The 252,168-nt window shown below is 41.8% G+C and overlaps 5 protein-coding genes across 14 annotated transcripts; 3 read left to right on the plus strand and 2 right to left on the minus strand.

The window, feature by feature from the left end:
* Nucleotides 1–35,320: 35,320 nt before the first annotated feature.
* LOC135176120 (beta-microseminoprotein-like) lies at nt 35,321–39,098 on the minus strand. The gene is made up of 4 exons (XM_064144790.1): nt 39,009–39,098; nt 37,643–37,739; nt 36,440–36,545; nt 35,321–35,705 (listed from the first exon to the last, which is right to left on the minus strand). Exons 1-4 carry the CDS (start codon nt 39,009–39,011, stop codon nt 35,576–35,578), a joined length of 336 nt encoding a protein of 111 aa, XP_064000860.1. The 5' UTR covers nt 39,012–39,098; the 3' UTR covers nt 35,321–35,575.
* A 10,738-nt stretch (nt 39,099–49,836) lies between these two features.
* On the minus strand, nt 49,837–55,131 carry LOC135176498 (beta-microseminoprotein-like). Of its 3 annotated transcripts, none has more exons than XM_064145635.1 (4): nt 55,088–55,131; nt 52,213–52,312; nt 51,080–51,182; nt 49,837–50,208 (listed from the first exon to the last, which is right to left on the minus strand). In XM_064145635.1, exons 1-4 carry the CDS (start codon nt 55,088–55,090, stop codon nt 50,079–50,081), a joined length of 336 nt encoding a protein of 111 aa, XP_064001705.1. In that variant the 5' UTR covers nt 55,091–55,131; the 3' UTR covers nt 49,837–50,078. The 3 variants fall into 3 exon arrangements, with proteins under 3 accessions (XP_064001705.1, XP_064001703.1, XP_064001704.1); XM_064145633.1 differs by having other exon boundaries at nt 52,213–52,309; nt 55,088–55,112; XM_064145634.1 differs by lacking the exon at nt 55,088–55,131 and having other exon boundaries at nt 52,213–52,336.
* A 14,271-nt stretch (nt 55,132–69,402) lies between these two features.
* On the plus strand, nt 69,403–102,882 carry LOC135176122 (WASH complex subunit 2A-like). The gene is given in 37 exon segments (XM_064144796.1): nt 69,403–69,496; nt 69,565–69,678; nt 70,128–70,292; nt 71,837–71,902; nt 72,571–72,744; nt 73,303–73,396; nt 73,794–73,852; nt 74,564–74,611; nt 75,823–75,927; nt 77,420–77,507; nt 78,732–78,800; nt 79,177–79,289; nt 80,195–80,267; nt 81,010–81,066; nt 83,061–83,225; nt 83,807–83,940; nt 84,939–85,034; nt 85,536–85,640; nt 86,912–87,028; nt 88,500–88,663; nt 89,118–89,228; nt 90,052–90,235; nt 91,040–91,228; nt 92,393–92,521; nt 93,239–93,334; nt 94,361–94,480; nt 96,082–96,144; nt 96,748–96,960; nt 97,595–97,598; nt 98,820–98,900; nt 98,903–99,044; nt 99,077–99,131; nt 99,133–99,257; nt 99,259–99,322; nt 99,324–99,416; nt 99,944–100,109; nt 102,674–102,882. Coding segments are annotated over 37 exon segments (3,999 nt in total). The 5' UTR covers nt 69,403–69,451; the 3' UTR covers nt 102,787–102,882.
* A 2,704-nt stretch (nt 102,883–105,586) lies between these two features.
* ZFAND4 (zinc finger AN1-type containing 4) lies at nt 105,587–125,802 on the plus strand. Of its 4 annotated transcripts, none has more exons than XM_064144793.1 (10): nt 105,587–105,783; nt 106,723–107,025; nt 113,251–113,326; nt 113,422–113,489; nt 114,028–114,214; nt 118,188–118,335; nt 118,711–119,892; nt 120,481–120,535; nt 122,892–123,009; nt 124,910–125,802. In XM_064144793.1, exons 2-10 carry the CDS (start codon nt 106,842–106,844, stop codon nt 125,043–125,045), a joined length of 2,154 nt encoding a protein of 717 aa, XP_064000863.1. In that variant the 5' UTR covers nt 105,587–105,783; nt 106,723–106,841; the 3' UTR covers nt 125,046–125,802. The 4 variants fall into 4 exon arrangements, with proteins under 4 accessions (XP_064000863.1, XP_064000862.1, XP_064000865.1 ...); XM_064144792.1 differs by lacking the exon at nt 105,587–105,783 and adding an exon at nt 105,802–105,968; XM_064144795.1 differs by lacking the exon at nt 105,587–105,783 and adding an exon at nt 105,802–105,968 and having other exon boundaries at nt 122,895–123,009.
* Nucleotides 125,803–138,199: 12,397 nt separating this feature from the next.
* MARCHF8 (membrane associated ring-CH-type finger 8) lies at nt 138,200–234,684 on the plus strand. 5 transcript variants are annotated; one of them, XM_064144798.1, is made up of 9 exons: nt 138,225–138,288; nt 141,680–141,766; nt 162,349–162,527; nt 211,742–211,792; nt 222,553–222,632; nt 222,930–223,775; nt 225,712–225,892; nt 229,558–229,705; nt 233,312–234,684. In XM_064144798.1, exons 3-9 carry the CDS (start codon nt 162,432–162,434, stop codon nt 233,614–233,616), a joined length of 1,707 nt encoding a protein of 568 aa, XP_064000868.1. In that variant the 5' UTR covers nt 138,225–138,288; nt 141,680–141,766; nt 162,349–162,431; the 3' UTR covers nt 233,617–234,684. The 5 variants fall into 5 exon arrangements, with proteins under 5 accessions (XP_064000867.1, XP_064000871.1, XP_064000868.1 ...); XM_064144797.1 differs by lacking the exon at nt 141,680–141,766 and having other exon boundaries at nt 138,200–138,288; XM_064144799.1 differs by lacking the exons at nt 138,225–138,288; nt 141,680–141,766 and adding an exon at nt 138,465–138,559.
* The last annotated feature ends 17,484 nt before the right edge of the window (nt 234,685–252,168 follow it).

A 252,168-nucleotide genomic window follows, 5' to 3' on the forward strand; every position in this document is an offset into this window, starting at 1 on the left:
TAAATAACAAATTGTCACCATCTTATCACATAAGAGGTTTGAGAGAGGGAGATAAGATTGACTTTTCTGGTGTCTCAATGAAACCTGTGGTACACTATGCAGTACTTAAAACTGCCTGACAACCTGATGTCTTGGGAAAAGTCAGAGCCTAGGTCACCTGTGTCCATAGTTCTTTGTATCTCTCACTTTGGCAGTCATAATGTAAGAAGCCCTTCTAGAACAACAGAAAAATAAATGTTGTGGTGACCTTATACTTATGTATTCTATTATGCTATTCTTGTGTGGGAGACTTAATCTCTGCCAAATGTTGTGCTGTCTCAAGGTGTTTGATTGCCACTTAATTAGGTCTGAATTAAGTCAGACATAAGCAATAGGTTTAGGAAGGGCAGGTCCTGTCTCACCAACTTGATCTCCTTTTATGATCAGGTTACCCACCTGGTGAATGTGGGGAAGGCTGTGGATGTAGTCTACCTGGACTTCAGCAAAGCCTTTGGCACAGTCTGCCACAAGAAGCTCCTAGCCAAGCTGGCAGCTCATGGCTTGGACAGATTCACTCTGTGCTGGGTCAGGAATTGGCTGGATGGCAGAGCCCAGAGAGTAGCGGTGAATGGTGCCACATCCAGTTGGCAGCCAATCACTAGTGGTGTTCCCCAAGGATCAGTGCTGGGCCCAGTCCTGTTCAGCATCTTTATTGATGATCTGGACGAGGGGATTGAGTCCAGCATCAGTAAGTTTGCAGATGACACCAAGCTAGGAGCAGGTGTTGATCTGTTGGAAGGTAGGAGAGCCCTGCAGAGGGACCTAGACAGGCTGGATAAGTGGGCAAAGGCCAATGGGATGAGATTTAACAAGGCCAAGTGCAGGATTCTGCACTTTGGCCACAACAACCCCAAGCAGCACTACAGGCTGGGGACAGAGTGTCTGGAAAGCAGCCAGGAGGAAAGGGACCTGGGGGTACTGATAGATAGTAGGCTGAAGATGAGCCAGCAGTGTGCCCAGGTGGCCAAGAGAGCCAATGGCATCCTGGCCTGCATCAGGAATGGTGTGGTCAGCAGGAGCAGGGAGGTCATTCTGCCTCTGTACTCTGCACTGGTCAGGCCACACCTCGAGTACTGCGTTCAATTCTGGGCCCCCCAGTTTAGGAAGGACACTGAGATGCTTGAGCGTGTCCAGAGAAGGGCGACGAGGCTGGTGAGAGGCCTTGAGCACAGCCCTATGAGGAGAGGCTGAGGGAGCTGGGATTGTTTAGCCTGGAGAAGAGGAGGCTCAGGGGTGACCTCATTGCTGTCTACAACTACCTGAGGGGTGGTTGTGGCCAGGAGGAGGTTGCTCTCTTCTCTCAGGTGGCCAGCACCAGAACGAGAGGACACAGCCTCAGGCTGCGCCTGGGGAAATTTCGGCTCGAGGTGAGGAGAAAGTTCTTCACTGAGAGAGTCATTGGATACTGGAATGGGCTGCCTGGGGGGGTGGTGGAGTCGTCGTCCCTGGGGCAGTTCAAGGCAAGGTTGGATGTGGCACTTGGTGCCATGGTCTAGCCTTGGGCACTGTGGTAAAGGGTTGGACTTGATGATCTGTGAGGTCTCTTCCAACCTTGGTGATACTGTGATACTGTGATACAACTACCTGAAGGGAGGTTGTAGCCAGGTGGGGGTTGGTTTCTTCTCCCAGACAACCAGCAATAGAACAAGGGGACACAGTCTCAAGTTGTGCCAGAGAAAGTATAGACTGGATGTTAGGAGGAAGTTCTTCCCAGAGAGAGTGATTTGCCATTGGAATGGGCTGCCCAGGGAGGTGGTGGAGTCACTGTCCCTGGAGGTGTTCTAGAGGGGACTGGATGAGGCACTTAGTGCCATGGTCTAGTTGACTGGGTAGGGCTGGGTGCTAGGTTGGACTGGATGATCTTGGAGGTCTCTTCCAAAGTGGTTGATTCTATGATTGATTCAATGGGTACAAAGTCTCTTTGGACATTTCATTAAATGTTAGTTAATATAGTGAATCACCAATGCATTGGGAATGAGAGAGGTAGTCCCCTCACTGTATTGAAGATCTGTTGATTACTCAGTAAAGCAAAACATCTGTGGGCTAAAACCCCAGCTCTTGCCTACAGGAAGTGAAGCAACACTTATTCGGCTTGTAGGAGTAAGAAGCATGCATCCTAAATCAATTTGCTGAGGGAGTGGGGAAAGAAGTTGGATTGTTTTTTGTTTGCTTCTTAATTTGTTTGTTTTGTTTTGTTTTAAACAAAGAACAATCCTCTTCAGAACCCTCAATGAATTTCAGGAAAGTGGTGAGTAATAAATGCTAACATGCTCATAAAGCAAGGGGTTTATGTAGTATGAGATAGTTTCTTAATGTGAATGTCACAAGTCTGCAACACATTAATATAATATAGAAGGAAAAAGAGGAGCTTTCAGATTTAACCTTAGTGTAAGTTCAATTTCTCACATCTTATGTAGGGATTCATCACTCAACTTTGTTGGAAGCAACGAAGAGCAGGATTTGAAGGGTTTATCTAGCTGAACAACACAGCCTTCTACACTAACAAATGTCACTTGGGTTGTCTCAAAAGCAAACAAACAAACCCAACTATCACCAGTCAGCTTGAAAGTCTTGTCCCATGGGGCTACTCTGTATTGCTCAGAAAAAAATTCCACAGAGGAAAGGGAATTCTGCCAAGATGGGAGACTGCTAGGCAGTAAGTGGCCCAAAGCAGTTAATGCATGGCTGCCCTTTGGAGAGATTTCTGGACTTGAAGATACTCCATAAAAACCTCTACAAAAAACCTTTTCCTTTTCCTGAAGACAGGGTAAAACAAAGGACTAGCACTGATGCTGTGTTCCATGTGCTCACTGGGAAAGGGTGGGTCATCCTTGTAAAGCAAATCATGATCATAACCCCTCCATAAGCAAAAAGCAGTCACCATACTTGTGATGTACAGTGTGGATCAATTTCCACATCAGGCATTAAGTGAAACAGAAAAAATGTTTGCAGTGTTTGGCTTCATTTTCTGGTACTTGGAAGGAATTGCTTATCTAGTAGCTCAACCCATGTTTTCTGCTTTCAGTCCGTAAGACTCCGAGAGAAGTGATTCCTAAAGGCAGGTAATAAAATGATTTCATATCTAAAGAATTGCTGTAATTATTTGGAGTAATGCAGCTATTGTCTGCATTTTATAAAATAGAAGCAAAGGTTTACCAGAAGTCTGAAATCTATGTGATAGATGATAATAATTGAGGTGGGGGGGGCTAACACTTATATCCCCATTTTGCTGGCAGAGACATGATCTCAGTAAAATAGATTTGCTCTGTTTAGCCTTACATCACAGAGAAAGGCTAAACAATAATGTGGTTGTCTTTACAGGTTGTCAGGAAGGCAACACTTGATGAGGAAACCTGTCACTGAATACACACAGGTGTCCCACAGAAATGTCAAATCCAGAAGTGATTTGGTACAATGAAATTTAATGATGGACTCTTTAACTCCATGTGGCAGAAAATATTGAGAGCAATAATGTTAGGTCACTACAAAAGCTATATAAGTTAAAAAATTTCTAATACTTTTGTAATTACATAGCAGAAATTGTATGTATAAATACCACAAAATCACAGAATTGACCAGGTTGGAAAAGACCTTTGAGATCAAGTCCAACCTGTTACCCAACACCTTATCCAATCCACTAAACCAAGGCATCAAGTGCCACATCCAGTCTCTTTTTAAACACCTGCAGTGACAGTGACTCTACAACCTCCCTGAGCAGCCCAATCCAATGGCCAATTGCTCTTTCTGCAAAGAATTTCTTCCTAACATGTAGCCTAAACCTCCCCTGGCACAGCTTGAGACTGTGTCCCCTCATTCTGTCACTGGTTGTCTGGGAGAAAAGACCAAGCACTGCGTGGCTACAACCTCCTTTCAGGTAGTTGTAGGAAGCAGTAAGGTCTCCCCTGAGCCTCCTTCATGCTACAAGTCATAGGAGATGCTATCAATATCCAGGAAAATTAATATTTTTCCTCCTCTCACATCTGCATGTTTTCAGAAGGAAAACTCACATTAGAAGTTCATAGAATGGTTTAGGTTGGAAGAGACTTCAAAGATCATCCAGTTCCAACTCCCCTGCCATAGGCAGGGACACCTCCCACTAGAACAGGTCGCTCAAGGCCCCATCCAACCTGGCCTTGAATGTCACCAGGGAAGGGGCTTCCACAGCCTCCTTTGGCAACCTGTTCCAGTGTCTCACCAGCCTCCCTGTAAAGAACCCTTTCCTAACATCTGGTTTAAATCTCCCCTCTGCCAGTTTAAACCCATTACCCCTCCTCCTGTCATTACAAGACTTTGTAAATGGTCCCTCCCCAGCCTTCCTGTAGACCCCTTTCAGATACTGGAAGGCCACTACAAGGTCTCCTTGAAATCTTCTTTGAGTTAACCTTGTCTGATTCTGCAGAAATCAGAGAAGTTTTAGAAAAAGACATCTTCCAACTCTTTATTTTCTGGTTAAACACAGAACAACCTTACCACAAAACATGAAGCCAACTTGCAAAGGTAAATATGTCACTAGCAGGTCAGAAGTTTTACAGTGGTAGTTAGCTACTGAATCTCTAAGAGTAAAGGCTAATGTGATTTGTCCTGCACCCAAGAGAAGAAAAAAATACAGTTTTACAAAGGTTGTCCTTAACAAAAGAGGTGAGGAATCCTTAAATGATTGTAATGGGCACCTTAGCAGACTGCCAGTTAGAATATCTTCTTGAGAATGATGTGACGTGCACTGCCAGAAACTGTATGGGTTGGGTAGTGATCAAGAAGTTTCAGAGACTAGAAAATAAAAAGTGTTTTCTAGTGACTAGTGGTAACCAGGAAGGCTTTCTGCCACAGCACATAGTGGCAGGCAGCTCTCCTGAACCCCCAAGTTCCCCCAAGAAGCTGCCATCTCCCTTGTGCACCCCGCAAGGTTTCAAAGCTCTCCTCGGTGGATAAAAGGGTTGGGATTTTCATAACAAATCATAATGGATCTATTTCTTAGACTGCCATCTGCTTTGTTGGAAAGTGTTGGTTCAGTGTACCATACACTGACCATCTTAAGAAACTGAAATATGTCCCTCAAATGCTTTTTCTGAATCAGGTGGAGGAGTGAGAGCCCAAATTATTTGGCTCCATTGGCTTCATTACCAAGCTTGGTATTGCCATCTCCTCTACAGTGGTACCAAGTCTGGTTTGCTAAAAAATTCTCAGGAATGGATTATGATTGTTTTATTTCCAATTAAATATTACATTAATACCACGATATTTTTTTTTTTAGTGCATGTGAAAATGCCTGCTTTTCCTCCCCCCAAAAAAAAATAATCCAGTCTTTCAAAACTATACTTTTGATGTTTTGGTTCAGGCACTGCCTGAGAAACGCAATTGATTGTTTGCACAGCCTTAGTCAAAGATGAATGGTAAACAGCAAAGGCCTCCCTTGGTTTTATAACCCTTTTTGCTAAATTTTTATCATTAATAACTACATTAATGGTTATTATGGTGGCATTAAAATATAGGTCCCTCTGTGCTTGGTGCTGTATGGGTCTAGGGGAGCAGACAAGTCTCTTGATGGAGACAGACAAGAGCTCTAAAAAGCATGCAAAGAGAACAAAGTATTTATTGCTGTTTTCTTTGCCTTGTGATTAGATTCGAACGTGCTCATTATAGTGGACTTTGGATCAAGTTCCTGCTCTTGTTTCTGTATTGTTCTTAAACTGTAAATAAATCTGCAGCATTTTCATGGAACTGTAGGATGGTGCAGGAATTATTTGCTTTCAGGGGTTGAACATGCAGAAAGCCTTTCAATCCATGACTTCTCTTGAATTTAGATTTTATGTCCCTGTTAATATCAATGCTAACTGAATTATTTTCGTTATTTACTGTTTACCCTGATAGTTAAGTGAATGAAGAGTCATAACTGTTTGCAGTCCATCTACTTATGTTCTTCTAAAGCTTCTTTAGATTACAGTGATGTAGCAGCTACTTAGTAACTCTCTCTTAAAAGTTTATGATACTAACTCTTGCCTTGGATCTTAGGTTAAGTTTCCAAGTGAATATTTAACATTTTCTGATCAGAAATCAGTCATTACTCAAAGCAGAAAAGAAGTTAACAATGGTGACATCATCTGTCATTCACTGAAGTGAAAGTGAAATGGATTTTTACAATCATAAGTGATAACTCCAGTAAAGAAATCTGAGGTCTTATCAGTCTGAAATTGATTAATTCAGAAAATTCTTACCTGTTACTGATTAAGAAAATCTCTGGTGTTACACATTTCTGTCTTGGAAGAAAGAAGGAATGTTGTAGCAGCAAAGCAAGGTCTTCTGTGTCCTAGAAATCCAGAAGAGAAGCTCTCCTCACTGTTTCTGTAGGTAATTTGGGTGGCATCTCTCTCCTTCTATCTCCCCTCCTCCTGCCTTCCCTCCCTTCAGCTTAGCCAATGAATTTTGCTTTATGATTATGATCTGACTTTGAAGTTCTGGCTCCCTCTGCTGTCACACAGATACAAAAATTCTACAGATATTTGTGAGGAAGAGCAATTTCAGCAAAGACTTGTAAACTTATCTGAGGCTGGCATGCACCCATGGTGCAAGGAATTGAGTATTCAAGTGGAAGGCAAAAGGATAAAATAAAAGGACAGAGCCTAATCCTGTTCTTCTTACCAAGGCAAGATTTCTGTGGGACTCAAAAAGAATTTTTGCCTCATCCATATCAAAATGTTGCCAGTATCAGGTTGGGGTTTTTTTGTTGTTGTTGTTTTTATGCTCCATCACAAGCTGATATTGAATATTTGTTTTGGAAGGATGCATGCTGCAAGTCTTTAGATTGTGAAAGGGGAAGAGGTACACTATTACTTGGGCAGAGAACTCAGAAATGTAAGATCACCAAGGAAGCTGGAAATAGAGGAAAAAGAAGGATCTGCAGAAGTGTCAGTTTGATTTGTCCCAGGTCTCTCTCAGGGAAAAAAAAAAAAGAACAAATAAAGACAGAAGGCACAGTTGCAAATTGTTCTCTTCCACTGGAGAAATATAGAATCATAGAATCAGTCAGGGTTGGAAGGGAGAACAAGGATCATGTAGTTCCAACCCCTCTGCCATGGGCAGGGACATCCTACCCTAGATCAGGCTGGCCAGAGCCCCATCCAGCCTGGCCTTAAACACCTCCAGGGATGAGGCCTCAACCACCTCCCTGGGCAACCCATTCCAGGCTCTCACCACTCTCATGCTGAACAACTTCCTCCTCACATCCAGCCCGAACCTACCCATCTCCAGCTTTGCTCCATTCCCCCTAGTCCTGTCACTCCCTGAGAGCCTGAAAAGTCCCTCCCCAGCTTTTTTGTAGTCTCCCTTCAGACACTGGAAGGCCACAAGAAGGTCACCTCGGAGCCTCCTCTTCTCCAGACTGAGCAGCCCCAAGTCTTTCAGTCTGTCCTCGCAGCAGAGCTGCTCCAGCCCTCTGATCATCCTCATGGCCCTTCTCTGGACACGCTCCAGCATGTCCACATCCCTCTTGTAACAGGGGCTCCAGAACTGGATGCAGCACTTCAGGTGAGGTCTCACCAGAGCAGAGTAGGGGGGGAGAATCACCTCCCTCCATCTGCTGGCCACACTTCTCTTGATGCAGTCCAGGAGCTGGTTGACCCTCTGGGCTGCAAGTGCACACTGCTGGCTCATGTTGAGCCTCTCGTCCACCAGCACCCCCAAGTCACTCTCCTCAGGGCTGCTCTCCAGCCAGTCACTGTCCAGCCTGGATTTGTGCTTGGGATTGCCCTGACCCCCAGGTGCAGGACCCTGCACTTGGTCTTGTTGAACCTCATGAGGTTGGCTTGTGCCCACCTCTCCAGCCTGTCCAGATCCCTCTGGATGGCATCCCTTCCCTCCAGCATGTCTGCTGCACCACACAGCTTGGTGTCATCAGCAAACTTGCTGAGGATGCACTCAATGCCTCTGTCCATATCACCAACAAAGAAAGATGTTGAACAAGACTGGTCCCAGGACTGATTCCTGAGGGACTGTGCTTGTCACTGGTCTCCACTTGGACATGGAGCCATTGACAGACACTCTCTGGGTGTTGTCATCAAGCCAGCTCTTTATCTATCTTGTGGTCCACCCATCAAACCCGTGTGTCACCAGCTTGGAGACCAGGATGTGGTGTGGGACAGTGTCAAAGGCCTTGCTCAGGTCCAGGTAAATGACATCAGTTGCTTGCCCCTCATCTATGAATGTTGTGACCTGTTCATAGAAGGCCACCATGTTTGTCAGGCAGGATTTGCCCTTGATGAAGCCATGCTGATTGTGCCAAATCACCTCATCACTATTCTTCTGTCTCAGTAGTGCCTCCAGGAGGATCTGCTCCATGATCTTACTGGGCACAGAGGTGAGGCTGACTGGCCTGGAGTTCCCTGGCTCCTCTTTTTGAAAATGGGAGTTGTTTCCTTTTTTCCAGTCAGTGGGGACTGCACCAGACTGCCATGACTTTTGGAATAGAATAGAGAGGGGTTTAGCAACCTCATCTGCCAGATCCCTCAGCACCCATGGGTGTATCCCATTGGGTCCCATGGACTTGATATATACAGACATATTTCCAAGGGTTGTATCACAATAAACTAGTTTGCCTTAGCTTAAAATCTACTTTAAGTAATGACCAACTACTTAACTAGTCCAGTGGATAATGTTATTCTAGGGCCTTTTTAAAGGTGTGAATAGTAGTAAATGTGTTTTCATTTTCAGGTATGCTGTAAGTCAACAGAAATCAAATGTTTCAATATCAAAAGAAATGCAGGCTCTTATTAACTAACCTAACTGTGAAAACAGTTTTTACTGTGTACTATATTCTTGAGCTTTTTTTCTGCTCTCAGCTTTTACAGATGGTAATCTGCTTCAGAAGCTTAACTGGCTTTTTCTGTCATTAGAGGAAAATCAAAGGAAAAGCAAAATGTGGAAGATCTTTCTAGGATATTTTGGCATTTCTCATGTCTTATGATGTTGAGAAGCATAAAACTGGAATCCGTATAATGAGTGGTGTGAGCTGAAGACTTGTCCTTAGTAATGTGATGGATTCTTTTTTTCAGGGCATGCTTGAGCTGTTTCTTATTTTTAATTATTTTTCTTAATTTTCCCAGCCTTCTTTTCAAGAGCTCTCTTTGCTGTCTAATTTGAACCAGCATCCCCTTTAACTAGCGTTTCCCTTTAACCAGGCAACTCAGAGGGAGATGACCTTCCTGATCTGGTTAGGGAAGAGGACATGAAGTCTGTGCTCTAGCTGAGAAGGCATCAGCCTGCACAGATTTTGAGCCTCTTTCAGCTCCTTAGGAAGTAGAAGCTTCCTATCTTAGTGGAGCCAGAAAAGCTGAAATGGTTTATGTAGCTGTCCTGGTCACTTCCATTTGTTCCTTACTTTCTTTATCATATTTGTTCTGCTGTTTAAAGCATTAAAGAAAGGAGTTGAAAACCACTAAAAAAGAGTCCTTGTACTGAGGTTGCTAAACCACTGTGCATCATATTTGAAAGGTCATGGCAGACTGGTGAAGTTCCTGCTAACTGGAAAAGGGCAAACATAATACCTGTTCTTTACAGTGAGAGTGGTGATAAACTGAAACAGGTTGCCCAGGGAGGTTGTGGATGCTTCCTCCCTGAAGGCATTCAAAGCTAGGTTGGATGAGGCCTTGAGTGACCTGTTCTAGTGGAATGTGTCCCTGCCTATGGCAGGGGGGTTGGAACTGGATGATCTTTGAGGTCCTTTCTAACTTAAACCATTCTATGAACTATTCTTCTCATCCATCTCAGCTGCCAGCATACCTTAACCATCTTTACCTCTACACCTTCCAAACATTTGAAACTATGCTACATCATTTTTGTTCTCTCAATTCAGGCATTTGGGCAGAGCCTGCAAACTAGGAAATTAGCACCTGCTAACTTCTTAAAAGTCAACAGAGATCAGCTGCAGCACTGTTCCTGGAAGACTGCTCAGGGCCCTGCCACCCAGGGATCAGGAAATGACCCAACCACTGGTATTCTACTATGGCATCTGGGACTTTCTCTTTTCCTTCTTTTTAAGGCTAAACTACTGTAGTAAGATTCTGGCAACTTTACAAGGAGAGTCCTGTTAACACACTTTTTTTTTTTTTCCATATTGTGTCCACACCTTGAGTACTGTGTCCAGTTCTGGGCTCCTCAATTCAAGAGAGATGTTGAGGTGCTAGAACGTGTCCAGAGAAGGGCAACAAAGCTGGTGAGGGGCCTGGAACATAAACCCTATGAGGAGAGGCTGAGGGAGCCGGGGTTGTTTAGCCTGGAGAAGAGGAGGCTCAGGGGTGACCTCATTGCTGCCTACAACTACCTGAAGGGAGGTTGTAGCCAGGTGGGGGTTGGTCTCTTCTCCCAGACGACCAGCAATAGAACAAGGGGACACAGTCTCAAGCTGTGCTGGAGGAAGTACAGGCTGGATGTTAGGAGGAAGTTCTTCACAGAGAGAGTGATTGGCATTGGAATGGGCTGCCCAGAGAGGTGATGGAGGCACTCTCCCTGGAGGTGTTCAAGAAAAGCCTAGATGAGGCACTTAGTGCCATGGTCTGTTTGACTGGCTAGGGCTGGGTGCTAGGTTGGACTGGATGATCTTGGAGGTCTCCTCCAACCTGGTTGATTCTACAATTCAAACTTCAGGGTGAAAATGTTCACTATTAGCAAGGTAATGTAGGAGCAGTATTTGAGTCATTCCAATCCTGGATTAGTTTGTGTGTCTGGCACTTCCATGCACAGAGCAGCCACTGACTGTAAGCTGAGATGTGGTGGAGTTGGAGCTGACATGCAGTAGCTGTTGGGACTATAGCATAGAAGGGACAATACTGCAGCTGCCTTGGCATGAGAATACCAGCATCAAGACAAAGAAATATGCACATGTGCACATTCAGGTGAGTCTTGTAGGCTTGCTTCGGCATCTCGCCGAAAGAGATGCTGGTACCCAAGCTGGCTAGTTCAGTAGTCCTCAGTGTATAGTAAAATTAAATGTGGCCATATTCAAGTCATATGGAAATACTGCAATCCCAGTGAGAGGTTTATATTAAAAATGCTGGGGCTAGCAAGAGTAGGGAGGTGATTGTCCCCTTGTACTCAGCTTTGGTGAGGTCACACCTTGAATATTGTGTTCAGTTTTGGGCACCACAATATAAGAGATATGTGGAGGTGCCGGAGCAGATCCAGAGGAGAGCAACAAAGCTGGTGAAGGGCCTGGAAAATAAGTCTTATGGGGAGCATCTGAGGGATCTGGGGATGGTTAGTTTGAGTAAGAGAAGGCTGAAGGGAGACCTCATTGCTGTCTACAACTACCTGAAGGGAAGTTGTGGAGAGGCTACTGCTGGTCTCTTCTCACGGGTAATTGGAGACAGAACAAAAGGGAATGGCCTCAAGCTGAGGCTGCGTAGGTTTTGACTGGACATTATGAAAAAGTTTTTCATGGAGAGAGTGGTCAGGCACTGGAATGAGCTGCCCAGGGAGGTGGTTGAGTCACCCACCCTGGATGTGTTTCAGGGTCATCTGGATGTGGCACTTAGGGATATGGTTTAAGGTGAATCTTGTAGGGTAGGGTTATAGGTTGGACTTGGTGATCCTGAGGGTCCTTTCCAACCTGGATATGTCTGTGAACTGGAAAACTAAAATTTATTTAATCTTACTATTATTTTCATTACATACAAATATACACAAACCCAACATCAAATCAAACCAAACCACCCAAAGACCTGTGGCAGAAATCCCAAACTGGACTCAGCAGCAGACTCAAATTCAGGAGCAGCATTCTGAAATTCAGGAACTCATGTCATGGCAGTGGGATTGTAGTTGTACTCTGGATGCTTTGAGGGTATCTTGTGTCAGATCTTCAGTCACATCAGCCTTCAGTGACTGAGCCCTGATGCTCTGTTTTTTTATTTTCCTCTGAGTATGCAATGACAGAGGCCACCTCTCCTACAGTATGTTTAGCAAATCTAATTGCAACCCAGCATCCGGAGTCCTGCTTTAGCTGGCACTGTTAAACAGTAAGCTAGCAGTGCCCACAAAGAGTAGTACTAGGTACCCAATGACAAAAGCATATGGAGAAGATGTGCCATAGAACTGTATATAGTTCACATGTATGCTAAGCTTACCAGGTCTACGTGGCATCCTTACAGGGAATTTGCACAAGCTTAATTTGGCTTTATTTTGTCAGAATCTCTACCTCCCTCTGAGGTAGAATTGTTATTTTTATCATTTTCACCCTTCTCCAGTTTGCTCATAACCCTCCTTCCATGCAGGGAGCTATGAAACTGATGTATCTTCCAGGGAATTTTCTAAAGTGCTTAATTGATGTTCAAGCCTTCAGAAAAGTAGTGCTGTTACTCAAGGGCCCCTAGGCAGGCCACTATAAAAGCAGCTAGGATTTTGGAGGATGACAGCATGATCCCTTAGATCTATTTCCCCATGTATATAACTGAGTGAAATCCTCTGATCTACCCACAGCAAGCTGAAAAGTGAGGGCTCCTCCAGTGTCTCCTGTTCCCAGGTTGGAAAGATCACAGCCAGCTCCAGTGTTGTCCACTCCTTTACTACCAAGAAAGCACAGGAAGATACTGTCAAAAGGAGCTGCTATTAGCCAGTTCTAAGTAATCCTGGAGGCCAAAGATTTGAGAAGTCATAACTATTTCTTGCTCTAGCTGCTTTCTGAAATGACTTCAATGACTTTCTAGTAGTACCTGGAGCCATGGGTGGGTTTTGTTCTAACTTTTAAGCTGTTTTCTTTAGTATGTGCAGCTTTTTTGTCAGCACCACACTTGAAAATAGGCCACATGATTGATGTTTTCCATTACAGATATTAAAAAAGAAGGTGGTGTTTCCATTGGTTGATATATTTCATTATAATGTAATTCAGCAAGGTAGGGAAAAGGCAGATGAGACAAACACTTACAATGCCAGTATTGAATAAACCGAACACACTCTAATGATTTATTTGGGCCTTTTAAACTGCACAGTGCTCTTGTTATAATTGCTCTTAATATCATCTAAATATGTTTTATAGGATATGTCTCCTGCAAAGGACTTTGGCAGACTTTGCACCAGGAACACTGTAGTGCCTGAAGTCTGGTAGCTAAATATGTTTTATAGTCTAGATTTTCTGTACAAACAGCCTTCATGAGGTTGTTTTGCAGTGGACTTCAATCCAAACAAGATTATTGCAGGAAATTCTACCCCAGCTTGGAAGGCTACAGAGCTATTTATATGGCATTTCTTTGCAGCAGGTTACTCTCAGGCATGTGCTTGACTTTTTTGTAATATACCACTCATCTCCAGGAGAATATTTTCCCTTGTGCATCTACACTAATGGATTGAGCTACACAAGGCACCAATGTAGGCAAAGGCTCCCAAAGGGCTGTTTTCTGCTTTGTTTCATCCCATTCTTCTGGTGTACATGTCCCTGGGGGAATGCCAGTGAGCATAATGAATCTGTTTGTCTGGCAACAATTTATATAGTACCTGTTACTCTAAAAGCTAAATGACTTCCATATCAATAATTAGATTTATAAACATTTACTGACACCATGAATTCTTCTGTTTTCCATAAGACCAAGCAGTGACTTCTTAGAAGGAAAATCAGTGATGTGATGTATGTGAAAATTTATTTAACTCTAGATTCTCACAGGAAAAAAAAGTCACAAAGCTGTGTGGTAAAGCTTAGTTCCAAATGTGTATGTTACAAGACAAACCACTTGGTATCAGAAATGAGATGTGGTGAAATTAAAGGTGTGACAGGCAAACCCATTCCTTCTGAAACCACATGGCTCTGTTGCTTTCTTGTAAAGGAAAAAAGAAGAGCATCTTCAACTTCTGGGGTAGGTGCACAAGAGAGGAAATACACCTAACCAACTCCGTTGTAGACTTTGCAGCTTACTTCAGGATTAGTCTTCTTCACTACTCGAATGGAACAGCTTTTCTTGTGAAAGAGACCAACACAGTTTACCTTGTCATAGTTCTTGGGGATTAAAACCCTGTCATTGAGAAAGGCAAAGAGAAAATCAGAAGGCAGGACAGAGACTGAAAAGAATACTTACTGAGCCACAGCCACCCTGGAGCAAGCCACATCATTGATCAATTTGATTCATGGATTCCATTGATACAAGTGCTATGAATCAGTCATCAGCAAGTTTGTAGATGACACCGAGCTGGGGGCAGATGTGACTGAGCTGGAGGGCAGAAGGGCTCTGCAGCGGGACCTTGACCGCCTGGACAGATGGGCAGAGTCCAAGGGGATGGCATTCAGGAGCTCCAAGTGCAGGGTGCTGCACTTTGGCCACAACAACCCCATGCAGAGATACAGGCTGGGGTCGGAGTGGCTGGAGAGCAGCCAGACAGAGAGGGATCTGGGGGTGCTGATAGATACCTGCCTGAACATGAGCCAGCAGTGTGCCCAGGTGGCCAAGAGAGCCAGTGGCATCCTGGCCTGCATCAGGAATGGTGTGGTCAGCAGGAGCAGGGAGGTCATTCTGCCCCTAAACTCTGCACTGGTTAGACCACACCTTGAGTACTGTGTTCAGTTCTGGGCCCCCCAGTTTAGGAGGGACATTGAGATGCTTGAGCATGTCCAGAGAAGGGCGATGAGGCTGGTGAGAGGCCTTGAGCAGAAGCCCTACGAGGAGAGGCTGAGGGAGCTGGGATTGTTTAGCCTGGAGAAGAGGAGGCTCAGGGGTGACCTTATTGCTGTCTACAACTACCTGAAGGGTGGTTGTGGCCAGGAGGAGGTTGCTCTCTTCTCTCAGGTGGCCAGCACCAGAATGAGAGGACACAGCCTCAAGCTATGCCAGGGGAAATTTAGGCTCGATGTGAGGAGAAAGTTCTTCACTGAGAGAGTCATTGGACACTGGAATGGGCTGCCCGGGGAGGTAGTGGAGTCGCCGTCCCTGGAGCTGTTCAAGGCAAGGTTGGACGTGGCACTTGGTGCCATGGTCTAGCCTTGAGCTCTGTGGTAAAGGGTTGGACTTGATGATCTGTGAGGTCTCTTCCAACCTTGGTGATACTGTGATACTGTGAATTAGCATGGGAATACAGAGCCCCAGTCATGCCTGTTAACAAGTGATTTCACAATATTGGTTCTCATTTAAATGGAGTTCTCACTAGTCATTATGTTAGAGATTGAAACAGTAGAACAGGTTGCCCAGGGAGGTGACTGGGTCCCCATCCCTGGAGATATTCAAGGTGAGGCTTGACAGGGCTCTGGACAATGTGATCTACTTGAGGATGGCTCTGCTTACTGCAGAGGGGGTTGGACTAGATGACCTTTGGAGGTCTCTTCCAACCCAGACCATTCTATGATAAATGACTATGCAGAGACAAAACAGGGATGAGTTCTGTTTTCCCCATTCAAACTTGGTTAGTAGCAACAAACTACTTAAAGTTTCTTAATCACCCCAACATGATTATCTCTTAACAGAGCCTTTTCACAGAACAGGCAGGCTCCCTCTCTGCTATGGCTGAGGATAGCCAGGCATGTGTCCCAACAAGTGTTCATTGGGTTGTATCCTTCCACAGAGATCCTTTATGATACTCTTTCTGCCTTGTCTCAAGAAGAATTTTCCCAGCTTTCTAAGGAGGTAGCTAGTTGACACCACCATATCCAGGAAGACATAGCTCTGCTTTATGTGTCATGTGCCACCCACGAGGCAGAAATGCATAAGAAGATTTAGAAAGCAAATTATCAGAGCAGGGCTTTGTGTCATGTTTTGATAAGCAGGAAGAGTGGGCTCTTGGCAGCATAGGAAGGATGTGGAGCAGCTCTGGCCTGATTAGATCCTTGCAGACAGGCCACTGGTCTGGTACAGAGCTGCAGAAGTAAGTATGGTTTAGGGATCTGGAGAGAAGCTGTTGAATAGAAGGATGAAAGCAGAAAATCAAGGGAAGCATACACCCAGTTAGAATCAAAAGGACTAGGTGATGAGGAAGAGTTGTGTGCTGGAAATATCCTAACTGTATGTGATTTTGTTTCTTCCTAAAGTAGTCTATGTGATTGCCAGAATATCCTGCGTGGTCACAGTTAGAGCTAAGTGGGAAACAAGAAGAGGAATTTTGCCCCTTTGAGTACAAAATTCCACAGCACATTTTTTAATGTCTGAACACTTCAACTGAAATGTTCCTGAATAAACAAACCCCAATTTGGGTCAACTTACAAGCTGCAGCAAATCATTGCAGTCGTCTTACACTTGCATTGGTAACAATCTTCATTTTTCCATACTGCACCAAAAACATAGAGATTTCTGTCTGAAAGGCAACCTGCATGAACACAGCAGAAAAGAATAATCAGTAGATCAGTATGAACACACATCAATAGGCGCAGACCATTGTCTTGTGTTTGTGGACGAGCAATCAAAGGACTGATTTCCACTGAGTCACACCAAATGAGAAGCACACCAAGTGCCAGAAAAGGTACTGTCTTCACTCCTCAAGTGTGCACGGGTGTATAATGTGACATGATACAGTATTAGTAACTACATATCAGAGAAGTACTATTCTGCTATTGCAAGGGACCTGAGAAATACCTTATCTTATGCTTATGGTAGGATCTTTCTGCCCTTTCTCATATGCAACATACAAGTATAGACTTTAATTTCTTCCTTTTCTCCAATTCTTGTTAGACTTCAACTTGTTCTGCTAGATTGGATTTAAATGCAAGCTGTGTTGTCTTTGTTTTTATTTTAGTGTTAGGTAAGCCACTTCGGTTAGTCAATGCTCCTTAAAATATGTAATTCTTTCTGCATGGGCAAGGATTTCAGTTATATGTCAGCCTAGACGGTAACAATTGAACAGGATAGAGTGTCTCTCTCTGTCCAGAAATGCCTCCAGCTGATTCGTGAGTATGCAGCTGTTTAGATCATTCCTCAGCAAAGAATGTATTGCATTATCTCAATATGTCTAAGGGGGAAAAAAAAGGCTTTAAATATTTAAATTACTGTGTAATCTATTTGCCATTCTTACCATATTTGCTGGCTGGTCTAAAGTAACAACGAGCATCACACAATGACCTTGAGAGGAGAAGGATCAAGCAACAGAGCAGGAAGAATTTCTAGAAAAGAAACAACTTTTCTTTTAAATGAGGTGTGTTTTTTTTCAGAGGCCTAGCAGAATAACTTGCATAGAATTAAGGCTGAGTCCCGCTGTTCCAAATAAACTGAGATTAAAAAACACTTTGAGTGTACATACACGCACGCACCTCCCTCCATGATCTGTTAACTTACCATGTTTGCCCCAGCCGCTCAAATATCGTAACTGGAGCAGTACGTGTTTATATACAGTGAGGAAACAATGGTTAGTGGAAAGGGAGGCGATGTAAATGTGAGCGCCTGAGGTGCCAATGGACATTCTAACCTGTTCCAATCATCAATCAGAAGGTGGCATCTCAGTTTTGCAAATCCTTGTTTTGTGCACTGGAGTACCTTGGAATCTTGATTTCCATTGTGCTGGTGTAAATCTGAAGAAACTCCAACAGATAGACTAGTTACTCCACACCAGCCTTGGTATTGGTGGGAGAGTCTGACCCCCAGAAAGCTATGCCTCCAGAACTGGCAGGCCATCAAGAAACAGTAAGGAAAGGGCACATGCTACACAAGGTTGAAGGGCACTATTGTTCGGCTTGACCTGCTAGTAGGATATTGCCCCTGAGTATGGAACAGGCCATTCATATAGTGCAGTGGTGTGGAGAGTCTACTGTTCTCAGACTGACTTATTGTATTTTCAATTATTTTCTATGACACATTATTTTGTCCATATTTAGCAACCTGCAGGGACTGGCTGTAGCTTTCTGTATCTCAATTGCTGAAGCAAAGCCAGGCCTGGAGAATAGAGACTATTTCCACAACCAAACAGCACCTTTGTGGCAGCAGAAGTGAGATGAGCTGTGTGTTGTCTCAGTCCAGAAATAAATGTAACAGTAGGGATGTTTGTCACTCATGGCTGCCATCCTGACAGGAACAAAGGGAGGCAAAGAGAGGAAAAAGTTCCAGTTCTTAGAGAATTGCCTAAATTGGAAAAGACCTTTGAGATAAATCAAATCATTAACCTAACACTGACAAGTCTGAGACTAAACTCCAAGCAGCGCTACAGGTTAGGGACTGAATGGCTGGAAAGCAGCCAGGAGGAAAGGGACCTGGGGGTACTGATAGATAGTAAGCTGAAGATGAGGCAGCAATGTGCCCAGGTGGCCAAGAGAGCCAATGGCATCCTGGCCTGCATCAGGAACAGTGTGGCCAGTAGGACAAGGGAGGTTATTCTTCCCCTGTACTCAGCACTAGTCAGGCCACACCTTGAGTACTGTGTCCAGTTCTGGGCCCCTCAATTCAGGAGAGATGTTGAGGTGCTGGAAGGTGTCCAGAGAAGGGCGACAAAGCTGGTGAGGGGCCTGGAACACAAACCCTATGAGGAGAGGCTGAGGGAGCTGGGGTTGTTTAGCCTGGAGAAGAGGAGGCTCAGGGGTGACTTCATTGCTGCCTACAACTACCTGAAGGGAGGTTGTAGCCAGGTGGGGGTTGGTCTCTTCTCCCAGACAACCAGCAGTAGAACAAGGGGACACAGTCTCAAGTTGTGCCAGGTAAAGTATAGGCTGGATGTTAGGAGGAAGTTCTTCCCAGAGAGAGTGATTTGCCATTGGAATGGGCTGCCCAGGGAGGTGGTGGAGGTACCGTCCCTGGAGGTATTCAAGAAAAGCCTGAATGAGGCACTTAGTGCCATGGTCTAGTTGACTGGATAGGGCTGGGTGGGGTGCTAGGTTGGACTGGATGATCTTGGAGGTCTCTTCCAACCTGGTTGATTCTATGATTCTAAACCATATCCCCAAGCACTGCCCTGAGTGGTGTTGTTTCAATGCCTGATAAACCCATCCAGCTGCCTCTAACACAACTGGAATCAGATAGTGTTGTTTCTGCAACACTAAAATTAAGACATTTCTTTGAATACACGTCTTACCATAGATGTCCAGGTCGTTGGGCCATTAGACTGTTGAAATACAAAGTATTTAGGACTGCATCTCGCAACCTGCCAGGAAATTTAGCATAGATTCCTGTGGATGCATCAGGGTCTGTAGGTATTCAATGCTTGGTTGAATTGGAGCACAGACATAAGTTTTAAAAGTTACCAGATAATTCCCAGCATAATATGGTTCATTAATTTCATTAACTTGGCTCTTTGAGAACACCTGGGTCTCATTAGACACCTTGATTGGTGTGCCTGAGTTTGTCAGCTTCTTCTGATTGACAAATATCCAGATGAAACAAAACTGCACTGAAAGTAGTTTGGGGATAAAAGGGGTGGAGGCAGAATAAGTGTGGCTTCTTAGGAGACAGGCAGTGATGGAGAAGGTGGCTGCAGGCTTTTTGTTGTTGCCTTTTGTCATAGTTGTTTGGGTTTTGGGGGTTTTGTCTGTCTTTTTGCTGTGGTCTTTTTGTGGTGCAAGATATGATTTATGTAAGCTTTGTCTATTTATTGTGTTCACCAAGAGGCTTTAGAGCTTCTGTTGTACTACGCTTTTATCCTTGCAGTGGAGCTGTCAGCTTTAGTGTTAACCTTGCAGTTCTGGTAGATTATGCTGTGTGTCTACAGCTACCTGAAGGGAAGCTGTAGCCAGGTGGGGGTTGGTCTCTTCTCCCAGGCAACCAGCAACAGAATGAGGGGACACAGTCTGAAGTTGTGTTGGGGGAGGTATAGGCTGGATGTTAGGAGGAAGTTCTTGACAGAGAGAATGGGCTGCCAGGGAGGTGGTGGAGTCACCATCCCTGGAGGTGTTCAAAAAAAGACTGGATGAGGCACCTAGTGCTATGGTCTAGTTGATTGGATAAGGCTGGGTGATAGATTGGACTGGATGATCTTGGAAGTCTCTTCCTACCTGGGTGATTCTATGATCCTGCTGCAGAAAACAGCTGAAATACCTAACAAATTGCCTTAATAAAAAAGTCCTCCTCTAATAATCTTTAAATGAATAAATTTCTAGTTAAAGCTAATGTGTTGCTCAAAATCAGTCTGTTGGCAATTATAGGCAGTAAGGAGCAAACACATTACAGTTCTTCCACTACTAAGACTTTAAATACATTATGTGAATTTTGCTTTATCTATATTTAAACCATTTGATTAAGGACTAGAGTAACTAAGAGTTGGACCTACTTCTACACTGTTCACGATGTAACTTGACATAAATCTTGTGCTGCTTCTTGGGAAGAGGTAGGTGTCATAGTGTATGATACATCTAATTAGAGTATGGTTGCCAGGAAATACAAGAAACTTCTGACCTACTTTAGTTCTTCCTTGGGGATAAATAACTATTTTTTTTAAATAATTCTGCTGTTTCTTAGGTAGACAAAGGTATAAAATGTGCATTAAAAGGAGGAAATGGAAGCGTAGAGTGACCAAGGCTGTTCTGCCAGAGATACTTGGTAGATTTATCTTCTTAACCTGAAATGTACATTAAAGCATGCTGTGTGCTTTTCCTTAAAGGCATCTTAAAACACCTTGGATTCTAGACTTTAATATCCAGAGAGTTGTCTGTTGCATTTATAGCAGAGTAGAGGCTGAACCTGTGTCTGTCCATGTTCCTGCTGACCCGCTTGGAACCTTTCTCTTAACACAAATAAGACTTTCCATGTCAAGTGTAAATAAAGTTACCTTTTAAGGCTGCAGTGTTAAGCAAGTAGACCTGGGGGTACTGTTAAGAGAGCTATGTTTCCCTAGCCTAGATTGCCTAGCAAATGGCTGCTGCACGTGGGAAGGTATCTCTGAGACACAGACACTACAGCACCTTGATGCTTTCCCCCCATACCTGATACCTTAGAGTATGTTGTACTGGAAGGACTTGCATCCCAGCTCTAGGCATACTACATTAAGTTAAATTTCTTTCCCTGGCTGTGGGGGTATAGAAGCAGTTAATGCATAAGTATCCTAAACCTGAGGTTTGTGAAGCATTCACATGAACATCCAGCACTGCCTTTCCATGTTTATCTAGCTCCTACGCCTGTCAGGGAAGTTGCCAAACTAAACTGGTCAAATTATGTAGCAGCTTGGCGAAAATAGTGAGTCTGTGCCAAGCTAAGGAGGCCATTCTGCCCCGGGAGGCTTTTGCAATCAGAAGAATTCAGACTTTTCTGAGGAGAGGCCTGGAGTTGAAGCGAACGGTTTGGGCTGTGATCACCAAAGCTATGGCTAGGATATAAATTTCATCATTTGATTGAAACTTGCTTGCAGCAGCCTTTATTGTCTTTAGACATGAGCTGTTGTAAGTTTATTGTTTCATCTTGCATTTCCTGATTCAAGACTGTGGTGGAGGGGCAGCAGCCCCAAAACTGAGGCTTCTCTATGCCTCTACATGCCTGGACGTGTTTTTCTGCCAGGGACCTATGGCAGTAAACAGGTTGTGTAACACACACACCCCCAGTCCGTGTACCCCGGGGGTCCACCCAGGTAATCCCCTATTGGGAGGGTCCAGGCAAACTGCTACTGCCTATTAAGGTAACGTTTGGCTTACTTCCAACCTGATTGGTCACTTTAGATGGCCAAATGAGCCACGAATCTTGGCTCAGAGTCTATAAAGAGGGGTGCAAAGGAGTACCACGTGTTCAGAAGGTCCAGAGCGTTCAGACCGTTCAGAGGTTCAGACTCAGCTCTCTGATCCACATAGCAGCACAGACCTGCTTGCATGGCCTAGACACAGGATCAGGCCCTTACTTACACTCTTGCAAACATTACTGAGGCTCAGACCTCTTGCATTGATCTCAAGGCGCAGTTAAGCTGTCTGCAAGCCCTTTGAGAAGCAGAGCGCCTGCACACCTGCACTTCATACATATATGGGGAGCCGAGAGACCCTGCCTCAGCCTAGAGCAGCCATACATACTGGCTTGCTACCTTGCATTTATCTATGGAGCTCAAGTCTCCCTGCAGTCTGGCAGACCCTGCTTGCCAGCTGTCTTGTAAGCCTGGAAAATTCTAGGCCCAGCAGATCCTCTCAGACTGTCTGCTGACCTACAAACACATTCTGCTAGCTGTGAGTCTGACTGTGTTAGAAGCTACACGGACAAATCCTTCTCCTGCACCTGGAAATACTGCCAGCTGATCATCCCTGGACACGGCATCCAGAAGAAGCAGCAGCACCAAGGCAGAGACCACTTCACTCCAGGAGAGAAGGTCAGAGAATCCAGTTTAACCCAGAGACTGGGAACACCTTATCATTTCCTGCAAGCCGGAACAGACTCCAGCTTCACCAAGACCCGAATACTGGGCACACACTGTGACACAATCCCGGGAGGGTGATTAATGATTAATACTTAAGAGCAACACATTTAAGCAAGCTTTAATTACTTTGTAATATAAGTTACCTCTGTCTTAAGAGCACACACAGTTTCAGCCCTTGCTGGGCAAACAGTATAGTTGTTAAGAGGCATTAAGCCTAAGGGAACCTTTCTCTCTGTCTATAGTTGTTGATAATTTGATATTTCCATTTAATAATCAATCCCTGTAAGTATATCCCAAGCTGTTTTCATAAACTTGCACATATGAACCTGATTTCATAGTGGTTGGGGGTGGTACAAATTTGTAAATATTAATTTTAATAAATAATTTTATAAAAAATTAATACCACCTCAAATTGATTTCTCACCTCCCCCTAACAGGGGAGGAATAGAGAAATCCCCTCCACGACAAAGACTACAGCAATGTACTGCTTAATTGCTGAATGCTATGATAGGCTTCAGAATTTTATTAAAGAACATGAATAAATCTGACTTGACTTTAAAAGGGTTCATATCAAACTGTTTCAAAGAAGGGAAACCTGTGCTCCTTCGGTCTCTGACAACTGATTGCCTACATTTTTTAGCTAACTCATGGGAGCAAGCCACTAGATAAGACCCTACCCAGTGTGCGTGCAACTTTTCAGAAATCAAATGGCTTCATCAAAACTGATATCTTCCCCAAAAACACCATCTGTGTGACCTGGCCCTCATCAATGAGAATATAGTTTGTTGCTTATCAGAAGTGTGGCAGTATCAGTGTGGCTACCACTTGGGATAGGTGGTACTGTCTTTCCTCTGCAGGAAGGATTCAAGACTGATTTTGTGATGCTTTCAGGTTATGCAAAGGTATCCTGCCCAAGTCTTCTCCCTAAAAAGTTTTAAAAAGACATTTGTCCACTAATTCTCCCTTTCTTTCCTGATTAGTTCTCAGTTCACACTTATACTGATCTGGGGCAGATGACAGTTGAGTACTTTTTATGTGGGGGAGTTTTGTTTATTTCAAACTTCAACTATTTCAAGTTGTTCAGCCAATGTGTGTGCTGCCCTTTCTCCAGCCTGGCCATGTCTCTTAACACTCTCCCTTTGAAACAAAAATTGACTTTGCTAACTGCTGCTCATGCAGAAAGCCTGTGTTGACTTGTCTGTTTGTCTTTCTTTAAACTGTCCAGCAAAATGACATAAACACAAAGGCAGTCGAACACCTCCACTACCTTCATAGGAAGTAAGCCCTTCTTTTCCCTTCCTTCAGCACTAGGATTACCAAGGGGGTAGTTTTGGTCTCAGTCCATAAACCTCTTTAGATCCAAAGGTCCCATTTGCCTTCAACAGGAATTAGCACTCACATAAATCCTGAGTCTGAGTCCAGAACCAGTCTTGGTTTGTTGTCCGTGCTTCACTGATGGTATCTCTCTTCCTCATTTCTTCTCTTCTTCTGGAAAACAATCTATAAAGCACAGGGAACCTCAGCTAGAACAAGCTATATGTGCATGTCTGAGCTGGCATGACATGAAGAGACAATTAATAATCATACTTAGAGGACAGTGTCCTTGGGTCACTGGATGAAATGGGCTATGCCAGGTTGAAATAGCAGTGTCTGTCTTCCTGTTAGACAGGAAAAAAATAGTGGGAAAGCAGAGTTGTTGTATGTGTTACTATCTTTAGTATAATGTACTTTGAATGACCATACAAGGGATTAACTCTAGCCTAGGTTTGTCCTAGAAAGCTTGCATGTGCCAGTGATACCAAAGTGCAGATGGCAGAGAAAAACAAGGTTAAACACTGTTTATCTTTTTTTCCTCCCAGTCTCTGTGACATGGTGAGTGACAGTTCTGCCTTCTTTCAGTACTGCAGGCCTGTAGGTAGCTGACCACTGCCACTGTTTGCCTTAGTGCAGAGGAATGCCTTGCTCCACTTCTGAGGGAGTTCCAACTGGGATGCAGGAGGAGCAGGGACTGCTTATGAACCTCTGAACCTTCTAGCTCTCATCTCCCTACAAAAGGCAAATGAAAATTACTGAAGTTATTCTTCTGGGGGGCTGGGAGCAGAGTTTGGCATCTGTGGATACAGATGGAGCTAGCCCCCTGCTGTCTCTGAACACTTGTGGATGTCTGTGGTGCCAACAGCTCTGGGAAGATATCTTCAATCAAGCATATCTTGGGCATTTCAAAGCTGAAGTGAGCCTTTAGCCTCTTGGGGGTAAACTACTTGACATGTGACAAGGGACTACACTGATATTACCATAAAATGACTGAGCTTTGAAGGCCTCCCCTTTTAAGCTGATGCTGCCAGCCCTGTTTTGCCATCCTGCTCTGCTTCACTGTGAATCTCTTCTATCCTAGCTAAAGTCTGAAGGTGAATGTTTACTCGTACGATGAGTCTCCATTATTAGCACGGGCGTTAGGCAATGAGCTATGGGACAACTTTCTGGAACTGTTGTAGAAGGCTAAAATGTCTTAATGCTGTCCATTGATTTGACAATTCTCAACAGTTCTGTGGTTATCTGTTGGAAAACACATTCGGTGGAGCGCTATGGGAAGATGACTCTTTGTTCATCAATATGGTTAGATGGTCAAATCCACTTTATTTCCATGATACAGTGACTTATATGCATTCTAGCAATAGGCGGGCTCCACCAAGATTGGTTACAGTCAGAGGGTCCAGAGTTATTTGTAAGGCATCAATAGGTCAGCATACCATAACAATCTGAGGGTCAGCCTCTGGGGCTGGCTAAACTCTGCCCACCTGCAGCTGCTTTCCACCTCCTGCAGCTGCATGTGGGGGGAAGCCACCCTGTGCCCGCTATCTAAACTCCCAAGATGGATTCAAGGACATTCCCAGCACAGGTTGCTCATTGTTTATCAATTCTTGTGTGCTCTGCTAACAAGAATTTCTCCAACAGTTATCAACTTTCCTGTCTTTTCTAACCATGTGGAGAATCCATTGAAGCTCTTGTCTTTTGCCTGACTAGAAACCAACAAAGAGCAACCTTTTGTGTGCTGCAGTCTGCTGTCCTGAGTGCAGTCAGGACGACATGCCTGGCTGCTCCTGGGATCTCAGGTAATTCTTTCAAGCCAGTCTATGTCCAAGCAAAAAAAAAAAAAAAAAAAAAAATTTAAATGACTCAGTCCCATCCATGTTAGCTCCGTGCATATAGACTTAACATACAGACATTTCTAAAGTATCATTTACATTCTCAAACCTCAGGAGAGCCAACAGAAATTAAGCTCAAGTCTGACAGCTGAACCAGGGTCTGAGGTTTTGTGTTCTGTGTAGCTCTGACTGGCCCATCCATTCCTTCCTGCACAGGAGCCCTGTGACAGAACCAGGATGCCATCTAGTGACCACTGAATTTACAGGAGAGAGAAGAGAGCCAATGGAAGAGAGAACCTCAGCAACAGGGAAGTGCAGGACCGTCATATCTGTTGGTGAATAAGCTGCTGAAACTATAGCCCAGCTACATTAGTACAATCTGCTCAGTCAGTCTTCTGATACTTCCCACGAGGCTGGCTGAAAGCCTTTCTTTTTTACCCTGAAGTTCTTGGCTGCTAGTTGAGCGCCCTGAAAAGAACACCAGCAAGCCACTCAACATTTCCAATGCAATTTTGGTCATTCTAACTTTTGGAGCTTGTCTTACTGAAGAGAGAGCAAAGGCTTCCCCCTGTTTAAAAGAGATACTTGGAAATTCTTCAGAGAGAGAGTGATTTGCCATTGGAATGGACTGCCCAGGGAGGTGTTGGAGTCACCATCCCTGGAGGTGTTCAAGAGGAGACTGAATGAAGCATTTAGTGCCATGGTCTAGTTGACTGGATAGGGCTGGGTGATAGGTTGGACTGGATGATCTTGGAGGTCTCTTCCAACCTGGTTGATTCTATGAAGTGAAATAAGATATTAATGAGAAACCCTGAATGCTCAAAAGTAATTGTATCCTAAAGATATAGGCCTGAGTCCAGTCCTGTAGCCAAACCAAAGGCTCAAGCTTTGTGTTATGCTTACAAATGTCTCTGCCAGGATTCATAATTAAGTTACAGAGTTGAGCTCTTATCCATCCTGCTTGTGTAATTTTCTGTTAGCATAAGAGGATAATGGTTTGAATGAATATCAAAGAATTATAGAATAATTTCTGTTGGAGAAGACCTTGGAGATCATTGATTTCTGCCATTGTCCAATTCTAGCGAGTCTGGTGCTAAATTGTGCCTCTTAGCACCACATCTATGCATCTTTTCAGCTCCTTCAAGAGATGATAATTCAACCCCCTCCCTAGGAAGCTATATGGCTAACCCATGGGCCTTATGCAGCCAAATATTATAAACAAGAACAAACAACTGAGCTTGGAAAAAAATAAACTTTTATGAAATAAATCTGTAACTTCAGAAGTCTAAAGAATTTTCAGTAATGGTCTCCTTGACCATTGTCTTGGGTGTGCAAAACAACATCCATTTGTCCAGAAGCAGGGCAAGAGCAGAAGAGTACTCCAATAAAATAACCTCTTTCAGACCCTGGAAAACTTCCTTCATATGTGAAACATGAAGGGCACAGGGGACATGTGAACTAAGGGACAGCACTTCTAGAAGACATCAAGCAAGTCCTAAACTAGGAACTGAAAAGGGGAGATAAACTGCCTCAGAGAATTCTTGTACTCTAACAAGATTGTAAAATGGCTCAGGATAGTGCATTAGGGATTCTACACAGCCCCAGGCTCTTGGTTCAACTCAGTCCAGCTACCCTGTCCTCCATTCAGCAAACTGGAGTGACTTTAGTATTATACAGATTAGGGAATTAATTTGTCTCAGTCTCTGAGACATTATAGTTAGCTGTTAAACAAAACCACTTGTTTCCATCTCTATAGACTTGCCTCATCTTTGGCAGGCCAAAGTAGCAGTGGGAGTAGCTTCAGGAATCACAGTGAAGAAAATAGTGGTGAGATATACTGAGAGATTTTGAAGGTGGTTATTATCTCATGATGGCAAAGGAAAGCAGTATCTCATGATTTATCAGTGCTCCTTACAGGAGATATCCTTGAAGTATTAATTATATCAAAAAACTAAAGCCATAGAGTGTGAAATTGTGGGTCAGTGGTTGAGACTTACAGGCTGGAAGGAATTAAATGTGAAAATGGAATTTGGAGAGGTAGGGAGGAGTGTGGCAGTAACGTGATCTTGCTGAGTGTTTTAGATTGGTTGTATGACTTGTAGTTTCCAACCTGGTTGATTCTACGATTCTTGAGTTTCGTATAAATCCATGTTATAAAAACAATTAGTTTGCCCCCAGAGAAACCATTCTTTACTCCAGGGAGACATGCACACAGCAACAAAAAGCAGAATGTGAACTGCAAATCTCTAGTTGCTTTTTTACGCATAACGTAAACAAGGTATGAAAACTCCTTGTTCATGATTAAGTTGGAGTTTAGACTGGAGAGAAAATGCTAGTGGAAACAAAACACGAAGAGGTATAAACCCATTAAGTTTTAGGTAATAATCACTGCTTAATAGGAAATTTTCCACCGAATTTGTATGTGCTCTGATCTTTGGTTTAAAAATACCTGTGTGCTAGTTTGAAGCTAGCTAGAATGTTTTGGTGAGAAGACATAGAGTACAGGCTGTGAAAGGGAAACAGAATGATGTCTAATTCACTCATAGGCTTGCTGAGAGGTATAAGAACAAGAATCCAAACATAGATAAGATACTTCTTCTCCTGGGGGATCTGGCTGAGCTGCGTTTCTCTCTAGCCTCTCGGCCATTTCTCTGATTAATCCACTTTGCTTCCTAACCCTCTGGCTGAACCTCCATGCTTCCTTGGGCCTGGGGTAAGGTTGAGAGGGCTGGGAGAAGGTGGAAGGGCAGGTGGGAGCCCCTCCTGGGGACTCAGGTTTCTGGGAGGGGTATATTGTATATAACTGTATATAACTGTATATACTGTAAATATCTGCTTGTATATTGTGCTAAGCTGTAAATATCAGCTTCATTCAATTTCCAGAGCTGGCTGAGTCCAGTCTGGGTGATTTCCAAAGTGTGAGTGGGGCAGGTAACACCCAAACCATCACAACCTCGTAGTTTTCAGTAGGCCAAACACTAGATTTTGGTTTTCTGGTAAGAACACAGTTCCAGTACTGTTGCGGAGGGCAGTAATAATTCGTGGCCGAGTCGAAAATTTATCAAAAATAGATATTTTTTATTTTACAAAACCCGCCCCCACAACTATATATATACAAAGATTAATTTCGTTTGATAAACAGGTTGAGTTGCATGAGAATTCTACAAGGATACCATTAATAATCTGACTATATATATTTGGAAGTCAGTTTTTGGAAAAGGACTCAGCTATTAATTAATAGCGGTTTCTTACTAAATTAAGCTAAGCCAAATAACTCACTCAGGCTGGCTCGTGCGGTCTGTCTTCCTCCTCCAGCGGCTGCAGGAGTCGTTAAGGGTCGATAAGGGTCGTTAGGCAGACAAAGGTGTGCCTAACACCAAAGCAAGTCCTTAGTCTCTCTGCAGTCCAGGCACAAGGGAGTGAACGAACTCAGGCAGAGACATACGTCCAACACGGGCAAAATCCAAAGCGGGAACCCCAAAGGCGGGAAGCCCCCCAATATTTATAACCTTGGCTAGACAAAGGGCAGAGTTACCACACTTTAGGCGCGAAAGCGCACGGCCAATCCCAGCCTGGCTCCAGCGCGGGAACTCACGGGGCAGTCGCCCCCTTCACGGGGCAGTCCCCGCCCCCTTCACGGCTGCAGGGCAGGCGAGGGGGGGGGGAAACCAGGCGGCTTTTCCCCTTTCCCCCCGAAGTCCGGGCAGGAGAGGAATTTAGGGGTACAGGACTCCAGGACAAGTACCCAGAAGATCTGCCTTGAAAAGCATTACTGGGAGTAGAAGGCTGTGTGTCTGAAACTGCTCCTTGTTCTAGAAGGAGACTTGTATGAAACCAGAAGGACAGGGGAACCTAGTGGAGAAGAGAGAACACAGCTGCTTCTGCTTTGCTTGGGCTGTGCTCTCTCCAAAGGTTCTGCTGTCTCTTGAACTTTTACTGTGCTGGGATAATTGAGGAAACTCTTCTGTGTTTAACACCACCAGTTCCACATAGTGGAATCACTGTCTAAAGCTTTGAGGGTAGAGGGATGTATTTATTGTATAGAGCTGGAATGGTGTGCGTTGAAAGAGTGAAATGCAAGACAAAACATCACTTAGAAAAAGTGGCAAGACCAAAGCAGAGCTCTGTATGCTCTGCCTCTGACCTTTTGATTTTGAGGGTTTTGTCATCCTCCCACAGCTAGACTCCTTGCTACACAAGTCAGTCAAATCCCTGCTGAGCTTCCAGTGTTTCAAAACTAGGTGCAATAGGTAATATAATTTATTTCCATGTTGAAACTTGGAGCAGACAAAAAACCAGACTCCCTCCTGGAAGCTTTTTGGCGTTAGACATGAAACAAATCTTACCTACTTCTGCACAGTAGACAGAGAAGACCCACATATAATAACAACTTGGGAGATGGTAGAGAAAGCTGATTAACTGGATTTAATATATGGTTAAATAGAATCATAGAATCAACCAGGTTGGAAGAGACCTCCAAGATCATCCAGTCCAACCTAGCACCCAGCCCTATCCAGTCAACTAGACCATGGCACTAAGTGCCTCATCCAGGCTTTTCTTGAAGACCTCCTGTGATGGTTTGGGCTCTTACCCGTCCCCCCCACACTTTGTGGGTACCCAGCTAACTCAGACGGACCCTGGGAATATAGATGAAGCAATTTATTTACAGCTAGCAGAATTTACAAGCAGCTATTTACAATATATACAGTTATATACAATTATATACAGAAATATACAAAGGATAAACAATACAAAAGCACAACTCCCCTCCCAGAAACCTGAGTCCCCAGGAGGGGCTCTCAAACCACCCCAACACCTCCCCTGTCCCCTCTCAACCTTACCCCAGTTCTCAGGAAGAAGAGAGGTGCGGCCAAGAGGTTAGGGAGCAAGGTTAGTAGGAGTAAGGTTAATGAGATGTGACCAGGTCTGAAGGCAAAGGCAGAAGGAAAAGACAAAATGGAGAAAGTTTACTTCTTCTTCCCAGAGTTCTCAGCGTAACTGTGAGAGAAGGAGACGCAATTGTTTTTCATTCCACTGTCTGTTATCTAGTTCTTTTACCAAAACATTCTAGCTTGCTTCTAACTAGCACACCTCCAGGGACGGTGCCTCCACCACCTCCCTGGGCAGCCCATTCCAATGGGAAATCACTCTCTCTGTGAAGAACTTCCTCCTAATCACGTAGTAGTGCTGTTTCAGGGTGGCCTTTCTGGAATTCTGGTGCATATGTGTATTCATCCTTAAAAAGTAAATCAAATCTTGGGTCAAGGCTTACTTAAAACTTGGTATTCTCTAAGCACATGCCTTACAACTGAACCTGGAAGTCTCCTGTAGACAAAGACATCCACATATTGGTTTGAATTTGAAGGGACCTTTAAAGATCATCCAGTTTTGCTCCTCCTGCCATGGACAGGTCTATCTTCCATGCTCAAGGTCCCATCAAACCTGATGCATCCACTTATAGTTTCAAATCTTTATCTCTTGTCCTTTCACCACAGGCCCTGGTAGAAAGTCTTCATCCAAGTTGCTCTGCTTCCTGTGTCACATCCTTTGGTGGAAACTGAAAACAGGAATACTACAGTGCCCATACACCACGGTGCAGTAGTTTCTCAGAAAGTACTTGCAAGCCCTCTTGCCTCAACCCTGATGTGTTGCAGTCTGTCCTATGCATGGTGTCCTTAGAAGATGCCTTGGAGTAGATTTTGTCTTATCATAGGCTTGTAAACAGAAGTAAACAGGCTCATGGCCCCGCTTCTAACAGCGACAATGTCTTCCACACATCACTGCAAGTGGATGTCGCAGAGGGCCTGTAGGCCCCAAACCAGGCTTGTTTATGCCTTGCCTGGACATGTTTTTCTGCCTAAACCAGAGGTAAACACATAATGAGCACAAAGGCCTGGTGCCATAAAGTTTGGTCTGCCCAGGACTCCTGTTTGTAAACAGGTTGCGTAAGCCCCCACATGCCCAGCTGGCGCCTGCCTAGCGCTAGGCCCATGTGATTCCCATATTTGGAAAGTTTAGGCCTGTGGCTTTTGCCTATTGGGTAAGATTTGGCTAAATGCCAACCTGATTGGTCATTCTAGTGGCCAAGGGGCCGTTAATCTTGGCCTACATTCAATAAATGGGGGTACACAGTAAACAACGTGCTCGGACTCTCCCAATCGCTCAGACTCCCTGCATTGCTTGCCTGCCTGCACACTCACTTGCAGAGCTCACTTAAGCCTGCCTGTATATATGTGGAGCCCATATTCTCCCAGCCAGCTGTGCACACTTGCACGCCCCTGTGGTGCATTATCAGAACCAGATCCTGTATTGCCTGCCTTTACCTATGGAGTGCAGACTCCCAGGCAGCCGTGCACCCTATTGCATGCCCACTGCCTTATCGTTGCCTGGTAAGCGCCACTGCTGCCGAGTTACGAGGAAGCAGACTCTGAATTGTCTGCACATGATCGGCCTGTCCAGCCAGCGTTACACTGTGCTGAGAGCACGGCATCCTGCCTCTGCACCTGAGATCCTGCCTAAGAATCCCTGGACAAAGCATCCAGAAGAAGCCATCAGCATTAGGTCAGAGACTATTTCCCTCAAGCCAGGAGGATTCCAGCCTCAAAGTCCATGGGCAAAGACTCCCTGAAGCTTGGACACTAGTAATAGGCTGTGATGTAGCCCCAGAGGGCGACTGATAATTAATAAGAATTGTAAGTGAATGCTTTAATGCCTCTGTGATATCTGTTGCCTCTGCTACAGAGCAGAAACAGTTTCCAGCCCACTTTGCTGGATGAATAGTATATAGACCCCAAGCAGCATTAAGCCGCAGGGAAGAAAACTCTCTCTGTTTATAGTTTGAATGTTTGCTAGTTATTAATAACTTATAGTGTGGTATCAATCCTAGAATGTTTCCATGACCATGTAGAATCTTTTAATATTAATATACTGTGGTTTTAATTAATACTGTGGCATTAATATGATGTGGTTGGGGGTGGTGAGAGTTCAGAATATTGAGTTTGATAAATATATATTTTTATAGAATGTTATCTCGCACCAATTAATTTCTCCCCTCCACCAAAATCGGCGTAGGCAGCAGAATACCCCTCTGTGACAGTGGATAGATTGTTTTGTGAATTGCAAGTCTTGAGCTTCCTAAGAAGATGAGAGTTAGAAGCAGAAACAAAAGGCACGCTGGTATTTCTGCTCGCAGTCATGTTGTCAGTTTTCCCAAGAAACACATGAGCCTTGTGGTAGGTGAACTGGGGTTGTATGTGCAAGTATGTAGGTGCAGTTTCAAAACGGCTCCAAGGCAGCTTCAACATTTTTGGCAGGTACTGATAATCCAGAACAAGAAGTTAGACCAGAATCTGGAAAGCAAAATTTTAATGCTAGACTAAGAAAGGCAGTAGCTAGAGGCGAGTAGGAAACTATCAAGCTGCGCACACACTGGACTAAACCAATTAGGGAGCTGGAGTCTGAGTTAAAGGTAGCTTATTACTGAAAAAATGGGCCTAGCAAGAGGACATACTCTTCTGTGAGGATGAGGCTTAGGTCACATCTGGTGCCAGGGCAACTGTAACAGAGGGGGAAATCTCTCCTTTATGCTCTGTAAAAAAAGGATGAAGACCTAGCTGAAGCTAGGAAAATATCTCTCCACACTCCATCCCTCTATGGTACATCAAGTTGTCCTCACAAATGTCATCACCCCATGGCAGGCAAATGTTTCCCTCCTCTTTGCTGAGTATTGGGACAGCCTGTGAATCTGAATGTTCTACTTGCTGTAAACAAGATTCACATCTGAGAACACGAATCCTGTCTGCACGTGGATGGCACCTGTGAGATAAAAGATAGACTGACGACCTGGTTTCTAAGCTTCTCATGGTGATTCTTCTTCTTATGGTGATTATGCCTGGAGAGAGTCCATCTGAAATAACTCAGGAGTTGTAATGTTCCCAGCCTTTGGACAGTTTTCAGACAGTGCATGGTGCAATCTCTCATCTGCTTCTACCCTGTCTGAGGATTCTCAAGATTGCAGACTTTAGCTCACAGCAAGAAGCTCAGGAGTAAATAGATTTCAGTGCATTGCATTTTATTTTGTGATCTGAAGCAGGATAGACAAAAATGGAGAAAAAAATCAGAAGACTTTAATGATGCAGAAAAGGAATTAACTGAGATACAGGTTGGATAGAGTCTAGGAAAGCATATAGGAGAAATATCATCATGTAACAGACTGCTCTTGGAAATAGCATTCAGAAATATTCTTAAGTTGTTCTTCACATCTTTCCCATATTTGTTTTTGTTTTTGTTTTTTTGTTGTTCTCAGTTGGTTGGTTTGTTTGTTTGGGGGGGTGGTGTTTGTTTGGGGGGTGTTTTTGGGTTTGTTTTGGTGTGATTATTTTTCTCTAATGTCAATTCTCCAGGTTTCCATCCTCAAAGAAAAATATCAAATGAATAACTGATGCTTCATCTGATTTTAAGATACAGCTGTACACAGATACCAGATGTGGTGGAGGGGCAGCAGCCCCAAAACTGAGGCTTCTCTATGCCTCTACATGCCTGGACATGTTTTTCTGCCAGGGACCTATGGCAGTAAACAGGTTGTGTAACACACACACACCCAGTCCGTGTACCCCGGGGGTCCGCCCAGGTAATCCCCTATTGAGAGAGTCCAGGCAAACTGCTACTGCCTATTAAGGTAAGGTTTGGCTTACTGCCAGCCTGATTGGTTACTTTAGATGTCCAAATGAGCCACGAATCTCGGCTCAGAGTCTATAAAGAGGGGTGCATAGCAGCACCACGTGGTCAGAGGTTCAGACTGTTCAGAAGTTCAGAGCGTTCAGAGCATTCAGACTTAGAGGCTCAAGCTCAGCTTCGACAGCAGCACCCTGCTGCCCTGACCTGCTTGCATGGCCTAGACACAGGATCAGGCCTTACTCACTTGCAAGCATTACTGAGGCTCAGACCTCTTGCATTGATCTCAAGGCGCAGTTAAGCTGTCTGTGAACCCTTTGAGAAGCAGAGCGCCTGCACGCCTGCACTTCATACATATATGGGGAGCTGAGAGCCCCTGCCTCAGCCTAGAGCAGCCGTACATACTGGCTTGCCACCTTGCATTTATCTATGGAGCATAAGTCTCCCTGAAGCTCAGCATAGACCCTGCTTGCCAGCTGTTCTGTAAGTCTGGAAAGATCCAGGCCCAGCAGACCTTCAGCCTGCAAACCTACAAACACAGCCTGCTAGCTGTGAGACTGACTGTGTTAGAAGCTGCACGGACAGATCCTTCTCCTGCACCTGGAAATCCTGCCAGCTGATCATCCCTGGACACAGCATCCAGAAGAAGCAGCAGCACCAAGGCAGAGACCACTTCACTCCAGGAGAGAAGGTTAGAGAAAATCCTATTTACCCCAGAGACTGGGAGCACCTTACCAATTCCCCTGCAAGCCAGAACAGACTCCAGCCTTCACCAAGACCCGAATACTGGGCACACACTGTGACAATCCCAGGAGGGTGATTAATGATTAATACTTAAGAGCAACACATTTGAGCAAGCTTTAATTACTTTGTAATATAAGTTACCTCTGTCTTAAGAGCACACACAGTTTCAGCCCTTACTGGGCAAACAGTATAGTTGTTAAGAGGCATTAAGCCTAAGGGAATCTTTCTCTCTGTCTATAGTTGTTGATAATTTGATATTTCCATTTAATAATCAATCCCTGTAAGTATATCCCAAGCTGTTTTCATAAACTTGCACATATGAACCTGATTTTATAGTGGTTGGGGGTGGTACAAATTTGTAAATATTAATTTTAATAAATAATTTTATAAAAAATTAATACCGCCTCAAATTGATTTCTCACCTCCCCCTAACAGGGGAGGAATAGAGAAATCCCCTCCACGACACTGGAATATTGAGTGAAATGTAGCTAGAGAATAATTAAAATTAGCAGCTACTGAGAATGTTTAAAATTGTTACCTTTAATTTATTTTCTCAGGGCAAGAATAAGTCTGATCTCTCTTCATGGGGAAGCAGAAGGCAAAGAAACCAAGGAAGTGTTTTGTGAGCAGATAGCCAGTTTTATTGTGTGCTAGATTTTATGAGCAGACTTCACTCAACAGGTGTGTGTTTTTCAGTGGTTTCGAATTTATGATAGAACCCTTCAAACAAAAACAAATCAATCAAACAAAATATCCCCCAAATCCACAAGTCTTCTGTATTAGCCCACCCACTGATTGACTGGACACTCTTTTGACTGATCATTTTTCTCCACTACTTTGTAAGAGCAGGTCTTTTTGTTGAAAATTCTTACACACTTCTCTTCATCATAGCCAACTGGTGTTCCGTAGCTATCATTGGGGGGAACAAAAAACAGACAAGAGGTGATGAGACCAAGAAGTAAATAGCTTCCATTTAAGATGTTACCTACACATTCAGTATGAAATACCAAGGCGGTGTTCAGGAGCAGAAAAGAGATCTCACACATAGTTCCCACCTCAAATGTTACTTGACCTGCTTCTTAAGCAGGATGAGAAGAGAGTTGCACTTTACTGATCTCTTACACCAAATGAATGTCTGTTGTGTTTATTTGCTACTCTAATATCATGGCCTTTTCAGCTGCAGTGTGGGACAAGAATTGCATGACCAGTTGGTTGTTTTTATAAGAAAATTACAGGCAGGCCAGTGTACCTTGAGCTGCCAGGGCCAATGTATCTTGAGGTGCCCCTCAGAGGAAAGGGAGTCTATAGGTGCCTTTGGGAAGATCTGAATTAGGAGCACTAGAAATTTGAATAACTACATGTTCTGTCTTGAGTCATTATCTTGCCTGAAATTTTAGCCTCACAAAGAACAAAATCTGTTTTTTTTTCCAAATGAAGAATGATTTGTTAAACATGAGCTATATTTGTCAGATGAACATCTTGCGTGCTCAGTGGTGGTAGTGTTGGGTTAACGCATAACTTTGTGATACAAAGTGAGAAGAAGGCCAACGGTTATTAACTGGGGACCTCTGTGTGAAGGGAATTGGTTTGTGGTGTATTGTGGCAGTGGGGCAAAGCCTCTCCTGCTGCTGCTCTGAACTCACCTAGCGCAGCACTGAATTCCGTCTCTGGAACAGTAGCAATCAAAGCAGTCATCTGTCCTCCACTGGGATCCAAATTGATGCAGCTCTTTTTTCGAGTCAAGGCAGCCTAAAAGTATAATGTGCTAGCAACGTTCAGTGTCAGAACTATTACACTAACAGTGCTGCTACTTCTACCAAATAGGTGAGATCTGTGTTGGCTCTTTACATTAAGATTCCTATCCAGCAAGCATGGAGGTTCCCCAACAGAGCGCATCTGCTACTATTCTAGTCCATAGAGAAGGGCACCCTGGATCACTCTCTACTGTGGTTCTCAGCGACACTGGGTTTCCTGGAGTAGCTCATGCTTAACTGCAAGAATTGAAGCACCCTGCAGAGATATCTAGGCACAGACTCCATTAGAATTAAGAAAAAGATCTGACTTTCCCTTTTATTAGCACCAGCTAGTGTTGGCTCCTCATTTAGAGCAAGAGTAAATCTGCCCAGAGAACTTTTCCCAGTCCATAGCTGCAGGAAGAAAGCACATGCTGGATAAAAAGTTACTGTCCAACAAGTCAAACAATAGACTTCCTAAATAAGTGATCTGGAAAGCAGAGTTTTGAAGACTGGGCAAAACAAAGCAGAGGATTTGGGGTTTCAATTTCTTTGGCAGTGTTATTTTATTTTTCCAGTAGTAGCACTGCCTTTCCCAAAAAAGCTCTATTTCAGGACACTCCATTTATTTTGCATACTGGCACACATCAGATCTTCTTGTGTCCAAATAATTTCATGTCTGTATTTTGAGCATTTATTTTCCTGCAGTTCCACTCATCTGTAGACTGCCAGACCAGTTGTGTTCTGGAAGAACAGTCTCAAACTCAACGGGAACAGATGTTCTGTTCTTAAGAACTTACCCTGGGATAGGGAAATAATTAATGAATAAGTGGATCAGTGTGCTGAACACTTAAAATCTGTTTCCTGCTTTATACTGACTACACACATACAGAGAGGCCCTTCTCCTGCCCTCTGTACTTCTAGATAAGCTGCCAGAGTAAAACTCTGAATTCTTACTTCATGCAGATAGATAAAATAAGTCTATGCTACTTTCCTGAGCAAAATTAGTTTGTCATTTGGCCTGTATGATGCTCTTCAGACAAACTCTTCTTTTCTTTTATAACTTTATCAATTCCCTGCTCCCCCCTGCCCCATTTCTTAGTGGTTTCTCACCATCAGATATCCCTGGCTTGGGTAGTTCAAAGAAGCAAGAAGCATTGGACAGTGGCACACTGACAGCGAGAACAAGAAGACAGGCCAAGATGGTCCTCTGGGGAAAAAAAAAAGAAACAACCCAGAATTCACATGAATACTCAACTAACCATTAAGATGTAATACTTCTATTTTAAACAGGAAAATACATTGTGGTTTCAAATCAAAATCTAATTGTCTCTTGCAGCTTAGGCACTTGAACACAGAGTCAGGAATACGGAGTAATTTAGAAGAAACAGAGGATCATATGGGAGGGGAGAAAAAAGGAATCTGTCTTTCCAAGTTGTTAAAATCAGGCATTGTCTGACCCAGGACTAGTAGACACAGACACTGTGAAAGGAGTGTCTTATATTTCTTTCCCTTCCTTATTCATTTTTCTTGTCCTTATTTTCTCTGCAGACTTGGACAGTGACTATCTGTGCAACTAACCTCATACTAGTTGTAAAAACTTCTTCACTAGAATCTGAAGGCCCCACTGGATGGTTTCACCTTAAAAATGCAGGGTTAGGAGCAAGCCAAAGTACTTCAGCTGAAGTTGAACATTCAAGGATTGAGGAGGAGGTTGAACAAATGACTTGCAGATGCCTGTCCCAACCTAGATAATCCTATGTCCTGCAACCTTTGTCAGCAGCTTTTTATGAAAGTTCAGCTTAAATTTCTCAGCAAGTATCTTATCCTTCCACTGGGGATATGAAGGAAGTTCAAGGACTCCAGGATGGAATTAGCTGTGGTGAATTTAATATCTTGATAAGAGAGGAAAGGTAAACCAGGCACAATTAATGACATATATACACAGAGCCATAGCCATATTGGTATATATGTGTTTGTTTTGGACAGAGTGGAACCGGTGACTTAAAATGAAGTCACACCTGAGAAGAGGAAAATTATTTTGCAGAAGAGAGATGAAACCCCACAGAACTGCAAATGATTTAATCTCAAGGAAACTTTTTTTTTTTAACTAAATGTTCAGATATTGTCCAGACTTTTCACAAAAATGAAGGCCAGTTCGAGTTTGAGACATAACAGAGCTGCTTTTTGCCAGAAAGAGATTATTTCCAAACATTACATGTAAGTCATAGCAGGTTATGAAAAACAGTCCTAGCTGGAGTCTTATTAGACATCTCCTTCTATATGCACACTGATATATTTTACCCAAGGTTTCTATCTTCCTGTGTCTGTCTGACTTTTGTTCTTAAAACACAGAATTTATAATTTCTCCAAGTCATTTAGATCACTAAGTACTGAGATAAAGCCAACAAAACCTTGTTTCAAGTGCATAGCAACATACCATGGTATATCTTGTAAAGTAGAGGATGTAAAGACTCACCATTTTTGCAGAATTGAGGCTTCCAGTAAAGAGACAGCCTGTAGGAAATTCATCTTCTCAGCCAACTTATATAGAGAGGGAAGTTATGATACCAGTCCTTGAGCAAACTGAACATGCATGAATAACTCCAATGAAGTTTCTGCAAAATGATCTCATGGGGTGGATATTATTAAAATAGGTCAATTACACAAAGGAAGGTTTAGTTCTAAAACATACTGAAGAAATAGGTGTGGCTTTTGTGTAACACCAGATTCGGAAGGCAGTTATGGGAGGTACTCTGAAAATAATTCCAAGCCTGGAAGGAATATTTAGCACTCACCCTGAGAAATACATTTGAAGATTTGTGGTTCTTGCAACAAAACTGCGTGCTTTGTTTGAACTGTCTAGGTACTAAACAGACATTTGACATTCTTCTTCATTAGCTGATGAAAGAAAGCTCTTGTGCAGAAGGAAGGGTGGTTGGAAGGGTTATATATAAAACGGTGGAGAGTAGCTGGCAACTCTAGGCCCTTAGAAAAAGTTCCTAGATTAACATTGTCTTCCTTGTTCAGTTTTCCATCGTGTAGAAGAACCATATGCTCAGGTCCCTTGTGAAAAAAAATATAGATACTCTATATTTTCTTTCTTAATGATTGTAGTCAGGGAGAAATGGTCCCTTTTCTGAAGACTCTGTGCATGTCAGGAGCAGACACACTTTGCAAGTACTTCTAGCAATAATTTAGTAGTAAAGGAGTCAAATACAGTCCCATTTTCAACGAGTTGATTCTAGTATTTCAAACTCTGCAGCTCTGGTAGATAAAAGAAGTCTTCCCTTTATTACCAGGGCTGAATAGTTGGCAATACCTGAACTAACAGCCTAATTGTGTAGCTAATTGTGTAAATTTGGGAGCAGAGGTTGAACTCCAACCTGGGGTGGCTACTCCATGTCTTCTACCCAAACTCCAGGGCTGAGAGCCAGCCCAGGAATCTCACATGAGGAAGCCAGCATTATTGCAGCAGAGTTCACAGCAGAACTATTACAGGTAAAGCTTAGCTGACTTTCAACTCTAGCCTGGGTAAGCACATTTTTGTTCAGTTACCAAATCTTTCTTCAGAATGGTAGAAAAGAGTTGAAGTGCTTGCAGGTGTTCATAGGTTTGGAAAAACTGCCCACAATCAGCCTATCACTAATGAGTTAGATTTGGCAGTGCTGATGTCTCCATGACCCTGAAACAGGAGGTCACATGGCCATGTGCTCATGCTTTTGACTCCTAATCATTGATAAACAACAGAGTACACTACTTTGGCTATCTCACAAATCTGGGTGAAGTCAACATCAGTGTTTCAGAGCACCTGCACTTTTCTATTAAAGAGAGGGAAAAAAGGCTCAGTAGGATAAAATGATACAGCCTGATGCTAGATCAAAGCTACCTTTTCTATTGGTTGCAGTGAAGAAGGGGACAGTTCACATTCTGCTTTCTGATGCCCCTTTCTCATGCTCCTGATCTAACTGATTTACTTCTGTGGGATGCCTCAAAATGGACCCAGCTTCATATGCCTTCTGTGTAACCTCTGTGTGCTGAGAAATAACTATTTCACCTTGGCTGACAACATTGCAGGAAGAACCAGGAAGTCCCCAAGGGTAATCTGAAGCAAACCACCATATTTTGGAAGAAGCAGACCATCAAATTGCATTGTCTTAATCCTGTTAACATTACTGAATGACTGAATTTCCTTTTCACTTCTTGGATGCTGTGAAGTTTACATTCAATATTTTTCTTAACAGACACTCTGCAGCAGTTCTTGTATGTGTACAGATGTAAGAGGAAAGAGTTGATATGTGTTTGATCAGAAGTAGACAACAGGTCAAATAGTTGCCAGATTACCAGAAGACCTGAGAACTACAGGGTCTTTGAGCTCTCAAGTGATAAACAGAGTCTCCAAGTACCATCCCTGTAATCAGAGGCTGGAATGCAGTGTTGGCTAAACAGTATGTGGAGCCGCAATGACCTTGAAAGGCTCCACAGAGGGCAACCAGCTGCAGAGGGAGATGAATGATGAAGGAGGCTCCCTCTGCTAGGGAGTCACATGATCACCAAAGCCACCAATGCACATGGGCAGTAGGGAAAGTCATTACGTAACAAACTGAAATGAGGAGCTTGGTTCTCCTTGGTTGATTGTTGGGTATATGTGCTGGTTTGAAGCAGGGTAGAATGTTTTGGTAAGAAAAAGTAGATAATTGGATATGAAAGGAAAACATTGGTGATGTCTCCTTCCCTCACAGTCTCGCTGAGATGTATGGGAACAAGAAGGAAAACATTAGATAACGCTTTTGCCATTTTGTTTTCACTCTGCTTCTGGCTTTAGACTGAGCTACATCTCCCTAACCTCACTGCCACTAACCTTGCTCCTTAACCTCTTGGCTGAACCTCTTTTCTTCATAGGACTGGGGTAAGGTTGAGAGGGGCAGGGGGAAGGTGCAGGGGTGGTTGAGAGCCCCTCCTGGAGACTCAGGTTTCTGGGAGGGGAGTTGTGCTTCTGTATTACTTTTACTTTGTATATTTCTGTCTATAACTGTATATATTGTAAATAGCTGCTTGTATATTGTGCTAGCTGTAAATAAATAGCTTCATTTATATTCCCAGAGTCCGACTGAGTTAGCTGGGGTACCTTCTAAAGTGCGGGGGGGGCGGATAACATCCAACCCACCACAGTATAATACTGGTACACTGAAGCACAAGTTATGGGCTTGAGGGCAGGCCAGTGGAAATGTAAGAGCAAAGTGCCTCTGAAAGAAAACAAGAGGCCTCTAGTCTAAACTAATTGTTTTATGGCCTTCACAGCCTGGTACCATCTGGTGCCTGTTTTCTCACTGTCTGCTTAAAATTAAGTTGAAGATAGTGTAGCTTGGCTAGAGAAAAGGTTGTTGTGCTTTGCTGGAAGATGGGAGATATGTAGCTGGTGTATTCTAGTAAGTAGTATGTAATCCTGACGTGAGTGTGCATAACCAACTAGAATTTGGCACAGTTTTGTAATCCTATTTTGTAGTCTTCCATAAAGAGTATATAGGCCCATGCTTAGGTGAAATAAATTGGAGCTCACTTATATTAAGCTTCCCCCCATCTCTTATAATCCCTCTGATACTATGGTATCGTAGCCTATGACAGTTGAGCCTCCTGGGATGTACTGGACACACACTGCAGAATTCTGAACACATAGAGAGCACAGGGAGATGAGCTGGGGCGGCACCAGGCTTACTGCTATGAGGGTGCGGTTGTCGGTGGGGACACCTACCTTTCCAGATGGCAGCTGACCAGCACTGCTATCTATGCATCTCATGCTGGCCAGTGAGATAGAGTGAGTATAGTCTGCCCTTTGATCAATAGAGCTACTCAGGATTGTTTGTCCTGTCTTATTCAGCATTGTAGTTTCTCCCTATGGCTGTAGCATGTGAGCCATAGGTATTGTGGTTTCCAGTATACCTCTCTGTGGTGGAGTGCCACATAGGTCCAAATGGCTGTGTTTACAAGCCTATTCTTGCCCAGACATGTTGTCCCCCTGAAAGGTGTTGTCCTGCCCAAACCAGGGGAAAACAAATTAAGAGGAACAAAGGAGCACAATAAGATTGGTGCCTTCGAATCTGGCCTGCCTGCTTACAAGGTTGAAGTAAACACGTTGTGTAAGCTCACGCGCCTAGGGTGGGGATCCACCTGAGCCCCCTCCATAGCTGGGGGCACTGGACCCGTGGATTTCACCTTATTTGGCATGTTTTGGCCTGCTGACAGACTCTCATTGGACAGCATTGTGGCCAAGGACCATCAGTCTTGGGCCCACATCTTATAAGAGGGGCAGTTCAGTGTTCCTGCCACCCTCCTCCACCCGCCGCTCCTAGCTGCTCTGCCGCTTCTGGGGCCACCGCTGCTGCATGATTCCAGCCCTGGTACTTCGCACCGGCCCAGGGAAAATGGACCAAGGCGCTCCCGGCCAGCTGCCGCTCCAGCCCATCGTTCCCAGCTCGATCGTGCCCCTGGAGCCTCCAGACAGCGTGCCCCAATAATACCTGAACTGAACTGTTCAAACCCACGAGGGTCAACAACGTGGCTTTGCTACACATATTTGGGATCACCAAGACTGTGACTCCAGCCAGTGAGTAACTGAGCAACCTCGATTTAAGCAGCATAAACTTTCAGACTTTACCCATGGCACTTTCATGCCACAAGACTCTCTCTATCCAAAAGCTTTCCAAACCTCTACTAAATTTCTGATTTCTGCTGTAAATAGACATTCTGTAAAGTAATTTCACAAGCACCTACAAAGAACTTGTGTAGGTTAACTGTATAAAAGTTTTTTGGGGGGATTCTATTTGTATATAATATTACATTATTTAAAACCCTTTTAAATTCGGCCTCATATTCAATCCCCTGAACCCAAACCAAACCCCTTCACAACACTCTCTCATTATGGTTTTAGTGTTTAAGCAATGATAAAGTATTGAAACTGTACCCAGATTGGGGTACCCTAGTGTGAGAGTGTTCCCTGACCCCAAGAGCTCAACAACAGAAGTCACCAGGCACATAGCAGTGTGTGATGTTGATGTACTGGAGTGAAATTCATGGAATTTGTTACAGCTAAAACTCAACTTGCTGGTTTGGTTCTGAGTGACAGAGAATGTGTTTGTTGCTCAACTCCAGAAAAACAAAAGCAACCAAACAAAATGCAAGCAACACGTGTATTTCTTTTCTCTCAACCACCTTTCATACAAGCAGTGACCACCCAACTGTTCCCATTGCAGAACTCTCTCTGCTTTCTGGGTGCAATCTCCACCAGATGCAGACAAAAGTTCTTGCAACCAGCTGTCTTTGGGATGCAGCAGGGAGCAATCTGCCTAAGCCTGGACAGTTTCTAGGGATGGTGAGGAAGTTCTTTGTGTGATCTGTGAACTCAGGACACCTTAACAACACACCATGGTGCTGAAACTATCCAGAGCAGCAAATTCTATGTAGATAGTCCATTCACATGTTTCTTCTTCAGGTTGTTTCTGTATGGGATTTGTAGGTGCCTTGCCTGTATGGGGAATAGTATCTTCAACTTCTGCTGAAATTTCATGTTGTCTTTCCAACTAATTTATTTCATGGAATCAGTCAGGGTTGGAAGGGACCATAAGGATCATCTAGATCCAACCCTCTTGCCATGGGCAGGGACACCCTACCCTAGATCAGGCTGGCCAGAGCCTCATCCAGCCTGGCCTTAAACACCTCCAGGGATGGGGCCTCAACCACCACCCTGGGCAGCCCATTCCAGGCTCTCACCGCTCATGCTGAAGAACTTCCTCCTCACAGCCAGTCTGAAGCTACCCATCTCCACCTTTGCTCCATTCCCCCTAGTTCTGTCACTACCTGATAGCCTAAGAAGTCCCTCCTCAGCTTTTTTGTAGGCTCCCTTCAGATACCAGCAGACCACAATAAGGTCACCTTGGAGCCTTCTCTTCTCCAGACTGAACAGCCCCAACTCTTTCAGTCTGTCCTCGCAGCAGAGCTGCTCCAGCCCTCTGATCATCCCAGTGGCCCTCGCTCTGCACAATTTGGTGCACTCTTTGTCTCTATGATGGTAACAGAGTATCCTGCTTCTTTCTAAGGTGGAGAAAAAAAATGTGAGGAATTTCATGAATATTTACTTCACTGTTTTACTTCTTTTTCATGTGGGATTTCTCATTACTTCTTACCATTGACCAGAGAGATATTGAGAGTAATGTAGGATTATCAGCCTTGTTTTTCTACATCTTTTTGGTGCCAGGAAATCAAGAGAGAGAAACCCAAATTGATTTCAGGGCAGTTATGCTACTAAAAAATAAACAAAACTCCAAACAAACAGAAAACCAAAACAGCAATAGTAAACTAGCTAGTATCTATCTATTACTCTGTGAACAAATTAGAGCTGGAAGAAATTCACCAGACTGAAAGCAGTCCAGGAAGCTTGTTTCTTAACCCAGCATTTCAGTACTATTCTGAGTTTCTTAACTCCGTTTCAGTACTGTTCTCACATTCTTGAGAGGGATCAGTTTTCTGTAGGAAAAAGTGCAGGACTCCTTACAGAAGATCATTTCATGTATCTAGCCAGTAAAATCAGTAGGTTGACTACGACTGCTGCTGAGAGGGAGAAGCAAGAGTAAGCATGAGGCATATGAGCTCGCAGATCACATGTAAGCCCAATTTTATGAATAAATTCACCTTGACCTTAAACCAACAATGCTATGTATAATGCACATTTGTTTTACAACTGTTAAACAAAGCTTACCATGTTTGCATGTGCGAAAGGACAACTGTTCTAAGGAAAAGCATAAGCTGCACTAAAGCATGTGGTGCACTGTTGACACAAAAACCTTGTAAACGTGGTAGAAGGAAGTTTTATCTGGGTGGGAACATTCTTGTTAATTCTGAGGTTGATATGCTCACAAACCTCAATGCCCCCACCTCTGTAGCTTTAGTAGTACTGAGCAAGATGGTGCACAGATACTATAGCAGCAAGGGCAGACAAAATGGATGAAGAGTGATGTAGTTAGCAAAAAAAAAGATCTCCAGTTTGTTGGAAAGGCAGCATTTCCTGCACTTCTAACTTTCAACTTAGGCCATGTGGTAACACAGAGATTTTAGAAATCTTCAGCGAATGAGAAGATGACAGAAAGGCTTATTCCAAAGATGAACACACCATGGTGATTTCAAATACAGCTTGTTATCCTGATTGTGGCCGTTTGAGCTGATTTTCTAGCTCAGACATAGGGGAAAGATGAACATTCCAGGGATAGGCCACATAATGGCAACAATAGATAAATTAATATAATTTCATTGGAGCATCAAGAGCTTAATGTCTAGAAGCACAGCTTGTTCTTCCCCTTCTTCTGCTGGCTTCTGCTGCTTGAGCTGCACCTGCCTATCTTCCCCAGCTGCTGTTTTGGCTACTGCTGCTTCTGTTGCATCGCCACCACTTAACCCCTCCCCCATCTCCCTTAAGGTTATTGTATTGGGTTTTTTTCTTTCCTTCTCTAGTTGTTATCTCTCTTTACATTGTTATACTTATACTCTAAGAAATACAATTTCATCTTTCCCTGACTTTCAAAGAAAATCTGTGTTGCGGTGAGTTTATTTCTCCCCGGGGGAGGGATCTGCCCTAACCCAGGACACCTGATGCTGCTGCTGATTAAGCAAATGAAAACTGTCAGTCTATGAAAGACTAAAGATTTTTTTGTTAAAGGTGTGAGTTTAGGATTTAGCTATAGGGAGAGTGGCAGGAGTGTTGCAGGTGCCACTGGATTTGTGGAATTTACATGGTGCAATAGTGGAATCCACTATTGTCACACTGCCTTTGGAAGCACACCTTTCTTCCTCCAGATCATACCACATTCATGCAGTTTTCCATCTCTTACACATCTGGTGCTGGTTTGAGGCTAATTGGAATATTTTACTGAGCGAAATTAAATCCTTAGCTGTGAGAAGATAGAAAAAAAAAAAAAAAAAAAAAAAGCCAACAACAAAACAACAGTAACCTACATCAATCATTCTTCTGCTAACCAGTAGTCAAAATACAGACAATACACTCACTTCTCACTTCTCTCTGTCAGTCTGTGAGATTGCATCTGCCTTAGTTCTTTAATCTCACCTAACCTTTTTTTTTCCTCTAACCTTCTTGTCTTTTTTTTTGACATCTCACCTCAGATCTCTCCATATTTATCACATGAGATATATGGGGAGTGATCTAGTTATTTCTGAAGGGAGGGAAAGAGGGGGAAAGGGGAAGGAGATTTGGGTCAGGAGCCTCCTGGCAGTCTGACTCTGGTTTCTGGGAGGGGTATTGTGCTTCTGTATTACCTTTATCTTGTATATAACTGTAAATATGAAACAGTTGCAAGTGACACGGAAAAGGCTGAAGGTCTCAACGACTTCTTTACCTCAGTCTCCATTGCAAAAGCCTCCAGAAGCCATAGAAGATAATGGCAGGGACTGGAAGGAAGAACTGCCCATCGTAAGTGAAGATCAGGTTCATGATCACCTGGAGAACCTGAAAATGTTCAAGTCTGTGGGACCTGACAGGATACACCTGTTAATTATCCCTCTCAGTAGACAGGTGTTCCAGTTTTATAGCAAGAGTGAGTCAAGATTCCCAAGCTTCATTGCTAAAATTATTTTATTTAGGTAAAAAAATAGTAGTTCCAGCTACTTTGGCAATAGAAACCCCCAATGTATGTTATAACTAAAAGATCTCTTTTTGAAAACTCCAGAGCCTCTGGGTAAGTTCTGCATACCTTTCCTTGGCCTAGCGAAGTCACTAAAATTTTGCTTCTCTTCCGACAGTTCTTGCTTGTTCGGGGTTGTTCAGATTCTCTTTCAAGTACAAGCTGTCCTTGCAGTGGAAGAAAGGCTTCCCCACCCACAGGTAACTTCTGGGAGGATGTGCTAATCACATTGGTCAGACATGTTAGCTCTTCCCAGTCCCATAACCTTAAAGAATGTATTAAGCATGAAATCCAAAGCCTGTTCTAGATTTATTGTTTCATGATTTACTGACACTGTCAGCAAACCAGAAATCTTCTTGCACTGAGAAAACCATCTTCACCTGTAAGAAACATGGCACCTTGACTCTGCAGAAACTCTTGGGACTCTAGGAGGTATTAAGACTCTGAATTACAAATAAAGCCCAAATAGGGTAATAAATAGAACAAAAGTCTATTTAATTTAAAAATTAACCAAGTATTTGTAAGTCACTTAAAATATGCAGTCTTACTGATGCTCTTCTAATATCAAGAACATGAATGTTACCTTATGAGTTTAGGAGGGACATTGAGATGCTTGAGCGTGTCCAGAGAAGGGCGACGAGGCTGGTGAGAGGCCTTGAACACAGCCCTACGAGGAGAGGCTGAGGGAGCTGGGATTGGTTAGCCTGGAGAAGAGGAGGCTCAGGGGTGACCTTATTGCTGTCTACAACTACCTGAGGGGTGGTTGTGGCCAGGAGGAGTTTGCTCTCTTCTCTCAGGTGGCCAGCGCCAGAACGAGAGGACACAGCCTCAAGCTACGCCAGGGGATATTTAGGCTCGAGGTAAGGAGAAAGTTCTTCACTGAGAGAGTCATTGGACACTGGAATGGGCTGCCTGGGGAGGTGGTGGAGCCGCCGTCCCTGGGGCTGTTCAAGGCAAGATTGGACGTGGCACTTGGTGCCATGGTCTAGCCTTGAGCTGTGTGGTAAAGGGTTGGACTTGATGATCTGTGAGGTCTCTTCCAACCCTGATGATACTGTGATACTGTGATACTGTGAGATAAGAAACTATTTTTTCTAAGTTTCAGAAGAAAAATGCAGCCTTTATTTGTAAAACTCTGGTAGACAAAAACTTGAATACAGAAGCAGTTCCAGGATCAAACAGCATGGTTCCAGATGACAACAAACTGGATGTTAAGATCGATGGGCATGCATCTCAATGGCTTGATTTAAAAAAAAATACAGTCCATGAGGAACCTCCAAGTCACTTTCATGATCCATGAAAATGTTTTTTTTTTAAACTAGGATTTCAAACAGATATAAACCCCAATTTTTCTCAAGAAACTTGCGACTTTCGGATCTTGATTCTTAAAATATTGCTTCCCATAAGAAGCTCTTTGCTTTGTAAGTGAGAACATTCCTTCCGTTACCAATTGAGGCCACGTCCTGTGTAACTGTGACACAAGCTGGCATTAAAGGGGAAAAGTTGTTCAGGGTGAGTTTCAGAACTGTTTCTCTCCTTCAGAATATGAAAACTCCGGAGAAAACTTATCTTAAGACCTTAAGCAACATGAGAACATTCATTTTCAGATGCTGCTTAGAGGAATGACATGATTAAACCAGTGAATGGGAGTTAGATGATAAAAAGGCATGTGCCAGTGCTTATACTGGAAAAAGCTGAATTGATTCTAATTCTGGCCTCTCACACTTTTTTTCAGCTTTGCAGAACCAAATGTACAGAAACAGAATTGCTGACTGATACCCAGGCTGCAGTGCAGAGAACTTTAAAAGGCAAGGTATGTAATAGCAGTTCCAAAAGGAAGTATCTTGGGTAAAACCATAAGAAAGTTTAAAACAATATTTGTACCCAAATCACCAAAAGCAAAGCCAGATAAAACATAGCACATGGCTTGCACAGATTGAGATGAATCATCTTGAGATGCAACTGCCCATGCTGAACAAATAAATATCAGCTGAAAATTGGTTTGGGGCTAAGTGAGATCCCTGTCCTAAGAATGCTGTGTGTAAGACTTGTCATAATTATGGAGCCTCATTAAACAGTCCATTTGTCCTCAAAGGTGTGTTTCTTTCTGATCCATACACTAGTTAACTACAAATTTTTTTGTAATCTTCTATTCTGCAGCAAAGAGGCCATGTAAAAGCAGCAATTTACAGGGTATCATTCCCAGGTCTCCTGTAAGTGGGTAGATTTAGGACAGTTTCCATATGAAAGATTTGCTTTGAAGCCCATCACTGGCTGGACTTCTGTCCCTAAGAGAAAATATCTCTAGGTCTCCTGCCATGAGGAAGCATGCTTCCAGGGGCTGATCTAAACCTCTTTTCAGCCTGGGCAAGAACCACTAATGCATCACAGCGTGCACAGACTTTCACCTGTCCAAATGATAATAAAGTTTGACGTGGTGAGCTTTAATGTCTGCTCTGACCCTTGGTTAGAAAAAGAATCTGTGAAGTGCTGAAGCCGTTTGTGCTAGGGTACCGGTGCGCGGCATGTTGGAACAGTAAGGTGAATGTATTCCTTTCTCAAATAAGAGCACACTGATGTGTGTTATAGCATTAACAGAACCATCATTCTGAGGCATCTCCGGATGTTTCATCTGGATTTATTGTACTCAAAAAAGCTCAGTGATATCAATGCAAGTAACGACAAATGAGATGTATGTGGTTATGCGTCTTGCATACTGAATTAGAACAATCAGGAGATTAGAATTAAGCTGCTGATGTACTGTCTTTTAAAAGATCTCCCATGCCTCTGAGCTTCTTTCTGATAGCAAAGTATCTGTAGGAAGGGAATTTCATAACACAGAGAAATTTGGAGCAGGTAAGTAGTTAGCCCACGGCAGAAAAGCCAGAACACTTCTTTGAGGAGTCTTTCTTCTGTACCACGTCATAGTCACAAGTTTCCATGTTTAAAATGACTTCGCAGGCGTCTTTGTCGTAAGAGAAGCGACTAGGTAAACTGTCATTGGTAAGGAGAAAGCAAATGTTAGCTTGAAAGCAATAAAGGATTCAGTACTTCAGTGGTTCAGTGACTACAGCTTGAACTAATGCTGAGTAAGATACCTCTGAAACCATGGCAGAGACCAGCCTGGCTAGCTTGAGTGCCACACAGGTACAGCTTCCAGGGCCATAGATGATGCCTCACTGTACTGTGCTGTATAGATGTACCTGCATACTCAGTAATATCACAGGGATTTCCAGCACAGCACAGCACTCTGCAATGTGACATAGCCTTGCTATGGGCATGTTTTTATTTCTTTTCCATTATTTTTTGCATGATTGCCAGTTTGCTTACAATGTAGTAACTATTTCCTGATAAATGGCCACCTGAGCAAAGGCAAAGATCATAATCAAGAAATACTGACCCTTTGAGAAGGTAGGATAAGAGGAGAGAAGGATGTTTGAGACAGGTACTTATGAGCCCTGTTGCTCTTGCGTCAGCATATTCACTGGCATTTGTATCACATTGTAAGCCTTTTAGGTGAGCTTCACTTAAGTTTCTCAAGGAACTTCCTACCCCCACTTTCCCTGTTAAGGAAGGGCTTAACTGCATAGTAAGAGAGGTTCACAACCTTCTCAGAATTAAAGGCAGACATCAACTGGATATGTCTGGAAGGGCCTGTGTTCAACCTATGTTCCAGTCAGCAGAAAGCAAGCTAGGGTAAATAGAGCCAAGGATCCAAATGATCACAAGCTATGTGGCATGCCCTAGCTCCGTGACACAGGTGAGGAAAAGTTCTCTTGTGCCCTTAGAAACTCTTTTGTCCCCAGCAAATGGAAAGCTGGAGTCATCCTAGGGGCAGTGACGTTACCAAGAAGTTCAAACTCACATTGAGCAGCAATGCAATGCTTTTCGGCTGCAGCTGCATCTGAGGCAATTTTCTGTCTTCTCAATCTCTCCAAAAGGGTATAGCTTTCCATCCACTAAACAGCCTGCGTAAGACAGCACAAAATTAAACTTGTTCTTTAAGCCTTCACATTGATGTAGGTTAGGGACTCTCCCCACCACCGCTGTTGAAATGTACCAGACTAGCTCAGATGGCTTGGAAGTAAGATGAAGCTATATTTAAAGCACAGCAAAATTTACAAGCATATATACACAATATTTACAAGTATTTGCAAATATTTACAATTATATCCAAATCAGAAATAATACAGAAATCCAAACTCCCTCCAGGACAAAGAAACTGCCCATAAGGGCTCAAAGCTACCCCTTCTTTCTCCCTCTCTATCTCCTGTCCCAAACAGGTAAAATAAAACAAAAGCAGCAGAGCTCACGTTGTCATTTGTTAGTAGAGAGATTATAGCAGAGTGAATAGGGAAGTATCCAGGATAGCGTGAGGGAAGACTATTTACATTTTAGTTTTTTATCCCTCTCAGCAAACCAATGAACGTTATGTACTTCATCATTATTTTCTTTTCACAACCAATGATCTAATTTCTCTCATTAAAATATTCCAATTAGTCTCAAACCAGCACTTACATAAAGGCTGAAAAGTTAAAAAGTTATTTCAAGTTTTCTGAAAATGTTTTTCTCGGATGTAGGAAAAGTAGAAGCAATTTTGCTCTTCAGGTTATTACCTGTACTATTTTGGGAGTTCGAACTTGTTTCTTCTTCATTTGTTAGTGACAGCTTCAGTGTGATGTATTTGGCATGAAAGGGAGCAACCAGTCTGCTGCCTGGCATTAGACTCTTCTGAGAAATTCTCTCAACTCCTGCATCATGTCCATGTGTTGGAGTAGCAATAGCAACCTTCCAGCAGTAGCAGTAATGCTGCTGCAATCATAACCAGTCGGTGGAAGACTTTGTTTTTCCCCACTTAAGGCAACTTGATGCAGGAATCTTCTATTTGTGTCTTTCTGACATCACCTTCCTCCCTTTTATTTTGAGCCCTTCCTGGCAGGTCCACATAGAGCCAAAATAACATAGAACAATCAAGTGAAAAGACATTCCTTGCCTTACCTTTTTTGGAGTACCATGGCTTGTAAAATTCACTAAAGCAGTATGCATCACTCAGTGTCACCACAATGCCCATTACAAGGAGAAAAGCCAGAAAACCCTTCTGTGAAAGAGACATGCAGCCCATTGAATGAAGGCAACTCAATTTTGATTATCCCTCTTTTCAGAAACCAGGTCACTGTATCTGAAGCAAAACTTAGAAAAATAACCTTATGTGTACTTAAAAATGTTGGGAAAGTGCACTGCAAATATTTCACTGCATTGATGATTTTTGTCTTTGAATGGGAAAACACAAAATGATAAGGCATAAATGTGTCAGCAGCACTACTTTCTAGAAATCACAAAAAGCTTCAATAATATTATACACCTGAAAGCACTACCAGACTCTTATTAATAGGTTTCTTTTTCTTTTCTTTTTTTTTTTTTTTTGTCTTTGGGGTCAGATTTAGCTTTTTCTCCAGCCAATCACTGTCTCTATAGCATCTCATTGCTGCACTTTTGGGTACAGCAGTTTCTCCAAATTTGGCAGCAGAGTGGAGACCTCAGACATAAGTCTTTAAATATGTGTCTGGGTAATTAAGAGCAATACAAAATAACATGAAAGGATTGCAAAATAAGTAGGTCTTTCCAAGCTAGTGTTCCAAGTTTGAGAGGCTGTTGCTATTCGAATCTGGGATTCAAAATAGTGAGAGACTATTTACAGGAAGCTCCTCCAACCACTTTGGTTTATTTGAATCATGAATGTCAAAAGATGCTGAAAGGTACTGAACCTCAGACAGATGGTGAGCTGAGGGGAATCTCCTCTGTCTGCTGTAGAAAAAATGTGCTATTTTAGTCCTTGATGTACTACTTTCTTACAGGGCTGAAGGACATTTAGGGTGTAGTGAGAGGGAGGAGGAGAGTCTATGAAATGATCTGAGAAAGTTATAATGCTTAATTTCCATTATGGTTCCTGAGGCTTTTGGGTGGAACAGACCAGCTGGCACGCTGTGTGCCATACCCAGAAGGAAAGACATTAAAAGGAAAGACCAAATCCTTTAAACTCTTCTGTGGTTCCTGGTCAAAAAAGAAATGTCTAAGCAATTCCTATTCCCTGAAGCAGCAGGATCTAATTCTGCAGTTTATCTCTGCTGAAGTTCCATTTGACAGATTTGTGGAGCTGTCTGTGCTGTGCAGCTTGTAGGCTTTGTGAGCTCAGGGCTTTCCACAGAAGATCTCAACATGCTTGGGATACTGCTTGCTTAAGTTTGATCATAGGTTTTCTTCAAACTGGTTCAAGTGTTTGCAAGAGCACAGGCCAGTTCTACCAGAGGTCTTATGTAGTGTATTTGGTTGGGGCAGCAGCCTTAAGAAGGCTTCTCCCCCTTCCCGCCCCCCCTTGAAGACATTTATTTGCACAACTTATTTTTCTTATATACACTTCCAGTTCTATTCGTATGGCAGTCTACAGACAGTCTTCAGATCACACCCTGTACTACCCATGCATGCTAATTACATTACATTAATTGCATTAATTACATCAGACCTACACTCGCATTCCTTCCATTCACACTTCCATTTATCTGCTGTCTACACCTAGATAGCACCCATTATTTCATCAATACTGAGCTGAAATATGTCATTCCTATAGTCTTACTTATTGTCCACCCTATGTTCAGAGAAAAAATGCTTCTTTTGCTGTGCTGGACTGTCTTCTCTATATGTTTCATCCTTTGTTTGCTCCAGCATTCCTAGAAATGTTATTCAGATGAACCTGGGCACACCTCTCTTCCTCAAGATCAAAGTTCTGGACCTTCCACTGAATCTAAACTGAAACAGAAGTGGAGGTCTGTGCTGCCTTTTTTTCAGAATAAACAAAGAGCTCTGCCACCTAAGCAACACACAGCATTAAAGAGCCTACGTATAAGCAGGCTGAGCACAGAGGGTACCAAGCAGCTAAGAAAGCACTGCTAGAAACAACATCTTTTCTTAGAAGTGGCAGAGATGATTAGTCTTACAATGATGTCATGGGCTCTTAGTTAAACATCCAGAATTCGGTTGCTCTGGGCAGCCTGTGAGCAAGGAACTTTTTTTCCCCTCTCTTGAAAAAGGGATGCTGCCAGTCATCTTGTAGAACAGAATCTTCTAAACTGGATTTAATGGCCTTTGAAATTAGGAGACTTAATATGGAATGAGATACCGGATAACTAAGTCTTGTCTGAGTATTAGTACATCCTCAAGAAAACTTAGGCAGAAAAAGATTTATTGATCTGCATATATCACAGAAACTGCTGCCTCTTTTGCAAAACTCATATGATTCCTCAGATTCCCACCAAAGGTAGGATTTGATGTCTGCACCTTTCGGGATTGTGTGAGCAAAAATCAGAGAACTAGGCCACAGGTCTCTATCTGTTGAACATTACCCAACTGTTGATTCAGATTCTGCAAACACATTTGTAGGTTTGAAGAGCTGAAACAGGACACAACTTGACAGATCAGAAGAAAAATGCAGGAAAAAAAATGCAATGTGTATTGTTTTGTCCTTGAAAAGTGACTGGTTTTAGACTATATTTCACACGTGTAGGTTCTAAAATACAGTCCTAAATGTTTGCAAAATTCTGAATATATTAGCAGACATTTCTGGGAAAAGGATACCGCAAGTAAAAGATGAAGAGATATATGTCTACAGGTTTTACAAAGAATTACAAAACAAAGATCAAAACTGACAGCAACCTTCACAAACATATCTTGCTTCCATTGCATCTCGTAGTTTTTTGAAGGAATATATCCACATTTAAAAACATGCAGCTAAGGAATTCTCTTAGATGTCCTTCTGCAGTTCTAAAGCACCTATTTATTTGCATCCTCATTTTTCTAAAAACCTAAACCTCTGACTTACCATTGTGGAATGCTTGGCTTCCAAAGATTTCCAAGTCTCCAGAAGAACTCTGCAAGTGCTTTATGTGGAATCTGAGAGCAGATATTTTATAGTGCTCTTATGTTGAGCAATTCAAATTCAGGGGAAAAAATGCTTACTAAAGGCAAATTCAGTCGTGTTGAAATTTGTGAAGAAATCCCTGACTTTTTGGCAGCTGGCAGCGAGCGTTCTGTAAAGCGCTAACCTGGGTAAATACTGAACTCAAACTTTGGGTTTATTTGAAGCATTAGAAGAAATGCCTATCTTGTTTAAATACAAGAACTGCACCATTAGGTGAATTGCAGCTGAGGCAGGAATGCACACTGACCATTTGTCAGCATTTCTGCTATCAGTGAGCTGGAAGATGGTTATAGTAAGGGACTAAGTATTAATATCTTGGGAGACTTTTGCCAGATTTTGCCTACTGGTGTTTAATACTGTGGTGTTCACTGTGTACTTGGCCATTACCAGTATTAAAACCTCTTAACGTTCAGATCTTACTCAGAGTTGGATAATGTGATGACATTTCTCTCTCTCCACAACTAAAATAAAAACTTCCTCTCAAATCAAAGCCTGCTATGGCTTCTGTGGGACTGTTCAGGCTGCAACCTGAGTAAATGTGTGTGATGGTGTACATGGTCACTTTCACATATGCAAAACACTTTTGTAAGCAGTGATAAATTCCAGAGTGCTAATCAAATGCTCCTGCTCCTGCAACCTCCTTTTAGAATGAAATAACAGACTGTAGCTCTACTTTACTTTGAAAAGAAGTATTTTCTACAGATGCTAGCAAGCAAGTTGAAATTCATTCCTGTGGGAGATTCACCACCAGCTATAGGAAATTTGGCACCTGATTCTAATACTACATTGAGAAACTTTGGCCAATTAAATCCAATACAATTTGGATGTAAGGCAAGCTAAATAATTTTGGGCTTTTTTGTTTTGTTTGTTAGTTTTGGGGTTTTTTTTTTAGAGTAAATTAAACACAGAGATGTAAATAATTTTGGATGGTGGGATGAAAGGAAGGTCATTCATTTCCTTCCATGCACTACACATTTCTGATTATTACTAATAATCCAAATAATTCAGGAGAAAAAAAAAATATTACCTCCTTGGAAGAAATGCTTAAGTTGAAGACTGTATAAAGTCTGACAACCCTTTAGTAAGAAAAGCATAATTCATGAGAAGTTACTATGCATTCAGTTTTACAGATCATACATCTGAGTTTTCTATTGTTCTAACACAATCACTACATGTTTTAAAACATTAATTTCATGGGAATCATGTTTATATCCTTGAGAAAATCCAATAAATTTCCTTTCTCATCCTTTGCTTCCAGCATAGTAGATAATAGTGCTTTGTCATCAAATCATTCCTCTTATCTGTGCTTGCAGAGTTTTGAGTTCAAAGATAAATTCTCTCAGGTAGGTACAGTGGTTTAGGTCTTCAGCACAGATTCCTTCCCATTCTTGTAACACGTTTCTGAACATTCTTCAATCTGGCATTATCTCATTTCAAATCTGAGTATAGAATAAGGTATGAAAGCTTCTAAGCCTTGTGACAACAATGCCAGATACATAATGCCTTTCCTCTTGTCATTGTTGTAAGTACCAGGCGTAAACTTGCGTTCATGCAAGTTAAGGCTTTAATAGAGTTGCAGGAATCAAGCAATGTACAGGCCTGGGTGCGTGGGGAGGCTCTGCTCTACCCTAACGCACACCTTTTGTTTTCAGTTTTCTCTTTTTATACCCTATTCTATTACATATTCATTACTAATTCTAAGAAAAGGTTGGGTTTTCCTTATCAGTTCTAAGAATGGGAGGTGTCTCTTCCACGCATGTTGCTTTTTACTCGGTGGTCCCTCTGGTGGCCTTCAGGGATGAAGTAAGGGGTCTTCAGTGATGAAGTAAGGGATCTTCCTCAAGTGTCCGCTCCTTGAACTCCAAACTAGTCCTCTGTTTGCTCATGCGCAAAGGCTGTGTCTTCCACCTGCCTCACTCCTCCACCAAGCTTTCTAGCTTCTAATTATTTATTGCTGTTATCTTAAGCCAAGTGTATGCTTTTGTGATGGCTGTGCAAGGAGGAGTGCAGCTCCATTCAAACCCCCCCTTCCTCCCTGTCCTGGGCCTCCTGCCACGAATTGATCGGATCAAATATATATTTCTCACATCATGGTTTAACCCCGGCCAATAACCAAGCATTTCACAAATGCTTGCTCATTCCCCTGTGGTTCAGTGAGGGAATCAGAAGGATAAAAGTGAGAAAATTCTTGTACTGAGATGAAGACATCTTAAGAGGTAAATCAAAAGCTGCACAGGCAAACAATGCAAACCAAGGAATTCATTCACTACTTCCCATCAGCAGGTAAGGAGCTCTTGATAGGTATGATGGAGCCCTGTCAGCTGTGTTGCTGTTTTGTCTGGCAGCAGGCTAACAGTACTTTGAGTGCCTTTGAACCTCCTGTTTCAGGATATGCAGACATTGCTTTAAAAGAATTTAGCCTCTTTCTAAACTTAGACCTGGCTACAGCTACAGCGAGTTGCCTTTTTAATACACTTTTTTTCCCCAAGAATGAATACTGCATTAAATCCAGCCAATTCTTGAGTGCTCCACCCATCAAGTCTGTGATTTTCCAGTTTGGAGACCCGGATGTTATGTGGGACAGAGTCAACTGCCTCACTCAGGTCCAGGTAGATGACATTAGTTACCCTTCCCTTCTCCGCTGTTGCTGTGACTTCATCACAAAAAGCCACCAAATTTGTCAGGCATGATTTGCCCTTGGTGTAGCTATGCTGGTTACCATCAAACACCCCTGCTTTGTTTTCCATTTGCCTTAGCAGAGCCTTTAGGAGGATCTGCTCCGTGATCTTTCCAGGCACAGAGGGGAGACAGATTGGTCTGTAGTTCCTGGGGTCATCATTTTTCCCCTTCTTGAAGACGGGCATTATATTTGCTGTTGGGGTTTGAGCAGGAGTAACTGACAGACTTAGATCATTCTGATAAGGAGGCACAGCTGCAGAAAAGTGGCCTTGGGAGGCTAGCAGAGAAGCTGAGAAAGTTCTGAGCTGTGCGAGGGAGCCGGCTGGTTAGCCCTGGGAACAAGCAAATGTTGTGGCTAGCTACACAAAGGGGGATTAAGAGGGGTAGTTGGCCAGGTCTGCCTCTATGCACGTGGACAGCCCATACTCTGCTATGTAAGCCTATCAAAAGTACACGCCCCTGTACCAAACTCCATGATAGAAGCATCATGCTTAGCTTCAATAAACAGATGGACTACCTATGCATCATACTGGTATAAGCTCATGTCTTTCCCGCTCCCACACAGCCTAAGCGAGGCCAACTCCACGTTCTGGTGACTTGGAGTCCACAGGAGGGCCCATCCACTGGCGAAGGGAGCCAGGCCCATCCGAGAGAGTTGTGGACCCACGTATAACTTAGGGGCAAGCAGTGACGTGACTGCATCTGCAGTGGGAAAGAGCTGCCATAAAAGATTAACGCAGCTTGTGGAAAAGAGAGGCGTGCCCCTGACGGAGGCGGACTGAGTTAAGTTGCTGCTACGGATTCAAAAAAAAAAAAAAGGGAGGGGGAGGGGGTGTTATTTTTAGGACTTAAGCCAGCCGTTTTAACAACAGAGGTCTGGCAGAAGCAGGAGAAGATTTATGGGGGTGGTAAACATCGGGAGGCTGTATCTGGTTAAGCTGTGAATCTGACACTGAAATACGAGAAGGGAAAGATCTGCTAAGGGTGAGAAAGAAACAGTCATAAAAAAAGCTTCTCTGAAACTCTTGTCTCTCCCTGAAAGTTATTTTTGCTGGGCAAAAGACTAATCTTAAAATCACCTGGGATGTGATGAGGAAAGCCCTGAAAGACGGCAGAAACCAGGGCTCCAAAGACTCATAAGTCTGCCGTTGAGACAAGAGAGGGAAAGTAACGGGAAGCCAGCAGCAGAAGCCGCAAAGGTATTTGAAGAATTTCTGATAAGCCCAAGGGCTGAGTGACCAATTGCCGTCTCTTGAAGCGTCTGCAGCTCAAATTCGTCTAAGTTAACTTTTCAGCCGCAAAGATGGAGGACTGGGAGAACGGAGAGAAGCAGCCAATCTGCTGAGCTGTATCAGCTCTAAGCCTATTCAGCGATGGAAGCCATGGGAGTCATTGGACCCATGGAAGGGGCATCCCCCGCAGGATTCGCCCGCCCGCCCCAGCCTGCTGGAGCGGCGAGGGGCCCACCCCCCCTGCCTCCCTCCCTCCTCCTCTCTTCTTTCTTTTTCCCTTTTTTTTCTTGCCGTTTCTGCGGAGAGAAGCGCTTCGTTCTTAAAGAGACAGTCTTGCATTTGTGATAGCTTTGATTGTAATAGATATTAAGAGTTTAAGAGTTTACTGGATAAGATGTTAATTGAAATAGGATAAATTTTGGAATAATTTTAGCAGGGGAATTGTGATAAGACTTAAGTAATGAAAACAGAGTAAGTAATTAAAATAGAGTATGTTAAGTAACTGGTGGAATATAATGGAGTATTATGGTAAGTGTTTTGTAAGTGTTTAAGTTGTGATTTAAGGTTCTTTTCTTTTTTTTTGGATACCAGAGTATTTTCCAGGAGCTCCATGGATGTAATATCTTCTTGACTTTCTTTGTTCTTCCTCAGTAATTTATTTCCTTTAGTTGATATATTTTTAAAGTTGATAAATAATATAGTTAACAGTTTATAATATGTATGTTATAGGATATAGGGATATATATTTTTTTCTTCTTAGGTTTTTCTGTATATCCAGATAGCATTATAGGATATGGATCATGTCAAAACAAAACAAATCAAAATTTAAAAGAATAAAATAAAAAAACAAGGAGAGAGAGAAATGGACTTCAGCTTGTTATGTTCAGAAGTTTTTTTGGCAGTGAGCAGAAGTCTTGCCCAGACAGCTGTGCAGAGCAATGTATATGAGATACGGTTGGTGCATAGGTTTTTGGTCATGCTTTGAGTTAGGTATTTCATTCAACCTCTGTTAGTAGGGCCAAACCCATTCATTGGCACAGGTGGGAAACAACTGTTTTGTTAGCAGTGTTTAAAGCACAGTGTTTGTTATCTTTTTGTGAAGGGCCCTGTAAAAGATGAGAAACGCTGCCTTCATTTTAAAACAAAGAGAGGAATTGTGGGAATTAGGTCTATATGGATGGAGTCTGAACGCGCAGTGCTGTGACACCCACAGGTCCACGTGTCAGCTGTAGATATTATTTACATTGTAGGCACTGCAGTTACAAAGGGTGGAGCAGTGTAAATAGGTTTGATCAGGATTTGCACTGGCAGTATCCAATTTGTCAAAATCACATAGAAAACTGGACAGTGGAATGGCATTTTGAGGCGTTCCTGGGATGACCTTTATCAGAACTGCCAGGAGCAGGAAATAATGCTAATGTTTCAAGGGTATTTGCAGCACAACAGCATTTCACAAATGCACTAAGCTTAATAGAAAATCTAGAAGTAAGGTACAGGGCATATCTTCTATCTCATATTCTAAAATTAGTAGCTCTTAAGCGTAGTAGACAGCAGATGCAGATCAAAGCACGGGAGTGCGGTGAAAACATCAAAATTCCTGAAAACTACAGGGTGACTCTGAAATGGTGGGAGTCTGAGGAAAAGATATGGGGCCACTACGTGAGCACAGCGGAAAGCAAGGGTGCAACAGGGCTCTCATTTTTTCATCTGTGGGGATAGAGCTTTGATTGATATTCCTTCACATATAAGGGGAAGACTCTGTAGTTTAAGACATCTTTCTCTGTTAACTCCAAATACATCTACGATTCTACAGCATTGATTACCACACAGAGCCTGGTCAAAAACGTAGCACACACACACTCTTCCATGATTGTGATGATCATCTGGTCTTTTGAATAGCGATTCACTTCCACTTTCATAGCACCAGAGGTAGCAGCAAGAAAACTTTGGGGTTATTAGATAAGCTTGGTTATTGGCTTGTTAAACAAACTAATGCTACTAGCAAAGTGTTATCAGGTTTGTTATTAGACGCTGACAGCATTTGACATGCTGCTTCGCAAAACAGGGCTGCCATTGACCTTCTGCCTTCAGTACAAGGCCATGGGTTTGAAGATTTTGAAGGTATGTGTTGCATGAACCTGTTTGATCATTCAGAATCCAGACACACCAGCATCTAGTGCTTGAAAGATGGTGTATCAAGACTCAAGAAAGAAAATAGATGGAATTGGCTTGACAAGATTTTTAGAGACTGGGGACTAACAGGATGGCTTAGAAGCCTGGTTGATATGATTATATACACACTTGTTTTCTTGATGATCATTGTATCTTTACTATATGTAGCACAATGTGTGTGAGGTATGATCAGCAGCATAATGTCTGCAATATTTAAAAGAAAGGGGGAGATGTTGGGGTTTGAGCAGGGCTAACTGAACAGACTTAGGTCATTCTGATAAGGAGGCACAGCTGTAGAAAAGTGGCCTTGGGAGGCTAGCAGAGAAGCTGAGATAGTTCTGAGCTGTGCGAGGGGGCAGGCTGGTTAGCCCTGGGAACAAGCAAATGTTGTGGCTAGCTACACAAAGGGGGATTAAGAGGGGTAGTTGGCCAGGTCTGCCTCTATGCATGTGGACAGCCCATATTCTGCTATGTAAGCCTATCAAAAGTACACGCCCCTGTACCAAACCCCATGATATAAGCATCATGATTAGCTTCAATAAACAGATGGACCACCTATGTACCATATTGGTATAAGCTCATGTCTTTCCCGCTCCCACATGGCCTAAGTGAGGCCAACTCAACAGTTTGCCATTTTCCAGTCAGCAGGAGCTTCACCACTCTGCCATGACCTTTCAAATACAATGGGCAGTGGTTTTGCAACTTGATCTGCCTGTTCCTTCAGGACCCATGGGTGGATCTCATTAGGCCCCATAGATTTGTGCACATTGAGATTCCTTAGGTGCACATGAACGCGATCTTCAATTATAGTGGGCAGATCTTCTTTCTCCCAGTCCTTACTTTTGTCCTCTGGGACTTGGACATTACGAGTGGATCTTTCTTAGTGTCCCAGTTAAACGCTGCTAAATGTGTCTGACTGATTCCTAGCACAAGAAAGACATGAACCTGCCTGAGTTCAGAGGAGGGACAGAAAGATGATCAGAGGTGGAACACCTTCCTTACGAGGACAGACTCAGAGAATTGGGGTCCTAGCCTAGAGAGGAGGAAGCTCTGGGGACACTTTATAGCAGCCCTCCAGTATTTAAAGGGAGCCTACAGAAAAGATGGGGAGGGACAATTTATCAAGGAATGTAATGATAGGATGAGGAATTTTTAAACTGAACATAGATTTCAATTAAGCATGGGGAAGAAACTCTTTACTGAAGGTAGTGAGACTCTGGAACAGGTAATACAAAGAACAATTTTGCCCTGAAAGTGCTTAAACCAGGTTGGATCGGGCTTTGAGCCTAATCTAATGAAAGATGTTCCTGCCCATGGCAGGGGGGCTGGAACTAGATGATCTTCAAGTCCCTTCCAACTCAAACTATTCTACTGTGTCCAGCTTTGAGGGCCCCAACACCCGCTGAAGCAGGTCCAGAGGAGGGCCACAAACATGACTGGAGGGCTGGAGCACCTCTCCTATTAAGAAAGGCTGAATGAATTGGAGTTGTGCAGCCTGGGCAGGAGAAGGTTCTAGGGATATTTTATATTTCAGTATCTGAAGGGGGCCTACAGGAAGGCTGGAGAAGGGCTGTTTAGAAGGACTTTAGTTAGTTTCAAACTATTGCCCCTCATTCTAGAGCAGGATAGATTTAGGTTAGACGTAAGGACAAAGTTCTTTAAACAAATGGTAAAACACTGACCCAGTTTGAAGTGGCCCAGGTTGAAGGCCATTCAGTATCAGACTTGATGGGGCCCTGGGTAATCTAATCTAGTTGGAGGTGTCCTTGATCACTGCAGAGGGGATGGACAAGATGACCCTTTGAGGGTCCTTTCCAACCCAATGCAATCTGTGAATGTTCTTGCATTCCATCAAAAAAGCTGTCCCTTTCAGATCCTGCACACCAAGAGGGCAGATGCCCTCATGGTGGATTAATACTCTTTGACAGAACAAGTATTTTGTAAAGTTCACTGCTGTTCCATAGAATAGACATATATCCTGTAGATAAACATTGGCATGTAAGTCACACAGATAAATAAAGCTCATACAAGATTGAAATATTTTTAGTGTAAATAGGTTGGAAACCTAATGAAGAAATTTGGACAACTGCCATTAAGTTCTGCAGCCTTCAGACTAGATTTCAGGATTTGGATTGGGCAAAGCACTTAAGTATATCTTCAGCTTTAACCATGTGAGTAATTCCATTGTCTCCAGCCAAACCACTCCTTATTGGCAAGAACAGGCTTGGCAAAAAGCTTTGCTGGATCTAACCAGGAACATAAGTTCACAGTCATTCTGGCTCTGTGTAGCTTTGTCAGCTATGATAGATTGATTGATATGAAAAGTTTAATCTCTTGACCTCTTTATAAAAGTGGGTGGTAGCATTGTTCCACTAGCCCTGTGCCTTCCACATTTCAAAGTTTTGATAAAGACTGAAGTAAAAAAAAAAAAAAAGGGAAACTCATTCAGGGACTTTTAATTTTTTTTTCATTCTGATACTGACTTGATGCATGAGTTCAGGTAGCCTCCTTAAGTGCATTGGAAATTTCAAGTTTCAGAGCTTATTACCCAACTGTAAAGGTTTGCAGAACCAAGAGAAAAGAACCCAAAAGCCAGCCTTCCCTGTGCGGCACACTAGGTGTTCCTACCCAACACTAAAGGAACTCCAGGGTAATGGCCATTCAAGACCATGATTTTACCATTAAAGATCAACTTTCAGGATCAAAGAAGGACCAAACTCATGCAGGGGAAGGTGTAAGCAAGAAGTTCAACTCTAGGTTACCTTAGGGGATTAGCAGTTTTGCTCTGGAATCTATCCCCTCCTTTTTAGGATTTCTGTTCACCTGAAGTGAATTCAAGTTCATCAGCCTGGTTATTTCTTTCCCACTTGCACGGCATCTTTTATTGCAGTGAGTGCCCGTCAGGAAGTCTTTTAGGTGACTTGGGTAATCATAGTCTGCTTGTTTCTGTCACACAGGTGACTACTTTAAAGGAAAGCCGATTCTGAATTCCCTGAAACAAATAAATACACTGGTAAATAAATACACCTATAGGCAAGTGTTGTGTTCTGTCACCGCACCAACAACTTCAGGCTTCTGTGCTGACACCGCATGTACTTATTTCTAACTACTCTTTACTACACCGTGCACTAGAGACCAAGGCATTTTCAAGCCTTAACTAGTATCCTTCAAGTCCTTGTGCAACCTGCAGATAATGCAGCTGCGGGTCCAAAGAATTTCTGGTAATTGCAGGGCTTGGACAAACACATCTGTCCATATGTGTACTAAATCATACAATAAGACCTGTGCACGAGAATGAGGAGTGGCAGGGAAAATGAAGAACAATGCAGAAGCTGTGTTGCCGTTCTTTCCTGTGTGCTACTTCATTTTTTCTTTTGTTTGCATCCTGTTCTAAAGTTACAAAAACATATTTACTTTCTGTTAGCTATTGAGAAGGCTGGCAGCTGTGGCTCTTTCATTTTTCACCTTGTAAATATTTGTGAGTTTAACCAAGCACTCAGTTTAAGCTTTTGTAATCATTTCCAGTATAAAGCAACAGAAAGCAGTAATTCTGCCAAAGTTTATACCCACAGGAACTAAAATATTATCCAAGCTAATCATGTGGTATATCATTACCCAGATTATTGAGAAGAGAGAATCACATTTAAATTTGTATTAGTGCCACATCAAGACTCTAAGTCTTTGTACCTTGTAAGCTGTAATTTCTCCACCAAACACCAATGGGAATTTAGTATCCACTTCACACAAAGAGTTTAAATAAACTAAGTAAAAGAGAAAAAATCAGATCCCCTTAGTAATGCTGTATGAACAAAGAATATTTGTTGTTATTTCATAAACCATATGTGCACTAGAAATCATTCCATCTTTAATAAAGTTGCATATGCCTTAGCAGTGAATTGGTATAGCATAGCCCCTCAAAGCTGGCCGTGTGGGTCATAGGGATATTTTCTGGACAAAACAATCTGCTGCTTGGTTTAAGAGTAGTGAGGATCCACTTCAAATGCAAGTGTTTGTTTTCAGTTTGTTTTGAAGAGACAGTAAGTTGTGATCATACATAAAAGGTGCTGTCTCCTAAATTCCTTTAAAGGCATCATCTTTCCTTTAGCCTTCTACAGCCATTCTGCAGCTGGTAAAAGCTCTATGCAGGCCTATGGAGGGCCCATGGATATTATTAGGGGTACTCTCTAGGGGCCAGATCCATGGGAAGGAATGGATGCTAGCTTGTGCAAGAGTGTAAATACTGGATTTACTCCTTTGCTTTGAAATTGATTCTTGCACTGATGTCCACAGATATTTCTTTGTGGATATAATGAACAAGCTTTGAGTTTAACACAATCTATGCTTAAGCCAGTAGATTCAACATTCTTAGTGTGCTCTTTGGTCTGAATAACTCCAGCTGGCTTTCCCACCAGTTTTTGTTCCTCTTCCCTATCTCAGTTTCACAGGAAGGAATCTTAGGGATTTAGGACAGGAAAAAGCCATCCAGACTGCTACAGCACAGAACTCCTACATGTGCCAGAATCAGCTTCCACTACTGAATCCAAACTCTGGCCATTTCATTGCTACATTGAGCAGGCAAACTACAGATTAACCAAATTTACACCTGCTTCCTCAACTCAGATGTAAAAACCTAGAGCCATCTGCAATTGCAGGCACACCCCTGATGCCAAATCTGTGTATAAGCAAGTTTTCACACTAGAGCAATGTAATGGTTTGGGAGTTACCTGCTCCCCCACACTTAAGAAAATCACCCACACTGGATTCAGATGGCTGGAAATTAAAGAATGAAGCTATATTTACAGCCTAGTACAATATACAAGCATATATACACAAATATATACAGTTACATACAAATTAAAAGTAACACAGAAACACAATACCCCTTCCAGAAACAATCAGAGTCCCCAGGAGGGCTCCTGACCCAAACCCCCTTCCCCCTCCCTCTTTTCCTCCCTTCAGAAATAACCAGATCAACCCATGTATATCTCACGTGATAAATCTGGGGATCTGAGGTGAGATGTCAAAAAAAAGACAGCACGAAGGAAAGAGGAAAAAGGGGTTAGGTGGATTAGAGAGTTAAAGGCAGAATCAGCCAGAAATAGCAGACCACCAGAGAGAAGGCACAGCCCAAAGTGCGAGCTGAGCAGTGTGTGTGTGTCAAGTGCCCATCTTATCTCTCTTTGGATTAGTTGTGTTTCTCAGCAGAAGAATGGGTGATATAGGTTACTGTTGTTTTATTTCTTCTAACAGCTAAGGATTTAATTTCTCTCAGTAAAAAATAGCCTGAAATCAGCACAAACAACAAACTTTCATCACTGTTGTCTCCAGTTTTGAGTGTCAACTTATCAGAACTAACCAGAGTATTTATGGTCTGGCATTAGTCTAGGATAGTAATTTTTTTAGACAAGTCTAACAAGTAATTTTAGGATAGGCAATAGCTTTTTCCATCAAGGAGTAACACTGTAAGAAATAGACTGAATGAGGATGAGGAAGAGATCCATAATTTGTTTCTTCTTGCACTGTGTCTTCATAAGATTACATTATGCTGTGCTAGTTCTTCCCCAGAAACTGGAGGGCAGAAGAGAGCAGTAATTGCAGTGTCTGCTGTTTCTCAAATCCCTCTGGTGTATATTTTCTTCAAATCCTTTGTGTCCTGTACCCTGGTCCATTTCTGCAATCCATAGCGGCCTTCCAGTAAACTGACTGTCTGGACAGACCTTGAACATTTTCACTGCAGCCTTTCAGAGTCCACCAGAAGACCTCTGCCTTATTTCACACATCTGTAAATGGATAAGGCTGAGCAGTCAGTCACATAGGACTGGAATAATTACAAGGAACACCAGAGTGCTATAACTTCCATCCTTGTGGTCATGCAGGAAAGAACTTGTCCCCTGACAAATTCCACAAGCACTCTGCTCTGGAAGATCCTAGGAAATCTGAGCCACACATAGATCTAATGGCGACATACAAGTGGCAAGGAATGCCACAGGGCTAAGGTATGCCTATGAGCATGCATCTCATAGCTTTAGACCTCAGCTCTGTCACGTCTTACATGTTCTGTTTCTTAATATGCACATTAGTCCCTGATGACATATGTGATTTTTAAATACTTTTATATTGTTTGAAAGTTCAGAGAGGAAGAGCAAGTGATACTTGTTGTTGTCATCTTCACGCTAATCTTTAAAAGGAACCTGTCTAAATTCCTCTCTAAAAGGAATTTTAGGACTGAAATGCTTTCTGGGCCCCTGACTGTATTTAGGTTGAGACTTCTAGAAAGCAGGTTTTTTTTCTTATTGCACCATTCAATAGCACTGTCTCTCAGAGGCTGGTGCACGTATCAGAAAGAAACTATTTCTCCTATGGGAACATTCTGTTTGGGTTTTGGTTGTTTGGCTGGGTTGGTTGTTTGTTTGTTTGTTTGGATGTTTTTGTTTGGTTGGCTGGTTTGTTTGGAGGTGTGTGTGTTTTGGTGTTGGTTGGGTTGGGTTTTTTTGTTTGTTTTGGTTAATGAAAAGACTCTCCAGACCTGAGACTTAGGATACTACATTTTTCAGTATGAGTACACTTAGAACATACAGACTTCATGATCTTTGCACTACTAACAAAGGACTTGATGGATTTTATTCCACATTTTAGTGAATACAGAAGGTAACTAAAGGCAATTTTTTCTGGTTCAGGGAATTTTTAGGAGGAATGAACTATGGAAAATATTACAGCCCTTGAAAGTAATTTTAGATCAATCCCATGTTGTTTGTTTTTTTTTTAACAATCTTGCTCAACACGTTGTGAAACTAGCTCAGGGTGATAGTTTTCTGGTTTATAAGCAGTATAATAAAAGTCTTTAATTTCTACTACGGTTGAAGATCTGAACCAGTTCAGTATTTAGTTATAGAAGTATTGAAAAAGTAGAATCAAGAGAGGTATGACACAACTTTCCTTTGAGATGTTCCTATGTCCCTAATGTAGCAATATCCTTTAAGTGTCTGGATGAAGCCATTAAAATCAGCTTATGAGAACTTGGGGCATTTTTTTCCCTGATTTAAATTAAAATGCCAAGTAAGAAGTACACCACCCAGTTTTCTGGTTCTTCATGAAGTCTTTTGTGGTATTAGTGTAGCCAAATGCAATAAATAAACTCCATGTGCTAATATCAAGAGCTGGTCTAAATTCACCATTTCTAATTCATTATTTAGCTACCATCTAGAAGATGCAATTTCGTTTCTGGTTAGTTCACTTGTAATAAAAAACATATTAAATACAGCGGTATGGCAAGGCTTTTTAACCCACTGGGAAAAGATTACTTCGTGAGAAAGCAGGTAGTGGGTGTTTGACCTGCAAAAGCGAAAGGACAATTGGCTGTGAATGCCAGTTTGGCAATTTGCACAATGTATTTATTTATGCTAGGGTATACAGCGTTTCCTTTCAGCAAAGCCTGGAATTCTATTGTGGGTTTATTAAGACTAATCCAGTTTAAACCAAAGGGGATGTTACCAGACTTGTAAATCCTGCGCTTCTTTTCTAAGAAAACTAGGAGGAAAGTATGCCTGTGCTTGCACGGCTGGGCACTGGCACAGCCCCGCGCAGTGCTCTAGCGGAGGCGGCTGCAGAGGCGCTGCCAGCACCGGCGACACCTGCCGCACTTGACCTTCTTCCCAGCGTGGAGCAGGGCGCGCTGTGCACGGGCCCAACCAACAGAGTCTCCAAGTCAACAGGGTAGACAGACACTTGAACGAGCCACCGTGGTCGAAATCATCCTCCCGTCTGGTTTTCGTTCTCTTCCCGTCTGTGGGTGATGTGGTTCTCACAACCTACAGGACTTGGGTCTGAACAGCCCTTTCCCAGCTGGCAGCAGGCTCAGCCAGCTCAGCTCATCCGCTCTGCCGGGGCCTCACGCTCTGATGGATTACTTAGGACACAGCAGTTGCCTCGGTAAACCCTCTGTTTTTCCTGTGCTGCCGGGCAGCACTGTCGGCCGGTGTCGGAGACGACGGCGGCTGCCCGCCGCGATCCGCTAACCCTGAGCAAGCGCAGCGGCTGGGCTGCGGCTCAGCGGCGGCGGAGGAGGTGCCCTCGCCTCCCCGAGCGGCGCTACTGCGCCCCCTGGCGCCTGCTGACGCGCACGCCGCGCTGGGCGGGTCGCCTCGGGTCACGTGGCGGCGCTCAGCTGACGGGCGGGTGGCGGATGGCGCCGGCGGGGGAGGGGGCAGTATCGCGGCCTGCGGTCACGGTAAGTGCTGGGGCGGCCCTTGCGCGGCTGCGGTACCGGCTTCGCGGCTTACTGTCCTTCTCCCGCAGATGAATGGAGCCCCGCGGGACGCAGCAGAGTCGACGCCGGTATGGGAGCGGCCCTGGTCGCTGGAGGAGATCCGTAAGGGTAGCCAGAACTGGTCCTTGGCCTCGGACGCTGGGGTGAGCAGTGCGGGCGGGACCGGGACCGAGCCTGAGCCTGAGGCCGGAGGGGTGCACGAGCAGCGGTTACCCTGCCCGTGGCCTCATCCCAGAGCTTGGGAGGTGTCGGGCAGCAGCCGTGTGCCCGGTGGTGCTGCCGCCCGCTGGCCGGAGCAGCGGCCTGGGGCCGGTCCGAATGCCTGGGCAGGGGAACGCGGAAAAGTCAGCCCCGTCGGGACACGGCAATCGCAGTCTCTCCTGTTGCTTTAAAATGAGGATTTGGCCCAAAAGGAGATGCGAGATGAAGTGGAAATGGAGATGGTCCAGGGTGTACGTGGGACACCTTTAAGTATAAACTGTGGTTGTTTTGAGGCTCATTTGAAATGTGTGACCAACTCTGCAAATGTTATAAACGGTACCCGAATTAAAAAGAGTTGGGTGCTGACTGTTGGTTTCCTCTGTTGTAACAGCTTCTGCATTTTCTACAAGAGTTCTCGCAGCAAACCATTTCCAGGACTCATGAAATCAAAAAGCAAGTAGATGGATTGATTAGTGAAACAAAAGCCACAGACTGTCGCCTTCATAATGTCTTCAATGACTTTCTTATGTTGTCCAATACACAGTTCATAGAGAACGTGAGTATGTTCCTATACAGCATCAAGCTTGTACTTCAGACATTGGTGTTGTCCCTTACTTTGATGTGGAGAAGTGACTTGACGTTTTGGCATTCCAGTGTTAGAGTTGAAGTGACTTTTAATTGCTTTCTGTTAAAGTAAATGCTAATTTCTTTCTGAGTGATAGAGTATCCAATCTTGGCAGATTCCCTTTTGCCTTTTCTGAGGCACCTTCCTTCCTTTATTTATATGTGATCAGAGTTTTATTTTAAGGACAATAAATGAATTGGAGTCTCTGGCATGTCAATATATCTTCACAGGTGGTGTGAATGTAGCGTTTGAATGCATGTGGCTGTCAGAAGATGAGGAATGTTATACAATGCTTTTGCTAAAAGCAGTTGGTATTAAAGATGTTGGACTGTAACTAGTTGTCCATTACTTTGATCATGATGAGCATATTTTTAGTTCATGTGTCCACTTCATCAGTGTAGCTGTAGTAGAAAGGGAAAAGCTGGACTTGAAAGCCTGTTACAGCATTATATTACTAGAAGTATGTGCATAATTAACATGTAAGCTTTAATATTCTTTCAGATTTGGGGGGCGGGGGGTTGTAGCACTGACTTTTATCAAGTATTCTGTTTTAATCAGCATGTGTGTTTCATCTGAAGCAGTGATGCTATTATTGGAAAGATGCTTGCAGAGGACAAGATGGTGGAAATCTGTGTTTCTGTTGTGGGCTTTTTCAGTGGTGGCTCTTTCACGGCTGCAATATCTTTACTGCCCTACTGTTGCGTTTCAGTGTAATGATTCTGCTGAGAAAAACTTGTCCCAAATGTCATTAAGTCTTGGGTGCTCAAAGCCACTTGTTCCCAAATATAAATGCACAGAAATAGGCCCTCATTTCTGGCTCTCAATATAGTGTATGTGAGAGATCTGTCTTTTCCCAAGGGCACTAAAGCTTTGTTTGAATTGTGAATTTAGGTTTGCAGGTTCAAGGGATGCTTTATTCCCCTGTGTTTCCTTGTAACTGATTCTACAAAAGAATGCTAAAAGAGCTGGATGGGAGAGATCATCAGAACGAACTGAGGGTTGAGGACGAATGTGAGCTTTCTCTGTAAGAACAGAGGGTAATCAGTAAAGAAGGGAAAGGTTACTAAATGCAGAAATGAAAGAAAAGTAACCCATAAATAAGCTTATGTTTGACTTTGAAAGTTTCTGGGCTAACTTTATGTTAGGACATTAAAGCAGTGGGGTTTTTTTAATGTATTCAGGTCAATCTCTGAACAAAGTTAAATGATCTACTTCTCTTCTACTACTGCAGTGACATTTGCAGTCTTGAAGTGCCTTGGTTTGAGAGGCTGCCCGATTGTAAAGGATGATGACTTAAGTGACTTAAGAAGGCTGTAAAGATGCTTGACATCATCCATGGCTTATTTTTTAAGAAATAATGTGTGATTAGTTACTTGTTAACAGTGTATTTTATTTTGTTTTGTTGATAGTGCCTGTGGGTTAGCTCCTGCAGCGATATACTGTTCTTACTTGTATTCATTTTGCTTGACTTTTAGAGAGTATATGATGAAGAAGTGGAAGAGCCTATTCGCAAAGCTGATGCTGGAGACAAAACAGAGCAGGTAGGTTTAACTTAATCTGCCTTTGAATGCTGGTGGACAGGTTTGCAGCTCTTGTCTACCTTCTTATTTTCAAACTTACTTTGCAGTTATTTTGCAGCTTACAAACCAAATTGTTTCCTTAGTTTTTGAACTCACGTGTAGGAAGGTGTGTGCCGTTTAATGACGAAGTTGACAGTAGAATTGGAAGCTACTGCAATGTATTGATAATGTGCTAGGGCTCACCCCAAGCTCAATACTGTGTCTATTTAGACAAGACTTTACGTGTTGATTTTCAATGGGTATGCATGGTTTTTAGAAGAGGAAAGGCTTGGACTTCAGTAGATGCAGAGGTAGTGGCGTGGAGAAGCAGATTCTGACTGCCATTCCCAGGGATAAAACTCAGCTTATTATATATCTTAGGGTCTACGTGTATTATCCATAAATATTCCCTTGATGAGCTGCGAGCACAACAAAAAAGATAGTCCTGTGCTCATGCGATGTTTAGAACTCTAGTTTCCTAAAGTAATAAAAATTAAGTCAAGCTAAGAAAGGTTCTGAAGGTCTTTTCTCTTACATGTAGTGAAAAAGCTTTCTTTAATTGTTCTATTTTTAAAAATGTGCATATGTGTGGCAGTAAGATTGAGTCTTGAGTAAAATGCAATGGGAATGTGTCCTTCCTATTAATAAAGGAAAAGACAAGGGAACAGAAAGAAGCTGATCTGATTCCCAAAATCCAAGAAGCAGTGAATTACGGACTGCAAGTTCTGGACAGTGCATTTGAACAGCTAGACATCAAAGCAGGCAACTCTGACTCAGAAGAGGAGGAAAGTAATGAAAGAGTGGAACTGATACTTGAGCCAAAGGTACAGAGATCTGTTCTTGCTGAGAGCATGCATTTGTGTTTGGCTTTGCTGGACTTACTCTTTCCTTCTGTCGGCAGTATCATTGTGTTGACATAAGATTGATCCTTGTTACTTAAAAAGAGAATTTGATGGCTACACCTGAAGAAGTGAACTACTCGTTGTGTAGCCTGCTTGTCCTTTAAATATCGTGCTTTTTAGGTACAAACCATATTTTAGGTGGTTTTTACTCTCCCAGTAATTAATAACTCGGGGTGCAAGATTTGAGATAAGACTCAGACTTGCAAGTCTTTGCAAAGATATTCTTGTGTTAGATGACACCTAGAAAGCAAGTTGAGACCACACAAATAGAAGTAGCTCCCTTCTCTAACAGCATTAAAAAGTAATAAACCTCAGCTGGCCCACCCAGTTGCATGCTGACATAAAGCATGTGTCTGTAGGACTCTAAACAGTACTTCTGTCTTCCAGGAGTTCAAAACAATGTGTGTAAGACTCCTGTCATTGTCAGCAATGTAGAGCTATTTGTAGATGTCAGAAAGACATGATATTGTCTCTTTCCAGGATCTCTATATTGACAGGCCTTTACCATACTTGATTGGCTCTCAGCAGTTTATGGAACAAGATGATGTTGGCCTTGGAGATCTCTCTAGTGAAGGTATGTGCTGGCATGACCTATTTGAAGTTAAGCAACTAGTTTCTAACCTGAGACTGTCTGTTTTAATTCACAGACTGGTTTATACTGCATTAGTGTTCTTGCATATATAGAAATGCATTGTAGTTAGCTGGGGAAAAAAATGCACCTCCTGCTGTAAAAAACACTTTTGCAGCGGCAAAGCAGTAACTTCTTGGTATCTTGTGCTCTGTGTATTGGAAATTTAAAGTGCAAAAACTTTCAGCAGCTTTCAAAGCTCTTCCAAACCACTCTATCTTCCACTCATTTTTAGTTCTCTTCACAATGCCTTTAAGGTTTGAAGTTGGTAAGTCTGGTGACTGCATTGCTCTGTGTATAGATATTAGGTCTGATCGTGACTTTTTGTTTTCATTCATAATAGAAGGATCAGTAGATAGTGATCGTGGAAGTGTAATTGACAGTGAAGAGAAGGATGAAGAGGTAAGTGACTGGTGACAGTACAAGCTACTTTGCTATTCCTGAGATCCTCACTGTGTGTGAGGCAGTGGTGGGGGTTGTGAAAGTGGCCTCTGGAGATTGTCTGGGTCAAACTCTCCTGCTAAAAGCTGGCTTACCTAGGTCAAGTAGATTAGATACCTGCTTTCTCATGTTAGATCTCAAGATGTAATTTTGTTATGTGAAACAAATCACATTCTTATCAAAAATTGCATTTGTGGAGAACAAACTTGCTATAAATTACAATTACAAAGAATTGGATGGAAATGAACAGGATCAAGTTTAAATGGTTAAAGTCGGTGCAAGTAATTGCACCTCAGGGCTTTGCCTCATAAATCTTGCACTGAACTATCAATTTGGTGATAGGTTTTGTCTGCTTTGACTGAGAGATCTCTGTTTTAACAAGCGTTGCTACCAAAGCATTCCTGCTTTTCCTGAGGAGCTTGCTTTTGGTTGTCATTGCTTAATATTAAATCCCTTTCAAGTTACTCATGCACAGTCAGATGAAGTTTGTCTTTGCTAAATTAATGGCTTTCTAGTGAGCTCTGTTCATAATAATGGTCAGCAATTGTGAAATGTCTCCTTGGCCAAGTCGCTATGAGATCTGAATGTCCAAACTGAAGCAAGTTCTGAGTTTGTGCTGTAACTATAGGATGAAGTAATGTGGTACTTGAATTTGGGTCTCTTTTATTCCAGGAATCAGATGATGAATTTGGAAATCCTAGTGAAGATGAGCAGAAAACGGTACAGTTATACACTCTGGTACATACTTGAAAAAGAAGATACGAACTCAATACAATGAATTATTAAAAACTTCAGTTAAGATGAATTTGTATAACTCTGTATGGGAAGGTTGTCCTGGCTAGATGGCACCGTCTTGTGAAATTGAACTTGGATTGAACTTAAGGACATTCTTTTAAGCTGTCATTAGATGTCAGGTGATGTGGGATGGCATTGTCTGATGTGCTTTGGAGTCATGAGAGCTCAAAGAATCCATCCCAGGAGAACTAGACTTTCTGTAATTAAATTTTAAACTTGTTATTCAGGAACACTGCAGTGTTGGTGTGACATGAAATCAAAAGACAGGAACAATATTAAATGTTTGGGAACATTTGGGTAAACAAATGAAAAAGGGAAAAGACAATGTTTGAAAAATTCAAAGCGTGCCCTGAATCATGGTAGTAGAAGAAAGAATCTTACCCATGTTTAGATGTGCCACTGCAAAAAACTGATGTGGGCTACTCAGTTCTTAAACAATGTTTCAAAAAGATGCCCTTTTGTACATCTGCACCTGATAAAAACAATGTTACAAAATTTACGTGATGTTACTTTAAGCTATATTGACTGTCATAGGGTAACTTTGTACTTCTGATGTATTTTGAAATGAGCAATTATCTTTGGCGTTGATAAATTTCGTTCTGGGCACTTGTCCCTTTCCCAGCCCCCAGCTACATAATTCACTTCATCTGTTTCATAATCTTGTTAAAGCAACGGAAGCCAAGTTATGGATATAGAATTGTCTGCCGTTCTGCTATCCAAATGACTTGGTTTTTTACTAGCTGATCACAGTGTTCCTGAGTTAAGGCAAAGTGATAGGTCTTCAGTGGAGAGGAGTTTGTAAACAGAGGGAAACAGCCCAGTCAAAACAGTTTAGGCTTGTATATGGTAGCAGTACGTCCCTTGTGAGGAGGCCCTTAGGGTTCTCACTTAAATCTCTGGTTCAGAAATATTTGGTGACACAGCACAAGAATGTACTAGAGCATGAAGTGACTTGCTTGGAGATAGAATTATTTCTTCCCTACTTCTCTAAAGATGTAAAGCACCTCAAACTGACTGAATGTTTTCCTCCTTTCAGAGAGTTTGCTTTTAATATTTTGCCTAAGCAGATGAATGTTTGTGCTTGTTTTGTGTGCCAACTTCAGAGAACCTAATAGGTTATTGCTGGGTTTTTTTAGAAGACAGCACAGATGAGCGATGAAGATGATTATGATGGCTGTGATCTCTTTGACTCTGAAAAAGAGGAAGATGAGGATGGAGATTTAGATGAAAACACAAGGCCTGTAAGTATTTTTTGCCTCCCTAGAGGGAAAAAATGACTTACCTCTTGAAAAATCTGTCCTTACAAGGATTATAATGGTACCTCTCAGTTACCTGGGATGGGTTTGTGTAGAGAAAATGTATAAAAATCCTGAATGCTCTTTCATTGTGGCTGTTGAGGTTTTACCCTTTTAAACCAGGAGACTCTTGCACCCAAAGCTGATGTCAAAGCTGCCTTTAAAAATCATTAAGAAATTACTTGTTGCATTTGTGTGTGCTAAATGCTTCTTGCATATCTGGCCCCTACAATGAGGGGCCAGTGAGTGATGTTGAACTTAAAGGCAACCTTGGCTTTAGCGACCATGAAATGATAGAGTTTAAGATCCTCAAGATGTCAAAGAGAACATGAAGAAAACTTGATGTGGATTTCAAGAGAACAGCCTTCATCTTCTTCAGGCATCTGCTTGGCAGAGTGTCATGGGACAAAGTGCTGGAGGGAAGAGGGGCCCAAGAAAGCTGGTCAGTATTCAAGGATCATCTCTTTCAAGCCCAGGAGCATTGCATTCCAAGAAGGAAGAAGGCAGGCAAGAATGCCAGGAGGCCACTGTGGATGAACAAGGTTGCTTCTGGACTGACTTAGGCAAAAAAAAAAGAGAGTCTATAAGCAATGGAAGCAAGAACAGGCTGTGTGGGAGGATTGCAAAGAAGTTGTCCAGGCACCTAGGGATCAGGCTTGAAAAGCGAAAGTACAAATAGAATTAAACTTGGCTAGGGAAATAAAAGGGAATAGGAATGTCTTCAGGTACATCAGGGACAAAAAGATGGCAAAGGAAGATATGGGGCCTCTCCAGAAGGAGAATGGAGACCTGGTCATGGTGGATACAGAGAAGGCTGAGGTACTCCGTGACTACTTTGCCTCAGTTTTCACTGGCAAGGGCTCCAGTGGTACCACCCAAGTTCCAGAAAACACAGGTGGGGAGTGGGAAAAAGAAGATCTGCCCACTGTAAGTGAAGAACAGTTTTGAGACTGTCTAAAGAACCTGAAGATTCACAAGTCTGTGGGGCTGGATGAGATCTACCCATGGGTCCTGAGGGAAATGGCAAATGAAGTTGCCAAACCAGTGTCCATCGTATTGGAAAAGTTATGGCAGTCTGGTGAAATCCCTGCTGACTGGAGAAGGGAGAACATAACTCCCATCTTCAAAAAAAGAAAGTGGAAGTAGGTGATATTTAAGCTCCCTTCCAATGTAAGCCATTCTATGAATTTATGAATGAGGTAAATTAAAAATTACGTGATCATAAGGGACTAGAAATGCCATCTTTTTTAATCTTGAGGAACTCAATCCCTTTTTGGGTTTCTTAACAGAAAGCTGTATTGCCTCTTCCAAGAGCTTCAGTCAAAGACTAGGCAGGATGTTCAAGTGAGGCTGTAGAATAGACTACAGCTGCAACTGCACCAAGTTGGTAACTGGAATGTATATAGAGAATAAGCTGTTATTTGTCCCTGCTTCTCAGAAAAAGAAGAGGCCAACGTCATTTGCAGATGAGCTGGCAGCTCGAATCAAAGGAGAAGTACCAGTCAAACAGGATGAAGACCGTTCATGTGAGTTAGCTCTAGTTCTGATAACTGCTTCTGAGATAGAGGGAAGCTTGCGAGAGAGCTGGGCAGGAGATTCTGTGTAACAGATCAGCTATTTTTGTATGTATTATGTAAAAGCCCAACAAGAGGAATTGCAGACACTTATTTTGTGTTCTGGGAATCTTCTTGGCCATAACCTCTAGGACTGAATTTGAATTCAGTGAGTGTTAGGCTGGAAAATGTGGCTTTCAGGTGAAACAGGTCACTCCCCAAGAATAAATACATTTTTGGAAAAGTTTTCTCTCCAGTCTTAACTCTCCCTCTGCATGCAAAACTGCGCATGTTTGACCACTTGTACCTCCCTCTGTTACAAGTATGGGGAACTCACTGGTTGCTGTAGTTGCTCTGTGAGCAATACAGTGGAAAACGTTTAAAGCAGTAGGTTTTTGATTTCATGTGGTATGGGTTGTTCAGTTTTTCCTCTTCATGGCTTAAATATACTGAGCTTTGAGGAATTTGTCCTTGATACTGTTTTCTGTGATATTTTAAACCAAATAGAACGTTTTTGGTGTCACTTTCAAAGGGAGAGAGACCTTTCTGAAATGGTTATTCTTGCAGCAAAGCAGTAGTTGAAAATAGCTGACTGAAATTAAGTTGGCAAGTCCATGTGAATCTGCTTTTGACCTGTAATTCTGAGAGCATGAGCAGACAAGAACACTGTCTTTATGTTCTTTAGCAGTTCAAACAATCAGGCTGGGTCTGTGGATATCAGAATATAAAACCTACCAACTTACTTTGTTGGTTTACAGAGAAGACTTCCATTCACTGAAGTAATCTTGTGATGGTAGGGCCAGAGGAAGTAAAGCTCTGACATTGGTTTTGGTAGCTGAATCAAGGTATAATATGTCTGTAGCCATCCCAGGTGTTCAAAGGTGCTGCATGCTCTATGTGGGATATGTACCACACAGAATGGAATGCTGTGTGGCACTGTCATCTCAGGTGACGCTCGTCTGTCTATGGGCAACTGTGTTAAACACACGGTCCCTGACAGAATGATGCTATTAAAATTTTAAGTGCTAGTTTTAGAAGCTGTACTTGTAGAATTGCTTCAGTGGGCTGAGTTGCATAAAATCACATAGGTCAGCTTGGTTAGAAGTATTAATTTTTTGGGTTTGTTTTACCATAGATTGATCACAGGCTACAAGTAAAGGTAAATTTTATTTCTGCTTTGAAACTTTCTTCTTAAAGCTTTGTCATCAGAGACCAAACCAAGGAAAACCCTGAAAGAGAAGAAGGAAGTTAGAGTTCCATCAGATGGTAGGACATCCTTCTCCTTTTTATTTTAGAATTGCATACTGGCTTGTAAGACACTACGTAGGAAGTTGTGGCATGTACTCTAGAGACTGAGTGAGATGTGTGCATCCTTCAAGGTGAGTGTGTAAACAAATCTAGGTTGTGAAATGCACGTGAAACAAGGCTAGAAACAGGTTTAGTTGGAGTTCCTCCTTAAATGTGGTCTGGTGGAGCAACAACATCCAACCCAATCTGTGTACTGGAGATTCTTTGTATGTGTCATATTTATAAAACAGAGAGGGGATAGAATCAAACTGTTTTTTATTTTGGTTATCTCTTCAGTTCCCTTTCCTGAAACTTGGTCAGTCTCACTACAGCTCTTGGCTCTCATGCTTTCTAGATGAAGATGATGACATCTTCAAACCTCCTAAGCTGACTGATGAAGACTTCACACCATTTGGTTCTAGGGGTGGTCTCTTCAGTGGTGGAACAGGTCTCTTTGATGATGAGGAGGTGAGAATGCTGGAAAGGATAAAAGTTGAGCATGTCTCCTTTTAAAAACAAAACAAAAGATCTCCACAGATTCCCCCCCGTGGAAGACAGGGAAGGGAAGTAGCCTTTTGTTGCGTGGTAACATTCAGGTGTAGTGGAACAGTTTAGCTTTCCAGTGAAGAAACAGGACTACACAAGTCAAGTACTTATGTTGCCCTTGGCATGAAGCCCTCTCTTCTGCAGTAGTGTTGATGAAAGATGCAAATGTGGTTCTAGCATTGCATTAGACAGGCTCTAATTCCATCAGAGTTTACTGCAGAATAGTCTGTAGAGGTAAATCAAATGCTGTACACTTTGTTTATTTTAAAACAACAGAATTTCATCATTCTTGCAGGCACCTTAATAAATCTTGTCATTCTGTCTTTCTCCCTGAGTGTGAAAAAGGTTTCCCATGCTACACTGGACAGTTATGCTGTTGGGTTTCTCTGTGCTGTTCAAAGTTCCTTATTGCAGTTATGTTGTGTCCTTTTATCTAGTTGTACAATTTCCAGGTTACCTGTGTTGGCAAAAAAAGTTCACCTTAAGCTTAATCCTGTGCTATGTATTTAAAGCTAACTTGATGAAAGAATGGCACAAAGTGCATTTCTGACCTTATTTTAGCATAGTTTGTGCATATGAAAGGCGATAGAAACCCCATGTCAGGAATACTCAAGGCTTAAGAATCTGATAGTGTAAAACAAGTGACTGCATTTTATCATGTAGTTTTGAGAAGGCAGTGGTGGTTACCTCCTCTGTCTTGGCTTAGAAGTGGATATGCTACAGGTGAAAATCTGCGGCTATCTTTTCCTACAAAAAAAATTAAACAAAAACCAAACTCCAAAACACAAAACTAAATTCACCCATTCTCTTTGTATTTTCTTCTACAGAGTGACCTTTTTGCAGAAGCACCAAAAGGAGAAGAATCAAAAGAGAGACAGGAGCAAGTCCCAGTAAGTGAAGGTAAGAACCAGTTGTTACCTTCTTTGATGTCTGTGCTGTGATTTATTACTATTTTGGTTCCAAACTAGAAAGTCTGGGGTATTAATTGTTGGCAAATCTCCTCTCCTCCTCAGCTGTGTTTTCCTTGAAATTTAAATGTATTTATTCACTAGGATCTCTTAGACCTACTCTTCTGGAGCTGAAACTATGTCCTTACTGATGTTGACAGAGTTCTTTGCAGGCACTGATTGCTGATGCTGAAGAGTGCTTTGCAGGATCCAGTTGTGGGTTTGAGTAAAGATTTCTTTTTGCAGATTAATTAACTTCTGTTTCCCATTAGCTGCATATGTAGAGGCTCTAAGAGTCTGAGCACACATTCTGTACTGCAGCAGCTTTGATGAATTTTTGAGTATGCGTTGGGAGACTGAGATGTTTTGAGTGTATTGCACTGAAATGGTTTTGAACGTGTGAATGTGAATTCTTGTAAATAATGCTATGTGTAAGCATATATCACATGTATACGTTCAGTTTAATGAAGCTGTTTCATTAAGTTTTAATAGAGGAGACATAGCTACTGCTTTTTATATGTATGCAAAACACCAGAACTTCAAGGAGAATGTCTTAAGAGTTCTTGGCTGTTGAGGGAAGAAAATATGAAGTAGCTCGAAAGTCTTCTTGGATTCCTATTTCTATGGTAGACTTCTGAAGAATTTGACAGATAAAACAAGTGCATCCATTTGTATTGTACTTCCTATGATTTCAGCATCCTCTGCAAAGTCCTTAAAGAAAGTTCCTGCAGGTGCAGTATCTCTGTTCCCAGGTATGAATCATTCAATAGCAAACTGCTTCATGCGCAGAATGATCTTTGCTTTAAAACCTACTGAGGAGGTTTTAAAAAAGAAGCCTATTCAAATACAGCAGCACTGCATTGCTTAATCATATGCTTAGTGACAACTACATGTGCTTCTGCCTGCGTTTGCCTAAACTGCAGCATGCTTTACAGGTAATCAAGATTCTGTAGGTTAGTGTCATTGATGGCAGTTACTAGTAGCTGTCAGCTTGCAGTGTTGTGTTGTGAACTTCTAAGGATGTGCATTACTCTGCTATTATGCAGCAGTGCATGGAGACACACCTTCCCTCTACACTGAGAAAGTAATGCATTTTGATCTTTCAGATTTGGTCATATTCCTTTGGGTTAGCACAAGAACAGTTTAAACATCAAGTTTCTGGTTTTTTTTGGTACAGGTAATAAAGACCAATCATGGTTTTTTTCTAGTTTTGATTGAGAAGTTCTGTTTACATAGGGAAAGACCAGACCTGTAACTCAGAGCTAAAAAAGAGAATTGTACTGTGATGCCTGTTACGTATCAGGCTCCAGGCTGAGCACTGGAAAGAAACACATTGCCAGTCTTTCTGAAGCAACTGATTTTTCTGCCTTTGTGTAGGGTCTTCACCTCACTGAGTTACCGTAATTTTAAGTTGTTCACGTTATTAAGAAAGGCCTATTTTAACACTTTGACTTCAGTTAACTGAGCATGTTTTTAGAGTAGTCTGTATACAAATACAGACTGATGTATATCAAAGATACACATCAACAATGGTCATTCTACATAGTTGTAAGACTTGGTAGCAAAGTTTAAAACAGTGGATGGAGGTTTTCTTTAGTCTTTGCTCTTTTTTGGAAGTGTTGTTGCATGAACAGTGAATTCCCTATCATTCTACAAATGTCCTGTTCTAGTTCACCAGGAATTAAGTTAGGTAGCATTTATGCATAGTATTCAGTTGCTCCCTCTAAGTAACTTGTAGATAGGGTAAAGTCACCAGAGAAAAAATGAGATTGAGGCTCCTTTGCTATTTGAAATCACTTGATGAACACTTTCCAGGAACAGTGTGTTGAGGAACTTCAGAGTGTTTAAGTAATTGAACTTTGTGATTGTTTTCCTGTCAGTCCCATGGCACTTTCTAACCGGGGGATACCCTTTTTTAAATACCAAACTACTGCTGTGTTGGTCAAAATTGAAGCAGTCCACTAACTTAACCAAATAGCAGTTGTTCCACTTTCTGCCAAACATTAAGTTTAAAATACCTTTCTCCCCCTGCTATCCCCAGTTCCCAAGCATCTATATGTAAGAAGCAAAAAGCTAGGCTTAGAACAGTTAGAACCAAGCTGCCAGCTTTGACCAAAAACTCTAGAACTGTTTGCAGTCTGTTGGCATGCACATATCACTGAATCTGGACAGTTCTACACTATAGATGTAGAAGAAACAGTTGTTACTAGCTTATTGTAGATGACCACTGGCATATGTGAAGTGCATAGTGATCTAGAGAGGAAACTCAACCTTGTGCTGCAGTAGTATCAGTGGTCTGCATGAAAGTGCAGTTCCTCAGAAGACCTTGGGCTCCAATACTTCCCTCTCCTCAAACTTTTACCACTTCTATTTGTCCACAGTGATGTGACTTGCTAAAGTAGGATTCTGGTTTGGAAAATCCATAGGGGCAACATTGTGGAACTACTGAGTCTTCTAGCTTTAACACAGAACCTGGCTGCTGTTCCTAGGAAACATGAGCAAGTTGGAGGAATAAGTGATAGCAGTGAGAGTGAGGGGTCCATCAGTCTGTGGCTTGGCTTTATAAGAAAGGTTCTAGCTCATGCTTTTAATGCAGTGTTTTTGCAGGAGCGCATTAAAAATTGCTGTGATGGAAAATCTGCCTTGTTCCACTTGCTATAAGTTCAGCTTTTTGGTAACTCTGGCAATGTTATCTGTGTGGTTTGATTTTTTTCATTTGTTCATTTTTTCCCCATCTGACCTGCAGGAGGAAGTGATGTCTTTAGTCCCACTGTAGTTGTGGAAAAAGAGGAAAAATCTGCAAGACAGAGCACAGAGAAAACTTGTAAACAGCCTGGCAAGGTTGTTCTCTTTGACGATGATGATGATGATGACTTCTTTGTGGGGGCAACTAAAAAGCCTCCAGATTCAGGTACTTCTATTACATATGCAGTGGAAGATTAAACATTAAAGGTCATCAGAATTCAAACTGATAGAAACCGATGAGTTACAAAGTTCAAATCTACATCACTGCTACTTCTTCTTGGGCTTTTTCGGGTTTTTTGGGCTTTTTTTTTCTTTGTTGTTATCATTGGCATTTCTAGTCCACAAAGCAGTGTGGAACTAGTATATTTGTACATGCTCTCCACCAACTTTCCTCTCTTAAGATGCTCCTTCTATCGCTAGGGCTTGAATCAGGGAAAGGATACAGAATTTATTCACACAGCCTTGAGCCCTCTTCCCAGCACACTCTATTGACAGGCTCTAGGTCTTTAGAGGTGCCAAGCCAATATGGCTTTACCCCAGTGCTTGTTGACTGCATTCTCTGTCAGCAGTGCACTCAGGTAGGTGTTTCTCTTTGAGAGCTTGTCTTGCTATTTCTCTTAAAGACTCCTAGTATTATTAATCTTCAAGAAGGGAGCATGTTATCTTTGGAAACTCTTACATCTTCTCTTATTCAGTAGCGTCTGTTCTGGTTTTGTCATTCCTTGTTTGTTTGTCATCCTAATGCAGTCAAGCCCACAGCTGACCTTTTTGATGATGATGAAGAAGGTGACTTATTTAAGGAAAAACCTGACATTCCTCATGTGGTTGCTGGCACAACTAAAGGAACAGAAAGCCATAGGGAAACAGTCATGGAAAAAAAGGTAATGACATATAAGTAGATTGTATGGCTAAGGTTTTAGGAAAAATGACTACTGCATCTGAAGTCATCTTTACATGTACAACACTATGGAAGTGCCATATTTGTGAAATAGAACTAGGTACATAGGATCTTCCATGACCCAAGTGCTTCAGGGTCCATAAATGTCTTTTGCCTCTCAAACTTCAGATTTATTGGAGATTTTTTCTTGTGCAGAGAGTAATTGGAGAAATCTTATTCAGGTGGGATTGAAATGAAAGCAGAATAAGAAGCCTCTGATATTAAAAAAAATGTTTATGGCTGAAATGGGATCAGTCTGATTTAAGAACCTTTGTTGTCACAGTTCTATGCTCTGAAGGCTATCTGCTGATGGCAACTTAACTGGTAACTCACTGCTTCTATGTATTGTGGGAGAGGAAGGTGGATGTCACAGTTCTACCTAAGCATGTACAGTACTTGGTGTGTTTAAAAAGCTGCTTTCCAGCAGAAAGCTTCGAAGTTGTAGAAAGCTCTAAGTGCTGTTCTGAGGACACATTTACAAAGATATGTGAGCGTCCTCATGCCCATTCCACTTTGATTTTCAGAGAAGTACTACTTGAGGAAAGTAGTAGTGCTGGTTTTTAACTCCATGGCAGACATTATTCATTTTATGCATATTTGCTGTCCGGTTGAGCATAATGAGCTACCATGACTCTTGTCCTCTCTGGATTGAGGAGCACTTGTTTCATTTAACTTGCAAGGGGGCCTGACATGAGCTGCTGAATGTCTTTTCCTGCTGAGAAGGATGGTAGTAGGAGAGGAGGTCTGTGGTAAGACTTGCAAGTCACTTACACAGCTGTAGCTATATGTGAGGAACTCAGCACATGGGTTTTGGATTTCAGCCCATGAATTGTATTCTGTGCCTTCAACTGCTGGTGCATTACCAGCAGCATGCCTGCTAGAGAGGGTAATATGATGTGCCTGCACATGGATGCTCATGCAGTGTCTTTATTTATCCTAAAGAGTCAACAGCTGTCTGCAGGTGAGGACTTCAAGTCTTTATCTGAAACACCTCCAAGAAAACAGAAGGGGCTCTTCTCTGATGAGGAGGATTCTGAAGTGAGTAACCCTTTAATAATTCCCTTCAGAAATTTCATGATCTGAGTCACCCTGACTTCAGTTCACTTGTATCTGGGGGCTCATTTTTCATCTGTAGGACAGGGAACCCTGGCATCCATGCATCTACTTCCAACCATAATGAAAGTTCCTTCCTTCTCCAAAAGTGAAATCTCTGGCATTGTTTTCTGTATCTTCAGAAAGTTAAATTTGTGTGGTGTGTACTGTCATAAATTGAAGGCCTGAAGAGGGAAAAGAGCAGTAAATAAAGAATCGCAAAAGAATTCATATATTTAGTCTTGCATCCTTGACTTCCAGCTACCAATTAATCTGCAAAGGTGAGGGAAATCCCTATAGAGCTTCATATGATTGGCACATCTGAAAAAGACAGTCTTTCTGTATTTCATAGGCACACTTCTTTAAATGGGACAGTTGTTTTTCCTTTTAAAAGTTCTTAAAAGTATAGCACTGCTTTGCAAAGTGACATTTCTTTGGTTTGCACAGGACTTGTTTTCATCAAGTAAAACTGTGAAATCCAAAGCTGCATCTCTCCCCACGAGCAAGTCTATGACAAAAGCTCCACTGTCCTTGTTTGATGATGATGGAGAGGTAAGTACCACTTCCTGATAACTGCCTGTGTATGGGAATGGTTCTGCACAACCTATTGCAATGCAGCAGGAAATATTCAGAAGTTTGTAAATGGAGCACTATATTAGAGCGCTAAATCGACCTTGCGTTGCGTAGCAGTTCTGAGTATGTGGACAGCATAATGGAGGAGAGCCATAGCAGGGACTCCTATGAGTTCTTGCTGTCGTAGTATTCTGCAGTTGGTCCATATCATATGAAGGATATTATCCACCCTTTGTTGATAGGACTAGAGAGCACTAAGCAATCAAATGAATAGAAACTTTAGGAAACTGTTTTATCGTGGTCTGTGACACCAAGCCACATGGATAACTTTTTACTTGTCTCGTGGCATGGCTGGTAAATTCCTTTTTTCCTTGCTTTTCAGTGTGCAATAATTGTGGCTGCTAGTGTAGAAACTGAGGTTGGAGCACAGTTTGTGCAAGAACAAATAACAGAATTGAGTTAGTGTGTGCTTTTTTACATATTTTACCCTTTTCTCCTTCCCACACACCTTTCAAAGACTTTCAGCTCTGGTCCTTCAGCCTGCATGGTGAGTTAACTTATCCTATAGTCTTAACCTGAGGCACAAAGAAGGCCTGCTCAGACCTATAAGATAGAGAACTTCTGGAAACTCAAGATAAAGGTTTCTTGTTCAAGATGGAGCTGCTTCCAGCTCACCGTTCTGAATAAGGGCTGTTCAGAAGTGGCTGTGAGGATAGCAAAGGTTCTGTCATGGATCTGAAGTTTAAATTGAGTGGAGAAGAGCATAAATATGCGTTAAGTGATGAAGTCAACATATACTTTTGCATATTCTGAAGCCTATATAATAATCTGCATAAGTCTCTTTAGGTGAGAAGTCCTAGTTCTTGCCCTGTCCTTTCAGAATAGGATTTGTTTGCTATGTCATTATGTGAATGTAGAAACAATGCCCCATTGTGTCAGCTGCTGTGCAACAAAATTGCTGGGTGGTGGTTTTTGGTTGCTGCTGAAGCATTATGGTGGAGAATCCATAGGCCAAAACCAGACTGTGTGCTTACAAGTTCCTGGCATATCAAATGCTCTGGATTTTCCTGTACCAGAATACTGTATCACACTTGAAATTGTCTTCAAAAAGGCTTCACAAAACACTGTGTCTTTAACCTAATCATCTGGAAAGCGAGTTGGTGGTGTCTGGCATGCTGATGACTTCTCGGTGACCTTTTTGTTGTGGCTTTGCTTTTTGATGTTAAAAAAAAAAATGTACTTATTTTAAGGATATCTTTGGTGTGGTACCTGCCAACAAGCAACAGGAAAATGCTCCGGAAGAGAAAGCCAAACAGTCAAAGCCACTCAAGAAAACCTCCAGCTTATTATTCAGCAGCGATGAGGAGGTACTGAGGAGTAAGATTTGGTTGAAAGGGATTACTGGCTTGATGCTGAGCAAAGCATAAAACCGTTGAGATGAGAACCACACTCAAACTCTGCTGTGTCCATGTGCCATGCCCAGTGCAATCCTGTGACTTGTCTGCAGCTGAGAAAGCTGTTCTTGGCATGAATTATCTCAGGATTTAGGTAACAGAAGTCACATGGAAGAGAAAATCTGTATTTGCAATGTAATTTATAGAAAGATCAATAGTAAAAGTAGGCTGCTGCAAAAAAGTATGGGAGAGAAAAACAAGATTACTGTTCTTTATTTTCTGCAGAGAAGCTTTAGAAGTTCTAGATAGATATGTGGTTAGTTTTGGTTTCAATTTTTGTGTTTGGGATTTTTTGGGTTTTGGGGTGGGTTTGTGTGTTGTTTTTTCTGTGTTTTTTTTTCTTTTTTAATCTAGGAATGGGAAAAACTGAAAAATCAACTAAGATTCCCATGGAGCAGGCCTCTTCTGGCGATAGATTAGCTGTGGTCCTGCTTCTAAAATGAAAGCTAAAGAGACACGAAATAAATTAAACTTGTCTGGATAGTCTCCGAATTAATGTGCATGAATAGGATCCAGACTCTTCCTATCCTTCTCATCCCCCAAAACTACTCTTTTGTGTAGACCTGATGATTTTTATTACCTGCCCTGTCATTGCTTGCTGGATACTAGTGATATCTCTTGATGCATTTTTATCTTAATGTAGGATAAACCAAATGCATATTTTTGCCATGCCTGTAGTCCCTTTCAGAAAGGGGATGAACAAACCATTTGAAATTATGGGAATAAGAAAAAACACAATCCACAAAACTCTCCCAACCCTAGAAATGTTTAGGTTTAATGTAGATTTTAGACTTACTCAGTGGGTAGGCTTGATAAAGTGCTAGATCTTGGAGGTGGGAAGTACCGTGTTTGAAAGTTGAGGAATTAAAGAGTGAAGCATCGTGCACTCTAATAATGAAGTGTCTTGAGCATGGGTGCTATGTTTCTCCTTGTTTTGTTTGGGGTTATGTTTATGTTGGTGGTTTGGGGTTTTTGTTCATTTGAGTTCTCTTGGTTGGTTTTGGTTTGGTTAGTTTTTTTTTTTTTTGTCGCCTGTTTTTTTTTACCTCATACATCAAACTTGCTACTTAACCTGTTTCAAAACATGTTCTACTAGGTGACCTTATTCGTGAGACAGCAAGTTGACACTGACTTGAGTTTTCGGTAACAATTGTAACAGCAAGGTGTGTGTACTCTGTTTTACTGGGTAAATGCGAAAAGGTGGCCAGGCCCTCTGCGGAGTCTGAGCAATATTAGATTGCAGTAGCTAACAGAAAGGCAGGACCATAAATTGGTAGAGAGACAGAAGGACTGCCAAGGTGATAGGGTTATTTCCCATGTAGAGAAGATGGGAAAGTTTCTTTGACCAATACAATAAGAACCTTAAGCATTCTTTGTTTTTAAGGAGCACTGGAATGTCTCCAAGCCAGCAAAACTTCCTTCTGAAGATGACCGAAAAGAGGACCCCACAAAACCTGCTAGCACTGTCAGTCAGGCTAAACCTATGAAGAAAACAAGCCTCTTTGAGGAAGAGGATGAGGAGGATTTATTTGCAATCACTAAAGAGAGGTGAGAGTCTTGGGAGGAGAGAGAAAGTGGGATCATTTTTTCAGAACAGTCTGCAGTGCCCTCAAAACTGGGCAGACACAGGCATATTGAAAGTGTTGTTCCTTGCTACTGCTGCTGAGGAGTAGAGGTGTATGAGTATTAACGGGCAGGGCTGGTTTCTTTTGCCTCTTTTGTATATCTACTGGATCATTGTCCTTGCCACCACCCAAATGGGCTATCCATTTCTATGCCTGCAATGTAAAATTCTCTTCATTCATTTTTATCTTTGCTTCTGCAGAAAGCTGTGCAGACAGGAATGGAGGGGGTGGAAGAATTGTTATGAGGAAGCAGAGCCCTGAATCTGGGACCACTTGCTGCAAGTGATTGTCCTAAATGATAAGTTTAAACAGATGTAGTAGGTAGCCTCTGAAACTTCTGCACTGACTCTTCTACTTTCTCATCTCTCGTGTTGCAGCCAAAGAAAGCCACAGAAGATAACACTGTTGTTTGAAAGATGAAGCTAATATGAAGAATTTCTCTTCAGCTCCCAATCACACCTACTTCCTTCAGCTGCTAAGACTGCAGTTGGGTATCTCCACCTTATTTTAAAAACTAGTGTGGAAACACATAGTCACTTTTCTAGTCCATCTTTCTTGTTAGGTACTAAACGTAAATCTAACTTGTTTTGGCCAGTGGTACTTCTAGCAAATTAGGAATGGAAACAAATCAGGCTGAGCCCTTACATGTGAAACTTCTTAATACCATCAGCCAAATAGAGATTTCAATTTTTTCTTGACTAGTCCTAAATTTGTTTGGTTTATGCTAAATTCCCTTCCTAGGATGTTTTGAAAGCTCTCAACTACAGAATACCATCAAAAAGAAGCTAGGGCTTCACCCTTTATGTCACCTTGTTCTAAGCTGATTCAGATGTGTCTACAGGCTTCATACTGACCTGAGGGTGTTTATGCTCTTACAAACTCAACCTCTATTGTAGTGCCTGTTTGGTTGTGCTTTGAAATTGAGAGTTGAAGTTGCAAAAGCTTAATGCAGCTATATCTGTAGTGGAAGTTCCTGTATGTGTGTGTGCTGTCCTCCTCTGTCCTTTGCCTCTCTGTGTACCAGGCAAACAGTTGTAATGGCCCATAATGGTAACAGACAGCATTCACAGAGCATCCAATTTAGGCTTGTAACTGCTTTGCTTTTTTTTTTTTAATTGTTCCTTAAACCACACTCAAGAGCGTAGAACTAAAAATCAAAACAGAATGGTCCATGGAAGGAAAGTATAAGTCAAGCATGTTGCAAATGTCCTGGACCCCTGCAGAAGGCAAACAAACTCTGCTATCCCACAGCGGTATATGCTTCTCACATACTCACTGATTATGTGTCACCAACATTCTCTTAATTTTGCAGGAGAAAGTAGAACCACTTCAAGCACCACCTTTATTTAATGAAGAAGAAAAAGAGGGAAAGGATGAGCTGACAGATAAAGTAGCAAAGTCTAACCAGGTAGAAGATACATTGTGGTGTCCAGAAGAGCCTGGAGCAGTTCCTGTGCCTACAACAGATGCTGCAGGGCAAGAAGCAAAGGAAAAAGTGAGGGATTTTTCTTCTGTTAACCCGCAGTTTGTTAAATGTTCAGTGTTACAAAATAATTATAAATCTAACAGTGCTTCTCTGGGACAGATTTTTTTGGCTTTTTTTTCTGGATTGCCTGTTTTATTGCCAAGGAGAGGATGACTCTGTCTTCATTTAGCAAAATTGCTTGTCCAAGAGAACTGGTTTGGTTTGGGGTGGGGGCAAAATCTATTTTGTTTTTCATCTAGAGTGGGTTGGGTAATCTTCATTCACATGAACAGAGCTATCTTTTATAAGATACTGTATGCTTCAGCAAAACTGAATCCTGGACATGGTGTTACTGAGCAACTGGGGAATTACAAGCTGATAAATTTCCAGAGTAGTTATGCTTTGCACTTTCCCGAGCACATTCAAGATTCTGATAGTGCTGCCTGCTCTAGAGAAACCCAAGATGCATGAACTTCGTACCTTGCTTAAAGCAGCCTTGTGATGCATGTGCAACCTAACACATGGATGAAGAGGAAACCTTATGCAGGACACTGTTTATCGACAGCACTACAGTGTAGGGTACAGGAGGAAACTTGTGTTTTCTTTCAGAACTATAAAGTGTGTTCTCTTCTTCATCAGCTGTTTCTTGCTAGTCTACATTTTGATATTCCATTTACATAGGAAAAATAAGTTTAATATAGCTGTTTTCTTGGTAATGGATTGCAGAACTCTGACCACTAGTGGCATTTAACCAAGAAAGCTTAGTGGGGTTTTGGTTAAAGAAACTAAACAACAGAGACTTACATGCTAATTTTAAAATTTGTTAATTTGCAGCCTTTTGCAGCAACATCCTTGGAGCCTGCCAGTGGTTCAGATCTGTTTGCTACATCACCACCAGCTCTGGAGAATGACATCAAGGCCCAGACTAAGAAAGTGCTAAGCTTGTTTGAGGAGGAAGAAGAGGAGAAACTCGAAGATGATGATGATGATGGCATTAAAAATGCACAGAAAGAAATTGGTGTGGTAAGTTTGGAAAAGTTCTCGAACGCTAAAAAATAGTATTTCTACCTTTAGTATTCTAGGCAAGGTTTTGGTTTTACCCTTCCTCCTCTTCATGTCATGGAGGCTAATCTTTCTCTGTTTCTGAACTTCCACATTCTAGGGCAAGAAATTATTCCTGCTCTTCCCCATGGTCATGAATCCCTTTGTACATTTTCTCCTTGCAGTAAATTGACAGCTTTTTGCTACATGCTATTAGGAAAAGAAATCCTGCTGCTGCTTGGATTTTGAGTCTGTTGTTATGCTACTGGACATTCAGTCAGGCTCTTAAGGGATGATCCTTCATTTGCATACAACCTGAGAAGATAACTGGGTAGTGAAATATTAATAGTGGCCTTTTAACTGGACATTCAGTGGGCCCTTTGCCAGGGTGCATACAGTGACCATGATTATAGAAATGCATTGCTTTTCATGTTCAAGCAGCTGGTAGAGGTTTGCCAGATAGTGGAGAACTGATAATATGATAGCTTTGACTGTCAACTCTTTCCTTTCACTAACAAATTTGAAAATACAAGTTCTTGCCAGAGGCTAGCAATATGTTTTGTTCATTGTGGAAGGATGTGCTTGCTTTAACAGGAGAATAGGGAATCTAGCAACAGTAATAACTTTGCAGACCTTCAACTTCATTTTTTTAAACTGATTTTACTTCATTCTTCTTTAAAAAGGTAGCATCAGAAGATAATTAACCGGGTTCTCTTCCTCTCATTTCTTTGTCCTGCACCCTCAGCTGAAAAATTCAAGGTGTAAAAGTCTTACTGAAATATAAACTTTACTGTATACCCATGGGAGCATACTGAAAGCCTTTTGTTCTTCTTTTTCTTACTCTCTTCCTTCTAATAAAATTTTACAGATAAATAGTAGCAGCTGGATATCAGGTCAACAGACAGATACATTTTGGTTAATGTTTTCTCATTAAATTGATTTGTGAACACATATATTGTAAGTTTTGCAGATTTGGCCAAGGTAAAATTTATAACTGGCAGTTAAAGTTCCTTTTTGGTTTTTTTTTTTGTTACTAGGGTCACAGTGTAGCCTTAGGTCACTTGTAACCTGTCACATCACTAAGCAGATAACCTTCTTTAAAGAGGAAGTTCTTCACTGTATGGACTTTTTTTCCTGTCCTTGCAGCCTTCTGAGAAAAGTACTTGGCCCAAAAGCACTGGAGTCTTTCAAGATGAAGAACTCCTCTTCAGTCACAAGCTTCAGAAAGACAATGATCCAGATGTTGACCTCTTTGCTAGCCCCAAGAAGTCGACAGTGAGTTCAAAGTTCTTCACTGAACCTGCTATTTAAAACCACTCTTGGAAGTGTGCAGCCTACCATTGTTCCTTGTCTGAACACAGTTTAGAAGTCTGTGATGGTTTGGGTGTTACCCGCCCCCCCACACTTTAGAAGGTACCCAACTAGTCTCATCCAGCTCTGGGAATATAAATGAAGCTATTTATTTACAGCTAGCACAATATACAAGCAGATATTTACAGTACATACAGTTATATACAGAAATATACAAGGTAAAAGTAATACAGAAACACAACACCCCTCCCAGAAACCTGAGTCCCCAGGAGGGGCTCTCAACCACCCCTGCACTTTCCCCCTGCCCCTCTCAACCTTACCCCAGTCCTAAAGAAGAATAGAAGTTCAGCCAGGAGGTTAAGAAGCAAAGGTAGTGGAAGGTGAGGTTAGGGAGATGCAGCTCAGTCAAAGCCCAGCCCAAGAGTGCCACAAAACGGTTATCTAATGTTTACTTTCTTCTTGTTCAGCAAGACTCTGAGGGAAGGAGACATCACCATTGTTTTCCTTTCATAGCCTACGATCTAGTTCTTCTCACCAAAACATTCTAGCCTGCTTCAAACTAGCACAAAGTCTTTGAGTTCCAGGGAGGGACAAGTGCTATTATCAGTTCAGATATTATGAGCTAAAGGAGTTGTGCTTTTGATCTGTGACACATCTTTTCTTTATTCTTTGTCTCTTTAGTCTGCAAATTGTATCCTGAAGCCATCTTCTGGAGGAGGACTTTTTGGGGACGACGATGAGGATGATCTCTTCAGTACCTCAAAACCAAACCTTCTGGTATCTTTTCCTCTAGTGTAAATCGCTTATATAAAATGTTGGAGATAAATAGATAAATGCATGGAATTTTTTTTTTCTTCCATACGGATTGCCACAAGAAATTAAGTGACTTTATATCTTTTTGAGGTAATAGAAGTGGACATTGTGGCCTTGAAGACATGGGGAACAAACAGATGCATTAGACCTACCAAAGCTAGGATGCGAGGATTGGTTTTTCTTCCAGCCCTGGGACTGGTTTAGATGTAGGAGAACACACCTGAGCAGAAACCAGAGTAGTAAAGTTTATATTGTTATGTTGTTTAATTGTTTGGTTTGCTAATATTACTTCCCTGTAGTTCATGCATGTAGTTCCTAGGTAATTAAAGTTTCTGCACATTGATTTGATTTAAGATGATGGGTGCAATATTAAAATCCTCGTGATCAGTGGATTGGTTTTAGAGGGTAAGCAGCTGCAGTGATGAACTAGACTGCATTGTAGGTATTCAAAGTCAAACATGCATGCTAAACTGCTACTCTAAACGTGTTTAGCTTAATTAAATTGAAGCCAACTTGTACTTTTGTCTGTTTTCATAACTGGAAGTTAAGATAGAAAACTGGCAACAGTTCCTGGAAACTGTTTCTTTGAAGACTGGTCTTAAGTAATTAGTGCTTGGCAGCTATATATGGAACCTGTTTGCTTGAAAACATAAAAATAGCAGTGTTCCTTAGCTAGCTTTGTGCTTTTATGTTCCATGCTGTCCTGTGCATGAAGAAATATGTATACATTTTGAATTTTACTGAAACTCGCATCATTTTATCATTAGCATAGACAGAAAAGGTTGAGGTAAGCTAAAGAAATGGAGGAGTGGAAGGCCCGTGTCATTGCAGATCTAAAAGGCCATGCCTGCTGTGTACTCTAGAGTTGAAAAATGTGGCTAGTTTTCAGATACAAGAGAGATTTTAAAAAGCTTTGCTTTTACAGTTTTTTGCTTTGCAGACCATGTTTTTTACCCAGTTCAGATTGACTTGTGCTCTTAATGCTTTCAGAAAATAGCTGAGAAGAAAACATCCAACGCCAGTACTAGTCCACCCTTGGAGAACAGTAACCTTCTGGAAAATGCTTTAAATGCCAAACAAGATGAAGTTCCGAAAGCAGTAACTACAGAGGCAAGTACTTAAATATTTTGCCTGGAACAGCATGCAAAGAAAAAGGAGATGTAACATTATGTTTTCACTAAGTCTATCAAAAAGATCAAAACTAATGCCTGAATTAACTGGCTGCAAAGCAACAATGCATGGCCAAACTTGTCTTTGTGTATCAGAAGGTACAGTTACTAGCCAGAAGTTTAAATGTATTGACACAGTGTTTTATTCATTGTCCACACACTTGTAAGGGCAAAGTTCCAGACAGTAAAGAATTTTGCCTCCGGTCCCATTGAACTGAAAATGGGTGGTTCGCTTGTCTCTGAAATGTGAGTGTCTGTTACAGTGAGTGTGATCTTTGAAGTATCGGTAGGCTTTCTCAGGACATCAGGGCATGTCGCACAGATCTGTGCCTATTAAAAATCTTATTCTTGTGACTTTATGGTGAGCAAACAAGACTCCTACTCTTGTCCTTAACCAATGGTCTCTGGGAGAGGCAGTCTGGATCTTAATTCTGTTTTGTGCTTTACCAGAGCTGCCTGTTGGATTTTCATCTTTTCATTGTGAGGAGTGGGTGTTGTTTTTTTCTTCCCTGGGCTGAGGAACACGGAGCAAATGTGTAGGGCTAGCTAATTAGCTTGTCTTCCCTTATGGTGAAGTATTCCTTGAAGTGCTGAACCACACTCACCTTCTCCCTTTTTTTTTTTGTGTGTGTGTGTCTGTGTGTTACTACTGACAGCCTGCTGTAGGAATGATCTCAGCCTTTCTGAGGTTCAGCTGAACAGCACAGGCATTTAAGGAGAGAACAATCCTCTCAGACACTAGAATTCCTCTGTCATGCTATCATGACCCCCAAATCAGTGCCATAATGCTTGCAGAGTCTCAGTTACTTAAACATGGCTGAAGGAGCTCCAACTGCCAACAGCAGTGTACAGCCTAGCTCACAGGAATATGAAAACTACAGTCTTATGGAAAGCAAGCCCTGGGAAGAGTACTTCAGCTGATTTGGTTCATCCCCAAATCCTGGAATTCATCAAACTCTTCAGATCAAACGGCTACCCTTACTCTTTCAGTCCTGACTTATTTCTGGCATTGTTGGCCTGCTTTCTATAGAGTACTCACTTCTCTAAAGCTGTTCTCCTTGGAGGCTGAGACATACTATTTATATTTTTTTTTCCCTTTTGGCTTCCTTGTGGTCTTCACTGAAGTCTGTGGCCTTTTTATGGCCAGTCAGAAAGAGAAGAATTAGTTGTATCATGATCTGTCAACATGATTTCAGATGATCTTATGGGAGGAACTAAGCAAGGAGGGAGGGCAGCTGTCAGTTTGATTTGAGAGGTGTATGACCTGAAGAAAAGGGAAGTTGAATTACTATGACAAAGTATAATAGGGAGTAGAAGGAGGCTGGAATGAATGTTGTAATAAAGATGGGACTATAGCCTTTGAGGTACTGAAGCTGAAATTTGAGTGACCATAACTCTGTCAGTAAAATGTGGTGGTGTCAAGATATCTTCAGAAGAAATGGGTAAGCAGTGAGCTGCTTTGTTTAGATGTATTAAAATGCAAACTATGGTCTGGTTGATAATAACTTGTCCACTTGTTTAATCCAGTGTAATTTTGTGCAGAAATCTACAGGTCCTGTTCCCACTAAAACCAAAGAGCCCTCGTCTCGGATTGGAAAGCTACAAGTAATTAACTTTACTGGCTATTTGACTGTCAAAAAAAAATTCCTTGCCTCACTGATGGCTCTCCCAGAAACAAAATCTTTTTACTTTCCTGCTTTACTCTTGCATTTTTTTTCAGATGGTGTATTTTCTGCTATTTTTTCTGCATTGCATGTTTAATATTATTTCTTCCTCCTGTTTCAGACCTGAATCTGCACAGCACTTTTACTCTATATAGGGGCAGAGGGAGGGCTCCTCTTTGACCTTCTATTCTTCTCAGCTCTATTTTAAATACTTCTAGAGACTCTTAGGGCTTTGGGGCTCTGGTTATGTCTTCTTTTGACATGAAATGACTAATTACTGTCTACATCACAGTATCACTCTTAATGTCCTCAGACAGGGTATCGAGCTGCATAAGTGTTTGGTTTGACATAATGTAGACACACTGTTCCTGAAGCTCTTACACAAAATAAGTGTGTAGGTGCAAGAAAGGTCAGATACTTGTGGAAGTAGAAATCAAATGTCTACATATGCTAGTTCTCGCTGTTTCTCTGGAGCCATGCTTGCTCTTGAGTGATATTAATGTAATCTCTTTCTGTGTATGCTTTTGTTTTCTTTTTTTTATAGGCTAACTTAGCTATTAACCCTGCAGCCTTACTACCTGGTGCAATGCCTAAAGTCTCCAATGTAAAGTCCCCCTTACCAGTTCTGGACACTCCATTGCATGAGCCTAAGGATGTACAGAACAATGAAGGCTTCTCTGCTGCAGGAAACACTGAAGAGCTAGGTGTAAGCTTTGATCAGCCCATGCAAGCGGATACCTTGCACAGTGCCAATAAGGTAACCTTGGTATTTAGGAGAATAGAAAAGGGCATTAAAAACAGTCTGTCCTCATGCAGGAATCTATGCTTCCATGTGTAAATCCTGCTAACAGTGTGGTCTATCTGAATGAATGAACGGAGCTGCAGAAATCTAATCCCCTCTCACTTCTGCAGACCATTAAAGAGAAAGTTAAGCCTACTGCATTCTTAGATCTGTAAGATGCTTATGCATGTACCTAATTCTGTGCCTTTTAAAGACATGTGTATGTTCCCCAAATACAGTGTTTTTTCCTATAGGTTAAAGATATTTTAGCATAGCATCTTGTCCTGTTCCAGGAAACACCAACCTGAAGAATCACTGAAAAGGCGTCCCTCCAGGCTAACTATAAAATGTTACAGATAGCTGTTTTGGTGTGATGTCAAGAACACATCACTGCTGTAGCCTGACCGTTACTTCCTCTGTGGATAAAAACATGATGTTGTCCTGAATTGTCACTCTCAATTTTTTTTCAAACAAAACCTTTAATTTTAAAGAAAAAATCCACACAAAAACATCAGCCTAATGCATTACCATGTAGGCATGGTTGTTTCCAATAGTGGCATGTCATTCACAACAAACAATACCCTCTATCATGATACTTTTGAATGGATAGACTCGTAAAGGAATGGAGCTCCTGTAGCTATACATGGTCAGTCTTGAATCTTCATTTTGGCATACTGATGATGCATGTTTGTTTACAGAAGTAATCTGAGAAGAAGTATCTCAGTAACTATACAGTGAATGTTTTTTTCTGTCTCAGGTTACATGTTTCAATTTTGGCATGTCTTTGTTTCTTGAAGTTTGAGTGGTAGATACATGCAATGTACTTTTTTTTCAGTATTCTGGCTTTTGTTTCATGGAGCATGTATGTCCCTCCCATCATAATTTTCCTGGTTTTCAGCCATTCTCTGATCAGTACAGCCCCACACTCTGATGGCAGATGTGTGTCTACAATGATTCTGACAAAAGCACACATCTCCTTTAAGCTGTTGTTACAGCATATCCATCCAGATTTTCATCGTACTCCAACACAGTCCATTAACCAAAGGGAAGAGGAGGTTTTTGCCTGATCTCTTTCCTACCCTGTTGTGACTACTCCTATCGATGTGGAATATGGGCAGATGCTGTAATGGAAACCTCGCAGTGGGTCATCTTTAAAAGTGGCAATGAGCTGCACAGGCTAGGCATAAAATGTAACTTAATGGAAAACATGAATAGTCATGTTCTTGGACAGACTAACTACCACATAAGCCCCTGGATTAGCATGTTGTTGGACTGACTTAGTATTACTTAAAGCAGAGAAGTTAGAGTGGCTTGCTGTCCTGTGTTTGGGACCATCTACTTGCAAGTGCTGTTGCTTTGTACCTAATTCCAGCTGCTGCGAAATGACTACAGGGCAGCAAATCAAAATTGTTGGGGTTTATTTTTCTGTACTTCACTGCAAAACTGCTCCAAGCTTAAATGTCCCACTTGCCCATTCTGGAGGGGAGAACACCGAGCTAGTGATGGATGGTTCCTTGGGTGCTTCACCCTGTAACCTGAATCAATGACTGCTTAGCATTCCTTGCTCAAGATTCACAACTGAGCATTTGTTTAATGTTCATGTAGCTGTTTATGTCACTGGGTTGTAACTTAACTAGAGCTGTCAGCGAAACTGGTAGTTAACTCGGTTTCAGTGTGCTAGTAAGAAATAGGTTATGCATGTTAATTTCAGTGTTATGATGGTAGAACTGTTACAAAGCAATATTATAACGAATCATAACCTGTTTTCTGAGAAGTGTGTGGAGTTCTTCCTTGTGTGTGACCCTGCTCTGCGTTTTATTCTTCTTGCTGACCAGGATCAAAGTTACAGGAAAACGAGAGACCTCCAAGCGAACAGCCCCGCCGTCTAGCTGCCCAAGAGACTGAAGAGAGTAAGGAAGTGACAGTGCTAAAGAATTGCTGTTCTCTCTACCAAAGCAGACATCAACAGTAAACTTAAAGGAGCCTCTTGCTACTGAAGCAGAGTCCAAAGTAAACAGCGTTCTCTCTGGCTTGTCTCTACCAGCCCATGACAGTGTTGTGTCTGTTGGTCTAAACAAACTCCTTTCTCCAGGAATCCACCGACCCAAGGGGATGAGCTGTTTGAATCAGAAGACCTTTTGCAAGCAGCAAAAGATCAGCTGCACAATCAAATTAAAAGAGGGAATGCCAGACAGTGTGGCCAACAAACCCATCAAGGGCAGGGAGAAAAAGCCTGATCTGTCTGTGCTAGGTGATCAGGACAATAATGATCTCTCCACCTGTACAGCAAATGTCTTCAACAAAGAAGCAGCCCTATACTATTTTGGAGGAAGAGGAGAGACTCTCTCTTCACCTATCAGAAAACTGCGAAAAAGGAATTGAAGTCTGCTGTCCGCAAGCGTGTCAACCCTACTTGCCCAGATATCTTTGAGGTAATAGCTATGCCTGCCACCTTGGCCTTTTGACACCCAGGGCCTTTTGCAGACTCTGCAAGCCTAACACACAGGCTTAATGGAGGCTCTTGAGTAGGATGGAGTATGCAGGATAGATATTGAAGGTAAATTGCTGATCATTCCTCTGCTACTAGGGCAAGTAGAAAGACCTCTGTTCACCTCCTGATTAGAAAGAGTGGAGTAAAAGTTGCAGCTTAACAACAAAGCAGGTACATCACTGAATGTGCTGTGACAACATAGCTATGATTATGACTTTTTTCAGAGTAATCAAGTATTTTATTCTTAACTGTTAGCTGTCTGTTCAAGGCATAGCAGTTCAAATAACTTCTTCCAAAAAGTATTAAAGTTGGCAGGGCTGGAGCAGCTGCTACAAGCGTCTGTGTCTGTATTTGACCTGCACACAGTCCTACACCAAGGCACTTCTGCCAGGTTCCTCTGCAGGGAAATAATATAACTATTCTTTTACAGTATGCTCTGTGTTAATGATCTCTATGTTTTGCTCCAAGGATGATATATTTGCTACTGAAGCAACTAAACCAATAAACAAAGCAAAAGAGAAAATGCCAGAGACTAACTTGTTTGATGATAACATTGATATTTTTGCTGATCTCACCGTAAAACCAAAAGAAAAGAAAAAGGTGGAACAAAAATCCATATTTGATGATGATATGGGTAAGTGTTTAATGTCTGACTGCTAATCCCCATAATGTTAGGAAGAGTTGCATTCACTGGAGATGTTTTAAGACCTTTTGCATTCTTTAAGTTCTTAACTGCTCTGAAATCTCTGGTAAAGTGCTGGTCACTTTTGGTTTTTAACTTTGAATGAGAACTTTTAAAATTTGTAGAGCTAGCATGACATTTAAATAGTTTAGGAGAGCATGTACAATTGGTTCTGAGTGGGAATAGTTTTTCTGTAGGGATTTCTCAACTGTGGAAATTAGAAAACTTCTTGTGATTGGGAGTTAAGACACTAGTTGTTACTATCTTTGAGGGTACACACTCTGTTTTAATTTGAGCTTCATTTTTTTCAACTGAATTACTGTTGTGAAGAAATTAGCTTATCTTCTACACCACCTTCACTATTGTGTTGACTGCTTTGGAGCCCTTAAGAGTTTGTTTACATCCATTTTATACTCTAATTCATAAATACTACACCTGAGAGCAAATGTTTGTCCTATATAATTTGATCAAAATAGCATGTGGTATCATGAAATGATGCAAAGCATACTCCTTTCTGGTTCATCAGTGGAGATACTGAAGTAATTTGATCACCAACTGTGTCTCTTTGTTCTCAGGTTCTTCATCCTTTACAGCTTTCTTTGGGATTGCAAGTATTTCTATCCTCTAGTGACAGAAACATTGCCTTCTCTAGCTTTGATTTTTGTGCGTCGTTCTTTCTAACCTATTGAATTTGAATTCAATCGCTGGCATTCCACCTGATCAAATAACCTGGCTGAAGTTTGTAAATTTGGTCAGAAAATTATCGGAGAATGAATATTTTGGAGTTCCCAAAACCACCTCCATTGATTATTAAAAAAATAAGGACTTGAACTTTTTCAGGCAAAATATTTGAAATATATTTCGGATGCTCAAAATGTCTTATTTTAATAATTGATGTGTTCTTTATGTAGCCTATAGGAAAAAATAAATCCAGACCTCTTGTGTATAAAACAAAACAAACACCAAACAACCCTGTAACAAACAAACAAAACCCAACCCCAAAAAAACAAACAACAACAAAAAAGCAAACAACATACCAACAACAACCACAAAAGTTCAAGTCCTCTTGGCAAATTTTCCACAACAATACCTGTTTTTTGGTGATACAGATTGTTGTTTTGGCACCACATCTGATCTTACTCCCTATGGCATCTACAGCACCGTGTATCTGATAGACTACTCTAGAGTGTTGACTGGTTGTTGGTGCAGCCATAGGGTATGCACTCCTTAGGTGCCCATAGCTATGGATCTCCAGAACACCACAAGGAGCACAGAGAGGGTACCCTGAGAGTGAGGATGCTCTGCTGGCAGTAGAGTAGTACAACTGATACTTGACTATGCATTGGCTTCAGTGACCATGGTAGCAGATTATCAGGACTGTACATTGTTGTCTTGGGAGATGCTTCCTGCTGCAAATAAAACATTACCTGGGTGCAGCTTAAGGGGCAGGAGTTGGCAAGTGGAGGCTGCAGGCTGCTTTCCTGTATCCTACCACAGCTTCTTAACCACTATTCACCACCTTTGCCTTAGGCCTCATGGTGGCAATATTGGAAAAAATCTTTACCTCTCAGCCTCCTTAGCAATCTTATAGCTGATAACACAAGAATCTTGAGGTCATCTCTGCCAGCCTGCAAAATGGTGACAGAACTTTCTTGTGTGTTGACAAATACTGTTTTCCACGGCCAAAACTTTCTACTACTTAAGCCTTGTTATAAAATGGGAGTAATACCTCTGCTGCATATGGCACCCCACTGTACTTCCCCTCTGCCGTAAAGCTAACCCATGTGATAGCTTCTTGCTTTGGACTTATGCCAGCAGAGGATTACGTGTTTTACTCCTTTCTAAACTGCTCTTGGTGCTGAAATGCTGTCTGGATTATTCCTGTGTAATCCCTGTGACTGGCACAGCTGCAAACACGTACTGGAGTGGAAGAAATAGCACGAGAGAAAGCCAAGCACATTGTGATATGCTACTTGGGTGCTTGGCCTCTACTTAAGTATACGATGCATGCTGAAGGCTGAAATACTAATATTCATACACTGGACTAGTAGATGATTATTAACCTCCATATAAAATGTGCATTTTTTATAATAGGAACTAGCAAGTACCACCTTTTCTGAATTTGTTGGCAACAACCTCACAGCTCTTGGATGTCTCAGGTTCCTGAGACACTATGCTCTAGATCAAAGGAATGTTATCTGGCACTTGAACGATGGAATTTATTATAGAGCTTTAGTTTAGTACTTCTCAAATGCTTGTGAGAGCTTGAACATGTTATAAAATACAAGTATTATGCTGCTCTACTGAGAAGTATTCCTAATTTGTTTTACAGCTAACAGCTCTCACATATGTCCTTACAAATGCATCTAGAATCATAAGCAGCAGGAAAGCATTTATTTATCACAGAGTGTCCTTGGCAGTCACTGCTGTGTGCTGGAGACTTATGTGCAATGTTACTTCTGTTTGGCAGTTGCTTCACATTTAAAATATATTTTTTATTATTTTTTCTCCTTTAGATGATATCTTCTCTAGCAGCCAAGTCAAGATACCCGCTCCCAGAAGCCGATCTTCCCAAGCAGCCTCAGAAGCAAAATTGGAAAGCAAGAAAGCAGACACTAAGCACATTTGATGACCCTCTGATGCCTTTGGAAGCCAGTAGCCAAGGGGGAGAGTGTTGCAGAGAGGAGGCCTTTTTTGTGTCCTGTCCAGTTTCTAATGCTCTGGATTCTCTCATCTAGTACAGCTGAAATGGGATGGCCGTGGATATTTAAATGAGAGTACCTATTTAAAATGGTTAGTATTCTCTTGTACTCTAACTGTGCTAAATTATATTATTTTTAAAAAATGACAGTACCCTTCTGCTATCTGTTTGCCCAGATAAATACAGCCTGTGCAATAACTGCAATGACATAATCTATTATACAAAATATAGTTTTATTGAGCGGATCTACAGAGAAAATAATTGATGAATAGTAAATGGAGTCTGTTAAACCAGAGCTGTCTGTATGTCTTACTTCCTCTTTACCACCTGCTAATGATGTCAGCATCGTGACAACCACTTGCTAAGGACATCAGCATCATGTTTTGAAGACAACTGCCATGCCTTGTCTGGGTCAGTTGCCAATCTACTGAGATAACGTTAGCATAAGGGCAGTTTCTCTTATGAGGTGCAGCTTCTCTTCTATAATGAAGCAGTAAACAAATCGTAGTGCAGGATGTGCCAACAGACAGAGATAAGGTATTTCATATTGGCTGCTGAGGTCTATAAAAATAAATACAGTTAAAACTTCTCTGCCAGAAATATGTTACCAATGAGCACCTAGTGCTCCATGAAAATAACAGAAACCTAACACTGTCTTCTCTTCAAGTTGTAAGCCACTAAATGAGATTTCTCACCTGCCTGAATTTGCCAAAGTTTGGAAATTTCACTTTCCAAGAAATATTTTCCATGCTTGCTAATCTGGAAATGGCCAAACATACATACATACCTTAGTGCAGAGATAAGCTTGTGCCCAAAGGTTTGCTGTTTGCTTTCCTGTCTTGTCTATAACACACTGTAGGCTGTTTATAGGAGTTTGCTGTTTTGTGGAATCTCTTTAAGTGTCTGGTAGATTTGGCGTAACCTTCTCGCTTTCTGTATATTCAAGATTGCACAAGATTTTTCAAGATGTTAAGGTTCTAGAACTGATGTCATTAATGATACGTGATGTGCAGTAGTAGAAACTTGCTCTCTTATATGCATACAAGCAGAGCAAATGCATAAATGAAAAAGGACCAAATGTTTCTCTTTAGTTTACTAGTGACTGCCTACACTTCCAACTTCAAAACTAGATGCCGCATTTTTATGGTAGTAAAGTACTACTTCATCTTCAGCTCTTAAAACTGTTTTGCTCTTTGTGAATTTAAAGTATGCACTCAGGACTTCTAGCAATTCCCACCTTCACTGAAGCTCTTGTTCTGAGACAACTCCTTCAGTCTCTTGTTTCTAAAGTTGGGTTTGCTTTATCAGGAACAGTAAATAGTACAGCCAAAGCATCTAGCACTAATGAGGGTAAAGCAGAAAGTAAAAGGGATAAAGGAGAAACTTCGTGTATTGATTTGCACCATAGGTGAGCCTGGCAATGATTAATGTTAAGTGGAGGGTAAATTGAGAGTACTGGCTTGGAAAAGAATGTGGGAGCTATTTGCATATGGGTGTCTACAGTAAGAGCGCTTGCACTTTATTTATAGGCATTACATCTGCTGCATATGCCTCATATGTGATGTGGACTGCTTCTTTACTCCTTTCTTCTGCATTTAAAAAGGGCTTCAAAGACATACCAGGGGAAGGAGAAAAGAGATTGTGAATTCTTCTGTTTCTTTTGCATCCTTCTTTCTTCTTGGCCGTTCACATTATTAACTTTTATTAGCATGCAGAGTGTTCAGGAGCCAAGAGCCTTGGGGCCCAAAAGCTGTTTTAGAGTAGGAAAAAAACTCAGGCTCCTGCCTTAAAGTGTTTCTAAACGTTGTGAAAGCTTACTAGACAAAAGCTCTTCACAGAAACTTACACCATAAATGTAAATGAAAACCTTTCCTCCCTGCCTGGTCTTTCTAAATTAGGCACAGGAACAGTCTTTTAGTCCTACACTGAAATGCATGATTCTCTAACAAACTGCACATTCTGGTCTCAGCACTTTGCTCTTGGTTAGGCTTGATTGGAGCTTGGTGGCTTTTTTAAACAGAGTTTTGCCTTGGTCTGTTGTCTTGCAGTCAATAAAGCTCGGCTGCTTTCTTGGGCAGAGCAGAACTGGAGCCCCTGTTTATGGGACTTGCTCTGTGCTCTGGCAGAGCACATACTTGCTATGTGCATGTGGAAAAAAAACCCACGGCTGTTCTGAGTGTTTTCACTAGGTCTGAAACCTAACAGAGTCAGGATAGGTTTTGTGTAATTTAAAACCTTAATGGAAAGTGGTTGATGTTATTGGCACCTCTTAATAAATTAAGCTCGTTTTTTCTACTATTTGCTGGCAGAGTAGGATAATCTGAGGAAGGCACTGCTCCTGTGGGATAATCTGAGGAAAGCACTGCTCCTGGAGGCAGTACTGAAGCAGGAAAGGTCGACAGCCACAAGAAAGCAGCTGTGGTCTAGGCCCAAGTCCTGACTGAAGACACAGGGGCAGGCCTGCACAGGCTGGGGTAAGCCTGGTCCTTGGCTGTGAGCCTGGCGTTGTGCTGGTGCGCGCAGGCGGGCTCTGGGCGCCTCTCGGCATGAGTTCCAGGTATAAATGCTGATTTTGCATGTTCTCCCTGAGTAAAGGCCGTCAGCAGCGAACGCCTGGCGGCGCCGCCCTCTCAGCTTCGCCCCTGTCGGCCTACACCTCCCAGGAGCCGCCGCCGCCTCCTGCAGGCTGTGACGTGCGCGGCCCGCGGGGGGGTCCGCTGCATCCGGGCTCTGCTCCGCGCACGCGCCGCCGCCCGCGTCCTAACGACCACAACAAGCGCGAGCACAGCGCGCGGCCTGGCGGCACCGGCCCCTGACGGCGCCAGGAGCACCGCCCCCCGGAGCAACTGATTGGGCGAGCTGCGTGAGAACGGGCGTCAGATTGGCCCGTAGGAGAACGCCTGGCGGGGATGTCATAAAGGCTAGGTAGGCGCGGAGGCTGCCGGGGTGTGAGCGGTGGTGTTGGTGACGGTACGGGGGTCTGCTGCGTCCTTATCTCTGTCTTGCTTCATGAGGCCCGCCGGGGTTGTCGAGCTCCTGTGAGGAGCAGCGGGCGGGGCTGCACGGGGGAAGAGGAGCTGTGTCTCCCTCCGAGCGGGCCCGGAGGGCAGGTGAGATGAGGCCCCACCCTCCTGCCGTCGCCGGCCGGCTCGGCGATCTTCGGGCCCTCAGGAGAGCTCCTCAGAGGCTCTGCAGCTGGAAGAGGGGGCAGTGCTCTTGCTCCTTTCCTCTTCTGATTCCGCTGGCGCGAAGTGTGTCCCTGGAGGGAAGGGGAGGGTGGTTCCCTTCTCCTCGGGGATGGGCTAAGAGCACAGCTGACACGACCAGCAGAGCCCCACGTCCTTCCCGGGCTATGAGGCCGGCCCAAGGCGTGCTGGGGGTGGTGGGCAGCTGCTCTCCTTTGTTTGCGGGCGCTCCGCTTTGCTGGTCTGGGTCTGGCTTGCCGCCCCGGTGCAGGGGCTGGACCGGCTTGGAGAGAGTGCAGCGCTGCCGAGAGACTAAAGCTGCCCTTTCCTCCACCGCTTTCCCCGACGAGTGTCTGTTTTCATGTCTTTCTGGTGCTTGTCCCTGACCCTGTTGAGGCCTTAGCCCTTGTCAGGAATCTTTGGGCGTTAATATCACAGGTTGGATTGTCGTGTTGCTCGTGAAAGTAAAAATAACAAAGGTAGTAGGTAAGACCTGGAGTGCTGACTGAAGCTAGTCCTGAAACTGTAGGGCTGCTAATGTGGTTATTTGTCGTTTAGTCTTTCTGGACAGTAATTTATTGCTTCCAAACAGCTATTCTGTTGTTCATCAAGAATAAATTTAAATTCTATTTAACAGCTTCATGCAGATGTAGTTAAAATATGCTTGTTTGCTTTATAGGTGAAAAATTCCAAACATGAACAGCAGTGCACCACACCTGTCCTCAAAGCTGACTTGGCTAGAAGTGGAATGTAGTTTCCTGACACATTTTCTTACAAGGAAATTGTAAATCCTTTGTAATGGCCAACAAGAAAGAGCCTCCTTTTTTCAATGAAGATAACATGGGACCGTTTCACTACAAGCTTCCTTTTTATGAAACTATGGAGCTGTTCATTGAAACACTTACAGGAACATGCTTTGAACTGCGAGTTTCCCCCTTTGAAACAGTTATTTCTGTGAAAGCTAAAATTCAAAGACTGGAAGGTACTATTCTCTCATTTCAGTATAAACTTTATCATTTTAGAGGAAATCTTGTTTTGTAAGTTGTAATTGCTGAAATCAAACCACGTAGTTGCTAAATGGCTTGTTCAATAATACATATATAAACTAGGCACTTGATTTATGGTTTAGGTTTAATTACAATTGAGTTGGTTTTCTATTCTTTTCTTTTTCTGTAAGCTCATGGCTTAGATTTCAATAGAATTAGTATTTTTTATTATTGTCCTATTTGTGTGTCTATATATGTAATTATTAGGGAAAATCTTTAAAAGTCTATAGTAAATCATGTAACTATTTTGATATTAATGTGGTATGTAGTATTTTTGAAGAGGTTCTCTGAGATAAGTTGTTAAATAGTGTAGTTGAGTCACCTGGATTCTACAAGAAGAAATGGTGTCAAACTCATCACTGTATTGTCTGCAGTGCAAGCTATCCCCAGGGTACTTTGAAATTATGTCCAGTTTGGCATTTGCAGTTCAAGAAGGACAGAGAACTATTTCAGAGAGTCCCAACAGAGGGCTCTAAGGATGACTAGGGGACTGGAGCATCTCTCATAATTATGAGGAGAGGCTGAGAGACCTGGGTTTTTTTAGCCTAGAAAAGAGAAGAATAAGAGGAGATCTTATAAATACATAAAAATGTCTAAAGGGTATAAGGATGGAGTTAAACTTTCTTCAGTGGTGGCCAGTGATAGGATAAGGGGCCACAGGTGCAAACTATAACACAGAAGGTTTCACCTAAACTTCAGGAAGAACTTCTTTGAGGGTGCTGGAGCCCTGAACCAGCTGCCCAGGATGCTTGTGGAGTCTCCTTGTCTGTAGATTTTCAAAACCTGCCTGGATGCGTTCCTGTGCAACGTCATATAGGCATACCTGGTGTGAGCAGGGTTGAGCTAGATGACCTCCAGAGGCCCCCTTCCAGCCCCATAGCACTCTATGATAAGATGAGTGATCTTTTGCTGGTAGAGGGCTGGTCAAGCAATATTTTGCCATAAAGGGGTGCACTTGGCACATCTTGCAAAGAAGAGCCTTCTTTAAGTTATGAGGCCAGACCTGGTTTTAAGGCAAGGAGAAAAGTTGTAGGTTAGTTTTCTCTTACCACATTGCCTCTACAATGAGAGTGATAGTATATGAAAGAACATGTTATGAAATACATGTGTATACACACTTTAGCTACTTTGAAGCATAACGTCCTTTTTCTTACCTTGGCTGAGTTCAACAGTGTAGCTTCATGAGTTGAGAGTACCAGGATTGATAAGATTGTCTCTGTATTACACCTGTACATTTTGTTCATGCTTCTGTCTGTGTGGAACCCAACCTCTGAGAGATGTAATATGATGCTTTAGAGTTGAATGTAAGTTGCTTGCCCCCCCAGTGGAAATCTGCAGTAATGGGGGAAAAAAAGCAGTTGGTGCAAATCTTAAAACACAGACATGTTTTAAGAGCAGGAGTGACTTTTTGCTGGTAAAGTCACATAGTAGATGCTCCCCCATGCAGATAACTGGAGTTTACATCAGTGGAGCTACACAAGCACAGCTACGTGGATATACTTTTGTTACATGTCAACAGGGTTATCGTTAATCAGAAATCACAAAGTGTGTTGAGATGTTTCTGGAGGCTATAAGTGAATCAAGAAAAGCTTAGGGTTTTTTTTAATTCAGAAACACCAATTATACTGACTTTCATACAATGAATATTCAGATAGTATAGTCTTAGTAGTGATTAATTCTTTTATCTGTTAAGGAACCGCAGATAATACCTGTAAGCATGTTTGTAAAGTAAGATAGGACTGAATCTTAAGGGAGGAGGTGAGGTTTGGGATTTGATATTGGTAGTGTTATTTTTCCTATCATTAATATTATTAACAGGAATTAACACAATAAGAATTAAATCCTGCAGGGATCACTACTGGATCCAGTTTTGTTCAACGTTTTTATCAACAACCTGGATGAGGCATTGAGTGTAGACTTAGCAGGTTCCCCGATGATACAGAACTGGGGAGATGGCTGACAAGCCATGAAGCTGTGCAGCCATCCAGTGACATCTGGACAGGGTGGACTGTTGGATGAAGGCTAACCATATGAAGTTTAATAAGGACAAGTGCAGGGTCCTGTATCTGGGGAGGAATAACAACAGGCACCAGATTGGAGGCTGCCCTGCTGGAAAGCAACTCTCTGGAGAAAGACCTGGTGGACAACAAGTTCTGCATGAGCCAGCAATGTGCCCTTGTGGCCAAGAGAGCCAATGGCATCCTGGGGTGCATCAGGAGAAGTGTAGCCAGCAGGTCTAGGGAGGTTCTTCTTCCCCTCTGCTCTGCCTTGGTGAGACCATACCTGGAATACTGTGTCCATTTTGGGTTCCTCTGCTCAGGAGAGACGAGGGCCTGCTGGAAAGAGTCTAGTGGAGAGCCACAAGGATGATTTGGGGACTTGAGCATCTCCCCTATAAAGAGAGACTGAGAAACCTGGGGCTGTTTAGTCTGGAGAAGAGAAGACTGAGAGGCAATCTTATGCATGAGATCTGAGAGGTGGGTGTTAAGTGGATGGGGCCAATGTCTTTTCCCTGGTCAGCAGCAGCAGTAAGACAAGGAGTAATGACTACAAATTGGAACATAGAACATTTTATCTCAACTTGAGGAGAAACTTCTTTACAGTGAGGTTGACAGAGCACTGGAACAGGCTGCCCAGAGAGGTTGTGGAGTCTCTGGAGACTTTCAAAACCCACCTGGATGCATTCCTGTGTGGCGAACTACCCTAGGGGATCCTGCCTTGGCAGGAACGTTAGTCTCAATGATCTCTGGAAGTCCCTTCCAACTTCTAAAGTTCCGAGATTCACGTAGGTAGCTTTAAATAAGAAACAAACAACTCAGTCATGCTTTCTTGCAATTGATTTTTGATATCTGTGTCTGTGAAAACATCTGTCTTTGTAGGTAAAACTTAGATGGCCTCTGGTTCTTGTAAAGGGGAGAAAGTGGTGGCTGTCACAGTACATCTTAATTTGGAATGTGTGTGTACAGCAGGGAACAGCAGGTGCAACAATTTTGTTATACATTTGTCACCTTTTTGCTGTCGTTTTGCTGCCTATGTACAGCAACTTCACTTAAGGCAAAGGAGCTGGATCACTGTCAAGCAGACTACTTTTGGATGTTGTAATTTCTTTCAGTGTTCTGCAAGTTCAGAGTACGTGATATGTTCTATTACTAGCTATGCTTCTGTCAGGGCTGAAGTAGATGAATTGCACAAGTGTAACAAGTTTGTAACAAAACCAGTCTTCTGTTAGCTTTTCTCTGTGTCTCCTGTTTGCCTTGTCATTTGCCTGTTCACTGATAGAGACTAGAAGTTGAAGCTTTTTAAAGGTGATGTTTTGTCTGAGCCGGGGAAACTTTCTTGCAAGCCTAGTTAGAGCAGCATCTGGAAGGTGTAAGTAAGGTTGCCTTTTTCAGGATATTTAATGTGACTATATTCAGTTACTGGTGACTTTGTTACAGCCTTCTCTTTGTCAGTCCCTAGGATAAAGAATAGATTGATGCTGACCACCCTTGATACTAAGGTAACTTGCTATCACACAATGAAAACTGAAAGGTTTGACAGTTACAAAAATAGTCCTGCTGCTGTTAGTTGTGAACCTTTGCACCTCTTCCCTGGTGTAGGTAGTTTTCAGGGAGAAACTGTCAACTCAGCCTCTCAGTAAGCAGGAACCTTTCAACATTGGATAAAAGATACCTACGCTGAAATTTGACTTTAACATTTGTAGTGTTTATAAACAGTCATCTTCTACCCACAACATAAAATGAGGTTTGTTCTGAAATCTACACCTTTTTTTCATCTGGGTCAGACTTAACCACATCGCTTTCTCTGTCAAGCCTACTTAGCATGCTGGAAAGAGGAAGGGAATGAAGCTTAAAGAGCATATCTGATATCCCAGTTCAAAGATAGGATACAGTGCCTACTTCTCTCCTCCCATTTTAGTAGGTCAGCTTGTTAGTACATCTGCAGCCATTTCAATAGACAATTTGCAGACTCCTCTGGCCTCCTGTAACATCACTTGGCTAGCTTGCTTCCATTTGAGCTCTGAGATGTGTGTTGCCCCTCTTTCCTTTCTTCTTGGTACTGATTTAGGGCAGGCCAGTGATACAGTCACATGCTGCTTGGGGATAGTGGATGGGTATCTCACATTCTCATTATTATTGACAGTCTTACATGCTCATCCCACGTGCAAATGTCTACTCAAGAAAGGCAGAAGAGATAGCTGATTAATATTTTATATTTTCCTGCACCTGAACCTATGAAACACATACCATTTCCTCTGTGTATAAATAAAGAATTCATAGAAAGCAGCATAAAAGAGAAGTAGTAATAAAGACTTGTCTTTTTCCCGTTACAGCAAGTATAATCTTCTCATCTGTTCATTTCTTCAAAAATACCTTGTTGCTGTTAAATGAACAAAAACATGTTTTACTGCAGTACTGCCAGTTGTAAGCCAGCCTTTTTAACAAATACCCCCTCTGTTTATCAGAGTAATTGGAAATTACTCCTTGGGGGCTGCTGAAACCATAACAAATGCAGACAATAATGACTTCGTAATTGGAAGACTACAAAACAACACAAGAACGAACTTCACTGTAGACTTGCTGGCTGTTGCTGTGTTGTTTGTGTTTTGCTTACACTGCAGACTTGAAACGTAACCAAAATACATATATGAAATAGCTGGCAGTGTTAGTCTACTGTATGAACATACTTGCTTCATAAATGTCTTGTGGACTTAAGAGGATGCAAGATTCACGTTAAATGCCATCCAAGTATAGTTGTGTTGTTTATTCATAAAGGGATCTAGATGAGAGCTGTGTTGAGAAAACAAAATTGCCATCATCTTTGAAGTTACATTTCCTCCAAAGTGCTATCCTTCTTTGGCACAGGGATGACCACTTAGCATATCTGATATTTGCTTGTTGAATCTGCTTGGACTTTCCCTAGAATTTAGTCTTCTGTTCTTACTTGCTGGTGATGTGTGTTGTTAGCTTTGTGCCCTTTCTCCAGTTACAAGAGGGCTATCTGACCAACCTTTTTCTGGAGATTGCACTCTTGGAAACCTTGGAAAACTGTAATGTTTCTAGAAACCATCTGGAAGAGTCTGATCTTTGAATTCCCATCTTGTCAGATGTATTTTAAGAAGACTTACTAAATCTACTCTCTTTAAATTTGAAGCTGTTACTTATCTCCTATTACTATGCTCCCTGATAAAGAATTCCTCCCCATCTTTCCTGTAGGCTCCCTTTAAGTGCTGGAAGGCTGCTGTAAAGGTCTCTAGGCTATACAGCACAGCCTGTCCTTAATGGGAGGTGTTCCAGCCCCATGATGGTCTTCATAGACTTCTTCTGAACCTGCTCAAGCAGGTCCATGCCTTTCTTATGCTAGAGGCCATGTTACTTCTATATCTAAATTAGTTGACCATGCAGACAAAAAGAAACTAATTTAATCATTGTGCAGAGTATGAATTTGTAACGAGAAACAAAAACTCAGTATGTTTATTGAATTTGTCCCAGAGTTTAAGTTGTAAATAAGTATTACTGGATATAAGTAATGTTCCTGAAAATGCACACCCATAACAAAAACAAAGAATTTATAATGCAAAGTTTGACTAACTGCTATGGTACTATATCGTACATGTGACAGTTCATGTTGCAAACCAAGCAGTGATCAAAATATATTTGCAGTTTTTCACCACTAAAAAAGAGCTGTCACCAGTTATCTTAATATGACCTTATCTTTTATCACAAACTAATAGTCCATGTTATAGCAAATTATTCAGCATTTCTATAGCTAGAAATTTATCTTACTTTTCATGTCAGTAGAATGAAGCTCTGAGATACACATATGGAGGAAGAAACCTCCCTCATCCAGTGCCTCAAAAGGAGGAAGTATTCATTATACCTGAAGTAGTTGGATACTACAGTTTCCTTGTTGAGCCAAAAGATTGAGCTCCGTGTGTGAGCAGAAGCCGGCTGAAAAGTTCTTAATGACTATTTGAGAGGCTTGATATCATGACCAAAGGCTTATGAAGTGGATATTCTTGTCCTGCTTCCTCTCTTCTTTCCTCTATAATCCACTTTGTTACATTTCCTCTGCTACCCCAAGATTCTTGAAAAGGCAGAACTCCCCAAAGTCTTCCTACCAAGCTCCAGTTTTAATCTCTGTTTGTTTGTTTTGTTTAGGTATTCCTGTCTCTCAGCAGCATTTAATTTGGAATAATACAGAACTGAAGGATGACTATTGTTTGAATGATTACAAGTAAGTATAGAATAAAATTGCAATTAATGTTTCTAATTCATCGTTGGTGTAAGTAATACACAATGCTACAAAAATGTATTTATTGTTATTTACAGCATTTCAGAAGGTTGCACTCTGAAGTTAGTTCTGGCTATGCGTGGTGGACCTATTAACACCAGAAGAGGTAGGTGTTAACTCAGGTAAAAATAGTCATTTTCATGCAACATCTTAGAACTGTGAACAGTTTTTATTAGCTAAACATTTAAGACAAGAAGACTTCGGTTACAAATTACTTAAAAAAAGCAGGGATTTTTTTTCCCATCTTTTCTTACTTGGTATGCTAAGTGCTCCATCCTTTTCATGTTGTTTACCCTAAATTTAACAAATATCTTTTGATATATAGTGTCATCAAATCTTAAAACCAGCAATTCTTCACCTGCAAAAAACATGATGCTGTAATGTCATTATACAAATAGCTTTTAAATTCTGATTAGTTAAAAACAGGCATTGCTTCAGTCTGAGATTAAGCTTGGTTATGTGGATCATTTATAGAGAAATGAAAATGCAGAAATCCCTTGATAATTTTTATTTTAAAAGAAATCAGCATATTTTCTAGGTTGAGGATTCCCACTGTAAACTGAGCTGAGCTCTCAAAGGTGATGAAAATAATAATAATAATGATAATAATTTTATTTTTATTCTGTTTTTTTTTGTCTTTGTAGTTCCTGTGGAAGACCCTATCAGGGAGATGGCTGAATACATGGATCCCACTAGAGACGAGATCTGGGAGAAAGGGACATCCAACAAACAAGTTACCTTCTTAGTCTATCGAGAAGGAGATCAGTTGAATTTCTTTCGTGTGGTAGACCGTGGAGATGGCACTTTAACACCATTGTCTGAATCTTTGAGGTAAAGTTGGTTTTAATCTTTATATTATTGTTCAAAGGGAGGATGCCTATCTTTTTCACCTTTACTTGTGGACTTCATCAAGAGTTTATCTGGAATATTACAAGAATTGTTCCCTAAGGCCTGCTAAAATGCTGTAGCTGGGTAGCTGAAAAACACAGTAGTGCTTTGTGGTCTTGCTGATGGTCATCTTTCATTATGTGTGTCAACAGTGAGATAAGGCTTATTTTGTGCTTAAGGCATTCTCAACCTTCCAGTTCTTTCTGAAAGGAAACATTTCACATTTCATTTTTGCTAAGTACTTTCTCTTAAATTAAGCAATTAGTTCAGTTTTTCTAAATATTTCTGCATTCACAGTATAAACTTGTTTTTGTATGGACATGACTTGACCCAATGATTAATTGCATTGGCAATCTCCTGAGAGGATATGTCTGAAGTTTGACAGAACATAGAGGGGTGTGATTGGTATTTTTTTAGGTTTGGGCAAGGGATGCTTGCTTTAGTTTGGAGTTCTGATGGGGTTGGTTTGTTTGTTGTTGGTTTTAAATAGACTGAAATAACTACCAATAGACCATAATAAAGCCTCAGATTGGTACCTCAACAGTAGCTAAACTTGTTTCAATTTCTGTCACAGAAAGTACTATTATAATCAGTATAGCAGGTGTGTCACTTAAGCTGAGTACTCTTTTTTCCCTGAAGCTACAAAGCTGATAATATCTGTTAAAAATTATTAGATGCTGTCTTCATACTACTATTAGTTTGGTTTTTTTTTCGTCACCTGAAGATCTTAGTTTTTGTACAATCGCAAAGAAAGGAGTCCCTATTCTGGGAACTAGGTGTGTTTTCTCCAAGGTTTGCAGTGATGTAAGTAACTATTCTTGTTCCTGTTGTAAAGTTGAAAGCGAGAGATGGTTTATATTCAGTGTGCTTATATTCAAAGTAATAGTACTCTTACAAACTTTTATAAGAGATCTGTACCTCAGAAGTACAGACTGAAAAAAAAATACCAAGGTTGAATTCCTACATTGTTGCACACAGTAGAAAAAAGCTGATGTTTGATATACAGATACTGGAAGGAAAGAATCAAATACTTCAGATCTATAATCTTTCAGCCCTTCCTGCACTTGTTTTCATTAAATAGCCACATATGGTACATGTAGATCTGAAGTGGATAAAAACAGCCATCATCAGTAAGCACTGGGAACCTTGCTGCTGTGCTGGTCTACATACACCTCTGGAAAGCAGAGCAGACGGGTATAATTCTTGTTTTCACTGATAGGCTGCCTATTTACACATTTTTCCTTGTAACCTTTTAAATCCAAATAATATGATTCTATGAATATATGAACGAGTCTAAGGGACTGTGGGTGCAATGCTGTGAATTGATGCACATTGTCAAAAGGAGCTTGAACTTTCATTTGGCAGTATAATGGGCTACCTGGTATTTGCCTCTGTGTGTGTAAGGAGCTTATTTGTAGGTTTTCTTCCTCCATTTAAAAGTAGCATAGGCAAAATTTAAGTACTAGATAACCTACTACTAATCCTAGATTTAAAAGTCATTTGCTTGAAATTGACTAAATGTAGCAAACCAGAGAAACCACATTCTTTTGGCTCTTGCAAGGTAAGCCTTTCAAAGCACAACAGCATATATGTAAGTCAAGTACATTATGCTTAAGAAACATGCCATTGCTAGTCAAATAATAGTTAGGTTGGAAGCCACTCAAGTTTAAAACCTTCAACTGTAGTTATTTTTCTTTTTATGTTTTATCTTTTTCTACTAAGACAGTAATTTGGTAAGGAGAAGGAGGGAAAGAGAAATCCTAATTTTTGAATTGTCTGGGTCAGACTTTTTGGAAACAGGAGAAGCAGCAAAGGTAGAAGAGAATGAAAACAAATCAGACCTTTTCATTTGGTCTTTAGAGAGGAAAGCTGTGAATTACTCTGAATACCAGTGTTTTCCATGCTGACAGTTTAAACGTGTTTATATGTGTGAATATACTGGTGACTGAGCATTTTTGCGGCACTCGTTTGTCAGCTTTTCTCACATTGCTTATGTGTTGAGCAGAATGTAGTAACTGCAACTTAGAAATGCAATACTGATTTTAGTTTCAGTTTATAGTTCTCCAAATTGTTTTATCTGTGGTTTAGTTAATGGTTAAGTCTGGAAAAGGTATAAATATTGTACAGTGACTTACTGTCTATGAGGTAAAGAAAATTGTTAAAATTGTGGTAGAGGACTGGCAAACACTGTTATCAAAAGAATTTTAGCAGTCTGCTGCTCATTTTTGAGGCACATGTCTTACAAGCAAGATTTCAGGAATGTTGACACAAATTTGAAATATACTCATTGGAGAATGGGCAAAAACTGTCAAGAACAGAGCTCCCTGTTGATGATTGATGAAACTTTCACATTTTTGCAACCACATTAAAGCAAAAAAATACGTTATTCCTGGCTTTTGGAGGGGTTTTTTTTTGTATTTTGGACTCTTCAGCCAGGAAATTCAAGAAAAATACAAGAAAAAGGATACAATTTTTGCATTAAACAACCCCCCCAAAACATCACAAAATTAACTGAAACCAAGCCATCAAAGAAAAAAAACAGAACTAAGCACATAGAAACCTTGAAGGAAAAGAATTTCAAGAACTGTCTTCAATTGGTGACTTGCAGAGTTAAATTTTTTTAATGATTCTTTAGTGTTGCGTCTTTACCAGGAAAGGTGTGTAATATTCATGCTGACTGTCCTTGTGTGGAGCTGTTCAGTTTTTGTTAAGAAATTACTGAGCTGTTTTGCTGACTCTTGTTTGAATTTGCTGCCATCTTGCTCTCAAAAGAGATGTTTCCCAGCTATGCTGCTTTTGGAATTTTGCTGCAGTTTAGGAAATGGATTTAGAGAGTCAGTAGAAAAATATTGATTCTTGACTAAAGATAGCAGAATATTTCCAAGAATCAGGTAATCAGGTGAGATTATTTTTTTTCTACTGATGTTCTCATGACCTTTATTTTTCCCTCGTTCTCTTTCAGAGAGTAGAAATTTTAGTTAAATCTGCTAAGACATTTGTATGAACACAGAGAAAATCCTTAGATTGTCATGATGTCTAGATACTGACAGACAAAGGGAAAAATTAGAACACCCCTTAAAATGTATTGTGTACAGTGTTGAAAATGCATCCATTCGTAATGAATTGGGCATTCCTAATAGTGGTTCTTTCATTTTACTGTGAATATTGAATGTGTTTTAGTAATTAATGCTTCATAGGAAAAACAAGTCAGGTAATGACTTCAAAACATTGAGGTTTTGTGTTCTGTTAAAATACAGAGTGGGAGAAGGCTATGTGATACTACCAATTTCCAGTGACTACTGAGTTAGAGTATTTTCTCTTGGGACTGGCAATTCTAATCTGTTTATTTTTTTTCCAAATATGAGGCTTTTTGGAAACCTAAACTGATCCTTTTTTATTTTATTTTATTTTTTTTTTATTTTGAAAAGGAGAAATAGAATATCACATCCACATGGGTGACCCCTCCATTTCCATTTATGGTGAGAACACCCTTCAGGATGGATAGAATTTGGACTTTCCTTCCATACCAGTGTCTGGTTAATTGGAAAACTGATCAGCTTGTTGTCTGAGTCGCACAGTTAACAGCTTTGGCCATACCTTCAGGAGGCATTTGTGGAACTGGATATCCCCTCTGTGGGGAGAACATATAGTGAGTGTGAACCAACTGTATATGGTTTAACAACTTCCCAGAAGTGTGGTTATGTTCTGATTTCAACATCATCACTTTGCATGAGCATCTTATAAGGAATGCTTATGTACTAAAATAAGTGGATTTGAAATGTCTTTGCATATGGTTTTACATAATGTTTTGTCAACAGATCAACTACGGATATGACTTTCTAGTTGTGAGAATACTCTACTTTGAAAACATATTTACTTAATTAGAAGGTGAACACAAACTGTGTTTTATTTTCAGTGGCAGTTCAGTTTATAATTTATATGCCGATGATGATGATGAGACAGAGACATCACCGTCCGGCCAACAGATCATTGAGAATTCAATTACGATGAACAAAATGAAACTTCTCAAGGCCAAAATGGAGAACATGAATCTGAGTAAAAAGGTGAAGTTATGGTTTCAGTTTTTCTGTCTTAAAATGTCTTGTACTTCCATTGTGCTGGCTTTTTTAAAAAAAGGAGGTCAGATACTTTGAAATAATCAAAGATAGATAATTTCTTATCTGTTTAAGTAAATGTTGTATAAATGTTCTGTGGCATTGGTCCTAGGTGAATAGGATCTACGTAGTCACATTCAGAGACTTCACTTGAGGTGAAGTCTTGATGGCTAGTAACAGATGATGGAAACAGAAAGAACTGAGATCTCTTTTGGCTTTTATACTGTCTGAATTCCTGTGGATGTGATCTCAGTCAGGTCTTTGAATGCAACCATAATTCAAATGCTAATTGTTGTTGCGTGTGGGTTTTGTGGTTTTTAATAGCCTAAGAAGACTGTCAAAGTGAAACCTCGTCCTCCAGTGACTCCTCGACCATCCAGTGGCTCAGTGGCTGCTGCTCGTCACCGTTTTTTAAGAGTGCTCCCACATATTGGACAGCCTTGCCTACCTCTTCCTGGGAATTCATACCACTCAGAGTCTTCCCAAAACGCACTTTCAGCGTTGGCCACATTGGCCACTGCGGGTAGCACAGTGCCATCTGCAACTAATGACTTTCTTAAGGAAGATGACACTTGGCAGAGCAGCTCTTGGTCTCAGTCAGTTAGTAGCATCAGATTACCACCGAAAATATCTCGTGTCGAATTAGAAAATGCAAAACTATCTACAAATAGTATTCCAACTCCTATTTCATCTCTGCCTGCAAATCCAGAAAAAGCATCTGAAAACGTGAGCTCAACAAGTCAAGAGGATGCTGTTTTGTTTCCAAATCTAACAAATGTAGAACTGTATGGAGCAGAAGAAAAACTTTTACCTGAAGCAGATGCTTTTGCTTTGTTCACAGAAGCAAGCACCACTGAACAGTGTAGTGAGATATATGACATAGGAAAGATGAACTCAGAACTTGAGCTGTCTGATGGAGATGAAGAATCTAAGGTTGTAGAACAGCATAGAAAACCTATTAACAAAGTGTTGAGCACTGCAACGATGGGGGCTGGTCTTCTCAGTACTCGTGAGTTAAGTCCTCAGAAAAATCTACTGTTGTCACCTCTTCGGTATTCGGCACAAGTGGCACGTCACAGTTCTCTAAAACCACAGGCACAACCTAAATGCTTTGAGGCTGGTAACTTGAGATCCACAGCCTCTCCAAATGTGTTACAGTCATTGGAAGTCCATAGTATGGTAGACTCCTCTTGTTCTAGGACTACTAGATTTCATAATGTGAAAGTAGAGTCACTTAGCAAAAGACCTGATGTAATTTCTAAAGCAGAGGCAAGGGACATCACAGATGTGGCTAACAAGGCATCCAAAGAACCTGTGAGTTCTCTAAGTAACTTAGGATTCCTGACTTCACTGGCCCGAAGCACAAACAGGGAAAGTTTACAGAGTTCCTGTGGGACAGGCAGGTTTCGGACTTCAAGTATTGCACTGCCTACAAATCTGCAGCATTTGCAGGAAGAAAGCTTTAGGAAAACTGCTCCTCCAAATGAAGCTGCTGAATATATTATAGTGAGTACTAATGCTTGCGAAGAAATTGATTTTTTCCTATCTTTTCTGGTACTGGCATTATGAAAAGTGTACTTGCCTGTGTACGTCTGTATGTCTTTTCAGAGAAGGCAGGTGGGGTGGGTGAAGTGTGCTTAAATCCCTGATAAACGATTTTCTGAATTCCTGTTGATAGCTTAACTGCCTGTTTATTTAAACAGGTCCTAGAAGTAATATTTTGTAAACATTCAAGTAGTTGTTCAGTTCACAGCTGAAATTATTAGTTACTGTAATGATAGCATTATGAGTGACTGAGGTATCATCTGATTGCTGCTGTTCATTAATTGTCGTAGGTGCCTGGCTTCAGATCTCTAATGTATTTTGTTTTGGTGTGTTTGTGAAGTATAGGGAGATTATTTAATAATCATTTTGAGTAAGGCTTTACAATGAGGAATTTTAATTTTGTATACAGCAGTCATGTTGGACTCTTCATAGGTACACTGATTGAGGAAAACATTGATTTCAAGTAAGATAATACCAGACTGCCTAATTCATTTAATTTCCATCTGCAAGTAATTTCCTTGTGGAAATTTTTATTATTTTTTTTTTTAGTCTGCACACGGGCTTGGAATGAATGGAAGTATTGCAGCTGTAGGGAAAAGAGTAGGTAAGTAATGTGACTTAAATAATAACTGAAGATGACTCTGGTCTTTCGTATATATCAGGTCAAGAATTCTTTCTCTTTGAAAGGCATATGGTTTTTGAAGTACATGCTGTATTAGATTTCTATAGCATGATATAACTTCTGACATTTTAAGGACTTCTTTAAAGTACAGGTGTCACCCAGATCTTAGGCAGACATAACTGTGACTCTTTCCTCGCTTTTCTTAGCCATGCATATCATCTGTAGACATAAAATTACTTTCTGCTGTGAAGTTTCTGAAAGGTCAGTTTTGCGAGTACTTTTCTGTGTACTAAAATCAGAGCCAAATTTATCACTAGCGTGATTTTTAGAACTACAGCCTAAACCAAAAGAAAAACAGGGAGGAAGCAGTAAGAGATAGATGCTGAAGATTATCAATACAGTGTAGAATTTTCCCTATTTGTAGTGATGGGCATCATACTTTCTACTGTAGTCTTAGTAGCTGTGGTGTGCTTCATGCTTGACACGTTCTGAAAATTAATGTATTGTGCCTAAATACTGATTCTCTTGGGTGGACTGGAATAGTACTTTTAGAACTCTTATCACAAGGAGGTAAGGATTCTTAGCACAATAATCTTCTTGCATCTTTGACTTCACAGATTTTCTTTTCTCTCTGTATGACCTTAGGAAAAAAGAGCAGGCCATATATTCCAGGATTTTAAGCTGTATGTTTAAAGAATGAGCTAGAAGATAAATCTTCAAATAGCATCTGCAACAGAAAAAAACAGTATATATAATTGTGATGTTAGGGGAGCAGAAGCTGCTACAATAGGAATTTATGCTGTAGTTTCACAACCAGATGTGCAGCTTTGAACTGAGTCAGTCAATGAACAGGTCTGTCCTTCCATACTACATGGTAAAACAGCTAGTACCTTAATATCCACATCTGCATAATGGGGAAGCTTACTATCGTCTGTGTCATGTTGGATAGAACTGTGAAAAGAGGACACTTCTCCAGTGTGTTTTTATGTTAGACAAAAGTGTGTTTTCCAAAAAGTTCCAGGCATGAGAAAGACAAAGTTGGTATCATCATATCACAGAGGCTCTTTAGGGAGAGGTGGCTGTTTATGACCTGTTGTATAATTGCTTAAAGCACATACTCTTGTTTGTGTAATTGCTATGAGGACAGGTGTATTGTTGTTCCTGTTTAAGTATGGCCCACAGTGGGGGCTGTCTGCAAGCTCTGTCTTTTCCATAAGCTGGCCGAACAGAGGCTTCTGAAATAGTATACTTCTGGATGACCAAACTGAGAGTATGGACAAATGTTGCCTGAAGTTTTGGTGCTAGGTAGCAGTGGGTTAGCACTGATTGGCAGAAAAGACTGTAATGTGTAGTGACCGTGTCTGGTCCTGGGCAGCCTGCTCTTGGGTGTCTCTACTTTAGCAGCAGGATTGGGCTAGATGATCTCCAGAGGTCCCTTCCAACCCCCACCATGCTGTGCTCTGATTGAACCCTGGGCCTCCAGTGCTACTATTGAATGTAATCTGCTGTATCTCAGCTGAGAAATGACTGGTGGGATTGCACGTGTGCTAGACAGAAAAATACAGAAGAACTCGGGTCATTTTTTTGAGACCATCGTAACAATAGAACAGTAGAAGCACTGAAAGAATGGTTGCATTGCTTGTTGGTAAATACACATGTGCAGGTTGTGGACAAAGAGCTTGTTTCTACAGAGGGAAGGAACATGCCTTTTCTTTAGGTGATCTCCAGTTAAGCAACAGCCACAAATTACAGGACAAATGGCAAACTATTTTTTTTAATATTATTGTACAAGCATCTGTAAAGTGCCTTATGAAACCATGTAGCATAATAGAGGCCTGTAGTCTAATAATTAATGTCCTTTTCTTGCAATTACGAAGTAACAGTAAGATTTTGAAATGTTGTAGTACTTGTCTAGTGAAGTTGAGGTGTTAGCTACTGAATATGCTAGGTGCTTGAATGCCCCATTGATTCCTTGGAAAGCCGTTGTGTGCAGTGGTTTCCCTAGTACATTATGTGGTCTCACTTTGCATTTGGGAAGACCCTTAGGAGATGTGTTTCTTGGTTTCTTCTGTAATTTCTTGCTCACATAAACTTTTAACAGGTGTTAAATATGATGTATCTAATCCTGCATTGTGCTGCTCCTTCCAAATGTGTTCATAGGCTTGAGATGTACTTTTTTCTGGCTTTGGGGCTTGGACTTTTTTTTTCCTCTCTATTGGGGTTCCCACCTGAAGTATCCTAAGAAATGCAAAATTAACTCAAAAGATGACATTTAACTAGTTTGTGACCAGGAATAAGTGAAAATAAAATGTATTTACTGTCTTTCTACCTCTGAAAGCAGGTGAATCAACCCATTTCCCACCTGTGAATGGCTCAATTCAAGCAAAAAAGAAAATTACAAAGCATTGCTTTCTTTGTGGCAAGAAAACTGGATTGGCAACCAGCTATGAATGCAGGTAGGCTGAGTCTATAACCAGCTGTTGTTTAAAATGGATAGCTGGGTGAACCAAAAGCTTTTCTGTGCTGTATGGTATTCCTTAAGCATAGCAAATCAAAAGACAACCTTCAAAAGTGTTGCAATTCTGCTTAGCAAAACTCCAGGAATTAAAATTTAGGACTGTTGTGCCTGTCCTACTGTTGAGATGTATGTTCTTCCAGACACTGCAAGCTATCACAATGCAAAATATTAGGAAATAAAGAACATGATTACAAAACCAAAATAGATTAAAAAAACTATTATACTCAAAGAGAGAAATTACTAGAGATTTATGTTCTATAAAGTTTCTCAACAATAATTGTATTCAGGAAAATCTGGTTTTGTCAGAATTTCTCAGATAATTTCCCTCAGAATTTGCCCTATGACAACACTTTTGTGTGATTGGTGAATGTATGTGAATTTTTATTTGACAGCTTTTTGATTTTATGAGTTTTCTGTTTCTTGTGAGACTTCAATCATCTTTGAGCAGTGAGAGCATCTCAAAAGCAGACTACTGAAGTGCTGGACCCCCAAATCATGATCTCTAAATACTATAATGAGACCTACTGCTTGGTGATAATGACTGTAAACCAAACCTGAACAACCGCCACCAAAACAATTTCAAATACACACACAACCCCCTGCACACACAAACACAAAATCCCCAAACACACAAACAAAAACGAAACTGGGAAAAAAAACACCAAAAGACCCCAACCAACAACAACAACAAAAGAACAAAACCAACACCAGCAGCAACTCAACCAACCTAACAAAAAAGCCCACCCAGAACAGACCCACAACCCATCATGGTTCTCAAAGTATTGTTTCTGCAAGACATTCTTTTTTTCAGTATTATTTCTCATGAACTAGGTCTCATGAGCTCAAGCAAGAGCTACATTTAAGCTGATTTCAACTTGCACCAATAAAGAGCAAAATGAACAAGATTTCTGCCATTGGGGAATTGTGTTCTGACTGAAATCCTCTTTACTGACTTTATTTTTGATTTTGAAACAGTTTTGAACAATGCACACTACTTGCTCAGCAGAGAATCTGCAAGCTCTGTTAGAACTAACAGTTTGAGGTTAAAAATAAAGCACAGGGAAAGGGGACAAATGGCACATCTCCAAGAACAATCTTCTATTCTAGCAACCCTATGCCCTTTTACTAGAACAGAACATGAACCAGAGAATACAGTTATATGAGAGAACTAGTGATTAAGAGACCAAGAACCAAAGAAAAGCAAACATCATCAGACACACAGACTCACGAACAGATGTGTAGTATATTATGAGCCCAGATAGACTTCATATATTGAAATTGCAGCTGATGCTGGGAGGATGCAGTCCCTTATCCAATCATATAGGAACTCACGTTTGCTAAAGTTAGTCTGTCTGATATCTTTACAACCCACTACATCTGTATTTATTAATCTCAAATTACTAATTTGAGATTATGTGCTCAGCTAAACATCTCTTTTGGTAGTCTGAATGATGTGCTAGTTTTGAATTGAAATGCATTACGTGGCTTCCATGGCTTAGTCCTCTACATTTTAACAGCAGATGCTGTGTGAGGTATTTACAAAGAAGTAAAATAAATCAAAGCCCATCATTTGCGATTTTTAAGTGTGCTTGATCCTTGCTAACTGGTTGCAGCAGTACTGGTGTTACTTAACTTCCCAGCTGAAGAGATTGTTGGGTCAAAACTCCAGCATGCAGTTACAAAAGTGTAACCATCAGGGTAATCAGAGAGAATGTTATCAGTCAAGGATGATTAGAACACAAGCAATTATGCCAAATAAACAAAAGGTGATTAACACAAGCATGTCAGAGTTAAAAGCTTCTGAAAGCTTGTAACCTCTAGTATTCTTGATTCTTCAGATGTGGAAACAATTTCTGTGCAACACACCGCTATGCGGAGACTCACACCTGCACCTACGACTATAAGAGTGCTGGGCGAAGATATTTGCAAGAGACCAATCCTGTCGTTAGTGCACCAAAGCTTCCCAAAATCTAACACGGTTCTGCTGCATGTGGCTGTTTTGCCATTGAAGAATTGTATTGCATTGAGAGAAGCACTTGCATAAACTGCGTAATTTTTCCATGCTCCATATTTAAATATTTGCCAAGTAACAAAAGCACATGAGGATGCATCCTATTGAAGAAAAATGTGAACACTACTGCAGTTAAAACTTTTCTTCTGTAGTGAATGAAAAGTTGAAGATGTAGTTTCAAAAAACTTACACTATGATTTAACTGTTACTGCACGTCTTGTGTTGTGTTTTATATTCGGAAAAGCTATTTCACTAGACAAGTCTTTAAAAGATGCACTTTACTAACTTTATTTACTGTATAACCAGAGAGGGTGTTGTAATGAGGGTGTCATGTAATGTCTTCTGTACTATTGCGGTTTTTTGTCCCATCGTGTGATATCTTCTAAGTTATTTCACTAGAAAGATCCTCCTCCCTCCCATTTCTTCAGACAGCCTATTTTAAGATTAAGGGGGTAGTGTGTTCCATTCAGATTGATATTCATTCACTCTGTATCTGTTCTGAAGATTACATATCATGTTAATCACATTTTCTTAAAGTAATACTGTTTATATGAGAAGTTTGTTTTTAAATAGAAAATTCCCCCTTTGTTGCCATTAAATATAAGGAACAATTTATTTCAACTTCTTTTGTAATCCTAGATTTTTTAAGACTTCACAACTTGGTTTGTTAAGATGTTGAATGCTGTTACTGGAAGAAATTCTAATAAATATTAAATTTTATTCTGGTTTATGCTCTTATAAATGCACAGAATAAGTTTTCCTATCTTAAAACATGTTTTTCAATTAAAAGTTGGGCTTTGCTAGGGGAATATATAATAATTTCTAAACTTATTTATTCAGAAGTTATGTCTGGTCCCACTGAAGTCAGTGGGGAAAATTCTCACTGACTTTGTTAGGATTAGTGCACATTAGCATTGTGCTTCTGACGTCTTGCAACTATACTAGCAGAGGCAAAATAGGTTTATAGGTTTTCAACACAACATGTGTTAACCTGACAGCTTTTCTCCCCTGCATCTGCTGTGGTACAAAGGCAGTTCAGTAATTATGTGAGACACCTCTAATGAGCATGCAGCTGCTGCAGAAAGTGATGTCAGAGGAATATAACTACTGAAAGCTTTTCCTTTTTTATTTCCTTAATGTGTCTGAAATATTTTTATAAGCTTATGTTGCTTGACATGTTTTAGTATAAAACCTACAGCAAAAGAAGCCATTCCGCGTTGCATCTAGACAATTGGATATCATGGTCCCTTTCTTGCCAGAGTATTCAGCTACTTGTCTGTGGTATTGAAATGATCCTTGCTGTGTTCCAGTCAAACAATAGCACCTAATAAGTGTGGCAGTCAAAAATCAGGCTAAAAAAAAAAATCTCTGAAAGGGAAGGAAGTAAATTGAAGAGTTCTTACCCTTGAAGGAAATCCATATTGTGTAGTCTACCTCTAACTTAAATTTCCTGGAATTTCCAGAGAGCAGTGGCCTCAGGAAAAGAATTCTGAAGTCATTCTCTGGGCATTGATAAGGGAAAAAGGTAGTTGTCTTTGTGCGTGCTCTCTAGGCTTACTCTTACTGGACAAAGTTGTACCCAGTATGAAGAACATGTCCTTACTGACCAGAGGCACTGTGAACATACCTGTACTTTTTGTTTCATCTCCAGCGTGCCACAGTGTTTGATGACAAAGGAAAAGAATAAGCAACAGGGCAAATGTACCAGTGTTTTCCCAGCAATTCTTGATTTGTGGGCCAGCAGTTTTGTTAAGAGAGACGTTTTGGCCTTTTTCTAGATACAGCAGAAATTTGGTAGTAAGTGAAATTAAAATCATACAGGTTATCTGATCTTTTCCATCATTGTCAGGAAATTATTTTGCAGTACATTAAAATGGTCATGGCCAAATTTTAGTAAGCCTGTTTCACAGATATGTGGCACGAAGTGCCTGAGTCAGATCTTGACTGTGACTCTCCTTCTCTGCATATGCATAATGAAGTGCACAGCAATAGTTTTCAAAAAATGTGATGTAGTAATAACCTAATTTCTGTGTAGTTTGTTTTAACTTCTTATATCTCCTTTGGATTATACCGAATACAAACATTTCTTGTGCAGAACCTATCTGATTTTGTTCCCATCTCTGATGCTTTGTTATGGACACCTATTTTCAACTAGTAGTACAGGCCTACGAGCACTTGAATTCATAAATAATTTGGTTTGTTGCTAATCAATATTCTGTTGGGTTTTACCAAGTCCTGTGTTAGGCTGTGCTTTGGATTGATTACTGTTTACTGTGTAAACATATCTAAATGGTTTGGTTTTCAAGTATCAGTCAGTGCACTGTGGTGCAACGCATCTGCTATAGACAAATGTTTAGCCTTTGAGTATTTGTTCATGTAATTAGATTGTACTATAAAGCATTTACGTAATGGAAGTTTAGCAATGATTTTGAGTGCGCTACCTTCCTGTCAAATATTTTTTTTCATGCTTGAGGACCTGTGAGGCATAACCAGGTTGTTCTCTTATTGAATGATCTCCAGGATTCTTATGTCAAATTGATGAGTGCCACAGAGGTGTCAGAAATGTTTTGGTGTTTTGAATGAAATACTTCTGTTCTCTGAAATCTCTAGAAGGCTATGGTGACAAAGATCTATCTGCTTCCACTTCCCACTTCTATTTAGTCTGCTGTCCCTGGGGATGTAAAATTGCACTGATGCCTCCTGCTGACAATCTTCATCTGTAGGCAAGGTTATGAGTCTTAATGCTTTATAGTATAAAAATTAAGCCTCTAGCATTTTTATGTACCATGAATTTGACATTTTAGTTCCTTTTCAAGTGCCTCCAACTTACATCATGGAGCACCATATTCTGGATTTAAATTGTGGATTTGGAGTTGGCTGTGTCTATAAGGACTTGATTCCACTTGTGGTTTTTGCATTGGGTCAAGTTTTTACACTTTTAATGTAAATTGGGTTCATCTTGAAATGCATTTGATGCTTTCTTTGTTTTGTTCATTAGCAGTGAGACAGGACTTTGACATAACTAAGAAAGCCACGTGAAGCTATGATGCAGTTGTGTGTGTCCATGTGCTGCTTCTGAGTGCTGAGTTCTTTCCTTATTTTTAGTGTGAATTGGTTTGGCAATGATTGTAATGGTTGGAGTCTTGGGTGGAAAGCAATGAAAAAAATATTCTTGCCTTTCCGCAGTTGTCTTGCTTAGAAATTGTCATCTGAAAACAATCAGATGCACTCAATGGAAAGATAAATTTAGGCTGTTTCTTGTGAAGCAGATCAGTTTAGAGCCATTGAGGTACTGTTGATGGTAACTCTTGATTTTTAAATATGTAGGACTGTAATTATTCACCTTTTTCAGCAGAAATTCACCAAAACAATCTCCTGTTCTCTTTAACGGGTTTAGATTCCTAACTTGTATTCAGTGTTTCTAAGGTTACCTAGGTATACTGTTTAATGTTACAAGCATATCTGTGCACGGGTATAGGCATGTTCTTTTTCACAGTATTAGTTTTTATCCTCCTTTATTCACACTGAGTAGGTAAAGAAATCAAAGGTTTTGCAAGAAAAAAAAATTTTACCTAAACAGAAAAGTTTTTTTTCTGCCACTTTTACCAAAAAAAAAGAGCCATTGCTTGACAAGATAAGGAGGATTGCTTTTCAGCTGTGATGTGTTACACAAAGGCCACGAGATGTCAGTGGAGACTTCAGCCTGAAAGCAGCTTTGAGCTAAGTTAGATGCACAAAATGGGGACAGAGCTATGTATTTCTCATGAAGCTTGGACTATCGCTGTTTTCAACCTGTTTTATAATCCTAGCCCGTCTTTCTTTATTTATTTATCAGATAGCCCTCTTGAGCTAAGTGTTTCAGCAAGCTGTTCTTTGTCCTCCTCCACTGCTTTGTTTACGGTAGGGTTAAAGTTCGCCTTATTTTACCTCTTGGTATGAAATTCACTGCTCTGTTTTGATTAGAATTTACAGCCATAGCTTAAAGAGGGGGTATTCTGCTTCAGCTCTTTGCACCTCCTGAGATCCTGTAGGATTTTTCCTGATGAATCCTTCAATCTCATGAAAGCTTCACTAAGTCATATCATTAAAGAACAAGTTGCACTTCACAGTCATTTGCCAGACTCTCTGTAAATTTCTCTTACAAAAGATGAAACTATTTTATCCAGGTACATCTGGATTGACCTTGTGAGGCAAGTTCTTTCCTGTAGCTATGTAATTCCATGAATAAAAACACAGTATTTCTTGAGATTACTAGCTGCTTCTGATTACAGTGACTCTAAGGCAGTTGTTTCAAAGCCATCATGTGCATTGCTTAAGAAAACTGACAAATCTGATTTGCATCTTGGCTTACTGATATGTGAATCTCTGTCTATAGCTTTAGGTTCTGCTTATTCCAGCATGTTTGGGTTTTTTTTGTTGGTGGAACCACGTGTTTTTATCCCTCCATGTTATTATGTGTATATTTATTGCAAAGTGTCTAATCTCAGGGTGTTGATTTGCCTTTCCCATTAATGGTTCTGCAGTAAAAAAAAAACAAACAACCAAACACCCCACACAAAGACCAACCAAAACTAAAGGACATGCCTAAGCGGCAAATTAATAGCATATCTACAGAAGTTTGCATGAAAGAAGAAAACAGCTATTCTTCAGCTCACTGCCTGCCTCTTCAGTGCAGTTTATTGCTCCTCTAATTGGGCGCTATTTCTGCTAACAATGTTCAGTGTCAGAGATAGTTTGTTTGGTTTTTTTTTTGTTCTGCAGTGTCTTACTAGAATGAAACCTGCCTATGAGATCTTTGTCGCAAATTACGAGCGTCAGTTTGCAGAAGATCTGCATCTGGAAGTGTGGTACTCTTAGTTTGTGTGTAACTTGTCTCGCCTAGGGACTTGGAGGCAGGGAACTGATGAGGTGTTAGCTTTTTATGTGAAGCTGCAGAGAAGAGACGGCAGGGGGCAGCTGAGGCATGTAAGAATAACAAAAGGTTTGGGTTTGTCGAATAAAGAAATTCGCAAAAAAAAACATAGGTATGGAAACAGTAATTACTTAGTCATGGTCCCAATTCAGCCCACTCTAAACAGACCTGAGGAGGTCAGCAATAGAGTACATTCCTAGTCTTCTCCTAATGACAAAGTTTCTAAAAAAACCTTTGAAAATAATGGAAGAATGCCTCATAAACAGATGATTGTATGCTGATGTTTTTAATCACAGAATGGCAGGAATTGGAAGGCACTTCTGGAAATGAAACGCCACACACGCACACACTGAAGCAGGTTCACCTAGAGCAGGTTGTGCAGAACCAAGTCCTGGCAGGTTTTCAGTATCTCCATTATTTTGGAGGGTGATGGAACACTGCAATAGGCTGCCCAGAGAGGTTGTGGAGTGTCCCTCTCTAGAGACTTTCAATACCTGTCTGGATGACCCCTGTGACCTGCTCTAGGCGTTCCTGCTTTTGCAGGGGAGATTGGACTCCATGATCCCTAAAGTTCCCTTTCAACCATTACCATTCTATGATGCTATTTCAAATGAAGGAGGAGATTCCATAACCTCTCTGGACATCCTGTTCTGGGGCTCTTGCACAATCAGAGGGAAGAAGAGTCTCCTTACATTCAGACAAAACTTCTGGTGTTCCAGTTTGTGCCTGATGGCCCTTGTCCTGTTGCTGGGCACTACTGAAAAGAGTCTGACCCCATTCTCTTGACAACCTACCCTTTAGATATTGATAAGATTCCCTTCTAGGCTAACCAGGTCTCTCAGTCTATAAGAGAGATGGTGCCCTACTTAATCTTCATAGCCCTTCACTGGACTCTTCTCTGGTATTTCCCTATGTCTCTTGAATTTCATTAGGTTCCTCTCTGCCTATCTCTCCAGCCTGTCCAGGTCTTGGTGAATGGCAGCACAGCCTTCTGGTGTGTCAATCACTCCTCCCAGTTTTGTATCATCAGCAAACTTTCTGAGGCTATGCTCTGTCTAAAACTTAGTGTTTTCTAAAAGGAAAACTAGGGTTCGAAGCACCCTTTTTAAAGCAGACAATTATGGTTTTGCTCTCTCATCCATCCATAATCCTAATGTGCAGATGACATTTTTATTTGAACTGATGCTGTTTGAACAGTAGACTTAGATTTATTTTGCATTAATATAATTTTTATTTAATGTCAAGTACTGGAACTATTGCCTATAGTGGGCTGTATCTGGGTTGTGGTAATAGTTCACTAAAAACTGGCACTGACTGATGTAAAGCTACAACACAAAGATGAGTAATGAATTATCTTTGGTTTTTAAACATGATCTTGAGACTGAGAGTTGAGTGACAGGATTTCTTCTTAGCATTGTCTGTCTTGACAGTGATCATAGTTAATTTGCTGTAGGGAAAACACAGGACTCATCACCATGGACTGGATTATCTTTAGATCAGTCCAGTCCAGCATCTGTATCTGAGAACAGGAGATAGTAGACACTTCAGAAGAAAGTGCAAGAATTCTGTAACTGAATGCACGGGAGCCTGTTTTCACTGGATCTTACCTCCTATACTAATGACTCATCTGAATTGTGAAGAACTTGCTTGCTCGTTCTACAGTACAATATTAATTTGGAGGCCCATAAATGTCTAAAACTATTTTTGAATCTCTATGTATTGATTCACAGTCTCATTTGTTTATGCATAATGCAAAAAGCATTGCCTTTCACTCTAGTTTTGAATTTCCTACCATTTTAAAATTGCAATTAATTTGGTCTAGTGTTATGAGAGAGAACAATGTTTCCTGAATAGCCACTATATTCTTTGTTTGTGTTACATCTCCTCTTACTCATCTTCTTTATGGCAGCAATTCACTCACTTTGCTGTTCCAGAGCCTTAATTATGCTTGATGTCTTCTGAATATCCTCTGATTTTGCAGTATACTTCAGAGGTCTTTCTGTCTTCTTCAGTTCCCTGATTCCCATTTTCCTGCTTGGTATGTTTAGCTTTAAGCTGCTCAAAATACTGTTAAAATGGAAGCCTCTACAGTTTTGATTAAAGTAATATCTGATAAAATATGCCCAGGGTTCTTCCAAGGGAGGTCCTATAAAAATGCTTAGTGTTACTAATCTACATGTAGTCTGAACAGCATATAAATAGCATTAGAGTGTGAGAAGGAAATGTAGGAAAGCTGTGCGAGGGGAGCATCTAGCTGACTTCAGCTCAATAGCTGTGCTTATGAGGAAGATGATGTCTTTGCTGCCTATTTTTATGCCTTCACCACAGATGATGTCAGATGCATGCAATCCGTTTATTGCAATGGGGAGAGACAAAGCTTAAATGTTGACTTCTAAGGGGTAAGCTCAGAAAATGTCTTTCCTCCTCTGCATATTTGGGCTTGGGGGACTAAGTTAATAGAACTGTATACACAGTCCTCAATGGTCTGAGCAACAAACCTGGAAGTGCAGCACACTGGTCAGGTCCTTTTTCCAAGTTCTGATCCATGGAGAAGGAAATGGTTTTGGTTGGTTTCACTTCTTCTTTTTGCAAAACAAGGGAAGAGAATGGTGAGCTGTAGTGCCAGCTGCAGTGCCACCTGACCTCTGGAGATGCATCGCTTGTCACTGAGCTTCACTTTTTTTCTAGTAGTGCATGTTCTGTTTTATTCAAGCATTAAATGTACGGGGGTACAGGGAAGGGACTAAGGTATGGGGATCTCCTTTCATCTGGATGCTGAATGGCTTGCAGTGTTAATGTGCCTTAATCAAGTGTGACATCTTAATGCTGATTGGATTTCACTAGAGCCAATACCTAAACAACTAGTTTTACCTAAAGAAATTACCATAAAAGCTCAGTGTGATGCATTTGCCAACCTTTTCTTTAGTTTTGAGGTTCATCAATGAGAAAATCCTTATAACACTTCTACAAGGGACAGCATTTTTGAGGCCTGGGTTAGACTTTATGACTGCAAAAGCTTATGTGCTCAGAGGCACACTCAGAGCTGTATCCAATCTTGTCAGTCTTCAAAGGCACCCTCACATGACTGTGAAGAGTTGCTGAAGTGTGCTGGGGTGTATAGTCATATGCCTGTTTGTCACAGGCCATGCCACATTAAACCTGCTGCGTGTAGGGCTGGCTGCAGCCACTGCTGCAGCCACAGCCTACAAGGGTCTTACATCACCGTACAAAGGGAAAGGCTGCAATTTGGATGCCTTTTTTTTTTTATCCTGTTGTGAGACTTTAGTGGCTGATGCCACTGTCTCAGGAGTGAGTTTCAAATGGTCTCATGCTGGGGATTTTCCAGATCCAGGTTTTAGTTAAATGTATTTACCACAGTGCTAATTTATATTCTGCAGCTGAGACTGTTGTTCAATAAATTTCAGGCACTTATTGAGATATCTGCAATCACCTACTTGAAGGTCTGACAATGTTTTTATTAAAGGGGATTTCATCTTTGAAGTTCAGTGCTTTTCTGGTAAAAGCTGCTTTCTTAAACAGACTTTGAACAGTGCATTCTGCTGGGTCACTGCTTGCAAGTTACCAAAAAAGGATCTCTCAAGCATAAATTATTTGAGAAGGTAAATGGTTTGTATTAGAATTACTTCAGATCTTTGAATCAAAGTTACATGCAGGTGTTTGATAGGTAGCCTCACTTCTGGACTTATATCCTTCTCTCAACTCAAACAAAGAGTCAGTACTTCAACACTGCTTGGTGCTTGTTCAGTGTTATAACATCTTTCAGGTGCCTATCATGCAATTCTAATGCATTGCCTAATTTCTTCTTTCATTCACTTTTAAGCTGTTGCCATTTACTGTAGCAGAATACACTTTTCAGAGAGCATCCTATGGTTATCACATGTCCATAACATTCCTGGTTATAATGTTAATGTTTTCTATTCTTGAGGAAATCAGGAAGACACTTGACTTCCTGTATTGTTGAAACAATCTCAGCAATTACTTTTTTTCTCCTAACACTAAAAATCCCCTTGTCCCTCAGCCTCTCCTCATAAGGCAGTGCTCCAGTCCCCTAATCATCCCTGTAGCCCTCCCCTGGACCCTTTCCAGCAGATCCCTGTCCATCTTAAACTGGGGAGCCCAAAACTGAAGGCAGTACTCAAGATGAGGTCTCACCAGGGCAGAGTAGAAGAGAAGGAGAACCTCCTTTGATCTGCTGGACACACTCTCCTTAACACACCCCAGGATCCCATTGGCCTTCTTGGCCACAAGAGCACACTGCTGTGCCTGGACAACTTGTTATCCACCAGGATGCCCAGGTCCCTCTCCATAGGGCTGCTCTCCAACAAATTACCTCCCAACCTGTACTGGTGCAGTTCATTATTCCTCCACAGGTGCAGGACTCTGCACTTGTCCTTGTTGAACCTCATTTGGTTCCTTTTTGCCCAGCTCTCCAGTCTGTCCAAGTCTCACTGGGTGGTCACACAGCCTTGAGTTTTATCAGCCAAGCCTCCCACACAGGAATATGTCTGGGTAGTCATCAGGCTTACATTCTTCTCTTTTAGTAGTTGTTATCCATTCTAATGATGTTTCTCTACTTTCTAAATTAATAGAATTAAATTCACATATGTGTGTGTGAAATAAATGAGAGTGATGTTGTTGAGCGTGGGAAGAAGCTGGCATCTGCCTGTTACTTGCAAAGGGTATTTCCGGGATGTGGAATTTTGGCCTTTACAGTCTCCCATCAGCCTGTCACCTAAGAGTGATGCCTCACAAGACTTCTGGGGATGCTTCCAGCCCTAAGTCCGCAAGGGCTGTTGTGGTTGTGGTGATATAGTATTACATGGTTTTGTACAAAAAGCTGCAAGGAAGTGTTGCTTTCTTAGGACAGTAACGTAGCAAACTGGTGTAATTCTAAAGTAATCCTCTGAAGTGTACTATAGAATTGCTGTGGAAATATGCAGGTGCTCAAGCTGATATAACAGAATTAGAAAATATAATTTATAATTATCTGAGAGAAAAATTGCTTTTCCACATCACCACTGTATGTGTTGTCATAGCTAAAGTAAAAAAGGGCACAGTTATACAGTAGTTTTTTACTGTTCAGGGTTTCTGCCTCACAATGCTTTTCAGGTCTTCCTGCAAAAAGGAGTAAAAGTATTTCTGAAAAACAGAGGGGTTTTTTTGTAAGAAACAATCTTACAGTTATTTAAGATTATGCTAGATCTCTGCTGCTTTTAGAAACAACTGGAGTGTCTTGAGGACAGAGGTACTTCTACTATGACTTTAAACGTATCAAATCTGTTGTTGATGGCAAGTATTTATGATGACTACATGTATGCCCACAGTCTAGATCCTGTGTGCAGCCCTTCAGGGCAGCTCTTTCTGAAGACCCATCAGTATCTTCAGTGAAGTATGATGTACTTCTAGGTGCATTTTCCTCAGCTAAAGTTCTCCCTCAACTTTGAGCTAGAGGTATCCAGTTAGCAAAGTGGAGATGTTCTGCAATTTTGGAAAAAACTTCTTATTTCCTACTCAGGTTATAAACATCAATGATAGGTAGGATTTAAGGTTTCTATTTGATTAATGACTGTGGTGAGTTGAAATGACCCCAAAAATAAATCACCAGACTAGCTCAGAAGGTGTGGAAGCAATGAAGCTATATGTAGAAAAGCAAGATAAAATCTAGAAGCACAAAATACAGTGTATATGTACAAAATCTATTTATGTATATTTACAATTCAGAAACAATACAAGGACCCCCAGAACCCTCCAGACAAGGGAAAAATGAACAGCTCTTTCTCCCAGAGAGAAAACCTGCTGCTACTTAACCATAACAGGAGTCTCAGCCAAGGTTGGCGAAGCCATGCAAAAGCACCAGACAGCAGCCAGAGCAGAGAAGAGAAAAGGAAGAGAGAACAGTTTGTGCAGCACACTATATCCTAATCAACAATCCAATGGAATGATATAGACTTCTCATTATTTGTCTTTTGTGTACAATCCCCTATTTATTTACCTTTTATTTAAATATGTCCATAGAGTTCCTATTCTTGTTTATAATTTAGAACTAGGCTAGAGTGTTGAAGTGTTAGTTTTAAAAACACCACAATGGCTCTTAGCTTAAGTTTATTCTTTCTTCTCTATTTTGTAAATTAGCTGCAAATTTGAGGGTGGAACATTTGGAAAGACCTAGGTTTGTATTTCTTATTGAAGGCTGTAAGAAGGCATGCAAGGAGGAGGATGTTCCATAGTAGTGCTTGCTCTTTAGCATTGAGGCTTTAGCTCTGCAGTTCTGTGTTTGTGAGGTTGCTGCTGAGACTTTTAACTCAAGAACAGCAACATGTATTACAATACTAGACAGGCTTTCTAGGGAAATGGAGACTTTAGAGTAGTAACTGGGAAACAGAAGGAACCTTACATCTGCAAAGGAATTTAGGCACTTTGCTCCCCTTGAGAATTAAGGGTGTTGTAGCAGTGGCCTACTGTAGCTCCTTTCATTAGTTATTCTAGTCTGCCATGAAAATGTGTTTTCCGTGCAGCTGTTTTTCTGTGTAATTTTACTTACAGTACAGTTGTGTCTACAGGCCCTATTCCTACTCTGGCACAGAGTACTGGGTGGCGAGTTATGGTGTTGCCACAGTAGGATGCAATCCTAGTCTGAGAAATAATTTTTGAAAAAACCCAAACACCTTAAACCAAACAGAGTATGAAGGAAGAAAATAGCCTCTGAGATAGCCCTGTGGCCTCAAGGGAAGCTATCAATACAGCTTATAGCTAAGGATAGGAACTGATTCTCTCTACATGCCAGTTTTACAATACACTGCCTATCGAGATTATCATCACACAATCATTTACCATACTCTATCTCATAAGGAAATACAATCTAATGATCTGTGTTCTAACTTCAGAATAGATAGGGCTACACAGGAGCTGTAGACACGCCTTCTCTTCCCTGGAAGACACACTGTGTGCTTTCTGGGTGGTTATTCTCCCACTTACACTACAGGAGTGTGCTGGGTCCTAACTCCAACAGGCAACAACCAAATTTCAGCACAGCTTCTCTGTACTCTGAAAAGCTCTCGTAACACGTCGGTTTACCATAGGAGGTGGTTGTACTCTGCATCAAAAGGAGTTACCTTACTCATGTTATACTCTTCTCACTGTTCTGTAAGGGTAAATGTAATCTCCCTGGAGTCCTGTAAATTATTGATGTGAAAAAGTGCAGACTCAGGAGATGAAAAACTATGAGTAGGCTTAGTGAATGAACTTGCATGTCGAGTTCTGAGCTTTCTTTGTTTTCTGTCTTTTCTGTAATAGTATTTCCTTTCTTGTCTGAATGGCACTGACAGAAACAGTTCAGTGAGGCTGCCTTTCTTCCTGTTCTTTGTCACATATTCCCAAGTGGTATAGATACCGTATCTGGACAGAGGAAATATCTGCCTTGGGATTTTCCCTGTGTAATTCACCTTGATAGTATAATGCACCAATTCCAATTTACCTCAGAGGACTGCTGAGGTGCCTTCTTTTTGAGAAGAAATTACTGAACTATGCTACTTGCAAAAGAGAAGTGTGAAATAGCAGTAGAGTGTGTGACACCGAGATAATGCATTAGCATCCTTCTGTTAGACTCAACTGTTTTGTTTAGTCTTCCACTGATAAATCAATGCACGCAGGTGAATAATTTATACAGAGCACCTTATGAAGATGCCTACGAGCCCTCGTTAGGCTAAAAAGCAAGCCCGTAGACATGACATTAACATCACTGTTCGTGCAGCCCGTTTTCACCTCACGGTTCCCGGTAAGCTCACGCCTGGTCTCGGTGCCAGCAGCTCCCCCAGGCCGGGCAAGACCCCATCCCCGCGGTGTGTCTCTGGTAGCAGGTGCCCTGAGAGCCCAAGACGGCGAACTCAGCGCGCGGCAAGCTCCCCGACGGAGGGAAGTTGAACCGGGAGGCAATGGGGCCAGGCCCTGCCCCGCCGAGGGCCACCCTCTCCGCCGGAGGGGACTGCGGCCGCTGCGTATTGCAGCCGCCTCGCTTCCCCGTCCTCCTCCGGGCCAAGGCGGTGGGGGCGGGCCGGGGCGGGGCGGTGCATTGACAGGCAGCCTGGCCGGCCGCCGGTCCGCGGTAAACAGGAGCTGGGCGAGAGACCCGGGGGTTGCACGGGCTCGCAGAAGCCTCGCAGCCCCCGGCTCCGTCGGCATTACGACCTGCCGCGTTCTGGCCTCGGGTATGGCCAGCAGCAGCCGCCGCAGCCGGAGGAGGAGCCGCCGGCTCGGGCCCTGTGCGGGGCACCAAGGTAGGCTTGGCCACCGCCCTGGCTGTGGTGAGCCGCCGCCGCGGGGCCGAGCCCGGTGCGCCGCTCCTCCGGCGCGGAGAAGGCCGGGGCCGCGGGAGAGCGAGGCGGGCCGCGGGAGTGGCCCGGGGCGGGTTGCCTGCCGTACCGCTCGGCCGGCACGGGCTGCCTGCCTTGGGGGTGCTGTTATCCTGCAGCAGCCGCTCCACTCGTCCCGCCCCCACGAACACCACCTCGCCCCTCCGGGTCCGGCGGCGGGACCGACCGCCCCCAGGTGAGGCGGCTGTTGGAAGTCGGTTGGTGCCGGCGGCAAGCAACAGGCAGCTGTGCGGGGCGGCGTTGTTCGGCCTGAGGCTGCCCTCCGTGGGACCGGCCGCCGTGTCGTGTCGGCCCGGACAGACGGGAACATAGCGTGGCCGCGGAGGGGGCCTCCGCCGACCCGTGGGGCGGGAGCTGCGACGGACCTTCCTGTCGCTGGCCGACGCGGAGACTCCGCTCGGGGAGCTGAGGGTTGCTCCTATGTCGGAGCTGAGGAAGTGGCACTGAAATAGCTGGGAAGAGGCTTTCCCACCTCCGTCGTCTTTGTCTGCCCAGCCTGAGCGCGTCTTGTGTGCGCTTTGGCGCCGGCAGGAGTAGTACCGCTCGGGAGAGACAGAGGTGGGATCAGCCGGGTGGGAAGAACGCTGTATTTACAGCGGGGCTCCGATTTGGAGGGGGACTCGAATTTGCATTCGGTTAGTGGTGTGTAACGAAGATGCACCAAAGACAAAGCTATGCGCAAGATATGCTGGTCACAACGTATTTGTAACAAATCATGAAGTTTCATGGCAGACTGAGACATAGTCAGAATTCCTCCGTGTTTCCTGGAGCTCTGTGCTTTGCAGGTAGAGCAATGCTCGAGCTGTTCTAAATTGGAACAGTTTAACTTTTCCTCCTTTCAGGGGCTGGATGTGCAAGCAAAGCTGTAATTATAACGTAGCAATGCAAAATCAGATTGAAATAAACTGCAGTGCAAGAGGGCACACAGCTCAGGCTTCGCAGCTGGCAAAGGACTTGTATGCTTCTGAGCATAGCAAATTTGTGAGCTTAACGAGCACCGTGAACAGAGAAGGGATAGTTTAGGTAGATCTTGAGTGGAGCCAGAAAGAGACCTTGGAAGGAAGATGAAGGTGATAAAGTCTGACGGTAACACTTAAGCTGAAATGGCAGCACCTTTTGTAAACTTGTGAAATGAGTTCTGGAGTGGAGTCAGAGGAGGGCGAGGTTGATCCAGTAGTCACCCTGGTCAAAAGTTTTCAGAAGAAAGATGTTTTCTTTGAAAAATGCTTATTTATCAAACCTAAGATGCTTTCTTTGAAATATAGCAACATTGGTCAGGTCTCACTGATGGACAGTTCTCCTAAGTCTGCCTCTGGACCAGGATTGCTGGAAACATCCAGGGTCCTGGCTCAAAGGTACGCTCCAGCACACAGCATACCTGCTGAGTGCTGTTTGCAGCTTCTCAGCTGTGTCCCAAACCATTTGGTGCCAGACTTCCCTGAGCAACTCTGAGCAGCTTGGGAGAAGTGAGAAATTCCCCAGAATTTGCTTCTGCTACAGGTGCTAAAAGTCTGAACAGTAGCCCCTTTGCTGTGTGACTCTGTGTGACTTTGTGGACTTTCACAATCTACTGAATGTTATTGTTATGTTTTAGTTGTTGCTGGGGGTTTAAGTTGTTTTTCAGCTAGACCTAGCCACTAGTTTTGCTTAGACAGGTAAATTAGTTGAAGCAATTTTTCTGGTTTGGGTTTCATGTTGGAAGAAAGGCTTGCAACCCTTTTCATGCTTCAGGGTATGGATATATGGCCAGAATTGGTGGAGTTGTCCAGATGAGACAGTTAGGATTACAATGCTAGAAAATCTACCTATTTCCTGGGTGCATTTGCCTAGTTGTAAAGTCTAACCTTCTGGACAAGCAACTCTTCCAGGTTCAGAGGTGAAAGAGCTCAGCCTTCCCAGCTGCTCAGGCTGTCACATGTACTTTGGGCAATGTACCAATGCCTTTTCTCTGCAAGTCTGATCTCCTTATTGCTCTTCTAAACACTAATATTAGTGGGAGAGGCAAATCACTGCAGGAACGTGGCAGCTCCCAGTAGTAATGCTGGTCAAGGAAGGAATTGTAGGTGGTTCTTACAAGTCCTATATTCATTTTGCTGCCTAAGAAGAACAAGTCTCCTACTCTGGGTCTTTCTCATCATATTGGGGGTCAGTCTCTTCTCCCAGGCAATCAGCAACATAACGAGGGGACACAGTCTCAAGTTGTGCCAGGGGAGGTATAGGCTTGATTTTGGGAGGAAGTTCTTCACAGAGAAAGTGATTTGCCATTGGAATGACCTGCCCAGGGAGGTGGTGCATTTGCTGTCCCTGGAGGTGTTCAAAAAAAGACTGGATGAGGCACTTAGTGCCATGGTTTAGTTGATTTACTTTTGTTTTGTGTTACTCTGGACTGCCTTTCCTCTTCCCCCCCCCCAAAAAAAAGCCAAGAAACTCTTGATCCTTGTATTCTGTAAGAGTATCTGGGCTACTTTAAAAAAATGAAAAGGCTTTGAAGGAAGGAGGTTGCAGAAACTGGATGTCATTGTGTGTGGACTATTTCTACATATAGCAGGAAAATAGTGAATAGCAAAGCTGTAAAAAGCTGTAAAGAATGGGAAACTGAATCTGGGGAAAACTCCACTTCCAAAGTATAAAGTGTTAGGGCAAAAATCTTCCTGGACAACAAACTAGCCAGTTAATCCCCAATTCTGTTCTTTCTCTGGACCATCTAGTTCTAGCTGCTGCAAGAACAGAGTGAACCATGTAAACCACACATCTAAGTCACTGTATTAATTTCCATAGTGAGAATTCATACAGAGTTTACTATGACTTCTGTTTTGATGACTGGTTTGTTGACTGCAAGGATGTAGTGGCAGCTTGCGTTTGGCATAGAAGAATGGGCCTTAAACTTGCCATGTGGGCTTTGTTCACTATGAAGTTACTCAGCTCCAGATCCTTGAATCTACTTCACTAATTTAGGACCAGTATTGCTAGTTCTGTTGAAAACGCCACTTGTCTAAAGAACTCACCATTTCCAGAACCAATTATTTTTTCAAGTTTCTCACAATGTTTTGGGGTATCTAACTGCATTCATGTGAAGCATAAAAATCCCACAAATAACAGATTACATCATGCTTATTGATTCTGGGGTAGGTAAATGAACAAGAGCCTTGAAAGTAAAGTCTTTTTTAAAATGTACACTGTAAGAGCTGTGTTATTCTTAAGTGCAGCTCATCTGTAGACAGGCAATAGAATTCACAAATAGCAAGAGATATTTCAGCCATCAGCAGTTTCTAATGCTTGCAGTTTCTTTCTCCAGGGAACAGAGGCAAGACTGGCCTTTATTATGTACTTACCTGGTTATCAGGTTTGGTGCCTCTCTGGAGTTCACTTTCGATACCTGCAGGTAAGGAGGGGAGCTTGTTAGTACATATTGGATTTAACCAGAGTTCTGGCAGGATGTTGTGGTTGATTGAACTGAACTGAAAACAGTGTTGGCAATTTCGATGCCAAGTGTATGTCTAGTAAGTGGGAAATTCTACGAGATTCTAGAAATTGTGGCTGAGATTTTTCAGTAGTTTGATGATATTGAATCAACTAAGAGGTGAGCACTTTATCCTTGGAGACTTGTTTAAGGATTCTACTTGTAAGCCTTGCTGAATATGTGTCTAGAATCAATATACTACATATTTTGGGATAGGTAAATCCTATATATCAGTTAGGTATTCAGTTCAAGAGAGATGTTGAGGTGCTGGAACGTGTCCAGAGAAGGGCGACAGAGATGGTAAGGAGCCTGGAACACAAACCCTGAGGGAGCTGGGGTTGTTTAGCCTAGAGAAGAGGAGGCTCAGGGGTGACCTCATTGCTGTCTACAACTACCTGAAGGGAGGTTGTAGCCAGGTGTGGGTTGGTCTCTTCTCCCAGGCAACCAGCAATAGAACAAGGGGACACAGTCTCAAGTTGTGCCAGGGGAAGTATAGACTGGATGTTAGGAGGAAGTTCTTCCCAGAGAGAGTGATTTGCCATTGGAATGGGCTGCTCGGAGAGGTGGTGGAGGCACCGTCCCTGGAGGTGTTCAAGAAAAGCCTAGATGAGGCACTAAGTGCCATGGTCTAGTTGACTGGCTAAGGCTGGGTGCTAGGTTGGACTGGATGATCTTGGAGGTCTCTTCCAACCTGGTTGATTCTATAATATCTGCCCCTTGAGTTTCTATGTATCCTTCAAAAAGCATCAGAAGTGCACAATGCATGTCACTAGTCCAATCTGTTGATGAGACTGATCATGAACAACTGTCAGAGTTTCTCTTTGGGTAAACAGCTACTGTATTTAGGAATGTCATCTAACAGGTGACTGAAAACTACTAAGAGTGAGTTTGTCCCCCAGTTTGGCCATGACTTCTGTAAGATCACATGTTTATAGACCATCAAGGATAAGAGGTTGATTAGGAATAAAAATGTTCCCAACTGTTCTTCCCTGAGCAGTTAGCTTGACTGCTGTCACATCCTGGACACAGTAGAAGAAACACTGCCCTTTTGAATGAAAGGGTCTGCTGAATAATATATAAGGAAAGGAGGGAAAGATGGAAGGATCTAGGGTGACAAACAAAAACCAACCCAAAGCAAAAAGGAGCAAGGTTACAAATGAAGTTGCTAGTTCTTTTTTAAAAAGCCTCCCTTCCTTCCAAATATACTTTATTTTTTAAAGGCCTATTGGTTCCCCTTTATTGTGTGTCCTGGGCCTGTAAGGAAGACTATGGGAAAAAAAAATTCTTAATAAACAGATAGGCTTTGTCTGGGTGTGATCTCCTGGTTCGTGTGACCAGAATAATTTGTCACTCAGACTTACTGCTAATAACTCTGTGCCATCAGTGTAGCTTGGGGAGGGGGGATGCTCTTGTCACCAGAGTTGTGTTTCAAGTTCTGCTTCCTTCTTACACAAGATTTGGTGTAGGAACATTAGTAGGGATCCACACTGTGACTCCTAGAATCAAAGATTACTGATTTCTAAACATGACTGTGGAGGATCATTTGAGTAATATTAACTGAAATAAAAGCAACAGATTCACTACATACAAACTGTCTTAGAGCTCAAATTAAATACTGAGTATTCAGTCAAATCTTGCTACTTTAAGAGCTCTTGGCAGAGAGGGAAGGTGGTATCACAGGGATTATTAGTGGAAGCTCTTCCTCACCCAGTTACTGCAGGACTTACAGAAATAATACCTCTTGTTTAATTTAATTTGCAATGACCTTTAAGGCATCTCTTGGTGGAAGAGTCTCCTTCAGAACCAAAGAGGGCTGCAGAGAGCCAAAGTGCCTTCTCTGCATATTTGTACTTGCTTTCACTGTCACTGGCTCCTGTGTCATCCAGGACAGAGGATTAATCTCTGATCCCTCTATTTCTAGTTGTAAAAGCACAGTATGCTATTGAGGGTGATTCACTACTAGGCCGATCCCTGTTATAATCTCTTGTAACTACGAATGCATCAGAAGAGGAAGGCCAATGGAAAAATATGGCATATTTCTTCACGTATGTATATATTTACATGTCTGTTTTCTGTGCATATATATATTCATGAGAATGTGAAATTGAATTTATGGGAATAGGAATTGAAATACAGAGAGTGCTGCAATACAGGGCTCTGCCGTGCCTTCAGAACATGGGCCACGTTGTAACCAGAAATTCTTCCAAATGCTTCCTCTTGCCCTGTCTGAGTGTGGTTTTGTCCCCTTTCTCTCCTGTTTCAGCAAACCACTCTTAAGATATTTATAGCAGAGTTCATCATGCTGTTAAGTGCAATAGATAGAAAGTGAAAGTTGGCAATGGATTTTCTGTTCATAATAAGCCTGGTGAAGTCTGACATACTAGAGCAATGTGAAGAGCACTAGGTGATAGTTTGCTGCAGGTGATAATAGAGAGGAAAATACACATGGGAGCAGACTGTTTCTGAAGTTAACAGTAGGCTTTCTTTTCCTTCCCTTCTGGTGAATGAAATGAGTTTCCCTTGTAGTTATGCATCCAAAATGGTTTCCGTTTAAATGTGATTATCACCAGCACAGCTTTCAGAGTCATTTTCATCTAATGGTTTTCTTCTCTGGTGCTGTTTGTGACCAGTCATTTACATTGAAGCTGCTTCTATAAAATGTGTGTATAAGTGTATACATACAGTATATTAAAAAACCCAAACAAGTAGGCTGAAGACTTAAAAAGAAACTGCTGCTCTTTGACATGGCAAATAATCTCTAAATGAGAGGGTTTCTTATACCAAGCAGCGTAAGTACATGTTGAACTAAATGCTGTCCTGTTGCAAAAAGGAAAAAAAAAATCATCTTAGCTTTAAAAAGAAGAGGAAGTTCATTTGCAGGTAAAGGCTTGTTGTAAGAGAAAGGAAATCTGAATCTTGTTCCTGCTTCTGGCCTTTATTTTCTGGTTTAAGGTACTTCACCTATGTTTACCTTAGCTTCCTGCAACTTAGTTGTTACTTCTGTCATGGTTTGGTTCTGTCATGTCAAGGCTCTTAAGAGTGTGGAGGATTTTTAAATATTTCTTGAGCCTGCTTTGAGCAGGGAAGTGGACTTATGCAATCACACTTCAAGTGACTTCTGAACCTGTTGGCTAAATGTCAATTGTTTGCTGGAACTTTAGATGTCACAGGAAGGGAATGTGAATTGCAATATCAGAACCTAGAGCTGCAGCTTCACCTTGCACCAGAGCCTATGGAGGTAGCACTTTTTTAGCCATGGGATGGTTCATGTGGGTGAGTGGCCCATACGAAGCATGCAACCACCAAATACCAAACTGCAGGATATCAAACTGTGCTAATCCTGCTCTTGGGGTGGCCTTCTTCCATTGCAAGGCCTTCTGAGAGCCTAAAGAAAATGGTTAAGTATTGTTAGTAAATTAGAGTGTGGCACAGCACAGAATTAATGCTTGATAACATAAGGGAGTGGAGGGAGGAGAGATTCCCTTATAAAATTACAGGAGTCTTGTCAGACTGACTTGCTCTTGGGAGTTAACAAAAAAGAAGTAGCATGTTTGATTAAAAGATGGACGGGGATTTTTAACTTTGCTCTTGGCGTAACAAAGCAGAAGCAAATAAAAACAAGATCAATATTTCAGCCTTCTAAATGCATTAGTGTTCTTATGAAGTGTTTTAACACTAGCCTTGAAATATCTCATTGCTTTTGGGCATGGAAACTCTATGCTGCCTTTTAGCAGTTCCTTTTTGTGAGATGTGTATTTTTGTTTCTGTGATTTTCCTGACAGTGGTGTTCAGCTATTTTGTATGCTTCATGCCAGGGTCAGGCTTGACAGCAAAAGGAAAACCTCTGACTGTGACACTAGAGATAAGTCTTTCAAATGTTGGAGAAATATTCAACAAGTTAGTTTCATTACAAAATTGCAAGGCTTCAAAGGACTCCATGTTTTTTCTGTACAAGCTGCTACATGCTTTGGCAGGTGTGTGAGAGCGCGCTCTGCTCTAGTACAGCTGCAGAGCTCTGCAGTTCCCAAGGTCTTTTAGAGATGACATTATTTTTATGTGCCTTCCTGGGAGGGTAGGAAAACTGCACAATTATGTTTTCTAGGCAAATGACTAATTGCTGTTTTGCAAATTTGTTGTATTTTCCAAATAGGAAGAGGATCAAAATTATTCCTTTTTTGACCTCTCTTGATGTATCTGATTACATTCTTAAATTAAATGTATGGCTAGAGAGGCCATATGAAAGTGATAGAACTGCAGCCTTAAAGCTGTGTGGTCAAAGTAGCAGGAGATGGCTCTGCCAAAACCTTGTGCCTTGCACCAGGGCTGCCTTGCTTTTTAAATCCTTGCTCAGCTAGGCTGCATCTGAGATGCACGTAATTAAATATGGTAATATCTCCTCTACATACCTATGTCCAAATGCAGTGGTGGGCTAAGTCTCATGTATGCTTTGTAGTCTTTTAGTGGTTTTCTTATTCCCAAGATCAGTCTCCCATGGTCAGCATTTGGTATTTTGGGAACCCTGGAGCACTTGTATCTGCATCAGATCTAGGGTTTTATTCACTAAAGATGTTGATACCAGCTTCTCTGACCACAAGGCAAGGATCCCAGATCAGTTGCTGTTGAGCATGTTTGTTTCAAGATAAGATTTCTCACTCACTTTCCTTTGTTAGTGATACTCTGGCAAGAAGCAAGTGTAGCATTGTGTGGTCCAGCTGCCTGAGAACAAGGAAGCTGAGTCAGGATCAGTTCCTTAAAGAGAAAGAGAATTAAATACATCACACATTTTATTCTTGGCTGTGATCTTCCATTGTGTCTGTTAGACATTTGTTATGGTTGTTTGCTTTTGCTGTGTGCTTGAGTACGGCTTGTCAGTTGGGGCATTGTGTTCAGTCTCTCTTATCTGTCTTTGAATGCCTATTGGGAAGTTTTGTTTCAGTCAACATAATCTCGCTGTGCAGTACTGCAGGTGCTTTAAACAGACTTGGTAGGGTTGTAATGTCCCCTGGGATCCTGCTGTTTAGGCTGCTTGTCAGCTACCTTTTCAGGTCCTTCATAGCTGCTGTGTTTAGGCTCTCAGGTCTGTAAAACCTGCGTGAGCTTGGCTTAGCCTGGCTTAACTGGCTGTGCCTGGTGCGGGGGTTGTGGAAGGAAGCTGCAGGGATGGTTCTGCTTTGCTCGAGGAAGGTGTGTTTGCCAGTCATATCTTGGTGCTCTAGTATTATCTCCCTTTCCACATGACCCCACAAAGCATATACTTATCCCTTGTCGCATAGTTTGCATTGTTGCTACTGTGAATAAGGGAGAAGAAAGACAGATGGCTGATGATTCTATCTCTAACTGACCTCCTTTGGGCTGTATCATGTGTGGCTCATGGATAGATCTTCATGGTTGATGTAATCTAACTAATGCATATGAGAGATATCTGAGCTAAGAACGGAGGTTAATAAGATGATGAAACTGTTTGGTTTCAAGTCTGAAAGTAATTCTTGTTGGCAGGGGATGGGAGTGGAAGCAGCTTGACTATACACAGGGCATCCCACTGAGGCCAGTAACATGGACACACTGCAGCTCAGACCTGCGTCAGTCTCTCTAGCAACCTCTGCGTCAAGCAGAGTTGGCCAAGTCTTTTTACCATGGGCCATTTTTTCTTCCTTTATTGGAGTGTGTCAAAATAAAGAAGAAAATCTCCGACAGGCTAAGTTGTGCTTTAACCTGGTGAGCAATAAAACACCACAGTACGCTGTCACTGGGCCTTCTGTGACCCCCTTCTATTAAAAAATGCCATTCCAACATGACAGCTGTCAGAGGGATGGGTTAGTTGAGCTTGTAAATGCTTTCACCACTGGTGTGTGAAGGCAGCTGTGCCTTTCCATAACTTTACATCTTCCCTTGCCACTCTTTCTAGGCTTTGGGTGGGAAACCTGAAGAATTTAAGAAGTCTCTTCTTGGCTGTATGATATCTGCTTCCTCTTTCCTCTCTTCCTTGCAAAGATGAGTGATTATGGATTTTGAAGAGATAATAAGTGTTGCATTGGAAGTTGATGTGTAAAATGTAGCCTTAGAAAAAGCAGTGACTAATTTACAACTGACTGCAGCTCTAGTTTGGTCAGACAATTACTAAAAATAATCCACCCTCCACCATCTAATTCCACAGCTGATATCTAAAGAGAGAAGTATTCTAATTCATAAGCTGCAATAGGACAATATCAGAAGGTGAAGTGATACCTCCGTTTTGCCAGTCAGGAATGTCTGGATGGAATCAGTGTTTGGGAAGGAAATTTTGGAGAGAGACCAGATGAGTTAAGGCTGATGACACTGACTTTGCACTGGGTTTATGCTGAGTCTCTGGCCCAGATAAGTGTTGTAGTGTGTGCTTTTTCCAGCAGTGTCTTTTTTTTCAGGCAAAGAAGATGCTCTCCTTGGTTGGCATCTTTTTCCTATAATTTTTTTTGTAAGACCACACCACCACTCCCCCCAAAAACAAGCAAAAATCTCACACACACAAAAACCCAAACAACCCCACCAACAACAAAACAGTCCATGAGCACACAGGCCGACAAATGGATATGTTGTGGTTTTATTTCCTGCTTGAAGCTGTTAGGTAGCATTGGTTGAGCATTGGAAGACAGCTGCCTGACTTTGCTGCAGAAGCAGCAAAAGGAAGAAAGGGCCTTTTCAGCTGAGATATTTAACATTTCCTAAGACTGGAGTCTGAATGCCTTTTAGTCTCCTTTTTTATGTTGTTTCTAATTTAGATGGTTACTGCCCTCTGTAATGGAGCAGTGAGAGATCAGCTGGCCTTGCTGAGCTGTGCATCTGTTAATTCTGCAGGAAAAGTGGGTGGTGTGAGAATGTACCAAGTAACTTCTTCAACAGAGAATGCGAATGGGAGCTTTTGCCATCAGCAGGTAATACCATTCACTGGTTAGCATATGTCCCTGCAAAACAAGAAGTGTAACTTGCTCCAGGACCAAGACTATTCAGAGGGAGTTTGGCTCTTAAGGACTGTCAGGCATGAGACCACTTGTGACACAGAGGGGACCTCATGCCTGTTCCTAAGTACAATACTGCTTCTTATAGCACCCAGAGACTGAATTGAATGGTTGGGTCCTCCAAGGAGAAAGCAGCAGTATTTTGGTCACTTGTGGATTCCTGTCACTTCAGATATAGTTGAATTTTTTTTTTTTCTTTTAAATACTTTGACCATCTTGAAGCTGCCATACAGACCATGTGTGGGAGCCCATGGCAAAGATGGGACTGTGTCTGGAGTAGAACATAACAACTGTTTTAGGTGAACAGAAAACTGGAGATTTTGTCTTGGTACTCTAACGTCTGTTGCATTTGGAATAGTGAGTAGTCTTTTCAATTAAAAAAAACCAAATTGGCATGTAAAAATTGTTAGTAAAGAAATATGTCCTTACCTCTCCATTAACCTAATTCAGCAGTCATTCAAATTATTTGTCTGTAGTAGTTTTTTTCATCTACCCTTTGGAAGAGCAAATGTCTTTGAATATTATCGTAATTGTAGCTACTTAGAAAAGGGGAAACCACATGGTCAGCAGGTATGGGCCCTGGAAAACATGAAGGAGAGTAGGGTGAGATCACAGTATCACAGTATTATCAGGGTTGGAAGAGACCTCACAGATCATCAAGTCCAACCCTTTACCACAGAGCTCAAGGCTAGACCATGGCACCAAGTGCCACGTCCAATCTTGCCTTGAACAGCTCCAGGGACGGCGACTCCACCACCTCCCCGGGCAGCCCATTCCAGTGTCCAATGACTCTCTCAGTGAAGAACTTTCTCCTCACCTCGAGCCTAAATTTCCCCTGGCGCAGCCTGAGGCTGTGTCCTCTCGTTCTGGTGCTGGCCACCTGAGAGAAGAGAGCAACCTCCTCCTGGCCACAACCACCCCTCAGGTAGTTGTAGAGAGCAATGAGGTCACCCCTGAGCCTCCTCTTCTCCAGGCTAACCAATCCCAGCTCCCTCAGCCTCTCCTTGTAGGGCTGTGCTCGAGGCCTCTCACCAGCCTCGTCGCCCTTCTCTGGGCACGCTCAAGCATCTCAATGTCCCTCCTAAACTGGATTTATCTTACTGCACCTCTGAATGTAGTTGATGCAAAAATGTCCATGTGGCCTCAACAGATTCAATGCTTCCCTGTTTTCAGCAGTATGCTTTCCTCCAGGAATGATGAGATTTTGGCTTACAAATGTTTTTTTAATTCTTGCCTTCAATTTCAACAGATAGCAGATAGAAACTGCTGCTCTTCCCAGGTTTCGTTTTCATGAATGTTTTAGATTTTACAGTAGTGCTCACATTCACCAGCACTGCATGGGCCTCATTTAGCACACTTAGCTCACATCTCTGGCTCTTGTCTAAATTAAAGCAAAGGGCATCTATTAGGGAAGAAGACAGAAAAGACACTTCTGAATGTGATTGGTTGTTGAAAAAATGTGAAATGTCAATTGGTATCAGTAATATGGCCATGATCCTGGAATTTATTTTAAGCCTTTCCCTGTATGGACAACTTCCTATGTCAACTTACCCTATGGATGTATAACAGCACCCCAGAATTCATTCCACTGTATTGTCCCAGCTATTACCAGATCCCTTCTAAACAATCTTTTGTCTGACAACGGGTTGGTCTCTAAAGGCCCAGGCTTTTCCTCACTCTTGCCTAGACATTTGAAGGCAGCTTTAAGCATCTGCTGTATGAAAAACTTAAGTCATTTATGGGGCAGATCAACAGAGCATTGTAAGTCAGCCTCTTCTCCAGCAAGAAGAAAGAGACCTGTGCAGTTCTCAGGATTTCTCATGAATAGACATAATTTCTCTGTACAGGATACTTCACTTGTTTTAGCAGCCTTCTGCAGCTAGCTGTGGTTAACTGGCAATGAGCAGCTAGTGGATGACAGGTAGACTGCAGAAATGCTGCCATGGTGAAAACTGTGATGGATTTGATTTTATACAGATTTTGCAAGTGCATAAGAATGGATTGTGCTGTTTCTGTAAACTTCTAAATATTTGTAGTAATGAAGGAACTAATACTGGAGGGGACAGAAAGAGTCAACACTCCATTACTGAACTGAGAATGAGGGCAATGGGTGAGGATGCGACTGCTGGGCACTGGTTTCTTTTCTGTATAGGAAGTCAGTGATTTAAATGAATCCACAGTTGTGTATTCATCTTATGATTGCATCCAGTGGCTATTTTAGGTACGGTAGAGATGAATGGCCCTTTATAGACAGTGGTAAGGAATGCCTTGTCTGTGGTGTTCAGTAATGCCAGTGCCTTCTTTTTGGGTGGCACAGAGCACTGTTGTGGGGGAGGATGGGCAGAACCAACATACACATGCCAGCACACTCGCATGAAATAATACCCTAATGAAGGGAAGCTATGCTGATGCTTCTCTACTGCTGGTGCATGTTGGTGTCAGTGCTGTTGTGTGGAGCCAGGATGAAGGAAGCCAGGCTGTTTGTCAGCCCTCTGAAATCAGTTGCTTGGCCTTTAAACTACACCAGGGACACTTGTGATAAGAGCACCAGCAGCCCTTTTAACCACACAACGTATCCCATGTTAAGATTGCAGCTGGAAGAGGCTGTTCTGGCACTAGAAGGGAAATAATTCTGTTCACAGACCCTGACTCTCTAGTCTTTACACAGCTTTCCTTTTTAATGATAATGCAGTGACACAGAGGTTCTTAAACTCTTCATAGCATAGTTTTCATGTTGAAACTGATGAGAAATAATACCATGTTTACCTGTCAAGCAACCATCTAAAAATCAAGATCTGGTGATTTTTGTTGAGGATGCAAGTGTGTAACTGAAGGAGTGACTCAGATATGTACCACTCTTATTGCTTGCCTTACTGCAGTACTTCAGCATTTACTTCACTCTGCTCTTGGTTGTACTAGGTACTGTGTATTGCCATAGTAAGGAACAATACCACCTGCACAGAAGCTATCTGTACAGCTGAGGCAGCCTGAAGAGTAGAAATGTTATCTATCCGTAGCACAGAAGAACTGAACTGAAGAACTTAAATGGTTTGCCTTCCTGAACCAAAACCAACAGGCACACTTTTCTATTGCTGATATTTGAAATAAAATTCAAGGTAGACATTTATGTCTGGAGGTGTAGGGACCCCCCCAAACTGAGCACAAGTTCGCATATAGCTCACAGAGGTAATCCTTCCAATGTTGCCTTCTGGAGAGGGGAGTTTTTGTTGGATGTTGGTGAAGATATCAGCCTAGAAAAAGGTGAGTGAAAAAAAAAAAGTAGACATGGCCTGCCTGAATGTACTTCCCAGTAAAAACCACTTTCTGAAATCTGTTATCTTTTAATGACTGGTAGTATTCCCCTGTATTTAAAATTTATTCAGTATCTAAAACTTCTTACTTCAGGGGATAACAAGTGATTTCTGGTAGCTAGTTTTGCACCAGAAGTTCAGGTTGCTTTGAGATATGAGAAATGATGATTGAAACGGTAACTCGTTGATGTCATGCATGCTAATGGCAAAATCAGGTACAGAGTACTTGGTACATTGCCTTTTCTACTCTACACTTGAAATTTTGAAAACACTGGATTTGGGCTCTCCAGTTGGATTGTGCAAGTCCTAAGGAATGTGTTTTACTATTATTTCCTCAGAGTTTAAAGGTTCATCATAATGATTCAGAAATCTAGACAGCTAGAGAAAATATATGTTGTAACTTTAAGGCTGTAAGTAAAGATTTAACTGACAGTTAACTCCTCACTGAATAAATGCATTCTTATGTGCACTGCCTCAGAAATTTCTTATTCACCCAGAGACAAAGAAGGAACGATTTCATACTTCTTCACAACACAGAATCATTTAGTCAATAGTATATTCTTTTTACTCTGTCTTAAGAGGAATGTTTTGCATGGTAGTAGTTGAACAATAATGAAGAATCGCTGCTTAGGCGCTTGTTGTTCATAAGTAGCTTTTCACAGTATCACAGTATTATCAGGGTTGGAAGAGACCTCACAGATCATCAAGTCCAACCCTTTACCACAGAGCTCAAGGCTAGACCATGGCACCAAATGCCATGTCCAATCTTGCCTTGAACAGCTCCAGAGACAGCGACTCCACCACCTCCCCGGGCAGCCCATTCCAGTGTCCAGTGACTCTCTCAGTGAAGAACTTTCTCCTCACCTCAAGCCTAAACCTCCCCTGACGTAGCTTGAGGCTGTGTCCTCTCGTTCTGGTGCTGGCCACCTGAGAGAAGAGAGCAACCTCCCCCTGGCCACAACCACCCTTCAGGTAGTTGTAGACAGCAATAAGGTCACCCCTGAGCCTCCTCTTCTCCAGGCTAAACAATCCCAGCTCCCTCAGCCTTTCCTCGTAGGGCTTGTGCTCGAGGTCTCTCACCAGCCTCGTCGCCCTTCTCTGGACACGCTCAAGCATCTCAATGTCCTTCCTAAACTGGGCAGCCCAGAACTGAACACAGTACTCAAGGTGTGGTCTAACCAGTGCTAAGTACAGGGGCAGAATGACCTCCCTGCTCCTGCTGACCACACCATTCCTGATGCAGGCCAGGATGCCACTGGCTCTCTTGGCCACCTGGGCGCACTGCTGCCTCATGTTCAGGCGGGTATCAATCAGCACCCCCAGATCCCTCTCTGTTTGGCTGCTCTCCAGCCACTCTGACCCCAGCCTGTATCTCTGCATGGGGTTGTTGTGGCTGAAGTGCAGCACCCTGCACTTGGAGCTATTGAATGCCGTCCCACTGGACTCTGCCCATCTGTCCAGGCGGTCAACTGATAGGCTCTGATGTAATGGAAAATAAGTGATGCAGCACAGGATTTTCCTAAAAATGCATAATTGTTATCTGTGTACAATACAGAATGTGAGCAATGTGCTCGCTGAACAAGGATGAGATTGTTTTGTTCCATCGCTATCTTGCATTGCAAAGTTTTACATTATTTGAGAAGCACAGGCTTGCATTGTCTGCAGTGTAAATTTATGCATTTGTTTTTAATAGTCTTTATTAATTTTGAAGATAAAAATACAGAGTATTTTTCCCCTTTGCTAGATTTAGAGTTCCACGAATCCCAAAAGGATCACAATAGAGAATGAGAATTGATCCTAAATTATGCATTTCAACATGTGAACTTGTGTACTAGACTAGAAAATTTGCTTGCAAATATGTGTTAGTACAAATTTCTCTTAGTGCTCTGTATGAGTTTTTAGTGAGTCATTCTTTCCATTTGATGATAAGCTTCATTAACATTTTCTGTTAAAAATCATTGATCATCATATGTAGTGCTTTGACAAATCACAATGATCAGGTGGCTATTTTTCCAAATAGGTTTGCTGTTATTCTGGAGGTGTAGAGTATTGCCTTGTCTTTGACATCACATACTGTCATTCCTGGCATGCCATAGTTTGGATGTTGCCCACGAATAGGTTGGAGTTGGGTGTGTTTTGTACCTGGTTGATGTACTGTGGACCCTTCTGTGCTGATTGCAGGGTGACTTAAAATTGCAAGGGACTAACAGTGACAATCTTAGTGGACAGTTCCTAAACCTTTGGTCTCAGTAACCTGGCTTTTTTCGTATTCAACTAAATGAAGAAATTCTAATTGTGTAAAACCTTTCCAGTGCTCTCTAGCCATTTGCGTGGGTTATAGAATCATCATAGAATCAACCAGGTTGGAAGAGACCTCCAAGATCATCCAGTCCAACCTAGCACCCAGCCCTAGCCAGTCAACTAGACCATGGCACTAAGTGCCTCATCCAGGCTTTTCTTGAACACCTCCAGGGACGGTGCCTCCACCACCTCCCTGGGCAGCCCATTCCAATGCCAATCACTCTCTCTGGGAAGAACTTCCTCCTAACATCCAGCCTGTACCTTCCCCGGCACAACTTGAGACTGTGTCCCCTTGTTCTATTGGTGGTTGCCTGGGAGAAGAGGCCACCCCCCACCTGGCTACAATGTGCTTTCAGGTAGTTGTAGACAGTAATAAGATCACCCCTGAGCCTCCTCTTCTCCAGGCTAAACAGGCCCAGCTCCCTCAGCCTCTCCTCATAGGGTTTGTGTTCCAGGCCCTTCACCAGCTTTGTTGCCCTTCTCTGGACATGTTCCAGCACCTCAACATCTTTCTTGAATTGAGGGGCCCAGAACTGGACACAGTACTCAAGGTGTGGCCTGACCAGTGCTGAGTACAGGGGCAGAATAACCTCCCTTGTCCTACTGGCCACACTGTTCCTGATGCAGGCCAGGATGCCATTGGCTCTCTTAGCCACCTGGGCACACTGCTGGCTCATCTTCAGCCTACTATCTATCAGTACCCCCAGGTCCCTTTCCTCCTGGCTGTTCTCCAGCTACTCAGTCCCCAGCCTGTAGTGCTGCTTGGGGTTGTTGTGGCCAAAGTGCAGAACCCTGCACTTGGCCTTGTTAAATCTCATCCCATTGGCCTCTGCCCACCCATCCAGCCTGTCCAGGTCCCTCTGCAGGGTTGATAAGGAAAAGACACACTGACCGTTGCATCACCAGCATGTACGCTGTGATGGAATCCCTGTAGGTTACTGCGGTGCTGTGCTTCTGGATGTAGAACGTCAAAGGGCTTTTCATAAAAACCGTAGCACTAAGCATGGTACTGCAGTGTGCTGTTATCTGATAATGGATGTTATGAAGAAGCAAGTCATCATCCACGTCTTTTAAGGAAAAATTAATTTCAGCCATGTGATTAAGACAGTCTAATTTTTGCCTCTGCAGGGTGGCTTCAGTGTCAAGTTGGAGGGAAGAATGCCTTTTCTGAAGGGGGACATTAATATCTCAGGAAGGCAGTCTACTCATTGTGGGAGTTGATGGGAACATGGCTAAGAGTAATGACAAGGCAAGTCCTGTACATGCTGTGATATTACGTCCTCCTTGCAGCAAAGCTGTAAAGGCTCACAGCTTGAGGTGTCATTTGTGTGGTAGACCTGTTCTGTTTGGAAGCACCTTGGGGCAGGAAAATGTGTTTAATGTGAAGGAGTGAAGTGAAATGGTGATTATGTAGGCAAAAATATGAATAGCACTCCCTTATGCAAATGAGCTTGGAATTTCCGTGGAGCAGGTAGAGCAACTTGTTTGCTGAAAAAAACAGCAGCCCTGGCTGTTGACCTCTGCCAGGCCCCCACTGTTAGGGCTTTCCAGTATAGCAAATAAAACTGCCTAACCTCTGTTCCTTCTTGCATATTATGGAAACTACCATGGGGATTATTGCTGACATTGTTATGGACGCTATGGTCTGTTTCATCAATAAATATACAAGGAGAATGCTTTAAAATGTGCTTTACCTAGCAGAGCAGTCATGTAGTTAAAGTTCTGCCTCTGTAGCAGGAACTTACTGCCCATGTGTATCTGAAGAGTGCCTGGCACTTTCTTCTTTCCACTGGATATCAGGAATAATCACTGATGCTTCTGATGTAGTTGAATTGTTATTAGTAGCATAAGCAGACCTTTTTTCTTTCTCAAGGGACTGAACGACTATTGTTTTGTTATCAGAGCAAGGGGAAGTGAGATTTGGGGTTTACTGAGTGCTAGCAAGCTAATTCATAATTGTACTTAGCGGGTGATTTGATTTGAAGAGGAAAAATTTCAAAGAATCTGTTTCAAAGGCACAGATCCTGCTTATCTTCCATTGAAATCAAGGGAAGGGATTGATGAGAGCTCTAGGACTATTATTTACTGATGCCATAGTTTAGCAGCTTGTGTAATTGTGTCATGTTTGTAAATGCAATCATATTATTTTGAGAGGAGTTAGCCAGAGCAGGCAGATAGATCTATTTCTTTGTGTGTAGTCCTGGACGTTAAGAAACTTTCAAAGGCAACATGGGTAACATGCAGGAGGATTTCTTGTGTTTTTTCCAAGCCTGTTGTTTGATTTAAATTATATGATTTTTTAATTATTATTAGAAGAAAAATGTTTTTAAGTCTTGAAGCTGATTATTTTTAGGGCACTAGCAGGTAGAAGAAAGGAGGAACTAAGATAATACAGGGAGAAGTTGCAGCTGAGCTAATAAACAACGAAAGATATATGGGCAGAGGCATAGCTGTAAATAGCAATAATCCAGAATTATGTCTGCCTGGCATGAGTGCAAGTGTTCTTTTCACTTATAGTTTTGTACTGCAGGAGAAGTGTTAGTTTCTCTCTCTCATGCTACCTTGATTAGGTTTGTTTGTCAAGTTAACAAATGCATGTGAAGCACACTGGGCTTGATACCATCTCCTAAGTAATGCTGTTAACAAAGCACTGATTAAGCTGCAGTAAAACAAAACGAAACGCAGATGCAGGATCCTCTTTTTTGACAATGCACATCTGTCATCTCTGCAAAAAGATTATGTAAGCTACACTAGTAGGGGAGGACTCCAGACAAGCTCAAAATAAAATAAATAAAAGCTTCAAACTAGAGCCGACACAAGATAATAGGATTGAAAACATTTGCAAATACAGAAGATGTAGTGTGCAGAAAGCAGACATCAGCTATATCTGGCTGAAATGACAGAGGAGATAAGGAAAGTTAAGATGCGCATATGGATTTGCTAAAATCTCTAGATGAGGGCTTCTGTTACCTTCAGAACAGCAAATAATCAAATCCCAAATATTATTTTTTTTAAGTGGGTCTTTTAGATTTCATATCAAGACCTCCAGCATAAAAACAGATTCAAAATCTTCATTAAAAGATTGTTTCAAGTCTCCCCAGGAGAAAGTAAGGCGTCTGATCAAGGTGTTACACTATGTAGCCTCAGTCAGAGATTTCTTCAGAGGATTTCCATTCCTGTTTGGCTTGGTCAAGTTTCATGTTGCATACAGGGGAAGTTTCAGAATACCAGACTTCGATGTGGTGATCCACAAAGCTTCAGGGTAGCACTTTCCAGTCTGCAGCTGGCAGGTCCCCCGAAGTCCACAGTCTGCATCCATGCCATGGCAGTACGCAGGACCGCAGTGTCTGGACATCAGCGATCTGTAGCTTTGTTTTTAACCCATCTAACCAGCAACAAATTATCAGACCACTGACCTACGTGATACAGCTCACTAACATTAACAAGGGCTAGGGCAGTTGAAGTGTAAGAAGCCTTAGGGCAGACCAAAATAATTCTTTCCAATTCCTTTCAGTTAGACTCTACCATCTTGCTTCTGCCACAGGTTCCAGGGTTTATTCATGCATGTAAAGACAGGTTCTTTTATAATCTGGAATACCTATTGTACTTTAAATAGGGAAACAACTGACATACTTGACTACTATTTTTCCCCCTCCCACGAGTAGTGCAAAGCATGTGTACACACCTACACACATCCTCGGAATGCTGTTCTTTTTGTAAAGCCTGTGCACATCTGCAGCCAGTGTCACTGCAGGTCCGGAGCTTCTGCTGCAATTCTCCAGCGTGTGCTGTATAGTACAGATGTGTGGTGGGCTTCCTGAGGAGTAAGTGTCGTAATGAAATGAACGGTTCATACTGCGTGGTTTTAGCTTCTGGTAGACACCAAACGACTGACAGGAAACCATGATCTGTTACTTGCCCCAGTTGTAGCTGGCAAAGAGCAGTTTAGCCTTTGTTTTGGAATGTGTAAAGGGCAATTAAACTGGAGTGGGTGGCAGGCGAGGAACCAGGGAATAGCTTCTTTCACTTGAGTTCTTCCAGCGGTACTTCTCACTGTCACAATCCAGCAATTTACAGACTGTTAGGTTCATTTTATGGCTGATTGATGTTCTTGTTTTGATGGAGGTGTGGATTTCAAGTGGCCTCTTACTTGTTTCTGCTATAGTGAGATTACCTGTTGTTTTTAATTGTCCCCTCTCCTGTATTTAATGCTGCTAACTGCTGAGAGGAATGCCCCAGCCACCAGCCTCAAGTCAGTCCTGTGCATCATTTTCGTCTTTTTTTTTTTTTTTTTTTTTTTTTCTTTCAGCTACTGTCTGAGACTCTGTCTCATTTCCTCTGGATCTGGCTGTTCTTGCTGCAGCTTCATGGTTTTAGGAACACAATGAGGACACAGCTGATATGGTTCTAGGTATCTGCTGACATTTTTAGTTCCTATTTTGCCTTCAGAAGGAATAACTGGACTACCTAGGTGGGTGAAATCTTGATTTCACCGAACTAAGTCCTCCTGTGGACTCTGAGGTCAGGGCTTTGACCTCTTTTGCCTTTTGAAATAATATCATTTTTCTGAAGGATCTATACAACAACAGTGTGGCTGAAACCTGTTCTGCAGGAGCCAGTGTGGCTGTAGACAAGAGGAATGAAGAGCAGAGCTTCAAGCTGTCTTCTGTCCTGGCATTCCCATATGCCCCAGGCAAGTTTGCAAGAAACCTCCCTGGACAAGAGCAGTAGGCTGTATTTGTGGCTTACTGGCTGTTGGCAACATCAGCCAAGAAATCTCTACAGGGCTCAACTGTGAAAACAGGTTTAACTTCCGTTATATTTTACTTAATTTACTCCAGTGAATTATTTGTGAACAGCCATGGGAGCAAGAGGAGGATAGGATTCCTCCTCCTTCACAGGCAGATGACCTCCTGGCCCCAGGAACATGGTTAGTGCATGTAGTGTGTCTCTCTGTCCCGATCTCTCTCTCCCCCCGACATCCCCTCCCCTCCCCCCCCCCGACCCCGTATCATTATTACTTCAGCTTTCCAGGCAAGGGGAGCTGCAAACTCCTTCCTCTGTGAGCAGAACACCATCTGCTCTGGTTCTCGTGGAGCTTCCTTCTCAAGTATGGTTTATGAACCAAATACCACACAACGGAGGAGGAAGCTGAGCCTTGTTCTGCCACCTCCTTGGTGAGTGTACCCAGCTGTTAGGTGGAGGTGTTGCAGTAATGAGGAACCCTCCCTTTGTGTGAGGGATTGCCTGAACATCTAACTGGAGTCTTGAAGACAGGGGAAGTATCTAGGAGTAGTCTCCTTGCCTTAATGTTTCTTCTCTGTGGGCCTTTTCAATAGGTCCCCAGTCTGATGTGCTAGAAGTTTGTATCCCTTATCACAGGGGCCCAGCTCCTCACCCTTGAATCAAGGAGCATGTGGTGGTAATTTAGCTGTGGAAAACATCCTGAGAAAACCTTGTCATAACTTGCTTTGTGTTGAGTGTCATTGCTTCTCTGGTGTCTTTATCTGTACTTGGTACTGCAGATGTGTGTTGATTCATGTGACTTTATCTTTCAGTTAGGATTATGGAGTTAATGTGCTTCAAGTTGATATGGTCAGGCTTTGAGTGTGTGTGTCATTAGGGACCTTCCACATTGGGAATGCTACACTGTGGCATTTGGGCTAAGTTCAGTGCTTTTTCTAAGTCACTCTTGGACAGAGGCAGTCTTTGTTAGAGCTTCTGTACCGGAGGAGGGCTGTTTCACGTCATCTTTGAATATCTAATTGGATTCTACTTGAGATCTTTCAAAGAATTCTAACACATGCTCTCCTCGAAGTACCTACAGAAAAACTGGTTTAACTGGTTTGTAATCATCAGAGGGATTTAAGTGTGTTTTCTAATAATTTTCCTTGTTCTCTTTATGGTAGTAACATGTCCTTGCCTGCCAGCCCAGAACCCTTTTTGAGTGGGGTACGGAGCAGGATTTGTCTACTTCCTCTTGGCTCAGCTGTCACTGGCAGTAGCACAGAACATATTACCTGGCATAATTTCATTGGAGCTTAACATTCTTTGGATTTCATTTCCTTATGTTTTCTTGGGAAAATACCTTCCCATCCTGCTTTGTTTATTGCAGTTGGACATTCTTGTCTCAGCCCCCATTTATCTGTTTTCTGTTCTGGCTTCTTTAGAGGATGCAGCTAAACAGCTGTGTGGAGGACTGTGGGAGTTTCAAGTGTCTTCTCTTTATGCTGAGATTCAGTAGTGCTGCTAAGTCCCATGCTTCCCTCTGTCCTCCACTAAGAAAATGTCCTTCTTGCTTGTTTATGTGTATAGATGTATTTTTAAAATCAGTGATGCCTAGAAGTTACAGAGACATTGCCTTCAAAGCTCTCATGCACTCTTTTTCATACACTGCCTTGGCATCTGTGAAAGTAATACAAATCCTGACCATGTGACAGTAAGGCTTCTGAATTTGGCTGAGCAATCTAATGACAGATAGCATCAACCAGCAAATGGAGTGTGTGATTGGAAAGCAGCAGACTCTGTCTGCGTTTTTGTTTTGGCTTGTGACTTGTTCTATGACCTTTGATAAGTCTTTCCCCCTCAGTGTAAATAGTATACTGAACTACCACTTCCTGTACAAAGTGCCTTGGGATATGTAATTACATTTATTTTCCATTTAATCAAGAGCAGTCAAAAGATTTGGTCCTCTTTTCATTTTACATTGGAGTGTAATAGAACCAGACCAGCGTTGTTTTGCAGAATCCAGAACCTAGGAAGCTTGACCTATCTTTAAAAATTCCAAGTAATTAAATATTCAATTTACAATGTATGGAATATAAATCAAGGGTATGAACTAAATATTAGGCTACACTACTTCCAAATCGTTAAGCATCATAGTATATAGGGTATTAGCCTAATCTTCATGTTCTGCTTTCAAAGATTCAAATACAAAGCAAGCTGATGTTTTATGGAAGCAGAAGAGTGCATCATCCAGTTCCCCTATTTAGTGTAGTCCCTGCTGTGTTAATTCCCCTCTAATCGTTTCTTTAAGCAAAATTGATTGTCTCTGATTTCAGAATGTAACCACAATAAACACTCCATGACCCTACATGTTCCAAAAAGCTTTTAATTTAATGTAATTTTGCTATTATAATTAAAGGTATGGCTAATTACACCTGCCTTTTGAGTTAATGTTGCAGATTTTGGCTAATTTACATCTATCACTGTCTCTCTTATATGTAATGCTTCCCTGTTGTACTAGTAACAAGAGGATAAAGTGTGTGCAGTACAGGAGATTCCTAGCAAGGGTTTTTGATTGTATTATTTTCCAGTGGCATCAAGAAAGGAGCAGCTCATGCGATGCATGTTGCTATGGCTGGCCCGTACCTGTTGTGTTAATGACAAGAGCCAGATGCAGGCCACTGACTTTTTTTTAAAAGTGAAGCCTGAGGCAACTCAGTCTAGAGTGGTGAGGCCGGCAGTTTAGGAAGCTACCTGCATGACCTTTGCTCTTTGCACCTCCAAGTTGCACGCTTCCACTGCTCATCTGGGAGAGCTGCTGGTGGGGCCGGCAGTTTAGGAAGCTACCTGCATGACCTTTGCACCTCCAAGTTGCACACTCCTCCTGCTCATCTGGGAGAGCTGCTCTCTATCTCACTATCTATGCAGGCTTGAGTGGGATCCCTGCCTTCTGGCTCTAGTCTTAGACCACTTTAAGAACTGGTTGATTGTTTATTCATTTGCATGAATTATGCTCTGTCTAGTTCTAGCTATTTAAAACTCTTATGTTTTTTCTCACACAAGCTCTTTCCTGTTAAGAATTCAGAGAGAAGAGGGACATATTGTTCCAGTTGATGATTTGTCTTTCATTTAGAGATAGTTGCATTCATCTAATAGTTATGTTTTTATTTTTCAGGTGCAAGGCCTGACAATGGCACCGAATGAGCACTGCCTTCAAGCTTCCTTCCTGTAAACCATAGGACCAAATAAGGCGGTGTGATGAACATGCCACTGCATCAAATCTCTGTCATTCCAGCTCAGGATGTTACCTCTTCTAGAGTCTCCAGGAGCAAGACCAAAGAAAAAGAGGAACAGGTACTGTCAGATATACTTGATTTTCACAGGAATGTATCTTAGGTATAAAATGACAGGGCTTACCAAATCAGATCTGTTTCTATTAGAGCCCCAGCTCTTTGCAGGACTGCTGCTTTTAGTCAAGATGAATGTTACCAAATGACCTCTTCCTGTTGTATTTGTTAGCTGGCTGCAAAATCACAGGAATTGTTGAGTAACTTCTGCAAAATGCAACCTATGACCTTTTATTTTGCTTCAGAATTTAAGGCAGATTTTGGACAACGGCTTTGGTGCCCTTGTTACAGGAGCTCCTACAGGTGTATTTTACCTTTCTAAAATAAATACAATATGGGATGTGTCATGCATCCTATTTTCCTATGCATCGTCTAGCAGCTGTGTTGTGCTTTCAATTGAATGAAATACCTGAAAGAAGACAATTACACACCCTTCTGTATACTTACTGTGCTGTTCCCTGGAGATATGTTTTTGTATTCTTAACTTGGGAGCGTGTGTGTGAATGGCGTTATGTTGAGGTCTTGTGGTGCTGATGAGAGCTGGAATGCAAAAATATCTGACATATCTAATAGTCATAGGTCTAATACAGTCTGATTGATAGGCTACTTAACAATTTTTATTAGCATACTATGTCTAGTATTCACTCGTCACCCCTGTTTGCCCCTGGACAGCGTCTCTGATCCAGCCCAAGGACCTTAGTGTGCATCATACTTTAGTGTACACTGTACTGCTTTGAAATTTGCATTTATCTCTGTAAAATATCTTTGTGGTTCTTTATCTTTGCTTAACATAAAGTCTGGTCAAGAGAACCTTTTTTTAACTGCTCAGCACTGGTTAATTCTGAGGAGGTCTAGGGTGATAGTGATTACAGACAGAGTGTGTAGGAAGTGTAAAGGACTACAAGGGCACTCTTATGTTTCAGAAAGACTAACTCTGGGTAGGATTAAAGAAGTTGCTTTTGATGTGCTAGGATCACCTGTCCTGACTATGCTTCTTGCCTATTAGCTGTCCAAATTGCACCTACCAAAGTCACTGTTGAGTCAGTAAAAATAAATTATGCCATTGCTGTGGGTATTTTGAGTCTTCTCCTTAGTAACATTTTTTAATGGATTCTAACCCTTCAGATTTGAAACCAGTAATTAATTAGGCTGGAACACTGCTGGTTTTGATTGCCAGGACTAGCCAAGTAGTTATCCTCACAGATGAGATGCTCTAAATCTACAAAGAACCTTGTCTCAGGTATCTGCTGGAATCTCTCACTTCCCAGCCATTACATATATAAACTACAGCACAGAAGTTCTACCTCAACATGAGAAAGAACATCTTTACTTCAAAGGATCACAGAGCGCTTGAACAGGCTCCCCAAAGAGGTTGTGGAGTTTCCTCTGGAGACTTCCAAGACTCATCTGGATGTGTTCCCCTGTGACCTGCTCTAGATTACAGTCCTAGTCTGGCATGGGGGGTTGGACTTTATGATCTCCAGAGGTCTCTTCCAATCCCTAACGTCCTGTGATATCTACTGTCTGGACAACTGTCTAGGTAAGAGGGCTCTTCTGTTTCTTCCCTTTCCATGAAACTGTATGTGCTGAAAGAGTGAAACAGCCCTTCTGCCAAATGCAGTGCTGCGAGTTAACTGCCCACCCTTGGGATGATGGGGATTAGGATGTCAATCAGGTCAGTGGTAACTCAGACCACAAAATTAGCTCAGAAGTGGGAGTCTTAAGTCTCTTAAACCTGCTCTTCATTTCTGATGCAGCAACTTCAGTGTTAACAAATCTTGCCTGTGTTTACTTAATGATAACTAGTTGAAATTTTGATTTCACCTGCCAGGTTGCTGTTGTAATTTCATGCCTTGTACATTTGAAACAGAACAGAATGTTCAAATAAATATGTGCTGTGCCACAGAGGAAATGCTGGGGACTCGGACTACACAAGCAATAGATTAGGCTAACCTGGAAACACTTCATGTTTCCCAAGTCTTGCTCTTCCTGTGTCTGTCATCATATTCACTCATCCCTCAAGTGTCCTGTATTCTGCCAAAATCACAGCTGGAATAGCTGAAGTGCTGGGTGAACTGCCTGCTGTCCTTGATGCACAGCTGTACTGACACAACTGCTCCTATGCTTACAAGCCACAACTTGGCTCTTCTCTACTCTTCCACGCTCCTGCAAGCTGCATTGCTTCTAGTGTTAACCTTTTAATGTTGGCTCTAACAAATGAGCTGGAGAGCAGTCAAGCCATTAATGTTTTGACTTTGGCCAATCCAGTTACATTTTTGTACCTCACCAGGACATTAAAGGCTAATTGCTAGTCAGTCCCTGTCAACTCTTGGATCCAGTCAGGACCCAATGACCACGACTGAGTCTTGCTCATATTTAAAGTATACAGTAAAGAGGAGATAGGGTGCAAGTAACAGAAATTGTAGGTTATCACTGACATATTAGAATTGCTTCAAATTGCCTGTTTTCTGTTTGAGATAGAAGGCACTGCTAATTAAAGAGCAGCATGCAGAGTGAACATGATCGTGATCCTGTGTTGTGCACATCTGTTGAGCAGTTCTGGAAGATTTTGTGCCCTAGGTAACATCTGTTGTACAAGAGGACACTAGGTAAAACTGAGAAGGCATTTGCCCTTCAATTTTGTAACTTCAGTACAAAGTTGGTGTATCTTCTGTACTTCCCATTTCAGTTGTGTAACTTTCCTTTGTGCAACACAGCTCATAGCTACTTCTTCATGTTCTGGATGGCCCTAGATGCAGTTCTCATGGATTTATGCAAAAGCAGGCAGCAGTTTTTCAGAAGCAAGTGCAGTATTGAAGTTTGATTCAAGTGCCGTGATTCATAGGATGGTTTAGGTTGGAAAGGACCTTAAAGATCATCTAGCTCTAACTCCCCCTGCCATGGGTAGGGACACCTTCCACCAGACCAGACTGCTCAAGGCCTTACCTATACTATGTAATAGAAACACTCCTTAACTTTTCTGTGTTGGAATAGCAGTACACATCCCAAACGTGTGCATTGTGGTCTTAAAGTGTTTTGAGTTATGTAAAGCCACTTGCCAGTCTGAGCAAAATCAAAAAGACCCCAAACCACAATCAAAACTGATATCACTACTTCAAAGATATTTATCTTAGTAAAAAAGCTATAAAGGTTGACTTTATATTACCAGACAATTTTCTTTGCCTAAGCGCATTATCAGGCATGTGCTTTGTAGTTTGAGGCATACCTATCTCTCCTGTTCATTACCAAGTTCTGGCTAAAGTCAAGGTAAATATGTGAAAATTTGCCTTGCTTTTGTTCTTTCTTTCTCAAACTAGACCTTTAGCTTGTATCTGTATCCTGCATCATAAGAAGTACTTCACAGGAAAGGATCAATAAGCAAAGTAACAGAAAATGAAATACCAAAGTGTTTGGAGAGAGAACTTCACTAGTCTGTGGAAAATCAATGTTTGTCCTATTCACCAGAAGGAAGATGCTTTCTGTCATCTTCTGTGATTTTGTATGTGTTTAATTATTTGTAGCAGAGGTACAGAGGAAAAAGATGTAATTTGTGCAGTTCAGATCTCTTACTATGTGTCCTTTTTCATGCATCCACTCACTGTGTAACTCTTGTATTCCTGCTTAAGGCTTGATTTGTTTTAGTAATAGTTTTCCTTGCTGTAAGAGCAAGATTTCTGGGCTAATGATTTGTGACTAACTGTGAAGAATAACAATGAAAAAAAAATCTTACCTCCTTTATCACTGCAATCCACTTAGTCAATCTGGGTGATCTGTAGTCTTTAGACTTGCCTCATAGCAGACTAACGTGTAGATTCAATACTCGTGGAAGTCAGGAGCAAGAATCCTACTGAATTTGAAGAGGTGATAAAAGCCAAAGCTCCTGCCTACTACTTCTTTTTTAATTCGTCAGTGATACGTATAAATAGCAGAGATTGGCAGACTCTGATTCAGGTTAGTGTAATTTTCAAGGTTTAAACTAGTTGAAACTTGGTTAAAGCAGTCTTTCATGAAATTTGTCTGTTTCCCCAGTAAAAATAGGAAAGATTGTAAAGGGATTATTATCCTTGCATTTAACTTAGATGGACTGTTAGCTTTAAGGGCTATTAATAACCATCTTTAGCTTCTTACTTATCCTTCACTAGGAATAGCTTCATACTTACCTGATTTAAGGGAGAGTCTCTCTATTGTTTGAGAGATGCTGTGACCCATCCTGTCCCTGTCTGGTGCGTAGCATGCTGGCAGTGATGTTTCTTACTGTATCCAAAAGCTATCAGCTCTCAGGATTTGGATTGGAAATGAAGAACTGATGCCAGATTGTGGTTGAGGTGTTGCTCTCATTTTGTTCTGCTAAAGCATTGCCTATTTGAGGACTTTGTGCTTCACTTGCTGAAGCAAACTGCTGTCTACGACATGTTCTCAGTAAACATTGCTGCTGTGAGTAAAACTCCCTGAGCTTTTATGCTGCTCTTCTAAAAATTTGTAACTTCCTAACTATAGCTTCCTGTGCTGTGATCTCTGAAGATCTCATAAGCAGATCAGGGATGGACAGAATTGGTGTTTGAATGAGAGATCATGAGATATCAGTGCAAGTTATTTTGGGTGTGCAGTACTTTCTTTTCAATGGCCTGAACCTGGGAAGCAATACTGAGGTGACAACAAAGATCACATAGCATTTATCACAGAAGCAGATGAATATTCTAGTCTTACTTAAACTCCCTAGTTCCACTTAATCAAACTTTCTGTTATAGAGGAATTACTTTTGTGTCTTCCAAGTGCCATGTGGTATTACTGGCTGCTGTGTGCTCAGCAGAGATTCTATGATCATCTCAAACATCTCTAGATGCTTCTCAAAGCTGTCATCTTGGAGATACTATGACTACTTAATGTACCTGGATTAAATTACAGTGAGAGAAGTACTTTCTGCTACATCTTGCTAAATTACTTCTGACTTCTTAGTGATGTCCCACATCCTTTAGCAGTAAAAGCACTATGGAAAGAAGTCAGAGAGTTGTGGTCAATGGGACAGAATCTAGCTGGAGGCCTATAACTAGTGGAGTACTTCAGGGATTGGTACTGAGAATAGTATTATTCAATGTATTCATTAATGACCTGGATGAGGGCATGGAGTGCACTGTCAGCAAGTTTGCTGATGGCACCAAGCTGAGTAGAGTGGATGCCACACTGGAGAGTTGTGCTGCCATTCAGAGAGGCTTAGGCTGGAGAGCTCGGCAGGGAGAAATGCATTGAAGTTCAACAGGGGCAAGTGTAGAGTTGTGCACCTGGGAAAGAACAATCCCCTATATCAGTATAGGCTGGGGACTGACCTGCTGAAGAGCAGTGAAGGGGAGGACTCAGGAGTCCTGGTGAGTGGAAGGATGGCTGTGAGCCAGCAGTGTGCTGTTGTGGACAGGATGGCCAATGCTGTTCTGGAGTGTATTAGAAGGGATGTGGTTAGTAGGTCGAGGGAGGTTCTCCTGACCCTCTACTCTGCCCTGTTGAAACCTCATCTGGAGTATTGTGTCCACTTCTGGGCCTCCCAGCTCAAGGACAGGGAGCTGCTGGAGAGAGTCCAGCGCAGAGCCACAAAAAATGATTAAGTTGAACATCTTCCTTATGAGGAGAGCCTGAGGGAGCTGGGGCTTTTTAGCACGGAGAGGAGAAGACTAAGGGGTGACTTCATTCATGTTTATAAATATGTAAGGGTCACCAGGAGGGTGGAGGCAGCCTCTTCTTGGTGAGGCTGGGTGACAGGATAAGAGGCAATGGGTGGAAGCTGAGGCGTAGGAGGTTCCATGTGAAACTGAGGAAGATTTATTTTTTTCACTGTAAGGGTGACAGAGCACTGGAACTGGCTGCCCAGGGAGGTTGTGGAGTCATTCTCTAGAGATATTCAAGAACCGTCTGGATGTGTTCCAGTGTGATCTGCTCTATGTGATCCTGCTCTGGCAGGTGGGCTGGACCAGATGATCTTTCAATGTCCCTTCTAGCCCCTGACATTCTATGATTCTGTGATGGCCTGTTGATTCAAATAACCCATATCCTACTGGAAAAGCAGGACTGACTTGTAGGAGGAAAAAAAAAAAGTAGATGCATTTGCAATAATTTTTACTTGTAGATGAGTAGTGCAGTATAAAACTGCATGCTTTGTGTTGTTGAATCCATCGTGATGCTTTATGAGCTTTTATATTGGTTTTCAGGTACGTAAGCACTGCATGACCTTCTGTATTCACTTTTTGGACTTTGAGCTGTGATTGTGGACTCTGACTGGTTGAACTTGATCCAAATACTCAGGCGTTTGTAAGGCTCTGTGTGTGTGTGTGTGTGTGTTTGGTTTTGTTTGCCTATTGAACCGAATCATTCATTAAGCAGCAGTGCTGCAAATCCTCTGAGAATTTCACCCCTCAGTATTTTTATACTGATTTGTTTGTGTGTAGCTATGTCATATATTAACACTGCACCTGGCATCTTTTTAAAATCTGCTTTAAATAGAAACTGGTTAACTATGGAAGAATTTTTGTCTGAGTATCCTCAAATGCTGACATGGTAAACAGAATGTGTCTCTTGTTGTACTGTTTGCAGGCTTAGCCTCAAAGTGGGAGTTGCAGAGTCCTTTCAATTCAAACCTTGGCTTTTACTGAGCATGTTTTTCAATGAATCATAAAGCATTTCTCAAAAAAAAAAAAAAAAAAAAAAAAAAAAAAAAAAGGTGCTTTCCCATTTCCCACTTCTTAAAAAGTAACAAGTAGGGTTTTTTGACACAGCACACAACCTGTGACAGAGCGCTCCCTAAGAGCCGCACTAAAAGTGCTTTCATTTCTGCAGCCTAGGAGGAGGTAGAAATATTTTTCAGACCTTGTCACTTGGGAATACATCAGGCGACTGAGGCAGTTGTAACATCCTTCCAAACTGTATCCCTGCAGCAATGATGTCATGCTGAGAGCGCAGTATTTCCATGGGTGTGTTCCGTGCTAAAAGATGTTCTAGTACTTGTCTGTGTAGGAGCAGGTGTCTGAATGTACTCACACTCTGATTTGCCTTTAGCAGGTAAACAGTCTAGTAAGGAGCACTAAGTAAATAAGAAAATTGCTGCAGAAATTGCTTTATACCACATGCTTCTCTTTTCCCCACAAGTGCATTTGCCCTGCTTGTCAAGGCAACTTAACCTGGTTTCAACAAACCTTTCCTGAGCATAGGACTTAACAGTTGCTGTCTTGTGCCCCTGCACACATGCTCTCACAGAGCATTGCCTATTTCTTTACCCCTATGAACATCTTTGTGTGTGGCAGTGGCGCGAGTGCTTGAGGTGGGAGGGAGCTGCTCTCGCTTTGAGCGGTCCTAACAACAAAGAAGTCAAATCACGCCATTTGATTTTGCATTGTGTTTGTCTTGGAATGTGTACAGCATGTGTGAGGAAAGGCACAGATGGCTTCTGAGTGGAGATGAATTACAAAAGGCAAACTGAGAAGTGGTTTCTGAGAGGGTTTTGAAGGAAAAGAGGAGAAAACCTCTTTCTTTTAAAAATTCCATAACCTGTATAAAAACTAATAGCAATTAATACAGCAGCAAAGTTTTATGTACTGATGTTTCAGAGAACAAACTTTCAAAGTTTCAAGTTTTGTTATTTGCTTATAAGTAGATTATTTTCTATACAATAGCTATTTTGAATTTTTCTACTTGCTGCATGTGAAGTCCTTGCTTTGATGTCTTACAACCAGAAAGTTAGAGTTAGTTATTATGATCTCTAGCTCTTGTATTAACCTAAATTTTCAATATGCCTCTCTGATCCTAACACAATCTCTATCTAGCTTACACTTGCAGCTCACTTCAACCAGCTGAGGCTCAGTCTTTGAAAAATACGATTTTTCTAAAACAAATATTAATGCTGTTTAATTACTTGATAGCCAAGCATGTTTTGGTGATGATGTTTTGCAGTGCTGTTTTTAATGTCTGTTAATGTGTTAAAGGGACTCCTGAGTCTGAGATTATAATTTTAGAGTTTATCTTTTTTTTTTTCTTCCTTGCTTGTTAACCTTCTAATGAGATACGTGTGTCAACTGTGATACTAAATTGAGCTATATGTGCATATAAATATCTGTTGGTACAGAGTGCCTGCCACTGAAATAATCTTTGATTAGTTTCTGAGTGTTTGAAACTGTGTCTAGCTTTCATGTCACTGATTTCCCTTTAAACCCTACACCTCAGTGGTTTAAAGCTTTAACTTCTGGGACAGTTATATACAGTCTTAGGTTTGCACCCCTGAACCTAGTTAATTCTGTTTGGCCTTCAGGCCATTTATAAAGAATTCTTGACAAGGGCACGGGGAAGTTATTCTGTAGAAACTGTTCCTCATTGCTTTGCTAAAATCTAAGCTCTTAGGAGTACAGCCTTCTGAGTCAATAGTTATCACACCTAGAAACAAAATCCACCTTTGGGATCCCTTCAGCTTCTCTTGGTTCCAGAAGTGATAATCTCTCACCTGCTATTAAACTTGTTGCTCTTTGGTAGCAGATATTACTCCAGTTTTAGGAAGTTACTTATACAGGTTTTCCATGACAGCTGCCAAGTCAAAGGATGCTTTGATTACTGAACAAGCCTGAATATATGTTCTGTTAGGTCAGTGGCTGAAATTCAGAATTTAAATTTCTAGAAGTTAAGAACTGAATTCTGACATCCTCAAAGCAAAGAACAGAATGAGGGGGGGGGGGACAGTCTCAAGTTGTGCCAGGGGAGGTATAGACTGGATATTAGGAGGAAGTTCTTCACAGAGAGAGTGAAGCCCGTTGGAATGGGCTGCCCAGGGAGGTGGTGGCATTGCTGTCCCTGGAGGTGTTCAAGAAAAGAGTGGTGAGGCACTTAGTGCCATGGTCTAGTTGATCAGACAGGGCTGGGTGATAGGTTGGACTGGATGGGCTTGGAGGTCTCTTCCAACTCAGTTGATTCTATGAATGAGGTTATGTATTTGTGGAGGTTTAAGTTTATTTACAAAGCAATCCTCTCTTCCTGTAAATAAGCTTTACTGTGATGTTGATGCAAGTAAGTAATAGTGGCCTGTTTTGTTTTGTTTTGTTTTAAGGTGCTTGGATGTAGGCTGCACCTGATTCCTTTTGAGTCCAACAACAGGTGGCTGTGTGGATCAGGAAAAGAGCTATCCTCAAACCTGTAGCATCTAGCTTCACTCCTGCCCAAAGTGAACACTATTCCTACCATGTACTTAAAGGATGCAGTATCTGTGGTGTTTCTGAAGGGAAGAGTGTGAAATCATGTTACTAAATGCTACAAATGCGTGCAACATATCTGTCATTGTAACTGTGTGCGCATTTAGCACAGATACTCAGATACTATGATTCTGCCAGTGTGGAAACAGTTTTTGGTATAGTTTTAAAATTAGAACATTTTCAATAATAAGTTTGTACCTTATGGTTAGTTTTTTCAGAGTAAAGAAATGGGATATATGTCTAAATTGTCTAAACATACTTGAGTCCGTATCAAAGTTGTATTTGGAGACACAGATTTCCAGTGTGCCTTACTGCTGTGAAGTGTAACTGCATTTCCTTCTCTTAAGTAGTTAGACCTTGGAAAATCACCACTTTAGACCTGACAGGCATAGAAATATTTATCAGTAAGGAGTCAATCAATTTTTTTTCCCCCTCATTCTCAAGTAAAATTAATTCTTTGTGTTAATTTGAACTACTGTGTGGTTGTGTTCACTCAGTTAAGTAGATTGTGCTTAATATCTTAATACACCACCCACCCCACCACCACCACCACCCCCTCACCACCCCGGTTTGTTTGAGGAATTTTTGGCTCAATTTTTATTTTAAAGTACACTCAAATTTGGTTTAAGTGTGAACAATTACTTGTTCTTGGATTAACTTATAAGCAAACTTTTGGAGTAGTTACCCATCCTTGACTCACACACTTACGATATGAGATGAAACTTCATCAATCTAAAATATCTTCATATAAAAGCGAAAGGACAACTTCTTTTGCCCATTCTTCAAGAAAAAAAAAGTGTTGTGTTGTTTATTTTTTTTTACTGTGTGTGTTCCTCTTTAAATGACTCTTTAACACATTGTTTGTGCCAAATGTTTTTGCTTTAGATGATATGCTGTAGCGTGTGAGAGTACACTGATTTGTCTACAGAGCATAGGACCAAGAGCTGTTCTGTAATTGTAATTCTCTTATGGTTTTGTAACCTCTCCATACTATGTTCTTCCTGCAAACAGACATTTTGTCAGTGTGGAGGGAAGTATCAGAACCATGTGTTTTTCACTACTCTTCTAATTCATTTATTCTTATGATTGCAGGTTTAACTCATACTGCAGAGGTCATGTTTTAGGTTTATATGTTTGTAGCAGCTGCCTCCATGCAGGATTACCTGTGCAAGATATCCACAACTTTAATAATGATTTTTATCTTTCCACAAAGGAAACAGGTTTATGTAGCACCTTAGCTAATTCGAATCATTGTTACTGTATTTATGTAGGGTAGTTCGTAACAGTACTGTGTTTCCTTGTTGTCCCAACCTTCTTGGATGAGCTTTGGTATGCCCAGGAAGTGAGGCAACAGTATATAACCACATAATTAAATGCTGTCACCCACACAGACACATTTAACTTATCCAAGAAGTTGTCTACCACTCCGGGATTTACTGAATTTCTTTTGCAGCCTAGAGGTTAAGACTGCTGGTAGAAAGTTAGAGAGTACATAATGCCTATCTGCAAGCTGGGTCTATTTTGTTACTGCATATGACAGTACTTCCCATCACCCTTGATGTTGATGCTGAGTGGAAGTCCCTGCCTTCCTCTAAGACCAGCACCCGGCTATGTGTGAGTGTGATGGTTTGGGTGTTCCCTGCCCCCCCACACTTTCAAAGTCACCCAGACTACACTCAGACGAGTCTGGAAATATGAATGAAGCTATTTATTTACAGCTAGCACAATATACAAGCAGATATTTAGATGCTTGAGCGTGTCCAGAGAAGGGCGACGAGGCTGGTGAGAGGCCTCGAGCACAGCCCTACGAGGAGAGGCTGAGGGAGCTGGAATTGTTTAGCCTGGAGAAGAGGAGGCTCAGGGGAGACCTAATTGCTGTCTACAACTACCTGAGGGGTGGTTGTGGCCAGGAGGAGGTTGCTCTCTTCTCTCAGGTGGCCAGCGCCAGAACAAGAGGACACAGCCTCAGGCAGTGCCAGGGGAAATTTAGGCTCAAGGTGAGGAGAAAGTTCTTCACTGAGAGAGTCATTGGACACTGGAATGGGCTGCCTGGGGAGGTGGTGGAGTCGCCATCCCTGGAGCTGTTCAAGGCAAGGTTGGACGTGGCACTTGGTGCCATGGTCTAGCCTTGAGCTCTGTGGTAAAGGGTTGGACTTGATGATCTGTGAGGTCTCTTCCAACCCTGATAATACTGTGATACTGTGATATTTACAGTATATACAGTTGTACACAGAAATATACAAGGTAAAAGGTAATACAGAAACACAACTCCCCTCCCAGAAACCTGAGTCCCCAGGAGGGGCTCTCAACCACCCCTCACCTTGCCCCTGCCCCTCTCAACCTTACCCCAGTCCTAAAGAAGAATAGAGGTTTGGCCAAGAGGTCAAGAAGCAAAGTGGGTTAGTCGAAATGGAAGGTGAGGTTAGGGAGTAAGATGTAGCTCAGCCAGCATCCCAAGCAAGAGTGAGAGAAAAAATGGTGAGAGTGTTATCTAATGTTTTCATTTCTTGTTCAACAAGACTCTGAGGGAAGTAGACATCACCATTGTTTTCCTTTCACAGCCTATGATCTAGTTCTTCTCACCAAAACATTCTACTCTGCTTCAGACTAGCACTGTGAGCTACTCAGTGTCTTCCAGCTCTGGCTCTCCAGCTCATGTGCTGCTTTACTTCATGTTTCAGTTCCTTAGTCTACGCAGTTGGAGCTGATCTTTCTTCTGCCATGGAACTTTGCATTGGGCATTTAATTGATAAGTTTTCTCAGAGATGTCAAAAATGGATGTTAAAGTTTGCCCATGTTATGCTGAAAACCTGTGCAGAGGCAAGTTATTCTTTGAACAAGGATTTTCTGAGTCAATATTCTATCCTTTCTTCTGTACTTTGTCACTAGGAGAACAATAAATGAGTTAGAAGAGTAGCATCCCATGCTGTCCCTTCTTATCTTTATGCTATTTCAGGACAGCTTTTCAGCCAGTACCAGGACTCTTTTCAGAGGTGGGTATCAAGTCTGAGCTATTGTGAAGGGGATGTTAACCTTTCTTAGAGAAAAAAAGCCTGCTAGGAAAAAGAGGCCAATCTTTGTGAATCTTCTAGACTTTGTGGAGTGGTTGTATACAATGAGAAGTTGTAGTGCCATAGGTCAATCCTATTTTATCAGAGCAAATAAATCCAGGCACATCTGTAAGTCCTCTGAAGCCACACAGGGATAGATGGTACGCAAGAGAAGTTGTGTCCTACCACCTCTGCAGTGTATGTTGATGCCAGACTGTACCATACAGCCCGTGCAAGAGACTAGTCTGCACTGCTTTTTTTATTTCTCTTTTCCCCCTTTCAGCTTTAGATTTTTTTTCCTGTTCCTATACTACATGTTGATCAGAATTATGGACTGACATCAACGTCTTAAAATAGGTAACTTTTTTGTGGGATTTAGAGAAAGAAGCCTTAAAAAGTTGTTGGAGCTGCTTTTGACTTTTTTAGACACCAAAACCAAGACACAGGTTTCTACTTTAAAGTAGTCAGGCAACAACCTTGTAACACATATCAGTAGCTTTTCCTGAATGGAATGTTTCAGAACATTCTGCAATGTTTTAGTAAGCTCTGACTGGATGCACAAATTCCATGTCAATTGTAAAGTTCTTGGTTTTTTGTTTTTTTTTCCTTGAAATCAGCTGCCTGCCTGCCTATTTCTAGTAACTATTCCCATGCAGTAGATGCCAGAGGAGGTGGTTTCGGTATTGTTCAGTTTGAAGCATCACTGTACATTTCCCTCAGGAAGTGGCTTATGTGATGTTTTTTGTCTTCAGTTTTTATGCATAGCAAGACTGAAAACATTTGATTGATCTCAGAGAACAGGAAAGAGTTGGGTTTGGATTTATTTTTTCCCCCTGCAGTCTTTAGTTATGTTTACTGTAATGCAGATGGCTGAAGGCACGTTATGTGGGTAAAGATTACAAGGCAGGCTCACATTCAACCCAGTGAAACGTACAGTAATTTTTGCATCTTAATTTCTCAGAGCTGGTTAATGTAACAGCAGTTTACAGCTTCGTTTCACATGAAATGCTGCAATGTGACTTCTTCCTTGGCTGCTGACAAGCACCAGGTAATGGAGAGACACTGGAGTTACTGAAATGTCCAGAGGCAGTAATGTGGAAATAACCCTTAAATACAAGTTTCTGTTTTCAGAGAGCAAGGTTGGGACGTTTAGGAGAAGGGAAGAACAGCTGCTGTGTACCTGTAAACTTTAAACCGTAACTATTTTAAGTTGTACTCTTAAAAGGGAAACACTAGCATAGTTAATGGAAGCGTTTGCAAATTACGGTCAGTAGGTGCTGCCGGTGTTGATTGGTGCTTAAACTAATGTAAGATACCCTCTCCCATTACAGCTGGGAACAGAACAAGGGGACACAGTCTAACATTGTGCTGGGGGAGGTGTAGGCTGAATGTTAGGAGGAAGCGCTTCACAGAGAGTGTGATTTGTCGTTGGAATGGCCTGCCCAGCGAGGTGGTGGAGTCACCATCTCTGGAGGTGTTCAGGAAAAGAGTGGATGAGGCACTTAGTGTCATGGTCTAGTTGATCAGACAGGGCCTGGTGCTAGGTTGGACTGGATGATCTTGGAGGTCTCTTCCAACCTGGTTGATTCTATGATTCTCATCTGTGATTAGTACAAGAACCTTGACTGTTTGACATATTGCTCCAAACTGCCAAGTAAAAAATCTGTGTCATCATGCAATGATGAAGCTCATAAAGAAGAGAGAAAGACATGTTAAATGACAGATTAAATTAAAATAAAAGAAAAAGGCATCAATTTTGTATGTAACTTTTAAATATATAAAGCAGAACATAGCTATTGAAAATAAATATATATATATTAATGTGTTTCTACTCGCTGGTAATAAAGGGATGATTGTCCTGGTTCCTAACTGAAGTCAGCAGCATAAAAGCAGCACCTTCCATCCCCAAGCCCATCAGTCTGGATGAGAATGACTTGTTTTATTTTAATGACTCCTTTGAAGCTTATGATATCAAAGGCCAGCAGGGTAGACCACATCTGACTTGTAATGACCTATGTTAGACGGGTAAGTAAACCTGATATACATTATCCCCTTAACTCATGGTATTTTGAAGAGGCATTTTAGCTTCCAGCCTCAACTTGAAGATGGAGAGTAAATCTTCTATCCTGTTTGGCAGTCAAATGTTATTCAGCACCATAGCTGACAGAAATCACACCCAACTTTTTTTTTTTTCCTTTTAATTCTGAATTTTTCTGGCTTAAGATTCCAGTTGTTGGTGTTCATTGAAACAAGCTCTTGAGTTGTGCTTTTGGACCTATTAATGTGTTACAAACAAGTTAGGTCATCCCCTTTCTAGATAAACTTATGGATTCAATTATGGAATCTCTTCCAGTGGGATGTTTCCTACAGCACTGAAAATGTTTGGAGAGAGTGAAGGATGGAAAGAAATGCAAGCATCTTAATTGCAAGGCAGGATGTGCTGCTCTTGCTTTTACGAGTTTGATGTTGCTCCACTTATCATCACTCAGTTCACCACCACCTATCTTGGCAGTGCTGGACTCCAAAAGGAAAACTGATCTCTACCTGCTTGTCCCGGTTCTAATTTAAATTTCCAGAGACTCAAAGAAATTTGGTAGAACCAATAACAATTTTATAGAGTGCCCATCCCTCTTCCCCCTTCTTTCCCAAAAGAAAGGGATTAGATGGAGAGAGAGAAAAGATAGGGACACCTAAATAAATGAATCTCACTCTATTTGGAAGTTAAAAAAGAAAAGGTTTAACAATAACTTAAAAAGGTATCTGAGGTAGGGAAGTTACAAAAGGGAGGGGAAAGCAAATACAAAAGGTACAAATATAACCCAATTTTGATGGTGATGGCTTTGTCCCCCTCGTGGGTGATGGCCACGTGGTAAAACAAAGAGAAAACAGGAACAGGATGGTGATGGTGGCAAGCACAGAGGCAGGGAGTGCAGAGAGAGAAACAGGAAATCCTCCTGCTTTTATGGCTCTCTAGACAGGAAGGGGGAGTGGGCTAACCATCACCTGGTAGTGTTCAAACCCACTCCTGGGGAGGGGTCAAGACCATCTAGGGTCAGGTTCAAGGTTACTCCCCCTGCAGGGTTAACCCTATACACTGCTGTAGGGGTAAATGGCACTGATCCCATCCTCAAACCCCACTGAGGCTCTCATCTCCAGTTGTGACTTCACTGCAACTTCCTAAATCCTTTCTTTTGGTGAGCTAAACCCCAGACCACTATGGAAATGCTAGTAGGTGACAATAGGCTGGGGAAGATGGAAAGCCAGAAGCCAACCCCTTCCCCTGCAACAAAGCCTGAAACAAATGGGGAGAGCATGTCTGTAGCAAGACAGCACCTTCTCCCATTTGCATCCTGAGCTCAGCTGGTGTGAGAGATGTTTCTTCTGCAGGAGTTAGCAGGGAGAATTGCAGAAATGGGTAACATGCCCAGATATTACAGCCTTCTCTTACACTGTTGATTCTGTTTGTTTTGGAGCCTAAATAAATAACACTGGTTTGAATGCTTTCTGATGGTTGCTAGAATGAACTTACCGAAGTGTAGGAGCCTGCAGTTTCCATGGGAAACTAGGCCTTTCCTATGATTGCACCTAGGGAGGAAGAGACAACCTGCGTGGCTGTGCTGTATTGTCCTTCCACTCAGAGCTTTGCTTCATCTCCATGTCACTCTGTTTAGGTCTATTGTTTTTCTTCCCACACCTTACCTATAAACCTCTGTTTCCTTTTGAATGTAGATACAGCAGAGAGTATTGCTGTTGCTCCTAGGTTTATGAGCATTTTTAACTCCTTTAGTACAACTGGTCTCATGCTGAGTAGGACTGGTGGCAGCTACTTATCTCCTGAAAGTGATTTCAGTTTTAGTCTCTGCCCAACCCCACTGCTCTGCTTCCAAACTGTTTTTTGTTTGTTTGTTGTGGGTTTTTGGGTAGGTTTTTGTGTTTTGGTTTGGGGTTTTTTTTAGAAACTTCTAAGGAAGCTTTTACAGTTCCTCTTTATAACAAAGTTCTGGGGTTTACCTTTATTTTTCTTAGATTTCTCAAATGTTAGAGAAGATGTTTTCATTAGTTCCTGCATGTGCAGTTTCACTGTAGGTAACTTTTGTGCAATCCACTATTCTGAACTTGGAAATATTTTTCTGAGGGGAAAACAAACACACAAACAGAACAAAGGGCCAAAACTATAGATGTGATGGAAAAACAAACCATTTAGGAAGCTTTATATGCCACTTAGTTTCTTAACCTTTTCATTCCATAGACTCTTGTATCGCAGAATAGTTTAGGTTGGAAAAGACCTTTAGGATCATCAGGTTCAACCATTCAATCACCCAATTCTCTATATTCTGAAGTGCTTTTGGAGGATTTGGGTTGATTTTTTTTTCTTTTGCAATCAATCTTTTAATGGTTTTTGAAAACTTCTTGAAGCCATATTGTTATTCTTCACTCTTATTTTGTAAGTACATTAGTGACAGTTGCAGTACTAGAGTAAAGCACCATTATACTGCTTTGCAGCATTGTGAATTTACTGTTGCAGTGGCATGTGTTTGAACAAGGCACATGCAGCAACCAAAAGTCAGCTCCTATCCACAGGTACAGCTGCCTTTCTGCCTATTCCACAGAGGTATTGGACGTTGTGTGGTATTTGTTAATGCTTGCTAGAGTGTTTCAGTGCTGGTGCTAATCTCGTTAAAAGTAGGTATGAAATCTTTGCCTCTTTTTTTTCTTTTTTTTTTTTTCTGTGAAATTTGCATAGGCTTAGAGAAACATCTGCTGGATCAAAGTCTGTTAGCTCCTTCAGTGTATTCCTGATTGCTGAAATGCCCTCCAGCCTTGTTTGTTTGGAAAATGTCTGGTGTGTAACACTGATCTGTGCAGCCTGCAGTGTTTCCCAAGCCAGAAAGGAGCAGTGTGGCACTTGCACAAGCATGGTTATGTGCATACACAGAGAGAAACACTCCTTGGTATTTAGCATCTCCTTATTCAGTCTTTTCCCATTTTGCTTTTGCCATCCAAATTGTTTTTTCTTTCCTCCACCCTTCTTTGGGGTTAAACCCAGGAAATGTCCATTAGTTGTTCTCAGGCAGTACTAACTCAGGTGATCACGAAAGGGGTGCTTTGGTACACAGAAACTTGGGAGAGAGTCTAATAAGTTAAAAATGCGACATGAACTGTTCCTGAACTGTGACCACCCTTTCCTAACCTGTGGTCAGGGAGGACCCTGCTCATCCCACTAAGGGGGTATCTGCTGCTTGAGCTGTGCTGCAGAGAAATGATCTCCTTTGCTACCATGATTTTAACATTCTAGGGAGAACTAATGTTTTTGTACTGCAGGTTTCAGGCCAGAATAGTTGTGGGGTTTTTTCACCCAGACATCAAAGAAGTTCTGATTGGCAGCTTGGAAATTTGCGTAAGGTCTGAAAGGAGGATTTATAGGAAATGAGCAGATGGTCTGCTAGAGAATTTCCCCAGGAGGTTGCAGTTATTTAAAAATGGGAGAAACTAAATAGACTGTACAAAATTTGCCTGTAAAATTAACTGGCCAGCCAGTAGCTAAATACTTAACCAAAATGATTCAGCTTGGCCCCTAGCAGAAGTTCCACCTAATAAGTGCACATGAATGAAAGATGATTTTGCCATGCACAGCTCTTGCTGTGGTCAGGCCACTCCTGCATCTCTTCCTTTCACAGTGCAAACATGATTGTTCAGGCATGCAGGAGAATGCTACAAAATGCAGTTCATTTAAAATGAAATATAAAGATGTTCATTGGAATGCCTTTAATTCTTAAACTGCTCTTTTTGCCTTCAAAAAATTATGAAATGGTGTGTTGGTTATAATCTGATATTTAATCAAATGATCAAATACTCAGGGTTTTTTTTGTTTGTTTTTTGGGGGGGAAGCCTAAAAGCCTAAGAAGTTGCTTTGTTTTGAGGATGCAAGACTCTAGAGTATGTTAACCTTAAATAGTCAAATAACTAATTTAAAAAAAAAACTATCCATGAAGTCATATCACTTTGAAGTTGTTTGCTTAAGTAGCTTTAGGCTTTGAATATTTGTGTTTCCAGTGGTGTGAGGGTTTTTCCTGATGCTATGATAGATAGAAAGTCAGAGATTTGTGTATAGGTCATTGGTTTTAAATGGACAAATAGATTTTTAGTGGAAATCTCATCATTTCAGATGCTGAGATTTTAAGAAACACAAAAAGTTTAAAACTTTTTTTTTTTTCTCAAATTTACATCCCTATGAAGGACCCTTTTCAGGAGGTGGGCAGGCTTTAATTTCCTCATGGAAATTGTTGAATAATGTCTGAAATAATGAAAAGCATTTAATTACTCTTACTCTCATCTGCTTGTGTTCTGGTTTACATTTCCCCGCAACTTAGTCATAACACCTGGGAGTAGTCCCATAGGCCATTTGTAAACATAGTTCTCCCAAGAGACCATTCTGATGCAGAATGTAATTAAACTGGATTTCTCTTTCAGCATGCTGTTTGTGTAATTCTTCCTACTGATAGTAAACTACTTACTGAATTTAGAAAACAATTTTCATAACCTTTGACCTAAGCTCCTGAAGTACTAAGAGGAAAAGGGTAAATATCCAAAGGTCTGTGTGAAATTCTTAACTGAGCTTCAATATGCAGTTCCCTGTATATAAAGCCTTACAAATAAGTGTTTATTCTCTATCCTTTCCAGTGATTCATTCTGATTAATCTCAAAGTTAGAATTTCTGGGAAAAAAAATCAGAATTCAGCCCTGTATTACAGATATTTAAGACACTAAAAACATCTGGAGAGTGAATTCATAGCAGTGCAATTGCCCAGGTGAAACTAAGGCAGAAAGTTTGTTTGCACAGTGCTTATTCACACTAGTCCCATGCAAACCCAAACCAGGCACCACTCTGAGGGTGTTTAAGAGTCTGTAAGGCTGACACAGATAAGGAAGAGTATTCTGTTGCTAAATCAAAACTCATGACATTTCCATGCCATCATGGAAATGCCAAGATGAGTTTTGAACCCTGACATTGATAAAGCTAATCTTGCATCTTATCATTTAGTGTTTGCTGTGATTTCTGAGATTGTCAGTTGCGGAGAAGTGAATATATCATATAGTTTCAAAACTATTTAAATGTGTTCCACTATAAATGGTTTATTTCAGATGTTTAATCTACTACTGTTTGTTTATAGTGTGGCTATGCCATATGATTGTTTCCTCTAAGAAGGTGATGTCCTTTTAGCTTCCTGTGCAGAAACATATTTCTCTATGAATCATAGAATTCTCACGGTTGGAAGAAATCTTTTAGATCATCATGTCTAACTGCTCCCCTAGAGCTCACAATCCCATGACTGCTGATAAATCACTGCCTCTAAACCATGTCCCTAAGCACCACATCCACATGTCTTCTACTTCCAGGGATGATGACTCCACCAGCTGCTTGCACAGCCTGTTCCAATGCCTGATAACATCTTCTGTGAAGAATTTTTTTCTAATATACAACCTAAAGCTCCTCTTGCACAACTTGAGGCCATTTCCTCTTGTTTTGTCACTTGTTTACATGACAAGAGACACATGCCCCCAATGTGTGTGACAACGAGGTCTCCCCTCAGCCTCCTATTTTGAAGACTAAACAGCCTCAGGTCTTTAAACTGTTCCTCATGAAGTAGTCCTCCTTACATCTGTTAGCTTCAGACTGTTTGCTTACCTTGTATTTCCTGATGGATTTATATAGAGCCCCTGCTTTCTCACTTTTGGAAGCCCTCCTAATTCTCTGGAAGCTTCTTGGTTCCCATTTTTAAAACCTTGATGAATATGCTAGAGGAAAACATTATGCCATTATGTTTTAAATGGTAAACCTCTTTGTGGCTTAGCGATATGATATTGATAAGTAGTTTCATAGCCTTCATTATGAGTCTCATAATGTTCATGCAGATTTGTTTTGGTTGTGCTTTTGTTTTCAAAAACAACTACATTCAGTCTGGGGAGGAGACTGGACAGCAAGTTAGGCTGAGTGCTCAAGGATATGAGACCAACTGTGATGGATGAGACAAATGGTCCATCTAGCTCAGGGTGTTCTTGACGATGAGAGAGAAAATCTGAGAAACAAAGTATGTACAGAGTTGTTCTGGCTGCAGTTTTGTGTAAGTGATTAGAAGTGGATGAAGCAGGGAATTGATGAAGGAGCTGGTCTAGAAAAAAAGTGCAGCTGAAGCCAAAGGAAATCCTCTCCTCTGCCCTGTGGTGTGTGTAGCATTCCCAGGGTCGGAAGGTATCCCAAAGAAAGCATGACAACAACTGCAACTATGTGGATAATGTAGTCTGGAGAGTCCTAAGGTTAGCTTTGATCCTTGCAGGAGGATCATCGCAGAGGTGGAGTCCTTAGAAAGCAACAACCAGTCACGACTGAGAACTAGGTGACTAATGTACTGAATATCCCTTTCTTTTTCGTCTCTCTCCATTGTCTTCACCTTTTATCTCTCATTTTCTGTTAGTCACCTGAGGCAGGTGTAGAAAGCAGCGACTGCCTCTGAAATTTGATGTGACCTGAGAAATGTGGCCTCAGATATCTGGAGAGGTTATGCTGTGCCCAAACTGAAGAGCTGCAGACAAAAATTTGGGAAGCTGCATACATTCTGTCACTGGAGGTGACACGTTAGAGCCACATTTCCTTTACCGGAAACTGACAGCTGGTGAGAGCCTCATCAGTTGTATTTGGACAGCTATGTCACTTGGATTGTACGCAACTGATAACGAGTTGCCAAATAATTTGTTGCACATCTAACAATGAAATCAAAGCAAAACAATTCTGAGAAACAGAACTGAATCCATAAGTGGTATGTATTGACATTTGCCTATGGCAGTTGTTGTGCCTGCAAGTAAAATACTTGTAAATGGGTCCTGTGCTCATTCTTTGGAAGAGTATCAGAAAATGAGTTATGTAATTAGCTTACAAAGTTGTACTGACATAGTGAAATTTGTTGCTTCAAGAGAAGCAGCATGTGAATTTATCCCACATATTCTTCCACCCACTAAGTTCTTCTAAGTAGTCTTTTAATGAAACTTGCCAGCTACAGCAAGCATTTTCTTTTCCACTTTCTTTGTGCTGTAGTGTTTTCAGGTCCATCACACGTTTTTCTGTCTTCAGTGTTCATTTTCTCTTGTGTCACAGCCATTAAGAGTAAGAAAAATTAATTACTAAGCAACTGAATTTACTAGCATTGTACAGTTCAGAGATGTAGTTCTGTGCTTGTCATGCTTTCTTTGACTTTTAGCTGCATAGATTTTTATCTTTAAAATAATTTTAATAAGTCACCAGATCCATTGATTTGCTAATGAGTAGGAGAAAGAAAACGGATTGGGAGGGGCACCTTTCTTGCTCTTTGAATATTGGGAGAATTTTGTGCTTCATAGCACAAAATTGCTAGGGATTGCTTTTTAGAAACGGAGAGGTGGACATCAGCTGCTGCAGAGAAGCAAGCTTTCATACATTATTCATCACAAGCTCTTTTCACTGGGATCAGCTGGAGGAAGTAGTTAGTCTAGTTTCGCTACAGTAGTATTATATTTAGGGGGCTTAAACAAGCCCAGACAAGTACAGCACCAACTCTTCTTCGTCATCTGCAGGCAAATCTAGGGCACTCAGCAGCTCTGCTTACACAGCTCCCTCCCTCTTAGTCTGGATAACAGGAGTCATGCAATCAGGGAAAGCTACACTGAGGATACACACATGCATTCATGCTGGAAAATGAAGCTTCAGGTAGGAGAATGTCTTGTCAGCAGAGTATCTTAGCTTTACAGTTCATTTATAGGAGTGATACTTAGCCCTGCAAAATGAATATGTACGTCAGGGCAGCCTGTCAAGAGGCGCTGCTGTAGAGGCTCCTCGTTAGAGTGCTACACGAACAATCCCTTTTACTGTGATTACTTTGTTCAGTTCTAATTGTGAAGTTACTGAGGTTATTTTTTTTTTAAACACCTTTCCTTCATCATGCAAACATTCTTCTGAAGGTGCTGGAAATTAAAAGCAGAGAGACAACTTGCTGGTTTTAGGAATTTCAGGGAGTTGTTTTTGTTTAATCTGGCTTTTAATTATGTTGGTACTAGCACTTTTATGTGGGGTGAGGTAACCATAAGAGATTCTGTTAAAACACAGCTGGGTGTGATAAGCCCTAAAGTCCAGTTGTGTCCTTTTGGAGTGCCTGCCTTTGAATGGCTGCAGTATTTACTTCTTTTCTTAAATTTTCTGAATAAAGATACTTGTAAATTGGGGCATCACTTCTCCAAAGCTTGTCTGTATTTAACAATGTTATCAATTGATCTAAAAGAAATCTGTATTCCTTCTCTGTACAAGCTTTGTGTATTTAGATCATCAGGGCTTGAGCAGCACTCTTAGTTCAGTTTTAGACAAAGAAGGGGATTTTGCAAAACCTCATGGAACAATAACAAAGGGTCTTTGTTCTGATCTGTGAACATTATTTGCTGTGTAATGTGTGGGTTTGTGCACGTGTGAGAGAGGGAGGTATACAAACATATAGTCTCATTTAGCAAGAATGTTCAAATGTTACTTGCTTTGTGTGTCTGAAGTATGTATGCTGCTTCTGGCTGCTAACTGCACTGGTGTGTATGTGTGTGTGTGTGTGTGTGTCCTGTCTGCCTGCCTTCCCTGCTTGGGGGTTTGTTTAGATTTAGGGAAGAATTTAGTTAGTTAGGTGAGCTGTTAAAACCTCCCAACTTGAAAGTGCAAAAATCAGAAATCTGTTTCTGCCAAACAACTAGAATGAAATGGTGCCTTTCTGTGGGGACAGGGCATTTTATCTTTGAAACGATAGCTTGAAGTCCAATCCAGGGTTTAGTAAATAAGCATTACTGGTGGAAGCAGAAATTGTCAGCTTTATGTGAAATCCCCCAGGAGGAGATTAACTATCACATGCTTTTGGTGAGGCTTAAATGTACACTGCCTGCCAGTATGTTGTCTTCCAAGATGATTTGATCACCCAGATAGAGTTTGCATGTACAAAAGAATACGATATTTAGTGACATTTCTTTTTTCCTTTTGTTAACAATTAGGAGTGACAATATTTTGTCATATCAGCTTTGAGGGTGGGAGGATACCTCAGTGTTTTAGGATACCTAAATAACTAGAAACGTTGACTTTAAAAGTTCCTTTTGATGTCACAATAAAGTTCTTGAAATTTGTATGTACTGCATACAATGAAAGTTGATCTGCTATTTGAATTTTGCAGATACTTGTCATGAAATAGGTGAGAGTCTAATACATGCATAAAATTCTTGTGCATGAAAGAGCAGTACTCTGTATGTAATTTTGTTAGACTTGTGAAGGTCCCATGCATTCAGTTACTTTATTGAAGTCAGTGATATGAAGAGACACCTTGAGGATTATGTGATTTAAAATTTAATAGTTTGTTTATTTGTTTTTTCAATGTTATTTTTGTAATATTAGAGTGTATTTTATTGCTTTACTAATTAGTTACATGTGAAGTACAGAGTTGTCTAGTCTTCAATATAGCAAGGGTATAGGTAAGAAAGAGTTATTTCTGCACTGCATGTTTAATACAGTGAGCAGATGTGGTGTTAGTTTAAAATGAAGGTTTCTAAAAGCATCTCTATATTGCTTTATTTATACTATCCACACTGAGATTTTTGCCTGTACTCAGTTCCCCTATCACCCATACATTTTTCAGTAATCAAATCAGATTTGTTGCCATCACTGTAGCACCAAAAGGCAATTAACAGCCTTACTGGCATAGAGAGAACTCAAGCATACTCACCCCTGGCTTAAACCAGTTTGGGCCCAGGTATGAAGTCCTCATTTGATAGCTACTTTAGGAATTCTTCAAAGTTCTCATCCAGATGAAATGTGAGTGACCTGGATGGACTGTAACACTGTAGATAAGCAGCTTGCATATGTTCGGGATCAAAATATCTTCAAAATTTGCTCTATCAGCTAAGAGTGAGGAAAACATTTTTATTTAGAAAAACTTTTTATTTACAAAGCTTCCAATAGGGATGTGACCATATGTAAATTTGGTGGAGATGAAAGGCTGCCAGGAAATCATGTGCATCTCCATAGACTGACTGCAAGTCACATAACTTAGGGCTTGACTGTTGGTACAGACAAGCCCTATCCAAAATCTGTGCTAGTTCTTGAGTGCAGAGATGAGCTACATTGCCTCAGAGCCAGTCTCAGCCGTAGGGCTCAGCAAGGCACTATCTCGGGTATACAGCTCTGGTTTGGTCTTGTTTCTCTATGTATTCATATTGAAGTAACTGCTGAGGAACAAGCTGGAGGTAAAGTAGCGTTTTGATGTTTTGCAAGGTTTTGTGTACAATAAATGGTAACATGGACTACAGTGGTGCTTTGGAGCTCTCCAGTTGTATTTGCCTTTTGGTGATATTTAGAGAACAATTTTGAAGTGAGATGACTGTAGACAAACACAACATCCAAGCTTAAAGCTGACAGAAAGACATTTCAACACAGTTTGGAAATTCTGGCAGACAGATGCTTATGACCTTGGGCTTAGATACAAAATCATGAATACAGATAGGTGGTCTGACGTAGAGATCTAACTGGACTATGTGTTGGAATCTGCAGAGACTGCTAGCCATTGTGCCTTTCCTGTGCTTCTGGAGGACTTTGTGTGAAGTTAGTGAAGGCTGGCAGCTTGAAAGCAGTGAGAAAATGGAGGTCAGGAGGGAACTGACAGCATCTATTTTCAGTTTGGGATTTGTGAATAAGTTTTTGTCATCTTGCGGAGCAGACCATAGTCCTCTTAATAGGGTCAGCTTAGGGCAGTTTCATCTGACTGCATACCTGCGCTGTAGGTAGTTGAGATGCTGGTGGCATCTTTTCCTTTTTTTTTTCCTTTGGTTTTGTGTTGTTTTGTTTTGTGTTTCCCCCCCCCCCTCCCAGTTCCCTTCCTGTCATGCATCACTGTTTTCTGATTTGCCTTTTTTTGGAAATTTTGTTAAGGTTTAAATTCAATTTTTGGAGAGAATCATCTCTTATGGGAATATGAAATAGTGTTTTCTTGAGTCCTTCAGCAATAAATGCATATATCACAGATGATTATTCCAGAGAACTGACTCAAAGACCCACACAGTCTGTCATGCTCATGGTAACAGGAATGCTTTGTCAACAAAGTCAAGATCATAGCTAGAATTGAGAACATAAGAGTTGTTGTACCAGACAGGACCAAAGCACTTCGTGGCAGCGAGCAACAGATGATGCTTAGGGAGTGATGTAAAAATGTAATTGTGTAATATGCCTAAAAGTAGCCATATTAGCAACCATTCAATAATGCCTCTCCAGAAAGTGTTCGCAGCCTTCACTGATTTATAGCTCACTCTTGTGTTCCACTAAACTCTATTTTCTGAACCCACATAAAACTTTGAGCAGCCAAATCCATGTGAGGCAGAATCCCACCAGCAACTATGGATTGTGCAAAAAGATATCATCTTTTTGTTCTAAAATGCTCATTTCATTGGATGTTTCATTTTCTTTTACTGGAGGGGCAGGAGATTCTTACCTAGTTATTTCTCTGTCACCGTTGTAATTCTGCTTTCTCTGTTTAATAACTTCTTGCACGGAAACCACTATTACATTCAGTCACCCCAGTACCCTTTTCATAACCTTCTCAGTCTTACTGACTCATGTTTGACTTCTATGGGATGAAAACTGCACGTAGTATTAAAATTACATCTCTTGGTTTGTAGAAGATAATGGTTTCCTGACTTGTTTTCTGTCCTTTCCTTAACTGCAAACACTTGGGGTTTTTATTCCACAATCAAGTGCTGAGCAGATGTTTCTGTGAAATTAATTTTATAATCTGAAAGTTCTATTCCTAAGTACCTGGACTTACAGCCTTGAATATGTAAAATTCAGATTGTCATTTGACATTTATCCAGCCTGCATGTAATCTGCTATTTTACTAGTCAATACAGTAAGGTGATTCTGCACCTTGCCTTGGCCAATGACAGGAAGCTGTACAGGAGGAAAACTTTTCCACCTCATTATTGATGCTTCTCAGGCTGTTTTGTATTAATTCTTTCCCTGTGACACTCTATTGGTGGCTTTATTCTGCTGTGGAAACTGATTTTAATGCAAAAACAAACAAACAACAACAACAAAATAAAACAAAAACACAAGCCCAAGCCTCTGCTCCTAAACCTTTAGTCAGATATTTACCATTAGCCTTTCCTTCTGCCTGTAGCAGTTTAGAAAACACAGAAGTAATCAGCCTATATTACCTAGTTTACAAAAGGAATTTATTAAAATCCCATTCCAAAGTATCTTAGGGTCTGTGTGCTTATTAATGCTTCCAAGGGATAAGGGGGAAAATCCCAAACAGTTTAATTTGTGAAAGAACTTTAATTTACAAAGGCTGCAATGTAAAAGATTTATTCATTGGACTGCTAGTGAGTGATTCACTAAACTTGCCCAGCATAGAGGTTGGCCTTCTTGCTCTATAGTTCCCTAAGTATTTCCTGGCACCTTTGTTCTAAACTGCTTTTGCACTACTCAGCCTCTAGTCCCCTGTTACCAAAGCAGTTTTAAGCACCAGCTGATGCTCCACAGTGATTAGTTGAACTGTATTCCATCAATCCTTAGCTTTGGGACTAGGCTACTTTTAGAGTGCAATATATTGAGTTAAGGATTTCAAAACCAGGTACTCTTGATACTAGACAGATCTTGCCCAAACATCCATATGCATATAGATTTAACAATCAAGTTAAAATGATATGTCTGACAGTAATTTAAAACTTAGTTTACTTATCTTAATTTTTTTAAAATAAAATTTAAATCTTCCAACTTATTTACCTAATTGTTCTATTTTTTTGGTAACTTCTTGTATCTAAGCTTCATTTGAAAAAGACCTTAACTTTGGATTTTGTTTGTTTCCTTGGTTTTTTTTCCCCCTAGGCTATTATATTTATTCAGACTTTATTCAATGGTTAGTTTAATAGTAAGAATGTTGTGGGATGTTTTTTCTTGTTTATTTGCCCATGCTGAAAATGGAAGAATTCAAGAGAAAAGGAGCATAGCCAGAATGGCAATTCTTAAAAAAAAACCAAACCAAACCAACAACAACAAACAAAACACACAAAACCCCTCAAATATTTAGTACATTTTTTATAAAACTCCATATGATATTTATTTCCTCCTCCATATAGCCTTAGCATGAACTCTGATCCTTAGTCACAAAATGTTTAGTGTGTCTGATTTGGAATATGAATTCCATCAAATAGTAATACTGGTTGGTAGTTCTGGTTTGTTTGTCTGGCAAACAGCTATGAACATAGTATGGCCTGGGCTTTGTAAGCAAAGATCTCAAGAGAAAATTCAACTTCAAACTGAGTATTAAATAGCTTCACAGAGTCACACAGAATGTCAGGGACTGGAAGGGATCTTGAAAGATCATCCAGTCCCAACACCCCTGCCAGAGCAGGATCACCTATGCCAGATCACACAGGAGTGCATCCAGATGGGTTTTGAATATCTCCAGAGAGGGAAATTCCACGACCCCCCTGGGCAGCCTGTTCCAGTGTTATGGCACCCTCACAGGGAAAAAATTCCTCTTCATGTTACCATGAAAATCCTTGTGCCTCAATTTCCACCCATCACCCCTTGTCCTGTCGTCAGACTTCCTCACCCTGCTGCCTCAAAAACTTTAGCCTGACAAACCATCTCAGCAGAAAGGTAGTAGAGTCTTCAAGTATATAAGACAGCAAAAGGTTAATGGTGTTTTTTTTTCATTTACTGGTTAGAAAAGTCATGTTTGCCTATGATGATCTCATTTTTAATAAAACAAGGAGTTAAGAATGCAGGCTCAGGAGAAATTCTGACTCAGCACAAAGCTTGTATTTTCTGTGTGAGTGCCTTTCCTTCTTGAACTAAGATTACCTTCATTGAGATATCTTTGTAAGAGTTCTTTGATGGTATGCTTCTTTTGAAAGGTTGAATCTTGGTATCAGTTATCACAGGGTAATTCATATGCTATTGATTTGTCCAGAAAAAAAAATTGTTATCCTCTTTTTTTAAACACAGATACTTCTTTGGACTTCTGTAGCCAAGCTCAGCTTTTAATGTGGTGCTTGCCTGCTTCACTTAAAGTTTCTGGTGACATTTAGAGTCTCTGTGGAGTTTATATCAGTGCTTCACTTAAAGTCACTTTTGAGAACAGATACTTTCACTCCTTAAACATTATTATTTTGGTGTCATTGTGTGACATTTGAAGACTTCTTATGGTATGTCCTATTTAGGCATTGGGTATTGTAGATATGTAGAAATGGACACCTTCGGTCTCTCAAAACTTTTAGTCTAAAGAAATGAGCCTATATGACTAGAAAAAGTTTTGCTTGCTCTGTTTTGCCCCAGAAGAACTGAAGTACGAATTAAAGTGTCTTGTCCAAGGAGTGTGCAAAAACAGCAATTAAAGCATAAGCACACAGCTCCCTGATGCCAAAATCAGTGATGTATCTTTGACCCCTTCTTTTGCTGGAGCTGGTGTTGAGCTATTCCCTTCTGAGGCCTAAATTCTTTTTCAGCAGAGGTATGAGTACCTGGAAATGCAGAAAAAGGGCTTGCCTCCAAGTTTGCCTACTTTTTTCTTGTTTAAGCTTCCTGTTAAATAATCATATGTGATTGCTATAATTCTCAAAGCTTTGATGTGTTGATTTCCAAGTGGTGTCACTGGATTTTAACTGCACTGTTAAAGGCAGTCTGACTCTAATTAGCAACAATGATTCTGATTAGCCCAATTCATCATCTCTTTCATTGAAATAACTTAACTGCACTGCTATCTAGCAACACTTTTCTTCTTTTGAGAGATAAATGTGCCCCCATGGCTTTCAGTAACTGTGTCTGGTAGTAGATGATATAAATTGCTAAAGCTTTTGTGATAAGAGTGGTGTGACAGAGAATTGTCTCTATCATGTGCAGCATGGCAACAAGTGACATAGCTACTAAGCCATAAATGCCTTATTTGTAATAATGCTTCATATACCACACAAACTCCTTCAAGCTGAACCACATCAGAGTTTTGGAAGAGCAAGAATGCTGTCAGCTACAATAGAAATAAATCACTGTCAGTGGGGAAACCCTTCCACTACATGACAGTGTTAGAAAAAGGTTTGGAGAAGGGCAAAAATAGGCAATTATCATTAGACAATTCAGTCAGAACTATAGAATAGAGAAGAACTTTGCAAAGTTACTATTGCAGTGAATTGCTGAGAAACACAAGAAGGAAAAAAAAACCATCCATTTTCTATCTGGATCTTTTAATAGTCATAAATCTGTAAAGAACAGAGAGAATTTCAGATTATGCTTTTCTTCCCACCTTGTCTCCCTTTTGATGTCTTTTCCTGGCTTGCTCTTCTTTCCTTTCATGTCTTCCCTTAAGTATTTTTGACATGGGGATTTCTTTTTTTCTTAAACATCACTTCTTCTGGGTAACTTGGTTTTGCTTACAGATTCTTTGCACTTGTTGCAAAAGCCATGCATTTCTTTCTTAGGGTCACGTTTGCTAAAAATGCTCTTTTGTACAGTGTCCATGCATTAGCAACATCACTTTCTGTTCTGTCTGCTATACATGAATGAATCAAAGATAAAGATAACGATTAAGGGCTTTTTTGGCACTACTTTATTACCTTCACTTCAAGCTCCCCAGATAAAAGGTACTTCTAAATGTATTTCCTTGATGACTGTTATAGGTGTATGGGAACCTTCTGTGGCTTAAACTAAGACAATGAAGAGCAGCTAAGTAATCAATGCCTTTGCCTGGCATCTCAGAAACAAGACTTTGGAGAGTCAGATTGGCTAAAGAAAAACAGGCCTCTGAAGACCCACATTGTAAGATTCCTCTGCTTCTCTTGGAAGCAAAATCTGTGGCTTCTATGTCACCTTTTACTCTTGCTGATGTAACTTAGCTGGGTCCTGCACTTGAGTCACCATCCCTGGAGGTGTGTAAGAAACATGTGGACATGGCACTTTGGGATGTGATTTAATGGCTGTGGTGGTAGGTCAATAGTTAGACTGAATAATCTCAGAGGTCTTTTCCAACCAAAACAATTCTATGATTCTAACTCAAGCCTTTCATACAGCCAGGCAGAGCATATTCATAGATGCTGTTTCTTCCAAGTTCTTTCTTTGTTCTTCTCTGCAGACACCAGAAGGGTACTGTAAAGCTGTCCAGAAGTGCCTAAAGTCATAGGATATGCTCCAAAGAGCTTATTGTCTCAATAAGGTGAGGTAACATAGAAGAGCATTTTGAGAGGGTGATTTTTTTTTTTTTTTTTTTTTGCTATTTCTTTGGTTAAGCAGCCCAGGGATGAAAGATTAGATTATCCCCAATTCCCTTCCCTCCCTTCCTACCCCCCATTCCACACACCTTGTCCCACACTTCGCAAGACAAAGGTACTTCAACATTCTGTTATACCGGCTAAGGGATAACTTCAGACAGCTTTGCTGTGAGTGGCAGTCTCATTTGGTGGAAATAAACCCCCAAACACCTCAATTTCAGTCCTAGGAAAGAAAGAGAGAGAGATTGATTTCTGTCCTCACTACCCAGCCAATAAAAAATAATAGCAACAACAACAACAAACCTAACTAAACAAAAAACCCAAAACTCAAACCCAACAAAGAGGCATACTGTTGTTTTTTTGTTGTTTTTTTTTTTCCTGAGATACAATACTTCCAAAAGCAAAATCTAAATACTGCTGCTGAAATAATGATCTGATTGTGTTGAAAGAAATGGTAATTTTGTGATATCTGGATTGAGAGTCTTTCTTTTTTTAAACAATCTTTATTATTTATTTTTTTTTAATACCTAAAACATGTCTTTTGACGATTTTTCTTTCTGTCTCTTGCATTTACCAGGCAGAGTCATAGACTTATGTACTTGGCCTCTGGGACTGGGGACGTGTGCACTTGTTTCATTATTTTGAAACTTGAGTCTTTCTTTGCTTGAATACCAGAGGTTAATGAGACTGAACTGTATTCATTTAAAAAGTGGTGAACAGTTTGAATTCTGAGTACTAGAGCTCTTCAGTGGCAATCTGGTGACTTGAATTGGCATGTTTCCAGACAAACCTTATAGTAAATCCTAGTGTGGACTGCGGAGAGTCCTCTCTTCACACTCTCACTCTCTTCTCTCTCTAGCACTCCAGTGACGGAATCTGGCAATTTTTCAGAAGTAAAGACAGCACTGAGGTCACAGGAGTGTGTTGGGAAGAGGAATAAATGTCTAATATGTTACTCCAGGGCCTAGTTGCTGCACCTTCTATTGAGCAGCTGGTCTGTTGTCCACATGGGGTTTGTTATTCTCTTGTCTGGGGATCTTTTTTCTCTTTCTTTCTAATTTAATATCAAGTTCCCATCTTAGCCTCACGTAATATGAAGCAATCTCAAACCTAACCGATTTAACCTTCCTTATGATGACCCTGCTGGTTGGTTGGTCTCCATATTGAGATCTTTTGTGGTTACTACACAGTGTTATTTCTTTCTCTCAAAATTAAGTTAATAGTTTTCTTTGAATAGTGTTTGCCATTCCATCTGGTTTCTGTTAACAGATAATTTTGTTGTTATTCCTTGTAATCAGTTTCCCTCTTGCTGTCTAATGGAAATTAGCATTTTATGACTCATTGGGGTGCTTGTTTTATCTTGATTGACAGTAGGTGGTTAACTTTAGGACTTTGAAATGCAACAGTGCTCTTCCCCAAGGAAGTATTTGTCTGTCTCAAAAGGGTCAAATTAGTTTGAAGAACCAGATGTAATACCTTAGGCTATTTGAGGCACCAGCTTTGCTTCAACTAGGCCATGGTGGTTGGAGTAATAATTCCTGTGTTTTCTCTGCTTTGTTCAGCAACTATGCTTCTGCTGGTTTGTTTTTTTTCTCGTACTTCCGTCTTCCTTAATTGTGACCCTGCATCCGCTTTGGTCTTCATGACTGCACCGTTCTCCCTGAAAATATCACTGACTTCAATTAAAATTAATCTCCTGACTTCTATTGGCTTTCTATTTCCCAGATTACAATCAAGGTGCAGGGTGGGAGTTGCCTTTGTGATTGTGTGTCTTGTAGTCTGTTGAAATCATTACAGTTGGACAGAAGCTGTTAAGTTAAGAAATTATAGTCTTAGTTGTAGTCATCATCCCCCAAATGCCTTTGTGTATGGGAAAACTTGGGAGCTCCTGTTTTCAAAGGGGCAGTGGTTTACAACTCTCCCTGTTGTTCTTCATTACCTTGAAGGTAATGAATTTTGGTGAAAATTTATTGTTACTATACTCCATCATTGCCACCCCAGCATTTTGAATAAATGGCTTACTCCTGCTTGACCAGTGTTCCAAACTGCCTGCTTATTTCAACTAGAAACATTTTCATAATGAAAAGACTTTTTATCCCTTTTTTTTTTTTCCTATGGCTGTAAATGTAGGAGAGATAAAAACCTGAGTGGTACTTTGAGGGCTTATGAATTACCATGATATCTATACTCAAATGACAAAAATAGTGTAGACAGGCAAAGAGAAAAACTGAAAAAAGATCTCTGTCCATAAAGCTTTCCTTCAATTCCTGGCTGTGTGAGGCAGGAATGTTTGTGTGGTTATAGATTGACTTTTGCATTGCATTTTTTCTTGGCATACCTGTGACGTTTAAGTGAATTACAACCCTGTCAAAGCTCTTATTTATGCACAGTGCATTTTCTCTTTCACCAACAAAGTGTTAACATAAAGAAGAGTTGAATAGTAATGCCAAGACTAAGCTAATTTCTAAGTAACTGGAACCTTAACCTACACAATGTGGTTAAAAATAACAGGATGTCAGTCCTCCTAATAAACTGTAAGCACCAGTATCACAGATGATGAGATTTCTAGCTCATTGCAAGCTGAATACACTAATTTTATACACCATAGTTTTCCCTCTGATTTTCTGAGCTATAATGCAGCAAAGCCCTTTGAGAGGTTAAGACTGAGATTTTGTCCAATTTATCTAACATACAAGGTCACTAGCTGGCCTGGGTGGAGAGAAGCAGATGTAAAGCAATGTATGTGATAATCCAAGAAATAAAACAAATGTAGTCTTTTCCAAAAAGGAACAGAACAGAGACAAATTCATATATGTCTATATGGCCATAGAAAAAACAAGCTAAGTAAATGCAGTGAAATTCTGACATAAAAGCATATTTTTGTCTCTTTTTGAAAGAAATGACATTTTCATGTAGTTTAATCAAGAACCTCTGCATAGTCTGTAAAACACTATAATACTATGGCAGATAACAACTGGAAATGGAGGGAGCTGAAGTTCTTTTGTCAAAAGATTTCTGAGAGGCAAAAGCTATAGGATGTGTGTTAACAGTCATTTCTGAACCCCATGATCTTGAAAGTGAGCAAGGTAGAACAAGGACATTTCTTGGATGGATATAGTTGGAAGGGAATCTTCTTCGACACTGGGTATGCTCCCCTAGCCCATGAAGCTGCATGTGAAGCAGGCCCTTCAATCCACTTTTTCTTGATGCTTCAAACTGTTAATGATTTCTGCACATTGTTTCTCATCAGAAGACTTAGATTTCTTGATCCAAATTCAACAAAGACATTTAAGAGTTGTCTTGGTGTTTAAAACAATCAAATAAATTCAGAGAGAAAGATTATTTCTATTATGTTTTTCCTTCCTCAATTGCATTGCAGGTTATATTGCTTTTTACTTGCTCAGTCCTTTTTAACTCTTTTCCCTCTTCTGCTTTTCATTTAATAGAATTTTCACTTCTGTCATGCCGTGTAGCAGCTGCTTTTGATTAGTGGAAACATAAGTAGAAGCCTTCTCACGTGTCTGACTGGGCAAGATGTTAATATGCTTTTCACTGAAACGAAAAGAAAGATGTGTGTATATATATATATAGCTATATGTATATTTGAAATGAGCACAAAGCAGCTGCGATATCAAGAAGTTTGAATTTAACAAGGAGGAAATATGAGCTACTGAACAGCAATGGCAAGGTATTTAAGTATACCCACTGTAATAGGAGCATTTTTACATGTCCTTTTCTTTACCACTTGCAGAGGTGAACCATTTTTACCTGTTAATGCTTTTCAGAGGTGATCTCTGACTTTCTGTCCCTTTTTTTTTTTTTACCCAGCTGAGCTTTGGGAAGGTTTACTAGTTGAGACTACAGAAAGTGTACCTCCTGGTTCTCCAGACCTTGCTCACTGGTCATCCTAATCTTTGCTCTTCTTCTTTGACGCTGTCTGTGATACAAACAAAATCAGCTACCTTGTCATTCAAATTCGTATTACATGGGCAGGACTTCTTTTGAAAGAGTTTCTTTGTGTTAGTTTACTGTAGCCCTTAGTTTACTGGCTGTGTCTAGTGCAGATGTGCTAATTTGAAGCTAGCTAGAATGCTTTGGTGAGAAGACCTAGATTACAGGCTGTGAAAGGAAAACAACGATGTTGACTTCCCTCATAGGCTTGCTGAGATGTATAAGATAAGGCTCAACTACTCCTGCTGGGGAGCTCCAAGCTACATCTCTCTGTCTCTAACCTCACCCTCCATTTCTCTGACTAATCCACTTTGCTTCCTAACCCTCTGGCCAAACCTCCATTCTTCCTTGGGACTGGGGTAAGGTTGAGAGGGGTGGGAGAAGGTGGAAGGGTGGTTGGGAGCCCCTCCTGGAGACTCGGGTTTCTGGGAGGGGAGTTGTGTTTCTGTATTACCTTTTAGCTTGTATATTTCTGTATTTAACTATATATACTGTAAATATCTGCTTGTATATTGTGCTAAGCTGTAAATAATAAGCTTCATTCAATTTCCAGAGCTGGCTGAGTCTAGTCTGGGTGATTTCCAATATGTGGTGGGGCAGGGAACGCCCAAACCATCACAGCAGATTATTTCCATTAAATGAAAGAAAAAAGTAGTTTGTAGAGTTTGTTGGAGAATATATATGTGCATGTTGTAATGAATTTGGCATAACTATGCCTGGCAGCTTTTACTCAATACATCAGTATTCATCCTCTTTACTATCTGTTGTCAGGTTGCTGTAGTAATTCTTAATATTTTTTATATTGAATTTTAATCATTCTGAAATGATTCCACCCTTTTACCACGTGCTACGTTGTTTAGCACTATGCAGCCCTGCTCCTGAGTGTGCTTCTGTCTTGAAAGCATCAGTTGAATTTGGCATAGTTTCTTTTCATTTCTAAATTACATCCAGATAGGATGTTCTGCTTGCCTTAGGCTCTCTGGCATTCGCCATTTGTGTTAGTGAGTTCTGGGCCCCCCAGTTTAGAAGGGACATTGAGATGCTTGAGCGTGTCCAGAGAAGGGCGACGAGGCTGGTGAGAGGCCTTGAGCACAAGCCCTACGAGGAGAGGCTGAGGGAGCTGGGATTGGTTAGCCTGGAGAAGAGGAGGCTCAGGGGTGACCTTATTGCTGTCTACAACTACCTTGAGGGGTGGTTGTGGCCAGGAGGAGGTTGCTCTCTTCTCTCAGGTGGCCAGCACCAGAACGAGAGGACACAGCCTCAGGCTACACCAGGGGAAATTTAGGCTCGATGTGAGGAGAAAGTTCTTCACTGAGAGAGTCATTGGACACTGGAATGGGCTGCCCGGGGAGGTGGTGGAGTCGCCGTCCCTGGAGCTGTTCAAGGCAGGATTGGACGTGGCACTTGGTGCGATGGTGTAGCCTTGAGCTCTGTGGTAAAGGGTTGGACTTGATGATCTGTGAGGTCTCTTCCAACCTTGGTGATACTGTGATATTTCAGGAAGTAACACCACTACTTCTGTATGCGTTTTTTAGAAGGGCATATTGAGCTGAAAGCCAAATCTAATGTTCCATCTTTGAGAAGTATTAGCTAGCAGAAAAATAAAATCCTCCTGGACTTAAAAAAAATATTGCAGTCCTTTTTACTAGAGCTTACAGGAGTGGCCCCTTGTACCCAGGATTAGATCTTTGGAAGATGGCTCTATTTCTGGCAACTCTAGGTGTTTAATACAGAAACCACTCTCCTTTATATAGTATCCCAACATCTTTCCTTGGTTTAAAAAGTATACCCCAATTGTTTTCTGGTGGAGGGGAGAGATACCAATAAAGACAATATAGATAATAATAGAAAAACATAAGAAAAGTGCTGATTCCTGTGGGAACAGCAGCAGCTAAGAAGAAACAAGGCTTACAAAAGGCACAGGGAAACAGCAAATTCAAGTATGACATGAGTTAAGATGGTGCTGGGGACAGTGGAGGTGGCTGAAGATGCAGCTGACGTGTTCACCAGTTCACTTGCTGTTCTGCTCTCTGCAGCTGAAGGACGTGAAGCAAAGCTTATTCACAGGCAATATTTATGTGTGGGTTTTGCTGGTTTTCATCCTGTCAAGTCTGGGAAGCAGCTCCTGTCTTTTAATCCCCTTAAGCCTCTAGTCTCACACCAATACATGTCCCTCTTGAAATGTAATCCTCTTACTTCAGTTCCACTGCTATGCTCCAGTCATGCCCAAGCAGGGAACACCACAGCAGGGGTTTTGCACACACCAAAGGCTGGAAACAGTTAGATGTCAAAGTACCCAGGTAAGAAGCCTCCACACAACTATTGTTCAAAACAGTGTTTCTTAATCTCAAATTCCCAAATCACAGCAGTTCCCAAGATCCTAGGTCAGAATTTTTCTCAAAGCCTGTAGGTTCCTTAGGCTGTGGTGCCTCGCCACAAAAAAAAAGTAGGCTAAAAAACTTAAACATCTCTGAGCATTAATTTGTTGTTTGTATTAGTCTCAATTTGCTCACTTCTGTGCATGGCGTTGTGGAATGTTTTCTATGTTATCATGGGCCATAATGCTTACAGATCTGGTGGCCATTGTACAGCAAGGGAGAAATGCAAGGAAAATTTGGGATCACGTTTAGGTGGGGTGGGGTGAATGAGACACTTCTGATGTGGAGGAGCACTTACTTAGTAAAATGTAGCACTTAGTAAGTGCTTTGCCAGGCATTGGGATCTGGGAGGTAGCTCTTTAGGTAGGTACCAAACTCTGATATTCCATGTGAAAATCAATGCCCTGACAGAATCCAGCTTGGAGACTTACATTCTCTGACCAAGAAGAATGGAAGACTGATCTGATTCATGTTCTTCATACCGTGCTTTAACATGCCTTCAGTGTACATGGAACTTGTCCTGTAAGAACACGCACTGTTCAGCTGCGTACCTGTAACAGGACACAGCTGCTAATTGTGACACTAAGCAACTTTGTGTATAAGCATAGGACAGGTAGGGGTGAATTTCACTCAGAGCAGGATAATTTCCCTGTGTCACAGGTTTCTCCTCTCCCAAGTGACCAACACAGTTGTCTGCTTCAAGATTCTGATGTCAGACTCTAGGAGCGTGTTGTGCTAGAGATTGTAAATGCCAAACTGGCCTCATCATGTGCCTCTTACAGTATAACTTGGGTACTGTTGTGTTCAGCTCTTGCCTTGAGCTGCTCCCTACTGCTGTTTAGTACTTAACTGCAGTATTTTCCTTTGGAGGGGGAATATTGTTTTGGAAGACTATGCTATGCAAGACTATGCTATACTTGAACATGCTATACAAGAAGCATATTCAAGTTTTGGCCCCATGGCAAAGATTTATTTGCCATGATGATTAGGGTGTTACCTCAATTCTTGTTTATATTAAAAGAGGTTCTTCCCACTTTCTGTCCCCTTTTTTTTTCTGATGTCATGCATTCTGTCCTCCAGGATACTAGCAGCAGATGATACTAAGTAACCTATGTTTCTGAGTGTGTTCATAGATAATTGACCACTTGTCCCTTTGAACCCTTATTGTTGTAATTTACCTTTCTGCTGTGCTACTTTGTTCTTAGCTGCAGGGTAAGACTGCCTGTTTCACTGCTTTGAATTTTTAGAGCTTTGATTTTTAAGTGACTTGAAGAGATTTGCCCAGCTGCTTTTCACTAGAGAGGAGATGTTTTCCTCCATTCCACATGTTGAACAAAAGTTTGCAAGGGAAGCTTACTTACAGCCTACATGGAACACATCCAAGGAATCACAAGATTTTTCCAGACCTGCTATTTAATTATACCCATCCCAGCTCCCTATTTTGAGGATTATTAAAAATTAATCTGTAAGATTAATAGGTAGCTGTCATAACTCTAAGTTTAACTGTACATTTGATCAGTTTTTAAGTGCATAACCTTTCCAAGAGCCAGTCCTTCCTGCGTTTTCCTCTGGGTTGGTTCCCATTGTTTATGATGCTTGTTTCATTGCAGAAATCCCTGTTCGCAAGCCTCAGGTCTTGCCTGTCCTAACAAATTATTTAATCCTGTTTATCAATTTCTTCCTGGATGCCTGTGGAAACACAGAAACATTTGGAATTTCCACAAAGCAAAGGACTGCTGTATAGGACGGTGACAGGGTAGCAAGGAGTTAAAAGGCAAAAGATGTGGTGTAAACCATATCAAACCCTTAGCTTTTCCTTGCAAATGTGCATTGGTTTTGCTCACCTTTTGGTAAACATCTTTATTGAAACCCAGAATATTGAATCTCTGAGATGAGGGGATCTGAATGTGGGCCAGGGTGTTTTGGTTGGAGTCTTCACGGTTTAAGTCTCTTTATTTCAGTTGTCCTTGCAAGTTGCCTCCTTGTCCTGTTCTGCTGTTTTGTCAGTCTTACTGCCTTTAATGCAAGTTACAGCTCAGCAGCATCTAATCCTTCCCCCTATGCTCCTGTATCTGGCCAAATAATCTATTTCATTTTTTAGAGAATGCCTGTGTTTCTTTCTTATTACTTTTTATTTAATTTGTTTTGTAATTTGTTGTTTTGTTTTCTAGATGCCTTCTGAAAGACCTTTTTAAAACTACAATCTCAGGGAGAATTTTGACGTTTTTTAATGTCCAGCCAGGCAATATTGCTTGCCTTTAAGTAAATTGATTTCAAAAGTAGTGGTTACTTATTCTTTAATCTCCTGGAACATACTTCATCATTTCAAACTGAGATGATAGTACATACTTTTAGTTTTTCAAAGCTAAGAGGAATCAGAAAATAGGTTTGAGGGAGGAGGTGCATAGACTGGGAAGTTCCTAGAACCCTGTTGTAATGGGATCAGCAAATGTTAACATGATGCACCAGACATAAAAGCTCGCAGACTGAGGATCTTGGCCTATAAGTGAACCCTCTCTGTTGGATTCTAGAGCCCATGGTGAAGCCCCTTTTAGGCAGCTTCAGCTTCTTAATTATAAACATAAAGCCTAAAACAGAAAAGTATTTTCTGGTAGTCCTTAGTTTCAGAAGATGTACAGAAATGCCCTTAATCATTTAGTGGTTCTTTGTGCCTTTTTAAAAGTTACTTTAATTGTTTGCTTGTTTGTTTTAATGTATTTTAATAAAACATCTTATCTTCTAAAAGAGCTGCAGGTTTCATAGGTGCTCAGTCTGATTTCTGCAGATAATAAGTGTATAGAGCAGACTGAAACTGTGCTTTCAAAATCGAGTTTGGTGTGGGTCAGTTCAAAGGCAGTTTGACAAAAGCAAGTCACAGAAGCTAATATACTTTTTCTGAAAACTTTGATGCAATTTCCTGTGACAAAAAAGTGCCCTCACTCAAAGCTCCAGGGAATGAAGGGCAGGAGATTTACTGTAAATATGAGACTTATTTATAACCCTTTCCCCTTGGGAAATAAACTTTAGAAAACGCTATGTCAGCATGTGTGTAGGAATGCACTACAGTCCCCAGTAGGTCAGCCAGCACTCTGACAGCTGCAGTTCATTTTCTGTTTCACAGGAATAAATGCAAGAGGAAGAGGGACCGAATGAATTGTTTAGTGGTACTTACATGATATTGCTGCTTTTGAGCTGATGCCTGTGTTTTTGTTTAAAAATACTCTGAAACTCAAGCAGGAATTTAGTGGAACTGGAGCATGAGAGTTGTGGAAAGAGGATGAGTCTTCAGTTAAGTGGAAAAGCTTCTATTCCAATAGACTAATGGCCCAGAGATTTTATTTTAGCAGACAATGCAAGTGTTCCTGAGACTGTGGTGGTAAATTAAGTTATTACGCAGCTGCTGTCATTCAGCTCATTCAAACACACAAAAACCTCTATGTTTCTTATTGGAGAGTGACTGCACTGAAGTTTCCTAACTGGGTGGGGAGCAGTGCTCTTCTGGATATCTTCGTCTATTCTGCCGATAGGTTTTGTTAGTTACCTATCTGATAGCTTCAGACTGTCCTCTGTTGTAATCTGCTGATATTAAGATTATGGTGAAGAAAAATGAGGCTGCCTACACAGAGTGCCTCTTTTTCAGACACAGCTGCCCTGACCAGGAGTGTTAGTGGTGCTTTGAGCACCAGTTTGTATTTACATTACCTCACTACCTGTTCAAAAAAACTTTTTTTTCCTTTTTTTTTTTTTTTCACTTTCTTTTACTGCTGCTTGGCCTTCTGGTTGACAGCCCTACTGTGCTGGATCATGGGGCTTGTCACTGCTTTCTTCAGCTCACTCAGCTCTGTTGCCTTTGGTGTTCATAGAATCAACCAGGTTGGAAGAGACCTCCAAGCTCATCCAGTCCAACCTAGCACCCAGCCCTATCTAATCAACTAGACCATGGCACTAAGTGCCTCATCCAGTCTTTTCTTGAACACCTCCAGGGACGGTGTCTCCACCACCTCCCTGGGCAGCCCATTCCTATGGCAAATCACTCTCTCCCTGAAGAACTTCCTAACATCCAGCCTGTACCTCCCCTGGCACAACTTGAGACTGTGTCCCCTTGTTCTCTTGCTCTGTATTAGCACTTCACAGCAGTCCCTTCCTGCATAGGGGTTCTTTTAGAAGTACTTCTACTTCTCCCTGCTGAACATGAAGTAAATGCAAATTTCCGTGTGCAGAGGCAAACACAGGTTTTTATAGCTGATGTTTATTGCAATGGCTTCCTCTCTGCTTCCCATGCTTTAAGGCAAAGTCCCAGTCCACTAAAGTGTGCCTACTAACAGCTGAAGTTACTGAAATACTTTTTCTTTTATCTTTTTTTTTTTTCTTGGATCAAGATGTTGCTAGTGGCTCAGTCTGAGTCTTCCTGAAACCACAGGCATTTCTTGTTGGTTTTGGTGGGACCACTGTGTCCACATGGAGTGCTGGTTTATTGTTTCCTTCAGGAAACAATTCATCCAACTGTATGTGTCTTAGCCTGCAATAGCTGCTTCCTGGTGTTCTTCTGAAGGTATGGGACAAAACTGTGAAGTCTTGTTACTTAGCTGCATGTCTTTTCTTCACTTCACCTTATTTAATTATTTTTCTTATAGTAATCTATAGCTTCATCTGTCTTCATGTAAAGACTTGTCCTGTTCTTGGTCACCACAGTTGTTTGTTGCTGATTTCTGCATTTCTAACAAAGGCTGAACCTCTGACCCAATTGATGTTAGTGAATAAATTCCTCCTGATTTACTTGAAGCCAGGCTTTAACCACTAGCAATCAAATGCAAAAGCTGCTCCGCTGCCGCTGGTTTTTATACTGTTTCAGTATTTGTTTCCACTCGTTTCTACTCCATTTCCCACCCTCCCCTTTTTTTTTTTTTTGCTTCTTTGTTGATTGCTGCTACGTTTTGAAGAGAGAGCTGATACGGTTTCCTATTGAAGAAGCTACTGTTGAATACAGAGCTAAAAAATACATGCCTAACAGAATGGGACTCATGATCTTGCTTTTCATGCCATTGGGGAAAGCTTTCCCCTTATTCTGTATGTGCATAGCATCTCTTTTTCTTAAAAAAAAAATAATCTTGAAATGGAGAAGTTGAGATGACCTTCCTAAGCAAATGTAGGATTGTATTTTCATCCTATTGGCATCCTGTGTTGTGCTGATTTTCTCTGAGAGTAGGAGAAGAGTCAACAATGTAGAGAAACTGAATCTGAGCACTCATCTTCCACCAAAAATGTTTCTTTAATTGATTTTCATTTGTGACCGCAACCTACTGTGATAGGCACAGAGAGAGACCAGTGATCAATATCAGTAACTGGATAGCATCAGCTGTCAGGCATGGCTTTATGTGGTGTTAACTAACTTGCAGATAGGTGCTGAATTCTTTATCCTTCCCCTCTATCAAGGATTCACTTAGTGAATAGTATGTAGAATCACAGAATGGTAGGGGTTGGAAAGGACCTCCAGAGTTCATCTAGTCCATCCCTTCTGCTGGAGCAGGTTTGCTTCGATCAGTTTGCACAGGAACACATCCAGCTGGGTTTTGAGTCTTCAGAGGAGACTCCACAACCTCTCCGAACAGCCTCTCCCAGTGCTGCATTGCCCTCAAAGAGGAAAGACTGATGGAGCGCATTACAATTTTGCTTCTATCCTTTACTTTCCCTGCAATTTTTTTACCTTCTCCTCTTGATGTCTATGATGTGTGGTGTAATTCCCCTGCTCCAGCTGTTTGATTGGCAGGTGTAACCAGAATCAGCAAGATTTTCTTCTGTGAGTGACAAGTCCTGACCAACCTGTGAATGAGACAGTGTGAGAGTACTGCTTGTAACAGCTGTCACCTGGATTTTCTGGATAATTAGCCAGGAACTCTGACCAGTCACTTCATAAGTCTGATAAGAAAATATGATATTCTTTAAGATTTTTTTTGTTCTGTGTCTTAGATGCAGTACCCTGTGTAAAAAATGCCAGCTCTTAGAAGAGTTCATCTAGGCTTCAGGCTTCCTGTGTCTGTTGGCAGACTGAGAAATTCTAAATAGCCAGTTGTTCAGATGGCTTTTTTTGATCTGTGAATGTTTAAAATAGTCCATTGCTTTGGCATCCTGACACAGGCAGTGTATCATGAGAATTCCAGCAGTTGCATTAAATGCAATTACTTCACGAAAGATAGAATGTTATTCCTCTTAATCTATTCATAATTGCTGACTTCCTCAGTGTTTATCTCTCTCTCTCTCACTCTCTACTGTTAAATGCATTAAATTGTTTGACAGTATTTTCACCCTGGCAGAGGTAAGCTTAATGCATGCTGCTTCCGTTATCGAGAAGAGTGTATATTTTTGGATAATGCCTTTTGTAGTTCACAAATTTATCCCCTGAGGGAAGGATTCATTTTTATGTGCTGCATCACATAATAGCATACATTCATTTTAGGCAGATTGTCTGGCAACAAGCAAGGTAAGAACATACATAAAACATTGTGGATGCCAAAGGTTGCAGTCTACTTTCTTTGTTAGGAATTGGGTGTGTGGCACATGAATGTAGTGTGTGTGCAAATGAATGTAATTTTAGTGAAGTGCACCAGGCTGGTTCTGGGCAAACATTTAAAAATGCTCTTCTCGGTGAAGTAGCCTCATATTAGCAAGAGGAAGGCCTTTTCTGTCATTTTCTAGCTCAAACGATAGAAGAGGGGAGATGGAGACCAGACCTCTATTTTGAAATGGCAGCTGGAGATGCAGGTTAGCTGTAACCAGGTGTGTGGAGCCTTTGGAAATAAAGCAAAGCACTTCATAACACCAGAAAAATAGTGTGTTGAAAGAAGTGGAGAATAAAGCCATGGAGAAAATGGCCTTTTTGAAAACAATATGCTCCTCATCTTATCCAGTATATGGCTGGACTCAAGAATGGATACATCCCACATACTCCTAAAATCACACTACCAAGGCTGAGCATACAGCAATACACAATAAGTAAGGACCATATCTGGGACATGTAGATACCTGCATGCCTGTCAGGTTTGCATAGTATGTCACATCCATGCAATTTCAAGGAGCAGACTGGAGACGAAGCACTTTGTACTTCTGGACAGACTTCAGTGCAGACATAGGAAAGAGATTCTTATTCCAACTTCAGCATTCTGATGTGTTAGTCTTGTTCTTTGAATTTCTCTGATTTGTATTTCTTGTTTGTGACCTGTTAGCCAAGAGGCCTGTTCTTTGAATTCCATGAAATCTGCCATTAAGGTAATCCTTTTGTTAGTATTTCTTTTCTGTTAAAAGCATAGGGTCTTCTTATTTTATTTCTGTTGCTGATGTTTTCAGCCACAGCTGCAAGTTCATCACCTGGAATAAAGCTTGCTAATTCCCCTATGTTTTACTTCCTGCCTTGGGATTTATTTTTGCTTTTGGGCTGTTTTTCTGACTTTGTATCCCTCTATGTAAAGTGACTTGATGTGAACATTAATGAACAAGTTAGCTGAGTGAGCCACAGTGAATTTGCTATAGATTTTCCAGTGTCACAGAAGATCTGAAATTCTTATGTTTGATTTCTGCACTTACTCATGAATGTCTGGTTACAGAGGATCAAGAAATGAAGATACTGAACTAAATAGACAGGGCAGATTGTTTGGATTCCTTTTTCAATTTTTATACCGGGCTGTCCAAGAAGGCAAAAAAAAAAAAATGGGTGGTGTAATTTTCATTGCTTCTCTCCGTTTTCAGGATCCAGAGCTAAATACTGAAGAAGAGCAGAGATGCTATTATTTGTCCTTTTGTTACAGGCTCTAGCTGTATGCAAAAGTCACTGGTGAACTTTGACTATATTTTATCATATTTTATGGATAAGAATTTGAAATGAGCAAGGTTTAAAAAGTTTTCTGTGCACTGGCTTTATAAACTGTGCTAAATATGGAAGACAGAGGTAAAAGGGAGGATGCCTCGAGGACAGGTGCCAGCTTGTAGATGTCTGGATTGACAAGGGAGAGTTGTCATGCAAGAGTAACCAAGGAATGGTGGCAGAAGGGAAAATGAAGTAGCAAGGTTAAAGATATAAGGAAGCAAGCAGATATGAGTTGAAGTAACTGCTGAAGAAATGAGGCAGCTCAAAGGGGAAGATAGAAAAAGAAACAAAAGTTGGAAGTGGGGATTCAGACAGTTGCAAGTGAGTAAATCCAGAGTTCAGAGAAATGTGCTGCTGTAAGAGTGGATAGCAATTTTTCTGGTTTTCAGCCACTTCCCTGTTTCTGCCTTCCTTCTTTTCCCTCCATAGAGCCAGTCTCTGATGGGGATCTCAGGGCTGCAGATGGCAGTGAATTGCTCAGGAGAAGGTTTTTTCCTATCTAGGTTGCTGGGTTGGTTTTTTTTGTTTGTTTGGTTGGTTTTTTTTATGCTTGACAGGTGGTTCTAGTTGAGCAAGATGATTTTGAAAGGCAAGATTCCATTATCCCATACAGAAAGACTGATCTGCTAAAGTAATGTGACACTTGCATTAAGTGGTGATAATTGTATAGTCCATGCGACAGATGTTCATTTGTCTTGACCTTTTATTCAAGTGCAAAGACTAATGCTTTTGCAAGAGGGAAGGAGAGCTTGTTTGGAGCTGTAATTACCAGATTAGTATGTGACTTACTATGCAATGGGAGCATAGTAGAAAAAAATCCCCAAAATGCTTTATCTGTTGGGCAGTGACAGCACCACAATAGAAATTTAGCCTTGCCATTTCCATGTCAGTGTTAATTTGCGAACAGTTGGTAAAAGATCGCAGATAATGTTCCAGTGATGGATATAGTGTGAAAAGTGAGGGGGGGTTTGTTTGCCTTTGAAACTAGTTTTCATCTAGTTAGTAGTTTTGTCCTTCAGTAATTGTCTGCCACTAAAATCTTACCTATTCCAGGACCACCTTCCATGGCTTTACAGCTCTTTTCTATCTTACTGACTTGAAAACACACAGCATCCTTAATGGAAATATCAGCAAGGGCTGGCTCTGGTTAATGGCTTCCACAGTGGTTTGGGTTTTTTTTCCTGAAGGATACATGTTTATTATTTTAATTGTAAAAGCAAATTAAACAGCACAGCTAGACTTCATTAAGAGTATTACTTAGAGGTGTGTCTGTTGCTGTTTAGTGATTAAAAAAAAATCACTTTTTATTCCTTTGCAGGAGCTTGCAGAAAGCACTGTATGTTCCTTCAGCAGAAGTGCTACTTGAGTGGTCATAGTTAGCTGGAAATTGCTGTCATGCAGTGAAGCTCCATTGCTTATCTGTGTTCAGCCCAACACATTTTAAAGTCTGTATGTATGTAAACTGTGAGGCTTGGAGCAGCTGTTTCAAAAGATGTCCCTGATTAGAAGGCAGGCTAAGACAGAGTCAGTTGGTGTCCAAGGGATGAAGCAGTTCTATCTGGGTGATGGGGTTACTTGGTAGTTGGCAGACCAACCAGACTTGAAAATTTCTTTCTTATTATCTGCAAGTCTATGTTGGATCTGTTAGTGGCTCTTGTGTCATTTCACTCTTGAAAATATGGCTGAGTTGGTGCTTCTCTTCCTTGTTAGTGTAGGTAGCTCTTTAGAGTACAGATTTTGGTCAACCTGGGCTAAGACTGTAGTGAATTTCCTGTTAGTTTTTGGATGTAAGTTTGATGTGGTAAAGGACCTGAGATGTGAAAGAGCATTTACCTGGCTAGGAGCCCTTCAGAAATATCACCAATACTTGAATGTGTGTGCATGCACTCTCTAACTCTTAATTTTCAAAGACTGTTTTTTTGTTTAAAAGTGATGGCTTTTTCCATAACAAAACAGTTTGCAGTCATCTGCTGACTGAAATCTCTGATAGGTATGTTTCCAACAACAGATCAATAAAGATAATTTGATCATCTGTCTCTTAGAGCCTTCTGGCACTCACCAGATAGAATAATTTCTGGGAGCAGAGGCAGAAAAGCTAGCTTCCATGGCATAGCTAATAGAACATTTGCTCTGCACCTTTTGCAGTGTTGTGCAAATATAAGTCTTGTCCTCCTGCCTGTTCATGCTTGCTGAATTTTAGCACATCCTTTTCAACACAGTTGTCTGTCTAAGTTCAATCATGCTTTCATGCAGGCATCTTTTTCAGCTAGGCAGCAGTATTTGGAGAGGGTTGACATGAAAAAAACCTGCACTCTGTTCAGTTTTGTCTTTAGGAATTTCACCCAGAAGTCTTTGGCATCTAGAGATGGATTTGAGACTATCATCTCTGTGTAGCTGTGTTGCTTCAAGCAGACTTCTTGGCCTTGGATCCCTCTCTTTACTATCAGTTTCCCTTGTTCCACATTAGACTTGCATTGTTTATCAGTCATCCATCCCTAGAAGGCCAAGCAGAGCCTGCAAACCCAACACCTCACAGACATACAATGCCCCAAGCTTTTCTGCTTGCTAGCTTTTGTTGGTCTCTTTGTCATAGCTTGAGAAGATGTCTCTTATACCTTTTTTCCCTCCTGCTGCCTTCTATAGCTTCAATGAACTTTTTTTCCTTTTCTGTTGCTATAGTTACACTGCCTTTGGTGAAATCAGCTGGGTCCTTCTTTTACGGTTGGAATCAATTCTTAGCTGTATTGGTTCTGGCAGTAGTCCCACCTGATGTTAATCTTCACATAAAGATCATTTCCGTATTTTTAGGGGTCTTTATGGGTTTGCCTTTGTTCCAGGAATACTGTTATATGTGTAACAAAAGCTCATATTCATCTTTAAAAGTCAAACTCAGCCTTCCAGCATGCAAATCTGTCATTTAATTCCATGGTAGTTTACCATAAACTGATCCTTGCTGAGTTTTAGTTTGGCCATTAGTCAATACTGATGGGGTTTATGTTCAGACTGCTAGATGCAGTGTTCTGAAATCCTTTGCATTTGCTTCCTCAGCTTTTTAAGTGCAATTTATATCTGTTAACTGAAGCAGTGCCCGGGACCATGTTTGGAGACAACCACTATTGTAAGAAAGGCACAGCCTGCTTTCGTAAGCACATGCTAAAGGTTTTTGCTTTGCTTTATCTCAACATAAAGCTTTTGAAGTTGCTATGGGGATGTGCATTAGGAACAGGTGTCTGGGAGTGCAGGGGTCTTGGAGTATAGGTGTAGCCTCTGGGTGTCCAGTCAGCTGGGGGTGGGCTGTAGTCATTGAAGGTCACTTGAATTGTAACAAACCACAGGTAGGAGGTTTGAAATAATTGTGCTATATCCAAGCTGATCTAGGAGTAGAAGCAGTTAACTATTTTGGGAGGGGGCTTTTATGCAGAGCTTCTGATCTTAAGCTTGTCTGATTCATCAGTACCAATGGGAACTGGAAGAGAGTGCTGTCACTTCAGGAATAAAGCTGAAGGAGTTTGCTTCTGAAAATCCCAGATGAAAATATGCAAATCTAGAAGTTCTTTTCTGACATGGAGTCCACAGGAAAAAAGTGGAAAATTCACCATTTTTTCAAAGGGTTTAAGCCACAAACAAATTTGTATCTCAACTTCATTATACTTGGAAGAACATAGGTACTGATCTGTAACCAAATGTTGTGACTTGCTGTGTTGGTAATGTTTGTTTAGGAAAAAAAAGTATTGCTGGGTTTTATTTGGAAGAGTTTTTGCAGAGCAATTTTTAGACTCTTCCCAGTGGAGCAATCATGTCTAGTTACACTCAGGGTAAACTGATGTTCAGAAACCGTGAACTTGTAAAAGATTAAGTATATTGGTAAAACCTACAGCTGTTTTTGGTAGGAGGGAAGATTGTCATACTTACCAGGGTCTGCATACTAAAGAATGAGTAACAGATGCAGTTGCCACTGATGTCAGTTTTGAAAATTGCAGCTTCTGCATTTCCATCTTGCATGATATTTTCAGCTTAATTCTGAGTTCTATGTTAAATAGGAAGCTCCTCGGCAATACTGCTTGCCTCCTGGAATGATATGCATGTGGTTATCCACAGTTATTTCCAGAGATCACTGTAATGCTTTTATTTTTCTTTAAGCAAGAGCTTTCATTTTTAGTGATTGGATGTTTGCCTTTGGAAGTAGATGAAGAATAGATGCCGTCTGAGAAAAGGGCTTTACAGTGTTCATAGAGGGGAAAAAAATTATTGTTCTAGTATTTCTCAGCTGGTGCTGCTCTTGGCTATGTGATTTTCTGCAAGGTAATATTTTGTTAAAGCAATTTAGTGATTATCATAGATCAGGCTGAAGTCAATGGAAGCAACATCACAGCTGTAAGACTTTGTCCATTCCATTTTAAAGCACCAGTTTTAAAATATCTTCATAACTGCAGTTTGTTACTGCAATGATCCTGTTCTTCCTCTTTCAGAATGAGAAGGCCTTGGGGCATTCTGTGAGCCGTTCCAGTAATATCTCAAAGGTATGTTCCTTCATATAACTTAGTCTTTGATAAACTTGGGGATACTGGAATTTCTTTAATTTCAAAACTGGAGTGATATACATGACAATGTGACTGACAAAAAATGCTTTGTATGCCAGACTGTCATGATAGTTACTCCTGAAACATTAGAAGTCTCTGTCTGTTGTTTCACAAACTCTCTTTACAGGTCAAATGAAGTAGAAGCTACAGTAGGTTTTCTCTTTCACTCTGTTAGCCTCCTTAGCTTAGTATGAACAAGATAGATGACAGGTGCCTGAGATCTTACCTTGGGGGGAAAAAAACAGTCCAAAAACGTCAGTCAAATATGTTGTTTTATCCCTTAAGATATCTGATGCAATGCTCTCTATAAGATGTCTATAGCCATGTATCCTGTTATGTGTATTGGATATGAGGTTAATAATTCTGTTGTCACTTCAGTACTTAATTATTCTTAGTGCCATGAAATGCAATGTTTTCAGGCAATCACTATGTAAGTATTTTTAGGTGTTTTGCTATTACAGGCTCTGATCTTATAAGGTAATCTTCAACTCATTCTAGTCACACTTCAGTGTAGCCATTGGACATGTCAGAAACACAATTGCTTTGCTATGTTATTAAGAAAAAGCTATTACAATACTTACCCTACTCCTCCTTCTGCATTATAAATAAGATTTTTAATTAGCTGGAAGCCTGACAATTTTTGATTGCACAAATAGGATTGCTTAAGCCTTCATGCAAGCAAGGCTGTGCTAGTAGACTAGTATTCTTCATGGGATGCATAATCCCCAGCTGTTTGTTGCCATAGTTGATGTTTCTGGTAATAGTGACTTTTAATGAGAGACTGAGTCATTATGGCTGTGACAATCTCAAAAGTCCCCTTTTTCTATTCTGGGTACTTCAGTATATAGGAAGCTATTCACGCCTGTCTCCAGCAGGGGAAACAGTGGCTGCACTTAATTTACTATTTATGTGGGCATGGACAACTTTCACTTTGGAGCAGAAAGACAAGATTACTGGGTGTCTTAAATAATGATCAGGGCAACTATCCAGTGCACAGCTATTGAACAAGCTGAAGGTGATGTTGTCATGGAGTGATGCAGCATTGTAGTTTGTGTTTGGCATCAGAAAATATGCATTCATAGAAAGGGGTTTGAAATAAATACCATGAGAGTATAATTTCTCATCTATGCTCTTCTGAAATGAGAGTGTGCCTGTTATTTCTATCTCTGGTTTGTTTTTTTGTTTGGTTTTTTTTTTTTTTTTTTTTTTTTTTGGGGGGGGGTATCCTTAATGGAATTTTTGGGTATTGTTAAGCAGAAATAGTATTTTTTGTCATTAAGTGTCATTGGACTTTTTCTGAAGTGTCTAAAATTCAGCACAACAAGCCTTTTGGCGACAGCAGTTTGGTACCCATAGAAAGCTGCACACTTCATTCTTAGTTCTTTGAGAACTGGTAGTGTGGCAGTGGAGTGGAAAGAACCTTGTGTTCTGGACAGGCTTTCCTTGAGAGTGCTTACAAGTGAGACATCAGTATTTGCATTCATATTGAAACACTGAAACATTCAACACGATTGTTGTGTGTTGCAAAAGCTGAAGGTCTCCGTGGGAGCAAGAGCTTTGCTAGTTCAGTGAGGAAGACTTTTTGGTTACAGTGTGAGCTTCCCAGAAGTACTGATGTTCTTGCTATTCCTCTGTCACCTACGTGTATAATCCATCCCATGCACCTACTCCACTTCTCAGAGAGCTTCTAACAAGGGAAAGAGATAGAAGTCCCATCTGTGGAATCAGCCCCTGACTTTCCTTAACACTGACTTGCACATCCAAGATGTTCAGTGCTAAGTTGAAGCAGTTTCTTTTGCAATCCACAGGTGGTTTAGCTGTTGCAAGCAATTTGTAGGACAAACAGGAAAGATTGTAGTAGAGGGGTGCTGCATGGAAGCTTAAGTACACAGAAAAGTTTTCACTAGTTCAGAGGATTAATCAGAAAGTGCCTTTTCTTTTTGTTTAGAATAGCGTAACAACCTGGCCACCAAGGAGGATTGAATACATGGAAATGAAAAAGTATGAAAATGCTCACCTGCCTCTATAGCCCTTTCTGAAATTCACAGAGCTCACTGATACCACATCATTTTAAGAGAAGCTACTTAATCAAAACTGCATTTAATCAATTAGGTACTGCATTCCCATATATGTTGATGTGTGTGCATACTTCCAGAAATAATTGTCATGTTTCCTGCAAGTTTCAGCTGTTATTTTTTCTGCCCAAATGTAGTTTACAGCATAATAATGTAGCAAATCTGCTGCAAATGCTTGGCACTGACACTTGATTCAAAGCCTTTCTGGTGCTGGTATGTCATTGTGAACTCGCTGTGATTATTGCTGTGTATCTTGCCACTGCTTTCACTTGCACTGTGCAATATGAGTGGGAAGGTTTGAGTCAGAACTAAGCCTCTAGCCAAGAGAGGATGTTGTGTCAGTCCTTGTGAACAGGGAATGCAACACCGTAGGGCTAAAAGTGATCAAGGAAGGATGCAGACAGATGGTGCCACTGAAAATGAGATTGGCATGCTAGTGGTAGTATGACCACTCCAGACCCCAAGTGTTGGGGCCAGATGGAGCCATCCCTTGAGAGAAAGGGGCAAAAAGGCAGTTGTCCAGGAGACAGATGCTAAAAGAACCGAAAGAGATTGTAGTACATGTGGCCAGGCCAGGAAAACACAATCACCTGAATACTTGGCTACGGATGGAAGCCAAAAGCAGCAGAAAAAGGAATAGGGAGTAAGGTGTAGGAGAATCATCATGTGGTGCCATTAGGTTTTGTGCAGTCTGTTGCATGCTGGAGGATGTGGCATTCTTCCAGGCCCTTCTTTGATTTCCTTTTTATTTTTCTTCTTTTTTTTTTTAAGTGTCCATATTTCAAACACGTATTTTCCATCTACTCCATGTGAAACATTTGCATTCTGTAATAATTTTTGTGTGTTTTGATTTTTTTTTTTTTTCAAAATGTGTTGAAAGCAGGTTGAATCGATTTAGTCATGGGACTTGGGCATGGCTCAGTTCCCAACTCACCCTGTTCAAGCACAGTGATGCCAATTGAAGCTCCCCCAGTGGGCACAGGGATATACAGGCACATCTCAACTGTTTACCCTAAGCCAGTATTTTTGCCAAGAAACCACTGTTCACTAGTAAGTGCTTTTGTCATACAAGCCATACAGACAAATAATAAAGCTTGATAGAAGCTTCAAAATTGACACTAAACAAATGCAGATAGTTACTAAGAACAGTTAAAAAAGGAATTTTTCACAGGAGTGGTAATTCATGCCCTCTGCTCTTAGATAAAGGAATTGTGCTTACCAGCAGACTAAGCTAGGTCACTAACAGCACTGACCTGGTAACAGTTATCCTCAAATTAGTGCTGTTGTTTAGCTTTAAAATGTTTGCTATATCCTGAAACTGATGATGTGATGTACAGAAATATCTTCAGGATATCTGTGTACTGTTCCTGACACCTGGTTGCTCTGAAAGGCTGATTTTAGTGTAGTGGGGAAGCACTCCATGGTTCTATTTTCATGGCCCTTGGGTCCAAGGGTGGACCTTGAAAATGCTAATACTGGGATCGCAGAAAAGAAATCAGAAGTGCAGCCCTAAAAAATGTAAATGTTTTGTCTTTTTTGAAGGCGTGTACAGTTTTATCTTTTGAGCAGAAACACACTGCAAAGCATTAAATTATGATTGGGCTGAATGTCAGCCAGTGCAGGCACAAAGTAGTAGCCTAAGCTTGCTATGAAATTTAAAACCCATTTAGGCTATTCATCAGCTTGGAACAGATTTAGAAAAGCATATGAATACACACGTCCACTGTTGCCTGAAGCTTTGCTGGATTCAGTGAGCATTTGCCCATAGAAAAGCAGTCCAGGTTTTTCAGTCACAGAGCTTAGCTGTCCTGTAGTCTGTCAGATGACCACGGCTTACTGAAAGGAAATGCTCAAAGGTGTTCTGTTCAGGTACGTGAGCCTGGGGGGAGGAAAGGGAAGGCGCTTTAAAAAATTAAGTAGTCCTACTGAGCAGAGAGGAAACGACAGGGAAAAATTCATAGTGTAAAGGTTAAGGTATGAGCTTTTCCCCTCCCACAAAAGTAACCTCATGCTGGCACAGTCATGTTTGTAAGGAGTGTGACAGTGTCTCCCCGTGCTGTGGTAAATCCCCTCTCCTAGGGATGGCTTCTTACTTCGTAAGGGTCTGAGGGCACTCTGTGAAGGAAGAATCTGCAGGAATTTCCTTTCCTCTTTTGTTCCCTCGGCTCATTCAAGGTATTTTGAGGAAGATTTTAAAGTCAAAAGCCTTTTTTTTTTTTTTTTTTTTTTTTAATCTCCCTGCAGAACCTGTGCAGTTGTTACTAGATTTAGTTAACATTAATCCTGTGCTACAGACAGGTTGAATTACACTTGGGGAGATTTTGAAAGGACAGATAGCTTTCTTTCTCTAGTGCCTTCAGCTCTGGCTTCTCTAGAGAAAGTTCTGCCACAATCTTCCTTTAGTTTTCTTTAGGAAGAAGGAGAGGAAGCTGACTTCAGCTTCACCCCTAGTTTCCTAGACATCATTTTAATTATAGTCATGAAGTATGGAGCAAAGTTCTTCAGCAGATGATTGCTGGTTCTTGTCAAACTGTTACCCAAATAATATGGTGGTGTTGATCACCCTGAATATTTTAGATGCCTCTTCCCCACATCTTCTTTTTTTTCCCCAGTATTTTAAACTACTCTCTGTTGTAATAATGCATCTCATCCCAGCTAAAGACACTTGATTTTATTGTACACTGGAAGTAAAAATGGCACAAGTCCTGTAGAGAGAATATTATCATGTTAGTATGTAGGAAAAGATTTCAAAACCTTCCTGTCAGCATGGTTTACCTGCCCTTCACAGCATCCAGTCTGTTTGTAGGTGGGCTATTCTGACTGGCTCAGGTGTCAGGTTAGAACACTTGGCATGGCTGGTTGGTCTCTCTGCACTGCTACATGGGTGTTCTAGTTCAGCTGGAGGCCTCCTTTGGCTTGTATGCACTGAAATAGCCACATCTGTTCCACAGATGAGCTTTGGAAACTTAACAGCTGCAGTGCACTTTAGCAAGAGGCATTAGCCAATGTGTACATGGGATACAGCACTTGCTGAAATATTAAAAGCACAAATGTATTGCTTCCCACTGGATAACAAATCACATCCTGGGCTGCTTCAAAAGATGTGCTGCCAGCAGACCCAGAGGGCTGATTCTACCACTTTACTCTGCTCTGGTGAGACTTCAGCTGGAGTACTGTGTCCAGGTCTGAAGCCCTCAATATAGGAAGGACATGGACCTGATGGAGCAGGTCCAGAGGAGTGCCACAAAAATGATCAAGTGATTGGAGCACCTCAAGGACAGGCTGAGGGAGCTGGGGATGTTCACCTTGGAGAAGAGGAGGCTCTGGGGAGACCTAATAGCAGCCTTTCAGTACCTGAAGGCAGACTACATGAAGGATGGAGAGAGACTGTTCACAAAGGCCTGTGGTAGTAGGACAAGGGGCAGTGGTTTCAAACTAGAGAAGAACAGATTTAGATTGCATGTTAGGAACAAGTTCTTTACTATGAGGGTGGTGGAACACTGGAACAGGTTGCCTGGGGAAGTACCTGAGGACCCATCCCTGGAGATATTCATTGTGAGGCTCAGTGGGCATCTGGGCAACCTGATCTAGTTGAGGATGTCCCTGCTGACTGGAAAGGGGCTGAACTAAGTGACCTTTGGAGGTCCCTTCCAGCCTGAACCATTCTGTGATTCTGTGGTAACTGAACCCAAGCAATTACATTTGTTCTGCACTGGCTCAATGAAAGTGATGGATCTGTCCCTTAGATTTGATTGAGATCTCTCCGCCTGCCCTCAGCCCAGGGTCAGGACTTCTCAGCACAGCAGGCAGAACCAAATTTTTGCCACTTTGGACAAGACAGGGCTGGGGCTGTGCCTGTCAAAACAAGGGAGATGAATGGGGCAAGTGTGGCACAAGCAAAGTCAGATTCTCTGGATGTCTTCATAGATGTCCTTTGCCATCTCAAGACTAGCCATATTAGCTATGGAGCACCTTGCAATGGCATTTAGTGCTTTTTTTCACAGGGTCTCCATTGCTGTCGTTTTCTTCCCTAGATCACTGTCTATAGCTAGATCATGGCAAAGGAATAGGTGTGAAATGGTTTGTCTTGGATTCAGTGATGTAGACTAAGGTGGGGAGCAGAGCCTGGGGCTTCACTGCCTCTGGAGATGTACCATGCAAGATAAATACCTGCCATGTCCCTGTCCAGCAGCAGACTTGCCATCTTAATACACATTTAAATGTGATCTGTGTAAGAGAGATAAAATGGCTCTTTGGCAATGAGCTCTTCCAAAACACAGGGCGCTCTGATTCTTCCTTTCCCTTCTGCCACATTCATTGTTGTGATGAGTCATTACCAGGAGAAATAAATCTGATTCAAGCAAAGCTCTCAGTCACCCATTGGAGCACTGTGATCTCAGTGCTGAAAAAGCATCACAGTGCAAGGGATTGATGGCGTGGTCTAGTGGTGGGTGTTAAAAGTAGTGGGCCTTGACCACTGGGTGTACTTAGGGCAAGACAACTCTGGGGCAGTGGTGGAGGATGTCTCCATTTATCCAGCACCCACTGTGATGAGCTCTGTTTCTTTAACCCCCAGTGGGTCTGGAGTAGTTGGAGCTGGCTCAATGAAGACTGCTGCTATGCTCCTGTTTTTCCTATGTCAAGTGGAGGTAGACAAAACTGCTGTGGTGGTCTAGTTGCACTTGAAATATCTTTTAGCATATTTCTTTTTGACAGCAGGTGTAGTTGCTTTCCTAATGTCTACCCTCCAGAGAACTGTAGGCTTCCAAGAATTGCTGCTCTCCAAGGCACTATGATTATCTAACCCCCAGTGCAGAAGGCTATGCTGTGACCCACCCTGAATTACATTAGATAGGAATGTCAATACACACAATTAACTAACTATTGACTTTTAGACCTGATCTATTTTAGCAACCATTTGGTCTGTACAGAGCACACAGTGATATTCCTGATATTCCTCCATGCAAAGGGCATGAAGGTCCATGGAGATTCAGCAAGCAATTTGGGGTTTAAAAAGGTCAAACTCGCACCATCAAGGGATGCATACCCATCATGTAATAAGTATGCAGAAACCTCCAATGACAAAAAGTCCTTTAAAACCTACTATTGTTGCCACCATCATAGGTAGCTAGTTCAACCAAAAATGTTGCTACTTTCAAGGTTGCTGCCAGGGCATCAAGGAGGGTGTGTGTGCCATAAGCTATGGAGTGGTGAAGGCTTTGATTGCTTGTTTTCCCAGCCTCTTCAGAGCTGAGCAGCATGAGAGCTCCAAGCTGGTTGGATCTACCTCTCTGTTACATTCACCCACCACGTTGCCTTTTCTCTGCTCTGTTCTGGCCCAAGACTGCCAGTGTGTCATCTTTTCTGTGGCACCCCACTGCCTGATAGCCTCTGTATCTGAGTCAGTAAACCCAGATGAGCTGTGTGGACTGACCAGTATCAGCTGCATGCAGCTCAATTTCTAATGCTGGCAGAAGTTGCCTCTTGGGCTTTTGGCAGCAGCTTGCATTTTACTACGCTCTTCTCATATCAGTGAGTTGTGATGTTGTTCCAGCAGCTGAAGTGACTTGCATTAAAAAAACTCAGTAAAAGAAGTGGTTAATTTTACCTCACCTCATTATCCTAATCTGATTGCAGATTTTACACACATGTAAATAATTTCATGAGGAAAAGTAGGGCAGACTGAAGGACCGGAGGCTTATTGAATCGTGGATTTTGATGGTAGCAACAGCTTACTGTAGCTTAAACCAAGGATGAGGTGTAAGTTTTTCCATGTTCTGTTTTTCTGGTGCCTTTCCAGGTGTGTTAACATCTACTCATATTTTGGCTGCATTTGCATTATGTGTGAAGATGGAGCAGAGAACCTTTTGTTTTAAAGCACAAAAATAAATATACCTCAGATGTGGGATTTTGCAAACTGTCCTAAACAGTGCTGACATCCTCAAACAGAATAGTAAACTTCAAATGCAAATGAAATTCCACCATTTCTTGGTTTATCTAGCCATTTGATTTCCCAAGTGGTGAGACTTTGACACAGTTTAGGTGCCAGGCAGTTGCATCAAGACACCAGTAATATGGCTTTGGAAGGGAAATTTTGGATCATTGTCTAGTCGCCTGCTGTAAGACTGTCATACTGCATATACCACTGTCTTTTCTTGCAAAGCTTCAGTGATAAAGTGAAGGAGTGAAGAGGTTAGATGCATTCTAAGCAGGTTACCCTCTGTGATTTGCTCATAACATAAAACCTGAGGCATATTTATTTATGATTTGTGACTTCAGTTCCAACAAGATATGCCTCTCTTTCCATGGCAGAGTGCAACATACTGTTTTACTGGTTCAATATTTTGTTGTGAAAAGACTGGTAAATATATATATATATATATATATATATATATATATATATATATATATAAAATTATGTTATTGGTATGGTTGTTATTGCTGCTATTGTTGTTGGGCTTGTTATTATTATTTAATAATTATTTGTCTTATTGTTTTTCATTTGCATAATTCTAGCAGCAGATTATAGTGTGCCAGGTGTTTAACTTGACAGTCTTTTTTTAAAGAGTAATTACTGGACAAGTGGTTTTGAGAAGGTAAAATTTCAAGTCAGAAGTGTACCTGAGGAGAAGCTAAGCATCAAATAGCAAATATTAAAGCAATATTAATATTTACCTCACTGTATGATCAGCATCCTCTATCACTAGCATGTGCAGGTGGTGTAAGATTTAAAGAACCGTCATTTTTAGGATAAAACCAGTAATTGGTCTTTACATTTTAGTTTGTTTTGTCACATTCATAGCAGTTCAGTTTGCTTTCTGGCCCAAGGTTTTTCTCTTTGTTTTGACTCTGTACATGTAGCTGGCTGGGTAGGATGGAAAATGAGTTAGAGTTATGCATCAAGAGGTGTGTGTGTGTGTTTGAGTCATGCCCTCTACTCTTGCAGACCCAGCAGTAAATGGATACCTTTTTTTTCAGGCTCAGTGCACCTGAGACATCCCAATGTCAGGCCAGATGCATTGCTCTCTGTAGCACTGTTGGCTAGAGAAACAAAATATTAAATGATGAGTCCTGTAAGATAGAAAATAATGGTTGTATTTGTATTTTGAAAGCAGCACGTGTATCCTGGTATACTCATCTTCTCTCACAGGGAAAAAGGAGTACATTGTGTGACAAAGAGTCTTCTTTTGCTATGAGACAGTAAAAGCCTGCAGTAGCCTCATTTAAATATACCATGGGGGCTTTTAATAAATTGTGCATAAACTGAAGAGTCATGAGACAGAGGTGGGTGCATATGTGTGTGTGTGTGTCTGTGTGTTGCACCGTGACCAGAGATCATGAAAGCAGTAATCACTGAGATAGCTCTGGTGTCTCAAGCTGGGCACAGCATTCTTTTGTGGCAATATACCTTTAACCACCTGAGGTCTCTCCTAGTCTGACTTTGTGCACTTTACTGGGCCGGGTCTGTGCTGGCTGTGCTGTTTTTCGTACAGCCTGGTGTGGCATGGACAGTTCTGTCGTTACATTGATTGCATTGCTCTTTCCTAGGTTTCAGGCTTTGCTTTGCAGATAAAAACATCTGTAAGCTTTGAGTTTTGAAATTAAAGCAGTGTTGTGGAGCAGTGAGTGGGTGGCACAGCATAACCAGCAGCTGTAGAACACGGAAGAACCAGTTTTAAAGATTCTCTATTATAGAGTTAGCAGTTCAGGTCTTCTCTAGGAAGAGTTGAGAATAATGATTCTGTTAGTGACCAACAGAATATAGTGGCAGAAGAGGCCTGTAGTAATAGCCCATGGATCCCTAACTCTGATGCAATGCTCATTCTTACCATATTTATTTTATAGGCTTGTCTATTAAGTGTTAAATATGCCAAGAGCTTAGCTTTATTGTTTTGAGTTGGCTATGCCAAATTCTTCTCTTAATTTGTTTCTGACTGTGCTCATGTTGGTCTTGATGTGACTGCTGCCATACCTCTTCTCCAAGTAGGTGGAAGACTTTGTTGGAGAAGGAGAAAGATGAAAAGCCTCACAAAGTACAAAGAATTCTTCAGGGAATGGTTTCTTTTGGCAGATGGTGCTCATGTGCATATGCTAGTATGGAAAATAAGTTCCTAAGTAGTGTTTAAGTTACTGAATTACTGATGGCTCTGGTTTGTGCCAGGGGTGGGGGGTGGGGAGACAGAGAGAGGAAAGGCAAACATCAAAACCAAGCCTCTAATCTCTTGTCAGAATTATAAGTGGAAGGATTAGCTAGGATGTAATAGCTACATTCTGACTAGTCTATACACACACCTCCATCGAATTATTCTAATTACTGTGGCATTACTCATTTCCTGAGCTATTGTTCTGTGTAGTGTCTGGCAGCTGGCAGGTTCCACTCCAGAGATAGCTGCATTTAACCTTGGGTGAAAATGTTTCTGTTCTGATTACTATTTTTCCAAGGACAAAATTGGTTGACCTCCCTTTCTAGTATTTGATGGTAAGGCTACTTTATCACAAGTAGCGCTTGAGTGCGTCATGTAGCGTGGTGTCTGACTCGATGTGCGCTGTTTAACCCTGAAGGTGATCACTGTGCTTACCAAGCTCTTTTGACTTGTGGCTCGCTTCTGTTTAATTTTGCTGCAGGCTGGAAGTCCAACCTCTGTCTCTGCCCCTCATAGCTTTTCTCGGACTTCTGTTACACCATCCAACCAGGACATCTGCAGGTAAAGTGTGGTGTTTGCATGGCTGTGGTGAGGTGCATGTCAGGTGCAAATTAAGAAAAAACAAAACTGAGCAAGCAGATGTACGGGGAAGTAAGCAATGTGGGGTTCCTCTATGAAGCATCCCGTCTGACTCAATTGCTATCTAACACTGCTTCGTTGAATCTCACTGACTGGCCCCACTGTGTTTGCCATTCCTAGACTAGCTGTAATTCTCATTTCTTCACTTTTAATTATACATGTTCTCTTTTGTAATTGTTTTTTACTTTCTGTGCTTTTATTCCACTGTTCTGCATGCAGTTCCAGTGCAGTGTTTTCTGAGTGTTGTCATCACAGTCCAGTGCAGTCTGCTGTTGTCTTGAAAAAACCTCACTGCCAGAGCCCTCTGACACAAGGGGTCACTGTGACAGTAATCTGTCAAGATACGTTACATGCAGCAAAGAGAAACTCCCGTGGGCAAGATCGGGGCCAGGCACTCAGGTCTGCTAAGAATGTAAAGCCCACCCGCACTCTGAAATTCTCCAAGTCCCTCAATGACGTGGACCAGAAGGCGCAGAGCACCAGTGAGTGCTTTGACTATGTGGAGCGGACACGCTCAGAAGGCAAATTGACCCCGACTCAAGAGCAGTGTTTAAGGATTAACAAATTTCATCTTAAAGAGAGGAAACCGCTGAATCTCAGGCCTCTTTCTTTTAGCAGTTCTAAGCACTCCTATATCCCTTCCCTTTCCAACTACTCGAATGCATTGGGAGGAGCAGAGAACCACAGTGCTGTACATATCCCCTTGCTGGAAGACAAAGTGGACCATGACACCTCAAGAAGCAAAAAACTGTTGCGTTATCTTTTTTCCTTCTCCCACACCTCCAGCACCAGCAGCCTGCATAAGTTCCATGAACTGGAGAGCTATTCCAGTCACTTCCAAGCTGAGAAATCCTCCAGCGTGCTGGTAGAAAGCACAGACTTCTGCTCTGATGATATGGGAGATGATGACGTCTTTGAGGACAACACCTCAGTGAAATTCAAAACAAAAGAGCAGCGGGCACCGCTCTGTTCAGTTGAGAAGGACAGTGACCTTGACTGTCCTTCCCCCCTCTCAGAAAAATTCCCCCCTCTCTCCCCTGTTTCCGCATCGGGGGATACCTGCAGGTTGGTTTACCAAAGCCCTCCCATGTGCGGTGGTGACCATTCTGCTTTCCCCTGCCTTTGTGCTGTTTTCTGTCTTTTCTTTCACCCTATCATCTTGCTTTAATATGTGCAATTTGAAGCATGCAACCTTCTCTCTGCTGACCTGCACCCCTCTGATGCACTTAACAGGGCTACTAAACAAAAGAATTTTGTTTGGAGTCAAATAAATTCTCTTGCAATTGGTTTCAAGTTTGGGGTTCTGAGATGGTCTTTTTCTCTTATCAGTGCCCAGACTGGGAATATCATGAGAGAATCAGCTACCCATATTAAAGGCCAAGCTGAACATGTCTTAGCTTTTAATGAACAGTGTGTCCAGACAATCACTGCTGGTTTGATTAGGGGGTGGAGAGTCAGAAGAAAAACGGATTGTTTGAAAATTGCTTCTAAGATCAAGTCAATAAAGCTACAGGTTTTTAGTATTTTTTAGATTCTTTTTTCATCTTTTTCTCACATTGTGAATCCCACTGCACTCTTCTACTTATAAAGGGCTGAGTGCCTTAGTTGAAAGGAGAATCAGAGCACCGGGTGTTAGTGGTAGGCCTGTGTAATATCCATAACATGAGTTCCAAAAAATTACAGATGTCCTTGTTCAAGTTACAGAGAATTGATGACCTGCACAGGTGGTAGGATCAGCCAGCTCAGGCTTGTCTTCTCAGTGACCTGTTTGCAGATCTGCCCCCCACCCCGCTCCAAAATGTGGCTGAGGAGCAGGAGCCATGAAGTCCAGGAGCAAATGTCTCATCCCTCTATCTAGCATTTTACTATCCTAAACTTTTTCCTCTCAGCCAGCACTTTCTTAAGCTGGCTTTGTTAGTACTTGCCAGTATTATTTGATTTCCCCCCTCATTACTGGCAAAATCTAGTTCCATACTGGCTTGTCATCAACAAGATGCTGTTGCAATCCACCCACTCCTTCATTTCCACTTGCCAGCTATCAGCAAGGTTGCAAGAGACAAGATGCTACACATCAATAAGAGATTTCAGTAACAGACAGGGATGGCAGCATGCCAGGATGTTGGTATGCTTAGTAACTTAAATTAATTCCCTGAGTTTCTTACCATCCCCCTTTCAATTCATGACCTCTTCCACGTGGTTAGAAAGACTTAGCAATGTTTGATGCAACCCGAGGGGTGTATAAACTGAATCTAGAAATCAAACACCAGCACCTGGTAGTAACACTATATCAGGTGTCCTTGCTGTTTGCACAGTTAGGCTGTGAGAGAAATGGGGAATTTTGCAGTCTTTCTTACCAGCTCTTGCAAAGTAAGAGTTGGAGAGCCAAACCAGTAGTCTGTTTAGAGTAGGTGTAACTTGGGGGGATATGGTGCTGTAGCTTTGCAGTGTGACTCTGTCTCTCAGCAGTTGGCACTAGAAATAATCACTTGTGCTAAATCCAGGCTGCCTAAATTAACTCTGGATGATACTGGGGTAGGAATTCTGGTTTGGGGAATTTTGTTCTGCCTTCTGTTTCAGATCATAATCCATGAGTAGCTGTACCTCTCTGTGCACATTTTGTCTTGGGAAGTGCTGTCTGATCCATTAAAATGCTATTTTAAGTTAAGTGCTACTGTCCTAGGTGGAGTGTTGTTATTCTTACCTTTCTTTGTTTGTTTTTGGTTTTTTTTGGATACTGCATTTCTGTCAGGCTCTGTGTGCTCGCCTCACCTGTTAGAAAGCAGCTGTCCAGTTAGCAGTGTCTGCGCTCAATTATTTTGTGCCTGTGTATGTGCTTGTGCAACAATGGAGTTGTTCTAGCTCCTTTATGAGATGCATTCCTTTGATATGTATGTCTAAAGATCCTCAGTGGACAATCGTGTGTGATCACAAATATAACATGTCTATTCCACATCCTTTCTTCTTCCTCTTCTCCTAATGAGCAGCTTTGCTTCTGATTCAGGATATGTCACTGTGAAGGAGACGATGAGAGCCCTTTGATTACCCCCTGTCACTGCACAGGAAGTCTTCATTTTGTGCACCAAGCCTGCCTGCAGCAGTGGATCAAGAGCTCAGATACACGATGCTGTGAACTGTGCAAGTATGAGTTCATCATGGAGACAAAACTGAAGCCTCTGCGAAAGGTAGGCACAAGATCCACTTCCCCAAGGGAATGCTTTTTCAAACACAGATCCACTCTGAAAAGATACTACCCTTGCCCATGAGCCCTCAGCAGCCCTCACATATTGGTAACGTTTTTGTAGCTCCTTAGTAATCCTGGTCAGTTCTATACAGGTGCAAAAGGATTTAAATTGGCACTCAGCATGACAAAATCAACATCAGTGGAATCCAGCTCTGAGTTAACTGTTGTAGAGCAGCAATTCTGTATGTGTGAACGTATGTACCTGCACAAACACATACATATATGTGCAAGCAGCAACCTGATTTATTTTTTTCACTGTTACATTTTAGAGCTGATGTGTAAAGATAATTTTTTTGCAGTTATCCCCTTTTTTAATAATGGAGCTATGGAGGTTTTTATTACTGTGGTCTGCTTTAGTTTGCAGCTCGGAGATCCATATGACTTTTAAGTTCTCTTGAAGGTGTGAGGATATCAGTTTGAGCTTACTTAAAATCATCATTTCTGAATGCAGTTTGGTTAAAATTTGTAGCTTGCCCTTTTTTTCTTTACAAAGAGGCAAACCTATTTTAGTGAAAAATATTACAGCAGAAGGTTCACTAATAAATCTGTTTACATTTTTATTCATTCTTAGATGAATGACTAGGCTTTAGCACTTCAGGTTAGTAGAACCTGTATTTTTGCTTTATATAAAAATGCATCTCACAAATTCCTTGAATTAAAGTTTTACTGCTTAAAAGCCACTTGTTTTCTAAGGCCAGTTTTACACTTCTCTCCTTTTTGTTCTTCTATGTCCTCTGGACTTCTGGTTTCAATTTGTTCTTATCACTTAGATTTTGAGATGAAGTCATTGATATTCTTAGCACAGATAAATCTTGCCACATCTATCAAAGTGGAAGAGGTTAATAACAGTAACCTCAGTGTGGAACTAGAATAAATGAGAAACATTAAAATCAATTATGATGGTTCTAAATCTTATAAACTAGGAAATCTGGACTGTAGCCGTCCAAAAGTTGTTTATGAGAACTTGTCCATTTCAGAACAGTGACTCCTAGCAGAAAATAGAGCAGGTTTCAAACACCTCTTATTTTGGTTGGTAGGATGACCTCTGCTTTTGATTGTGATGAATCATTGCCTTCTAGAAACTGCAGATTTTTCCCTAGTAGCCCCTTGGCACAAAGCATAGCACCTCTGAGCTGCAGTATTGGCCATGATAGGCTCTGTTACCTGTACAAACAATACTTTACATGGCCCAGCTATAGGACATTAAAGAAATTACTCCAGAGAATTCCAGCTAAAAAGAATTGCTGTAGTTGGCAGTTAGATGCTGTTTTTTCTGTACTTTATTTACCTGCAGTGGGAGGAAAAGGTTTTCTAAATATTTGTATGAAAAACTTGTGGACCTCCTTCAGAAGTGAGTCACTCAGCATCATCAGTTACATCTAAGCAGATCATCTGTAGGAAAGAGAAGGTAGGGGCAGAGCCATAAACAGAAAGAGAGAAAGGAATTTACCTCTTAAATATATCTAAAGAGTCTTTTCAGAGGTTCAGCTGCAACTAGAAGATAAGCTGCCTCTATCTTCAACTCAGTCTTTATGGTATCCTGTCAGTCAGGAGAAAATTGTCTGAAATTGGTGATTATGAACATGATGGGACAAATAATAGGGCTCCTGCTTGTCAGTAGGGCAGAAATAGAATCAAACCTCCCTGGCATCTTTAAATTGTGGCTGAGTGTTGGGCTGTTTGCACACTAAGTTACTAAGGGAAGAAGATGAGAAACAGTCATGGTTCCAGTGAAGCTGAGGAGAGACAAGAGAAGGATGCTCCAGTTTAAAATTTCAATGAAAAAAAAATGAGAAGACATTACATTTTCTGCTGAGTTTTTTGGTTTTAACAATAACTGGTAAATACCATATGCTGCATCATCAGAATAATGCAGCAGGGACATGCAGATTCTAGTTTTCTTTCTGGGCTAGTGCATATTGTACACAATATCTGCTTTTTACTCTACAATCATGTATCTTGAAGAGGTGAGGTGGAGTCAGTGGATCTGGTAGCTGTCAAGCCAGCAGTACACAGTAGATACTGTTTGACAGAGGACCTCAAGCTATGGGACAGAAAAGAGAAATGTCAATTATTCAAAACATAAGTCCTCACTTTTGGCAAAATTAACTGGTTTGTGCTTTCTGTCATAAGTAAGCCTCGTTGTTTAGATGCAAAAGAAATTTTCTGTTTAAAATGCAACACCCCAATGGAATGTTTTCTCCAGTCTTTTGATAAGAAGATAGAAAAGAATATAGTTTTCCAGCATGACATGAGTCCATATGTCACTATTGGATGACTTCAGTTCTTATGATATGATGAGGTTTAGATGCCTGCAGAAGTGAAGATGTTTCTTGGACCTGCCAAAGACATTATTTGTTGTCAAAATATAGAATCACAGAGTCTCTGTTTTATGGTTCACCCATTTTTTTATTTACAGCAGTGGAAAAAAATAATTCAATGTAATGGGTGATCTCAGACATACAAGTCAGGTGATCCTCACTCTCCCACATTCTTCCTCCTTTTCAGAGCCCTCTTTTCCTACAAATTATTCAAGGAGAAATCAAGTATTCTATGATTCTAAGTACACCTCTCTAGAAAGAAGTATGAGAAGCCTATATGCCTCAGCATATATTTTGTAAAAGTGGGAGAAAATCCCATCTTCACTCTGCTCCAAGCAGATGTGCTGACATCCAAAAAAAAAATTAATCATAACATAAGGGACATAGCAAAAAAAAAGAAAAGTTTTTGTGTCTGTTAGGTAAAAAAAAAAAAGGAGGGGCTATTTCTGACCAATTCCTTGCCCAGTAGAAACATCTGCAATAACTGTCTAATTTCTTTGTCTTTCCTAAATTACAGCAACGTGACTTTGCGGTTTCTATTTGGGTTATATGAACATTACTGATAGATGCAGGCCTGGGGATTTCATTTTGCTGCCTCCTCTCACTTAGAGTAGCTGTCATCTTACCCTACTGTGTCTTCTTAGGGCACGTTTATTTAAATGCACTTGAACCACTGAAAATAAAATATGGATGTTATTACTGTAAGTAGTGTTAAATAGATGTGAAGATTGAATGAAACTCTAGAGGTAGAAGGTGAGAACTAAATAACCTTGAGCTGAGAGCTAAACAGCCTTGACTGTTCACTAAGGCACTCTAGGAGAGCTCATCATGAGATGGCTTACACACAGTGGTCAGTTGGATCAGGTACCATTTTTATTACAGTGTCTCATTGAATGGTTTCTTGAGCTAGAGCACTTATGATGCTGCTTTGTGACTGTAAGTACCCACTGTTGAGTGAGGAACATGTAGGAGCAACCTTGTGCCACTCAAGGCCTTGTTTTAGAAACCCTCTTTGCTGGAGTTACCCCTGTGTGGGTAAGCAAGGTACAATGACTTGTGCCAAGGCTCTGGATGGAATCTGACCTCTGGCACCAGCAGGCCAAGCTACCAGCTGTTGCACACATGCTGTGGTCAGAGCAGTAATGCTCTCTGAATTTCAAAATCTGTATTAGGAGGAAACTGGTCTGCTGTCTGGGTTTTGTTCTTATCAATATTCTCTATTTACACTCTCCAGTAACTACAGTAAACACCTAATCTCTTGCTCTGCTTCTGGGTTTCTCGCCAGTGGGAGAAGCTGCAGATGACAGCCAGCGAGAGGAGGAAGATCATGTGCTCTGTAACATTCCATATCATTGCCATCACCTGCGTTGTGTGGTCGCTCTATGTCCTGATAGACAGGACCGCTGAGGAGATTAAACAGGGACAGGCTACTGGTATGTTACTTGCTTACCTTCCTACTTACTCTCTTGGAATAGTTATTTAGTCTGAGTAGAGAGAGGATACGGAGCGTGAGTGTGCAGGTTGGTTATGTTTGTACTCAGACTGGTCAGCTTTAGCCAGATGTTAGGCTGGTTTAAAAGCAGTTCTAAAATTTTTTAATTTAAGTCAGTGTAAATTCATTTGTGTGTGCTTTGGAAGGCTATTTCAAGTCAGTTTAGTTTGCACTTGTGAAATGTGCAGATATGAGAGCTAATCTGCTGTAGCCAGGCACAAAATTGCATTGCCTTAGCTAATTTAGCTTTGAATTGGAACACTGACTGAGCAGATAAGAAAGTAAGCATTCATTCGCTGCCATGACTACCTTTTAACTGGGAAAAACCAGAGGAGTTTCTAAAAGGAGAAGTAGTAAGAGGAACCTAAATCCAAATCTTTGAGGTAAATCAGCAGGGTTTTCTTTCTGTTCTGTCATCTGTGAAGTGGGTTAGTACAGGTTTCCTGTGACAGCTATGTTAGGCTGCAAACGTTTTTATGAAAGGTTATGCCTGAAGCAGAAGAAATTCAGACTGATTCTTAGGAGTCCAACTCACACAGCTGATCTGAGGTGTACTGGAATTCGTGTAGTGCCTTCCCAACCACTGCAGAGATGTCTTATGTTCTGGAGTAGTAGGTTTTCTTTAGCCTACCAGCTCTGAACTTACCAAACTGAAATATGTTCACTTGGGTATGGTGGGGTGTGAATTTGCAGAACTCTCTCTCAGGCAGCTGAGCTGTCACTGAAGCAGAGGATAGAATCAGTAAGGTATCCACCAGGCCTAGGAGCCACTAGAAGGGAAACCATCCTTGCTTACAGAATGTTGCAAACCAACTGTTTTGCTGGTGGCTGAATGTTGTGGAGGGGATTTCTCTATTCCTCCCCTGTTAGGGGGAGGTGAGAAATCAATTTGAGGTGGTATTAATTTTTTATAAAATTATTTATTAGAATTAATATTTACAAATTTGTACCACCCCCAACCACTATGAAATCAGGTTCGTTTGCAAAGTTATGAAAACAGCTTGGGATATCTTTACAGGGATTTGATTATTAAATGGAAATATCAAATTATCAACAACTATAGACAGAGAGAAAGATTCCCTTAGGCTTAATGCCTCTTAACAACTATACTGTTTGCCCAGCAAGGGCTGAAACTGTGTGTGCTCTTAAGACAGAGGTAACTTATATTACAAAGGAATCAAAGCTTGCCTAAATGTGTTGCTCTTAGGTATTAATCATTAATCACCCTCCCGGGATTGTGTCACAGCATGTGCCCAGTATTCGGGTCTTGGTGAAGCTGAAATCTGTCCCGGCTTGCAGGGGAATTGATAAGGTGTTCCCAGTCTCTGGGGTAAACAGGATTCTCTGACCTTCTCTCCTGGAGTGAAGTGGTCTCTGCCTTGGTGCTGCTGCTTCTGGATGCTGTGCGTGTCCAGGGATGATCAGCTGGCAGGATTTCCAGGTGCAGGAGAAGGATTTGTCCATGTAGCTTCTCACAGCTAGCAGGCTGTGTTTGCAGGTTTGCAGACTATTTGGAAAGGGGTCTGCTGGGCCTAGAATTTTCCAGGCTTACAAGACGGCCAATAAGCAGTGTCTGCCGGGCTGCAGGGAGACTTGAGCTCCGTAGATAAATGCAAGGCAGCAAGCCAGTATGCACGGCTGCTCTATAGGCTTAAGCAGGGGGCTCTCAGCTCCCCATATATGTATGAAATGCAGGCGTGCAGGCGCTCTGCTTCTCAAAGGGCTTGCAGACAGCTTAACTGCGCCTTGAGGTCAATGCGAGACGTCTGAGCCTCATAAGTATGCAAGAGAGTAAGGCCTGATCCTGTGTCTAGGCCATGCAAACAGGTCTGTGCTGCTATGTGGATCATAGAGCTGAGCTTGGTCCTCTGAGTCTGGATGCTCTGAACAGTCTGAACACGTGGTGCTGCTATGCACCCCTCTTTATAGACTCTGAGCCGAGATTCGTGGCTCATTTGGCCATCTAAAGTAACCAATCAGGCTGGCAGTAAGCCAAACCTTACCTTAATAGGCAGTAGCTGTTTGCCTGGACCCTCCCAATAGGGGATTACCTGGGCAGACCCCAGGGGTACACGGACTGGGGGTGTGTGTGTTACACAACCTGTTTACTGCCATAGATCCCTGGCAGAAAAACATGTCCAGGCATGTAGAGGCATAGAGAAGCCTCAGTTTTGGGGCTGCTGCCCCTCCACCACACTGAAGTACATCATCTGGGGCGTTGACTTGGCATCAATAAACCTATGAGTCCACAAAATCATACTTCAGAGAGATTTGTTGTAATTTCTTGTTTGGGCTGTAGTTTGGTTTTGGTGTTTTGGTTTTTTTTTTTGGTGACTTCAGGAAGCTACATTGAAGTCTTTTTGTTTCTGTTCCATCCAACTCCATCTCTTCCATATACAGTGAAAACTGTTAGCCCTTTAGTGTAGAATTTTAGTGATTAAAACCATGTGTTTTCAAAGGTTTGTCATCTCCAGCTTATTTTAACCAGCAATGTAGTAGATGGTGTCAGATAGCTCAACTGTGAATCAGACTCACATATTAGGCATGGGTGGGATTTCATCAGTAGTCATCCTGCAGTTCCCTTTGTATTTTGGAACTGAAATATTTTCATTCCTCTCTCGCTGCTGCACATTTCCAGAAGAAAAGAACGTTGGCCTGTACCTTGGTAAAAACTTTAAAGAGTGGGAAGGCAATGGGATTTATTCTCTGAGAAACTTGGTGGTGGATAATTTGGCATGATTTCATATCCTTCTTGTAATGCCACTTATCTTTAAAAAGGAGAGAGGCCAGGTCGATGCAGGACCTATGTAAGCAGGAGGTATATAAAATGAATAACCTCTCATTTAAAGTAGTTGATAGAGATGTAACAAGATCCACTGTCTTAAAGTGCAAGCTAAACAAATTCAGGAAATTGATGGTGGTCATTTTTAATGATAGAGGGTAAGGTTGCCAGAATGCTTCAGCATCTCCAGCACCTGCAATTTTGCATCAGAAGATGCTCTAGTTCAACTACAAGTTACTGGGTCTGATGCAGATAACATTGCCTGGTCTGCATAACAAACACACAGAGCTAGATGGAGACAATTGTTCCATTTTGTGTATAAAGACTATGACTCCATATACTCAGTGATCACAAAGGGTCTTTTGACTTCTTGGGTTGCTGAGTTGAGCCTCCAGCTATGAAGAGGAAACCATGCTATAGAATCTCTTTCATAATCTGATCCCATTTTTATTTTAAAGCAGATGCAAAAGTGCCAAGTCGTGTTACTGGCTGCTGCCTTGCTCAGACACAGAGCATCAGTTGTTTGGTTTTTTTCTCTAGTGAGTGAGAATAAATGTGATGTAGAAGTCTGCATGTGTTCGACTTGAATCAGGGGTGGAAGGAAGGAAAAGGAGGAAAAAAAAGAAAAAGGGAAAATAACAATGGTTTTGCTTGGCCCAAACTTTGTGACAGTTTCTTTACAGAATGTTTTGGAGGCATCCAGCATAGTTCAGCCAATACTGACCAAGTTCTTTTTCTTTCCTTTTTTCATTTTCTTTTTTCTAGGGATTCTAGAGTGGCCATTTTGGACTAAGCTGGTGGTTGTGGCTATTGGTTTCACTGGAGGACTTCTGTTCATGTATGTGCAATGCAAAGTGTACGTACAGCTGTGGAAGAGACTTAAAGCTTATAACCGAGTAATATATGTACAGAACTGTCCGGAGACTAGCAAAAAGAGTATATTTGAAAAACCTGCACTAATGGAGCCAAACTTGGAAAGTAAAGAAATGCTTGGAGTTCACCATTCAGACACAAACTCTTCTCATTACACAGAGCCAGAAGACTGTGCTGCGGAAATCCTTCACGTCTAATGCTGGGTGGGAGGGGTGTTTCTGTATGTCCTTGAAGATTTAAAACGTCATTGTTTACTGCAGACTGCTCTACCTTTTTTAAACTGGCTAACAGCTGAGTGCTGATGGATGAATTTTTTTACATTTGGGATTTTTTTGGTTGGAATGTTTTTTAATCTCTTTGACATATCTGTCAAGGTCATCGTGGTTACATACCTCTCGACTTTTTGTCTCTCATACCAGCTGTGAAGCCACAGGATACTGAGTAGAATGGGACTTGGCTTTGCTATCAAGCTGGCCACTAGCGAACTGTCATCAACTTCGAAGATGACTCTAAATGATTCTGGAATGTGGACAGAGTGGAGTTTGTTTATTTGTTTGGTCTTTTTAAGCACGATGAAGGAGGATGTGTCCCTGACAGGGAGGAAAACGGAAGAGCTAGAGTCTAATCTGCCGCTAACACTGCCACTAACATTTTGTCTTAGGCAGCAGGTGTAATATTTTGCTTTACATATTGTGATAAGACTTACAAAGCATATAGCACTTTTTAAAATCTTTATTTTGTAATATGTATGTCAAATGAGAGTGAAACTTGAAAGAATGTGTTATTTTCAAAACATTTCTTCATTCTTGACCCTATTTGTTCTTCTGGAACATAAACCTCTTGCCTTACAACAGAGCAAAACAAACAAAAGATTCCAACCTATGATTTCCAATGCATACCCACATTATCTTACTAAACATAACACTAAATACGTCTCCCTCTTCAGGCTTCTTCTGAGGAGCAATTTTTTGGAAAGGATATTGTACTTGTGACATGTGTATGGGGAGTAGTGAATGTGTGGAGTGTTAGTTTTCAATGCATAATGGCTTCAGTGCTCTGTTTTGGGGGTTGGGTTTTGCCTTTTTACTTTTTCTTTTTTTCCCCCAACAGGTCAGACCATCCATCAGTAGACCTGCACACATATACCTGATGTAACTTTAATCCCAAACCATTGGCAAAGAGTTTGTTCCTCTACTGGCAAAAATGTGAGCTGTTATGGATGAAAGATACTTACTCAATACAGCTGAAATTGGTTTTCCTTCTTAGTTCTGTGTCACGTGTGAATTACCCAAAAAATTGACATTGTCAGGGGAGATGCTAAGATCAAAGTCTATAAAGTAAATATTGGATTAATTCAATGAGTTTGAAAATGCCTGCCTGGTTTCAGCCCTGATGCAATGCATTACATGGTCAAGAGAATAGTTTCAACTGTGCTTTTGGACTTGAGACTGGCTTTTCAATAAGTCAGCTTTAATGAAAAGAGAGGCACAGCTTTAAAATGTTTGCAGGGCTTTAGACAGAGTTGCCTAAAGCCTGAGGTGTCTGCTGTTAATTTGCTTGACCAATCTGTCTCACTGAACCACTTTGAGCCATCATCTAACCAAAGTCTCAGTGTGACTGGAGCAAAACCAAATGCCCACAAAAAGTCAGCACATGAGGCCACTGCATTTGGAAGCTGACTTTCCCTACCCAACACCTTTCTTAATCTCCATAAAGTTGATAATCATCTTCTGATTGGACTGAGTTGGAGTTTCCTGGACTCCTCAGTTAGGTAAAAGCTTCTGTTTACTCTTTGAAATACTGAACTAAATCCCCAGATCTGGTTCAGGTTTTAATTAATCTTTTTCTGTTACAACTTTCATTGGGCAAATTCTTTTCATAATGAAAGTAATTGATTGAATACTTCCCAAAGAATAGCAGTAAGAAAGTGCTGACTTCTTTTTTGCTTAGAACATAATATTAATTTATTTCTAAATCAGTATTTTAAAAGAAGGCAGAGGAGAGACTATGGTAAGAGAACACAGACCAGTTGTTTTCAAGAGCTGTTAGAAAAAAATAGTGTGTGAAGGGGAGCATGGCTCTGCATGGTCTCATGCTTGAAGCTTGCTGGCTGTGATCCTCATGAACAACATGGTACCTTGTTCTTGAGATGTGTTTAAACACTCAGACCTCGAGGCAGTCCTAGCAAAGCTGCACTGACATGGGTTTGCATACTGTGCTAGATGTCAGGATATCCCATGCTCATGTAATACAGGCAGACAAAACCTGCATGCACTGCTACATCAGGGCAGCAGCTTTCATGACCATATGCATGTAGAGTTTGTTGCCTATGCCTGCCATAATTTAAAGTGCAATTACTTAAGCCCTTCCCTGAACTCTGCTGTGGGTGATCCTCTTCTGTTATGAGAACCCAGATAATATACTGTCTTGTTTTGGGTTTTATTTTGTTCTGTGAAAATATTTACTAGATAAACTCAGGTGGGTTAAATGCCAGGTCTTGCACACCTTCATCCTCTTCTTTTGAAGCGCCCAAGTGCACAAGGCTTACACATCTGCAAGATGCCCGCATTACAGCTGCAGGATGTACAGAATCAGCTGCCGACCGATGTTGTGCACTTTCTCATCTTTTCTGTGGCCAGTAGGTGAACTGAAAACGAGTAAGTTCTGGTGTGAAATCTGCTGTGTTGCTCAGCTCACACCTGAGAGGAGCTGGTGTCTGACCCACGTTCTGACAAGTCGCAATATGGCATAATGTAGCGTGGGTACTGTTTCAGTCACTGTTGTACATGATTCTAGGTCAAACATTGTAAAATCTCATTGGCTCTTTTGGAAGCTCCATGTGGCACATGCCAGGTAGTGTTCAGTGTGTTCAGGATACTGAAGGTTTTTGCTGTGCCCCTGTGTATCTTAACTGGGGAAGAAAAATCATCTCCAGCAAAATCATCTAGGGAAAAATACTTGTGGATGAAACTGCTTTAGCTGGTGTTGCTGCTAACCATTCCCTCTCCCGCCAGGTCTTTTCTGAATTAAAATGAAGGCCTAATATTTAAACTCCTTATACTGCTTAGTAGTGCTTATACCAGGAAGGCCTGTAGTAGAGATCCACTCATCAGGAGTTTTTATTTATGCTGGTCACACTTCTCATACTAAATATTGTTTGTTGTTAACAGTGGGCTTCTGTAGCTGCAGTCCTCTGCTTCTGCATGGTGCCATCAAATGGTGTGAGAAGTCTGAATGGTGCTTTTTCTTTCTTTCTACTCAAGGAGATAGTGTTGACTTGTTTTCATCTTCCAGCTGTGAGGCACTGATGCTAGCTCAGGTGAGCTCTGTCCTTCCCACCTAGATGTCAGTAAGGGAAATGACCACTCCCTGTCAGGTCAGGCTTTCTAACACTTCTGGCAGCTTCTGAAATTACTAAAATAGAAGTCTGACTTTTATTGTCCTTGTTCCTTGGCAAAGTTAGTTCAGGTTACCTGGGACTTTACTGAGACCAGAATTTTAGTAGGAGGGAGTATAGGCTTAATGTTGCCTGCCACTGTCTCTTCGCTAGATTGCTAGAGCCTTTGCTGGTATGTCCCATGCCGTAGACATCTGACCAGACTTCCCTCCTATTGACTTAAAACCTGTCCAAAAAAGCACCAGCTGTGCCAAGCAAATTTCCCTGCTGTGTCATATTTGGTATATCTGCTGCACATTAGGTCAGACGTACAGGTGTGACATACAGGTGTGTGCTGCAGAAGTTTGATTCCATTCAAGAGATTGTAAGATATCAAACTCCTATGAATTCTCAGGACCTTCTTCAACTGTAATCCTGTATCCTGGAGCAGGGGTGGCATTAAAAATCTTGCCCTGTGTTCTGAGGAGGTGTCCAGACCTGGGGACAGCTTTCTCTGGTTGAATGTCATCAAGATTTGCTTTGCTTCAGGAGGAGGGACTCAAAGGTTACATTTAAACTGCAGGTGGTTAGAGAAGTGCTGGGCCTCTGTACTGTACCTGGGAAATCCTGACAAGCAATAGTAACTCCCTGTCCAGGCCCACTTCTGCCAGTACCCTGTGCTGATCAGAACATCAATCCCAGTTGTGGCAATACTAGAATGAAGAGGTCTGCTTGGTGTGCTGCTCTTCCAAAACCCTTGGAGGGCCCCACATGGATGCTGGTTTCTTCTGCTCTGTGTTTGTGGCTGCATAAGTGGTATTGCAAACTGGGACCTGGGTCCTAATTTCTCCTGAAGCTGAAGTGTGTAAAGACACAGATTTCTGGTGTAGTCTGATGTGGAGACTGTGGCCAACAATATAAGGGAGGTTGGTGACTCTGGATTGGGTCCTTCTCAAACATGGGAGAAACAGGGAAAATACAAAAGCAAAGATATTGCTGGCTGGATTTTCACAGCATTATATTAGGTATGCAAATAAAACTTCTGAGCAGGATCTTTTGGTTTGTGATTATTTTTGTTTTAGTTTCAAGATATTGCAGTGTCTGTATATTCCAATGAAGTACTGAAAGGACTTGTCTTTGTATAGAAGATACCTGTTTAAGGATTGCAGCTAATCTTGTAATTAGGTAAAACATTTGTAGATAGGTAAGTGTATAATGTTAAGCAACTTTACACTGGCATGTGTTGTATAATTTATACAAGACACTTCACACTTCTGCAGATTTTTTTAGTTAGTAAATTTCTAGTCACTTGAATGTATAGTTTTGTATCCTTTCATGTATGTTCATTTTCTCAGTATTACCACTTGCAGAATTCTTTTTAGTTTCTTAAACTGTAATTGGCTGTTTGTGTGTGATACACAGGGTTATTGACTGCAGCAATAAAGTGTTTCTATTAAAAAAAAAGAAAGACCAAACCAAACCCATTATGGTATCCATTTTGTTTGAAAAACCATTGGAGGCCCACAAGAGAGAAAAACTGATAAAATAACTGAAGTGAGCTATGTTGACTGAAGTAGACACAGAACTTGATGACTCCTCAGGTGAGGCTGGCCAACAGAGAGCAGCACGGCACAGTGGTTTGATGTTACAATGATTCAGAAGCACAAAAGGGATAGCTAGCTCAGACTAAGTGGATGATGCCTTCAATGCTATGAGAAGATATGACTATGCAAGTGGTTTGGGCTCAGATAAAGGAATCATGGAGGAGGAAGTATGTGCCTTAAAATCTGGAGCTTTTGGAATTGACACACTGTTGCTGTCCGTGTTTCAAATCTGAAGTCAGCATTCTCACATCACTTTTTAGGCAGAGGGGCAGAGCAGAAGGTGCTCACGACTGTGATTCTCCTCTAAGAAGAAAAAAAGTGCGACATGGCTGCATTTGTTGTTCACTGATGATGTCAGAAGCAGGACTGCCAGTGCTGTGTGTGTTTTCATGGCAGGACTGAGGCTTGGAACAGGAAGAGCTGAATACATCGCTAGCACCAGCAGGTCAAGGAAAACAGCTATCTGCTGCTGTGAGAAAGCTTGTAACAAGCACAAATGCTAAAGATCAAAGCAGAAGCGAAAGGTTGTGTAACAGACACAAGAGGGCTCACAGATTATCTTTTAATTGGTATTTGCTTTCAAGGAGTGATCAATTTTTAATTTTCTGTCAAGAAAGGAGAGGAAATCTTGCTGCTGCAACCACCAGAGAAATGCCTCCTGAGCAAAACTAAAGCTTCAGTCCTATATTGCCCTAGTGACGCAAATCGGGGTGTAGTAAACTGAGTTGCACAAAGTTTGCAAACCCACCAGCAATATATCTATACAAAAGTACCCTGGTGGAGGGGTGATAAGGACATTTTCAGGGCTTGTCTGGGGTGAGAAGCTCATAGTTTAAGGGAAAGAACCTGACTGTTTCTCATCTCGAGTTCAGACAACTCAGCTAATTTCAGAACAACTTCTCCTCTCTTGCTAACCTCATTTTCACCTGAAAACACATCAGTGGCACTGTGTGAAGTGTATCCATCTTCAAGGTGGAGCAGAGTGGCGAGTCAGTGGCATGTGGCACATGCCATAGGTGTGACCCTAGGAACACGATTTTTCAGCTGATTGCTGGGAACTGGAGCTGCCTGGTGAGTAGATACTGATATCTGGCTGGCAGGACCAGCATGACTTGCCTTTCAGAGCAGGACAAAGGCAGGCTGTCGGAAGGCAGGAGGGCTGCAGTAGGGGTTGGCAGCATCCCCCCAAGTGCCCTTTGGAGCCTACAGATGTGTCAAATGGTGTAACTCCAGCTGCTGACTGAAACTAAGATTCTCAAGAGACTTGTGCCTGTACTGCTGCTCAGCCCCTCTTGCAGGGACTGTACGTTATCCTCTAATCCTTCACTGTACAGCTGCCCTCTGCACCACTCTCCTGTCATCCACCCCTTCCCTTTCAGATTTCCCTGTCCCTACCACCTTCACTCATATTGTGCTGTCTTTGTCCCTTTCAATTCATTTTACTTGTGCAACCCAATTTTCCTTCCTCTTCCTGTCTTCTGCTTTCACCGCTGTCATCATTTCTCAGTCACTCATCTTGCCTCTGGGCAAGGCTGAGCAGAGAGGGTTGTGCCAGGAGGAACCTAACTTGGATCAACACATGATTAATATGAATGATGGTGGAAATACTCAAAACTGGCACTGTATAAATAAAGCTAAATGTCCACATGCAATCATGGTTTTTCCCTATAAATCCTCTAAGCTGCAGTCTCAGATGTGTGAGATTATGTTCCCACAATGCAGTCAGGAGAGGATGCTCTTTCACAATCTTGGAATGGATGGATGATAGCAGAAGACCAGGCAGGGATGTCTCATTAGAGAACAAGAAATGAACAGAGGGGGGAAAAATCATTCTGGCTAAACAGAAAGGGGAATACAATTCAGAAAGGAGGCAAGAAGGTTGTTTTGTTTTTTAAATCAAAACCAAAGGAAACAGGGAGCAAGTTCAGCGCGTTACACAGAATCACAGCATGTCCGGGGCTGGAAGGGACCTTGAAAGATCATCAGAGGTGGGTTTGGAATGTCTAAAGCACCAGAAGACTTAACAAAGCAATGAGGGTATGCTCGTTAAATCCCAAAGCTTCAAGGATTCAGGCTTGCAATTCCTAGCATTTTAAGACTTCAGTGAAAAGACCTCCTAGTCATTTTTGCTGGGAGCTCCTTGCTGGGCTGGTTTGCTCTGCTACTCTGTCTCAAAGGCCACCTGCAAACAAGGCAGGCCTTAGAAGAATTCATCACTGTTATGGTCATGGAAACTGGTGCTGGGGACAGCAGGTGCTTTTGTTAAGAGAAACAGTTATTCTTGTGGTTCCAAGACAATAGGAAATATCTTGGGCTAATGACTGATCCTCTCTGAGAAAATGCAGCTGTTGTAATGTATGTAGTACTTGAGAACCACTTTACCCTTGATCATCCCAGTTGCCCTGGCAGGGATAGGCCAGTTTTGGCCACTGCTATCCTCCTGCTGTGTTCTAGGGTCCAGGAGTTGAATTGAGCAGATAAAGCAATGGAGGGTTTGGCTGCAGCAAAGCTGTGCCCTGAGGGGTAGAAGCCAGGTGGTGTGGGGCACTCCAAATCCCTTCTTTCCCTTTCTCTGTCTCTGGAGGTTTGAATGGCAGAAGAAGAAGGTGCAACACTGTTACCCCCCCACCTTGAGGGCTTGAAGAGTGGAACATGGGTACTGACTCATGGGAAAGCCTACACAGGGATTGGCTGGTGATTGGCTGGATTCTTCGCAACCAGGTTATAAATGGCAGCAGACACCATGTCTAGGAAGCCTGTAAATAGAGTGAGGAAAAAAGTGCACAGTTCCTGCTTTTGCACCATTCTGTGCAGTTCTGCTCTAGGCCTGTTCGTGCACCGTTCATTCCGTTCCCCCACAAATCTGCAAGTTCAGCAAGCCTTTAGGTCTATGTGAGAGAGAGCTGACAGCGGCACCTGGACATGGCTTCTCTTGGACTACCATATCCTGGCTTCCTGCTTGCTACCCCAAGCTGGGGAACATGGCAGCAGCTTGGCTTTTTTTCCCCTGCACTGCTGAGACAGCACCTCTCCACAGTCTTTGCCTTGTGGAAGCTGTGTCTACAGACACTCTGGACTTCTTTGGGCTTTATTTGCGTGGGACTTCAACGCCGCATGGATCCGCCGTTGGATACGGCTTGCCATAGCAGAGGCTGCCTCAGAGGGGTTCAGCAGGGATTATCGCTGAAGTCCCACTTCACCTCCGTGAGTAAAATCTGCTGTTCGCCAGGCTCTCTGCTCAGCCTGATTTGTAAGTGGGGTAAAGCTGTCTTGTACCTTAGCCTTCTCCATTTCCTGACTGCTTATGGGTAAGTTACTAAACTTACCCATAAGCATCCTTATGAAAATTTCCTGACCGAATTAGACCCAATAAATAAGCCTTAACTAGTTCTGTATGTAGTTTGGGGGTGAGGCTTTTGGGGACAATAAAGATAATTCTGTTTTTAGAATTCCTGCCTCAGCCAATTAATCCCCAACCAAATTACAGTGTCACCGTGGCAGGTGTCTAGCGCAGCCCCTCTGGTGCCTTGACTCCATTTTGGGAGTGTATGTGTAGCCACATGTGGCACCATACTTTGAATTCATTGGCCAAACCTTCTGATTCTTGTGCCTGTTGTTGTGGAGGGAAATTAACTGTTGCCAGATGATATTTTCTAAAATGAATATTGTTTATTAATTTTGATGCTCAGAACTCTTGCCACCCTCCACCACTAATTTTAATAATATTTTGGTTCTTTCACGGTCCTGGAAACACTCCATGGATGATATCTACATCTAGTAATAACCAGCAAAATATATACACATTAATTGAACTGGAGGAGAAGGTTCCGTGGTCAAGTGTTGCTTGTGGTCAATATGCTGCTTGCCCACTAGATGGGCCCAAGCTCTTTCTGCTCTATGGCATAGAGAATTACAAAGAGGCATTTAAGCATTTACTCGCAAATTATTATTGCACTCACAGGGGCTAGTCACAGTCCAGACAGTGCCCAAATGCTTTCAGGGGACTCTGTCTTGTTGGATGTTGAGACCTGAATCTTCCTGGCTTTTGGGGAAAGGATGCAGACAATCTCTGACCTTGTCCCCTGGCTTCTTCTGGACAATCTGTGTATATGTCCAGGAATTCCAGGCAGGACCTTCAGGTGCAGAAGGCAGATGTTGTGCAGTCTCAGCACGATGTCACGCTGGCCGCACAGGCCAATCACATGCAGACATCCAGGGTCTGCTACTGGTAACTCGCAGCAGTGGAGTTTAGCAGGCAGCAATAAGGCAGTGTGCAATAGCAGCAGGGCTGGGCACAGCAGAGAGAGCAGGCAAAAAGCAGGGAAGCAAAAAGCAGGTTGTTCACCTGCGTATCTCCTTTTGTCAATGTGGGCCAAGATTAACTGCCCTTTGGACACAAGAATAGGCAATCAGAGTGGCAGTTAGCCAAACCTTACCATATTAGGCAAAGCCACAGGCTCGCTTTTGCCTAATTTGGGAGAAGCAGGGGCCTTGCACTAGGCAGGCACAAGCTAAGTGTGTGTGTACCTTACAGCACAGGACCCCGGGCAGGCCAGACTCTGTGGCTCCAGGTTCTTTTGTGTCCGTTTGCCATGCTTGCCTCTCTGGTGGAGGAGAAAAGCATGCCTAGGCAAGGCAAGACAGGTATATGCCTATTTTGGGCCCATCAGGCCTACCACAACACCTATTTTCCAGATTGATTTTGAAAAGGTGTATTTAGTGGGGGAATGTTTTGAAAAGCCTGCCTTTCCACCACAGTTCTTTAGTCATGCTCAAGCCTTTCAGGAGTGATTCCTTTGTGAATTCCCCAGCTAAGTCCACATTAGTGGATCATTAGGCTGTGTTTCTGCCTGCAGAAGAGGCTTTGTTTCACAGGGGCCAGGTGCTGTGAGCAGCAACTCAGTTTTTCTCTCCTTCTCTCTGCCTTGGAATATTTTGTATTTTTACCCTCAGGATCATAGTCACTGTTTTGGGAAGCATCTTTGTGCACAGTCATAGAATGTCAGGGGCTGGAAGAGACCTCGCAAGATCATCGAGTCCAACTCCCCTGCCAGAACAGAATCACCTATACCAGATCACACAGGAACATCTGTAGGAGAGTCTTGAATATCTCCAGAGAGAGAGAGACTCGGCAACGCCCCTGGGCAGCTTGTTCCAGTGTTCTGTCACCCTCATAGTGGAAAAATCTCCTCATCCTGTTTACATGAAACTTCCTAAGCCTCAGCTTCCACCCATTGCCTCTTGTCTTGTCATCAGGCATCACAGAGCAGAGTCTGGTTCCATCCTCCTGGCACTCACCCTTTGCGTATTTATAAACACTGATGAGGTCATTCTTCAGTCTCCTCTTCCCCTAGCTATAGAGCCTCAGTCTCTCCTCATAAGAGAGATCTTCCATTCCCTTAATCATCTTTGTGGTTCTGTGATGGACTTTCTCAAGCAGCTCTGTGTCCCTCTTGAACTGGAGGGCCCAGAACTGGACACAGTACTCCAGATGTAGCCTCATCAGGGCAGAGTAGAGGGGCAAGAGAGCCTCTCTCGATCTGGTAAACATAGCCCTTTTAATATGCCCCAGAATGGCACTGGCCCTCCTGGCCACAAGAGCAGATTGCTGGCTGGTGGTCAACCTCCATCAACTAGGACTCCCAGATCCTTTTCCCCTTTGCTGCCCTCCAGTAGGTCAGTTCCCAGTCTATACTGATTCCTGAGGTTGTTCTTTCCCAAGTGCAAGACTACACTTGCCCTGTTGAATTTCATTAAACTTCACCCTACCCAACCCTCCAGCATGTCCAAGTCTCACTGAATGGCAGCACAGCCTTCTGGTATGGCAGCCATTCCACCCAGTTTGGTGTTGTCAGCAAACTTGCTGACAGTGCACTCTGCCCTCATCCAGGTCATCGATGAACAGAACTGGTCCCAGTACTGACCTCTGTGGGACTCCACTAGTGACAGGCCTCCTACTAGACTCCATCCCATTGACCACAACTCTCTGGCTTCTTTCCTTCAACCAGTTCCCAATCCACCTCACTACCTAATCATACAGACCACACTGCCTGAATTTAGCCAGAAGGATGCTGTGGGAGACAGTGTCAAATGCCTTACTGAAATCAAGGTAAAGCACATCTGCTGCACTACCATCATCAATCCACCTGGCTATGACCTCAAAAAAGGTTATCAGGTTGGTCAAACATGACTTCCCCTTGGTAAAACCATGTTGGCTGCTCCTAATGACCCCACTGTCCTTGATATGCTTAAGGACAGAGCTGATGATAACTTGTTCCATTACATTTCCAGGGATGGAGATGAGGCTGACTGGTCTATAGTTGTCTGGGTCCTCCTTCTTACCCTTTTTGCACTCCTCCAGTCACCAGGCACCAATCCTGTCTGCAATGACTTACTGAAGATGGTGGAGAGTGGTCTGGCAATGACTTGTGCCAATTTGCTCAGCACCCATGGGTGCATGTCATCAGGACCCATGGACTTATGGATGTCCAGACTACTCAACTGTTCCTTAACCTAGTCCTCACCAACCATTAAAGACTCCTCTGTCAGGCTTTCCTCTGGTGCCTCAAGTGTCAGGGACTCCTGAGGACAGTTCCAGCAGTATAGACAGAGACAAAGGTGGCATTTAGTAACTCTGCCTTCTTTGTGTTCTCTGTCACCAAGGCACCCTCCTTATTCAGCAGAGGGCCTACATTAACATTAGCTTTTCCTACAATGTACTTGAAGAAGCCCTTTCTGTTATCCTTGACCTCCCTTGCAAGGTTGAGTTCCAGTGAGGCCCTAGTCTTCCTTGTTGCCTTCCTACATCCGCTGACAGCAGTCCTGTACTTCTCCCAGGTGGCCAGCCCCTGCTTCCATGATCTGTAGACTCTCTTCTACCATTTAAGTTTGCTTAGCAATTTCTTAACCATGCAGGTCTCCTGGCTTCCTTTCTCAATTTCCTACTCACTGAGATGCACTGATCTTGAGTTTTGGAAGAAGAGGTCCATAAATGTTAACCAACTATCATGGGCCCCTCTACCTTCTAGTATCCTGTCCCACGAGATTTCACCCAGCAACTGCTTGAGAAGGCCAAAGTTGGCCCTTCTGAAATTCAGGGTTGTAGTCCTGCTTGATATCCTGTTCCTACCAGACAAGATCTTGAACTCCACCATCTTGTGATCACTGCCCTCAACCTACACCAGACCCTCCTTGTTGCTGAGATAAGATCCAGCAGTGCTCCCCTCCTAGTTGGCTCTTCCACCATTTACATCGAGAAGTTATCACTGATGCAGTGGAGGAACTTCCTGGACTGTGGCTGCCTGGGTAGCCCTTGCAGCAAATATCTGGATAGTTAAAATCCCCCATGAGAACCAGGGTCTGTGATTGCGATGCTGCTGTTAGCTGCCTGTAGGAGGCCTCATTAACTCTTCCTCATCTTGACCAGGTGGCCTATAAGAAACACCCACAGCTGTATCACCCATGCTAGCCTGCCTCTTAATTCACCCCCACAAGCTCTCAATTCACCCCTCATCCACCCCTGGACAGAACTCAAGATATTGTAGTTGCTCCCTCACATAAAGATCAACTCCACCACCTTGTCTTGCTGACCTGTCTTTCCTAAAAAGGACATAGCTCTCCAGGACCACATTCCAGTGATGTGACCTGTCCCACCATGTCTCCGTAATTGCCACCAGGTCATAACAGGAAACATGCCTGGGAGCCAATGTCTTGTGAGTACATGGGCTAGAGTTAACATTAAGGCTCCATGAGCTAAGACTCACTGGATGGAGCAGGTACTGCCTGTTGCATAGGTAGGATTTTCCTGTTTCCACATTCCTGTTTTCCAATTTCTGATTGTTTAAACGGTTTAATTCTGTGCTTATAGATATCCTTTGTGCAAATACTTACTGTTGACTGAGAATCCAAATTAATTTCACAAAAATTTCCAAGTTAAAAGATACTAATAAATAATATTTATACAAGAAAATTAATATTAAGCATTATTACTTGACAGTAATCATAACACCAATCAACTCACAAAGTACCATTTTTCCTTTCCTGTGGATAAACCAAAGGCTCCCTCATCTGGCTTGCCACTTGACTTGCTCTCATTTCAGCAAGCTTAGGAAGTGTGAGATGGAAGAGCAGACAGTGAGGTGGATTAGGAACTGGTTACAAGACAGAGTTCAAAGAGTGGTGATCAATGGTGCCAGGTTCAGCTGGAGACCTGTAACCAGTGGAGTCCCCCAGGGATCAGTGCTGGGTCTGGTGCTGTTCAACATCTTCATTAATGACATTGATGAGTGGACAGACAGACAGTCAGTCTACTCAGCAAGTTTGCTGATGACACCAAACTGAGAGGCTTGGCTGATACAGCTGAAGGCTGTGCAGTCATACAGTGAGACTTCAATAGATTGGAGAGCTGGGCACAGAGGAACCAGATGAGGTTCAGCAAGGACAAGTGCAGAGTCCTGCACCTGGGGAGGAATAATAAACTGCAGCAGTACAAGCTGGGAGGTGATCTGCTGGAGAGCAGCCCTGTGGAGAGGGACCTGGGAGTGCTGGTGGATAACAAGTTAACTATGGCACAGCAATGTGCCCTTATAGCCAAGAAGGCCAATGGGATCCTGGGGTGTATTAAGAAGAGTGTATCTGGCAAATCAAGGGAGGTTCTCCTTCCCCTCTACTCTGCCTTGTTGAGACCTCATCTTGAGTACTGCTTTCAGTTTTGGGCTCCCCAGTTTAAGAAGGACAGGGATCTGCTGGAGAAGGTCCAGGGGAGGGCTATAAGGATGATTAGGGGACTGGAGCACTGCCTTATGAGGAGAGGCTGAGGGACCTCAGGATTTTTAGTCTGGAGAAGACTTAGAAGGGATTTAATAAAGGTTTATAAATATCTGAGGGCTGGGTGTCTGGACAGGGGAGACAGACTCTTCTCAATTGCTCCCTGTGATAGGAAAAGGAGCAATGGATGTAAGTTGCAGCACAGGAGGTTCCACCTCAACACAAGGGGGACTTCTTTAATGTAAGGGTCACAGAGCACTGGAATAGGCTCCCCACAGAGGCTGTGGAGTCTCCTTCTCTGGAGACTTTCAAGGCCTGTCTGGATGTGGCTTTTTTGTGACCTGAGCTAGATTGGATGGTCCTGCTCTGGCAAGAGGGTTGGACTTGATGATCTCTTTGGGTCCCTTCCAACCCCTGACATCTTGTGGAATAATTGCTTTTGAAATTGTTGTGTTAAAAGAGAACTGATTCTGATCAAGAGATTACCTATGCTAGTGTTTCTCATACCAGCAAAGATGATGGTTCATTTAATCTTAAAAGTATGCTTTTAGGACCATACCTCATTCATGACCTTACCTAAGAAATTGATGTACACCAGCGAAATCAGATTTAAATTATATCAAACTATTTAATTGATCAGCATTCTTGCAGCCCTGGACCACACTAAGCTGTGGTAGGTTAAAGGTATTGTTTCAGGGAATTTGGACCTACTGGCATCAGATTAGGGCTGTCATTGCACAGACCTCTACCAGGACTCTTTCTTCATTGATAGGGCTTAGGACTTTTACATCTGTCTTCAGTCTTTCACTGCTGTTCTAATTTTGCAGTTCTCAAATGTGTACAGGACCAAATGATATCAAAAAGTAGTCAGTAATGCAGCTGTATCTCTTGTTCTTGCTTTGTCCGTGGCTTACCTGTCCCATCCTTTTGTGTCCTCTCCTCTTTAGCGGTGTTGCCTGCACAGCCTCTCAGCACTGATTTGGGGAAGGAAAGCCTGAAAGCAGGCCGCCTTCTTTCTGTCACCCTCCTCTCCTCTTCCTGCAGCGTTCCAGAGTAGCACAGCTACATTTGCAGAAACAGTGAAAGGATCTGCACATTTAAGGGGAAGTGCTGAGGTCAGGCGGTCCAGATGCCATGGTCCTCAGGGCTGAGGAAAGTCTCTAACACTAAATGGGATGTAGGCTGCAAGGAACAACATCTCCAAAAAAATAAAAGGAAGTTAGTGGAAAGAGAGAATCACAGCACCTCCAGTCTGGCTGATTCCTTGCACCAAAGATACAAAGCTGTTGTACTAAGTGTTGATATGGCACCCTCACTGAGGGTCTGTGACAGATTCAGCTGGTACTGGAATTGCCACTACCTTATAGTGGCCTTCCAATACCTGAAGTGGATCTATAAGAAAGCTGAAAAGGGACTTTTTACAAGGGCTTATAATGACAGGACAAGAGGGAATGGCCTATGGCAGGGGGGTTGGAACTAGATGATCTTCAAGATCCCTTCCAACTTAAACTATTCTATGGATCTGTGAATAGCTCAGGGTTCAAATGCTACATCAGAGCTGAAACACACACAAAAACCCAAGCCCTTGGGAACTCACTGAGCAAAGTTTGAACACTGCTTTGCTCCATGTTTGAAGCAAAAATGAGGCTGCCCAGAAGGTGGTCTTGTGTCTGACAAAAGCTAGTTCTGAAGCACTTGGCATATTAAGAAGGCTTCAATACATCTCTCAATGAAGATTGTGGAGCTGAATTTAGAAAAACTTTAGGACTGATGCAGTCTTTCAAAAAGGAAACCAAAATATAACTTCTTTAGAATCATTATTAAAGAAAGTAGTAACCACAGGAAACTTAGGAATTTGTGGGGCACTTCTACAGCAGTAACATTGTTGATGGGAAGGATTGCAGTGGAGCGTGAAGGATTCCTTGCTGGTTACACCTCAGAAGAATTGATCAGCTATTTGGTCTGGGATTCTGCAGCTGCCTCAGGTGTGCTATCTGACAGCTTGCAATCTTGCACTTCAGGGTGATATGTAAAAAGTAGCTTCAGACCAGAGGTTCACATTGAGCAATTCAGTAGAGCCAGGGATTTTTTAATTTATATTTTTTAATAAGTACTTTGAATGTGGGAAACCCTTGAAATCTGTGTCACAATATAGCAAATGGTGGAGCCTCTATTTGTACAGAATAGGAGATCTTCCTTGCCTTGTCTGAGTGAGTGTAGCCCAATAAAGTCATACTTCCATAGAAGAAGAACAGGAATAATTCATTTCCAGGGCATTGCTGGCTGTCACTTCGCTGTGTGGCCACCACTGGTCACAGTGTGCAAGACAGGCCACGAAGCATCTTGGGTAACCTCAGTTTTAGAAGCTGAAGCAGAAACTTTGTAAGCATGCCTCATGGTGCTGCCCAGCAGTCCAAGATGCAGCTGGAGTGAAGCACAAATCACTTTGCAACTGAGCTTATCAGGGTGGAAGCGCACAGAGCCAGCACTGGCTTCCGGCTGTTGGGTTTAATTGCTCTCCTCCTCTGAATTTGAAGATTCACGGCTGATAACGCCCACCCAGCCTCACGTGTGGACAGAGCAGTGGTAGAAAGGTGCTGAAGTCTGCAAAAGCCACAACCTGGCTCATTTCACCACAGTATCATGAAACAGCTGCTGGCAGCAGCATGAAAGAAAACGATCAGTGAGGCATCTGAGGGTGACAGCCTGTGGTATTTTGTTGACTGATGAAATGCAGAATAGCATCAGCCATCTTGATGCTCAAGCAAGTGTGCAGTCTCACTCCATGGCTTGATTTTGTGTTGGGTAGCTGGACTGTGGAAGGGGCACAGCTAGCGGTTCTGCTGGCATAACAACAGTGTCTCAGTGAATGTAGACACTTCATTCTCGGTAGTCATAGTGAAGACTCTGAAACTGTGGGATTTTCAGAACACTTTGTGGTAACAGGGAGTTGGTTGTGCTTGTGCAGCTCTGCTGTAGGCACCCTAACAGTTAATATTACACGTGGTTGTGCAAAGATATCATAGTATTTGAGAAGCTTAGAGGAATGCAAGGGAGTAAAGCATGCCAGCAATAGTGCAGATGGGGATCTAGACCAGAGAAATGGTGGGGTGCACATTGTGTTGTGGTAGGCCTGATAGGCCCAAAATAGGCATATACATGTCTTACCTAGGCATGTTTTCCTGCTCCAACAGAGAGGCGAGCATGGCAAACGGACACAAAAGAACCTGTGGCCACTGAGTCTGGCCTGCCCAAGGTCCTGTGCTGTAAGGTACACACACTTAGCTTGTGCCTGCCTAGTGCAAGGCCCCTGCTTCTCCCAAATTAGGGAAAACTAAGCCAATGGCTTTGCCTAATATGGTATGGTTTGGCTAACTGCCACCCTGAATGCCTATTCTTGTGGGCAAGGGGCAATTAATCTTGGCCTATTGCTGCCCATCTGCCTTCCGACAGCCTGCCTTTGTCCTGCTCTGAAAGGCAAGTCATGCTGGTCCTGCCAGCCAGATATCAGTATCTACTCACCAGGCAGCTCCAGTTCCCAGCAATCAGCTGAAAAATCGTGCTCCTGGGGTCACACCTATGGCATGTGCCACATGCCACTGACTCGCCACTCTGCTCCACCTTGAAGATGGATACACTTCACACAGTGCCACTGATGTGTTTTCAGGTGAAAATGAGGTTAGCAAGAGAGGAGAAGTTGTTCTGAAATTAGCTGAGTTGTCTGAACTCGAGATGAGGAACAGTCAGGTTCTTTCCCTTAAACTATGAGCTTCTCACCCCAGACATTGTCAGTCAGTCAAGCCCTGAAAATGTCCTTATCACCCCTCCAGCAGGGTGCTTTTGTATAGAGGTATTGCTGGTGGGTTTGCAAACTTTATGCAACTCAGTTTACTACCCCCAGATTTGCGTCACTAGGGCAATATAGGACTGAAGCTTTAGTTTTGCTCAGGAGGCGTTTCTGTGGTGGTTGCAGCAGCAAGATTTCCTCTCCTTTCTTGACAGAAAATTAAAAATTGATCACTCCTTGAAAGCAAATACCAATTAAAAGATAATCTGTGAGCCCTCTTGTGTCTGTTACACAACCTTTCGCTTCTGCTTTGATCTTTAGCATTTGTGCTTGTTACAAGCTTTCTCACAGCAGCAGATAGCTGCTTTCCTTGACCTGCTGGTGCTAGCGATGTATTCAGCTCTTCCTGTTCCAAGCCTCAGTCCTGCCATGAAAACACACACAGCACTGGCAGTCCTGCTTCTGACATCAGCAGAAGTAATTCTGCAAGTGGTAACACATGAAGGGATGCAAAACTATACATTCAAGTGACTAGAAATTTACTAACTAAAAAAATCTGCAGAAGTGTGAAGTGTCTTGTATAAATTATACAACACATGCCAGTGTAAAGTTGCTTAATGTTATACAGTTACCTATCTACAAATGTTTTGCCTAATTAATTTCCCCTCCATGACAGCTGGCTTGCAGATTTGGTGCGCACAATGAGGGTGCAGCGGGGCATGAGCACAGGGTAACTGGACAGAGAAGAGAATGGGATACGTGAGATGTACACACAGGGGTAGGTCATGGTAGTGTGGTGTCCGTATAGTGCATGTGTAAGGTCTGGTCACTGAAGAGTGTGTGTGCCTACAGAACGGGGTGATTTAGTAGGTGAGGGTACAGAGAGCAGAGCAGAGAGTGCACGGCCGAAATCATGTAGGTGTAGCGGTGGTGAGGAACATCAAACTGTGCCAGGAGTGAGTTGCGCAGGGCTGTGCACAGCTGTGCCTGGCTGGAGCAGGACTGCTCTACAGAGAAGCATGCTGTGTGTCGAGAGCGCTGGGTGCCCAGCTGGATTCAGCAGCTGTGAAGTGATATGCAGAGGAAAGTGCGCTGCATGGAACTGTGTCAATCATGCTAGTGTGAAGCTGGTGGAGAGGAAGAGCAGGTGCACTACGAGGGCTACGCACAGGGTGCAGGGTAGCTGTGCCAGGATAGGGGTGCAGTGCAGGATAGT

The sequence above is a fragment of the Pogoniulus pusillus genome, chromosome 6 (genome assembly GCF_015220805.1).
Source record: "Pogoniulus pusillus isolate bPogPus1 chromosome 6, bPogPus1.pri, whole genome shotgun sequence".
Lineage (NCBI taxonomy): Eukaryota > Metazoa > Chordata > Aves > Piciformes > Lybiidae > Pogoniulus > Pogoniulus pusillus.

What these genes read in the sequence shown, in the direction of transcription:
- LOC135176120 (XM_064144790.1), bottom strand. An exon ending in CAAGCCAGGGATATCTGATG is followed by an intron (nt 36,546 to 37,642) that starts GTGAGAAACCAC and finishes TTATACTTTTAG; the next exon opens with GCTGCCTTGACTCGAAAAAA. An exon ending in GGAATTCAGTGCTGCGCTAG is followed by an intron (nt 35,706 to 36,439) that starts GTGAGTTCAGAG and finishes CCCCAATGATAG; the next exon opens with CTACGGAACACCAGTTGGCT.
- LOC135176498 (XM_064145634.1), bottom strand. Translation starts at nt 52,336, where the DNA reads ATGGGCTGCATGTCTCTTTCACAGAAGGGTTTTCTGGCTTTTCTCCTT. An exon ending in GCCATGGTACTCCAAAAAAG is followed by an intron (nt 51,183 to 52,212) that starts GTAAGGCAAGGA and finishes TGTCTTACGCAG; the next exon opens with GCTGTTTAGTGGATGGAAAG. An exon ending in GCATTGCATTGCTGCTCAAT is followed by an intron (nt 50,209 to 51,079) that starts GTGAGTTTGAAC and finishes TACCAATGACAG; the next exon opens with TTTACCTAGTCGCTTCTCTT.
- ZFAND4 (XM_064144793.1), top strand. Translation starts at nt 106,842, where the DNA reads ATGGCCAACAAGAAAGAGCCTCCTTTTTTCAATGAAGATAACATGGGA. An exon ending in CCATTGTCTGAATCTTTGAG is followed by an intron (nt 114,215 to 118,187) that starts GTAAAGTTGGTT and finishes TTTTATTTTCAG; the next exon opens with TGGCAGTTCAGTTTATAATT. An exon ending in AGCTGTAGGGAAAAGAGTAG is followed by an intron (nt 120,536 to 122,891) that starts GTAAGTAATGTG and finishes TACCTCTGAAAG; the next exon opens with CAGGTGAATCAACCCATTTC.
- MARCHF8 (XM_064144797.1), top strand. Translation starts at nt 162,432, where the DNA reads ATGAACATGCCACTGCATCAAATCTCTGTCATTCCAGCTCAGGATGTT. An exon ending in GTTCCAGTAATATCTCAAAG is followed by an intron (nt 211,793 to 222,552) that starts GTATGTTCCTTC and finishes ATTTTGCTGCAG; the next exon opens with GCTGGAAGTCCAACCTCTGT. An exon ending in TAAACAGGGACAGGCTACTG is followed by an intron (nt 229,706 to 233,311) that starts GTATGTTACTTG and finishes TCTTTTTTCTAG; the next exon opens with GGATTCTAGAGTGGCCATTT.